Source organism: Oncorhynchus gorbuscha, unplaced genomic scaffold (genome assembly GCF_021184085.1).
Source record: "Oncorhynchus gorbuscha isolate QuinsamMale2020 ecotype Even-year unplaced genomic scaffold, OgorEven_v1.0 Un_scaffold_21:::fragment_2:::debris, whole genome shotgun sequence".
Classification (NCBI taxonomy): Eukaryota; Metazoa; Chordata; class Actinopteri; order Salmoniformes; family Salmonidae; genus Oncorhynchus; species Oncorhynchus gorbuscha.
This window is the reverse complement of record NW_025745053.1, coordinates 32,832-250,000: the sequence shown is the minus strand read 5'-3', so window position 1 is coordinate 250,000 and position 217,169 is coordinate 32,832. Positions and strand designations below refer to the sequence as shown.

The window sequence follows — 217,169 nt, the reverse complement described above, 5'->3', positions numbered from 1 at the left end:
GGAGAGAGCAGAGAGAGGGAGAGAGATGCAGAGAGAGGGAGAGAGATGCAGAGAGAGAGAGCACAGAGAGGGAGAGAGAGCAGAGAGAGGGAGAGAGATGCAGAGAGAGATAGAGAGAGCACAGAGAGGGAGAGAAATGCAGAGAGAGGGAGAGAGATGCAGAGAGAGAGATGCAGAGAGGGAGAGCGATGCGGTGAGAGGGAGAGAGATACAGTGAGAGAGCAGAGAGAGAGAGAGAGAGCAAAGAGAGGGAGAGAGCAGGGAGAGAGATGCGGAGAGGGAGAGTGATTCGGAAAGAGAGAGCAGAGAGAGGGAGAGAGATGCAGAGAGAGGGAGAGAGCAGAGAGAGGGAGAGCAGAGAGAGGGAGAGAGATGCAGAGAGAGAGAGAGCAGAGAGAGGGAGAGAGATGCAGAGAGAGAGAGAGCAGAGAGAGGGGGAGAGATACAGAGAGAGAGGAGAGAGGGAGAGAGATGCAGAGAGAGGGAGAGAGCAGAGAGAGGGAGAGAGATGCAGAGAGAGGGAGAGAGATGCAGAGAGAGAGAGCACAGAGAGGGAGAGAGAGCAGAGAGAGGGAGAGAGATGCAGAGAGAGACAGAGAGAGCACAGAGAGGGAGAGAAATGCAGAGAGAGGGAGAGAGATGCAGAGAGAGAGAGAGAGCACAGAGAGGGAGAGAGATGCAGGGAGAGAGATGCGGAGAGGGAGAGCGATGCGGTGAGAGGGAGAGAGATACAGTGAGAGAGCAGAGAGAGAGAGCAAAGAGAGGGAGAGAGCAGGGAGAGAGATGCGGAGAGGGAGAGCGATTCAGAAAGAGAGAGCAGAGAGAGGGAGAGAGATGCAGAGAGAGGGAGAGAGATGCAGAGAGAGGGAGAGAGCAGAGAGAGGGAGAGCAGAGAGAGGGAGAGAGATGCAGAGAGAGAGCAGAGAGAGCAGAGAGAGGGAGAGAGATGCAGAGAGAGCAGAGAGAGGGAGAGATGCAGAGAGAGAGCAGAGAGAGGGAGATGCAGAGAGAGGGATAGCAGAGAGAGGGAGAGAGATACAGAGAGAGGGAGAGAGATACAGAGAGAGAGAGCAGAGAGAGGGAGAGAGATGCAGAGAGAGGGAGAGAGCAGAGAGAGGGAGAGAGATGCAGAGAGAGGGAGAGAGATGCAGAGAGAGAGAGAGCACAGAGAGGGAGAGAGAGCAGAGAGAGGGAGAGAGATGCAGAGAGAGAGAGAGCACAGAGAGGGAGAGAGATGCAGAGAGAAAGCAGAGAGAGAGAGAGAGCAAAGAGAGGGAGAGAGCAGGGAGAGAGATGCGGAGAGGGAGAGTGATTCGGAAAGAGAGAGCAGAGAGGGGGAGAGAGATGCAGAGAGAGGGAGAGAGATGCAGAGAGAGGGAGAGAGCAGAGAGAGGGAGAGCAGAGAGAGGGAGAGAGATGCAGAGAGAGAGAGAGAGAGCAGAGAGAAAGAGCAGAGAGAGGGAGAGAGATGCAGAGAGAGAGAGCAGAGAGAGGGAGAGATGCAGAGAGAGAGAGCAGAGAGAGGGAGATGCAGAGAGAGGGATAGCAGAGAGAGGGAGAGAGATACAGAGAGAGAGAGCAGAGAGAGGGAGAGAGATGCAGAGAGAGGGAGAGAGCAGAGAGCAGAGAGAGGGAGAGAGATGCAGAGAGAGGGAGAGAGATGCAGAGAGAGAGAGAGCAAAGAGAGGGAGAGAGCAGGGAGAGAGATGCGGAGAGGGAGAGCGATTCGGAAAGAGAGAGCAGAGAGAGGGAGAGAGATGCAGAGAGAGGGAGAGAGATGCAGAGAGGGAGAGAGCAGAGAGAGGGAGAGCAGAGAGAGGGAGAGAGATGCAGAGAGAGAGCAGAGAGAGAGCAGAGAGAGGGAGAGAGATGCAGAGAGAGCAGAGAGAGGGAGAGATGCAGAGAGAGAGCAGAGAGAGGGAGATGCAGAGAGAGGGATAGCAGAGAGAGGGAGAGAGATACAGAGAGAGGGGGAGAGATACAGAGAGAGAGAGAGCAGAGAGAGGGAGAGAGATGCAGAGAGAGAGAGAGCACAGAGAGGGAGAGAGATGCAGAGAGAGGGAGAGAGATGCAGAGAGAGAGAGAGCACAGAGAGGGAGAGCGATGCGGTGAGAGGGAGAGAGATACAGTGAGAGATCAGAGAGAGGGAGAGAGATGCAGAGAGAGAGAGAGAGAGCAAAGAGAGGGAGAGAGATGCGGAGAGGGAGAGATGCAGAGAGAGGGAGAGATGCGGAGAGGGAGAGCGATGCGGAGAGAGAGAGCAGAGAGAGGGAGAGAGATGCAGAGAGAGAGACAAAGAGAGAGAGAGAGCAGGATAAGTTGACAGGGAGAAAGAGAACAAACAACAACACAAAGAGCTATCCATTCAAAACGGAGATGTAAGGATAAACCACATCTCCAATCTTTTTGGCCCTATAACAAAGAACAAACAGCAAAAACATGTACATGATCAAATACAAATCTTAGAATCAATTATTAAAGACTATCAAAACCCGGCTACCAGAATTTGGCTTGTCACCAAAAGCACTCACAAACTTCTACAGATGCACAATTGAGAGCATCCTGTTGGGCTGTATCACCGCCTGGTAAGGCAACTGCTCCGCCCACAACTGTAAGGCTCTCCAGAGGGTAGTGAGGTCTGCACAACGCATCACTGGGGGCAAACTACCTGCCCTCCAGGACACCTACACCACCTGATGTCACAGGAAGGCCATAAAGATCATCAAGGACAACAACCACCTGAGCCACCGCCTGTTCACCCCACTATCATCCAGAAGGCGAGGTCAGTACAGGTGCATCAAAGCTGGGACCGAGAGACTGAAAAACAGCTTCTACCTCAAGGTCATCAGACTGTTAAACAGCCACCACTAACATTGAGTGGCCGCTGCCAACATACTGACTCCAGCCAGTTTAATAATGGAAAAATTGATATAAAAAATGTATCACTAGCCACTTTAAACAATGCCACTTTTATATGTTTACATACCCTACTTTACTCATCTCATATGTATATACTGTACTCAATACCATCTACTGCATCTTGCCTATGCCGTTCTGTACCATCACACATTCATATATCTTTATGTACATATTCTTCATCCCTTTATACTTGTGTGTATAAGGTAGTTGTTGTGAAATTGTTAGGTTAGATTACTCGTTGATTGTTACTGCAGTGTCGGAACTAGAAGCACAAGCATTTTGCTACATTAACATCTGCTAACCATGTTTATGTCACAAATAAAATGTGATTTGATTTGAACCCACTGGATTCTCCAATCACATTGAACAAACTACAGGACAAAATACAAACCCTCCGACCCAAAAACGCCTGTGATGTTGATGGTATCCGAAATTAAATGATCAAATATACAGACCAAACATTCCAATTGGCTGTAGTTTTTAACATCATCCTTAGCTCTGGCATCTTCCCCAATATTTGGAACCAAGGCCGGATCACCCCAATCCACAAAAGTGGAGACAAATTTGCCCCCAATAACTACCTTGGGGAAATCCTCTGCAGTATCATTAACAGCTGTAAGCCCCACCCTCTTCAACATATATATTCAACATATATATCAATGAAATGGCGAGGGCACTAGAACAGTCTGCAGCACCCGGCCTCACCTAACTAGAATCTGAAGTCAAACGTCTACTGTTTGCTGATGATCTGGTGCTTCTGTCCCAAAACAAGGAGGGCCTACAGCAGCACCTAGATCTTATGCACAGATTATGTCAGACCTGGGCCCTGACAGTAAATCTCAGTAAGACAAAAATAATGGTGTTCCAAAAAAGGTCCAGTTGCCAGGACCACAAATACAAATTCCATCTAGACATCGTTGCCCTAGAGCACACAAAAAACTATACATACCTTGGCCTAAATATCAGTGCCACAGGTAACTTCCACAAAACTGTGAATGATCTGAGAGACAAGGAAAGAAGGGCCTTCTAAGCCATCAGAAGGAACATCAAATTCGACATACCAATTAGGATCTGGCTCAAAATAGTTGAATCAGTCATAGAACCCATTGCCCTCTATGGTTGTGAGGTCTGGGGTCCGTTATGGTTGTGAGGTCTGGGGTCCGTTATGGTTGTGAGGTCTGGGGTCCGTTATGGTTGTGAGGTCTGGGGTCCGTTATGGTTGTGAGGTCTGGGGTCCGTTATGGTTGTGAGGTCTGGGGTCCGTTATGGTTGTGAGGTCTGGGGTCCGTTATGGTTGTGAGGTCTGGGGTCCGTTATGGTTGTGAGGTCTGGGGTCCGTTATGGTTGTGAGGTCTGGGGTCCGTTATGGTTGTGAGGTCTGGGGTCCGTTATGGTTGTGAGGTCTGGGGTCTGTTATGGTTGTGAGGTCTGGGGTCCTTTTGGTTGTGAGGTCTGGGGTCCGTTATGGTTGTGAGGTCTGGGGTCCGTTATGGTTGTGAGGTCTGGGGTCCGTTATGGTTGTGAGGTCTGGGGTCCGTTATGGTTGTGAGGTCTGGGGTCCGTTATGGTTGTGAGGTCTGGGGTCCGTTATGGTTGTGAGGTCTGGGGTCAGTTATGGTTGTGAGGTCTGGGGTCCATTATGGTTGTGAGGTCTGGGGTCCGTTATGGTTGTGAGGTCTGGGGTCCGTTATGGTTGTGAGGTCTGGGGTCCGTTATGGTTGTGAGGTCTGGGGTCCGTTATGGTTGTGAGGTCTGGGGTCCGTTATGGTTGTGAGGTCTGGGGTCCGTTATGGTTGTGAGGTCTGGGGTCCGTTATGGTTGTGAGGTCTGGGGTCTGTTATGGTTGTGAGGTCTGGGGTCCGTTATGGTTGTGAGGTCTGGGGTCCGTTATGGTTGTGAGGTCTGGGGTCCGTTATGGTTGTGAGGTCTGGGGTCCGTTATGGTTGTGAGGTCTGGGGTCCGATATGGTTGTGAGGTCTGGGGTCCGTTATGGTTGTGAGGTCTGGGGTCCGCTCACCAACCAAGAATTCACTAAATGGGACAATCACCAAATTGAGACTCTGCATGCAGAATTCTGCAACTAAAAGTCCAGTGTACAACGTAAAATGACACACAATGCATGCAGAGCAGAATTAGGCCAACACCCTCTAATGATCTAAATCCAGCAAGAGACGTTAAATTCTACAACCAGCTAAAATGAAGTGATTCCCAAATGGAGAAGAGTCCACCAAGCAAGCTGGTCCTGGTCCTCTGTTCACAAACACCAACACAATTAGACCCAAACAAATCATGAGAAATTAAAAAGATAATTACTTGACACATTGGAAAGAATGAACAAAAAAACAGCAAATTAGAATGCTATTTGGCCCTAAACAGAGAGTACACGGTGGCAGAATACCTGACCACTGGGACTGACCCAAAATTAAGGAAAGCTTTGACTATGTACAGACTCAGAGAGCATAGCCTTGCTATTGAGAAAGGCCAACGTAGGGAGACCTGGCTCTCAAGAGATGACTGGCTATGTGTACACTGCCCACAAAATTAGGTAGAAACTGAGCTTCACTTCCTAACCTCATGCCAAATGTATGACCATATTAGAGACACATATTTCCTTCAGATTACACAGACCCACAAAGAGTTCGAAAACAAATCAAATTTTGATAAACTCCCATATCTATTGGGTAAAATACCACAATGTGCAATCACAACAGCAAGATTTGTGACCTGTTGCCACAAGAAAAGGGCAACCAGTGAAGAACAAATACCATTGTAAATACAACCCATATTTATGTTGATTTATTTTCCCTTTTGTACTTTAACTATTTGCACATCGTTACAACACTGTAGATGTACCTCGTATGACATTTAACATTTGTATTGTTTATTTCAGTTTCTTTGGCAATGTAAACATGTTTCCCATGCCAATAAAGCCCCTTAAATTGAAATTGAATTGAGAGAGAGGGAGAGACTGCAGATTCATGTAAAAGCCGTGCCACAGATGCAGCAGCACCTCCACCCTGCTAAGCAGAGGGCTGTCCTAAAACCCTGCACATAAACAATGCACTCACTCACACACACACACACACACACACACACACACACACACACACACACACACACACACACACACACACACACACACACACACACACACACACACACACACACACACACACACACACACACACACACACACACACACACACACACACACGCACACACGCACACACACACACACACACACACACTCACTCATGCACACACGCACACACACACGCACACACACACGCAAACACACACACACACACGTACACACGCACACACACACACACACACGCACACACACACAGCTCTCCTAGGCATCTAGGATGTACAGTATGCTGAGTGAGACAGGGAACAAGGAAGGCATGTGCACACAAGCCTCACATCTTCACATCTATATATAGACAAATCATTCCCCTGTAAAGTCCTCTGCAATTTCCCTCCCACATAAGTCTTGAGAGAGACATGGGGATCTGTCTGTATCAGTGCCATGATGGATGACTGTATCTTCGCTCTTGTTTCTCAACCAGAAGGGACCATGCACTAATTCTAGATCTGTAGAATGTTCATGTAAGTGTGTGAGTGAATTATGTGAGTGTGTGTGAGTGCATGTGTTATAATATGATCAATGTAGATCGCAATGTTAGGATTCTTCATCTGTACAGAAAGGGACCACTGCTTATATTGTTACCGAGATGTTTTCTATATATCCTTGTCCTAGAAATGGTAAATTCACCTTGGTTCATTAATTAGTGTCATGCAAATGTCATTGGGTAATCCTGAGTGAGTTTCCCAGATACAATCTACAGTGACCTTGATGTGTCATTGTCTCGGGTCACGTTGAGCTCCAGAGAGACAAACGTTTTGTCACTTTAATGTGAAGAGTCTTTTTCAAACCTACTATATACTGTATATCTGAGGTCTTTGTGTTCATTGAAGAGCATGAAAACAACTCACTTGAGTGTGACATGCTAAAAACATGTCTGTCTGTCTGTCTGTCTGTCTGTCTGTCTGTCTGTCTGTCTGTCTGTCTGTCTGTCTGTCTCTGTCTGTCTGTCTGTCTGTCTGTCTGTCTGTCTGTCCGTCCGTCCGTCCGTCCGTCCGTCCGTCCGTCCGTCCGTCCGTCCGTCCGTCCGTCCGTCCGTCCGTCCGTCCGTCCGTCCGTCCGTCCGTCCGTCCGTCCGTCCGTCCGTCCGTCCGTCCGTCCGTCCGTCCGTCCGTCCGTCTCTCTCTCTCTCTCTCTCTCTCTCTCTCTCTCTCTCTCTCTCTCTCTCTCTCTCTCTCTCTCTCTCTCTCTCTCTCTCTCTCTCTCTCTCTCAGTCTCTCTCTCTCTCAGTCTCTCTGTCTGTCTGTGTGTCTGTCTGAGAAATTCCCTGTTTGCCAATGGTTCAATCTCCCTCACATTTGAGACAGAGTGATTGGAGATCCCCAGTGGAGTGGATTATACAGTATGTCGGCTGCTGAGGTACAGTACTGAAACAGCCTCCTTTCCTAACACTAGGTTATATTAGTGGTAGGTCCTACCCTCCTCCTAGAGTTATTCATGCGTATGACAGGCTAAGCTTTGTGTGTGTGTGTATGTGTAGTAGTGTGTGTTTGTGTGTATGTGTACTAGTGTGTGTTTGTGTGTATGCGTACCAGTGTGTGTTTGTGTGTATACATACTAGTGTGTGTTTGTGTGTATGCGTACTAGTGTGTGTTTGTGTGTATACATACTAGTGTGTGTTTGTGTGTATGCGTACTAGTGTGTGTTTGTGTGTATACATACTAGTGTGTGTTTGTGTGTATGCGTACTAGTGTGTGTTTGTGTGTATACATACTAGTGTGTGTTTGTGTGTATGCGTACTAGTGTGTGTTTGTGTGTATACATACTAGTGTGTGTTTGTGTGTATGCGTACTAGTGTGTGTTTGTGTGTATACATACTAGTGTGTGTTTGTGTGTATGCGTGTGTGTTTGTGTGTATACTACTAGTGTGTTTGTGTGTATACATACTTGTGTGTGTTTTTGTGTGTATGCGTACCAGTGTGTGTTTGTGTGTATACGTACTAGTGTGTGTTTGTGTGTATGCGTACTAGTGTGTGTTTGTGTGTATACATACTAGTGTGTGTTTGTGTGTATGTGTGTGTTTGTGTGTATACGTACTAGTGTGTGTTTGTGTGTATGCGTACTAGTGTGTGTTTGTGTGTATACATACTAGTGTGTGTTTGTGTGTATGCGTACTAGTGTGTGTTTGTGTGTATGCGTACTAGTGTGTGTTTGTGTGTATGCGTACTACATAGTGTGTGTTTGTGTGTATACATACTAGTGTGTGTTTGTGTGTATGCGTACTATGCGTACTAGTGTGTGTTTGTGTGTATGCGTACTAGTGTGTGTTTGTGTGTATGCGTACTAGTGTGTGTTTGTGTGTATGCGTACTAGTGTGTGTTTGTGTGTATGCGTATGTGTGTTTGTGTGTATACATACTAGTGTGTGTTTGTGTGTATACATACTAGTGTGTGTTTGTGTGTATACATACTAGTGTGTGTTTGTGTGTATGCGTACTAGTGTGTGTTTGTGTGTATGCGTACTAGTGTGTGTTTGTGTGTATGCGTACCAGTGTGTGTTTGTGTGTATGCGTACCAGTGTGTGTTTGTGTGTATGCGTACCAGTGTGTGTTTGTGTGTATGCGTACCAGTGTGTGTTTGTGTGTATGCGTACCAGTGTGTGTTTGTGTGTATGCGTACCAGTGTGTGTTTGTGTGTATGTGTACCAGAGTGTGTTTGTGTGTATGCGTACCAGTGTGTGTTTGTGTGTATGCGTACCAGTGTGTGTTTGTGTGTATGCGTACCAGTGTGTGTTTGTGTGTATGCGTACCAGTGTGTGTTTTGTGTGTATGCGTACCAGTGTGTGTTTGTGTGTATGCGTACTAGTGTGTGTTTGTGTGTATGCGTACCAGTGTGTGTTTGTGTGTATGCGTATGTGTGTGTGTTTGTGTGTATGCGTACCAGTGTGTGTTTGTGTGTATGCGTACCAGTGTGTGTTTGTGTGTATGCGTACCAGTGTGTGTTTGTGTGTATGCGTACCAGTGTGTGTTTGTGTGTATGCGTACCAGTGTGTGTTTGTGTGTATGCGTACCAGTGTGTGTTTGTGTGTATGCGTACCAGTGTGTGTTTGTGTGTATGCGTACCAGTGTGTGTTTGTGTGTATGCGTACCAGTGTGTGTTTGTGTGTATGCGTACCAGTGTGTGTTTGTGTGTATGCGTACCAGTGTGTGTTTGTGTGTATGCGTACCAGTGTGTGTTTGTGTGTATGCGTACCAGTGTGTGTTTGTGTGTATGCGTACCAGTGTGTGTTTGTGTGTTTGTGTGTGTTTGTGTGTATGCGTACCAGTGTGTGTTTGTGTGTATGCGTACCAGTGTGTGTTTGTGTGTATGCGTACCAGTGTGTGTTTGTGTGTATGCGTACCAGTGTGTGTTTGTGTGTATGCGTACCAGTGTGTGTTTGTGTGTATGCGTACCAGTGTGTGTTTGTGTGTATGCGTACCAGTGTGTGTTTGTGTGTATGCGTACCAGTGTGTGTTTGTGTGTATGCGTACCAGTGTGTGTTTGTGTGTATGCGTACCAGTGTGTGTTTGTGTGTATGCGTACCAGTGTGTGTTTGTGTGTGCGTACCAGTGTGTGTGTATTGTGTGTTTGTGTGTATGCGTACCAGTGTGTGTTTGTGTGTATGCGTACCAGTGTGTGTTTGTGTGTATGCGTACCAGTGTGTGTTTGTGTGTATGCGTACCAGTGTGTGTTTGTGTGTATGCGTACCAGTGTGTGTTTGTGTGTATGCGTACCAGTGTGTGTTTGTGTGTATGCGTACCAGTGTGTGTTTGTGTGTATGCGTACCAGTGTGTGTTTGTGTGTATGCGTACCAGTGTGTGTTTGTGTGTTTGCGTACCAGTGTGTGTTTGTGTGTATGCGTACCAGTGTGTGTTTGTGTGTATGCGTACCAGTGTGTGTTTGTGTGTATGCGTACCAGTGTGTGTTTGTGTGTATGCGTACCAGTGTGTGTTTGTGTGTGTTGTGTGTTTGTGTGTATGCGTACCAGTGTGTGTTTGTGTGTATGCGTACCAGTGTGTGTGTGTGTGTGTGTATGCGTACCAGTGTGTGTTTGTGTGTATGCGTACCAGTGTGTGTTTGTGTGTATGCGTACCAGTGTGTGTTTGTGTGTATGCGTACCAGTGTGTGTTTGTGTGTATGCGTACCAGTGTGTGTTTGTGTGTATGCGTACCAGTGTGTGTTTGTGTGTATGCGTACCCGTGTGTGTTTGTGTGTATGCGTACCAGTGTGTGTTTGTGTGTATGCGTACCAGTGTGTGTTTGTGTGTATGCGTACCCGTGTGTGTTTGTGTGTATGCGTACCAGTGTGTGTTTGTGTGTATGCGTACCAGTGTGTGTTTGTGTGTATGCGTACCAGTGTGTGTTTGTGTCTATGCGTACCAGTGTGTGTTTGTGTGTATGCGTACCAGTGTGTGTGTGTGTGTATGCGTACCAGTGTGTGTTTGTGTGTATGCGTACCAGTGTGTGTTTGTGTGTATGCGTACCTGTGTGTGTGTGTGTGTATGCGTACCAGTGTGTGTTTGTGTGTATGCGTACCAGTGTGTGTTTGTGTGTATGCGTACCAGTGTGTGTTTGTGTGTATGCGTACCAGTGTGTGTGTGTGTGTGTATGCGTACCAGTGTGTGTGTGTGTATGCGTACCAGTGTGTGTGTGTGTGTATGCGTACCTGTGTGTGTTTGTGTGTATGCGTACCAGTGTGTGTTTGTGTGTATGCGTACCAGTGTGTGTTTGTGTGTATGCGTACCAGTGTGTGTTTGTGTGTATGCGTACCAGTGTGTGTGTGTGTGTATGCGTACCAGTGTGTGTGTGTGTGTATGCGTACCAGTGTGTGTTTGTGTGTATGCGTACCAGTGTGTGTGTGTGTGTATGCGTACCAGTGTGTGTGTGTGACACCAGGTGATATATGACCATTGGGGGCCAGGGATGTCCAAGCCCCAGGGGTAATGAGGGAGCTGGATGTGGGGTGGAGGGGATTTGGGGGTGTTAAGGTCACCCCTCATTGCCATGGCTAATGGAGCTTAACCTAGTGGGTCTAGTGGGAAGTTTCCTGGGCTCACAGCAGGAAAGGCCAGGGGGATTACCCGCACTGCACTGTGAGAAGGTACAGCATTCACCAGGCAGTGGTGCCGGTGACATGAGTGACCCTCGCTGCAGCAATTATGTAACATCTCTTTTGCATCTAAGGAATATGCTTAACTGAACGTGTTTGTTACGTACTCAGTGTAGTGAGCCAGCCATTATTAGAATATTACCGTCATTTATGTCCTTGACTCAAATGTGTTTGCCATTGAGGCATAAGGCCAGTAGAAAAGCCAAGCCTGTTGTTCTTCCCACAGAGCACCTGCTTTTTCACATGCCTTTTGATTCTAAGTCCCTGTGGTGGATCACAGAGGAGAGCAGGGTGGTGGATGTGTCCTTCTCTGTCCTCTCTCCCTCTACCTCTCCAGAGAGGAGAATCACTGTGTGAAGGAGAGGGGCTTATAACGGTGGTGCTGGAACAAAGCAGCTCACACACACACACACACACACACACACACACACACACACACACACACACACACACACACACACACACACACACACACACACACACACACACACACACACACACACACACACACACACACACACACACACACACACACACACACACACACACATTTACATTACATTTACATTTAAGTCATTTAGCAGACGCTCTTATCCAGAGCGACTTACAAATTGGTGCATTCACCTTATGACATCCAGTAGAACAGTCACTTTACAATAGTGCATCTAAATCTTAAAGGGGGGGAGGGTGAGAAGGATTACTTATCCTATCCTAGGTATTCCTTAAAGAGGTGGGGTTTCAGGTGTCTCCGGAAGGTGGTGATTGACTCCGCTGTCCTGGCGTCGTGAGGGAGTTTGTTCCACCATTGGGGGGCCAGAGCAGCGAACAGTTTAGACTGGGCTGAGCGGGAACTGTACTTCCTCAGTGGTAGGGAGGCGAGCAGGCCAGAGGTGGATGAACACAGTGCCCTTGTTTGGGTGTAGGGCCTGATCAGAGCCTGGAGGTACTGAGGTGCCGTTCCCCTCACAGCTCCGTAGGCAAGCACCATGGTCTTGTAGCGGATGCGAGCTTCAACTGGAAGCCAGTGGAGAGAGCGGAGGAGCGGGGTGACGTGAGAGAACTTGGGAAGGTTGAACACCAGACGGGCTGCGACGTTCTGGATGAGTTGTAGGGGTTTAATGGCACAGGCAGGGAGCCCAGCCAACAGCGAGTTGCAGTAATCCAGACGGGAGATGACAAGTGCCTGGATTAGGACCTGCGCCGCTTCCTGTGTGAGGCAGGGTCTGCATCTCTCTCCCTCTCTCTACTCTCTCTCACTTTGTCTCTCTCTCTGCTCTCTCTCTCTCTGCATCTCTATCCCTCTCTTGCACACACACACACACACACACACACATTGAATTGTTGTGTTTTTCTATCCTTGTGGTCACCAAACAATTGATTCCAATTCAAAACCTAAACCTAAACCTAACCGCTAAGGCTAAAATTGTATCCCCCCTCAACCCCACATCCTCAGCATGTCTCTGAACAATGGGTTTCCTGGGTTTGCCACTGACACCTGGGCCCTGCACACACACACACACACACACACACACACACACACACACACACACACACACACACACACACACACACACACACACACACACACACACACACACACACACACACACACACACACACACACACACACACACACACACACACACACACACACACACACACACACACACACACACACACACACACGCTGCTGATTATTACAGGTTTTTTATCGCTTTGGCGCTAATGTCACAAGTATGTGGTACATTTTCACAACTCTTGGTTGTGAGGGTAGTAATTTTAAGTTCCTCGGCGTACACATCACGGACAAACTGAATTGGTCCACCCACACCGACAGCGTTGTGAAGAAGGCGCAGCAGCGCCTCTTCAACCTCAGCGCCTCTTCAACTGTGATGCGGAGAGAGGGAGAAATACAGAGAGAGAACAGAGAGAGGGAGAGAGATGCAGAGAGAGAGAGCAAAGAGAGGGAGAGAGGTGCAGAGAGATGCAGAGGGAGAGAGAGAAAGAGAGCAAAGAGAGGGAGAGAGATGCAGAGAGAGAGAGAGAGCAGAGAGAGGGAGAGAGATGCAGAGAGAGAGAGAGAGCACAGAGAGGGAGAGATACAGAGAGAGAACAGAGAGAGTGAGAGAGATGCAGAGAGAGAGAGATCAAAGAGATGGAGAGATACAGAGAGAGAACAGAGAGAGATGCAGAGAGAGAGAGAGCAAAGAGAGGGAGAGATACAGAGAGAGAGCAGAGAGAGGGAGAGAGAGAGAGAGCAAAGAGGGGGAGAGAGATGCAGAGAGAGGGAGAAAGATGCAGAGAGAGAGACAAAGAGAGAGAGAGCAGGATAAGTTGACAGGGAGAGTGTACAAACAACAACACGAAGAGCTATCTATTCAAAACAGAGATGTATGAATAAACCACAGTGAGACACAGTGAGAAACAGCGAGACACAGTGAGATACAGTGAGACACAGTGAGAAACAGTAAAACAAAGTGAAACATAGTGAGAACAGTGAGTTACAGTGAGTTACAGTGTGACACAGTGAGACAGTGAAATACAGTGAGACACGGTGAGAGTGATATACAGTGAGAAACAGTAAAACAAAGTGAAACATAGTGAGATACAGTGAAATACAGTGAGACACGGTGAGACAGTGAAATACAGTGAGACACAGTGAGACAGTGAAATACAGTGAGACACGGTGAGACGGTGAAATACAGTGAGACATGGTGAGACACGGTGAGACAGTGAAATACAGTGAGACACGGTGAGACAGTGAAATACAGTGAGACACGGTGAGACACGGTGAGACAGTGAAATACAGTGAGACACGGTGAGACAGTGAAATACAGTGAGACACGGTGAGACAGTGAAATACAGTGAGACACGGTGAGACACGGTGAGACAGTGAAATACAGTGAGACACGGTGAGACAGTGAAATACAGTGAGACACGGTGAGACAGTGAAATACAGTGAGACACGGTGAGACACGGTGAGACAGTGAAATACAGTGAGACACGGTGAGACAGTGAAATACAGTGAGACAGACAGGTGAGACACGGTGAGACAGTGAACATACAGTGAGACACGGTGAGACAGTGAAATACAGTGAGACACGGTGAGACAGTGAAATACAGTGAGACACGGTGAGACACGGTGAGACAGTGAAATACAGTGAGACACGGTGAGACAGTGAAATACAGTGAGACACGGTGACAGTGAGCAGGTGAGACAAAGTGAAATGTTGAGACTTGTGCACGGTCTTGGGGAAAGGGGAGAGTAGCCTGTTACTTGTGCTTCTTGGGGAAAGGGGAGAGTAGCCTACCCACTACCCACTACCCACTACCCACTACCCACTACCCACTACCCACTTCCCAGAATAATAACATGACACATCAGATGACACAAAATGATATGAAGGATGGCTTTCAGTTCAGCATAGACAAGGAAGGGGTGTTTATCATACAGATATGTCTCCTCTCTATTTAGGAAAAGGCTGATGGAGTGATAGTACTGTGTCCCAAACGACACCCTATTCCCCTATATAGTGCACTACTTTTGACCAGGACCCTTAGGGACAGGGTGCCATTTGGGATGCACACATAGTTCTTTGTAAGGGTTTGGCGTGATAGTACAGTGGTACTGGTTAACCTCCAGCCAATGCGAGCTGGTCAAAAGCTCAGCAGGTTGCTGAAGAGCCAGGTCGATGAGGTGAGTGCCGTGCATAGCCCTGCCGTGTTCTGCCCCGTGGAGGAAGGTTGTTCCGGGTTTGGAGGTCAGAGGTCAGCCGATAGTGCTTTAGTACAGGGTTTTCCCGGCTAGAGTATGGGGAAGTACTTCTGTTACTAAATGTGTTAGTAGAATGAGGAATATCAGAGTGGAACTCTGGATACAATAGTAGTGCTATATGGAATAATTTAATAATGTGTAAGATGGCCTTGTATTATGTATGGTAAAGAGTGTCTGTGTGCATATCTGCATTGTGTCTGTGTGTTTGCCTGTGTGTGTGTCTGTGTCTGTGTGTGTGTCTACATGGTGGTGTTTATGTTCCTGGAGGCCCTCCTCCCGCCCCCCTCCCGGTCCCCACTGGCACCTCTCTCTCCTCGTCAGCCATGGCCTCTGTTTAGCTTTTCTCCTCCTGCTTTGTTTACTCTAAAGGGCCAACACTGATTTACATCCACTACTGTGCACAGAGCTGAGAACTCTACCACTCTACCATACCTTATATGAGAATGTGGACCTAGGCTGCATGGGGACATTGTCCATCCCAGAGTGTGTGAATATGTTCATAAAATCTTGATCATCCTCACCTTTGAAAATATTTGCTGTTTGACTCTAGATGTGTCTGGATCCAGCCTGACATGAATAAAGTACTGGGCCACCTGGCAGATCTTTTAGCATATCCTCACTCACTGACTCATTATTAGTACGTCTTTATATAAAGATGACTGGGATTCTACTTGGAGCTTTAACCTGTTGGCGATGTGAAACATTTAGCATGCAGAAAGGGGTCTCTGGTATATACTGTAGAGAGAGATGTGCTTGTGGGAATTGTTGGGCTTTTACATCAGTGGAGGCTCCTCAGAAGAGGAAGGGGAGGACCATCCTCAGTTAATTTCATAAAAATAAAAATTGTGGGCCTCTCGGGTGGCGCAGTGGTTAAGGACGCTGTACTGCAGCGTCAGCTGTGCCATCAGAGTCCCTGGTTTCACACCCAGGCTCTGTCGTAACCGGCCGCGACCGGGAGGTCCGTGGGGCGATGCACAATTGGCCTAGCGTCGTCCGGGTTAGGGAGGGCTTGGTTGGTAGGGATGTCCTTGTCTCATCGCGCACCAGCGACTCCTGTGGCGGGCCGGGCGCAGTGCATGCTAACCAAGGTTGCCAGGTGAACAGTGTTTCCTCCGACACATTGGTGCGGCTGGCTTCCGGGTTGGATGTGCGCTGTGTTAAGAAGCAGTACGGCTGGTTGGGTTGTGTATCGGAGGACGCATGACTTTCAACCTTCGTCTCTCCCGAGCCCGTACGGGAGTTGTAGCGATGAGACAAGATAGTAGCTACTACAACAATTGGATACCACGAAATTGGGGAGAAAAAAAAGGGGTAAAATAAAAAAAAAAAAAAGTTAAAACATTCAAAAAGTTATTCTTTTTAGATAAAACTAAATATAATCACATCACCAAATAACTGATTAAAACACTATTTTACAGTAGCCTCAGCAGCACTCTGTAGGGTAGCACCATGGTGTAGCAGGAGGACATCTAGCTTCCGTCCTCCTCTGGGTACATTGACTTCAATACAAAACCTAGGAGGCTCATGGTTCTCAACCCCTTCCATAGACTTACACAATAATTATTATGACAGCCTATCAGAGCTCCTGCAGCATGAACTGACATGTTGTCCAACCAATCAAAATATCAGATAATTAATGTAGTACTGAAAACATAAACTACATCTAGCTAGCACTGCAGTGTATAAAATGCAATGAGTTGTTGCCTCAAAGAGAGAGAAATACAATAGTTGAACAGTTTTGAACAAATTAATTTCTTCCAAAATGAAGGAGAAGCAAGGGAGAAATAGAGACAGATTTCTACATATTTTCTTTCACTTTTAATGTCACTTACTTAGCTAGAAAAAGCAGCAAGCTAATTTAGCCTACTAAAAAAACATGTTCAAACAGAGGGATGCTATGTTAGCTAGCTGGCTATGACTTTCTGTCACATCTGCTCCTGCAACGCCCTCTACTGCTCATCCTGTGTCTCCTTGATCTGCCGCCATTCCCCCAGTACCCTCTCCCTCTCCCTCTAACCTCTCCCTCTAACCTCTCCCTCTCCCTCTCCCTCTCCCTCTCCCTCTCCCTCTCCCTCTCCCTCTCCCTCTCCCTCTCCCTCTATCCTCTCCCTCTCCCTCTCCCTCTCCCTCTCCCTCTCCCTCTAACCTCTCCCTCTCCCTCTCCCTCTCCCTCTCCCTCTCCCTCTCCCTCTCCCTCTCCCTCTCCCTCTCTCTTTCTCTGTATAATTGTATGTGTGGAGACACGTGTGCTGGAGTCAGATCAGATCCCCACCAGCTGCAACCTGTTCCATAATCAAGACCTCAGCCCTGCCACTTCCACACTGCCAGATCGTAATCTCTGCTCATTCTGCCTGCTCTGACTCTGGTCCCTGTCTCCAGTCCCACATCTCGTCATCCTGCTACTCTGTCTTGCATTCCTCACTACTTACCCTGTCTCAACCCCTCTCGCTCCAGCCTCAGCCTCCGCACCTGGTTTCCAGCAACCCGCCCGAGCTTCCCCTGACCTGCACTACATCTCCCCGTGTTTCAATAAATACCCTGGTTACTTCATCCCAGTCTCCTTGTCTGAGTCTGCTCTTGGGTTCCCCTGTTCCACTCCGCGTAACACTTTCCAACACAACACTGGAACTCTTCCTAGTCAAGGTAAGCTTTTGGTATTAAACATTTATTGCCTCCTGGGGTCCGCCGGTGTAACTGCTTACTGAGTGTACACTAGCATTACTGCTTGATTGTAACGATTTTACTAACGCGTTAGTTCTATTAGCTATGCTGACTATGACACTACTTTAGCTAATATGGAGGCAACGATGTAGAGGTTTGGCTTGGAAAGTTTCTTTGCCTGGTGAAGTAAAGCTGATCTGTTGTGCATTGAAGTCCACAAGGGAAGGGAAGAGAAGGAATACAACTTGGCTGTTATGAGAGTGAACTCTGTTTACGCGTGATCAGGGGTGTATTCATTCCGCCGATTCTGTTGAAAAACGTTTCTTAGACGGAAGCAAACTGAACAAAATGTGGATAAACATAACTGAATTTGTCCAGTAGGAACGATCGTTTGCAACTGATGGACTAATGATTACACCCTATATCAGCTAGATGCAGGCAAGAGTGTGCAAGGCAGTATTGAATGTCACTGTTTGTCACCTCAGTTTTGTCTCTCGACCTGTGTGCACCTACGTTGTAATCTTTAATTCATAGGCTAGGTTGTAGCAACCTCATGATGGGTATAAGGAACATTTGAGTATCATGTAGTAGCCTAAATCTATCGCTGTTACATTGAGCTGGGTGAATGGAATATGAATGACAGTCATCCAATGTGCTGTAATAGAAATAAGGAATAGAAATAAGGCCATGCTCATTTAAAAAAAATGGTCCTCCATCATCTTAAACGGAACTGACCGCCACTGGTCTGCATGTGTCTGAGGGTGTGTGTGCTCTGTCAGTGTCAGCGTCTTTATAGTCAATGCTTTTACAAAATGTTAAGCTGTTTTCAAATGAAACCCTTACCTTGCTCTTGTTAGGGCTTTGAGAATGTTTATTTAAAATGTATGTATATATATATTTTGTTTTTTACATGGCCTGGCCAACCCAATGTAGTGGACTATGTGTGTTATGCAGGTGAATGAGGACCCAAAAGCGACTTAACGAAAACAGAGTCTTTATTCCAGTCTTAGACAAAAGTGATAATCCTGGATATTATCTAGGTGAAAGCAAACACAGGAAAACTGAAATCCACTCGTCAGTAGAGAGGAATGACTGGAGACGCGACCACAGACTGCAGGTCGCCTCGGGAAGGCATCGGCCGTAGCTGACAATGACACCTGCTCACACGCAGCATCTGAAGAAGGTAAAACACGACAGGGCGGAACAAGGACACAGAACAGCGAACATCATACAAGGATCCGACAAGGACAGAAGCGGAAAACAGAGGGAGAAATAGGGACTCTAATCAGAGGGCAAAATAGGGGACAGCTGTGAAAGAGTAAATGAGGTAGTTAGGAGAATGAGGAACAGCTGGGAGCAGGAACGGAACGATAGAGAGAGAGAGAGAGAGAGGGAGAGAGGGAGGGGGAGAGAGAGGGATAGAAAGAGGGAAAGAACCTAATAAGACCAGCAGGGGGAAACGAACAGAAGGGGAAGCACAAGGACAAGACATGACAATATATGACAAAACATGACAATGTGAGGGAGAGTGCCTGCCGGGGGGGGATTACCATCTATCAGGTGCTAAAACGTCTATGTGTCCATGAGGCAGGTGTACAACACATCATCACTATATAGCCATCCTCCAAGTGACCTCTCCAGCTATAGGGAGGAGATTCATCCACATTAGATGCAATCTGTGGTGTCAATAAAGATATTATGTAATCATACTAATAACATCCAAATAATCCACAAGTAGATTGTTGTATTATTTCGTCTCAATGGGAAAGAAATGTCAAGGTTATTGTTGTAGCTGTACATGTCTGCACATGTCTGTATATGTATGTGAGGATGTCCATAGTGCTGCTTGTGTAATGTTGCTCACTCAAGTGTTTTGTTATTTACTCTCCTCCTGCATACAGTGGGCTGGACAGAGAAATAGAGAGAGGGGGGTGGCTGTGCTTTGATGGCCATACTGTGGGTAGTCAGGCAGAGATGGAAAAGGGCAAGAAGAATGAACAGAGTATCAGTCCACACACATACCCCCTCCCCCTCTCTCGATACACCCTTTTCCTTTCCCTCTACATCTTACTCTCCCCCATCTCTCTCTATATCTCTCTCTCTCTCGCTCTCTCTCAAATATCCCAAAAAATCTCCTTCTTGCCAGGAGATTTAGGTCAGTGACAGTGGCACAGAGAAGGAGAATGAGGGATCATGCTCTAGGTGGTGCTTATAAAGCAGAAATGTAAATACAGAGGCCCTGGTCTGGTTAAAGCATCTCACTCATTTATCCTGACCTGCATCATCAGAACATCTGCTTTCCTTTAGAAATGCAGGCTTATCTTACCGTAGACCAAGCATCGTATGACTACATGACTATGCTCCTGTACTGAGGAATCCAAACAATACAGCACAGGTTTCATGTAAATGTTTATTCTCAGTGGCTCTGGTTTGTGGTTACTGTTGTCTTTCATTCTCGTACAACAGACTTCTATTGTGCCTAAATGCTAGACAGATTCCAGCTCTGTCTTGGAATTTCTTCATAAGTCTGCTCTCTTCCTAATGTGTTCTAATAGAACCTGGAGCCTCTCTCTACCAATTTCACTGTACAGTAAGTGCTCACTATTGGGGGAATTCCGACCCGATGTGTATTCTGATCTTAACTTAAGCCTGAGAATAGCATGCTATTCACCCGCTATTCGTTTGGGGTGGAGATCAAAGACACACATTCAACATATTCTGACCTTAACTTAATTCCCTCTAAATTCCACATCCTTTACAAGCGATGAAACAATGAATAAGGTAGAGAAACCTGTCGGTTCCAAGTGGAACAACATCTACTCCCCCCCCCCCCGATTAAAACAGCACCTTTTTCCATGCACTGTAATTTACAACTTGATAAGAGCTATTGATAAGAGCTATTGATAAGAGCTATTGATAAGAGCTATTGATAAGAGCTATTGATAAGAGCTAGGTAAATTAGTAATCCGTTTGGATAAGGGAATTGTAAATATAAATGACATATGGTTTTAGATATATAACTTATAATCGATGGAGACAAATGTGAAACCAGTCATATGGAAATGACAGTATAACATCTAACCTGCCGAGGTGATCTATCATTTCTAAAAAATGTGTTAAATATTAGCCACTCTCTGTCACTTTAGTGTTAGTTTCCTTTCATTTTGCTCTGTCATGTTTGTGTGGTTGTTCCTGAGGATCACTAGCAATAGTAGATCATATTAGGCTAACGTTTTACAAGTCGTGCAATAATGAATTTAAATCATTATGGAACGCAAACCATACAGTACATAGCAGGTTGAAGCTGGAACCTGGAGCACGGTCCTCGACAACTGTACCGTTGTCATCACAGTTCCATGATTAGTGAGGATTATTAGGGGAGATTTATAGGACTACTGTTATAGCCCTATTGTACACTTTCTTACCTTGCAATATTTCATGGATTAAACTATTAAATATGGCAACTTTCAGGATGAATCAAATCACTGTAGTTTTGGTTCACCAATATATGATGTGTGTAAAGGCTCTTCAAGACAGTTTTTAAAATTGTTATTCATAAATAATTATGCAAGATCAGAGTAATTTTAAATCTACCAATTAACACTGAAAAGGAGATGAATATGTATGTATTTACATGGCCTTTCTTTCATTGTTCCCTAATATTCTGAACCGTCCTCTCATATCTGTCAAGAAAATTCAAATGAAAGGTACACCAAATTTTAATGGATGACTTTAGATAAATGTACTGAAAAACCCACTGAGTGAAAACTCCACTAGAAAATCTGTTGGCCAGCAAATGGGAGGATTTTCAGCTGTTGAATTAAATTTATTCAATGCGTGCAAGGGAACCACATCTGCAAATCCTGTTACACTCTTTCATAAGAAGACGTGCGTCGGAAATGCGTACATTTCCTAAGTCTGAATCAGAGAGAACTAGGGCACTGATTATCTTTTGACCTCTCTGCTATCAGTAGGGGCTTTTAAACCCACGTCTGGATGGTTATCTGAATAGGCAGCTCCAGGCTACTGCAGACCAGTGAGTGCACAGCAGCCCTGTTCACTTTGACTCCCATTGGTCTCTTTATTAAATATTGCAGTTGTGATTTGGAGTCGCCATGGCTTCCTAAATGTGTTTTCATCTGCGTTATTGATGGAGCAAACACAAAGCCTTTCCTCAGTTTAGATGGCCACAGCATGTAACCACCCAACATACACCTGTTTTTCTGTCCATTCTTTCCTCTGTGTGTGAGGGCAAAGCCTGAGAGAAACGAGTTGGATTTCCCAGCATCGCTCTCAATTTAACCTTTAATTGAAGGAGACCCATTACATGCATCCTGTTTTTGTGTGGGATCCGGTCCAGGCCATTCTCATATCTGTCTATGATCCCTTTTTGGGACAGTCACAGTGGTCTGACTGACCCAGGGCTAGGCACCAACAGTAGGAGTGCTGATCTAGGATCAGTTTGACCTTTTAGGTTATAATGAATAAGATGACATGGGCGGGGGGGCTGATCCTAGATCAGCACTCCTACTCTGAGACTCTTTATGAATACAGGCCCTGAAGAAGGAGAGTGGTCAGACTGAACATAGAGCTCCACACTATATGAATGGGAGTTTACCCCAGACACCAATACACATTATAAGTAGAATATACAGTACAGTAGTTCACCATCGTATGACATTGAAGAATTCCATTAAAGAAGAATTGCTCAGATCAGCTGTTCTATTGGTTGCACATATTGATTGATATCTGATTGTTAAGTTCAGCAGGCGGGGTTTATTAATGCAATCTTGATGGAGCACATTCCCAGGGGAGGCACGTCGGAGAGTTGGGCCAGTAACCGAAAGGTTGCTCGATCGAATCACCGAGCTGACAACTTAAAAATCTGTAGTTCTGCCCCTGAGCAAGGCAGTTAACCCACTGTTCCCCGGAAGCCGATGACGTGGATATCGATTAAGGCAGCCCTCTGATTCAGAGGGGTTGGGTTAAATGTGGAAGACACATTTCAGTTGAATGAATTCAGTTGTACAATTGACTTGGTATCCCCCTTTCCCTTTCCTATTTGTCCATACCCTAATCACTGCACTGTTGCTTTATCACATCCAATCAGATCATTAGACTGTCCATGCATAGTATAGTGGGCCATATGCATGTGAAATAGAGAGGAGGGGTAGTTAAAAAGTTTACCCTGTCCAGTGGCCTCTCAACCCATTGATTGGTGTGAGGGAGATTTGGGCCTTGGACCCCAAGTTTATGGTGAGATTGCTTGGTGCTGTTGTAGTGTGTAGTGTGTAGTGTGTAGTGTACAGTGTGTAGTGTACAGTGTGTAGTGTGCAGTGTGCAGTGTACAGTGTGCAGTCCCCATCCAAGCTTTGCTTAGGCAGGCGTTTTCTCAGAGCAGGCCTTAAATAGAGGAGCGTTATGGGATTTGGGATCTGGAGACCTTGAATCTATGTTAATTAAAGAGAATCGATGATGACTGCCCCATCTCTCACGTTCTCCCCCTCTCTCTCACTCCTCCTAACAATCGTTCTTCCCTCACCATCCTTAGTTGTTGCATTAAAGAGCTCATTGTGACACAAATGCCGCCCTCTGATAGGGGCTTTTAAGACCACCCCTTCTGTAAGGTTGAGAAATCATTTATATTTTTCATATTTTCATACAGGAATTCCTCATTCCAGTTTTTCTCGTTTGCTTAAACACAAAAACTGGTTCCTGTACCACAAAAACCCATAACCTTATGTCATTCCCAAAAACACACACATTTCCCATAACCGTAAACACTATTCACCTGTTTTCACACCTTCCAATATTCAAAACTCTATCTGCAAAACCTTACACAAAAGTGGCCAAACAAATCATTAATTGCACTATATATTCATTCATAATAACTCAAATCATCACAACCTAAACTCAAAGAGCACACCTTACTCCAGGTGCAAACACTAAGCCTCAAAATTGTTAACACACCAATCAGAATTGCAGGATCAATAATTGGGCCGAGAGGCATGTCCATGTGCTTTGGAACAATGGATCCTAACAATATGCCCAAGTTGCAAGACAACAGAGCGGAATAGGACGAGGACGAGGACGACGAAGACAACAACAAAGACAAGTCATCTCAGATGAAATCCGTGCCACACTAGTTCATCATGTGTTCAAACATGGGAGGACTATGAGAGAAGCTGGACAGCTCGTGCAACCCAGCCTAAGCCGTTACACGGGTTCATCCATTGTCCGTACTTTCAGAAGGGAAAACAGGTCATTTGCCTTGTTACTATGATACATGTAATGTTGTAGTGCATATGGATTGAATCTCCACTTTGTCCTCAGTGTAGTTTTTACCACAGTAATGGACGACCATAGGCCAGTAATGGTCAAATTACATTTTTGCAGAACTGAGAGGCGGCCATCTATTGGAGGTAGGCGGAGACCTCTCACAGCTGAGCAAGAGACTGCCCGAGTGAATATGGTGATTGCCAATAATGCCATCCATTTGAGGGAAATTCAAACCCAAATAGTTGAAGACCAGGTTGTCTTCCAAGGAATTGACAGCACCAGCATTTACACCATTGACCAGATCGTTCAGAAGAACTATATAAGGACAAAACAGCTGTACCGTGTGCCTTTTAAAGGGAATTCAAACAGAGTTAAGGAGCAACGATTCCAATACAGCTGAAGGCGGAAGTTTACATACACCTTAGCCAAACTCAGTTTTCACAATTCCTGACAATTAATCCTCGTAAAAAATCCCTGTCTTAGGTCAGTTAGGATCACCACTTTATTTTAAGAATGTGAAATCTCAGAATAATAGTAGAGTGATTTCTTTCAGATTTTATTTCTTTCATCACATTCCCAGTGGGTCAGAAGTTTACATACACTCAATTAGTATTTGGTAGCATTGCCTTAAACCATTTAAACTTGGGTCAAACATTTTGGTTAGCATTCCACAGGGTTCCCACAATAAGTTGGGTGAATTTTGGCCCATTCCTCCTGACAGACCTGATGTAACTGAGTCAGGTTTGTAGGCCTCCTTGCTCGCACACGCTTTTTCAGATCTGCCAACACATTCTCTATAGGATTGAGGTCAGGGCTTTGTGATGGCCACTCCAATACCTTGACTTTGTTGTCCTTAAGCCATTTTCCCACAACTTTGGAAGTATGCCTGGGGTCATTGTCCATTTGGAAGACCCATTTGCGACCAAGCTTTAACTGATGTCTTGATGTTGCTTCAATATAACCACAATTTTCCTACTTCATGCTGCCATCTATTTTGTGAAGTGCACCAGTCCCTCCTGCAGAAAAGAACCCCCAAAACATAATTCTGCCACCCCTGTGCTTCACGGTTGGAATGGTGTTCTTCGGCTTGCAAGTGGATATAGATACTTTTGTACCGGTTTCCTCCAGCATCTTCTCAAGGTCCTTTGCTGTTCTGGGATTGATTTACATTTTTCGCACCAAAGTACGTTCATTTCTAGGAGACACGTCTCCTTTCTGAGTGGTATGACGGCTGTGTGGTAATTTCTTTTGATTTTCCCATGATGTCAAGCAAAGAGACACTGGGTTTGAAGGTAGGCCTTGAAATACATCCACAGGTACACCTCCAATTGACTCAAATGATGTCAATTAGCCAATCAGAATCTTCTGAAGCCATGAAATCATTTTCTGGAATTTTCCAAGCTGTTTAAAGACACAGTCAACTTAGTGTATGTAAACTTTGATCCACTGGAATTGTGATACAGTGAATTATAAGTGAAATAATCTGTCTGTAAACAAGTTTTGGAAGAATTACTTGTGTCATGCACAAAGTAGATGTCCTAACCGACTTACCAAAACTATAGTTTGTTAACAAGACATTTGTGGAGTGGTTGAAAAACGAGTTTTAATGACTTCAACTGTATGTGCAGGTAATTGCTATACTGTACAGAAATAAAACAGTATGTAGAGTATGGCCCATCTCTCCAGCATATCAATACAGTACTGAGTTACAGTAACTGAGTTACAGTAACTGCAGTACACAATATTTCATATCAGTACAGTAGTACACTACAGTACTGTGTTTGTACTACAGTAAAATGTGTGTTTTCGGACTTCTGTAGAGAATTTTTGAGCTGGATGCCATGGCTGACCCACAGGAGAACATCTTCTTTGACGAGGCAGGGTTCAACCTAACAAAAAGGCACAAAAGGGGGCGCACCATCATTGGCCACCGTGTCGTCATACAAGTTCCTGGCCAGAGGGGAGGCAACGTCACCCTTTGTGCAGCCATCAGCAATCGTGACGTCCTCCACCGCCATGTCAAAGTGGGTCCACGCAACACGGCACAACTCCTTCAATTTCTAGATCAGCTGCAGAATAACATTATTCAACAGGAAGGGGAGTCAGGGAAACCAGAGCAAGCCCAATATGTTGTAATTTGGGAGAACGTGAGTTTCCATCGAGCTGCTCTGGTTCGGGTTTCAATGACCTCCCCAGGATCACCGTTCTTTTTTTGCCAGCATATTCCCTTTTTTAAAATCATATTTTTTTCAGGATGGCGGTGGAGAGTGTATGACCGTAACCCCTACATACAGCAAACCCTCCTGGAGGCAATGGTGGACGCCTGTGGTGATGTGTCTGTGGAGTCTATCCAGGGTTTTCTAAGGCACACAAGGGCATTTTTCCCATGCTGTCTGGCAAGAGCAAACATAATGTGTAATGTTGATGAGATAGACCTGAGATGATGAGACATTATGGCCTGAGATGATGAGACATTATGGCCTGACCCAGACCTGAGATGATGAGAATGCTGATGCTGAGTAACCTGTACATTTGCTGCATTTGGAAATTAAGCTTTTTGAAATTGGGTATTTGTCTGTGCTTGGGCTCTTCCATACCTGTTTTGTCAGTATTTATTACAGTGCTGTCTTGAGGTTCTTGCCAGGGTATCCTGAAAGGGTTATCTGGATAGTCAGTGCTGGGATTTTACAAAGTTCCAAATTATTTATCTGAAAACCTATTCTAAACATTTTGGTAGCAGTGGTTTGAATGAATCTCTCCAGTGTGTAACAAACAGTCATGTAGTCTGTGTTTCTGACAGCTTGTGTGTGTTGTCTGAGGGCAAAGTTTGAATTGGGACCCAGAAGTTGGATGTTTGTACCATTGGGTGTGAGTTTTTAAAATTGTGTGTGAAGATTTGAGAAAATGGTGAGTTGTTTCAGGAATTGTGTCACGCCCTGTTTCACCTGTCTTGGTGATTGTCTCCACCCACCTCCAGGTGTCTCCTATTTTTACCCATTTGTCCCCATTGTATTTATCCCTGTGTTTCCTGGCTCTCTGTGCTAGTTTGTCTTGTTTTGCCAAGTCAACCAGCATTTCTCCTAGCTCCTATTTGTCCCAGTCTCTGTTTTTTCCTAGCCCTCCTGGTTTTGACCCTTGCCTGTCCTGACGCCGAATCTGCCTGCCTGACCACTCTGCCTGTCCTGACCTCGAGTCTGTCTATCCCCTGGTACTGTTTGGACTCGGACCTGTTCACTGAACCCCTGCCTGTCCTGACCTCGAGCCTGCCTATCCCCTGGTACTGTTTGGACTCGGACCTGTTCACTGAACCCCTGCCTGTCCTGACCTCGAGCCTGCCTATCCCCTGGTACTGTTTGGACTTTATGAACTCTCACATGTCCTTGTGCCCTCGCCGTGTGCCCTTATAGTCTAAGCAATTGAGAAACTGTAAATGGGTGGAATCTAACCTAAAGATGGGAAGATCTGTATTTCCTATGGAGAAGGAGGCGTAGCTAGATCAGGAGTCGATCCATCCTTCATTGTCTTCCCTTATCTTCCCTGATATGGGAGAGAATATCCATGGTACTTACAGCACGGAGAGCCAGGTTGAGATAAGCTCTTTCCCTCCCGTCCACTTTGACCGATTCTAACACATATCAAGGTTTTGAGCAGACACTCAGACATCAGATCTATATCTCAGCCCAGAGCGATTAGACATGCAGATCCCCTGACACAGCAGCAGCAGCAGGCATAACATAACATTGGGGCTTCCAGACATCGGTAAATCTATGTAAAGTCCATGGGCTAAATTGTCTGTTTAATTTAAGTCCATATTTTTTTGTTACCTGCGATAAACATCTATGATCTCCCTTGTCTCTCCACATCAAACCTTCTGACACAGCCACTTTATTTTGTTCTAGAAATGTTATCTACTGTATAAGTGCATCATAACAGACTTGCACAGCCCTGTAGTATGTGGTCTATGTGAAATGATCACATCAGGTTAATGTTTAAGTGGTGGGGTGGAGGCGTAGAAGACATGTAATCTGTAAATTGTAGAACAGGGGTGAGGAGGTATTAACTCCTCTAAAGTGATCATTAGCGATCCGTCCTTCAGGGCAGGTGGGGCAGAGCCACCTGTTTAGCTATTAAAAAAGTGTCACATATCAGTTTGCAAACAATGAAAACAAATAATAATTTAGTTAATAAAGCAGCTTACAAACATGGTCTCTTTTTTGCTTTCTTGTGTAAGGCAGCTCCAAAATGCAGGCGTTTCAGCCTAACTCAGTGCTTCCTGTAGTGGTGGGGCAGCCAGCGAAAAATACGGAGCGTAGGGGTTGGTATGTGGTCCAAGTCTGGGTTTAAGGGTATTTTCCAAGCTTAAAAGGATACACATTCAACATTGGCCATGCTGTCAATTCAGCATGACTTCTGCCACGTTCAAAAGAACTGGGACCTCGGAACTGGGAAATCTCAGACTTCAGTGAGTTCAAGACAACTGGGAACTCTGAAAAAAACCTAGCTCTGATTGGGAAAATACGCTTTGAATGGTCATCCAACTTGGGAACTCTGGCTTCTTTCTAGAACTCCGACCTGAAGATCACTCCCAGTTGTCATGAAAGCACCATAAATTCCTGTAGGTCGAAGGAATTTTCCGTAGACAGGATTGTGTCAAAGCACAGATCTGGGGAAGGGTACCAAAGAAATTCTGCAGCATTGACGATCCCCAAGAACACAGTGGGCTTCATCATTCTTAAATGGAAGAGGTTTGGAACCACCAAGAGTCTTCCCTAGAGCAGGCCGCCTGGCCAAACTGAGCAATCGGGGGAGAAGGGCCTTGGTCAGGGAGGTTACCAAGAACCGAATGTTCACTCTGACTGATCTCCAGAGTTCCTCTGTGGAGATGGGAGAACCTTCCAGAAGGACAACCAATCAGGCCTTTATGGTAGAGTGGCCAGAAGCCCACCTCGAGTTTGTCAAAAGGCACCTAAAGGACTCTCAGACCATGAGAAATAAGATTCTCTGGTCTGATGAAACCAAGATTGAACTCTTTGGCCTGAATGCCAAGCGTCACGTCTGTAGGAAACCTGGCACCATCCCTATGGTGAAGCATGGTGGTGGCTGCATCATGCTGTGTGGATGTTTTTCATCGGCAGGGACTGGGAGACTAGTCAGGATTAAGGGAAAGGTGAACGGAGCAAAGTACAGAGAGATCCTTGATGAAAACCTGCTCCAGAGGGTTCAGGGCCAAACACTGGGCGAAGGTTCACCTTCCACAAAGACAACGACCCTAAGCACACAGCCAAGACAACGTAGGAATGGCTTCAGGACAAGTCTCGGAATGTCCTTGTGTGGCCCAGCCAGAGCCCGAAATTGAACCCAATCGAACATCTTGGAGAGACCTGAAAATAGCTTTGCATCAACACTCCTCATCCAACCTGACAGAGGTTGAGAGGATCTGCAGAGAAGAATGGGAGAAACTCCCCAAATACAGGTGTGCCAAGCTGGTACCCAAGAAGACTCGAGGCTGTAATTGCTGCCAAAGGCGCATCAACAAAGTACTGAGTAAAGGGTCTGAATACTTACGTAAATGTGATATTTCATTTCCTTATTTTTTAAATATTTCTTTACAAAAGGCAAAACAACTGTTTTTGCTTTGTTATTATGGGTTATTGTGTGTAGATTGATGAGAACTATTTTTTCCTCCATTTTAGAATAAGGCTGTAATGTAACAAAATGTGGAGAAAGTCAAGGGGTCTGAATACATTCCGAATGCACTGTAATAACACTGTGATTTATTTAACCCTCTGATGATAAAGTGTCACCTCTACCCTAACAGGAAGTCTTTCATGCTGTGGTGAGGTAATTTCCTGTCGGTCCACCAGCCAGACAGCCAGCTGCCAGCACATTCAAGCCCATACTTGTTTGGTTTTAAAAGGAAAGAGAAATTTTTTATTTATTAAACTATACTCAAATCCCAGATGTTTTTAACGAGTTGAAGCCCACTGGATCATTTGCCATCCCTATAACCACTCCCCCTTCCCCCCCAAACCCCCTAACTTCAGTTCCCCTCCGATGACATCAGTCAAGTGTAACAGATTGGACAGAGAGCAGCCTGTGAGACAGACACATCAGTGGCCTCAAGCAGACCCTCACGCCTCTGTTAGAACGCTAGAGGATACAAACAACAAGATGGTATGTGACGGACAAACAGCTGAGAACTATGTTTCAGATTCACTGTGGAAAACCGCTCTCTTCCTCTTAGCCATTTCTTGCTCCTCTCTCACTCCTCACTCTCCACTGTATTCCTCTGTCTTCCATCTCTGGCCTCTCACCCTCCCCATTTTTCTCTCCCGCCTCTCTCTCTCCGCTTGTATGTATTGCTCAATGTTTCATCATCTCTCTATGCAGCTGCCTAGTCAGCCCATAGATAGTGTACAGGGACAGCTGGGCTGCATATAAAGACTGTGAGAGAAAGAGAAAGGGCACAGAAAGACACCGATTTCGGTCTCTCTCACGAATACCAAACCCACAACCATGTACAAATGTGTTAATTCAAGAATAATATAAAAACCCAATGATGAGAGAATAGATTCTTTATTTTCAACAAACATTTATTTGTGGTCTATATGACAAACAGAAGGAAATGAGATCTCAGCTGAACAGGGTAAATGGTTGGAAAAGAACAACCCCCAAACCCCCTAAAAATCTAAATCCTGTTCCATTTCTTATCTTTCTTTTACTTTCTTTTTTTAAATGAGTCTATGTACAAAGACAGTGTCTGTAGAAAGGGAGAGAGCTACATACTTCAACAGTCAGCTCATAGCTACAGTAGACATTCAGCTTTATTCTCTACGCAAGGATAGAAAGAGTACAAATAATGTTGATGTATCCTTTTCAAGTAACAATACAAGCAATGATTTTTTTGTTTCATTTTCAGTCATTGCATTCTCTTTTTGCCCAAGAGTCATCAGTGTATTAGAAAGAAAGGAAATATATAAAGTGAATATACAGACAATCTTTCAGTAATAATTTAGCTAATATTATTAACAGCGTAAGCTAAGAATTTGTGTACATATTGCTAGGCATTGTGGATGGGGAGGTGACAGCATGCAGTTTGCTTAAGGATAGATGAACAATGACATGGTACAGTGGCATTGCCCTCTCATGCCTAGCAGTATCTCTCTCTCTGATTGGACCGTTGCTTTAAACTGAACCAAGACTCTCCCCTGTCATTGGCTACCTGCTGTGGGACCAGCTACTGTTACCTGAGGGAGAGGGGCCTAACATATGTACTTGACAGACAGGTAGATAGGCTATATTAGACCAAAACTATTTTAAAAAACAATAGGAAAGACCTTTACTGTAAACATAAAACCCAAAGTGTATTAAGAAGAAGCATATCATCATATTTTCAGTTCCCTTTTAAAAAGTACATAATTATGACTTCACTTCCATTCATGTGCTCAGTTACTTGTTTTAGGAACGTAGAACAGCCAAGTGGTTTTGAATACTGTGTAACACTTTGTTTTGCTAACTGCTGCTGCTCACCAAGACATTTTTATTTTAGAAAGGCACTCTAGTGACCTTCTTACTGACAACACAACAAACATGGTGGGCCTCGGGCAGGTAGGTAGGTACAAGTGACAGCCTTGCATTTAGTTCTTCCAGGTCAAAGGGCAGAGGAGGCCAGGGAGGTAGCGGAACGGGTATGGCAGCAGCTTTTATCAAAGGCAGGAGGAACCAGACCAGTTAAGTCTGTCTGTGTGGACTGGAATCAAGCTCGTCAGTGGTTGGATGGCTGGGCCTGTGAGAAATTGTGGGTTTGAACCACAAGTACGTTTAAAGACTTTGAGAGATCTACTACTGTAATTTCCTATTTAAAGAGACGAGTCATAATTTCCTTCTTACAACAAGAAGAAACAGACAAAAGAGCCTGCTGACTGCCCATGCTAACTCAGATTCTAGGGAGGGAAAGAGAGAGAGTGAGAGAGACAGAGAGCGAGAGAGAGTGGTGTGTGTATGTGACTGTTACATGATCAGTGAGGCTCTCGGGTAGCGGCCAAATCCGTTTTTACGACAGTGACATGCTCATCATTAAGGCACCTGCCAGGGACTGACTCCTAACCAATAGCCATTTAAAAAGAATACTATGTGCCAATATTGCAAAGCTGAGTAATTTCTCTTACATAAAAGCATTGTAAAAAGCACTTTTTAAAATAACAGAATCTGCACTATTAGTCCAGCACCATTGCAGTCCGAGAGAAAAACAAGCATATATATATATATATATATATATATATATATATATATATATATATATATATATATATATATATATATATATAAACATTTATTAAAAAAAACAAATAAAAATAATTGACTTCTCTGAAAAAAGTTCCTTGGTATCAAAAGAAAGTAAACCATTCACTCTCTCTCTCTGCTTTTCAGAGTTGGTGATGGCGTGTTACTTCAGAATGATGTACTATAGAGTACAGGTTGTGTCTAAAATGATTACATGAACACTGGTGTCTGTTGAAAAGGTCTGGGGTTGTTGTTCTGAAGGGCGGTTTGGTGCACGCTGACCTCGTTTAACAGGCACTTCAAAGTCCACACCACAACAGTCCCCATATTAACAGACTGATTGACATCTATCAGACCTTGGAGACACTGAAATAGATGGAATACACCAAATCTAACTAGACAACTTCCCAGACTCTGACTTAATTTAAAGGTACAACAAACTCTCTTCACAACTGAGGCCTTTGTTCCCTCCATTGTCACAATGTTGTTTTTTCATAAGAAACATCACACATACAGTACCAGTCAAAGGTTTGGATACACCTACTCATTCAAGGGTTTTTCTTTATTTTTTACATTGAAGAATAACAGTGAAGACATCAAACTATGAAATAACACATATGGAATCATGTAATAACCACAAAAGTGTTAAACAAATCAAATTTTATTTTAAATTTAAGATAATTCAAAATAGCTACCATTTGCCTTGACAGCTTTGCTCACTTTTGTCATTCTCTCAACCAGCTTGATTGGGTAGTCACCTGGAATGCATTTCAATTAACAGGCGTGCCTTGCTAAAAGTTAATTTGTAGAATTTCTTTCCTTCTTAATGCGTTCGAGCCAATCAGTTGTGTTGTGACAAGGCATGGGTGGTATTCAGAAGATAGACCTATTTGGTAAAATACCAAGTCCATATTATGGCAAGAACAGCTCAAATAACCAAAAAGAAACAACAGTCCATCATTACTTTAAGACATGAAGGTCAGTCAATCTGGAAAATGTCAAGAACTTTGAACATTTCTTCAAGTGCAGTCGCAAAAACCATCAAGCGCTACGATGAACCTGGCTCTCATGAGGACCGCCACAGGAAAAGAAGACCCTGAGTTACCTCTGCTGCAGAGGATAAGTTCATTAGAGTTACCAGCCTCTGATTGCAGCCCAAATAAATGTTTCACAGAGTTCAAGTAACAGACACATCTCAACATCAACTGTTCAGAGGAGACTGCGTGAATCAGGCCTTCATGGTCGAATTTCTGCAAAGAAACCACTATTAAAGGACACCAATAAAAATAAGATATTTGCTTGGGCCAAGAAACACGAGCATTGGACATTAGACTGGTGGAAACTTGTACTTTGGTCTGATGAGTCAAACTTTGAGATTTTTGGTTCCAACCTCCTTGTCTTTGTGAGACGCAGAGTAGGTGAACATATGATCTCCACATGTGTGGTTCCCACCGTGAAGCATGGAGGAGGAGGTGTGATGGTGTGGGGGTGCTTTGCTGGTGACACTGTCTGTGATTTATTTAGAATTCAAGGCACACTTAACCAGCATGGCTACCACAGCATTCTGCAGCGATACGCCATCCCATCTGGTTTGCGCTTATTGGGACTATCATTTGTTTTTCAACAGGACAATGACCCAACACACCTCCAGGCTGTTTAAGGGCCAAGAAGGAGTGTGATGGAGTGCTGCATCAGATGACCTGGCCTCCACAATCACCCGACCTCAACTCAATTGAGATGGTTCTGGATGAGTTGGACTTCAGAATGAAGGAAAAGCAGCTAACAAGCACTCAGAATATGTAGGAACTCTTTCCAGACTGTTGGAAAAGCATTCCCCATTAAGCTGGTTGAGAGAATGAAAAGAGTATGCAAAGCTGTCAAGGCAAAGGGTGGCTACTTTGAAGAATCTAAAATATATTTTTGATTTGTATAACACTTTTTTGGTTACTACATGATTCCATTTGTATTATTGCATAATTTTGATGTCTTCACTATTACTCTACAATGTAGAAAATAGTAAAAATAAAGAAAAACCCTTGAAAGAGTAGCGTGTCCAAACCTTTGACTGGTACTGAACAATATCTCAAGACTTCAGTGGTGACACGAGAAAAGGAAGGAGCTGACCTTCTGTAGAGGACATTGTGTCCTGTTACATTTAAAGCAGGAGACAAGAGGTCAGGAACACAGACAGTCGATGGCTGAGGATAAAGCAGAAACACCGTGCAACAACAAGAGCCTTCATTATATGGGAATGCTGCAAAGGCATTCTAGAATGAGCATTCTGTCACTCACAAACACACCGTGCACGCACGCACGCACGCACACTCACACGTTAACAGATTAGCCAGAGTGTAATTGGAATTGTAACGTAACAAAGGAATGCATTGTCTCTCAAAATGGGACAAGTTTGTGTTTTTTCCTGGCAGGGAGTTATCTTTACAGCTGGGATCCTCTTATACATCTACATCCTACAGTATAGTACACACACGAGACAAAACTCATAGGGTCTCAGAGTCTTAACCACCATCCTTTCAATGTGTGCCAACAACAGGCAGATTACAAACATTCAAACAACCTTTAGAAAACATAGAATCATCATATCAATCGTAACATAAGGAAGTAAATGTCCTACCCCTTCATTGGATGGATGTCTTTCAGAAAAACAACAGGGAGGCAGTTGACATAAAAAATGAACATACGTTGATGAGATGTCTTTTTCATGGTTGTTGGTTGATAATGGCGAGAGGCGGTCCACACCAGTAGAATCCTCTGCTTGGTGTTAGGGAGGAGGCTTGGACAGAGCTCTCCAGATGCTGGATTGGGAAGGGACTGGTGCTGGCTCGGGAATTGGACTGGGAATAGGATTGGTATTTGGAATGGGAGCAGCTAACAAACCACCTCATATCCCTGTCGGTTGGGAAGATCCACATTGTAGAAATCTAGTAGCCCAGTGTGTTTTCCCTATGCAATTCCATAAATAGGTAAACGTATAGTGTTGTGGGTTCTGACACCATATAAGACTGTCTGAATTCCTAGGTGGTCATTTCCACAAACTGTTTGTGTGCAAAATAGCACCCTATTCCCTAAATACTGCAGTATATAGGAAGTAGTGTGTCATTACTGTTCCAGTATGTGTGTTGTGTGTGAGGTTGTTGTCCTGCTGGTAGTTGGTAGTGGTTCTGGTGCCCAAAGAGGAATCCTAGGAGATTCTGGTCTTCCTATATCCTTGGCATTAGAATGTGCTGCTTGGGTTGAGTTCCAATTCCAGAAGTGTGTGTGTGTGTGTGTGTGTGTGTGTGTGTGTGTGTGTGTGTGTGTGTGTGTGTGTGTGTGTGTGTGTGTGTGTGTGTGTGTGTGTGTGTGTGTGTGTGTGTGTGTGTGTGTGTGTGTGTGTGTGTGTGTGTGTGTGTGTGTGTGCGTGTGACAGTGGTTCTGTGTGGCAGTTTGTGAGTGATTGTGTGTATGTACAGTATGTATGTAGCAGTGTGTTGGTGTAGCCAAGATGTTTGTGTCTACGTTTTGTGACAGTACTGTAGCTTATGTGGCAGTGTGTTGGTGAGGCAGTATGTGTGTGTGTGTGTGTGTGTGTGTGTGTGTGTGTGTGTGTGTGTGTGTGTGTGTGTGTGTGTGTGTGTGTGTGTGTGTGTGTGTGTGTGTGTGTGTGTGTGTGTGTGTGTGTGTGTGTGTGTGTGTGTGTGTGTGTTCTCACTGATCCATCACTCATTGCCTGCATCCACTCTCTCCTCCGTGGCCGTGGGAGGCTCCTGAGAGCGGTGCATGCAGTAGCCCAGTGAATGGCGTGTGGCTGAGCGGGAGGGCCGGGCCAAGCAGGATGTAAGAGACTGGGAGTTGCAATCACACGCTGCATCCTGGGACAGGGAGGAGACATTAAATAGTTATGTTATAATGCAATCCACTGAAAGACAGAGCTGCTCAAATAATCTGCTTGGATATGATGTCCTGTATGTGTGTTTGTGCGTGCATGTGTGTACCCCTGTCTCTGTGTGAGTGTCTGTCCCTGTCTCTCTGTGTGTGAGTGAGTATGTGTGGGACCTACCTCCATGCTGGAGCTCAAGGTCAGGTCCCTGGCAGTGAGATCGTTAGCAGTGGCCCCCAACTCCTCCCTGGGCATCTGTCTCATGAACCTCTTGTTGACGATCTTGGTGACGCTGTCGTTCCCCACCAGCGAAACCCCGGAGAGGCACTCAGGCTTGGGCTCATCCATGGCCCCCACCTCCCTCTGCCCCCTCTCCCCTCCCCCGGGCATGGTCGTTCCGGTCCGGCCACACACGTTCCTGAAAAACTCCTGGAAAGGGCCATATTTCTGGGCTCCGGTGTCTGGTCCAGGGCCAGAGGGCTTCCCTGCTGCCTGGCGGGCTGGGCTGGCCCCTGGCTCACTCTTCCACAGGGACTCTACGCTGCCGGAGTGTTCCACCACGCTGAACAGGCTGGACAGGCCATCGTTGAGGCCGCTGAGCACGGGGCTGTCCCTGGTGGTGGTGGAACGGGCCCAGGCCGAGCCGCTGGAGGTCGAGGACCGCTGGTGGAGGTTCCACAGGCTGCGGTCTCTGGATGAAGCTGAGGACAATCCTCCTCCGTCCAGCTTGGAGGAGGAGGCAGAAATGCGTCGCTGTAGCTTGGGGGAGCCGAACTTGGGTGAGCAACAGGGCCTGTCGATGCGGCTGTGCACCTTATCCAGTGATGAGGAGATGTGGCGCGAGCGGGCCGAGGCCAGCGACGACGAGGGCCGGGGGGACCAGGAGGATTTGGTGTGGAAGCCCCCAACCCCCCGAGACCCGAGCCCGTCCGTCTGCAGCCCCACGCTCACAAACTGGACCGTCTGGGTGGAGCGACTAGACACCCCCACTGTCTGGCTGCTCGCATCCTTGCTGCAATTCCTCTCAAGAGAGCTGGAGCGGATAGCCTGGCGCACGCAGTTGGTCATCTCCTTCATGTCGTCTGAGAGGTTGGCAGAGATCTCCAGGCCGTGGAATGGCGCCACCCCCGCGCCACCGCTGCTGTTCTCCAGAAGGTCCCTGTGCTGTTTGGACAGAGAGCTCAACCACTGGTCATAGGACGAAGAGGAGGAGGCAGAGGAGGAGGGAGGTTGGCCCTCCGGGGCCACAGCATCTGATGGAGTTAAAGCCAGAGACAGGTGGCCTTGCTGGGCTTGAGGTTTGTCCTGCTTCTCCTTGGCCAGTCGGCTCTCCATACGGCGCATGGTAGGGGGGCTGTAGTAGATGCGGATGCCAGTCTTGTCGGGGGCCGTGTAGCTCCTCTGGATGCTCTCCAGGTCCAGGAAACTGCTTGGGGAGCTGGGACAGTCCCACGTCTTGAAGGGGGCATCACCCTGCTCCATCAGAGCCATCTCATTGGTCAGGTACTTCCAGTTCTTCCTGGTGAGGTCACCCGGGTCTGTGTGGGTTCGAAGGGGAGGGGCCTGGGTGCTGGGCCGGTCCTTCTCTCCCTCCTCATTGGCTGTACCATTGACCTCCTGACGGAAAGGACAGGCCTCCAGCAGACCCTCCAACATGGACTTGGTCCTGATAGAAGAAAAATGATATCACTAAACATGATCGTTTTATTATTCAGCTATGACTATACATTTTTCATGATCTTTGAAAAATAGCTTTTTATACATTAAATACATGTTACCTTGATAAATTGGTTCCATTTGTAACAACGTCCAGTGCAGTTTTTGTTTCAGGGGTGGTTTTGTAGTGCAGAGACTGAGGGAGAAAACAAGGGGACATTTTTTGTTTCCTGTCCAGCCAGTCCGGTAGTTTTATTGGCAATTTTTAATGGAGGGCATGAGGATGTGGCCATCATCTAGGAGTTACAGTATTTATCCCTGACAAAGGCCTTGCTGTCCCTGTAATGATGCTGACTCAGGAGCTTTCAGCTCACAGGGGGATGAGCTCACACACACACACAAATAAAAACACATATTTCCTCCCGGGGGGGGGGAGAAGAGGAAGGGTGGGTTGGTTCAAATGAATCCTACAGTACATGACTGCTGTATTTTGATGCACAATGCAAATGTGACTGACTGACAGAGAAGCAACAGTAGGGCTACGACAGATAGGAGAAAAGCGTAGCGAGAGAAAGAGGCGTCTGTCTGAAATAATGACGTCCTCTTGTGTGCTTGGCCTCAGTGCTATGTTCCTGTGCCGTTTTCTGACACAATAAGTACTGGAGTGCGAGAGACCTATTTTCCAAGACCAGCCAGTCAGTTTCGGGACAGACTGGCTGACAGCCAGACAGACACAGGTAATGAGGCTTTGCTGGTAGAAGAGCCAGTCACACACACACACACACACACACACACACACACACACACACACACACACACACACACACACACACACACACACACACACACACACACACACACACACACACACACACACACACCCTCCAGTGTGGTCTGGCCATGCAGCAGACACACTCATGTTCAGCAGCATGTTGTCTCTCCCTGCATTCCTCTATTGGCCAGTTATCCCTAACCCCTCTATGGAAAACACTAAACCACTAGTCACAGAGTACAGTAATGCATACACGCCAACAATGTCCTACCAGTGACATTAACCTTCCATTCCACCCTAACAAAAGACCACACAGAGATTTTCTTTTGCCAAAGATGATGAGGAGAAAGGAGGACAATTAGGATAGTCACTAGACGCTACAAGGGTAGTTAGTGTCACGCTCAGTACTCACTCCATGGCTAAGCTATAATACTAGACCATGCTAAAATAGAATAGAGTGTAGAGCAGAATATAAGCTTATCAGGACTGAGGTGCCAATAATCCAGTTACCATCTTGCACTGTAGCCTCTGCTCCCACTGGCCCCTCTCCTGACTGAAATGCTCTATGAGCTCCAGCTTCTCACGGTTCCAGTTCCTCTCGCCCATCTGCAGCTGCTTGGTCAGGTCCATGACGGCGGCATATGAGTCGGCCAGGAGGTGCTGGTGCTCCTCACGCTCCCTCTTCAGTGCCACCTTCAGGTCGGGCGGTCCTTGGAGGTCCTTCTCCCCCCCGGCCAGGGCAGCCAAGCCCGCCTTGCTCTCCAGCTGGGGGGAGGGTGACAGAGAGAGGGTTGGTGAGGATGGTGATTATGTGACACTATGGGGGATGTTGTGCTTGTTCCATACATGTTTGAGCAGCTAAATTACATTTATATGTGATGATGTAATACCAAAAGTAATGAATAACCAAATGCTCAACAAACACATCCTACACTCTCACTGATTAACACTCCATATGCATTTATTTAATTTTCCTTTCTTTTTGTCCATCTCTGAAAACACTAATATTTTTATCTGAAGATCTAAACAGACTATTAGCTTTTAATATTCCCCCCTGTATAAAACGAGACGTGGAGCGAGGCACTTAATGAGAAAGCCCTATAAATAAAGAAATAAAGAACAGCAGCAGACGCCTCTTGTGTGTGTGTTACGTTTAAGTCATCCTTCCCTTGTTTCTAAGATTGATGAGTTTACAGGTTCTCTTCCGTCACATTAAAAGACAACAGCTAAAGACGCCCACTACGCTCCCCTCCCCTCCCCTCCCCTCCTCTCCTCTCCTCTCCTCTCCTCTCCTCTCCTCTCCTCTCCTCTCCTCTCCTCTCCTCTCCTCTCCTCTCCTCTCCTCTCCTCTCCTCCTCTCCTCTCCTCCCCAATCCCCCCATTAGAATGAATCAAGCAGTGCTTCAAAGCTGAGGCGATTGCTCATTATTTATTTTACGAGTCGGTCTCGTTTTTATTCTCGTATTCGAAGTCACAGCTTTCGGGGGGGGGGGGGGCATCAATCTCCATGGTGTCTGAGGATGACTGCAGGTTTCTGCCTTATATGGTGCTAATGGAGGAGTCTGGGTGGCCTTTCGGACGACTATGCCAGTCATCTCCGACGGCGACGGAAGCGTTGATCTCGTCTGATGATGAATATCCATAATGAGTTTTATTGGTGAGGCGTTGCGGGGCTGTGACTAAATGGTTGTCTGCAGGTTTACAGCACAGAGAAAGACATTTGCTCTGAATGCTCCCAATTCACCCCAGATTCCCCCCAAAACCACTGAAGACAGACATGAGTCCCAAATGGCACTATGTTTTAGTGCACTACTTTTGATCAGGGCCCACATAGGCCTCTGCACTATACAGGGAATAGGGTGCCATTTGTGACACAGGCTTCCTTAGAAAACTGTCTGTTGGCATCTGTAGGCATTCGGCCATAAGCCTGGTTCCACAGTGCAACAGCTGCTGGTGCCATGCCACATTGCCAGGATGCTATCCTACTTCTGTGATTGGCTGAGCAGAGCAGGAAGAGATTGGACCCAGCTTTGCCATCCAGTTCTTTCCAGGGCACCAGCCCAGTGGGTTTACACGATACAAGGGCACAGTAACGGCATAGTTTATAGGGGTGAAGGGGTAAAGGGAGAATAGTAACAATTTGTGTGCGTGTGTGTGTGGTGTGTGGTGTGTGTGTGTGTGTGTGTGTGTGTGTGTGTGTGTGTGTGTGTGTGTGTGTGTGTGTGTGTGTGTGTGTGTGTGTGTGTGTGTGTGTGTGTGTGTGTGTGTGTGTGTGTGTGTGTGTGTGTGTGTGTGTGTGCACCCTCTCAGGATGGGGTGGTTCAAATGAATCCTACAGTATATGACTGCTGTATTTTCATGTACAATGCAAATGTGACTGACTGACAGAGAAGCAACAGTAGGGCTACGACAGATAGGAGAAAAGCGTTGCGAGAGAAAGAGGCGTCTGTCTGAAATAATGACGTCCTTTTGTGTGCTTGGCCTCAGTGCTATGTTCCTGTGCTGTTTTCTGACACAATAAGTACTGGAGTGCGAGAGGCAGCAGATGATGAGTTTCTTAAAAAATAAGAAAAGCTAAATGAATCAAGCTCTGATTATGCCATAAAGGTTAGTCAGTAAATCTGATCTAATTAAATAAATGCAATGCATTTGGGGAATGGGCAAGCTGTTATCTTTTTTGATGGAGGTGGCTGTTATGGTGACCATATTACTGCCACACCGGCGATCAAGAGTCATGACCACAGTCAAATTCCACATGACCATTTAGTCATGATAACTATGCTTCTCAAAGCTCATAGCCTACCAAACGTGCTAACTGCCTGGTACTCAGCACTCTATTGTCCCTCTAATCACTCTGACATCAATGCAAATATAATCGAATATCTAATCAAACACTTTATCAGAGCCCATGAGCTGTTGTGTGAGAAAACAGAGTGATGGCCTCTATTAAAAAGAGGAGGATTCCAAGAGCTTTCTATAGGCTAGGCCTACTATATTTATTTCTCAACTTTCCTAATTTCAAGCACATTGCTTCTCTTTACAACAGGAGTATAGCCTACCTGGCTGGCATGAAAATGAACCATGGGAAAAGCGTCCTCCATTTGCTATTTTAGCGCATAGATGATACATTTTTTCCCCCTACCCATGTTTCGAGACAGGTGCGTGACAATGGCCTATTCTAAATCCAAACAAATTTCACAGATGTTATTTAGTATATGTAAAGACAAGATTCAAACAAGAAAAACAATATTAGCCTGTGACTTGTGAATGATATATTATCACTTGTGAATGATGCCCAGCTTTTATGCTGTAAGGCAAGAAACAGCGCATGCCTTTTTTTGTCGCAAAGTAGCTTAGCCCATAGGCCTATATGTTTTGATAAGGTTTGTATCCCAGCTAACATGGCCAAATTACTTCCTAGAATTAAGCACATTAATCTGCTTTACAACCGGTGTAGAGCCTAACTAGCATACAGTGTATTCGGATAGCACTCAAACCCCTTGACTTTTTCCACATTTTGTTACATTACAAACTTATTCTAAAATTGATTAAATTGTTTTCCCCTCATCAATATACACACAATATATCATAATGACAAAGCAAAAACAGGTTTTTAGACATTTTGGCACATTTATTCATCAATGATCTCTCTGTACTTTGCTCCATTTATCTTTCCCTCGATCCTGACAAGTCTCCCAGTCCCTGCCACTGAAAAACATCCCCACAGCATGATGCTGCCACCACCATGCTTCAACGTAGGGATGGTGTCAGGTTTCCTCCAGACGAGATGCTTGGCATTCAGGCCCAAAGAGTTCAATCTTGGTTTCATCAGACCGGAGAATGCTGTTTCTCATGGTCAGAGAGTCCTTTAGGTGTATTTTGGCAAACTCCAAGCGGACTGTCATGTGCCTTTTACTGAGGAGTGGGTTTCGTCTGCCACTCTACCATAAAGGCCTGATTGGTGGAGTGCTGCAGAGATGGAAGAACCTTCCAGAAGGACAAACATCTCCACATAGGAACTCTGGAGCTCTGTCAGAGTGATCATCGAGTTCTTGGTCACCTCCAAGACCAAGGCCCTTTTCCCCCGATTTCTCAGCCAGAGTCTTGGTGGATCCAAACTTCTATAATTTAAGAATGATGGAAGTCACTGTGTTCTTGGGGACCTTCAATGCTGCAGACATGTTTTGTACCCTTCCCCAGATCTGTGCCTTGACACAATCCAGTCTCAGAGCTCTATGGACAATTCCATGGACCTCATTGCTTGGTTTTTGCTCTGACATGCACTGTCATCTGTGAGACCGTACAGAAAACATCTCAAGGATGATCAAAGGAAACAGCATGCACCGGAGCTCAATTTCGAGTCTCATAGCAAAGAATCTGAATACTTATGTAAATAAGGTATTTCTGTTTTACACTTTTTAATACATTTGCAAACATTTCTAATTACCTGTTTTCGCTTTGTTATTTTGGGGCATTGTGTGTAGATTGATAATAAAATAAAAAATAAAAATGTATTTTTGTTCCCCTTTTCTCCCCAATTTTGTGATATCCAATTGGTAGTTACAGTCTTGTCCCATCGCTGCCACTCCCGAACGGCCTTGGGAGAGGTCGAAGGTCGACAGCCGTACGTCCTCTGAAATACAACCCAGCCATGCCACACTGCTTCTTGACACAATCAGAAGCCCACCTTACCAATGTGTCATAGGAAACACCGTGCACCTGGCGACCGTGTCAGGGTGCATTGCACCTGGCCCGCCACAGGTGTCGCTAGTGCGCGATGGGACAAGAACATCCCTGCCGGCCAAACCCTCCTAAACCAAGACGATGCTGGGCCAATTGTGCGCCACTCCATGGGTCTCCCGGTTGCGACAGAGCCTGGACTCGAACCAGGATCTCTTGTTGAAACAATTAGCACTTAGACCACTGTGCCATTCGGGAGGCATTGATGAGGATTGTTATTTAATTATACATTTTTAGAATAAGGCTGTAACGTAACAAAATGTGGAAAAAGTTTAGGGGTCTGAATCCTTTCTGAATGCACTGTATATAGGCGGTGTGTGAGTTTCACATTTGGGAAAGATAGTTCTCCTCAGCAAAATGCAAGGATTACACGCATAACCGCATTTGTGGTCACTTTTGAGAACGGTGTTTTCCCGCTAATTGGTTGCATTTTGGAACATTCACGCCTTTAGACAGCCAATTGCTGTGTGCGCATTGCTGCGCTTATACTGAGAAAAATAGCCTAATAGTTTATCGACATTTTAAGCTAAATGTTCTGATCTGTTGCAATCAGCCTCATTTACTTTAAACGTTTTTTAATGCTAGTGGTTGTATTAATTTGGGATCGATTGCATCCCACAACAGTACCTGTCACGCCCAGATCTGTTTCACCTGTACTTGTGCTCGTCTCCACCCCCTCCAGGTTTTAGTTTAGTTTATTTTATTTTTACCAGGACAGTGCACATTAATCAACGTTTCAGTAAAAGTGCCGGTTTTAGCCAGCCGGCTAATTTTCAACCGCAGTCCCTGGGCAGGTTATTAAAAACAATTACAATATAGACAATAGCACCATAGACATAGCAACATAGGACAAGCAAGACATAGCATACAGACAGAGCAATATAGGACAAGCAAGACGTAGCATACAGACAGAGCAACATAGAACAAAAAGCAGCAAGACAAAATTCATAAAAGCAACAAAGTGTTTCCACACCTCACAAGCTACAGACAACAGACAACATGGAAAGCGGCAACACACAGCTAGGGACCATGTTCACAAATCTGATTGACCTTTAGCCATGTCTTCAAGCATTTTGTGAAAGTGTGATATGTGGTGCAGTTATGTGTGTCTGATGGCAGTGTATTCCAGACATGGAAAGCTCTCACAGAGAATGCAGATTTACTAAAGGTGCTTTTCCTTAGGGGAACTATACAGTCACCTCTCATGGCAGACCTTGTGGATCTGCTGCCATATGTCTGGGTTTTCTGTTTAACAAAAATATTGAGTGGAGGGGGAGCCAGGCCATTAAGGATCTTGAATACAAGACATGCGTCTGTGTATTGCACAAGATTTTCCCAACTCAAGAGCTCATGTTTTCTAAGGATGTGACAATGATGATGGCTGTTGCCAATCTTCCCTCCTATACAGTGGTTTCGAAAGTATTCACCCACTTGGCATTTTTCCTATTTTGTTGCCTTACAACCTGGAATTAAATGGATTTTTTTATTTTTTATATCATTTGATTTACACAACATACCTACCACTTTGAAGATCCATTTTTTTTATTATTGTGAAACAAACAAGAATTAAGAAAAACTGAAAACTTGAGCATGCATAGCTATTTACCCCCCAATGTCAATACTTTGTAGAGTCACCTTTTTGCAGCAAATACAGCTGCAAGTCTCTTGGGGTATAATAATAATATATATATGCCATTTAGCAGACGCTTTTATCCAAAGCGACTTACAGTCATGTGTGCATACATTCTACGTATGGGTATGTCTCTATAAGCTTGGCACAGCTAGCCACTGGGATTTTTGCCCATTCTTCAAGGCAAAACCGCTCCAGCTCCTTCAAGTTGGATGGGTTCCGCTGGTGTACAGCAATATTTAAGACATACCACAGATTCTCAACTGGATTGAGGTCTGGGCTTTGACTAGGCCATTCCAAGACATTTAAATATTTCCCCTTAAACCACTCGGGTGTTGCATTAACAGTATGCTTAGGGTCATTGTCATGCTGGAAGGTGAACCTCTGTCCCAGTCTCAAATCTCTAGAAGACTGAAACAGGTTTCCATCAAGAATTTCCCTGTATTTAGCGCCATCCATCATTCCTTCAATTCTGACCAGTTTCCCAGTCCCTGCCGATGAAAAACCTCCCCACAGCATGATGCTGCCACCACCATTCTTCACTGTGGGGATGGCATTCTCGGGGTGAGGAGAGGTGTTAGGTTTGTGCCAGACATAGCGTTTTCCTTGATGGCCAAAAAGCAACATTTTTGTCTCATCTAAGCAGAGTACCTTCTTCCATATGTTTGGGGAGTCTCCCACATGCCTTTTGGCGAACACCAAACATGATTGCTTATTTTTTTCTTTAAGCAATGGCTTTTTTTCTGGCCACTCTTCCGTCAAGCCCAGCTCTGTGGAGTGTACGGCTTAAAGTGGTCTTATGGACAGATACTCCAATCTCCGCCGTGGAGCTTTGCAGCTCCTTCAGTGTTATCTTTGGTCTCTTTGTTGCCTCTCTGATTAATGCCCTCCTTGTCTGGTCCGTGAGTTTTGGTGGGCGGCCCTCTCTTGGTAGGTTTATTGTAGTGCCATATTCTTTCCATTTTTTTAAATAATGGATTTAAAATGGTGCTTTTATAACCCAACCCTGATCTGTCCTTCTCCACAAGTTTGTCCCTGACCTGTTTGGAGAGCTCCTTGGACTTCATGGTGCCACTTGCTTGGTTGTGCCCCTTGCTTAGTGGTGTTGCAGACTCTGGGTGCCTTTCAGTACAGGTGTAAATATACTGAGATCATGTGACAGATCATGTGACACTTAAATAAAGTCCACCTGTGTGCAATCTAACTAATTATGTGACTTCTGAAGATAATTGGTTCCACCAGATCTTATTTAGGGGCTTCATAGCAAAGGGGGTGAATACACATGCACCCACCACTTTCTATTTTAATTTTTTTCCGATTTACCAATTTGGACTATTTTGTGAATGTCAATTACATGAAATCCAAATAAAATCCATTTAAATTACAGATTGTAATGCAACAAAATAGGAAAAACGTCAAGGGGGTGAATACCTTTTCAAGGCACTATATCCCCTGGGTATTTATACCTGTGTTTTCTGTCTGTCTGTGTCAGTTTGTCTTGTTTGTTCAAGCCTACCAGTGTTTTGTGTCTCAGCTCCTGCTTTTTCCAGTATATCTTTTCTTGTCCTCCTGGATTTGACCCCTGCCTGTCCTGACTCTGAGCCCGCCTGCCTGACCACTCTGGCTGCCCCAGAGCCTGGCTGCCTCCCCCTGCCCCTGAGCCTGGCTGTCTGCCCCTGAGCCTGGCTGCCTGCCCCTGAGCCTGGCTGCCTGTCCCAGAGCCTGGCTGCCTGCCCCAGAGCCTGGCTGCCTGCCCCAGAGCCTGGCTGCCTGCCCCAGAGCCTGGCTGCCTGCCCCAGAGCCTGGCTGCCACCCCTGCCCCTGAGCCTGGCTGCCTGCCCCTGAGCCTGGCTGCCTGCCCCTGAGCCTGGCTGCCTGCCCCTGAGCCTGGCTGCCTGCCCCTGAGCCTGGCTGCCTGCCCCTGAGCCTGGCTGCCTGCCCCTGAGCCTAGCTGCCATCCTGTACCTTTGCCTCTACTCAGAGCTTCGCCTCACCTGAACCTGGGCCTGCATCTTGACCCCACGACTCTGGATTATCGACCCTAACCTTTATTTAACTAGGCAAGTCAGTTAAGAACAAATTCTTATTTACAATGACAGCCTACCCGGCCAAGACCGCACAACGCTGGGCCAATTGTGCGCCGCCCCATGGGACTCCCAATCCCGACCGGTTGTGATACAGCCTAGAATCAAACCTGGGTCTGTAGTGACGCCTCTTGCACCGAGATGCAGTGCCTTAGACCACTGCGCCACTCAGAAAGAGAGTCAACGCTTTGATGATGGCCATGATTCACACAGGTGACACCTTTTTAAAGTGTTTCAACTGAATTACATTGTCATCTGGGTCTTCTGGTGATACACAAACAAAACACAAATCAGGATTCTAACACGGGGTCAAATCTAGACTTCACCCAAGGCTACAGACTGAGTCATGCTCCTACAGTCCATGTAGACCATTATTTCATCAGGAAATATCACTGAAAAAAACAAGATAGTTGTGTCCAGTTTAATAAAGGTGTAGAACCAATGCACAAGAAGCCCCTTTTCCTGTCTCCTCAGCCCTTCTTTTCCCTCTCTCCCTCCCACCCTGACACACAACACATTACTACTGCCAGGGAGGAGAGAGCCACTACGGTGGATACAGGAGGCGGAAGGAGGGGGGATGGATGAATGAAAAAGCCTGGCCCAGGTTGTAAATTGTGACCCAGTTATGGTGTTGAGTAGCTGTGTTGGCGCTGCCAGGAAAGGGATCCCCATGGCACAGTGCTGCTCTCAGGGCAGGCAACCATTTAGCTGTGCCCTTCCAGACCCATGGCACAGTGCTGCTCTCAGGGCAGGCAACCATTTAGCTGTGCCCTTCCAGACCCATGGCACAGTGCTGCTCTCAGGGCAGGCAACCATTTAGCTGTGCCCTTCCAGACCCATGGCACAGTGCTGCTCTCAGGGCAGGCAACCATTTAGCTGTGCCCTTCCAGACTCATGGCACAGTGCTGCTCTCAGGGCAGGCAACCATTTAGCTGTGCCCTTCCAGACTCATGGCACAGTGCTGCTCTCAGGGCAGGCAACCATTTAGCTGTGCCCTTCCAGACTCATGGCACAGTGCTGCTCTCAGGGCAGGCAACCATTTAGCTGTGCCCTTCCAGACTCATGGCACAGTGCTGCTCTCAGGGCAGGCAACCATTTAGCTGTGCCCTTCCAGACCCATGGCACAGTGCTGCTCTCAGGGCAGGCAACCATTTAGCTGTGCCCTTCCAGACTCATGGCACAGTGCTGCTCTCAGGGCAGGCAACCATTTAGCTGTGCCCTTCCAGACTCATGGCACAGTGCTACTCTCAGGGCAGGCAACCATTTAGCTGTGCCCTTCCAGACCCATGGCACAGTGCTGCTCTCAGGGCAGGCAACCATTTAGCTGTGCCCTTCCAGACTCATGGCACAGTGCTGCTCTCAGGGCAGGCAACCATTTAGCTGTGCCCTTCCAGACTCATGGCACAGTGCTGCTCTCAGGGCAGGCAACCATTTAGCTGTGCCCTTCCAGACTCATGGCAGAGTGCTGCTCTCAGGGCAGGCAACCATTTAGCTGTGCCCTTCCAGACTCATGGCACAGTGCTGCTCTCAGGGCAGGCAACCATTTAGCTGTGTCCTTACAGACCGATGGCACAGTGCTGCTCTCAGGGCAGGCAACCATTTAGCTGTGCCCTTACAGATCCATGGCACAATGCTGCTCTCAGGGCAGGCAACCATTTAGCTGTGCCCTTACAGACCCATGGCAGAGTGCTGCTCTCAGGGCAGGCAACCATTTAGCTGTGCCCTTACAGACCCATGGCACAGTACTGCTCTCAGGGCAGGCAACCATTTAGCTGTGCCCCTACAGACCCACGGAGGAGGGACTGCAGAGGGAGGGAACAGTCTGACAGGACCAAGGAAACATGCCTCAAACTCTCTCTGTGTCTAATGTACTGTACCTCTCTCTCTCTTAAAAATAAATAAAACATCCCTCTCTCTCTGTTTATTCCCTCTCTCCCCTCTATTTATTCTCTCTCTCTCTGTGTTTATTCCCCCCCTCTCTCTCTCCCTCTATTTATTCTCTCTCTCTCTGTTTATTCCCTCTCTCTCCCTCTATTTATTCTCTCTCTGTGTTTATTCCCCCCTCTCTCTCTCTGTTTATTCCCCCTCTCTCTCCCCCTATGTATTCTCTCTCTCTCTGTTTATTCCACCTCTCTCTCTCTCCCTCTATTTATTCTCTCTCTCTCCCTGTGTATTCTCCCCCTCTCTCTATTTATTCTCTCTCTCTCTCTCTGTTTATTCCCCCTCTCTCTCCCTCTCTCTCCCTCTATTTATTCTCTCTCTCTCTGTTTATCCCCCCTCTCTTGCTCTATTTATTCTCTCTCTCTCTGTTTATTCCCCCCTCTCTCCCTCTATTTATTCTCTCTATCTCTCTCTGTTTATTCCCCCTCTCTCTCTCTACTTATTCTCGCTCTCTCTGTTTATTCCCCCTCTCTCTCTATTTATTCTCTCTCTCTCTCTGTTTATTCCCCCCTCCCTCTCTCTATGTATTCTCTCTCTCTCTGTTTATTCCCCCTCTCTCTCCCTCTATTTATTCTCTCTCTCTCACTCTGTTTATTCCCGCCTCTCTCTCCCTCTATTTATTCTCTCTCTCTCTGTTTATTCCCCCTCTCTCTCTACCTCTATTTATTCTCTCTCTCTGTTTATTCCCCCTCTCTCTGTTTATTCCCCCTCTCTCCCCATCTATTTATTCTCTCTCTCTCTCTGTTTATTCCCCCTCTCTCCCTCTATTTATTATCTCTCTCTCTCTGTTTATTCCCCCTCTCTCTCCCTCTATTTATTCTCTCTCTCCCTCTATTTATTCCCCCTCTCCCCTCCCTCTATTTATTCTCTCTCTCTGTTTATTCCCCCTCTCTCTGTTTATTCCCCCTCTCTCTCCCTCTATTTATTCTCTCTCTCTCTCTCTCTCTGTTTATTCCCCCTCTCCCTCTATTTATTCTCTCTCTCTCCCCCCCTCTCTGTTTATTCCCCCTCTCTCTCCCTCTATTTATTCTCTCTCTCTCTCTGTTTATTCCCCCTCTTTCTCCCTCTATTTATTCTCTCGCTCTCTCTGTTTATTCCCCCTCTCTCTCCCTCTATTTATTCTCTCTCTCTCTCTCTCTGTTTATTCCCCCTCTCTCCCCTCTATTTATTCTCTCTCTCTCTGTTTATTCCCCTATTTATTATCTCTTTCTCCTCTCTATTTATTCTCTCTCTCTCTGTTTATTCTCTCTCCCCCCTCTCTCTACCCCCAATTTATTCTCTCTCTCTCTGTTTATTCCCCCTCTCTCTCCCTCTATTTATTCCCCCTCTCTGTTTATTCCCCCTCTCCCCCTCTATTTATTCTCTCTCTCTCTCTCTGTTTATTCCCCCTCTCTCCTCCTCTATTTATTATCTCTCTCTCTCTGTTTATTCCCCCTCTCTCTCCCTCTATTTATTCTCTCTCTCTCTTTTTATTCCCCCTCTTTCTCTCTCTATTTATTCTCTCTCTCTGTTTATTCCCCCTCTCTCCCTCTATTTATTCTCTCTCTCTCTGTTTATTCCCCCTCTCTCTCCCTCTATTTATTCTCTCTCTCTGTTTATTCCCCCTCTCTGTTTATTCCCCCTCTCTGTTTTATTCTCCCTCTCTCTCTCTCCCTCTATTTATTCTCTCTCTCTGTTTATTCCCCTCTCTCCCTCTGTTTATTCCCCCTCCCTCTCTCTCCCTCTATTTATTCTCTCTCTCTCTTATTCCCCCTCTCTCTGTTTATTCCCCCTCTCTCTCCCTCTATTTATTCTCTCTCTCTCTCCTCTCTGTTTATTCCCCCTCTCTCTCTCTATTTATTCTCTCTCTCTCCCTCTATTTATTCTCTCTCTCTCCCTCTCTGTTTATTCCCCCTCTCTCTCCCTCTATTTATTCTCTCTCTCTCTGTTTATTCCCCCCCTCTTTCTCCCTCTATTTATTCTCTCGCTCTCTCTGTTTATTCCCCCTCTCTCTCCCTCTATTTATTCTCTCTCTCTCTGTTTATTCTTCTCTTTATTACCATGGGAAACATATGTTAACATTGCCAAAGCAAGTGAAGTAGATAATAAACAAAAGTGAAATAAACAATACAACTGAACAGTAAACATTACACTCACAGAAGTTCCAAAAGAATAAAGACATTTCAAATGTCATATTATGTCTATATACAGTGTTGTAACAATGTGCAAATGGTACAAAAGGGAAAATAAATAAGCATAAATATGGGTTGTATTTACAATGGTGTTTGTTCTTCACTGGTTGCCCTTTTCTTGTGGCAACAGCTCACACATCTTGCTGCTGTGATGAAACACTGTGGGGTCTCTCTCTCTCTCTCTCTATCCCTCCTCTCATTATTCCTCTCCATCTCTTCCTCTCTTAATTCCTTTTCTCTTTTTTGCCTTCTATTTCCCCACCGGTTTGATAATATATACATTATCTCGGTGTAATGTGGTGACCTGTCTCAAACCCTGCTCATTTATGTCATTACGGAGGATGTTGTTATGAGAGTGTCTTAGGTTCCGAGGAGTCTGTATATTAACTTCATCTCTCACTGCCAGTTACCTCTGTCGCTCACTCGCTCGCCCGCATGCACACACACACAGAGACACACAGAGACACACACACAGACACACACAGAGACACACAGACACACACAGAGACACACAGAGACACACAGAGACACACACACACACACACACACACACACACACACACACACACACACACACACACACACACACACACACACACACACACACACACACACACACACACACACACACACACACACACACACACACACACACACACACACACACACACACACAAACTAGACGGCCAAACTAAACCCCAGACAGATAGATTGGCACAAATCCACCACCTCGGGATATCAGCAGTTTCAAGCCACTTGTCAACATGAGTATTGGTGATTAAATGAATACCCAGTGACTGATTCATACTTCTGATCATCTGTAACATAGCTCCCCACAGCTCGGCAGCTTCTCTCAGTAAAACTTTGAGAAATGACAGGTCATGTCATCCTTTATGAATGGGTAACTTGATCTTCGTACAGCTTCAGAGGGTGCTAGCCTGCATGCTGATTGAAGACATTTCTTATTAATAACTAGAAAAGCCCACTTAATGGTCAGACAATCAATGTCTTTCCCTCAGACATCCAGGCAGCCAACAGGAGAAACGATTGGAGCCCAGTCGGTATAGAGAAGGTCTGACTGATCAGGCAAGAGTCTACTCTAAAGTCTTTATTCAACCTCCAATTAGGGAACGATCCTAACCCTGGTGGCCAGAGTCCTATTATCAGCCCTCTCTATCCAGTAGTCTGGTGTAATGGCTGATGTATTACCCTCCCAGGGATGCCTTATTATGCTAAGCCTCTAACATAATGGCCAGGCAGGGACTGTGACAAATCTGAAATCCATTGGTCTGTAAGCTACATAGTAGACTGGCCTCTGAACTAGCCAAATTAGGTTTTTAGTTGGTTTTAGGTAAACTATGGGTTTGAAACTATAACTATACAACAGAGGGTTTTTCTATAGACTAGCTAGCACAATACCATGTCAGCCATATTGAGGGTACCCATGGCGGTGAAGTCAAGTTTCCATTCTAGTAATTATATTTCTATGCTAGTTGCGCCCTTCTATGTGGTGTGGTCTTACCTGGGTAATGAGGCTGTTGAGCTCTGTCCTCTCCACCTCCCAGGAGGCCTTAGCGCGGGCAAACTGCTGGGTCAGTTCCTGGGAGCCCTGGCGCTCCTCTCGCAGCTCTCCGCTCAGATCCTGGAGCGCTCCCTTCAGGTCCGCCAGAGTGCTGCTCACGCCGCTCGTCTAGGCCACGGACAGGATGGGGAATCAGTGAATGACCGCTCAACGTTATAGAGATGAACATGACATTTGAGAGGATCTCCATGTCATGCACTTGATCAATAACAGCTGTTTCCTGTGTGTTGTCAGGGTTGTCTTCAGTCGACACTAAACAGAAAGAATCGACTGAAACCGAGAGGAACAACCTGAACTTGTCCAATAACAAAGGCTTGTTTTTTGTTTTCTGTAGCAAAACATTTTTTTTTGCAACGGTGTGCACTAATTAATATGACCTAGGTGTGACCTGTTCCTGCACCTGTGTGTAGCTCTTCTCCAGCACACAGAGCTCCTTGGAGATGGTGGGGCAGAGGTCCTGCTCCTCTGCAGAGGTAATCTTGTTGTTTCCCTGTTCGGGGTGGGCGGCCAGACTCTCCTCCTCCAACAGCAGGTACAGGTCCTTCAGGCTGTTCACCTGTAGGGAAACACACAGCAAATTAGTAGTCAGCCAAGTTTCTTAAACAGCTCATTCATTTGATTTAACCCAGTAAAATAATAATAATAATAATAATATGCCATTTAGCAGACGCTTTTATCCAAAGCGACTTACAGTCATGTGTGCATACATTCTACGTATGGGTGGTCCCGGGAATCGAACCTACTACCCTGGCGTTACAAGCGCCATGCTCTACCAACTGAGCTACAGAAGGACCACAGTAAGTTGATTGAACAGATTCTCATTTACAGCAACAACCTGGGGAATAGTTACAGGATGAACGAGCCAATTGTAAGCTGGGGATGATTAGGTGACCATGACAGTGGACACCAGGGTTAACAGCCCTACTCTTACAATAAATGCAATGGGATCTTTAGTGACCACAGAGAGTCAGGACACCTGTTTAACATCCCATCCGAATGACGGCACCCTACACAGGGCAACGTCCCCAATCTCTGCCCTGGGGCATTGGAATATTTACATTGTTTTAGACCAGAGGAAAGAGTGCCTCCTACTGACCCTCCAACACTACTTCCAGCAGCATCTGGTCTCCCATCCAGGGACCAACCAGGACAAGCCAACGCTTAATTTCAGAAGCAAGCCAGAAGTGGGATGCAGGGTGGAATGCTGCTGGCTAACGAGGATAAAATAATATCAACCAACCAAACTACTATGCCACAGCTAAGTGGCTGATTCAAAGGGAGAGGGTGGCTAGTCAGTCCCGTACCTCCAGGACATCCTTGGCCTCCGTGTCCAGCTTGCGTCCCAGCCGCCACTGTTTGAGGAAGCAACGCAGCTTGAGGCTGAGCAGCAGCAGGGTCTGCTTGAGCTGCTGGGACTCCTGCAACATCAGGTTCCTCTCTTGGCTCCAGAACTTCTGCTGCAGCCGCGTCTGCAGACTCAGACTCTGCAGCTGGAAGTCCCTTCTCGTCAGGGCCTTCTGGTGCTCCTCCTGCAGCTGGAGACAGAGGGAGAGACAAACACACGCAGGCAGGCAGGCAGGCAGGCAGGCAGGCAGGCAGGCAGGCAGGCAGGCAGGCAGGCAGGCAGGCAGGCAGGCGTACGCACATACACAGAGAGAGAGAGGAGACAGGCCAGTCAGTGGGCTACAGGGGCTCACAGTGCCAGTGTTGTTATGATAAGGGATTACGTGCAGCACCGTTTATGGAGTTTGCTTTAGCTGTTTGCTAAGTGGGTGAATGCATGTATATAATAAATTGTTGTTGTTGTACATATCATAGTAGTGATACCATACTGTTCTCAGGTGTGGTGCATACTCTATTAGCATTGACAAGCCGTTACAGTAACAATGCTCTGTGTGGTTTAGAAGGGTTTGACTGTAGTCAGTGTTGTGTACATAGATATAGAACAGTTTGATGATTGTGCACCTGTGTGAATGTCTGTGAGCTGCTGTGGGTGGGGCCTCTGTGATCCTGTCTCTCCACAGTCAGTTCCTCCTGCCACTCCACAGTCAGTTCCTCCTGCCACTCCACAGTCCGTTCCTCCTGCCTCTCGACAGTAAGTTCCTCCTGCGTCCTGCAAGCATTGTCCCTCGCCTCCAACAGAAGGGCCTGCAGCTCACTGATCTGCTGAGGGAGGGATACACCATTATAGCTAGATTACCATACACTCTGCAATGCTAGAACACCCTGGAAAGTGTAAAGCATAGCACACCACTTCCCACAACTGAAAAATATCCTCCATTCATAAATCAGTTACTGGAGTTACTGTTCTCCGTAGTAGTGTTCTTCTTCACTTCTCGCTAACCCGTGGTGGGGGCCACACCAGCCTAACCCGTGGTGGGGGCCACACCAGCCTAACCCGTGGTGGGGGCCACCACAGCCTAACCCGTGGTGGGGGCCACCCCAGCCTAACCCGTGGTGGGGGCCATCCCAGCCTAAACCGTGGTGGGGGCCACCCCAGCCTAACCCGTGGTGGGGGCCACCCCAGCCTAAACTGTGGTGGGGGCCATCCCAGCCTAACCCGTGGTGGGGGCCACCCCAGCCTACCATTAGCGCTAACCTACGAAATGCTCCTCAAATGGCCTCCGTTCTAATGACAGGCACAAGACCAGCCACTCAAGCTTTTCATTATCACTCAACGCCCAACATTTTTTCTCTTCACCAATTAGTGTGTAGAATTTGATAAGGTGGGTCAATGGGGGTGTTCTGTGGAAGACTGAAATACCCCGAGGGGCATTAATAGACTCTGAAGGTTTTAAATATTATTCCAATATCCACTGTGTCATAATGTTCCATGGATATCTGTGTTTAAATGGCACTTTAAGACTACTGCTGTTGTTTTGAGGTACAATAACAACCTTTATGTTTTGTCCCAAGATTCTCTGAGGGCTTTGACAGATAAGTGAAAATACAATATTATTTTAATGTTAGTTTATTTAGATGTTGCATTGCTGGAATCATTGTTTTTTTTCCCCATTTCAAAGAAATTCTTTGCACACTCAATATCTACTCATAATCTACTTGGTTATTTACTAGGGATAACCAACATCTTGGCAGTCCCAACAACTCTACCCTCCCTGTGTATTCTGAGAGAGTCCCTGCCAGTGCAAGTTCCAATTGCACTATGACACTGTAGCTCACTATTACTCAGCCAGTCACAAATGGATTTGCAGCCAATTTTTGTATATAATTTACACCGTAGCCCACTTCTGCATTTCTCCCCCTTTCTCCTTCTCCTCAGCAGCCTCTGTAAGTGACTTCGGACACCCTCTTTCTCTCACCAAAGGGATCCAAGGAGTAAGAGTGAAGGGAGCTCAATTTCAGCTGCTAAACCTTTCAATTTCCTCACATTCCAAAGCATATTTGCCTCATAGACCATAACAGTTGTATAAAAGGCTTACACTCCCCAGCCAAGCCTTAGACACAGACTCAATGCATATCAATGGATAACCTGCTGTCAGTTTCCAATGCCTTTCACAGCATTATGTCAGTCGTACTGTCCCGCAGAAGAATCTTCTACTTAAGTTCCTTTCTGAGCAGGATATAGTACCCTATTTTTAACATTACACAGTTACTCTGAAAGGGTTGTTTGGTGGTAATGGACACAAGAGGCACCACTCAGTGGGGAGAGACCAGGGCCGTATTCATTAGGCACTAAACAGGGGAAAACTGACTAAAACGGGGAGGGACGACCTGCACAACGTTTTGAAACTATGTTCCCTAATGAAGAGGACCCAGAACACAGTCAGCCTGATGGACCCCAGGTTCCCACCAACATCCATGTCCATACATCAGCCCTGTCACGCTTCTATCGACCGACCCTGTCTCTACAGACACACAGAGCACTCAGGCAGTCTGCGTGTGATAACGTCGCCCGGCGTAGGGCCAAGGTGTTACTGCCTGCCTGTCCTATCCCCTGTCCTTTCCTCCTTCCCTCACCGGAGCTGGTCCTGATCTCCCCGGACCTGGCAGCCTCATCATTGATCACTGAGAGGGGAGAAGAGCAGGGAGGATGATAATGTGTAGAAGCCAACAGCAGTTTGTGATGCAGAGGTTACTGAGAGAGACACAGGGTGAATTATTAGACCTACTTATTTCAAACAGGTGGCCCGTGGGCCAAAAGTCACCCACAAGCTGATTTAATGTGGCCTGCTGAATGTTGTCATAGTTAACCGTCTACTATCATTATATAATTCTATATTTGGAGAATGTGTTTACTCTGGAGAACCTTTAATAACCAGCCTACTGACAGCAACAATGAGTTTCTCTAGTTCTCACAGTTAGGGAGTGTGTGTTCAGATGACTAACTGATTATGTGCTACAGTACAGCCCAGAGAGAAACCTTCCCTTTCATGACATATTATAAAAGTAACATTGTATATCCTGTAACAGGAGAGCGATTGTGGCGATTGTGTTGCTCTCTGCTCTATTCATTGCTTCTGCAGTTGCCCCTCCCTCACAGCCCAGGTTTCCAAGGAGACCTGCTAGGAAAGGTCAAACGAACACTGAGCAGCAGACACTTCCTCTGCTCACTTCAAGAGCTGATGTCATTGTGTTTACTGCAGTGTGATTCCAACCTGATTCCCCCACTATCTATCACATGAAAGAACGAGGGAAGCGAGCCTAAAGACAGCCTAAACCCGCATGTTTGGGCCATCAAGGTGTGTGTGTGTGTGTGTGTGTGTGTGTGTGTGTGTGTGTGTGTGTGTGTGTGTGTGTGTGTGTGTGTGTGTGTGTGTGTGTGTGTGTGTGTGTGTGTGTGTGTGTGTGTGTGTGTGTGTGTGTGTGTGTATGCGTATGCATGTGTGTATTTTGACTGTTCTATAGCAGTGACCTACCAGGGCTGTGTCCGTCTCCTGTTTAACCTGGTTCTTGTTGTTGTCAATGTGGCTGTCACCCTCCTCCTCCTCCTGACCTTTCACTTCACGCTCTGATTGGTCCCTAAAGTCGGGCTGCTGCATGCATGGGCAAGTTAATGAATAAAAATGAAACAAAATAATAAAAAGAGGGAAAGAGGAAGAGAGGAAAGGGAAGGAAGAAGATGAGGGGAGACATATGGTAGGGAGAGAGGGAATCGAAAACAAAACAATACAACCAAAATGGAAGATCCGGAAGACACATTGAAAATAAAGAATGAACCTCACAGGACAAATAAAAGTATGTAAAGGAAAAACAGCTTTGTCAGAGTGGCGTAGGACAGAGTGGAGAACAGAACCAAAACAATGATGAGAAGTACGAGCGACGGCTGGAGGGTTGGGGGATGAGGGTGGGAGTGAAGGACCGTAAGAGGAGAGTGTAGGAGAGGGGATTAACATAATCAAAGGAGTGAAAGAAGAGAGAGGAAGAAAGGGAAAGGGAAACAAGTGAAGAAAGCAGCGGTCATGGTGCCCATGCAGTGAGAGGGGGGAGAGAGGGAGGGACGGGGTGAGAGAGGGAGGGACGGGGTGAGAGAGGGAGGGACGGGGTGAGAGAAGGAGGTTACGGGTTGAGAGAGGGAGAGACGGGGTGAGAGAGGGAGGGACGGGGTGAGAGAGAGGGGACGGGGTGAGAGGAGGGAAGGAGAGACGGGGGACGGGGTGAGAGAAGGAGAGGGAGGGACGGGGTGAGAGAAGGAGGGACGGGGTTGAGAGGGAGGGAGGGGTGAGAGAGAGGGAGGAGTGAGAGAGAGGGGACGGGGTGAAGAAGGGAGAGACGGGGTTGAGAGAGGGAGAGACAGGGTGAGAGAAGGAGAGACGGGGTTGAGAGAGGGAGAGACGGGGTGAGAGATGGAGAGACGGGGTGAGAGATGGAGAGATGGGGTGAGAGAGAGAGGGACGGGTTGAGAGAAGGAGGGACGGGTTGAGAGAAGGAGGGACGGGTTGAGAGAGGGAGAAACGGGTTGAGAGAGGGAGAGACGGGGTGAGAGAGAGAGGGACGGGTTGAGAGAAGGAGGGACGGGTTGAGAGAGGGAGAAACGGGTTGAGAGAGGGAGAGACGGGGTGAGAGAGGGAGAGACGCGGTGAGAGAAGGGTTGAGAGAGGGAGAAACGGGTTGAGAGAGGGAGAGACGGGGTGAGAGAGGGAGAGACGGGGTGAGAGAAGGAGACGGGGTGAGAGAAGGAGAGACGGGGGTGAGAGAGGGAGAGATGGGGTGAGAGAGGGAGAGACGGGGTGAGAGAAGGAGGGACGGGGTGAGAAAAGGAGGGACGGGGTGAGAAAAGGAGGGACGGGGTGAGAGGAGGGACGGGGTGAGAGAAGGAGGGACAGGGTGAGAGAAGGAGGGACGGGGTCGGAGAAGGAGGGACGGGGTGAGAGAAGGAGGGACGGGGTGAGAGAAGGAGGGACGGGGTGAGAGAAGGAGGGACGGGGTGAGAGAAGGAGGGACGGGGTGAGAGAAGGAGGGACGGGGTGAGAGAAGGAGGGACGGGGTGAGAGAAGGAGAGACCGGTTGAGAGAAGGAGAGACGGGTTGAGAGAGGGAGGGACGGGGTGAGAGAAGGAGGGACGGGGTGAGAGAAGGAGGGACGTTTTGAGAGAGGGAGAGACGGGTTGAGAGAAGGAGAGACGGGGTGAGAGAGGGAGGGATGAGATGGGAAGGGAGAGACGGGGATGTGGTGAGAGAGGGGAGGGACGGGGGATGTGGTGAGAGAGGGAGGGACGGGGGGATGTGGTGAGAGAGGGAGGGACGGGGGATGTGGTGAGAGAGGGAGGGACGGGGGATGTGGTGAGAGAGGGAGGGACGGGGGAGAGAAGGAGAGAAGGGGTGAGAGAGGGAGGGATGAGATGGGGAGGGAGGGAGAGAGGGAGGGACGGGGGGAGAGAAGGAGAGACGGGGTGAGAGAGGGAGGGATGAGATGGGGAGGGAGAGACGGGGGATGGGGTGAGAGAGGGAGGGACGGGGGAGAGAAGGAGAGACGGGGATGGGGAGAGGAGGGATGAGATGGGGAGGGAGAGAAGGGGATGGGGTGAGAGAGGGAGGGAGGGGGAGAGAAGGAGAGACGGGGTGAGAGAGGGAGGGAGAGACGGGGGGATGGGGTGAGAGAGCGGATGGGGTTGGGACTCAGTTGGCCTCTAATGGAGCTTAACTCTAAGCATAGAACCAACTTTACTAGAGTGCATTTACTTGGATATGCAAATTGTATTTTGATGTGTGTAAATAGATGGTGGCTTACGGCTTCTATGATTTCTTTATCATTCTAGTTGTCATGCAGCACAGTGGTGGCTCCATTTGAGCCCTGAGCTCTATGTAGCATCTATAACAGGTTATAAGGCATCAAAGCAGCATGCGTGTCATGTGTGCCGGCAGGGAGAAACCATAGTGTGAGCTGGGAAGGGGTGGGAGCAAACGGAACAGAAATAATAGCCTTGCTACAAAAAAGGAGCATATGAAAGAAAAGGAAAGAAACAAATTCAATAATAAATGAGTGGTGGGAAGAGGAGGGTGTTCATTCTTACCTTCTGCCCTGCAGTGATCTCACCCGCCTGGTCGTCTGGAGGGCAGGGGTGTGAGGCAGAGGGCGTATCCACCACGGAGTCTCCAGCTTCGGACAGTAGAGGCAGGGGGGATGCCACCTCCACCTGCTCCCTCCCAGGAGGGGCGCTGCCAAGGCTCTCCACTCGCTTCACGAAGGCCTGGAGCTGGGTGTGCAGTGCTCGCAGCCTGCCCGTCAGAGCCTCCACCAGGGGCAGGTCCTGGAGCTCCGAGGGTTGGGACTGCTGGCTCTTCTCTGGGACACAGGGCTCTGCAGTCTCCCCGGAGGAGTTGGAGGAGATCTTACGGTAGAGGGAGAGGGAGGGGCAGTTGGAATCAGAAGCGGTCAGCAGCTGTATGGCTGTAGAGATGAGGCGGGCCTGGTCCCTCATGGCCAGCAGGGCCTCATGGTCATTCAGCCCCAGGGGGACGTTACCGTGCAGGTGAATGGGAACCCCCGTGGACGTCTTCTTCTCCTTCTCCTCCAGGGGCTTGTTCTCCCCTCCGATGGGGCCTTCCCGGCACGCTTGGCTGGGGAGGCACTCGGCCGAGTCCCCTGCCTCAGCGTCGGTCTCCAGGGCGGGCCTAGAAGAGCTGTGGTAGGAGGCCAGGTCGCAGCGTTGCAGGTTGGACAGCAACACACGGTTCTCGTACTGGAGCTTCTTCACTTTGCCGCTCAGCTCCCCGATCTGGAGCCTGGCGGACTGCAGCAGCTCCTCATGGGGGGCCTCGGTGCTGATGAGAGCTCCCCCACCATGACCATCCTCCAGGAGAGAGATGGACGAGCATTCATCCTGGTTTGGGTCCAACGTCAGCGGCAGCTCCGACTTGTAGCGGTTGATCTCATTCATCAGCAGCTTGTTCTGCTCCTCCATCTCCAGCAGCGAGCGCCGTAGCAGCTCCGCTTCCTCCTCCACAAACTGCAGGTGCCTCTGGAGCTCCATCACGTTATCCAGACCTCCTCCTCCAGGGCCTCCCATGCCTCCCAGCCCTGGAGGCAGCTCCTGGCCCTTCATGTCGTCCATCTCGGCCCGTAGGCCACGGTTCTCCACCTCTAGTTCCACGATGCGCCGGCTCAGCAGGTTGGCTTCCTCCTCCACCAGCTTCAGGTGAACTCTAACCTCGGCCTCGCGGGTGTGGGGTGAGTCGTTGACCTCCTCCACGGTGAGTGAGGCGTCCACATCGCCGTAGACCGAGCGGTACTTGGCCAGCTCCTCCCGCATGGCCTCGCTGTCCTTGGCCATCTTGGTCAGCTTCTTGCACATGAGAACGGACTCCTCCTTGGCAAAATGGAGCTGGCACTTGAGGTCAGAGTTGTCCTCCTGCTGGCCCCAGAGAGGCATAGAGACCAGCTGTTAGGAACACTGACAACACACTGGCTCACTCACACACACAATGACAATATATCCTTTCACATACCACAGAGAGAGAGAGACCGAGAGAGAAAGATTGCGAGGCCAAAATAAAATAAAAAAATTAATTGTGTGGGAGTTTCTTTCTGGCTTAAACTCATTTGACATCCTCATATTAACCCCTTCAAATATTTAGACCAATGCTATGGATTTTTGGGGGCAAAGTGGGATAGGTTGATGCAACACTGGGGAGTCATGCATACTATATTACAGTGTAATGTGTGCTAGCTGGGGGCATTGAGGTACATTGGTGTATTTATAAAAGACATAAGCTATTTTGAATATTAAACACCCGCTATTATTTAACCAACTGACTCAAAATGGTGAAGACCCATTAAATAATGTGTTGTGTACTTTATTGGTGATGGGGCTATTTCCCAGAACATCAAACACAGTCTGGAGAAGGTTTACACCAATTACAGTATGTCACAGTGGCACTCCACTGCATTAACCTCATCCCCACAGAAATGGAGGAAGAGAGAGCGAGAGCGAACACTATGGAACACACATTCTTTACTATCTTATCCTGGAATATAGGTCTGCCTTTGGATTAAAGAGCAGGAACCCAGACTTCATCAAATAAATGAGCATCCTACAAGAAATGTGGTATAGAGGAGATGGACCCGCTGGTTGCCCTCTAAGTTACAGTGTGCTGTTAGTCCCATCCACCAAACTACCAGGTGTGAAACAAGAAAAAAGACTCAGGGTGTCAACTAATTTGGTATAGAGAACACCTAACCCACTCTATCAAATTAATCAGGAACATTTTACATTTGGTCAGAAATAAATAAGGAAATAATCTCAATAGAGAAAATATCCTCCTGTATTCTACCTAAGGTGCCTTCGGAAAGTATTCAGACCCCTTGACTTTATCCACATTTTGGTTAGGTTACAGCCTTATTCTAAAATTTATTCAATTGTTTCTGTTCCGGGCCTCCCGGGTGGCACAGTGGTCCTCCAACACATTGGTGCGGCTGGCTTCCGGGTTGGATGCGCGCTGTGTTACGGTTAGGCTGCCAGCTCTAAGAGTCTTGGTGGTTCCAAATGTCTTTAATTTAAGAATGATGGCGGGCACTTTGTCCTTGGCGACCTTCAATGCTGCATACATTTTTTTGGTACCCTTCCCCAGATCTGTGCCTCAGCACAATCCTGTCTCAGGTCGCCTTGGACAATTCCGTCGACCTCATGACTTGGTTTTTGCTCTGAGATGCACTGTCAACTGTGGGACCTTATATAGACAGGTGTGTGCCTTTCTAAATAATGCCCAAGCAATTGAATTTACCACAGGTGGACTCCAATCAAGTCGTAGAAACATCTCAAGGATGATCAATGAAAACAGGATGCACCGGAGATCAATATCGAGCCTCATGGCAAAGGGTCTGAATACTTATGTATTATTTACAAAAAATGTGCTTTGTCATTATGTGGTATTGTGTGTAGATTGATGATTAATTATTTATTTTATTACAATAAGGCTGTAACGTAAAAACATTTGTATAAAGGGGTCTGAATACATTCCGAATCCACTGTATTTTCCCTTTCATACTTCTATTAAAACTTTTGTGTGTAATGTTTCATGTTCCTTTTTGATTGTTTATTTCCCTTGTTTATGGTCTATTTCACTTGCTTTGGCAATGTAAACATGTTTCCCTTTGAATTGAGAGAGAGAGAGAGAGAGAGAGAGAGAGAGAGAGAGAGAGAGAGAGAGAGAGAAGTGTGCACAGTCTGAGCTGCTCATGTCAAACTAGTAATACTGTATGAAGTGCTATCTGTGAATCATCTCTCCCATCAACTACCTCCCCAACTCCCACTATGGACTAAATTGTGAAAGCGAGAACAATCAGTGTAACTGTAATACTTTAGTACTGACTTTGGGTTCAATAGCTGAGGTAAGAATCAGAGGTGAGTGTCTGGAGACAAACTGCTGCAGCTGCAGTCTCTTTCTTTGGTTGAGTCGTTTGCAAATCTATATGAGATTTTCCTTTTGGCTGTTCAATGTAGAAAAAACATAGAAGGTCTCTGTTGGTCTAAGTTACCTGGACAGATGGCTTCTTCTCTGGCTTGTTGTTTGGCCGACCGCACCTCTTCTTCAGAGAGTTCTGGAAATAGAGAGAAACACATACAATTCACAATAATTAGTATCAATCAATCAATGAAATTATATTTCCCTTTCAATAACAACTTTTGTCACAAAGTGCTTTTACAGTAACCCGACCTAATGTTAGGCCCTAGACCCCCAAAGAGCTAGCACCAGCACATTGGCTAAGGTGTTATACAACATAATAATACCACCTTGAGTCTATAGACTTCTCCCCTGCCCCCCACCCCCTCGGGCCTGCCCTTTCACCCAGTTTATCATCACCATGGAGACGTTTATCCCCACAGTGACACCAATAGGGGTGTGGAGCTACAGTGGACTGCATTTCTACTATGTAAACAGAGAGTATAAGATAAAGAGGGGGAGATGAGGGAGAGGGTGGGAGGATAGGTAGAGAAAGGGGAAGGAGAGAGAGAGGAGTGTGAGAGAAAAGGGAAAGGATAGAGAGAGAACAAGAGAGAGGAGAGAGAAAGATGAAAGAGTTGAAGAGAAAGAGAGGGAGAGAGGGAGGGATAGAGGAGAGAGAGAACGGAAGAGAAGGAAGGATAGAGAGAAAGAAATGTGTAAACTGAGATGAGACAATAAAGAGAACATGAGCACCGTTGCTAATGACAGCCAGCTCCTCCCCTGGTCACCTGGGCCCCAGTACACTGAGTTAGATCCTAATAGATCCTCATTCCTACCAGATTCCTGAGAGATCACACACACACGCACAACACGCACTCTCGCTAAGGCGTTTCCATGGAAACTGGCTACTTTCTCCGCACTGAGCTGACTGGTGGAAAAAGCAGGGATTTCCAGTCCACTCTGCTGTGTCTTATTCAATCAAGCTGAAAACAAACAAGACCCTGCTACCACAGGACATTATATAGCCTTTAATATAGCACCCCCCCCCCCCCCCACCACACACACACACACACACACACACACACACACACACACACACACACACACACACACACACACACACACACACACACACACACACACACACACACACACACACACACACACACACACACACACACACACACACTAGAACCAATTCCCCTAGTGGAAAAAGCCAGCTGGAGAGAAAGCAGGGTAACTAGACTGGCTTTAAAGTGGTGCTGGTACAGCATAAAGCATAGCATCCAATCCAATCTCAGACCCCATTTTGTGTTTGCTGACAATGTCACACAGTTTAGCTGAGAACCTTTTAATGGTGATAAACTTCACTGTGGAATCAATGGTGCGGAGAGATAATGGAACTATTGATCTGGACACATATCGACCAACTTTGGGACACTTTTCCGTTTTGTTTCGACCATTGGTTTGGTCAGGCCAGCTGCAACAGTCTCGCTATGACAAGTGACGGGGATGTAGAGGTGTCACTGTGACAGGCAAGTCAACACTATTCTAACACAGAGCTAAACCACAATACCTATTCATCATCTATAAATCCCATTTATGATACATCTCATAGATTTTTTTTCTGTCCCCTAAACCTATTTTGTTATCTGTATCAAATATCAATAACTTTAACACTTCCCCCTCGTCCTTCCCTCCTCCCCTCCCACACTAAAGCTCTCCCGGTGCATCCCAAATGGCACCCAATTCCCCATGTTGTGCCCTATGGGCCCTGGTCAAAAGTAGTGCAATTTATAGGGGACATGGTGGCATTTGGGCCACTGCCCTGCTCTGCGATCTCACGTCCCGAAAAGAACCAGACAAAATTCCACCCACTCTGCCAAGTTGATGTAATCGGCCGGCTCTCTCTGCACAACAGCTACGTGTCGTCCAGAACACAAGGTCACTCACACAAACAATGCAGCAAAACACAGAGAATATTGGGACAACGTTATGGAGATGAGCTTTCAAATGAGGTTTCTGTATGTAAAATGGTGCCACTCCAGGCCTGCCTGTCTCATGCCTTTACACACACATACACAGTGTACAGTTAAAGACACACACACACGCACAGAGATATATGCACGCACACACACGATGTATGCATGCACACACACCCTACCGTTAGCAAAAGAAGTATTGAAAAGCATGTGCCTGTGCTATCTGATGCCATGGTCCTGTGGGTGTATGTCAACAGGTTGTAACTCTCGATGTGTGGGCTGGGTAACCTGAGGCCTGGAGGGGGTAGGTAGGTCAAATAATCCCTGGCTGGATGTCTCTCTCCTGGGAGAGGGAGGTAGAGATGTGTGGACCTGGCCATCATGCCTGACACACTTATGCCTACTACAGCTCTGCTAGGTTTGGCTTGGCTTGGCCCTATAGTGTAATTCAGCCATAAGTCATCTTGCCTCGACCTGACTGGACTTAGGAAATAATGCCTGGAGTACAGGAAATAACTGAGACGTTGTCATGCCTTTGTCATGGATGAGGAACCATGCCGGCATCCTTTCTTACACAACCTCACAGTCCACGGGTTATGGGTTATGGATCTGTGTGTGGGGAGCGGTTAACCTTTTACTGCACTGGGCTAAATCAGGGTCACACAGAGTGTTTGTTGGTAGTCTTAAACAAATCTACTTTGAAACAAAAGTATACACCTCACACACATATTATGGGCTTAAAATTATTATTTTTTCTTCACATTTTAGTCATTTAGCAGGCGCTCTTATCTAGAGCGACTTACAGGAGCAATTAGGGTTAAGTGCCTTGCTCAAAGGCACATCGACTGATTTTTCACCTAGTTGGCTCAGGGATTGGAACCAGCTACCTTCACCGTCAACTCAACTAAGTGACAAGACACAGCAGCACAGTATTCCAATTTCTCCTTCCTTTGTTTCTGTGTCTGCCGTATCTAAACCGTTACAAGGTGTGAGACAAGGGAGTAAGAAAGGATGAAGAAAAACCTAGGGAGAGAGGGGAGTGGGGAATTGGGAGGGAGGTAAGGAGGAGTGGGAGAGAGTGAGAGAGAGTGGGGGATAGCGTTATGCTGACTAGTTTAGAAAGGAGGGAGAAAAACCTAGGGAGAGAGGGGAGTGGGGAATTGGGAGGGAGGTAAGGAGGAGTGGGAGAGAGTGAGAGAGAGTGGGGGATAGCGTTATGCTGACTAGTTTAGAAAGGAGGGAGAAAAACCTAGGGAGAGAGGGGAGTGGGGAATTGGGAGGGAGGTAAGGAGGAGTGGGAGAGAGAGAGAGAGAGTGGGGGATAGCGTTATGCTGACTAGTTTAGAAAGGAGGGAGAAAAACCTAGGGAGAGAGGGGAGTGGGGAATTGGGAGGGAGGTAAGGAGGAGTGGGAGAGAGTGAGAGAGAGAGTGGGGGATAGCGTTATGCTGACTAGTTTAGAAAGGAGGGAGAAAAACCTAGGGAGAGAGGGGAGTGGGGAATTGGGAGGGAGGTAAGGAGGAGTGGGAGAGAGTGAGAGAGAGAGTGGGGGATAGCGTTATGCTGACTAGTTTAGAAAGGAGAGTAATAGTTTACCGGAGACCACGGCATGCCTAGATAGATGAGGGGTCATGACGCTGACGTGATCAGAGGAAAAATAGTCCCACGCGCCCACTGATGAATCCGTCAGGCACTAAAACAATGGATCACTCCGCCAGCCTGAAGCACAATCACACAGGGGAACTACAACCAACGCAGCCATCACAAAATATGGCTTTATCATATCATATTATGAAATTAGAAATATGAATATCCAATCAGTAGGGTTATTAAAAACCAGTCGATGACATTCTTGTTGTAAAAATGGTGCTATTGCAGTAGCAGATGAGGCAAGTTCTAAATTCAATCTGCATTCTAAATTCAATCTGCATTCTATCTGCATTGCAGAAGGAGAAGTGAGTAGAATAGTCTATTTGCATGACACTCCCTGGACTGCTGTATGCAGAGCTGCAGGTGTGATATGATGTGAGTAGAGTTGACAACAGCAGACAATACACTCCCCCACTCTGTTTGCTTTTGCTCTTATCCACAGAACAATCAATAGTGCTCGGTTCAACCCAAGTTTGAGATCCAGGGGGTGAGATATTTGTCTCCTTGTTACCAAACTCACTGCTCCATCGTGTGAAGACTGTCAGAAAGAAGGCTGTTGATTGGTCTGACCCTGTGTGTCCACTGGTCTAACTATGTTTCATCAATTTCAAGCAGAGCAGACAGAGTAATGTTTGAAATGTGTGTGTGTGTGTGTTTCTGTCTGTTGGTGTGTCAGTCTGTGTGTGGTGAGTGAAGGGCAACAATGAGTTGAGGAGGGGGGGGGGCTCTAGACGTCCTCTAAAGCACAGCACAATCCAGGGGAACAGACATCATGAACACTAGCCACCAGTCCCCTATCTGTCTCAGTCCCTCCTCTCCTCTCCTCTCTTCAGGCTCCTATTGTCCCTGTACTGCACTCACAATGGTCCCAATCCCCAACCCTGTATTCACCCAGTCCCAGGGATGAAATGTAAACCCTGACTCTAAGCAAGGAGCTCTGCAGGAGTAGAGAGAGAAATTGAGAGAGAGAAAGAGAGAGTGGGGGAGATTAAGCCAATCTGCATAGGAATGGAGAGTAAGAGTGAGAGATGGAAGGGGGAGGGAGACATAAGGATACATATTTAATTTCCTAAACTACAGTGAGCCTTCGTTACAGAGATTGGGGGGATGGATGTATCATCCATTATCCCACTGCCACAGACCACCATAAGTTCCCATGACAAATGCTTGTGTACTCCCTCGTTGAGTTTCTGACAGTGGTGGCCAACGAAACAAATTGGTGAAAGGGGGGGTGGGGTGGAAAGGAGGTAGCATCGCAAAGGATGTGAATCAGCCTGGTATTTACAAGAGGAAAGGAAAGGGTTGAAAAAACATGGGAGGACAGGAAATGAAGACCCTTGAAATCCATCTCGACACGAGACAGCTTCGCTCTTCAAAAACCAATGGAAATAACGACAAACGGCCCTCTCTTTCAGTTCCTGACGAGTCTATACATTCAATTGGAAATGTGATGATTTGCATAGGGATTACTCAGAGATGTTAACATGAACACATGTTGTTGCACATACTATTTATTTTCCAATGTTGTATTAACCAAAACATACAGAACAGGAACACACACAGGCCTGAGAGATACACTATATACTATTACACAGATTGAGAAAAATCTGTTCTGAATATCCAGAATAGCCAAAGGATTTGAAGCAGTTTTTCACCTGCCCTTCACTTCATCCCCCCCAACACCCGTGCCTCAATCCTTCATCCGTAAAGCTCCCCGTGCCTCAACCCTCCATCCCCAAGCTCCCCGTGCTTCAACCTTTCATCCCCCAAGCTCCCCGTGCCTCAACCTTTCATCCCCCAAGCTCCCCGTGCCTCAACCTTTCATCCCCCAAGCTCCCCGTGCCTCAACCTTTCATCCCCCAAGATCCCCGTGCCTCAACCTTTCATCCCCCAAGCTCCCCGTGCCTCAACCTTTCATCCTCCAAGCTCCCCGTGCTTCAACCTTTCATCCCAAGCTCCCCGTGCCTCAACCTTTCATCCCCCAAGCTCCCCGTGCCTCAACCCTCCATCCACAAGCTCCCCGTGCTTCAACCTTTCATCCCCCTAGCTCCCCGTGCCTCAACCCTTCATCCCCCTGCTTACCTGTGCTTCAACACTTCATCCCGCCAGCTCCCCATGCTTCAGCACTTCATCCCCCAGCTCCCCCAGCTCCCCGTGCTTCAACCCTTCAGCTCCCCAGCTCCCTGTGCTTCAACCCTTCATCCCCCAGCTCCCCGTGCTTCAACACTTCATCCCCCAGCTCCCCGTGCTTCAACCCTTCAGCACCCCAGCTCCCCGTGCTTCAACCCTTCATCCCCCAGCTCCCCGTTCTTCAACCCTTCATCTCCCAAGACCCCGTGCTTCTACCCTTCAACTCCCCAGCTCCCCGTGCCTCAACCCTTCACCCCCCAGCTCCCTATGCCTCAACTTTCATCCGCCCAGCTCCCAATGCCTCAATCCTTCATTCCCCCAGCTTCCCATACTTCAACCTTTCATCCCCCAAGCTCCCCGTGCCTCAACCTTTCATCCCCCAAGCTCCCCGTGCCTCATCCTTTCATCCCCCAAGCTCCCCGTGCCTCAACCCTTCATCCCCAGCTCCCTATGCCTCAACCTTTCATCCGCCCAGCTCCCAATGCCTCAAGCCTTCATTCCCCCCAGCTTCCCATCCCCCTTTCATCCCCCAGCTCCCTGTGCCTCACCCCTTCATCCCCCCGGTCCTCAAATCTTCATCCCCCAGCACCCCATGCCTCAACCCTTCATCCCACCCAGCTCCCCATGCCTCAACCCTTCATCCACCCAGCTCCCATGCCTCAACCCTTCATCCCCCAGCACCCCATCCCAGCACCCCATGCCTCATCCCATCCCCCAGCTCCCTATGCCTCAACTTTCATCCGCCCAGCTCCCAATGCCTCAATCCTTCATTCCCCCAGCTTCCCATACTTCAACCTTTCATCCCCCAGCTCCCTGTGCCTCACCCCTTCATCCCCCGGTCCTCAAATCTTCATCCCCCAGCACCCCATGCCTCAACCCTTCATCCCACCCAGCCCCTCATGCCTCAACCCTTCATCCCCCAGCACCCCATGCCTCAACCCTTCATCCCACCCAGCTCCCCATGCCTCAAACCTTCATCCACCCAGCTCCCCATGCCTCAACCCTTCATTCCCCAGCTCCGCATACCTCAAGCATCCATCCCACAGTTCCCCCTTGCCTCAACCCCTCAACCCTTCATCGGGGCGGCAGAGTAGCCTAGTGGTTAGTGTTGGACTAGTAACCGGAGGGTTGCAAGTTCAAATCCCCGAGCTGACAAGCTACAAATCTGTCGTTCTGCCCCTGAACAGGCAGTTAACCCACTAGGCCATCATTGTAAATAAGAATTTGTTCTTAACTGATTTGCCTGGTTAAATAAAGGTAAAAAAAATATATATATATTTTTTAATAAAATAAAAAATCCACCCAGCTCCCCATGCCTCAACCCTTCATCCACCCAGCTTCCCATACTTCAACCTTTCATCCCCCAGCACCCCATGCCTCAACCCTTCATCCCACCCAGCTCCCCATGCCTCAACCCTTCATCCCCCAGCACCCCATGCCTCAACCCTTCATCCCACCCAGCTCCCCATGCCTCAACCCTTCATCCACCCAGCTCCCCATGCCTCAACTTTCATCCGCCCAGCTCCCAATGCCTCAATCCTTCATTCCCCCCAGCTTCCCATACTTCAACCTTTCATCCCCCAGCACCCCATGCCTCAACCCTTCATCCCACCCAGCTCCCCATGCCTCAACCCTTCATCCCCCAGCACCCCATGCCTCAACCCTTCATCCCACCCAGCTCCCCATGCCTCAACCCTTCATCCACCCAGCTCCCCATGCCTCAACCCTTCATCCACCCAGCTCCCCATGCCTCAACCCTTCATCCACCCAGCTCCCCATGCCTCAACCCTTCATCCACCCAGCTCCCCATGCCTCAACCCTTCATCCACCCAGCTCCCCATGCCTCAACCATTCATCCCCCAGCTCCCCATGCCTCAACCATTCATCCACCCAGCTCCCCATGCCTCAACCATTCATCCACCCAGCTCCCCATGCCTCAACCCTTCATTCACCCAGCTCCCCATGACTCAACCCATCATCCACCCAGCTCCCCATGCCTCATCCCTTCATTCCCCCAGCTCCGCATGCCTCAACCCTTCATCCCCCAGCACCCCATGCCTCAACCCTTCATCCACCCAGCTCCCCATGCCTCAACCCCATCATCCCCCAGCTCCCCATGCCTCAACCCTCCATCCCCCAGCCCTCAACCCTTCATCCCCCAGCACCCCATGCCTCAACCCTTCATCCACCCAGCTCCCCATGCCTCAACCCTTCACCCCCCAGCTCCCCGTGCCTCAACCCTTCACCCCCAGCTCCCCATGCCTCAACCCTTCACCCCCAGCTCCCCATGCCTCAACCCTTCATCCCCCAGCTCCCCATGCCTCTACCCTTCATCCACCCAGCACCCCATGCCTCAACCCTTCATCCCCCAGCACCCCATGCCTCAACCCTTCATCCACCCAGCTCCCCATGCCTCAACCCTTCATCCACCCAATCCCCCTCCAGCTCCCCATGCCTCAACCCTCCATGCCTCAACCCTTCATCCACCCAGCTCCCCATGCCTCAACCCTTCATCCCCCAGCTCCCCATGCCTCAACCCTTCATCCACCCAGCTCCCCATGCCTCAACCCTTCATCCCCAGCTCCCCATGCCTCAAACCTCCATCCCCCAGCCCCTCAACCCTTCATCCCCCAGCACCCCATGCTTCAACCCTTCATCCCCCAGCTCCCCATGCTTCTACCCTTCATCCACCCAGAACCCCATGCCTCAACCCTTCATCCCCTCCCCAGCACCCCATCCCCCAGCCCCCAACCCTTCATCCACCCAGCTCCCCATGCCTCAACCCTTAATCCCCCAGCTCCCCATGCCTCAACCCTTCATCCACCCAGCTCCCTATGCCTCAACCCTTCATCCCCCAGCTCCCCATGCCTCAACCCTTCATCCACCCAGCTCCCCATGCCTCAACCCTTCATCCCCCAGCTCCCCATGCCTCAAACCTCCACCCCCCAGCCCTCAACCCTTCATCCCCTAGCACCCCATGCCTCAACCCTTCATCCACCCAGCTCCCCGTGCCTCAACCCTTCATCCCCCAGCTCCCCATGCCTCAAACCTCCACCCCCAGCCCTCAACCCTTCATCCCCCAGCACCCCGTGCTTCAACCCTTCATCCACCCAGCTCCCCATGCTTCTACCCTTCATCCACCCAGAACCCCATGCCTCAACCCTTCATCCCCCAGCACCCCATGCCTCAACTCTTCATCCCCCAGCTCCCTATTCCTCAACCCTTCATCCACCCAGCTCCCCATGCTTCTACCCTTCATCCCCCAGCACCCCATGCCTCAACCCTTCATCCACCCAGCTCCCCATGCCTCAACCCTTCATCCACCCAGCACCCCATGCTTCTACCCTTCATCCCCCAGCACCCCATGCCTCAACCCTTCATCCACCCAGCTCCCCATGCCTCAACCCTCCATCCCCCAGCCCTCAACCCTTCACCCCCCAGCACCCCATGCCTCAACCCTTCATCCACCCAGCTCCCCATGCCTCAACCCTTCATCCACCCAGCTCCCCATGCTTCTACCCTTCATCCCCCAGCACCCCATGCCTCAACCCTTCATCCACCCAGCTCCCCATGCCTCAACCATTCATCCACCCAGCTCCCCATGCCTCAACCCTTCATTCACCCAGCTCCCCATGACTCAACCCATCATCCACCCAGCTCCCCATGCCTCATCCCTTCATTCCCCCAGCTCCGCATGCCTCAACCCTTCATCCCCCAGCACCCCATGCCTCAACCCTTCATCCACCCAGCTCCCCATGCCTCAACCCTTCATCCCCCAGCTCCCCATGCCTCAACCCTCCATCCCCCAGCCCTCAACCCTTCATCCCCCAGCACCCCATGCCTCAACCCTTCATCCACCCAGCTCCCCATGCCTCAACCCTTCACCCCCAGCTCCCCGTGCCTCAACCCTTCACCCCCCAGCTCCCCGTGCCTCAACCCTTCACCCCCAGCTCCCCATGCCTCAACCCTTCATCCCCCAGCTCCCCATGCTTCTACCCTTCATCCACCCAGCACCCCATGCCTCAACCCTTCATCCCCCAGCACCCCATGCCTCAACCCTTCATCCACCCAGCTCCCCATGCCTCAACCCTTAATCCCCCAGCTCCCCATGCCTCAACCCTTCATCCACCCAGCTCCCTATGCCTCAACCCTTCATCCCCCAGCTCCCCATGCCTCAACCCTTCATCCACCCAGCTCCCCGTGCCTCAACCCTTCATCCCCCAGCTCCCCATGCCTCAAACCTCCACCCCCCAGCCCTCAACCCTTCATCCCCCAGCACCCCGTGCTTCAACCCTTCATCCACCCAGCTCCCCATGCTTCTACCCCTTCATCCACCCAGAACCCCATGCCTCAACCCTTCATCCCCCAGCACCCCATGCCTTCCTGTTTGTCCCTGTCCCTTCCATCCCCTGACCCCTCCTGTCTCAGCCTCCATTTTATGCTCAGTAGTTTATGTGTCCTAGGGTCATCCCCCAGCTCCCTGTGTAAATCTAAGTGCCTCAACCTCTTCACCCTTTCTCTCTCTCGGAGGACCTGAGCCCAGTGCCCCAGGACTCCTGAACCCCTTGCTGTCCCCAGCTCCCCTGGCCTCAACCCCAGTTTCACCCCCCTAGGACCATGTCCCAGGACTACCTGACATGACCCTTCTGTCCCCAGTCCACCTGGCCATGCTCCCTCAGTTTCAACTGTTCTGCTTACATCAACCATGCTGGTCATTTATGCATTTGAACCCCATGCTTCTGTTATAATCTCCATCCACCCAGCACCCCATGCCTCAACCCTTCATCCCCTCGGAGCACCCCCTATGCCCCAGGACTACCTGACATGATGGCCCTTCATCCACCATCTGAGCTCCCCAACTGTTCTGCCTTAAACCATGCTGGTCATTTATCCATCTTGGTCAGCTCCCTACCCGGCACAGCCAGAAGAGGACTGGCAACCCTTCATCCACCCAGCTTTTGGCCTATGCCTCAACCCTTCATCCCCATTGTTTGCTGTTTGGGGTTTTAGCTCCCCATGCCTCAACCCTTCATCCACCCAGCTCCCCCTCATGCCTCAACCCTTCATCCCCCAGCTCCCCATGCCTCAACCCTTCATCCCCAGCTTTCAAACCTTCATCCACCCCCAGCCCTCAACCCTTCATCCCCCTCAACCCTTCACCCCAGCTCCCCATGCCTCAACCCTTCATCCCCCAGCTCCCCATGCCTCAACCCTTCATCCCCCCAGCTCCCCATGCCTCAAACCTCCACCCCCAGCTCCCTCAACCCTTCATCCCCCAGCACCCCATGCTTCAACCCTTCATCCACCCAGCTCCCCATGCCTCAAACCTTCATCCACCCAGAACCCCATGCCTCAACCCTTCATCCCCCAGCTCCCCATGCCTCAACCCTTCATCCCCCAGCTCCCTATTCCTCAACCCTTCATCCACCCAGCTCCCCTTCATCCCTTCACCCCGTACAACCCTTCATCCCCCAGCACCCCATGCCTCAACCCTTCATCCCTCAACCCTTCATCCCAGCTCCCCATGCCTCAACCCTTCATCCACCCAGCACCCCATGCTTCTACCCTTCATCCCCCAGCACCCCATGCCTCAACCCTTCATCCACCCAGCTCCCCATGCCTCAACCCTCCATCCCCCAGCCCTCAACCCTTCACCCCCAGCACCCCATGCCTCAACCCTTCATCCACCCAGCTCCCCATGCCTCAACCCTTCATCCACCCAGCTCCCCATGCTTCTACCCTTCATCCCCCAGCACCCCATGCCTCAACCCTTCATCCACCCAGATCCCCATGCCTCAACCCTTCATCCCCCAGCTCCCCGTGCCTCAACCCTTCATCCCCCAGCTCCCCATGCCTCAACCCTTCATCCACCCAGCTCCCAGTGCCTCAACCCTTCATCCCCCAGCTCCCCATGCCTCAACCCTTCATCCACCCAGCTCCCCATGCCTCAACCCTTCATCCACCCAGCACCCCATGCTTCTACCCTTCATCCCCCAGCACCCCATGCCTCAACCCTTCATCCACCCAGCTCCCCATGCCTCAACCCTCCATCCCCCAGCCCTCAACCCTTCACCCCCCAGCACCCCATGCCTCAACCCTTCATCCACCCAGCTCCCCATGCCTCAACCCTTCATCCACCCAGCTCCCCATGCTTCTACCCTTCATCCCCCAGCACCCCATGCCTCAACCCTTCATCCACCCAGATCCCCATGCCTCAACCCTTCATCCCCCAGCTCCCCGTGCCTCAACCCTTCATCCCCCAGCTCCCCATGCCTCAACCCTTCATCCACCCAGCTCCCCGTGCCTCAACCCTTCATCCCCCAGCTCCCCATGCCTCAACCCTTCATCCACCCAGCTCCCCATGCCTCAACCCTTCATCCCCCAGCTCCCCAGCCCTCAGCCCTCAACCTTCATCCATCCAGCTCCCTGTGCCTCAACCCTTCATCCACCAGCTCCCCATGCCTCAACCCTTCCTCCACCCAGCTCCCCATGCCTCAATCCTTCACCCCCAGCTCCCCATGCCTCAACCCTTCATCCACCCAGCTCCCCATGCCTCAATCCTTCATCCCCCAGCTCCCCATGCCTCAACTCTTCATCCCCCAGCTCCCCATGCCTCAACCCTCCATCCCCCATGCCTCAACCCTTCATCCACCAGCTCCCCATGCCTCAACCCTTCATCCACCAGCTCCCCATGCCTCAAACCTTCATCTATTCAACACCTCTTACACCTCTTACATTTCCATTGTCTGAGTAATACAACGCTGATTGGCCAAAACGTGAAAGCCTGGCCATCCCTGCTGCAGGCAGCTCTCCCACCCCCTCCTTCTCTTCCCTGTCCTCTCTCTCCCTTCTCCCTCACTTGAGGACACCTGAGCTGATAGCAACTGTTACCATGGCATCACAGAGAGAGCCCATATGTTAATGAGAAAACACACACACACATACACACAATCCCCAGCATTGAGACAACCCTATAGCTCTTCCCCAACCATCTGTCCAAGGGTATGTAACAGAGGGTGTCCCAAACACACACAGACCCTGTTACAACCCTAAAAATAGTCCCCATCTTTGACAACAGAGCCCCATCGCCCCTCCGTATCCCTCCCCCACAGCACCCACGTAGAGTATCAGTGACACCTCCCAGAATATGCCTTTGTGATTGTGGTGACCGGGGTGACGGAGGGAGAGGAGCAGTGACTGGACTTATTTGTAATTAGCGCTGTGAAACAGTGTTATAATTGTGCCCTGAATGGGGGAGCTTGAGGGAACACAACATATTGACTGGCCCTATCCATTTAGATTACGAGTCGACCCCAGAGTTGACTTCGAAGAGTGGAGAGGACAGCAATAGAGGTCATTTCCAGGTCGTGATAGAATGATGTTGGACAGTGGAGGTGATGTATTTGTTCTCTTGTCTTGACCCAGTCAAAGTAACAATTACGCTATGAAAAATAGCCCATTATAATCCATGCACATGGAATGAAGTTTGAATAAAAGTAAGGGATGAAATTAAGATGTTATCCCTCCATCCAACCACCCTTTAGATGAGTGTCATTGTTTAAACAGCCACACAAATACTAGGAAAAAAACTGCTGAACACCTGACGTTCACCCTTTCATCTCTCCCTTGAATGTGCTGAAACCAGCATCACTTCTAGGTTAAGTCCCAAATGGCACCCTATTCCCCATGGGCCCTGACCAAAAGAAGTGCACTATATAGGGAATATGGTGCCATTTGGGACAAACCCCTAGAATGAACTTGTCCTGCCTAGACTGCTCTCACTGCCATTTAACTACCAGCACTGGCCCAAATGTCAGGGATTTGATTGTTTGTCTACTGAAATTAAACATCACACAAATCTCTCCGAAATCTATTTTCATCAAACACCTTTCTGGAGACATGGCTTGTGTAAGTAACCCAGGCGATCTCCCCTTTCTGACAGGACATCAATGTGGGAATGTACGTACATACCCCAACCAGAAGCCATGGATTACAGGCAACATCCGCAATGAGCTAAAGGCTAGACCTGCCGCATTCAAGGAGCGGGACTCTAACCCGGAAGCTTATAAGAAGGGCTTGCAAACCATTAGACTACAAAGGGAAGCACAGCCGAGAGCTGCCCAGTGACACGAGCCTACCACACAAGCTACTTCTATGCGTGCTCATTCCCCTCCTCTACTCCCTGTTCACTTACGACTGTACGGCCAGGCACGACTCCAACACCATCATTAAGTTTGCCGATGACACAACAGTGGTAGGCCTGATCACCGACAATGACGAGACAGCCTATAGGGAGTATGGTGTGGTGCCAGGACAACAACCTCTCCCTCAACGTGATCAAGACAAAGGAGATGATTGTGAACTACAGGAAAAAGAGGACCGAGCAAGCCCCCCATTCTCAGTGACAGGGCTGCAGTGGAGCAAGTTGAGAGGTTCAGGTTCCTTGGTGTCCACGAACAAACTAGCATGGTCTAAGCACACCAGGACAGTCGTGTAGAGGGCACGACAAAACCTATTCCCCAGGAGACTGAAACGATTTGGCATGGGTCCTCAGATCCTCAAAAGGTTCTACAGCTGCACCATCGAGAGTATCCTGACAGGTTACAAGCCTGGTATGGCAACTGCTCTGCCTCCACCCGCAAGGCACAACAGAGGGAAGTGCGAATGGCCCAGTACATCACTGGGGCCAAGCTTCCTGCCATCCAGGACCTCTATAAGAGGCGGTATCAGAGGAAGGCCCTAAAAATTGTCAAAGACTCCAACCACCCTGGACTGTTCTCTCTTCTACCGCACGGCAAGCGGTACTGGAGCGCCAAGTCCAGGTCCAAGAGGCTTCTAAATAGCTTCTACCCCCAAGCCATAAGACTCATGACCATGTAATCAAGTGGCTACCCAGACTACTTGCATTGCCCACCGCTCCCCCTCTTTTACACCGCTCCTACTCTCTGTTGTTATCATCTATGCAGTCACTTTAATAACTCTAACTACATATACATATTACCACTACTAACCGGTGCCACCACACATTGACTCTGTACCAGTACCCCCCCTGGATATAGTCTCGATATTGTTATTTTACTGCTGCTCTTTAATTACTTGTTACTTTTATTTCTTATTCTTATCCATATTTTTTTAAAGCGACATTGTTGGTTATTAACTTGTAAGTAAGCATTTCACTGTAAGGTAACCTGTTGTGTTCGGCGCATGTGACTAATAAATGATTAGATTTAGATTTGAATAGGAAATTGATTAAACATAATTAACGCAATCATGTCCCTCAGGGCACAATTCTGGCAGAAGAGCGAGAGACATTGACAGAGACACAGATATACACAGTAACAAATTAAAATAAAACAAAGCCATCTGCATGTGCTCCTACAAAGACACAACAGGCCCAGCTGCAGTAAACACATGGTTAATTACACATAGGTGTGGGCCAGTCATACTTAACCACCACAACATTATTATGTTAACCAAAATGGCCGCCACTGAGACAATACAGACTCTGTCCTGCTGATGGAACTACGGGGAAACAGAAATCTGATACCCTTGTGAATATGCATGGGGAGCAAGAAAACAAGAAATATGTTTGTGAGGCCTGACATTACACAGTTATGACACATAATTCTGGCAGCAGAGAAGTCAAAAAGGAAAATGTCATCCATTCCTAGGCCACTCAGCTCAGAGAAGATTAGACATTTTATTCAGAGAGACGGATACTGGGAGGTGTGGAGTCTCCCTCTCTCTCACTCTCTGAGAGATAATAAATAAGGCCTAAGAGTCAAATGAGAACTGGGAGATCAGTTTGACCCAGTTAACAGCAGCATCTCCCTCCCTCTCTCGCTCTCCCTTCTTTCCTCTCCACCTAGCACATCACCTGCTTTGTGATGTGTGTTTAACAGGGCTCTGCATTTACTTTCTATGAAGACTGACTGAGGACTAGAGGCAGGAGGAGACAAGAAAGTATATATCCCAACTGTCACATAACAAATACCGTCTCCTTCTCTTCTCTTCCCCTTTTCTCTCCTCTCTTCCTCTTTCATTTCTTCTCCTCTTCTCCATTCTCTTCAATGGAATTCAATCAAGGCGAACACCTTCACCTCTTTCTCCCCCTCTCGTTAGGAGAATCTGGAGCACCTGACGCTCATTAAGCCGAAAGTCAGCTGGTCGCTAACGGAGACAGCGCGACGGTCCCCTGCATTCCTCCGATAGCTCACCTCATATCTTTATTAAGGCCGGCACAACAACAACAGTGGCGACAGGGCCTTTTCCCATTTCTATCCAGACTGAAGATGCAAATAGCAAATTAAATGGATTTAGTTTCAAACTGTAAGAGATATGTGATTGTATCTTGGGGCTTTTTGTGTTGAGTGGGCAGGTGCACACTTCACAAATAAAGACACCCATGCAGCACTCAACATCACACACACACAGATCCGCACCCCTCCTTCCCTCACACGCACACACACACACACACACACACACACACACACACACACACACACACACACACACACACACACACACACACACACACACACACACACACACACACACACACACACACACACACACACACACACACACACACACACACACACACACACACACACACACACACACACCAATCATCAATCCTCTTTTGACTAAACCTCTCACACCCTCAGCACAGAGGGGCTGCCAGCCAATTTATTTTCCTTTCTGCCACAAAATGAGTTTGGAGAGCTCTCCATGCCCCGGAGCTCAACTAACAAGCTCCCCGTAAGTCCCGAGAGAGACAAGCACTGAACGCTACGCTGCTCTTATCAAATCACAGATAGGAGTATATACACGTTTATATACGTTTATATACACCATGTCCTGTGTGACAGCTAGTCAGCCTTCTATGTGCTCTCATAACCAAGCAGGACCAAGTGGGAGCACTGAGGCTGAAACCTCACAGTCCATCAGCCCATCCAGAGCTGTGATGGTGGTAGTGGAGGGGATTTGTGCTGCTCAATGGAGAGATAAAGAGAGGGATGAGATGAATATCCAGCTGGTATCGCAGACAGGGTACTACAGCCACACTACAGAAGACAGATCCAGGAGAAGAGGGGATGTCCAATAAAAACACATTTTGACCAATGGGTCAAATAATATGTTCAAGGAAAACTTCACAGGTCACGCTGGAATAAATGGTTGGGGAACAGGCGCAGGAATGAGTAATAGGGGTTTTTATTTCCCAAATTACAGTGTGCCATGTAAAGGCATGGGGACAAAGACCAAACAAACACATATACAAAACACAGGGTAGAAACCCAAACAAAAGAGTGAGGAGTGCCTTGAATAAATACACAACCGCACAATGATTATCACACGGGACGAGACCGGTAATCATCTGCACATTAGACGTGGCACGAAAGCCAAAACACAGCACAGGTCCTCACACGACCAACGGACATTGGAACAATAATCGACAGGACAATGGTGAACAAAGGGCACACTTATACAATTACTAATCAACGGGAATAGGGACCAGGTGTGCGTGAGGACAGTTCCGGAGGGATCTGTGACATCACCATTTTCAACTTCATATTCATCTCCAGCACCACCTCAACATGTGAAATGGTACGTTTCTACACCACCGTTAAAACGTATAATAATAAATAACATCAAATTAATCAGAAATACAGTGTAGATGTTAATGTTGTAAATAACTATTGTAGCTGGAAACGGCTGATTCTTTTATGGAATATCGGTGTACAGAGGCCCATTGTCAGCAACCATCACTTCTGTTGTTCAAATACAAATTAAATCAAATGTATTGGTCACATACACATGGTTAGGAAATGTCAATGTGAGTGTAGCAACATGCTTGTGCTTCTAGTTCCGACTATGCAGTAATGAAAATGGCACGTTCCAAGTTTATAATTTGAAAAGGCTAATTCGTTTTTTTCTTTGGAAGTCTGCCTATAAGGCCAACATCCCGGAGTCGCCTCTTCACTGTTGATGTTGAGACTGGTGTTTTGCGGGTATTGTTAAATGAAGCTGCCAGTTGACGACTTGTGAGGCGTCTGTTTCTCAAACTAGACACTAATGTACTCGTCTTCTTTCTCAGTTGTGCACCGGGGCCTCCCACTCCTCTTCCTATTCTGGTAAGAGCCAGTTTGCACTGTCAATTGAAATACATTCATTATGCCTTAATTTATGGATTTCACGTGACTGGGTAGTTGTGCAGCCATGGGTAGGCCTAGGAGGGCATAGGTCCATCTACTTGGGAGCCAGGCCCACCCACTGGGGAGCCAGGCCCAGCCAATCAGAATGAGTTTTTCCCCACAAAAGGGCTTTATTACAGAAAAATACTTTTCAGTCTCATGAGCTGTCCGGGTGGCTGGTCTCAGATGATTCCGCAGGTGAAGAAGCAGGATGTGGAGGTCCTGGGTTGGTGTGGTTACACGTTGTTGTAAGGCCGGTTGGAGGCAGCTTATGGTAGAGAAATAAACATTGACAACTTGGAAGACGACCACCCTTACATATAAAATCCTCAAAGGTTCCTGTGAGAAAGCGGCACCGCTCTGTCAAAAGAGCTCAGAGATTAAAATCGGATTTAGAAGTTTACAAAATCAGACTTTCTTGATATAATATTAATGATAAGTTACAGAAAGACCCCACTGAACAATTCAGAACACGAATAATCATATTTGTCTTGGTAAAATGTATTTTACAACATAAAGAAGTGAAATTTCCTCACCAAACATATGTAGTGATGCTTTGTCCAGTCCTATATAGCATTACTGACCATCTCACAAGTCATGTATATTTTTTATTTAGTTTTTATGAAGTTTATTGGGACAGGGACAATGTACAACAAAAACATACATCTCAGAAGTGAGAACTGATGCGTTTGCACCAGATTTGAGCTTACAGCTAATTTACATCTACGGTCCCAGAATGAACATCAAGAGGCGTGTAATGAATGTCATGAGAGACTACATTACTACAATGTGTACTGTGCTTAATACGGATGAGTCCCCCTCTCAACATAGCAGACACAGAATGTTATGGTGTTTTAATTGCAGTCTTACGATGCTGCTGTTAGCAGTGCCAGGCATAGTAATCGATATGTAGGTGATAATTGATGAGTGCTTCATTTTACTGTGCTCATCCAGGCTCTTCTCTCTGATACTACTGTCTGCAGCTCCCTGGAAGTTAACTGATAATTGAAGAAGAGAAAGATGAGAGAAAAGTGTGTCACAGCACTGAGCTCTAGGAGAGACGATAAGGGGGTGGGTGTGTACAGCATATCACCCCATTGCAGCATGCTACTGCCTGCCTGCGAGCACACACACACATACACTCATGCACACACACACACACACACACACACACACACACACACACACACACACACACACACACACACACACACACACACACACACACACACACACACACACACACACACACACACACACACACGTGCATGGACACACATCAAACAAGTACTGTATGTGCACGCACGCACAGTGAGAGAAGCCAGCCCTGTTAAGCTGCTGCATATCCTAAACAGAGAGAATATGATCCCTCTCTCTCTCTCTCCCAGGTCAGTGTACAGACCACTAGTAATGGTACCTCCCCAAAGTGGGACCAATGAAGATGCAATTTTCCCTTTCCAATTGAGCAATCAATCTCACTTCTCATTCGCTCCACTCAGCCTCATTACTAGGGCTGGGAATTGCCAGGGAACTCACGATACGATATTATCATGGTGAAATCCCTGAGAGGTTTCCTGAGTTATGAAGGATGCCTGTATCTTTGTCATTTCTGGGTGTATTGATACACCATCCAAAGTGTAATTATTAACTTCTACATGCTCAAAGGGATATGAAATGGCAGCTTTTTCCTACCAAAAGGTGCCCTTCTTTGCGAGGCATTGGAAAACTTCCCTGGTCTTTGTGGTTTATTCTGTGTTTGAAATTCACTGCTCAACTGAGGGACCTTACAGTTAATTGTATGTGTGGGGTACAGAGATGGGTTAGTCATTCAAAAATCACCTTGACTAGGAAGAATTCTCAGCAGAAAAACCCTGGAGAATAGCTGTGGTTCAGACAAACAGCATCTCTGTGTATCTACAGTTGAAGTCATACGTTTACATACAACTTAGCCAAATACATTTAAACTCAGTTTTTCACAATTCCTGACATTTAATCATCGTAAAAAATTCCTGTCTTAGGTCAGTTAGGATCACCACTTTATTTTAATGTGAAATGTCAGAATAATAGTAGAGAGAATGATTTATTTTGGGCTTTATTTCTTTCATCACATTCCCAGTGGGTCAGAAGTTTACATATACTCAATTAGTATTTGGTAGCATTTCCTTTAAATTGTTTAACTTGGGTCAAATGTTTCGGGTAGACTTCCACAAGCTTCCCACAATAAGTTGGGTGAATTTTGGCCCATTCCTCCTGACAGAGCTTGTGTAACTGAGTCAGGTTTGTAGGCCTCCTTGCTCACACACGCTTTTCAGTTCTGCCCACAAATGTTCTATAGGATTGAGGTCAGGGCTTTGTGATGGCCACTCCAATACCTTGACTTTCTTGTCCTTAAGCCATTTTGCCACAACTGGAAGTATGCTTGGGGTCATTGTCCATTTGAAAGACTCATTTGCGACCAAGCTTTAACTTTCTGACTGATGTCTTGAGATGTTCCTTCAATATATCCAAATTATTTTTCTCATGATGCCATCTATTTTGTGAAGTGCACCAGTCCCTCCTGCAGCAAAGCACCCCCACATCATGATGCCTCCACCCCCGTGCTTCACGGTTGGGATGGTGTTCTTCGGCTTGCAAGCTCCCCCTTTTCCTCCAAACATTACGATGGTCATTATGGCCAAACAGTTCTATTTTTGTTTCATCAGACCAGAGGACATTTCTCCAAAAAGTACAATCTTTGTCCCCATGTGCAGTTGCAAACCGTAGTCTGGCTTTATTATGACAGTTTTGGAGCAGTGGCTTCTTCCTTGCTGAGCGGCCTTTCTGGTTATGTCGATATAGGACTCGTTTTACCCGGGGTATAGATACTTTGGTACCTGTTTCCTTCAGCATCTTCCTTTGCTGTTGTTCTGAGATTGTTTTGCACTTTTTGCACCAAAGTACGTTCATCTCTACGAGATAGAATGCGTCTCCTTCCTGAGCGGTATGATGTGGTCCCATGGTGTTTATACTTGCGTACTATTTTGTACAGATGAACGTGGTACCTTCAGGCGTTTGGAAATTGCTCCCAAGGATGAACCAGACTTCTAGAATTATATATTTTTTCTACAATCTTGTCTGATTTCTTTTGATTTTCCCATGATGTCAAGCAAAGAGGCACTGGTTTTGAAGGTAGGCCTTGAAATCCATGTCAATTAGCCTATCATAAGCTTCTAAAGCCATTACATAATTTTCTGGAATTTTCCAAGCTGTTTAAAGGCACAGTCAATTTAGTCTATGTAAACTTCTGACCCACTGGAATTGTGATACAGCGAATGATAAGTGAAATAATCTGTCTGTAAACAATTGTTGGAAAAATTACTTGTGTCATGCACAAAGTAGATGTCCTAACTGACTTGCCAAAACTATAGTTTGTTAACAAGAAATGTGTGGAGTGGTTGAAAAACAAGTTTTAATGACTCCAACCTAAGTGAATGTAAACTTCGGACTTCAACTGTACATGCCGTGATGGAAACAATTGGTGGTGACATTCTTTAGTCACAAAACTACTGACATTGAGCCACTACTAAGAGGCACTCTTTCCTCTTGTCAAACAATTCTAATAATGCCCCAGGGCAGTGATTGGGGACATTGCCCTGTGTAGGGTGCTGTCTTTCGAATGGGACGTTAAACAGGTGTACCTTCCCTCTGTTCTATTCTACCAACTTGCTAAAATGGCTGTGTTGTTTTCCTGTCTTAGGGATCTGTAATAGGCCTATTATAGGCTTTATACAGTAAGCCTCTTTGTAAAGCTTTTTACAATTTGAAGTGACTTTGAGGCTAATATACCTAGCCAGGCAGGTGTATGACTTTGGGTAACCATGGCCCAGAGCAACAGCATAGCCAATATCGTGTCAACAGCCAATTCACATTAACTTGTTGCATATCACAGTAAACACAGGAGCCACTGGCAGCATGTTGATGATGTCATGGCCTCTGTCTGGTAGGAAGACAGGGATCTTATTTTAACCACATCTCCCAATAGGCTTCTGGTAAAAATATGAATAGTTAGGACAATGCAGTCAGGTCAAATAAAATAAAAGGTTATTTGTCACATGCTTGGTAAACAACAGGTGTAGACTAACAGTGAAATGCTTACTTATGGGCCTTTCCCAAAAATAGAAAAATAATAATGCAAGCAATAAATAGACGGGGTGTGGCGGCGGACTTTACAAATGACCTGCCAGGACATGAGGCCTATTACCCATTCCAACATAATCACAGCTCGGTCTGATGGGCCCTGCTCCCCGTAGAGAATAGAAATGTGCCAAACATCATAAATGACACATCCCTGGGTTTGGGTTTCTTCCCCTATGAAAATGTCCGACAGGGTCACTTTGTGTCCTCCGATAAGGAAATATGAAAAGGAGCTGCATGCGAGATCTCTCAATGACTCCCTTCGGTCGTATGCTTAGCTGGAAGCAGTTTGTTAATTGAAGCGGAATCTTGCAGCTTTATGAAACACGGTCTAGTGAGCAGATTACTCTGACATAAGTATATATAATTCATGTATAATTCTCCAATCAGGAGCTGTTTAGATTCACACACACACTAAAGCACACACACAAACACACACATATGTACACCCACACACTGGTACAGAACAGATGCACTCTGGAGAGCAATCCATTTTCACCACTAAGCCTTAGTGAGGAAGGGTAAGGCTATCGATAAAACCGTCTATCCCCCAGATCCCCCTTCACCTGCCCGTCGAACATCTCATTCCAAAATCACAAGCATTAATATATGGTGTTGGTCCCCCTTTTTTTTGCTATTCATCCAGAATGTCATTGTGTGCTATAGCGTTAAGATTTCCCTTCAATGGAACTAAGGGGCCCAGTCCGAACCATGAAAACCCCTCCAGACCATTATTCCTCATCCACCAGACTTTACAGTTGGCACTATGCATTCAGGCAGGTAGTGTTCTCCTGGCATTCGCCAAACCCAGATTTGTCCATCCAACTGCCAGATGGTGAAGCGTGATTCATCACTCCAGAGAACGCGTTTTCAATGCTCCAGAATCCAATGGCAGTGAGCTTTATACCACTCCAGCCGACGCTTGGCATTGCGCATGGCGATCTTATGCTTGTGTGCGGCTGCTCAGCCATGGAAACCCATTTCATGAAGCTCCCAACAAACAGTTATTGTGCAATTTTCAGCACTCAGTGGTCCCGTTCTGTGAGCTTGTGTGGCCTAACACCTCGCGGCTGAGTTGTTGTTGCTCCTAGATGTTTCCACTTAAAAATAACAGCACTTACAGTTGACCGGGGCAGCTCTAGCAGGGCAGAAATTTGATGAACTGACTTGTTGGAAAGGTGGCATTCTATGATGGTGCCATGTTGAAAGTCACTAAACTCTCCAGTACAGGCCATTCTACTGTCAATGTTTGTCTATGGAAATTGCATGGCTGAGTGCTCAATTTTATACACCTGTCCGCAACGGATGTGGCTGAAATAACTGAATCCACATACTTTTAGCTATGTAGTGTATAACCTCAACCTTTTAACATTAAAAACATTTGAATGTCTATAAAACAGGATGAAAGAGAGAGGGGGTAGAAGCTAGAAGACCTATGGACCAGGGTGGTGATAAACAGAGCAATGGTTTTTGAGTCTGTGATACTCTCTCTCTCCCTCTCTCCCTCTCTCCGGGTACAGGTGTGGATAGGCTGGCTGGGGATGGAGAGACAAGCAGGAGATGGATAATGGAAATAAAATTACTTCCATCTAACCTGTCAGGTGTCCAGCGGTCTGCATTCTTTCTGTCTGCTGGTTGTGTTTCTACGTCCACAGTGTTTTCACTCTGTAATGAGGAGTAGGAGCCTAGAGCCTCAGGTCGCTGTGTAAGGATCCATTCCATACTTGACATGACTTCTCAATTTTCATGTGTATTTTTATTGGAGCATGAAATTACCTTGCGATCCCTTAGGGGGGAAATGTACGTGTGTTTGAAAAATTCAACACAGAGTTTGGTTGGCTGTGCCTTACTCATACATGAGGAAATGGCCCGTGCAGCTCCAAGATGTGTGACATGGATACATGTGTATATGTGTTTTGTGACACAGTCTGTTCTGTATGTGTTTATTTTGTAGTGAGATGTGTGTGTGTGTGTGTCCACCTGGGTGCATGAGCATGCACGTGTCTGATGGTCTGATGTGACATCATTGGTCTTCACCCTTGCTTGATGAACCAATAGACAAAAGAAGAAAGGCCTACTGTAAACTGGTGAAGGATGACTTTACAGAGGCTTTGTTAGAGGGCCTGTAGGAGGCACTCTTTCCTCTTGTCAAAAAATATAATGATGCCCCAGGGCAGTGATTGGGGACATTGCCCTGTGTAGGGTGCAGTCTTTCGAATGGGACGTTAAACAGGTGTCCTGACTCTCTGTCGTCACTAAGCATCCCATTGTACTTGTAAGATTAGGGGTGTTAACCCCTCTGTCCTGGCTAAATTCCCAATCTGGCCCTCATACCCTCATGGTCACCTAATCATCCCCAAGCTTCCAATTGGCTCATTCATCCCCCTCCTCTTCCCTGTAACTATTCCCCAGGTTGTTGCTGTAAATGAGAATGTGTTCTCAGTCAACTTACCTGGTCAAATAAAAGATTGTGCCTGAAATTGTGTAACTATTGGGCCAGTAAAGATATTTTATGTCTCTCTCCTTCAGGCATTAGACTAAGAAAAGGTCTCTATATTTACATCCTATTTAGTACTGCAAGTCCTAAGACAGTGATGTCCTGATCAATCACAATGACCCAGAAAAACAACCATCCATCCAGTGCCTCCATAACACATCTACTTTGATTCCATGATGGTCCATAACAGGTTTGTTTGTATTTGGCAGAATCCTTGAACACACCCAGCGCAGGGCGCTCCTCATCAAATACAGCTGGCCAGCTACATCATTATTAGGCTAGGAGAGGTTTAGACCAGGGGTAAGCAGCTCTGATTTTATGAGCCAGACAGTCATTATCGGGGAAGGCTCTGTTACGACCTGGAGATCTGCAGGTCCAGCAGTCTACAGGTCTGTCGGTGTGCAGGTCTAGCAGTCTACAGGTCTGTCGGTCTGCAGGTCAAGCAGTCTACAGGTCTGTCGGTCTGCAGGTCTAGCAGTCTACAGGTCTGTCGGTCTGCAGGTCTAGCAGTTTACAGTTCTGGAGGTCTGCAGCACGGTGGGATCCAGTTCAGCCCAATCCACTTTGGCCACTAGCAGGCAGGGGAGGAGTTCTAATCAGAGCACACAGCACGCACTCAGACAGAGACAGACAAACACAGTGACAGGGACAGTGATTGCCCACAGCGACCTGATTGGTTGGCAGGAGCTGAGTGCAGAATCCCAGATTAAACCTCTCAACTTGACCCACGGAGGAGAAGCACTCAGAACCCACCTAATGCAGCGGAACAGGGTGTGTACTACTGTATGTGTGCCTGTGGTGTCATTTCTGACCCATTTCACTGTAACCTAACTGAATATAACCACCACTGTGTGGGAACCAAAGTGGGCCACACTGCCACACAGAAGATGAAATATTGTCCAATGTACCAAAGAAAACACACTGTTGTTCACTGTCCTAGTCCTAACTGTCCACTACTCATCACATGAAAACACCCTCAGCAGCTCATCTGCATGTTGTGAAATACTGAATAATCAATGGCTCAAGCCCAGAACAAAACCATTCATTCATTGGGAGAAACAACCATGTGACTAATAAGGACGTAGCTCACAATCACATGTCCTTTAGCTCCACATACCTTCTCTTTGCCTCTCTTAGGCTCCTCCCCTTCTCTAGCTCAAGGACATGCTTCCCCAGCCCCTACAAACAAAGGACAACAGCCCTTCCTGAAATTCACATATACAATGGGGGCAGGATCGGTGTTGTGTTTCCTAGAAAAGTAGTGGCAAAATGAGTGGTGGTTGCAAAACAAAGGGAGTGCATTAGGCCCTGTTGGGATCGACTGCTAAAGAAGTCTGTGTCCCTAAGCAGCTCACCCCTTGTTCCCACAATATCACATTGTTCTGGGGTGATGAGAGCCCACGAATAAACACTGTTCTGGGGTAATGAGAGCCCACGAATAAACACTGTTCTGGGGTAATGAGAGACCACGAATAAACACTGTTCTGGGGTGATGAGAGCCCACGAATAAACACTGTTCTGGGGTAATGAGAGTCCACAAATAAACACTGTTCTGGGGTAATGAGAGCCCACAAATAAACACTGTTCTGGGGTAATGAGAGTCCACAAATAAACACTGTTCTGGGGTAATGAGAGTCCACAAATAAACACTGTTCTGGGGTAATGAGAGTCCACAAATAAACACTGTTCTGGGGTAATGAGAGTCCACAAATAAACGCTGTTCTGGGGTAATGAGAGCCCACAAATAAACACTGTTCTGGGGTGATGAGAGCCCACAAATAAACACTGTTCTGGGGTAATGAGAGCCCACAAATAAACACTGTTTATGCGAGTAAAACCAAATGCATGCTTTTCAACCGATCGCTGCCTGCACCCGCATGCCCGACTAGCATCACCACCCTGGATGGTTCCGACCTTGAATATGTGGACATCTATAAGTACCTAGGTGTCTGGCTAGACTGCAAACTCTCCTTCCAGACCCACATCAAACATCTCCAATCAAAAATCAAATCAAGAGTCGGCTTTCTATTCCGCAACAAAGCCTCCTTCACTCACGCTGCCAAGCTTACCCTAGTTAAACTGACTATCCTACCGATCCTCGACTTCGGCGATGTCATCTACAAAATGGCTTCCAACACTCTACTCAGCAAACTGGATGCAGTCTATCACAGTGCCATCCGTTTTGTCACTAAAGCACCTTATACCACCCACCACTGCGACTTGTATGCTCTAGTCGGCTGGCCCTCACTACATATTCGTCGCCAGACCCACTGGCTCCAGGTCATCTACAAGTCCATGCTAGGTAAAGCTCCGCCTTATCTCAGTTCACTGGTCACGATGGCAACACCCATCCGTAGCACGCGCTCCAGCAGGTGTATCTCACTGATCATCCCTAAAGCCAACACATCATTTGGCCGCCTTTCGTTCCAGTACTCTGCTGCCTGTGACTGGAACGAATTGCAAAAATCGCTGAAGTTGGAGACTTTTATCTCCCTCACCAACTTCAAACATCAGCTATCCGAGCAGCTAACCGATCGCTGCAGCTGTACATAGTCTATAGGAAAATAGCCCACCCATTTTCACCTACCTCATTCCCATACTGTTTTTTATACTGTTTTTATTTATTTATTTTTCTGCTCTTTTGCACACCAATATCTCTACCTGTACATGACCTGATCATTTATCACTCCAGTGTTAATCTGCAAAACTGTATTATTCGCCTACCTCCTCATGCCTTTTGCACACATTGTATATAGACTGCCCATTTTTTTCTACTGTGTTATTGACTTGTTAATTGTTTATTCCATGTGTAACTCTGTGTTGTCTGTTCACACTGCTATGCTTTTATCTTGGCCAGGTCGCAGTTGCAAATGAGAACTTGTTCTCAACTAGCCTACCTGGTTAAATAAAGGTGAAATAAAAAAATAAAAAAAATAAAATAAACTGTTCTGGGGTGATGAGAGCCCACAAATAAACACTGTTCTGGGGTAATGAGAGCCCACAAATAAACACTGTTCTGGGGTAATGAGAGTCCACAAATAAACACTGTTCTGGGGTAATGAGAGTCCACAAATAAACACTGTTCTGGGGTAATGAGAGTCCACAAATAAACACTGTTCTGGGGTAATGAGAGCCCACAAATAAACACTGTTCTGGGGTAATGAGGGCCCACAAATAAACACTGTTCTGGGGTAATGAGAGTCCACAAATAAACACACCAGTAAACAGAAAACACTGGCCAGTCTACCCACAACCTCCAAGAAAGAGAGAGAGTGGTGGAGAACAAGAGAGAGAGACTGGGAGTGAAAGTGAGAGAGAGGTAGTGAGAATGAGAAAAAGAAACAGAGGGAAACCAAGTTAAAGAGAGAGAAAGAAAGGAGGGAAATATGCCCTGTGGAATTTTTCTTCGCCCTCTCACCATTCAGGTTTCCAATTAAGGGCAGTATCTTCCCTGATTTCCTTCCCCCTGCAAGGACCCCATACATTTAGACCCACCTCTGTCTCCATTCATCTCAGTTGGAGCTGCTGCAGGACCCAACCCCACAACCCCTCCCCTCCCTACCACAGACCCCCCCCTCCATCAAATCCAGCTTCATCACCTTCAGAGGGTCAAAAAAGCTGGAATGGGAATCAATGCTCTTGGAATGAGAGGGGGAATGAGCAGGGATAGGAGATAATAACTTCATCAGCAGTGTTCTGTGTCTCTTTTGGAAAGGGAAGGGGTTGCAATCATTCCACTTTCCTTTGTCCATTTTTGTGCAATCTCTGCTTATCAAACATGTCTCTGATCATAGTAGTGCAGTAGAACCAGGCAGCCAAAACCACTCAAATGTATCTAATTATCATCATCGAGAGAGAGCTGTCCTAACTTAGCCTCAGCGGTTCCCCGACTCCCCTACTCTTGACCCATAACTATTTCAATTGGTTTAGAAGTGTGGATGGTTGATGCATTATAGTCCATTTATATGATGAAAGACTGATGGTTTTTAAACACATTGTCTAATATCACAGGAGGCATACCAACTAGCAGCAGAACCCAATGGGTCACAGCAGCAGAACCCAATGGGCTAGCCAGGCAAAGCAGCTTGTCTAATATCACAGGAGACAGACCAACTAGCAGCAGAACCCAATGGGTCACAGCAACAGAACCCAATGGGCTAGCCAGGCAAAGCAGCTTGTCTAATATCACAGGAGACAGACCAACTAGCAGCAGAACCCAATGGGCTAGCCAGGCAAAGCAGCTTGTCTAATATCACAGGAGACAGACCAACTAGCAGCAGAACCCAATGGGCTAGCCAGGCAAAGCAGCTTGTCTAATATCACAGGAGACAGACCACCTAGCAGCAGAACCCAATGGGCTAGCCAGGCAAAGCAGCTTGTCTAATATCACAGGAGACAGACCAACTAGCAGCAGAACCCAATGGGCTAGCCAGGCAAAGCAGCTTGTCTAATATCACAGGAGACAGACCACCTAGCAGCAGAACCCAATGGGCTAGCCAGGCAAAGCAGCTTGTCTAATATCACAGGAGACAGACCAACTAGCAGCAGAACCCAATGGGCTAGCCAGGCAAAGCAGCTGGTCGAGCTCAATACTACAGCAGCATTACTTACACACCCAGACAGGAGCCACAGAATACCAATCAATTATTTACAAACCTCCTTTTATTACCTTCATACACACGTCTCTCTGACTGACTGACTGAGAACAGAGACAGAGTGGGTAGTGAAGCCAGGGATAGACAGGCACACATAACAGTCCTGGATCAGAAGTATCAGCTATGCAAAGAATTCTCTTTTCCATGGGGCAAGCACAATACAGCAGCGGTACCCTGTTTAGCATAGCCAACCAACCACACAGCTAGCCAGCCAACCACACAGCTAGCCAGCCAACCACACAGCTAGCCTGCCAACCACACAGCTAGCCAGCCAACCACACAGCTAGCCAGCCAACCACACAGCTAGCCAACCAACCACACAGCTAGCCAGCCAACCACACAGCTAGCCAGCCAACCACACAGCTAGCCTGCCAACGACACAGCTAGCCAGCCAACCACACAGCTAGCCTGCCAACCACACAGCTAGCCAGCCAACCACACAGCTAGCCTGCCAACCACACAGCTAGCCAGCCAACCACACAGCTAGCCTGCCAACCACACAGCTAGCCAGCCAACCACACAGCTAGCCAGCCAACCACACAGCTAGCCTGCCAACCACACAGCTAGCCAGCCAACCACACAGCTCGCCTGCCAACCACACAGCTAGCCAGCCAACCACACAGCTAGCCAACCAACCACACAGCTAGCCAGCCAACCACACAGCTAGCCAGCCAACCACACAGCCAGCCAAACAGCCAGTCATTCAGTCATCCAGTGAGAGTGAGTTTGTTTTGCAGTCAGCAAGACAGCCAGCTACCCACCCAGCCAGCCAGCCAGCCAGCCAGCCAGCCAGCCAGCCAGCCAGCCAGCCCCGGTTCTGAGAGCTTGGCCAAGGCTACGGTCAGTTATCAGCCCCCCTCCCTGCTCTCCTCTCATCCATAAAGGGACGGCAGGAGAGAGGGGCCTCCTTTTGTCCACTCCAGATTAGTTAACACAGAGGGAGGGCAGAGATTGAGAGAAGAGGACATTTGATTTCTCCTGAGAGTATTAACTGAGCATAACGCAATATCTGTAGAGTAAAGAGTGTTTTTAACGGAAGCTTTTATGAGGATAGAAAGACTTTCCTGTAGCTGAGGATAGAAAGACTTGCACAAATGACTGTAAGCTTCCTCCATATATTATATTAGACTTGCACAAAGCAGCTTCCTCCCACGGTTTTCTATTCAACTCTGTCCAGTAAACATACCGCCAAATGGTTAGCAGTCCAAACAAAAACACAACTCTCTATCAAAAAAAATCTAATCGCCCACTTCTTCATTCTACACAATATACTGGACAACATATCATTGTGGTTCAGTCTGACCATGTATGAGGTCCCAAACTTCAATGTTTTTATTCCAAGCCCGGTGAATTTATATGGACCATTGAAGAAAGCCTACTTAACCTAGCCATCTCAACACAGCGTAACCTTTAGCCAAACCCAGCTAAACCCAATCCAGCTAGACAAAGCCGTGGTCAACCCAACTGAGCCCAGCCAAACCAAACACGGACCGACCATAGTAAACCCAGCTCAGCCCAATCCCACCCCTCCCAGCCTGGCAGTCCACCATGTCTTACCTCTCAACACGGCCCGACCATAGTAAACCCAGCTCAGCTCAATCCCACCCCTCCCAGCCTGGCAGTCCACCATGTCTTACCTCTCGTTGCTTCTCCATCTCAGCCTGCAGGACCTGCTTGGCCACCTCTAGGTCCTGGAGCCTGACCCTCAGCTCCTCGTTCTCCTGCTCCAGACGACCCCTCTTCTTCTCCACAGAGTCCAACTCGTTGTGCAGCCGGATGGACACGTCTTTAGCCACCTGACGTCCAAAGGAGGAGAGAAGAGAGAGAAGACATGAGGGAGGGTGGACAGCATCAGTATGATCCACATGCCATGATCCAGAATCACACTAAAGGACTAAATGAGTCATACTAGAAATGCCCTATAAAGCCTTCACACTGTAAAAAGTCATTTATTTAAAGTATGGCCACATATATATGCCTAAGAAATGTATGGCTCTCTACTAATGATGTCTTCACAGCACAGTAATAAATCACACCATACTGTAGCTTATCACGAATGTGTTACAGCAGTAAGTAACACATTATTTGGATAGTATGACCCAGCATTATCACTAATATGTGTAGGAGTGGAGCAGAGAGCAGCTCTGAGATGATCATGTGTTGACATGTCGCTACAGAACAAGACTGTTATAACCGGCTGATCTTCTTAAAAGGCCCAATGCAGCCGTTTCAAACTCATTATCAAATAATTTCTGGGTGACAATTAAGTACCTCACTGGGATTGTTTTCAATGAAAAGGGTCCAAATGAAACAAAAAATGCTTCTTAGCAAAGGGAATTTCTCAAGCAACAACTATGCTAAGACTGGTAGTGGTCTGAGTGGGGAGGGACAATCTGAAAACTAGCTGTTATTGGAACTCTCTTTCTTATTGGTCTGTTAACTAATTTACCGCCTGGCGATGTCACCAGGCAGGCCAAAACTCAAACAGCTCTTACACTGAAAGGGCATTATCATAATTTTCACAATTTCATATTATTACTCCAACTTCATAGAGTGGAAATATATATAAAACGGAGATAAATCACGTTTCTGACTGGACTGGCCCTTTAAAGTTGTGTTCCTCTGAGTTGGGGATAAACACAGACCCTCCAGATGAGTGTATGATGTTCTGTTGGGCCAACAACAACATAAGGTGCAGATTTGATCATAACAAAGAACCGTGTGTGTGTGTGTGTGTGTGTGTGTGTGTGTGTGTGTGTGTGTGTGTGTGTGTGTGTGTGTGTGTGTGTGTGTGTGTGTGTGTGTGTGTGTGTGTGTGTGTGTGTGTGTGTGTCTGTATATCACAAGGCACTATAACAGGTTGTTCAATCCAAAAGCAAATCCAACTGCCTGGTTCTAATTGTTTATATGGAAAGGAGGTGACATGTCAAGGGTAGATATTCATACGATAGATGGGAAACATATCCATAACATTTGAGTGGATTGTCATCTTTATGTCAAATGTTCTGGAAACACTTTATATTGAAAATGTAAACAGAATGATACAAGGCACATTATTATTATTTCATTTTCACCCGTACTCTATGTGTCTCCCTCTTTACATCATCATAGCATGAGATGGGAGTCTATTGGTATAGGATGGTACAGTGCTGATCTCATTGAATGAGGAAGAGGGTGACAGGAAACAGGGCCTGTGTGTGTGTGTGTGTGTGTGTGTGTGTGTGTGTGTGTGTGTGTGTGTGTGTGTGTGTGTGTGTGTGTGTGTGTGTGTGTGTGTGTGTGTGTGTGTGTGTGTGTGTGTGTGTGTGTGTGTGTGTGTGTGTGTGTGTGTGTGTGTGTGTGTGTGTGTGTGTGTGTGTGTGTGTGTGCATTGGGGTATTCTCTCTGCCCCTGAATCAGAGCCAATGTGCAGCTGGGAACCACAATGCCCCTCTGTGCTGCCCACTCTGAGCTGGACCAACTGCCCAGTTCACCACCACGCTCTAATTAATTTCTCTCACTCTCTCCTACGTATATCCCTTTGTGTGTTGCTTGGCCGTTTTTAATGCTCCTTCACTTTTAAGGAAGGAAAACAACAGAGACAGAGACAATATATTATTTACAAACCACATTTTTATTCACCTTTATACACACACAAATCTGTGATTATCTTTCTCTCTTTCCTTATACTTCTTTGCCCCTCCCTCTCTGCCCTCTCCTCTCCGTACTGTAGAAGGGAGAAGGGAGACAGGCGGGGAGACGGACTGCATGGTCAAATCAATGCCTCTTTCATTAGCGTTCTGGGAGGTTTCCAGGCTCTGTTTTTAGACTTTGATGCTTTATGGTGATTGGGCCCCATTGGCAGTAAACAACAGCCTTTATTAATGGCCTGTTAACTTAACACACATTCAATGAGAGGACTCTCCCTCTCGCAGTTAAGCTCCTTTCCAAACACTGCTTTGTCTGCCCTCACCTCCCAATAAATATAATGCTTTGATATGTAAGGAGAAAAAACACAGAGTCCCCCCTAGGTACAGATCTAGGATCAGCTTGCTCTCTCCCAATCTTAACCTTAACCAATAGTAGGAAGAAATCACCGTCTAGGGTCACCCAACGAGCGGTTTTAGCATTGGTGAGAGAGGCCCCAGCTGGCACTAGAAGATGTGACAGGCATACAGTCAGTGTGTATGTAGGGGGGAGTGACTGCTACATTATGGTCAAGTCCCAGCCTTCAAACATCTATCAGCCAGCCCTCCTACCTATACACTTGAGATGCCCTCTATTCTCTGTGGTCCACTGGACAGAGTCAGACAAAATCAAAAGGAGACATTTAACCATCAAAAGGGCGTCTTTCATGTATTTGTGTGTATGTGTATGTGTGTGTCTACATGCGCGTATGTGTATTTGCATGCATGCGTGCATTGGAATGTGTGTGTGTGCTTGCTGAAGCAGATCCCTGTTCGCTCTCTGATCCTGCCTGTCAGCATTGTCACAGCTAGAACTGTTCCTCACACTGCCGTTTTCCAAAGACTTCCCTGTACATTTTATCATCAGGGTTTTGCATGTTGGCAGTAAGCGCAGGATGGGGTAGTGTGTAAAGCATTGGCCATGGCTACGTCACAAATGGCAGCCTATTCCGTATGTAGTGAACTACTTTTGAACAGGGCTCATAGGGTTCTGCTCAAAAGTAGAGCACTATTTAGGGAATAGGCTGCCATTTGCAATGTTGCCAACTTGATTAGCCGATGTCATACTGACTTTACTGTCTTAAAGAGATGTTGTATTTTCTACTTTAATGAGCTAAGAAAGTACTTACAAAGGAGAGCATACTCTATGAAAGCATTGAGTATATACTATATAGAGTATATACTATGAATCTTAGCTATTTAAATGATGATGGGATCCAGTATTGCAGTATCAGCGAACAGGCTCACTGGTGCACTTTTATGTACCTATCATCTAGTTGTTATCCTTCCTGTTGCAGCCTCCAGAAACAGAGAATAGTACATCTTCTTCCATTCTGTGTATGCCTGCCTGGCTGACACATGGAGACGGTTTCTATGTGTATGGTATCTCCAGGATGCTGCTCTTACTGCTGCCCAGCTGTTGTCTGCAGTCCTTTGTAGCTCAGTTGGTAGAGCATGGCGCTTGTAACATCAGGGTAGTATGTTTGATTCCCGGGACCACCCATATGTAAAATCCATGTACGCACGACTCTAAGTTGCTTTGGATAAAAGTGTCTGCTAAATGGCATATATGATTTATTTGTCTGCTGCTGAGAGAGGGATGGAGAGAGGGAAAGTGGAGAGAGAGAGAGGGAATCCACCCTCATCTCCCTCTCACACTAACCTCTCCTTTCCCTCCCTATATGCTAAGCAATATTGTGCTGCTATTTGTATTGATTTGGCCAAAGCTTTTGATACGGTAGACCATTCCATTCTTGTGGACCGGGTAAGGAGTATTGGTGTCTCTGAGGGGTCTTTGGGCTGATTTGCTAACTACCTCTCTCAAAGAGTGCAGTACATAAAGTCAGAAAATCTGCTCTCAGCCACATCCTGTCACCAAGGGAGTACAGCAAGGCTCGATCCTAGGCCCCACGCTCTTCTCAATTTACATCAACAGCATAGCTCAGGTAGTAGGAAGCTCTCTCACCCATTTATATGCAGATGATACAGTCTTATACTCAGCTGGCCCCTCCCCGGATTTTGTGTTAAACGCTCTAAAACAAAGCTTTCTTAGTGTGCAACAAGCTTTCTCTACCCGTAACCTTGTTCTGAACACCTCCAAAACAAAGGTCATGTGGTTTGGTAAGAACAATGCCCCTCCCCTCACCAGTGTTATTCCTACCTCTGAGGGTTTAGAGCTTGAGGTAGTCACCTCATACAAGTACTTGGGAGTATGGCTAGACGGTGCAATGTCCTTCTCTCAGCACATATAAAAGCTGCAGGCTAAAGTTAAATCTAGACTTGGTTTCCTCTATCATAATCACTCCTCTTTCACCCCAGCTGCCAAACTAACCCTGATTCAGATGACCATCCTACCCATGCTAGATTACGGAGACATAATTTATAGATCGGCAGGTAAGGGTGCTCTCGAGCGGCTAGATGTTCTTTACTATTCTTTACTATTTACTATTATTATATATATTATTATATATATTTACTATTATATATAATCCAAGATGGCGTAGCAGTAAGTCGTCCTGTCGTATCGTCCTGTCGTATCGTGTCCCCTGTATCTATCGTTTCTTTTTCGTTTGACTTATTTTTCTCCGCATATCTTTAAAAACATTTTGCTAAACCTAAGCTTCCAAATACTCTCCTGCAACCCGCCTCACCCAATGTAGCTACTTTTTCCTAAAGTATTTATATTTACTTCGGAACCGGAACCCCTCAACTGAAGCTAGCCAGCTAACCACCAGCTATGCTAGCGGTCTTCAGCTAACCGGTCATCAGCTAACCTTTTGCTCGGAAAGCTCTCGCCAGTTCGAACAACGCAACGCTAACCAGAGCATAACGGACCCATTTATTTTTTATCCCCGGATTCCCACCGCAAACGGAACATTTTTCAGCTGGATCTTCACAACTAGCTATCGAGCTAAACCGCAACCCCGGATGATTACTCCTGGCTAGCGTTTCCACCCACTTAGCTTGAAGCCAGCCCGGCCAGAGCACCTGTGCTTACCACCGTAGCATACTCCTGGGCTACAATATCCGGGCCCACGAGCGGTCTATCGATGTCACCGCATGAAGAGGAATAAACAGACTCACCCCATCGCGATGTTCCCCAAAGGCTAACTCTCTAGCCCTTGCTATCTCCTTCCTTGCTAATTCGGCCTGCTAACTGCTAGCTTGTTTAGCCCAGGTCCGCTAACTGCTACCTTGTTTACCCCGGCCTGCTAACTGTTAGCTTGTTAGCACAGGCCTGCTAACCGTCTGCATCGCCGCGTCCCAAACACTTATTGGACCCATATCTCTATATCCAAGATGGCGTAGCAGTAACTCGTCCTGTCGTATCGTCTCTCTGTAAATATAGTTTCTTTTTCGTTTTAGATATTTTTTTCTTCGCATATCTTTAAAAACATTTTGCTAAACCTAAGCTTCCAAATACTCTTCTGCAACCCGCCAATGTAGCTACTTTTCCTAAAGTAGTTATATTTACTTCAAAACCGAAACCGGAACCCTTCAACTGAAGCTAGCCAGCTCTCGCCAGTTCGAACAACGCGACGCTAACCAGAGCATAACGGACCTATTTATTTTTTTTACCCCCGGATTCCCACCACAAACGGAATATTCTTCAGCTGGATCTTCACAACTAGCTATCGAGCTAAACAGCAACCCTGGTTGATTACTCCTGGCTAGCGTTTCCACCCACGTAGCTTGAAGCCAGCCCGGCCAGAGCTCCTAGCATACTCCTGGGCTTCTATACCCGGATCCACGACCGGTCTATCGATGTCACCGCATGAAGAGGAATAAACAGACTCACCCCATCGCAACGTCCTCCAAAGGCTAACTCTCTAGCCCTCGCTATCTCCCTGCTTGCTAATTCGGCCTGCTAACGGCTAGCTTGTCTAGCCTGGGCCTACGAACTGTTAGCTTGATAGCACAGGCCTTCTAACGGTCTGAATCGCTGCGTCCCAAACACTCTCTGAACCCATTTACTTTCTATCTCTTTTTAATTTTTATTTTGTTTATACCTTCCGGAAACCTGCCTCACCCACTGTGATACGGAATCGCTATTACTTTTAATTTTAATTTTATTTTTATGACTCACTCAAGAACCTCCAGACGCTAACCAGCTAACTAGCTACAAGCTACTTAGTCATTGTTAGTTTTCTTAACCTGGGTAACACTCGCCAGCCCAGCCCCCCTGCCCATCCACCGCTTCCCCCTGGACACTGATCTCTTGGCTACATAGCTGACGCACACTGGACTGTCCATTAATCACGGTACTCCATTCTGCTTGTTTGTTTTATCTGTCGGCCCAGTTGCCTAGTCAACGCCATTTTACCTGCTGTTTGTTGTGCTAGCTGATTAGCCTCACTGTTTTTAGCTAGCTTTCCCAATTCAACACCTGTGATTACTGTGATTACTGTATGCCTCGCTGTGTCTCTCTCAAATGTCAATATGCCTTGTATACTGTTGTTCAGGTTAGTTATCATTGTTTTAGATAACTATGGAGCCCCTAGATCCACTCTGCATACCCCTGTTACCTCCTTTGTCCCACCTCCCACACATGCGGTGACCTCACCCATTACAACCAGCATGTCCAGAGATAAAACCTCTCTCATCATCACCCAGTGCCTGGGCTTACCTCCGCCATACCCGCACCCCACCATACCCCTGTCTGCGCATTATGCCCTGAATATAGTCTACCATGCCCAGAAACCTGCTCCTCTAATTCTCTGTCCACAACGCTCTAGGCGACCAGTTTTGATAGCCCTTAGCCGCACCCTCATGCTACTCCTTCTCTGTTCCGCGGGTGATGTGGAGGTAAACCCAGGCCCTGCATGTCCCCAGGCACCCTCATTTGTTGACTTCTGTGATCGAAAAAGCCTTGGTTTCATGCATGTCAACATCAGAAGCCTCCTCCCTAAGTTTGTTTTACTCACTGCTTTAGCACACTCTACTAACCCTGATGTCCTTGCCGTGTCTGAATCCTGGCTCAGGAAGGCCACCAAAAATTCAGAGATCTCCATACCCAACTACAACATCTTCCGTCAAGATAGAACTGCTAAAGGGGGAGGAGTTGCAGTCTACTGCAGAGATAGCATGCAAAGTAATGTCATACTTTCCAGGTCCATACCCAAACAGTTCGAACTACTAATTCTGAAAATTACTCTCTCCAGAAATAAGTCTCTCACTGTTGCCGCCTGCTACCGACCCCCCTCAGCTCCCAGTTGTGCTCTGGACACCATTTGTGAATTGATTAACCCCCCATCTAGCTTCAGAGTTTGTTCTGCTAGGTGACCTAAACTGGGATATGCTTAACACCCCGGCAGTCCTACAATCTAAGCTAGATGCTCTCAATCTCACACAAATCATCAAAGAACCCACCAGGTACAACCCTAACTCTGTAAGCAAGGGCACCCTCATAGACGTCATCCTGACCAACTGGCCCTCCAAAAACACCTCCGCTGTCTTCAACCAGGATCTCAGCGACCACTGCCTCATTGCCTGTATCCGCTACGGTGCCACAGTCAAACGACCACCCCTCATCACTGTCAAACGCTCCCGTGAGCAGGCCTTTCTAATCGACCTGGCCCGGGTATCCTGGAAGGAAATTGACCTCATCCCGTCAGTTGAGGATGCCTGGTCATTCTTTAAGAGTAACTTCCTCACCATTTTAGATAAGCATGCTCCGTTCAAAAAATGCAGAACTAAGAACAGATACAGCCCTTGGTTCACTCCAGACCTGACTGCCCTCGACCAGCACAAAAACATCCTGTGGCGGACTGCAATAGCATCGAACAGTCCCCGCGATATGCAACTGTTCAGGGAAGTCAGGAACCAATACACGCAGTCAGTCAGGAAAGCTAAGGCCAGCTTCTTCAGGCAGAAGTTTGCATCCTGTAGCTCCAACTCCAAAACGTTCTTTGACACTGTGAAGTCCATGGAGAACAAGAGCACCTCCTCCCAGCTGCCCACTGCACTGAGGCTAGGGAACACGGTCACCACCGACAAATCCATGATTATCGAAAACTTCAACAAGCATTTCTCAACGGCTGGCCATGCCTTCCGCCTGGCTACTCCAACCTCGGCCAACAGCTCCGCCCCCCCGGCAGCTCCTCGCCCAAGCCTCTCCAGGTTCTCCTTTACCCAAATCCAGATAGCAGATGTTCTGAAAGAGCTGCAAAACCTGGACCCGTATAAATCAGCTGGGCTTGACAATCTGGACCCTCTATTTCTGAAACTATCCGCCGCCATTGTCGCAACCCCTATTACCAGCCTGTTCAACCTCTCTTTCATATCGTCTGAGATCCCCAAGGACTGGAAAGCTGCCGCAGTCATCCCCCTCTTCAAAGGGGGTGACACCCTGGACCCAAACTGTTACAGACCTATATCCATCCTGCCCTGCCTATCTAAGGTCTTCGAAAGCCAAGTCAACAAACAGGTCACTGACCATCTCGAATCCCACCGTACCTTCTCCGCTATGCAATCTGGTTTCCGAGCCGGTCACGGGTGCACCTCAGCCACACTCAAGGTACTAAATGACATCATAACCGCCATCGATAAAAGACAGTACTGTGCAGCCGTCTTCATCGACCTTGCCAAGGCTTTCGACTCTGTCAAGCACCATATTCTTATCGGCAGACTCAGTAGCCTCGGTTTTTCGGATGACTGCCTTGCCTGGTTCACCAATTACTTTGCAGACAGAGTTCAGTGTGTCAAATCGGAGGGCATGCTGTCCGGTCCTCTGGCAGTCTCTATGGGGGTGCCACAGGGTTCAATTCTCGGGCCGACTCTTTTCTCGGTATATATCAATGATGTTGCTCTTGCTGCGGGCGATTCCCTGATCCACCTCTACGCAGACGACACCATTGTATACACTTTCAGCCCGTCATTGGACACTGTGCTATCTAACCTCCAATCGAGCTTCAATGCCATACAGCACTCCTTCCGTGGCCTCCAACTGCTCTTAAACGCTAGTAAAACCAAATGCATGCTTTTCAACCGATCGCTGCCTGCACCCGCATGCCCGACTAGCATCACCACACTGGATGGTTCCGACCTTGAATATGTGGACACCTATAAGTACCTAGGTGTCTGGCTAGACTGCAAACTCTCCTTCCAGACCCATATCAAACATCTCCAATCGAAAATCAAATCAAGAACCGGCTTTCTATTCCGCAACAAAGCCTCCTTCACTCATGTTGCCAATCTTACCCTAGTAAAACTGACTATCCTACCGATCCTCGACTTCGGCGACGTCATCTACAAAATTGCTTCCAACACTCTACTCAGCAAACTAGATGCAGTCTATCACAGTGCCATCCGTTTTGTCACTAAAGCACCTTATAATACCCACCACTGCGACTTGTATGCTCTAGTCGGCTGGCCCTAGCTACATATTCGTCACCAGACCCACTGGCTTCAGGTCATCTACAAGGCCATGCTAGGCAAAGCTCCGCCTTATCTCAGCTCACTGGTCACGATGGCTACACCCATCCGTAGCACGCGCTCCAGCAGGTGTATCTCATTGATCATCCCTAAAGCCAACACCTCATTCGGCCGCCTTTCGTTCCAGTACTCTGCTGCCTGTGACTGGAACGAATTGCAAAAATCGCTGAAGTTGGAGACTTTTATCTCCCTCACCAACTTCAAACATCAGCTAGGTGAGCAGCTAACCGATCGCTGCAGCTGTACATAATCTATTGGTAAATAGCACACCCATTTTCACCTACCTCATCCCCACAGTTTTTATTTATTTACTTTTCTGCTCTTTTGCACACCAATATCTCTACCTGTACATGATCATCTGATCATTTATCACTCCAGTGTAAATCTGCAATATTGTAATTATTCGCCTACCTCCTCATGCCTTTTGCACACATTGTATATAGACCCCCCTTTTTTTCTCTGTGTTATTGACTTGTTAATAGTTTACTCCATGTGTAACTCTGTGTTGTCTGTTCACACTGCTATGCTTTATCTTGGCCAGGTCGCAGTTGCAAATGAGAACCTGTTCTCAACTAGCCTACCTGGTTAAATAAAGGTGAAATAAATAAATAAAAAAATAAATATGTACTCTCTATCTCTATCCAATTTTTTTATTTGTTTATACCTTCCGGAAACCTGCCTCACCCAATGGGATACGGAATCGCTATTATTATTTTTAAAACACACTCAAGAACCTCCAGAAGCTAACCAGCTAACTAGCTACAAGCTATTTAGTCATTGTTAGTTTTTTAACCTGGATAACACTCGCCAGTCCAGCTTCCCTGCCCCATCCACCGCTGCCCCCTGGACACTGATCACTTGGCTACATAGCTGATGCACGCTGGACTGTCCATTAATCACGGTACTCCATTCTGCTTGTTAGTTTTATCTGTCGGCCCCGTTGCCTCGTCAACGCCATTTTACCTGCTGTTGTTGTGCTAGCTGATCAGCTGCTGTCTCACCTACTGTTTTAGCTAGCTTTCCCAATTCAACACCTGTGATTACTGTATGCCTCGCTGTATGTCTCTCTCAAATGTCAATATGCCTTGTATACTGTTGCTCAGGTTAGTTATCATTGTCTTAGTTCACAATGGAGCCCTTAGTTCCACTCCTCATACCCCTGATACCTCCTTTGTCCCACCTCCCACACATGCGGTGACCTCACCCATTACAACCAGCATATCCAGAGATACAACCTCTCATCATCACCCAGTGCCTGGGCTTACCTCCGCTGTACCCGCACCCCACCATACCCCTGTCTGCACATTATGCCCTGAATATATTCTACCATGCCCAGAAACCTGCTCCTCTTATTCTCTGTCCCCAACACTCTAGGCGACCAGTTTTGATAGCCTTTAGCCGCACCCTCATACTACTCCTTCTCTGTTCCGCGGGTGATGTGGAGGTAAACCCAGGCCCTGCATGTCCCCAGGCACCCTCATTTGTTGACTTCTGTGATCGAAAAAGCCTTGGTTTCATGCATGTCAACATCAGAAGCCTCCTTCCTAAGTTTGTTTTGCTCACTGCTTTAGCACACTCTGCTAACCCTGATGTCCTTGCCGTGTCTGAATCCTGGCTCAGGAAGGCCACCAAAAATTCAGAGATTTCCATACCCAACTATAACATCTTCCGTCAAGATAGAACTGCCAAAGGGGGAGGAGTTGCAGTCTACTGCAGAGATAGCATGCAAAGTAATGTCATACTTTCCAGGTCCATACCCAAACAGTTCGAACTACTAATTTTGAAAATTACTCTCTCCAGAAATAAGTCTCTCACTGTTGCCGCCTGCTACCGACCCCCCTCAGCTCCCAGCTGTGCCCTGGACACCATTTGTGAATTCATTGCCCCCCATTTAGCTTCAGAGTTTGTTCTGTTAGGTGACCTAAACTGGGATATGCTTAACACCCCGGCAGTCCGACAATCTAAGCTAGATGCCCTCAATCTCACACAAATCATCAAGGAACCCACCAGGTACAACCCTAACTCTGTAAGCAAGGGCACCCTCATAGACGTCATCCTGACCAACTGGCCCTCCAAATACACCTCCGCTGTCTTCAACCAGGATCTCAGCGATCACTGCCTCATTGCCTGTATCCGCTACGGAGCCGCAGTCAAACGACCACCCCTCATCACTGTCAAACGCTCCCTAAAACACTTCTGTGAGCAGGCCTTTCTAATCGACCTGGCCCGGGTATCCTGGAAGGACATTGACCTCATCCCGTCAGTTGAGGATGCCTGGTCCTTCTTTAAAAGTAACTTCCTCACCATTTTAGATAAGCATGCTCCGTTCAGAAAATGCAGAACTAATAACAGATACAGCCCTTGGTTCACTCCAGACCTGACTGCCCTCGACCAGCACAAAAACATCCTGTGGCGGACTGCAATAGCATCGAATAGTCCCCGCGATATGCAACTGTTCAGGGAAGTCAGGAACCAATACACGCAGTCAGTCAGGAAAGCTAAGGCCAGCTTCTTCAGGCAGAAGTTTGCATCCTGTAGCTCCAACTCCAAAACGTTCTTTGACACTGTGAAGTCCATGGAGAACAAGAGCACCTCCTCCCAGCTGCCCACTGCACTGAGGCTAGGGAACACGGTCACCACCGACAAATCCATGATTATCGAAAACTTCAACAAGCATTTCTCAACGGCTGGCCATGCCTTCCGCCTGGCTACTCCAACCTCGGCCAACAGCTCCGCCCCCCCGGCAGCTCCTCGCCCAAGCCTCTCCAGGTTCTCCTTTACCCAAATCCAGATAGCAGATGTTCTGAAAGAGCTGCAAAACCTGGACCCGTATAAATCAGCTGGGCTTGACAATCTGGATCCTCTATTTCTGAAACTATCCGCCGCCATTGTCGCAACCCCTATTACCAGCCTGTTCAACCTCTCTTTCATATCGTCTGAGATCCCCAAGGATTGGAGAGCTGCCACAGTCATTCCCCTCTTCAAAGGGGGAGACAACCTGGACCCAAACTGTTACAGACCTATATCCATCCTGCCCTGCCTATCTAAGGTCTTCGAAAGCCAAGTCAACAAACAGGTCACTGACCATCTCGAATCTCACCGTACCTTCTCCTCTGTGCAATCTGGTTTCCGAGTCGGTCACGGGTGCACCTCAGCCACACTCAAGGTACTAAATGATATCATAACCGCCATCGATAAAAGACAGTACTGTGCAGCCGTCTTCATCGACCTTGCCAAGGCTTTCGACTCTGTCAATCACCATATTCTTATCGGCAGACTCAGTAGCCTCGGTTTTTCGGATGACTGCCTTGCCTGGTTCACCAATTACTTTGCAGACAGAGTTCAGTGTGTCAAATCGGAGGGCATGCTGTCCGGTCCTCTGGCAGTCTCTATGGGGGTGCCACAGGGTTCAATTCTCGGGCCGACTCTTTTCTCTGTATATATCAATGATGTTGCTCTTGCTGCGGGCGATTCCCTGATCCATCTCTACGCAGACGACACCATTCTATATACTTTCGGCCCGTCATTGGACACTGTGCTATCTAACCTCCAAACGAGCTTCAATGCCATACAACACTCCTTCCGTGGCCTCCAACTGCTCTTAAACGCTAGTAAAAGCAAATGCATGCTTTTCAACCGTTCGCTGCCTGCACCCGCATGCCCGACTAGCATCACCACCCTGGATGGTTCTGACCTTGAATATGTGGACATCTATAAGTACCTAGATGTCTGGCTAGACTGCAAACTCTCCTTCCAGACTCATATCAAACATCTCCAATCGAAAATCAAATCAAGTGTCGGCTTTCTATTCCGCAACAAAGCCTCCTTCACTCACGCCGCCAAGCTTACCCTAGTAAAACTGACTATCCTACCGATCCTCGACTTCGGCGATATCATCTACAAAATTGCTTCCAACACTCTACTCAGCAAACTGGATGCAGTTTATCACAGTGCCATCCATTTTGTCACTAAAGCACCTTATACCACCCACCACTGCGACTTGTATGCTCTAGTCGGCTGGCCCTCGCTACATATTCATCGCCAGACCCACTGGTCATCTACAAGTCCATGCTAGGTAAATCTCCGCCTTATCTCAGTTCACTGGTCACGATGGCAACACCCATCCATAGCACGCGCTCCAGCAGGTGTATCTCACTGATCATCCCTAAAGCCAACACCTCATTCGGCCGCCTTTCGTTCCAGTACTCTGCTGCCTGTGACTGGAACGAATTGCAAAAATCGCTGAAGTTGGAGACTTATCTCCCTCACCAACTTCAAACATCAGCTATCTGAGCAGCTAACCGATCGCTGCAGCTGTACATAGTCTATTGGTAATTGGCCCACCCATTTTCACCTACCTCATCCCCACACTGTTTTTATTCATTTACTTTTCTGCTCTTTTGCACACCAATATATCTACCTGTACATGACCATCTGATCATTTATCACTCCAGTGTTAATCTGCAAAATTGTAATTATTCGCCTACCTCCTCATGCCTTTTGCACACATTGTATATAGACTCCCCTTTTTTCTACTGTGTTATTGACTTGTTAATTGTTTACTCCATGTGTAACTCTGTGTTGTCTGTTCACACTGCTATGCTTTATCTTGGCCAGGTCGCAGTTGCAAATGAGAACTTGTTCTCAACTAGCCTACCTGGTTAAATAAAGGTGAAATAAATCCATACAAAATTTGGCCATCAGATTTGCCACCAATGCTCCTTATAGGTCACATCACTGCACTCTGTACTCCTCTGTAATCTGGTCATCTCTGTATAGATGTCGCAAGACACACTGGTTGATGCTTATTTATAAAACCCTCCTAAGCCTCACTCCCCCCTATCTGAGGTATCTACTGCAGCCCTCATCCCCCACATACTGTACAACACCCATTCTGCCAGTCACATTCTGTTAAAGGTCCTCAAAACACACACATCCCTGGGTCGCTCCTCTCCTCTAGCGACTGGTACGAGCTGCAACAAACACTCAAACTGGACAGTTTTATCTCAAACTCTTCATTCAAAGACTCAATCATGGACACTCTTACTGACAGTTGTGGCTGCTTTGTGTGATGTATTGTTGTCTCTACCTTCCTGACCTTTGTGCTGTTGTCTGTGCCCAATAATGTTTGTACCATGTTTTCTGCTGCTACCATGTTGTGTTGCTCCTATACCATGTTGTTGTTATGTTGTGTTGCTACAATGCTATGTTGTTGTCGTAGGTCTCTCTTTATGTAGTGCTATGTTGTCTCTCTTGTTGTGATGTGTGTTTTATCCTATTTTTATATTGTATTTAAAAAAAAGAAGTTTTTATCCCAGCCCCCATCCCCGCAGGAGGCATTTTGCCTTTTGGTAGGCCGTCATTGTAATTAAGAATTTGTTCTTAACTGACTTGCCTAGTTAAATAAAGGTTCAATAAAAAATGGAATTAAAATAAAATATGCAACTCGTCTATTGCTATGAGTACATGGAATCTCAGCCCACACATCCTGTATATGTGAAGCTCAGAAGGGAAGGATATGGTATCTTTCACACCTGAGCCAAGTAAACAGTGAAGCTAGCTAGCTGCCTTGACGAAAAACCACTGACCCAGACAGTGTAATGCAAGACTAATTCCATATCCTACTGGACATTCTTGGAGCAAATACTGTATTTCCCTTAGTGTATATCCCATTGACATTGTGGTAGACCTCACTGTTTTCTATTTACTGTATCAGACCCAGATGTTTCATAGCTCTGGAATTAGGACAGAGGCCAGAAAATGACCAGGGGTATCCCATGACCATCTCCAGATATCACACACATGTGAAAACTGTATGCATGAAAGGGTACACACCCCTCCCCACAGCCTTATCAACATACAGTATGTTATTTTATGTGATGTTGGTTGAGTACTATGTGACTAATAAAGACTGAGTACTTTTTTGGTCTAAAGAACCTTCCCCAATGTGTTGAAACAACTTGTATCCACTGAATGTAACATAGCGTGCTAGTGTTCAAGTTAAAGAGGGTTTACAGTGGCTGGTACAGGACAGGTCTCAAATATCACTAGGAATACATATAGACTAAATCCTCGAAAACATGTGACACACATTTCCTTCCCCAGTGCTTGGTTTGATGCTTGATTAACCCCTACTGTCAGAGAACAAAGCCAGCCTCACTGTTCTGATGAATTCAGTTTGGAGTGAGTCGGGAGGGCATGGGAGTGTTTAAACCCAATTTGAGGGAACAAGGGAACATTTGACCTGGTGTAGTTGGTAGCTAGAGGAAACAATCAGGTATGTGTTGAGAGACTGGGCTGTTTAGGAATACGGAGAGAGAGATGGCGGAGAGCAGAGACTGCCGGGGTCACATCCCTGTGGTTTGTTTTTGGTTTCCTGTGTTAACAGCCTTTTTTGACTGGCTTCCCCCGGCCTGGAGAGCCTTGCGCCCTCCCGCTGCGCCCCGATTGGCTGCTGAGGACCTAACTCGGGAGCCAGACCAATTCCTTATCCCCCAGAGTGAGCACAGAAACACCGCTCAGAGGCATAATATTTTGATTGCCAGAAAGAAGGGGTGCTTTTCTTCCCGTTTCTTTCGGTCTCTATTTTTAAAGATATACAACTGGACCGTCTTTAATGAGGGACAGCGGCCGGCCTTCGGGGATGACATCATCACCCTCCACTCTCCTCTCCCCCTCTCTGCCCTCCTTCCCCGATTTCTGAGAAAGACCTCATTGTGCTACTGTCACATGGAAATGGTTCACAAACAGCTGTGAATTTGGGATGTGTAACCATAGCCTCAGGTCAGTAGGAAGACCCACAACCAGAAATGTCTCTCCTAACAAGAAATCCCATCAATGGTTTGTGAATGGATGCATTTAAAGCCAAATGTAACTTTTGTCCTATGATCTGTTATCCCCCTATCTTTGAAGTTTCCAGAAGTCTGTGAACACCTAAATGCTAGCAATTTATCCAATGATCAGTATCTCTTCAAGTTTCTGTTTGTGTTGCTAACATATGAATTATGCATTGGCCTGTACACACGCATACACACACATTCCCACACACACCACCGTAGCTGTCCATCGAAGTCGATGATGACAGACACACCCCACCCTTACAAAGACAGTTCCATCCAGATTTTCTCCCTCTCCCCTCACCTTGACGTCCTGCTCCAGGGTCCGGATGAGCTCCCCGTCTACCTGTCCCGTCTGGGCCACGCGGAGGCTGCGTCTCTCGGCCTTGCGGAGGCGGTACTGCAGGAGGCGGCAGGTCTTGTTGGCCTGCTCAAACTGTTGCCTCAGCTCCTGCAGCTGGTACACATCCTCCTCCATGTACATATCCCTCATCTCCAACATCTCAGAGCGCAGCTCCTCCATCTCATCCTGGGGAAAGAGGATGGGGGAAGGATGGAGGAGAGAGGATGGGGAAAGGATGGAGTAGAGAGGATGGGGGAAGGATGGAGTAGAGAGGATGGGGGAAGGATGGAGTAGAGAGGATGGGGGAAGGATGGAGTAGAGAGGATGGGGGAAGGATGGAGTAGAGAGGATGGGGGAAGGATGGAGTAGAGAGGATGGGGGAAGGATGGAGTAGAGAGGATGGGGGAAGGATAGAGTAGAGAGGATGGGGGAAGGATGGAGTAGAGAGGGTGGGGGAAGGATGGAGTAGAGAGGATGGGGGAAGGATGGAGGAGAGAGGATGGGGGAAGGATGGAGGAGAGAGGATGGGGGAAGGATGGAGGAGAGAGGATGGGGGAAGGATGGAGGAGAGAGGATGGGGGAAGGATGGAGGAGAGAAGATGGGGGAACGATGGAGTAGAGTGGTAGAGAGGATGGGGGAAGGATGGAGGAGAGAGGATGCGGAAGGATGGAAGAGAGAGGATGGGGGAAGGATGGAGGAGAGAGGATGGGGAAGGATGGAGGAGAGAGGATAGGGGAAGGATGGAGGAGAGAGGATGGGGAAGGATGATGGAGAGAGGATGGGGAGGATAGAGGAGAGAGGAAGGATGGAGGAGAGTGGTGGGGGGAAGGATGGAGGAGAGAGGATGGGGAAGGATGGAGGAGAGAGGATGGGGGAAGGATGGAGGAGAGAGGATGGGGGAACGATGGAGTAGAGTGGTAGAGAGGATGGGGGAAGGATGGAGGAGAGAGGATGCGGAAGGATGGAAGAGAGAGGATGGGGGAAGGATGGAGGAGAGAGGATGGGGAAGGATGGAGGAGAGAGGATGGGGGAAGGATGGAGGAGAGAGGATGGGGAAGGATGATGGAGAGAGGATGGGGAGGATAGAGGAGAGAGGAAGGATGGAGGAGAGTGGTGGGGGGAAGGATGGAGGAGAGAGGATGGGGAAGGATGGAGGAGAGAGGATGGGGGAAGGATGGAGGAGAGAGGATGGGGAAGGATGATGGAGAGAGGATGGGGAGGATAGAGGAGAGAGGAAGGATGGAGGAGAGTGGTGGGGGGAAGGATGGAGGAGAGAGGATCGGGGAAGGATGGAGGAGAGAGGATGGGGGGTGGAGGAGAGAGGAGGGGGGAAGGATGGAGGAGAGAGGAAGGATGGAGGAGAGAGGAGGGGTGAGGATAGTTGGAAATGCTTACCTACCATATACAGGGTCTTGATGAGCCAATCATTATACTCATTCTAATCATTAATGTACAGTATATGTCAGCATCTGATCAGTCATCAACACCATCATTGTCACTGTCTCCTTGGCAGGATGTGTATCTTCCTCTCAGAATTATTAACAATGTATATAACAACCCCATCATAACTGGTAGTCTACATAACCAGTCCAGGGGTAAACCCCTACAGAACACTGAGATTAATACAGAACTGAACTTTTCCTGGCTGACAAATACCTGAATAATAACAATGTTATGATTTAAATGATTTATGATTTATTTCAAACACAAAAAGCCTTAGGGGCTTAACCTGGCATTACCTACTACTACTTACATAACAACACAGTGTGCAGTTTGAGAGGCATTAGCCCAAATCCTTCAACCCCCCTGACAACGGGATAGTGATAAGGCAGATCAAATATTTATAAGGGTGGTGGTGGACGAAATGTGTAGTAGTAGTAGTAGTAGTAAATAGAAGCATTTTATGGCATGGCTAATGTGTGGAGGGCTGCCGTGCAGCGCACGCTGATAGAAGACAGGGGAATGTGGGTCAACCACTGCAGAGCTCGTCACTAGTGCAGCCCGGTACAAACAATGATGTGTGGAATGAGGACGGCAGGCACACTGGACTGCAGCATCTGAACAAGGCAGGCTACCTCCAGAAAACAGCCGCAATAGTCTGACAGGTGTGTAGAGGACCTGAGAACAGAAGCAGGGGATGAATGAATGCAGTGGTGGAGGTCTGGTACTATGGCTGCACGCATGACCTGATTTTTACGACCAATTAGACTGACTAATATAAAAGGATGTGGCTCCCCATGGCTGTCTGTGGTAATCGGCAGGTAGCCTAGTGGTTAGAGCGTTGGACTAGTAACCGAAAGGTTAGAAGATCGAATCCCCAGACAGACAAGGTAAAAAATCTGCCGTTCTGCCCCTGGACAAGGCAGTTAACTCACTGTTCCATCAGGGATGTCATTGAAAATAAGAACTTGTTCTTAACTGACTTGCCTAGTAAGATAAATATCAATCACAGGGATGTCATTGAAAATAAGAACTTGTTCTTAACTGACTTGCCTAGTAAGATAAATATCAATCACAGGGATGTCATTGAAAATAAGATCAGTCAGCTGGATTTGATGATTATGGTCAGCAATCAATCAAAAAAATCTAGCATGATTGTGGAAGTGTGCATGACTGTCCTGGGGGACTTTTGATCTCAGATGGCCACCACAGAGTAGCCTAGGGAGGCCTATGTATACCATAATAATCATCATTCTAATTCCAAAGAAAGAAAATGTGCTTAAGGTAACCTAGAAGTTGATTGGATATCCCGTTGTCATGGCGCGCCTCTGCACACAGGCCTGTAGGATAATTCAATGAATTATTAAACTCCCCCACTGAGGCAGTCTCCGTGACGTGTGGCAATGATATTGGATGATAAAATACAATTAGTCAAGCTGTCTTAACCATGTCACTGTAATCATCCCGTGTGTAACGGATGAGCCCCTGAAACCACCTCTGATGTGTTGGGAATTCACTAACCACCTGACCATCATCAGCTGAGGAAACATTTGGGTTTCTATTCTGAGATAACACTGACCACCCTGGTATTTTGTTGTTGTTTTTGGACAAGAGTGAGGATGAGTTAACAATCTTGCACTTAAGAAGTTGTTGGCTATGTGGCCAATTTGGGTTCGCACTGATATTTTAAACTTGAAGTTCAAAACAGTAATTATGCGTGAATATTTTATGCAAATGAATCTAGGTTTTTTTGGTGATCCAATGAAAACAGTAGTTCGGCTCCATCTCTTAAAGCTGCATTCAGCAGTTGGAACAACAACAAAGTGGACTCCCCGCCCCGTTTCAGTACAAATTGTAGGCTGGGGCTGAACAAATGTAACCACTTTCAAATTCACAGACAAAGATATGGTTGCATGTACTGACCATCCAAAAGTATAGTTTTCACCATGCATAGTCCATGTTTTAAACATATAGTGGTGGTTTACAAACACTGGAGTAAAACAAGCTTATATTTTGGGTTGTCTGTGTGGCTATGACAGTTGAACTAAGCTCATGGGGCATTTCTAAGTTATTTTCTTCAAGAATCAATGAGTACAATATCATTCATTTATACGTAGACAATGGAGGTATCAACTACAGATTGCCCCTTGAACAGAACAGTTCTTGGAGAGTAGGGGTTTTGTTGTTGTTTTCTTTCACAAATGAGAGCAATCTGAGGGAGGCATTTCTGTAGTTGAAGAACATCTGGAAAAGATATGCTTACTTTTAGGTAATCGTTCTCTGATCTCAGTTCCTCGATTTCTCTGACAAATTCTTCATGCATGCCATCCATGAACTCTTCCGTCAGGTCGGAGAAAGCTAGGGATGTGCTGGCAGGCACCCGGCTGTCGAACGAGGTGAGAGACCGTTCATCCCCGGGAGATATGCTCCCCCCTGCGGTCTCCACTCCCAGGGAGATTCGGTTCTTATCCACTGGGGTCTTGGCGTGACGGTCACCACGACTACCCTTATCCGGTGGCCCATGTCCGCAGTCACTGCTTGGTTTATCGGCATCAAGACCCCCGCCTCGGCTGTTGGATTCGGTGTCACTACTCAGAGCGTCCGTGAATAGTTTATTCTCCTCCGAGGCACAATCCGAGAGCTCGGAACTGCTATCCGTTGACGAACGTTTGCCCGCAGCGCAACCGGAGTCTTTGCTCTGGTCGTCGGAGGCGTTGCTCGCATCGGACACCTTCCTCCGAGCACCTTTCGTCGATTTACTGCTGCTCTTCTGGGCACTGGCTACCGATACCGTGGATTTTCCCGTCAGTTTTCCTTTCTCAGATTTCGTCTCTTTCCCGCTAACCGGACTACGCCTGGACACCCGGCTGCCTAAATGTATGGATCCTGGTTTAACGCTCAGTGTTGGTGTACCGATTCCTCCACGGATCTTGGTGAGGGACCATCCAGGCACATCCTTGGGTCTGGCGGGTGATGGAGCCCGATTATTTTTTTTCTTTGCGTTGACTTGAATGGGCTGCACTACGGGCTGTTGCTCGAACTGGTGCTGTTGTTGAGGCTTCGCCTGCCCGCTGTCGGCGCTCTCCGTCCCGCTTTCCATTTTGTGCCTGTGTCTCCTTTCCTTCGGCGAGACAAAGTGAGTTGGCGAATTAACATCCGCCTTTGTCTTTGTCATTCATTCCGCTTTGACAACTACAGAAAAACAGAAATGAAACCCCTATCAAAAAAGGCAGAAGAAGTCGAGCTTTTATCTCACAACTGCAAACAAATAAACTGCAGCAATCCCTATTAAACCGGATTTAACAGCGCATAGAGATGGAAACGGAAAATGAGTCTACAATAACATAACACGCTGTAGGCCTAATGATGTTTTATGGTTAATTCCGTTTAGGTTTTGGAACATCTTCTACTCATATTTCACTAACATATGCAACTCTATCTCGCCGGAGTGGTTCGAAGTGGTAGAAACAGAGTGGAAGTGTGCTCGCGAGTTTTTTTCTCCGCCCAGCTTAAGCGATTCTGTCTGTGGCGAATCGCTGTCTGGAAATTCAGCATCACTTAGAGCTCTCTGCTGCCTCCCAGACTTGTAGATCGTTTCAAGAAGCACAGGTTTAAAAAACAAAAACATAAATCGGTAGAGGATGCACAGGCCTACTACAAACATAGGCTATATGCTATTAAATTCAGACTTAAACAATATTTGGACAGTATAGGCCGGCTGGTGTAAAGCTTTGCAGGAAATGGATGACACAAATATAATTAATTCAGCCCAAATTTACTGGTAAACAATTAGGCAATGTTTCAAATGAAACCCCTGCCTTTCTTAGCTGGCCAAATCCATCAAATAACACATACAGTTCTGCTTATAGAACATGTTTACCAGGGGGGTTTCTAGGATTTCAGGACATTGGCCCAAAGCCAGAGGTGGAATTTCAACAGATAAATGCATCAGTCTGGTGCACTGTGTGATGAACATAGAGATATTAGATCTACTAAGAATATTTTTAAACATGAATTCATGTCAGTGAACTATCCCTTTAAAATAGGGCTTGAAGAAAGTATTGCGTGAGGTATGTTCCCCAAGTGCAGGGGGTTTGAAAATGTTCCTGCTATAACAATTCATTTCTCCAAGTTGCCCCACCTTCACAACAAATCTAAAGGTGGTTGGGGCTGATTAGTTGCAGATACTTATCATCTTACAATACATAGGCAAGATATTTTGCATTTATGAGCTATTGAGAGACCCCTTACCATCTCTGCCTAGCAGCTTTCACACAACTAAAATGACTAAATAATTGAGGATAACAGTCATTTCAATACAGCATATTCTCGTTTTCATGACTTACAATCAATGACATAGCCTACCTACATGAGGGCCAACAAAGATGCATAGCCTCTTGTCATATATTTTCAAACACCCAAGTAAGCATATTCGATTTCAATAAGTAGTTACATCATCAAAATTGGGAAGAAGTGGAATAATAAAATACTAAAAGGAATAACAGTACTGTTCTTACTGACAAGCACACTAATTATCCTCTAATATGGTAGCCCATCATAAGGAATAGGACTTGTTCCACTGACAAACATCAGATAATGTGAAAGAAAGAAATTAAACAGAACATCTCAAGAAGACAACATGCCATAGCCTAAATCTACCCAGGACTACACCCTAATCAAACTATGTCTTTTTTCCCCCCACTCTCTCCACTAGGATAAAATGGATACTTTGGGGATTTAAGGTAGCATGACTGAACAAGCTTGTTATTGAACAAATAAGCTAATTAGCAGTCCGTGAGTAGACTAGTTTCAAAATGGGCCGGGACGTGGTTTATTTATCAACTGCTTCCCTCAAATTCATAATAGAAAAGAAAACCATACACTACCGTTCAAAAGTTTGGGGTCACTTAGAAATGTCATTGTTTTTAGAAAGAAAAGCATATTTTTTGTCTATTAAAATAACATCAAATTGATCAGACATGCAGTGTAGACATTGTTAATGTTGTAAATGACTATTGTATCTGGAAACAGCAGATTTGTTATGGAATATCTACATAGGCGTAGAGAGGCTCATTATCAGCAACCATCACTCCTGTGTTCCAATGGCATGTTGTGTTAGCCAATCCAAGTGTATCATTTTAAAAGGATAATTGATCATTAGAAAACCCGTTTGCAATTATGTTAGCACAGTTGAAAACTGTTGTCAGATTAAATAAGCAATACAACTGGCTTTCTTTTGACTAGTTGAGTATCTGGAGCATCAGCATTTGTGGGTTCGATTACAGGCTCAAAATGGCCAGAAATAAAGAACTTTCTTCTGAAACTCATCAGTCTATTCTTATTCTGAGAAATTAAGGCTATTCCATACGAGAAATCGACAAGAAACTGAAGATCTCGTACAATGCTGTGAACTACTCCCTTCACAGAACAGCGCAAACTGGCTCTAACCATAACAGAAAGAGGAGTGGGAGGCCCCGGTGCACACCTGAGCAAGAGGACAAGTACATTAGTGTCTAGTTTGAGAAACAGACGCCTCACAAGTCTTCAACTGGCAGCTTCATTAAATAGTACCCGCAAAACACTAGTCTCAACGTCAACAGTGAAGAGGTGACTCTGGGATTCTGGCCTTCTAGGCAGAGTTCCTCTGTCCAGTATCTGTGTTCTTTTTCCCATCTTAATCTTTTCTTTTTATTGGCCAGTCTGAGTTATGGCTTTTTCTTTGCAACTCTGCCTAGAAGGCCAGCATCCTGGAGTCGCCTCTTCAATGTTGACGTTGAGACTGGTGTTTTACGAGTACTTGTGAGGCGTCTCCTTCTCAAACTAGACACTCTAATGTACTTGTCTTCTTGCTCAGTTGTACACACACACACACACACACACACACACACACACACACACACACACACACACACACACACACACACACACACACACACACACACACACACACACACACACACACACACACACACACAAAGATCCTGGTTAACCCCTTATAGGGTTATTACCAGCCTCTCCAGGGTCTAATGCAGGCTGATAGGGACCCCAGCTCCTAAAAAGCACATTAATAATAGATTAACACGCTGCAATGGCAATCTTCAAAGACCAATAATGGAATAATATCATAAAGTAAGTCATGAGTAGCTGTGAGCTTCCGCCAGGGATCATGTAACCATGTTACATAAAACCTATCAAAGCGGATTTGCACAGAGATAGTACATGAAAGGCTGTCAGCCTTGCAAAACATCTTACTGGAAGAGCGTCTATCTATCTATCTATCTATCTATCTATCTATCTATCTATCTATCTATCTATCTATCTATCTATCTATCTATCTATCTATCTATCCTGGTCTGGTCTGGTCTGGTCTGGTCTGTCTGTCTGTCTGTCTGTCTGTCTGTCTGTCTGTCTGTCTGTCTGTCTGTCTGTCTGTCTGTCTGTCTGTCTGTCTGTCTGTCTGTCTGTCTGTCTGTCTGTCTGTCTGTCTGTCTGTCTGTCTGTCTGTCTGTCTGTCTGTCTGTCTGTCTGTCTGTCTGTCTGTCTGTCTGTCTGTCTGTCTGTCGATGGGCATTTCTGCAAGATATGCCATCTGCTAGGTTGGGCATAGTGCAATCAAGGCACTTTGTGGTGCCAGGGCTACCATGGCTGCATCCTTGGCAGAGCCAGGATATGGCATGGAATCACAGACGGCACCGGGGCCCAGCGTTTTATTGTTCACAGAGCTGGAACAGGGAGGGAGAGAACCAACACTCACTAAACATGGAGATTGTGCTTAATGATCTTACACCTTTTTCTTTCCCTTCCAGTTTAGATATTTGAAGTCCATCCTCTCTGGATGTACAGGAGACTATTACCCATATAGAAAAACTGCTGTCCAAGCATGTCTTTACCATAAAATAATCCAGTCATCCTCAACATAAGTTTTGAGAACTTGTAATGGCTATTATCTATTAGCAAGTGCTATTACATAAGTATGCCAGCATTCTCAGAGACAGATTTAAACCATCATTTAACTGCTGGTGGAATATAAAGTAACATAATTTTTTTAATAGTATGAATAACAAGCATTTCCTCTGCTTTCATCCCAGAATAACTGTAATAATGATATCAATAGTAGGACCCCCTACTGCTCTGTTGTCCCTCCAGAGGCCTAGATGAACACTGTTTCTGGGGCCCTCTGGCGGTGCACTGCCACCAAGTCTCCATAGTGATGGTTGGGATGCCAACAATGATAATATAATAATAATAATATATATGCCATTTAGCAGACGCTTTTATCCAAAGCGACTTACAGTCATGTGTGCATACATGATAACTGTATGCTCATCTTTCATCTGGCCTTGTTAATTTTTTTCCTCTGCTTGTTGTGTGTTGACCTGGTGAGTGACACAAAGGAATATAAATAGTAAAATGATGTGACACAAATCACAGCAAATTATATTTACATTAATACAGTATGTGACCTTCGTATGCACAGGAAATCATACATTCGATTTGAGCTGTCTTTTGGTCAAATGGGCAAATAATAATGTTCTCACAACATCTGGATTGCCTGCAATTAACTCTCAAAATAGTTACAGATTTCACTCATTAACAATTTTAATCTAGGCAGACAGCAAATCATGAAAACGGAATAGATTTCTGACCAACTGATTGTGGAAGATCAAGAAAATGTATCACAGTTCTCTACCTCCATCTAGTGGGGATATGAGGAACAGCTAATAAGGACATTGCAGGGCAAAATCAGGGCGTCAGCAAGGAGCAATACGTATGACTACCCCCTGAAACAATGAACATGACTACTCCTTGAAGTAAACAACATATCCTCACTGAAAAATAAGTCTGTGATAAGTAATTTGTGAGAAGCCTATTTGATTACAAAATATTTGACACATCAATTTCAATGTTTCCTACGCTCAAAGCCTTCTTGGTCAATCTAAATTCCAAAATAATAAAATAGTTTAGGACCCATAGTTGTGATATGCCAAGAGATAAAAAATATAAAAAATATTCTCTGAAGCACTTGAACTAAACTAGTCTGTGGCATTCTCCAGCCCTGGTTATCTGTGTAATTACCGTTCATAATGCTGAATGAATAACTCTTTCTCTGAAGCTGGCTCAACAACTTCTCTTGGGTTGCCGTGAACCATCAGAGCGATGCCGCTTCAACAATGGGCATAATTATCCACTCTCTCTGTACATTCTCCCTGTTTTCAGGGGGGTGTGAGTAGACAAACAGGTCTGTGTTTTATTGAAGAGCCCAGAACTGGGCAGTGCTTGAATGGCGAAAACAACTCCCTCACTCATCAAATCATCAGACTTATGCAACACAAGTTGGCCAAGATCCTGTCTGATCCACCCAACATCTCATCTGCTCTCAGCGAATGATCGAAGTTGATTGTTATGCTCTCTCTCCCTCCTCCTCTCGTGTCTCTCTCTTATCTGACACACACACACACACACACACACACACACACACACACACACACACACACACACACACACACACACACACACACACACACACACACACACACACACACACACACACAGTGAATGCATATTTGTGACAGGGTCACTGCAGGTCATGGCAGCAGCCAGTAGTCATTGCTTTATGATGATCTAAGCAGGTGGGTGTATCAGTCACTGCTGCCCCCCTTATTGATGCGCAGAATAATACATGGCAACCAAACTTATCCCTCATTAATAATGCACTGCCTCCTGATTACTGCTATAGATCCACTCCCATCCCTCCCAGCTTTATCTTTGGTGCAAGACATGCTGGAAGTAGGTAGACTGGGATTGAAAAATACTCTCCCTGTCAGTTGCTGTATTTGATTGCCTAATGTGTCTACAATTGTCTGTACATGTGATATCATTCACTTTAGAACACAGTTTGACATATTTGTATAGGAGGTGTCTCTACTACAGTCCCATGGTTTTCTCTCATCATCACCAGCATTATCAGTAAAGCATTATCAACTTCAATACAACCAACAATTACCATTCACTGAGCCTGCATGCAGACATGCTTGTGCACCTGGCTTTGGCAGTGTCCATGAGAGCAGACAGAATGTGTTGGCTGTTGATGTTGTGTAGTAATGCCATGGGATTAGAAGATTTCAGATATAAATGATCAAAATGAAAAACAACAAGGTGGTGTGGTAAGAAAATCGACCAAGTATTTTCCATAATCATTAATGATTTCCTCTGTCGTCTGGAAATGGATTGTTGGGTCACATATCACTTTGATAGTAATTCGATATTTTGCCATACACCTTATCCCTAATGTGGATAAAACACGTTTTTGTATCCGAATACTGAGTACAGTGTGTAATGTTATTTACAGTAGTAGTACACGCTGTTCTTCTTCCTGCCTGTCAGCATGTGTTTGTGTGGATCAGGCGGTCCGTTCACGGATGCCCGATTGGCTTGTCATGAGACCGCCCCTGTGGTCAAGCATTTCCGCTTCTGTGTCAATTCACACAGAGCGTTTGGTCACCCTGTCAAATTAAGTCAAGCGTCACCAGGTGTCCCAAATCTTCAGGTACAGTAATTATTTAACACTATATGTGACAGTTCTCTGAGTTTTGTGCATGGAATGAAATGTGAAGAAGCGCAAATTTGTGCTTAATCTTTGTTTTGATGCTAGCTAACAAGCTTTTCTCGACGAGCTCTCGGGACCAGCTAGCTAACAAGCTTTTCTCGACGAGCTCTCGGGACCAGCTAGCTAACAAGCTTTTCTCGACGAGCTCTCGGGACCAGCTAGCTAACTTTCTAGCTGAAGCAAGACATCACTTCCAATTAAATTCAGTGTTATAAAGGTTGGTGTCGCGTTGATGTAATGTTAGCTCCCTAGCCAGCCAATAGATTTGATAACGTTAACACTTACTAGCTAGTTACTGTAACATAGCTAACTTAGCCAATGTCTCCCTCCTTTTCATTTCCTACTATATCTAGTCCCATGCCTAGTTAGCAAGCCAATCTAGCTTTGAACTATAACATGCATTTACTTTCACTGCCATCCCTGGCTACTACCGACATCAGAAACTTGTTCAGTGAATGCAATACATGGGCATAATTTAACAGACACTATTATCCAGAGCGACTTACATTACAGGAGAAATTAGGGCCTTGATCAAGATTACATAGACAAAACCGTAGATTCGAAACAGCAACGTTTTTGTTACTGGCCGAACGTTCTTAACCGCTAGGCTACCTGTCGCACTAAAGGTGGGGATCAAATTTGATTTGTCACATGCACCGAATACAACAGGTGTAGGACCTTACCGTGAAATACTTACAAGCACTTAACCAACAATGCAGGTCAAGAAAAAGTTAATACAATATTTACCAAATAAACTGAAGTAAAAAAAATAAAAACACAAAATAACGAGCCAATATACAGGGGGTATCGAGATAAATTGTATGTCTGTCTGTGTCAAGGCTGTATCTTTCAAGATGCGGAGAGCTTTCTGCTCCATCAGCTAATGTTAGAAGATGTTCTGGCCGCTGTTAACCTCTGTCTGTCCTGGAAATGGGCCACTGTGACACTAGGCAGCTTCATGTTATTTGAAGTACCAGCATCTTGACAGAAATCAAGAAATGGTGAATCGTACAGATGAAGTGTGAATACCATTTACATGATGCACAATTAGAGTAAAGATTCAACTTTGTTGACAGATAACCCCATGGGAATAGCCTGTGTATGGTAACTTTCTGTAATTGCCCAATCAATTAGCAGCATCCATTTCAACCCACGCATCTCTCATACTTACACAATCCTCAGAGGCCTTAGCTGTGTCAGCACTCAACATGACAAATTAGGTTTATGCCTGGAGGTTAGTCATTACCATTGAGGAGTATGGAAAAGTCTCTGACATGGTTGGTGCTTCAGGTATACAGTTTAAAGCACATCGCTCCTCTTGATGAGGACAATACAGTGCCACTGACACGGCCTGCAACGGAAACATGCAGTCTCTCCTTCACTGCAGCCGAGGTGAGTAAGACATTTAAACGTGTTAACCCTCGCAAGGCTGCAGGCCCAGACGGCATCCCCAGCCGCGCCCTCAGAGCATGCGCAGACCAGCTGGCCGGTGTGTTTACGGACATATTCAATCAATCCCTATACCAGTCTGCTGTTCCCACATGCTTCAAGAGGGCCACCATTGTTCCTGTTCCCAAGAAAGCTAAGGTAACTGAGCTAAACGACTACCGCCCCGTAGCACTCACTTCCGTCATCATGAAGTGCTTTGAGAGACTAGTCAAGGACCATATCACCTCCACCCTACCTGACACCCTAGACCCACTCCAATTTGCTTACCGCCCAAATAGGTTCACAGACAATGCAATCTCAACCACACTGCACACTGCCCTAACCCACCTGGACAAGAGGAATACCTATGTGAGAATGCTGTTCATCGACTACAGCTCGGCATTCAACACCATAGTACCCTCCAAGCTCGTCATCAAGCTCGAGACCCTGGGTCTCGACCCCGCCCTGTGCAACTGGGTACTGGACTTCCTGACGGGCCGCCCCCAGGTGGTGAGGGTAGGCAACAACATCTCCTCCCCGCTGATCCTCAACACGGGGGCCCCACAAGGGTGCGTTCTGAGTCCTCTCCTGTACTCCCTGTTCACCCACGACTGCGTGGCCACGCACGCCTCCAACTCAATCATCAAGTTTGCGTACGACACAACAGTGGTAGGCTTGATTACCAACAACGACGAGACGGCCTACAGGGAGGAGGTGAGGGACCTCGGAGTGTGGTGTCAGGAAAATAACCTCACACTCAACGTCAACAAAACTAAGGAGATGATTGTGGACTTCAGGAAACAGCAGAGGGAACACCCCCCTATCCACATCGATGGAACAGTAGTGGAGAGGGTAGCTAGTTTTAAGTTCCTCGGCATACACATCACAGACAAACTGAATTGGTCCACTCACACTGACAGCGTCGTGAAGAAGGCGCAGCAGCGCCTATTCAACCTCAGGAGGCTGAAGAAATTCGGCTTGTCACCAAAAGCACTCACAAACTTCTACAGATGCACAATCGAGAGCATCCTGGCGGGCTGTATCACCGCCTGGTACGGCAACTGCTCCGCCCTCAACCGTAAGGCTCTCCAGAGGGTAGTGAGGACTGCACAACGCATCACCGGGGGCAAACTACCTGCCCTCCAGGACACCTACACCACCCGTTGTTACAGGAAGGCCATAAAGATCATCAAGGACATCAACCACCCGAACCACTGCCTGTTCACCCCGCTATCATCCAGAAGGCGAGGTCAGTACAGGTGCATCAAAGCTGGGACCGAGAGACTGAAAAACAGCTTCTATCTCAAGGCCATCAGACTGCTAAACAGCCACCACTAACATTGAGTGGCTGCTGCCAACACACTGTCATTGACACTGACCCAACTCCAGCCATTTTAATAATGGGAATTGATGGGAAATGATGTAAATATATAACTAGCCACTTTAAACAATGCTACCTTATATAATGTTACTTACCCTACATTATACATCTCATATGCATATGTATATACTGTACTCTACATCATCGACTGCATCCTTATGTAACACATGTATCACTAGCCACTTTAACTATGCCACTTTGTTTACTTTGTCTACACACTCATCTCATATGTATATACTGTACTCGATACCATCTACTGTATGCTGCTCTGTACCATCACTCATTCATATATCCTTATGTACATGTTCCTTATCCCCTTACACTGTGTATAAGACAGTAGTTTTGGAATTGTTAGTTAGATTACTTGTTGGTTATCACTGCATTGTCGGAACTAGAAGCACAAGCATTTCGCTACACTCGCATTAACATCTACTAACCATGTGTATGTGACAAATAAAATTTGATTTGATTTGATGTTTTTGAGTTCCAGGGAGGATGCAGGAGAAGTTTTGGGGGCAGGATCCTCCTAGGTAGTAGTGTGTGTGACTGTTCTCCCAGGTTTCAGGCGACGCTGCATTGTGCTGACTCACTCTCTAGCTCGTGCTAAGTGGGTGTGTATCTGCAGACACCTGCAGCAGTGTCTTTCCCTGCCATTGGTTGCCTCATTATCAGTGTCTAAAGGTTTTAAGGTTACATTCCTCAAGGCTTCCCTGAGGGACACCAGGCCGAAACGTAGCAACTTCCTCAATGTTTGTCTTTTCTACATTGTCAATGTTGTCACAGGCGTGACGTGTGTTGGTGGTTTTCTTTTGGCAGTTACAGTTCGATTCACAGAGTAGCAGATAAAGCCCCACATTTCCTAGAATGTCGTACACCCGGAGCAATGTAAACCCATGGCCCTGTACCCGACTATTAGCACCTACCTTTAATCAAATACATTTTTATTGGTCACATACACATGTTTATCAGATGTTATTGTGGGTGTAGTGAAATGCTTGTGTTTCTAGCTCCAACAGTGCAGTAATATCTAACAAGTAAGAGTACAACAATGGAAATAAGTACCAGACTTTATCGTGTGTAATCCTCAATGATTTTATTAATGTGCATGTATGACTTACGTTGTATGTGTGCTTGTTTTTAAAAATGGTCGAATTAATAAACTAAACTAAAAGTAATATCAATTTCACAGCAATACACACAAATTGAAAGTAAAGGAAGGGAATTAAGAATATATAAATATTTGGACGAGCAATGTCGGAGCGGCGTAGACTAAAATACAGTAGAATGGAATACAGTAAATACATATGAGATGAGTAGTGCAAAATATGTAAACATTATTGAGGTGATTCGTGCGCCAATTATTAGTGGCCAGTGATTACAAGTCTATGTATATAGATTAGCAGCCTCTAAGGGGCTAGTGATGGCTGTTTAACAGTCTGATAGCCTTGTGATCGAAGCTGTTTTTCAGTTTCTCAGTCCCAGCTTTGATACACCTGTACTGACCTCGTCGTCTGGATGATAGCGGGGTGAACAGGCAGTGGCTCGGGTGGTTGTTGTCCTTGATGATCTTCATGGCCTTCCTGTGACATCGGGTGCTGCAGTTGTCCTGGAGGGCAGGTAGTTTGCCCCCGGTGATGCGTTGGACAGACCGCACCACCCTCTGAAGAGCCCTGTGGTTCGGGGGGTGCAGTTGCTGTACCAGGCGGTGATACGGCCCGACAGAATGCCCTCAATTTTGCATCTGTAAAAGTCTGAGGATTTTAGGTTCCAAGCCAACTTTCTTCTGCCTCCTGAGGTTGAAGAGGCACTGTTGCGCCTTCTTCACCACACTGTCTGTGTGGGTGTACCACTTCAGTTTGTCAGTGATGTGTACGCCGAGGAACTTGAAGCTCTTCACCTTCTCCACTGTGGCCCCGTTTGTGGATAGGTGGGTGTTCCCTATGCTGTTTCCTGAAGTCCACGATCAGCTTTATTAACTGTTTTTTCTATCCTGTCTCAATATGATTTACTTTTCTACCAGTTGTCCTTTTCCAAGTTTGACTCATAGCTTACACTATAAGTCACTCCCATTCTCAATCATCACCATGTAGATTCATTTTTGTAGACATTCACACTAACCTTTCCACCACTACAGCTGTCAATGGCATTTATTCAGAGATTTGCGACGAAGGCCTGGCTTTCAAACCTTTCTCTTGATTTCAGTCATTATGCCTAGTCTAGCCTATTGATAGACTGCTTTCTTATTTTTGTTTTTTTACCAGGGGCCTTGTGATGGCTGTTTCAATTCCAATTTGAGGCTGTGATAGTACAAGTCAACCATCATTCTAAAGAGAGTAGACCACTTTCTGCGTTTTGAGTATATGTTTCAAAGGCATTGTTACTAACATGTTGGACAGGTTTAGGGTATGTAATGGGCGATTCATGCCAGCTGGTGCGGAAAGTATTTTTTTGTATCTGATTCTTCTGGCAAATCTCACATAGAAACTTCATTGGGAGGAAGGATGTTTGACATGCTTTTTACAAAATGTTTTTAGAAAATAATGAAAGTGGCCATTTTAGGCCCTTTTTAGCCCTAGACCTTATGATCCGTGAACCATACATGATACATACATCTTTGTCATTAAACTCCAAAATATGGAGTATGTCTATATGCTGAAATACACATTTTGACAAATGTATTCAAAATAGGAATATCTCAACTACTCTTTTAGATTTAGTACATTTTAAGACATTGTTTGGAACTAAATACTCTATAAGTGCATACAATTTCCAGAGTGGGCTCTGCTAATTTTGATGTTCTGATAAACGTTATGACACCACCAACACAGTGTAATGGTAAATGGATTCCAAGGCAGCTCCCTCTGCTGGTGATTTCCTGAATGTGCAATCCTAAAGGAGGGCTTTGATTGGTCATTGAGCTACAACTTATCATTATAGGTACCAGAGTTCAATGTCTTAAAATAAGCTGAATTAAAAATGATCGTTTTGAGTTATTGATATTAAAGGCCCACCTCAGAGGAAGTTGCCGCACCGATTTCGAGTAATTCCTGTCGTAGACCAGCAATTTAGATTCTACCTCGAAAACTGACACAGGCTGCTAATACATACACATTCAGGGTGGAAACATTGTGGTGATTTCCAAGTGTAGCAGAGAAATAACAACAAATAGTGCATTGACTGACAGATGCCCATGTAACTAGCTAGGATGCTAACCAAAGCCAGCTAATGAAAGTTATGTGAGCAACATTTCAGTTAAGACAGCCATACTGTACTAGCCTACCTGTTGAGATGAATGTCAGCTTAACCATGCCTATATGAGCTGTTGAGGGTCGATAATTCCAGTGAAACCGTGTCGGATTTCAGAAGTCAATTAATATTTGGATATGCATACTAGAGGTCGACCGATTAATCGGAATGGCCGATTAATTGGGGCCGATTTCAAGTTTTCATTACAATCGGAAATCGGTATTTTTGGGTGCCGATTAAAAAAGAAATATATATATTTTTTTATATATTTTTTTTTTACACCTTTTATTTAATCTTCATCGAACTAGGCACGTCAGTTAAGAACACATTCTTATTTTCAATGACGGCCTAGGAACGGTGGGTTAACTGCCTCGTTCAGGGGCAGAAAGACTTATTTTCACCTTGTCAGCTCGGGGGATCCAATCTTGCAACCTTACAGTTAACTAGTCCAGCGCAATAACGACCTGCCTCTCTCTCGTTGCACTCCACAAGAAGACTGCCTGTTACGCAAATGCAGTAAGCCAAGGTAAGTTGCTAGCTAGCATTAAACTTATCTTATGAAAACAATCAATCATAATCACTAGTTAACTACACATGGTTGATGATATTACTAGCTATTATCTAGCGTGTCCTGTGTTGCATATAATCTGACTGAGCATACAAGTATCGAAGTATCTGACTGAGCGGTGGTAGGCAGAAGCAGGCGTGTAAACATTCATTCAAACAGCCCTTTCGTGCGTGTTGCCAGCAGCTCTTCGTTGTGCGTCAAGCGTTGCGCTGTTTATGACTTCAAACCTATCAACACCCGGGATGAGGCTCGTGTGACCGACGTGAAATGGCTGGCTAGTTAGCGCGCGCTAATAGCGTTTCAAACTTCACTCGCTCTGAGCCTTGGAGTGGTTGTTCCCCTTGCTCTGCATGGGTAATGCTGCTTCGATGTGGTGACTGTTGTCAGGAGAGGGACGTGCCTATAAGAACATCCAATAGTCAAAGGTTAATGAAATACAAATGGTATAGAGGGAAATAGTCCTATAATAACTACAACCTAAAACTTCTTACCTGGGAATATTGAAGACTCATGTTAAAAGGAACCACCAGCTTTCATATGTTTTCATGTTCTGAGCAAGGAACTGAAACGTTAGCTTTCTTACATAGCACATATTGCACTTTTACGTTCTTCTCCAACACTTTGTTTTTGCATTATTTAAACCAAATTGAACATGTTTCATTATCTACTTGAGGCTAAATTGATTTTATTGATGTATTATATTAAGTTAAAATAAGTGTTAATTCAGTATTGTTGTAATTTTTAAAATTTGTATCGGCTTTTTTGGTCCTCCAATAATCTGTATCGGCATTGAAAAATCGTAATCGGTCGACCTCTAATGCATACAGACATGATCAAATACCTATATTCATAGTTCTCTCTGTTATTTCAAATCAAAGTTTATTTGTCACGTGCGCCCAATACAAGTAGACCTTACAGTGAAATGCTTACTTACAGGCTGTAACCAATTGTGCGGAGAAAAAAAAGTGTGTGTGGGTAAGTAAAGAAATAAAACAACAGTAAAAAGACATTTGAAAATAAGAGTAGCAAGGCTATATACAGACACCGGTTAGTCAGGCTTATTGAGGTAGTATGTACATGTAGGTATGGTTAAAGTGACTTTGCATATATGATGAACAGAGAGTAGCAGTAGCGTAAAAAGAGGGGCTGGCAGATGGTGGGACACAATGCAGATGGTTGGGCCAATTGAGGTAGTATGTACATGAATGTATAGTTAAAGTGACTGTATTTAAGATAAATGGAGAGAAGCAGCAGCGTAAAAGAGGGGTTGGGGTGTGGCACACAATGCAAATAGTGCTGGTAACCATTCGCTTACCTGTTCAGGAGTCTTATGGCTCGGGGGTAAAAACTGTTGAGAAGCCTTTTTGTCCTAGACTTGGCACTCCGGTCCCGCTTGCCATGCGGTAGTAGAGAGAACCGTTTGTGGCTGGGGTTTTTGACCATTTTTAGGGCCTTCCTCTGACAACGCCTGGTGTAGAGGTCCTGGATGGCAGGCAGCTTTGCCCCAGTGATGTACTGGGCCGTACGCACTACCCTCTGAAGTGCCTTGCGGTCGGAGGCAGAGTAATTGCCGTACCAGGCAGTGATGCAACTGGTCATGCTCTTGATGTTGCAGCTGTAGAACCTTTTGAGGATCTCAGGACCCATGCCAAATCTTTTTAGTTTCCTGAGGGGGAATAGGCTTTGTCGTGCCCTCTTCACGACTGTTTTGGTGTGTTTGGACCATTCTAATTTGAAGCTCTCAACCTGCTCCACTACAGCCCCGTCGATGAGAATGGGGACGTGCTCGGTGCTCTTTTTCCTGTAGTCCACAATCATCTCCTTGGTCTTGGTTACGTTGAGGGATAGGTTGTTATTCTGGCACCACCCGGCCAGGACTCTGACCTCCCTATAGGCTGTCTCGTCATTGTCGGTTGTGTCGTCAGCAAACTTAATGATGGTGTTGGAGTCGTGCCTGGCCATGCAGTTGTGGGTGAACAGGGAGTACAGGAGGGGACTGAGCACGCACCCCTGGGGTGCTCCAGTGTTGAGGATCAGCGTGGCAGATGTGTTGCTACCTACCCTCACCACCTGGGGGCGGCTTGTCAGGAAGTCCAGGATCCAGTTGCAGACGGAGGCGTTTAGTCCCAGGTTCCTTCGCTTTGTGATGAGTTTTGAGGGTACTATGGTGTTGAACGCTGAGCTGTAGTCAATGAACAGGATTCTCACATACGTGTTCCTTTTGTCCAGGTGGGAAAGGGCAGTGTGGAGTGCAATAGAGAGTACATCATCTGTGGATCTGTTTGGGCGGTATGCAAATTGGAGTGGGTCTAGGGTTCCTGGGATAATGGTGTTGATGTGAGCCATTACCAGCCTTTCAAAGCACTTCATGGCTACAGACGAGAGTGCCACGGGTCTGTAGTCATTTAGGCAGGTTGCCTTTGTGTTCTTGGGCACAGGGACTATGGTGGTCTGCTTGAGGCATGTTGGTATTACAGACTCAATCAGGGGAATGTCGAAAATGTCGGTGAAGACACCTGCCAGTTGGTCAGCACATGCCCGGAGCACACGTCCTGGTAATCCATCTGGCCCCACAGCCTTGTGAATGTTGACCGGTTTAAAGGTCTTACTCACGTCGGCTATGGAGAGCGTGATCACACAGTCATCTGGAACAGCTGATACTCTCCTGCATGCCTCAGTGTTGCTTGCCTCGAAGCGAGCATAGAAGTGATTTAGCTTGTCTGGTAGGCTCGTGTCACTGGGCAGCTCGCGGCTGTGCTTCCCTTTGTAGTCTGTAATAGCTTGCAAACCCTGCCACATCCGACGAGCGTCGGAACCGGTGTAGTATGATTCAATCTTAGCCCTGTATTGACACTTTGCCTGTTTGATGGTTCGTCGCAGGGCATAGCGGGATTTCTTGTAAGCTTCCGGGTTAGTCCCGCACCTTGAAAGTGGCAGCTCTACCCCTTTAGCTCAGTGCGAATGTTGCCTGTAATCCATGGCTACTGGTTGGGGTATGTAAACACAGTCACTGTGGGTACGACGTCCTCAATGCACTTATTGATAAAGCCAGTGACTGATGTGGTGTATTCCTCAATGTCATCGGAAGAATCCCGGAACACGTTCCAGTCTGTGATAGCTAACCAGTCCTGTAGTTTAGCATCTGCTTCATCTGACCATTTTTTAAATAAACCGAGTCACTGGTGCTTCCTTGCTTGTAAGCAGGAATCAGGAGGATAGAGTTGTGGTCAAATTTACCAAATGGAGGGCGAGGGAGAGCTCTGTACCCATCTCTGTGTGTGGAGTACAGGTGATCTAGAATTGTTTTTCTCCCTCTGGTTGCACATTTGACATCTTGATAGAGATTTAGTCAAACTGATTTAAGTTTCCCTGCATTAAAGTCTCCGGCCACTAGGAGCACCGCCTCTGGGTGAGTGGTTTCCTGTTTGCTTATTTCCTTATACAGCTGGCTGAGTGAGGTCTTAGTGCCGGCATCTGTCTGTGATGGTAAATAAACAGCCACGAAAAGTATAGCTGACAACTCTCTAGGCAAGTAGTGTGGCCTGCAATTTATCATAATATACTCTACTTCAGGCGAGCAAAATCTAGAGACTTCCTTAGATTTCGTGCACCAGCTGTTGTTTACAAATATGCACAGACCCCTCCCCCCTCCTACCAGAGTGTTCTGTGCTATCCTGCCGGTGCAGCGTGTATCCCTCTAGCTGATTATCCATGTCTTCATTCAGCCATGTTTCTGTGAAACATAGAATATTACAGTTTTTGATGTCCCGTTGGTAGGATATTCATGATCATACCTCGTCTAGTTTATTGTCCAATGACTGCACGTTGGCGAGTAATATTGACGGTAACGGCAGCTTTCCTAGTTGCCTTCTGCGGGTCCGGACGAGGTATCCGGCTCTTCTTCCTCTGCGTTGCTTCCTTTTGCAAATAATTGGGATGTCTTTCCTGTGGGGTGTTTGGAGAATATCATGTGAGTCCTGCTTGCTGTTGTTGAAAAAATCTTTGTCTAATCCGAGGTGAGTGATCGCTGTCCTGATATCTAGAAGCAGTTTGTCTAATCCGAGGTGAGTGATCGCTGTCCTGATATCTAGAAGCTGTTTGTCTAATCCGAGGTGAGTGATCGCTGTCCTGGTATCTAGAAGCTCTTTGTCTAATCCGAGGTGAGTGATCGCTGTCCTGATATCTAGAAGCTCTTTGTCTAATCCGAGGTGAGTGATCGCTGTCCTGATATCTAGAAGCTCTTTGTCTAATCTGAGGTGAGTGATCGCTGTCCTGATATCTAGAAGCTGTTTTCTGCTGTAAGATACAGTTGCAGAAACATTATGTATAAAATAATTTACAAATATTGCTGGGAAAAAACACAATAGCACAATTGGTTAGGAGACCGTAAAACGGAGGCCATCTCCTCCGGCGCCATTATGTCCATGGTAGCTTCATGTTGCTAATGTTTAGTATACTCAGTGCATTATCTAAATTGCAGCCAAGAATCCGCCATAGAAATAGGTAGAATATAAGCTCCGGTAATATGGCCTAACTATTGAACGGTTTGGAGTGTGTTGAAGTAATGGAAGGGTTCCATACTGCTACCATGCACAAATGCCCCCGTGCACAAAGCGAGGTCCAAACAGAAATGTTTTGAGAATGGTGTGGAAGAACTTGACTGGCCTGCAAAGAGCCCTGACTTCAACTCCATCGAACACCTTTTGGATGAATTGGAATGATTCTGTGAGCCAGGCCTAATCGCCCAACATCAGTGCCCAACCTTTGACTATTGGATGTTCTTATAGGCACTTTAGTATTGCCAGTGTAACAGTATAGCTTCCATCCCCCTCCTCGCTCCTACCTGGGCTTGAACCAGGAACATATTGACAACAGCCAACCTCGAAGCAGCGTTACCCATGCAGAGCAAGGGGAACAAACCCTCCAAGTCTCAGAGCGAGTGACGTTTGAAACGCTATTAGCGCGCACGCCGCTAACTAGCTAGCTATTTCACACCTAATCTCGGGAGTTGATAGGCTTGAAGTCATAAACAGCTGCTGGCAAACGCATGAAAGTGTTTTTTTGAATGAATGCTTACAAGCCTGCTGGTGCCTACCACCGCTCAGTCAGACTGCTCTGTCAAATCATAGACTTAGTTATAACATGATAACACACAGAAATACGAGCCTTAGTTCATTAATATGGCCGAACCCGGAAACTATCATCTCAAAAACAAGACGTTTATTCTTTCAGTGAAATACGGAACCTTTCTGTATTTAATCTAATGGGTGGCATCCATAAGTCTAAATATTCCTGTTACATTGCATAACCTTCAATGTTATGTCATAATTACGTAAAACTCTGGCAAATTAGGCGGCCCAAACTGTTGCATATACACTGACTCTGCGTGCAATGAACGCAAGAGAAGTGACACAATTTCACCTGGTTAGTATCGCATGCTTACCTAGATTTCTTTTAACTAAATATGCAGGTTTAAAAATATATACTTCTGTGTCTTGATTTTAAGAAAGGCATTGATGTTATGGTTAGTTACACATTGGAGCAACGATACGCACCGCATCGATTATATGCAATGCAGGACACGCTAGATAAACTAGTAATATCATCAACCATGTGTAGTTAACTAATGATTATGATTGATTGTTTTTTATAAGATAACTTTAATGCTAACTAGCAATTTACCTTTGTTACTGCATTCACGTAACAGGCAGTCTCCTCGTGGAGTGCAATGTAATCAGGTGGTTAGAGCGCTGGACTAGTTAACTGTAAGGTTGCAAGATTGAATCCCCCGAGCTGACAAGACAAGGTAAAAATCTGTCGTTCTACCCCTGAACGAGGCAATTAACCCACCGTTCCTAGGCCGTCATTGAAATTAAGAATGTGTCAACTGACTTGCCTAGTTAAATAAAGATTAAATAAAGGTGTACATTTTTTTTTTTTTAAATGGGCCAAATCTCGGTGTCCAAAAATACCGATTTCCGATTGTTATAACTTGAAATCGGCCCTAATTAATCGGCCAGTCCGATTAATTGGTCGACCTCTAATCCAGAGCATCCCAAACATGTTCAATGGGTGACATGTCTGGTGAGTATGCAGGCCATGGAAGAAGTGGGATATTTTCGTCTTCCTGGAATTGTGTACAGATCCTTTGCTTCCATGGGGCCGTGCATCATCATGCTGAAACATGAGGTGATGGCAGCGGATGCATGGCAATGGGCGTTAAGATCTCGTCATGGTATCTCTGTGCATTCAAATTGCCATCAATAAAATGCAATTGTGTTCATTGTCCGTAGCTTATGCCTGCTAATACAATAACTCACTGCCAAAAATGGAGCACTCTGTTCACAACATTTACATCAGCAAACCGCTCGCCCACACGACGCTATACACTCTGTCTGCCATCTGCCTGGTACAGTTAAACCGGGATTAATCCGTAAAGAGCACACTTCTCCACTGCATTTGCCCACTCAAGTCGGTTGCGACCCCGAACTCTAGTCAGGTCAAGACCCCGGTGAGGACGACGAACACGCAGATGAGCCTCCCTGAGACGGTTTCTGACAGTTTGTGCAGAAATTTGCGCATGGTTATTACATGGTCTGCATTTGTGAGGCTTGGTTGGAAGTAATGCCAAATTCTCTAAAATTACGTTGGAAGCGGCTTATGCTAGAGAAATTATGATTGAATTCGCTGCAACAACTCTGGTCGGCATTCCGGCAGTCAGCATGCCAATTGTTTAGTCCCTCAACTTGAGATATCTGTGGCATTCTGTTGTGACACTGCATATTTTTGAGTGGCCTTTTATTGTCCCCAGCACAAGGTGCACCTGTGTAATGATCATGCTGTTTAATCAGCTTCTTGATATGCACTCCTGTCAGTTGGATGGATTATCAATGGAGAAATGTTCACTAACAGGGATATAAACTCATATTGTGCACAACATTTTAGAGAAATAAGCTTTTTGTGGGTATGGAACATTTCTGCAATCTTTTTATTTCAGCTCATGAAACATGGGACCAACACTTTACATGTTACGTTGTATATTTTGATTCCAACGGTTTCCCCAATTTAACAAGGCCAAGATGTTTTTTCCCGTATCATGCAGCCCTGCGTGGCACTGTGTGTAAATGATGAGAAAAGTGCAGGAAATGCAGAAATTAATTAAAATGCTGAAAATCATTATTGTTTGCAGTTGGATTGAACAATAAAAAACATCAGAATAGAGAGAGCCCCATTTTTAAATCACTTGTATGTGTTGTCACCCTAGGGTCATAAAGTATCATAAAAAATATTTCAAACTTATATTATTCAAAGACAAATACTGTCATACCGCCCAACAATGTCACGTGGGGATATGATATTTTGGCCATATCACCCAGCCCTACTGCCGCTGGTGATCTTGGTCAGTCATATGACTGGATATATCAAATTAGTGATGGCTTGGGGTTCTTAAGTCCTTGTACTGATCTGGCCATAGATTGTTTTAGGTATGCTGGTTGGGCTACATCAATAGATCTGTGAATGGGTCTGTTCTTTGTCATTACCTGGATCCCTAATCCCATTTTATGATTAACCATTGCATAAAATAGAAACATTTAAACGGTTGTATAACATACATTATGCATAATATTATTGTTTTCATTAGTTTTGGAACTGTTAAAATGTTAAATGTTGGACTGGAACGTTGCCACCATGTGCTTAATAACAATAGTGTTTCCGTGCACTTTTTCCCCTTTTTTGTTTTTTTACGCTCACGCTAGCTTTACACGCACACATGCACGCGCACACACACTCTCCAGGCTTTGTGTTCTCTCTTAATGGGGCTCCTGGGTGTGTTGGTCCCATGTGTTATTTTGCTCTCAGCTAACCCCTAAGAAGCCACTCTGCTTGCCAAACGGGAGTCTATTCAATTTTCTCAGGTCGTTGCTGTAGCTACCATTCCTCAAAGTCCATTTCCTCACAGGCACACAGAGGTATGTGTGTTTGTGTGTGTCAAATTTCACTGTGTGTTTGTGTGTGTCTGTGCCTCTCGCATGGTGACCGCTCTCCATGGCTGAGGCTCTCTTCCCTTTCTCTCTCTCTCTCTCTCTCTCTCTCTCTCTCTCTCGTCTCTGACTTCCGCTGGTTTTGGATGTTGTTTACCAACCACACAGGACCGTACTAGGAGCAGCATAGAGAATTTGAATGGCATAATGGGTTGGCAACGGCTCTGTCCCCATTATTACTGTCTGTCTGAGGCTACAGCTGTAATCTGTCTGATGGGTTGCTACTCATTAGTCTGTCAAGTGTTCTTCCCACGTCCTTTAAGGAGTCAGTTATCTGAATCTGTCAGTTAGGTTGTGTTGCTCTTGTTGGTTTAAGTGACAATTTTGCTCATGGCAGTCAAGGCTTCGGATGTGTGTATTGTAGTTGCACCTGTCGCGTCCGAAGGAAAGCGATCGGTTGGACCTTAGACTGTGTTGATCATATGACAGTTTGAACCTTATATTTGTGTCCCATTTAGGTAAATGATGGTTAGGCCTATTTGTTCTCCTGACTGTTTGTTACGGAGCAACACCCTGTCAGTTGTTTGCTCTAGAGCTCAATCGCTCTGTAAATGCCATGTCTGTAGATCTGTCTGTTTCTCTCTCTTTGTGTATTAACCTCTCTTTTTTTGAGCACCTCCATAGCACTTTGTCATCACCTGTGAGTATTGTTTTGGTTATGGTGTTTGTTTGCTGGTGGGAAAAGGGGGAACCAAGACAAGTCGCCCATGGGCATACACTACCCGTAGGTAAACTTTGTTAAATACCCTACAGGACCACCCACTGTATTTTTGGTTAGTTAGTTAGCTGTTGTTGAAATAGGGTAGTCTAGCTTAGGGGTGTTTTTGAATACTTATTATTTATTTCCTTGGGTCCAGCTCAGCCCCTTTCCTGCTCCCCCCCATTACCATGTGTTTTCCAATAAACCCTGAGTTTGATGGTAGATTTCAGTTGTAGTGGTTATTTCGTTCACACTTTTACTTTGTCACTATTAGAATTTGTATGAGTTATGTTACGGGTCTCATTACCATACCCCCTAGACTGTCGGGCCAAAAGGGATTCGTAACACTGTTAATAAGAGATTTGGGCTGCCAACTGTATGAAATGTTCAATCAGTAAGATGGCCAAACGAATGTAGAGTAACAACAGTTGAGTTGTGTGTAAGTTACCATAAGAAACCCCTACCTTAAGAATACTCCTCCCCTGTTCACCCAGTCTCTAGCTACCAGACTGACTGTAGCGTTATCCTCTGGGTCATACTGTGCTCTTCTTCATCGCACTAAATAGACTTGATGATTGAGCGAGTAGTTAGTGTGTGATAACATATTGTTTACCTATGATGCATATGGCATGATATGGTGCCATGTCTCTAACACTTATGTAATCCTTAATGAGAGGTCGATGGAGTGAGTGTGACGTGACCTGAGAGATGGTAACGGCCAACCAGATGGCTCACTAGGGGAACGGGGGGAGAGCAAGGTCTCATGGTCAGATATGAGTAGGTCTCTACTGTTGTCTGTTCCTGATGCCTCTGTCTGCTGATGGACTTACGCCAACAGCCTAGGGAACTTTCCAAGGCCAAGGATGGGGTCAGCAGTGGGAGGTCATAGTTGCTCCTCAAGCATTTTATCTCATTATTGGTCAATGTCTGCTATCTTAAGCTTTAGGCCTACTTCAACTCTCCTCACCCCTTAGTTCCTGCATAGATAGGCAAAACCATAATCATCGATTCATTTGACACATGATGAATGCATTAAAGTGTCATAAGTTGCCTAAACACTTTCTTGTGTGAGGTGACTAGTTTTGAAGAAACATCTACTTTTTCGATCCTAGAATATGAAAAACTGTTTGGTACTATAATTAAAATAAAAAAACTTTTGGTACTTCTGTCAATTGTCTGGCGTCTACTGATTGAGCGTACCGTTCCTACTCGCCTTAGTCATTGCCAGCTCTAGCCTGTCCTGAGGAACCACTGCACTCACTGGGAGTATGGGCTGTATGCTACACAGAAGTTAACACACTTAAATAATGCACGTACAATTTCTTATAACTGTCCATTACAGGCTACAAGTCTTCACATTGCAAGAATATACCAATAGCTTCCAGCTTTGTGGGCTAACTTTCCGTGCTAGCTTACAACTGAAGCTAACATCAATTCACTACCCGAGTACCGTGTTTGTCATAATATGCAAACCATAATGCAAAATATTGCTAATTTCAAATCTGATTGTCCCAAAAAACATTAGTCATTAACTTTGTCTCCCCCGCCTCACATCTCTCCCAGTCAAGATCATCTTTGCTCAAGCCTTGAATGGTCTCTGTGTGTGAATGACATATTGGGTCTTAAAGAGACAGCGCACACTTTTATAAAATAAGAGATTGCTTCATCTATGCAAATGTTGTGGATCAGTGGTGACTCGGCTAATTAATGCTCCAGATAATTTACTGATTAATTACTGGAATAATTCATTGATCTGATTTTGTTTGATTCATTTGGTTATCCTATCCAAATCTGAGGCACCATTTTTAAGGTTCAATATAGAGAAACCCTTGACTGAACTCTATCACTAGTTCTCATTAACTGTTATAATGTTAGTAACATCAACAATATACAGGGCATTCAGAAAGTATTAAGACCCCTTGACTTGTTCCACATTGTTACCTTACAGCCTTATTTTAAAATGTTTTCCTTATCAATCTACACACAATATCCCATAATGACAAAGCAAAAGCAGCTTTTTAGACATTTTTGCAAATGTCTAAAAAAAAAATAAACATACCTTATTTACATAAGTATTCAGACCCTTTGCTATGGGACTTGAAATTGAGCTCAGGTGCATCCTGTTTCCATTGGTCATCCATGAGATGTTTCTACAACTTGATTGGAGTCCACATGTGATAAATTCAATTGATTGGACATGATTTGGAAAGGCACACTCCTGTCTATATAAGGTCCCACAGTTGACAGTGCATGTCAGAGCAGAAACCAAGCCTTGAGGTTGAAATAATTTTCCATGGAGCTCCAAGACAGGATTGTGACGAGGCACAGATCTGAGGAAGGGTACCAATACATTTCCGCAGCATTGAAGGTCCCCAAGAACACAGTGGCCTCCATTCTTAAATGGAAGACGTTTGGAACCACCAATGCTCTTGCTAGAGCTGGCCTCCCGGCCAAACTGAGCAATCAGGGGAGAAGGGCCTTGGTCAGGAACCATACCTACTGTGAAGCATGGTGGGGGCAGCATCATGTTGTGGGGCTGTTTTTCAACGGCATGCACTGGGAGACTAGTCAGGATTGAGGGAAAGATGAACAGAGCAAAGTACAGAGAGATCCTTGATGAAAACCTGCCCCAGACTAACTTTTCTCTTTTTGTCCTTAGTCTTTACTTACCCAGTACCAGTAACGCCTGAAACACATTCACTGGTGAACTTTGGACTGTACCACGATCGCTAAGCGAGGAGGAGACCTGTTGGTGAGTAAGCCCTATGTATTCAGTTCCACACAGAGGATTGGTCACATCTAAAAATGGCTTTATTATGGAGTATTGTGAGTAGATAAGAGGGGGAAAAAAACAATTGAATCAATTTTAGAATAAGGCTGTAACCTAACAATGTGGAAAAAGTCAAGGGATCTGAATACTTTCCAAGGTAGCCTATACTGGTAGGAATCCACAAACCGGTAGGGATTTTATAATACCGTCTGTGTCGCTACGATGCTAAATAAAGGAAGTTCTACAAATTGTACTACTTCACTATCAGTTTTGTCCTAGTTTGTTTATGTATAAAACAAATCAGAATGGAAAAAGCCCATTTAAAGCCACTTAGAATGTATGTGTTACCATCCTAGGGTCATGCACTACTCATGTTAAATAATTTAGAACTTATTATTTCAAAAACATAAAAAGTATTATTTCAAAAACATAAAATACTGTCATACCACTATACAGTCAACAGTGAAAAACATTGATATATTTGGGCTATAGCGCCCAGTCCTGAGAGGGGGTGTGTGGGTGTGTGTATTTTATTAACTTTTAATATGGAGCTTAGATGTGACCAATCCTCTGCAGAACTGAATACATAGGGCTTATGCACCAACCGGTCTCCTTGCTTATCGATTGTGGTACAGTCCAAAGTTCACCAGTCAGTTTGTTTGAGGCGTTCCTGGTACTGGGTATGTAAAGACTAAGGACACAAATAGAGAAGTCAGTCACCCTCCCTAGTCGTCCTACACCCAGAAAAACCTCCTAGACCACAGGCTAGGTCTGAATAGGGAGACTAACAGACAGCAGAACAGCAGGTAAGGCTAACGCACACAGAAAGTTCAGGATAAGATTAACACCAGACCGACCGACCGACAGACTGACACAGCAAATGGCAGCCATTTTGCTCCTGTGTTTAGTTATGTAATTTGAGCACTGTTTGTTTGGGCTCAGTGGACCATACAGGCCACCACTCACTGGGTCCACTCCAAACCAGAAACCACAGCTACTAGACTAGAGGGACAGCAAGGAGAAGAGTTCATATAGTCTACTGGTAGATGAGTGAATGAGTGTGTTGTAAATGAATAGTTTCATGGACAGATTGCCTAGTTGTATTGTTTCTGTTGATGTGTGATCGTTAATGGGGGTCTGTCTGGGTCATATTCATTCGACACAAAATGGAAGAAAACGGACTGAAACAGGGAGGGACTACCTGGACTTGTCTAATAAGAACTGCTAGTTTTTGTTTTCCGTTGCAAAACATTACGCTACAGTGTGCATTAATGAATACAACCCTGACCTGATTGTCTTTGTCCAGCAGGTTTGCTGTGTGAGCTGCTGCCTGTCCTGACGTGGAGGAGGAGGTATTTGAAGTGCCAGTTACCAGTGAGGCTCACTAGAGGGACCATGCTTTAGAGACTCACTTCTCTCTCCGCTAGCACCTGGTCTGACTTTGACCCTGTACAATGAACAACGATGACGAGTTCTACGATGCAGTCACAGGTGAGTGTCCCTGTCCGAACGGGGGGCGGGCCTAGATAATATAATTACTTACAAGAACTTCAAATGTTACCACATAGTTGTAGGAGAATAGAAGACACACACAGAGACAGAGCATTGAGTGACTTAACAGTTATTTATCATCACTCTTGTCATGGTCACGTTCAGCAGGTTCAAAATGGGAGTTTTTAAAACAGGAAGGGCTACCAGGAAATGTTCATTTTTCTTTTTTGCTAAATTCTCAACTACATTGTCTCCTGTTTATACCTCCTGAACATGACCTTGTTGTGGTCTTGACATTTAATGGCTCTTGACATTTTGGACTGTTGCGCTTGACACACTGTTATGGGCAGGACTCAGGAGTTAGAGATGTGTCTTTTGTACTTTAGCTCACACAGTGGCCCAGTGCCACACAGTATACTGTAATCTTAGCAGTCGAACTGATAGCTTCAATAATGCAGCGACGCACCGCCGCAACGCATGATATTTTACAGCCAAGGCTCCAGCAGACACAAACTCCTTTGTCGGCTACTTTTGTCCGTGCACGTGTGCGATTGGCTGGGGAACAACGCGTGTGCGATTGGCTGGGAAACAACGTGTATGTGCTGGTGGCTCCTTGGCTCTGTGGAGAAACAAACTTGCGGAGGTGTGTGTGCGAGGGGATGTAAGGATGGACAAAGCCTGCTGAACGTGGGGTGAACTGCAGATCACAGTGTCATCAAGTTATTGTTTATGTCTATCAGATATTCTTATGAATCCCAGATCAGATTTCTTTGTGTGTTCCGGGTTGATCTAGCTAATTATTTATTAGTTCATTATTTATAGCAAATAAATGCTTAGCTCAGTCGGTGTATGTTGTGTCAATTTGCATCACGTCATAGTGCATTAGTTCTGTGGCTCCCTCCCATGTAGTCATTTCTTTCACCTGTAGCCTAATTGTAAGACTGTCAAATGTCAGACTGTTTACTTACTTGTTATTATACAGCGCATTCGAAAAGTATTCAGACCCTTCACTTTTCCCACATTTGATTACGTTCCAGCCTTATTCTAAAATGGATTAAATACATTTTTTTCCTCAAATCTACACAATAACACAAATCTACAATAACCCATAATGAAAAATGTATAAAAAAACAAAACATATACCTTAATTACATAAGTATTCAGACCCTTTGACATGAGACTTGAAATTGAGCTAGGGACATCCTGTTTCCATTGATAATCCTTGATGTTTCTACAACTTGATTGGAGTTCACCTGTGGTAAATTCAATTGATTGGACATGATATGGAAACGCACACACCTGTCTATATAAGGTCCCACAGTTGACAGTGTGTCAGAGCAAAAACCAAGCCTTGAGGTTGAAAGAATTGTCCGTGGAGCTCTGAAACAGGATTGAGTCGAGGCACAGATCTGGGGAAGGGTACCGAAACATGTCTGCAGCATTGAAGGTCCCTAAGAACACAGTGGCCTCTTAGAGCTGGCCGCCCGGGTCAAACCGAGCCATTGGGGGAGAATGGCCTTGGCCAGGGAGGTGTGACCAAGAACCCGACTCTTCCACGGGGATGAGACAGCCATCTCTGCAGCACTCCACCAATCAGGCCTCTATGGTAGCGTGGCCAGACAGAAGCCACTCCTCAGCAAAAGGCACATGACAGCACACTTGGAGTTTGCCAAAAGGCACCTAAAGGACTCTCAGACCATGAGAAACAGGATTCTCTGGTCTGATGAAACCAAGATTGAACTCGTTGGCCTGAATGCCAAGCGTCACGTCTGGAGGAAACCTGGCACCATCTCTACGGTGAAGCATGGTGGCAGCATCATGTTGTGTGGATGTTTTTCAGCGGCAGGGACTGGGAGACTAGTCCGGATCGAAGGAAAGCTGAACGGAGAAAAGTACAGAGATCATTAATCAAACCTGCTCAGGACCTCAGACTGGGGCGAAGGTTCACTTTCCAACGGGACATCAATCCTAAGCATACAGCCAAGACAACGCATATAAATGAATGGAACAAGGACGTAAAAAGAACTGTTGGCTCAAGATGGAGGGAAAGTTGGAGCATAACTAATGAAATTACAGTTAACGAAAATGTACGCTTAATACAGTAACTAATGTATAATAAATTCTATACCACTGTCAAAATTCACATTCTACAACACAATGGCAGTCTTGTGTTAAGTGTAAAACTAACAATGATTCAATAATCCATGCTTTCTGGGAATGCTGTATAGTGATGACTGCTTTTCACACTCTTGGCATTCTCTCAACCAGCTTCATGAGGTAGTCACCTGGAATGCATGTCAATTAACAGGTGTGCCTTGTTAAAAGTTAATTTGTGGAATTTCTTTCTTTAATGCGTTTGAGCCAATCAGTTGTGTTGTGACAAGGTAGGGTTGGTATACAGAAGATCTATTTGGTAATAGACAGTCCATATTATGGCAAGAACAACTCAAATAAGCAAAGAGAAACGACAGTCCGTCATTACTTTAAGGCATGAAGGTCAGTCATTCTGGAACATTTTCAAGAACTTTGAAAGTTTCTTCAAGCGCAGTCGCAAAAACCATCAAGCGCTATTATGAAACTGGCTCTCATGAGGACCGCTATGGGAAAGGAAGACCCAGAGTTGCCTCTGCTGCAGAGGATAAGGTCATTAGAGTTACCAGTCTCAGAAATTGTAGCCCATTAATCGTTAATACAATGGAAAAATCAAATGATGACTATTTTTAATAGCATGGTGACCGATAATTAAAAAAATTGGTACAACATAAGGCCATGTGGCAAACAATAATGCAGGAACTAGGGTTGGAGGTGTGAGCCATGCGTGTCTGGGCAGAGGAGATGTAGTTGGGGTTTGTGTGCGTCTGTAGTTGTTGTTGTGTGTGTATTTTGGTGTGACGAAAATAATAAAATATAATTTAAAAAAAAGGTTGATTATATGATTCTATATGAGGTAACCTTGTCAGGCTAGGTGAGTTATTTAATGTAAAGACTCATTTCCCTAAAACTGTTAATTGTTTGACCAAATACAATACTATTTCTCTGTAAAAGAAAAATTGAACAAGACTTTCAGCATGCTTATAGAGAGGCACTCAACATGTACTGCACTGAAACTAATGATTGGTTGAAAGAAATTGATATGAAGATTGTGGGAGCTCGACTGATAGATTTCAGTGCAGCTTTTGATATTATTGACCGTAACCTGTTGAAAAAAACGTATGTTATGGCTTTGCAACCGCCAACATATCGTGAATTCGGAGCTATTGTATTTATCCAATAGAACACCAGAGGGGTTTCTTTTATATCATCTATTCGAATGTTTAACATGTAAAGTGTGGCGTACCGCAGAGCAGCTCTGCCGTACACTGTTTACCAATAACCTGCCAGTGGCATTAAACAAAGACTGTGTGTCCATGTATGCTCATTATTCAACCCTATGTGTCAGCAACCACAGCTAGTGAAATCACTGCAACCCTAAACAAAGAGTTGCAGTCCGTTTTAGAATGGGTGGCCAGTAATTGACCGGTCCTGAACATCTCTAAAACTAAGAGCATTCTAGACCTGAGCGTAATATGGTAATGAATGGTGTGGCTGTTAAGCAAGTTGAGGAAACTGAGTAATTTAGTTTACCATTCTAAGGCAACACCATCATGGTCAAAACATGTTGATTCAATGGTTGTAAAGATGGGTAGAGGTCTGTCCGGTGAGAAAGAGATGCTCTTCTTTTTTGACACCACACTCCATAAAGCAAGTCCTGCAGGCTCTAGTTGTATCTTGGTTATTGTCCAGTCATATGGGAAACTGTTGCCACGAAGGATCTAGTTAAGCTGCACCGGCCCCAGAACAGAGCGGAATATTGTGATATCAAGACTAGTCTTTCTTGGCTAAGCATTGATGAAAGACTGAATGCATCACTTCTTGTTTTTATAAGAAACATTGTTTAAAAAAAATCCTAATTGTTTGCAGAGTCAACTTACACACAGCACTGACACACACTTACCCCACCAGACATGCCACCAGGGGTCTTTTCACAGTCACCAGGTCCAGAACAAATGTAAGGAAACATACAGTATTATCCTTCCATCTTATATTGAGCAAGTGAACAGAGAACCTGGTTTCAATAAACAAATAAAACAACACTTATGTGCTCGAGCATCGCAAAATAAATGTACACACGTTATTCAATAATTTAAACCAAACTGCTTGCACGTCTCAACAAGCTTCTGTGTAGCCAGGCGCTAAAATAGAACTTGGTTCTATTTTTGATGCTTGAAGCACTGCAAGTCCCGCCTCTCCCAATCCTTATTGGTTTTGAGGAGCATATACCCATGTGGGTGAGAAAGACGAACTGGGGTCCACAGTCCAGTCCAGTTGGTGGTGGTAATGCACCTTAATAAAGTTGGTTGCCAACTGCCATATAAAGTCAGAAGAAGAAATGACTAGAAACTGACAAGGTTTCCCCTTTATCTGTGGAATAATTGTCGTAGTAGAGAACATACGATTTTGTGTAACTCAAAATGGGTCCAAATTCTACAAAGATCCAGAAAAAAAGGAGATTGTGCATTTCAGGTAAAATAACAACCCAATATTTAGCTAGCAATTAGCTGGGCATGAATGTTTTTCGACCTGTCCCTAAATGAATCTAGTTGGTTCAGTTTGTTTTGATATTTCAACCTATGTGTCCTGATCGCGTCTGGTGTGGATGTACAAAACCAACATGCGCGCTCGTGCCCAGGCTAGTCAACATATCACTATAAAGTGGTTTTTATGAGCTCTCCTATCCTTGCCATTGAGGAACTGAAGCAAACACACTCATCGTTTTTTGTTTTGGAACACAGCCCTCCGTCCCCACCGTCATACAATTACTGTTCCAAAAACGTTTATAAATGTATAAATCGCAATCTGGGTCAGGTGGGTGTAATTTGAAAGCTTATTCTGTTGCCAACATAGCTAGCTATGTTATAAAATATGATCTTAGTGTTCTGCTTTCAAACTGCACTTCAGACAAATTGTAATTCATGTGCGCATAGAATGGAGTCGTGTTCCATGGCATATTTTTGTCACAATACTACAAACATCTTATTCTATTAAGGACTACCCAGGTTAGGCATGCCATCCTTGAAACTGGATAAAACATAGCGATCATAAATGTTGATACTGTAAATGACATGAGTCTTCAAATCTAGAAATGTGAAGTGCACATTTGGGACTAATGAGTGATTTGATTGTGTAACATCGAAGCTGTATCTTTCAGAATGCATAGTCTCATTTCAATTTACAGCATTTCCCTCCGTTAACAAATTTACAAAAGTTGCCCAATTAGCGGGAGGGATGCGGTCATCTCGTGTGCTCAAGTTTAGAATGGCTGTCAGTCAAAACCCATACAGCGCTGTGAAGTGGATAACCTGAGCTCTGACATGTATAGCATGTTAATGTATATCCACTGCGTTCAAATTTAGGCATTTATCAATGACAATCTGCCATTTTCAACCTGTATACGGGATGACGTGAGTGGAGAGGCTACCAAACATGTAATCAGATGGTTTTTCGTCTACAACATCACTATGTCATCAGAGGGTGATTACCTAAGGGCTAGTAAGGCAAGGTCAAAGATCACAAATAGAGCTAGATAAAGCTACAAGAATAATATACTTGTTGGACGTAGCCATCAGTCTTGCGTGTTTTCACAGTAATCAATCACTGTTAAGTTTGTCAATGTTCCAACATCCATGTTAGCTATCCTGCTACAGATGCACGTGCATCACTCAACATGACTGATGGTAAACAGAAAATGGCTCTAAAGCCTTTCCCTAATTTGTGTGTGTTTGTCTCTTTTAGGCCTGGACTCTGAGTCGGATGAAGGCACGTCGGAGGCCAGTTTTAAAGATGCCGTGGTGTATGATGGCACACAGAGGAACAATGGTTCCTTGCCACAGGAGAACGGAATCAGGAAACACCGGTACGCTAAGATTCCTGTTGTGTCCTCCTCTCCAGGTCTTCTTTCTCTCCAGCTCTTTCTTTTCGATCTCCTCTCGCATTCTTTCTCACACTATCGTAATCTGTCTCTTTCTGACTGTGTTGCTCTCCCTCTACTGCCCCCCTCCCTCCCTCTCTTTCTCTCACATTCTTAATAGCTTTAACCCTGCTAGAAGACTGGCCAGTCCACATGCTCCATTTATCTCTAACCCAGTCAGCCAGCCAGTCAGTATATAATAACATCCAACAGGTCAGCCTACAATCACATACTTTAGTAGTGATAGTCATCATGGTGATACTCACCTTCTCTGATTCTCTACAAGACACTAATATGTTGTCTTTGTGTGTTTTGTCTGTCTTATCCTTAAATCTTTCAGGACAACACTACCCGCCCCAATGTTTTCCAGAAACAACTTCAGTGTGTGGGGCATTCTAAAGAAATGCATTGGACTGGTAAGGGCTACAGACCATATCTAAAGAATCACATCTATTTATAGACAATGACATTCTCTAGGTTTCTACGCTAAAGAGTTTGAATTCATCCCACTTCTGTGAACGTATTTGACATTCTAATCTTGCTTATTTTCTCTGTGCGTGCGCGTGTGTAGGAGCTGTCCAAGATCACCATGCCCATTGTGTTCAACGAGCCCCTGAGCTTCCTCCAGCGGATCACTGAGTACATGGAGCACACATACCTCATCAACAAAGCCTGCTCGCTGTCTGACTCCATAGAGCGCATGCAGGTGAGAGCATACACACACCGTAACAACAAAGCCTGCTCGCTGTCTCACTCCATAGAGCGCATGCAGGTGAGAGCATACACACACCGTAACAACAAAGCCTGCTCGCTGTCTCACTCCATAGAGCGCATGCAGGTGAGAGCATACACACACCGTAACAACAAAGCCTGCTCGCTGTCTCACTCCATAGAGCGCATGCAGGTGAGAGCATACACACACCGTAACAACAAAGCCTGCTCGCTGTCTCACTCCATAGAGCGCATGCAGGTGAGAGCATACACACACCGTAACAACAAAGCCTGCTCGCTGTCTGACTCCATAGAGCGCATGCAGGTGAGAGCATACACACACCGTAACAACAAAGCCTGCTCGCTGTCTCACTCCATAGAGCGCATGCAGGTGAGAGCATACACACACCGTAACAACAAAGCCTGCTCGCTGTCTGACTCCATGGAGCGCATGCAGGTGAGAGCATACACACACCGTAACAACAAAGCCTGCTCGCTGTCTCACTCCATAGAGCGCATGCAGGTGAGAGCATACACACACCGTAACAACAAAGCCTGCTCGCTGTCTGACTCCATAGAGCGCATGCAGGTGAGAGCATACACACACCGTAACAACAAAGCCTGCTCGCTGTCTCACTCCATAGAGCGCATGCAGGTGAGAGCATACACACACCGTAACAACAAAGCCTGCTCGCTGTCTGACTCCATAGAGCGCATGCAGGTGAGAGCATACACACACCGTAACAACAAAGCCTGCTATAGCTGTCTGACTCCATAGAGCGCATGCAGGTGAGAGCATACACACACCGTAACAACAAAGGAAGCTTCAGATAACCCAGTTGGATGACTAAACAGTAAGACAGTGAATATTCCCCTCGTGTCTTCCCAGGCGGTAGCTGCTTTTGCCGTGTCGGCCGTAGCGTCACAGTGGGACAGAACTGGAAAGCCCTTCAACCCTCTGCTAGGAGAGACCTACGAGCTGACACGGTGAGGGGACAGGACTGCAACACTTCTATACCTAGTTGCATAGAGAGGTGTTGTAAAAAGCTGTGGAGCTCTGGACTGTTCCTCCCCGTCTCTGACTAGACTGCACACTGTATTGGTCTTCAAGCCTTTAATAGGACATCTTTACCTGCTTTCACCCATGAATTTAACAATAATACTACCATTCAGAAGTTTGCAGTCACTTAGAAATATAGAAAGAAAAGCACTTTTTTTGTGTCGTCCGTTTAAAATAACACCAAATTGATCCGAAATACAGTGTAGACATTGTTAATGTTGTAAATAACTATTGTAGCTGGAAAATGCAGCTTTTTAATGGAATATCTACATTTATCACCAACCATCACTCCTGTTTTCCAATGTCATGTTGTGTTAGCTAATCCAAGTTACTCAACTAGTCTAAAGAAGGCCAGTTTTATTGCTTCTTTAATCAACAGTTTTCAGCTGTGCTGACATAATTGCAGAAGGGTTTTCTAATGATCAATTAGCCTTTTGAAATGATAAACTTGGATTAGCTAACACAACATGCCATTGGAACACAGGAGTGATGGTTGCTGATAATGGGCCTCTGTATGGCTATATAGGTATTCCATTAAAAATCAGCCGTTTCCAGCTACAATCGTCACTAACAACATTAACAATGTCTACACTGTATTTCTGATCAATTTGATGTTTTTAATGGACTTTTTTGTTGTTGCTTTTCATTCAAAAACAAGGACATTTCTAAGTATATGTTCCTCTGTTGACCTTATTTTCAATGTGCTATGATAAGTCTATTTTTTCTTCTTGTCCTGCCTATATTTTTCTTCCCCTCTTTCTCATCCTCCCTTTCTCTTTTCTCTCTCCTCTGTCTCGCTCTCTCTCTCTCTCCCCTAGAGAGGACCATGGCTACAGGCTAATCTCGGAGCAGGTCAGCCACCACCCCCCCATCAGTGCCTTCCATGCTGAAAGCCTAGTCGGGGACTTCGTCTTCCACGGCTCCATCTACCCCAAACTAAAGTTTTGGGGCAAGAGTGTGGAGGCCGAGCCAAAGGGAACCATCACACTAGAACTCCTCAAGTGAGTCAAATCAATCCAATCAAATGTTATTTATCACTTGTGCCGAATACAACAGGTGTAGACTTTACCGTGAAATGCTTACTTAACCTCTCTGGTACAAGTGGGACGCTAGCGTCCCACCTCGACAACAGCCAGTGAAATTGCAGGGCGCCAAATTCAAAACAACAGAAATCCCATAATTAAAATTCCTCAAACATACATGTATTATCCACCATTTTAAAGAAAAACTTATTGTAAATCCAACCAGAGTGTCCGATTTCAAAAAGGCTTTACTGCGAAAGCACACCATGCGATTATGTTAGGTCAGCACCTAGTCACAGAAAACCATACAGCCATTTTCCAGCCAAGGAGAAGGTGAGGGTTCACAAGTCAGAAATAGTGATTAAATTAATCACTAACCTTTGATCTTAATCAGATAACACTCATAGGAATTCATGTTACACAATACATGTATGTTTTGTTTGATAAAGTTCATATTTATATCCAAAAATCTCAGTTTACATTGGCGCGTTCAGAAATGCATTGTCTCAAACATCCGGTGAATCAAATTACAGAAATACTCATCATTAACATTGATAAAATATACAAATGTTAAACATACGAATAAAGATAAACTTCTCCTTAAGGCAACCGCTGTGTCACATTTCAAAAAGGCTTTACGGACAAAGCACACTTTGCGATTATGTTAGGTCAGCACCTAGCCACAGAAACCCATACAGCCATTTTCCAGCCAAGGAGAGTGTCACAAAAGTCAGAAATAGCATTAAAATTAATCACTTACCTTTGAGGGTCTTCATCTGGTGGCACTCCCAGGTCTCCATGTTAGACAAATGTTTGTTTTGTTCGTTAATGTCCCTCCTTTTTGTTTGAGCATTTTGTCCAGTAATCCAAATGCTTAAGGCGCGTGCACTAAGTCCAGACGAAAAGTTTTTAAAAAGTACAATAAAAGTTAGTAGAAACATGCCAAACGATGTTTAAAATCAGTCCTCTGATTGTTTTTGTCATAAATAATCAATAATATTTCAACCGGACAAAAGCTTTGTCGATAGGAAAGTAGAAACAAGAAAGGCGCTTCCTGATCAGACGCATGGCTGGTGAATGGAAATTTCCACTGGCCACTGATTTGAAAGTGCTGTCTCCCTCATTTTTCAGAGTAAAAGCCTGAAACAATGCCTAAAGACTGGCCACATGTAGAAGAAGCCACAGAGCTCGTGAACTGGGTCCTAAGTCTTTGTATGGTGGATAGGCTTTCAATGGAAAAACAGCCTTTCAAAATAATAGTACTTGGATTTTCCTCTGGTTTTAGCCTGCCATGTCAGATCTGTTATACTCACAGACATTATTTTAACAGGTTTGGAAACTTTAGTGTTTTCTATCCAATTCTACTAATTATATGCATATCCTATCTTCTCGGCCTGTAGCAAGCAGTTTAATTTGGTCATGCTTTTCATCCAAAATTGCTGCCCCCTACCCTAGTGAAGTTAAGTGCCCTTTTCCAACAATGCAGAGTTAAAAAGAACAACATTTTTTCCTTATTAAAAATAAGAAAAAAATGTATTTAAAAAAAATAAGGCTATATACAAGGACTACCAGTACCGAGTGAATGTGCAGGGGTATGAGGTAGAGGTAATATGTACCTGTAAGTATGGTTAAAAGTGACTAGGCATTCAGGATAGATGATAAACATGAGTGTGTGTGTAGCGTCTATGCATGTGCGTGTGAGCGTATGTAGTGTTTGTGTGAGTGTATGTAGTGAGTGTAGGTAGGTAGAGTCCAGTGAGTGTGCACAGCCAATGCAAATAGTCCGGATAGCCATTTGATTAACTGTTCAGCAAACGTGTGTGTGAGAATCCATTGTACTAAAGCTTTGTTTTGCTCCCCTTCTCCCCAGGCATGGTGAGGTCTATACATGGACCAACCCTTTCTGCTGTGTACACAATGTCATCCTGGGTAAACTGTGGATCGAGCAGTATGGCACTGTGGAGATCCTCAACCACAGGTGAATATAGGAATGGCTTTTGTTTACCTTAGTTTACCTTCAATTCTTGGTTTGGAAGCATATAAATGTGTTACTATCCACTACTTTCAGTAGAACAGACATAGGGGCAAATCCTAACTTCCACTTCAATACAATGTTCACTTAACCTATTGACATTAATGCATGATTAAGTCTGGTTCACACTGGCAGTTTGAAGTGACTCAGATCCTTTTTTTTTGCGTTTCCTTTTCGAATCTGATCTTTTTCCTGCAGACTGAACAACCAATAAACACACGGAATCAGATATTCTCAAGTCAAATTCAAACCACATTCATTAGGTGATGTAAATCTGATTTATTGACCCTTAAGTGTTTTAGACTTATTTGGCATATCTTGTTACTTGCTAACTACTCTGTTGACAGTTTGATAAAAACATGTGGTAGCTAACTAGCTTATTAATTGTTTACAAACAAATGAGTGAATATGCTAGCAAGCTGAACAGCTAGCTAGCCAGTTGACTCTTTGTGGTTAGAAAAAAATGACACATTTTGAAGTTGAAAGTTGGATCTTCTTATCATTTTGAGGCTTAGTTGTTCATACACTGATTTTGAACAGTCAAAGCAACTGGGAAAATTTTATGGGAGGCGTTGTTGTCACCTTTGCTTGCAACACAAGAACTGCTGAGCAATAGGAAACCCGAGAACCACCACCAGTCAAGTCAGCCTTCACCACTGTACACACACCCCCGTCATTACCATGACAACTAGCGTAACCATGTCAGCAAATGACTACAGTCTGAGCATACTGAAATCCCCTTTGGTCACTTGTAACTTGCTGTTTGGACAGTCAGTATCCCAAAACGGATTTGAAAAACAAAACTGATTTGAGCGTTAAGGTAATAATAATAATAATATATGCTATTTAGCAGACTCTTTTATCCAAAGCGACTTACAGTCATGTGTGCATACATTCTACGTATGGGTGATCCCGGGAATCGAACCCACTACCCTGGCGTTACAAGCGCCATGCTCTACCAACTGAGCTACAAGGTCTTCGTTGTGAACAAAGCTTAAGTGAAAATGTGACTTTAGTGGTAGTTAAGATTTGCCCTGAAGACAGTACTTGAGCCATAATGGTCTGGAAATGAATGATTGTTTCTTTTCTCCTCATTCTTCTGGTCTCTGTCTGTCCTGAGCAGTACTGGTGATAAGTGTGTGCTGAACTTCAAGCCATGTGGCATGTTTGGGAAGGAGCTACACAGAGTAGAGGGCTACATTCAGGATAAGAGGTACAGAATGTGGAAGTATTGGCACTCTGATACACCACCTATGGCTAACTTCTTTGGTCCTGAATTCACTGGTCCAGTTGAAGTGTTTTTGTGACACACTGCAACAAAAATATTTACAACGGAAAACATAATCTGTGTTCTTATTGGGCAGAGTTGATCAGGGTCACACAGTTTTTCTGGGTAGTCTTAAACAAACCTACTTTGAAACAAAAGTATACAACTTACACATGGTTATGGGCTTACAAAAAAGAAGACACCTGTACTGTCATATATACAGTGGTTCTTCCTTTAAAAGTTTTGAGCTTATGCGTGACCGTTTGTGATAGATGGTGGCAGATAAATTGTGATAAATTGCATCATTCTGGCATCATTCTGGCAACAATGGCTGACACTTAAATAACGTGCCATAGAATTCTGCGGCACCCCCAAGCTGTGCTGCAGTACGCCACAACTTTTAAAGGAAGAACTACTGTAGAGCTGAAATGTATAACATTTTGAGTTTGAGTCACAATATTAATCTTTATATACATCACAAAAGACTGAAATATAACATAACTGTTTATTAAAATCAAATGTGCCGAATACAACAGGACCTTACCGTGAAATGCTTACTTTACAAGCCCTTAACCAACAATGCAGTTCAAGAAATAGAGTTAACCTCTTCAGTCTACCCTCTACTTTTTCGAACATTCTGTTAAAAATCGCGCAACATTTCAGCGCCCTGCTACTCATGCCAGGAATATAGTATATGCATATGATTAGTATGTGTGGATAGAAAACACTCAGACGTTTATAAAACTGGTTAAATCACGGCTGTGACTTTAACAGAACTTGCGTTTCATTGGAAAGTGCAGGAAAATCTGATCACTGAAAGTGGAAAAATATATCCATCCGCCGCTTCAACCCATTGTTATGGGCGAAAGACATTAAATATGACTGAGGTTGCAGTACCTACAGCTTCCACACGATGTCAACAGTCTTGTCATTTGCCTAGGATTTGTTTCTTGGTCAAACGAACAAGAGACAGCCCATTTCTTCCGGTCTCCGACCGGATATTTTGGTTGAGAAATACACAGACAGTATTTCAAGACGGACCCTTCGCTTATTAACGTTTACTAATACCTAAAGTTGCATTACAAAAGTATTTCGAAGTGTTTTTGAAAGTTTATCGTCGACTTTTTGAATTTTAAAAAATGACGTTACGTTATGAAACGCTATTTTTTCCGTTTATCACACAGTCTTCATAGATCGATATCTAGGCTATATATGGACCGATTTAATCGGGAAAAAATACCCAATAGTGATTATGGGACATCTAGGAGTGCCAACAAAGAAGATGGTCAAAGGTAATGAATGTTTTATATTTTATTTGTGCGGTTTGTTTAGCGCCGACTATGCTAATTATTTTGTTTACGTCCCCTGCGGGTCTTTTGGGGTGTTACATGCTATCAGATAATAGCTTCTCATGCTTTCGCCGAAAAGCATTTAAAAAATCTGACTTGTTGCCTGGATTTACAACGAGTGTAGCTTTAATTCAATACCCTGCATGTGTATTTTAATGAACGTTTTGAGTTTTAACTAATACTATTAGCATTTAGCATAGTGCATTTGCATTTCCAGAGCTCTAGATGGGACGCCTGTGTGCCAGGTAGGAGCAAGTTAGAGAAGATTGACTAAATTATTTTTATTTTATTTTTTATTTAACCAGGTAGGCTAGTTGAGAACAAGTTCTCATTTGCAACTGCGACCTGGCCAAGATAAAGCGTAGCAATTCGACACATACAACAACACAGAGTTACACATGGAATAAACAAAAAAATACAGTAGAACAAAAGAAAAACAAAAAGTCTATATACAGAGAGTGCAAATGAGGTAAGTTAAGGAAATAAATAGGCCATGGTGGCGAAGTAATTACAATATAGCAAAATAAACACTGGAATGGCAGAAGATGAATGTGCAAGTAGAGATACTGGGGTTCAAAGGAGCAAGATAAATAAATAAATAAATAGTATGGGGATGAGGTAGGTAGATAGATGGGCTCTTTACAGATGGGCTATGTACTGGTGCAGTGATCTGTGAGCTGCTCTGACAGCTGGTGCTTAAAGCTAGTGAGGGAGATGTGAGTCTCCAGCTTCAGAGATTTTTGCAGTTCATTCCCGTCATGGGCAGCAGAGAACTGGAAGGAAAGATGACCAAAGGAGGAATTAGATTTGGGGTGTCCAGTGAGAAATACCTGCTGGAGCACCTGCTACGAGTGGGTGCTGCTATGGTGACCAGTGAGCTGAGATAAGGCGGGGCGTTACCTAGCAGAGACTTGTACATAACCTGTAGCCAGTGGGTTTGGCGACGAGTATGAAGCGAGGGCCAACCAACGAGAGCGTACAGGTCGCAATGGTGGGTAGTGTATGGGGCGTTGGTGACAAAACGGATGGCACTGTGATAGACTGCATCCAGTTTGTAGAGTGTTGGAGGCTATTTCATAGATGACATCACTGAAGTCGAGGATCTGTAAGATGGTCAGTTTTACGAGGGTATGTTTGGCAAATGAGTGAAAGATGCTTTGTTGCGATATAGGAAGCCGATTCTAGATTTAATTTTTGATTGGAGATGCTTAATGTGAGTCTGGAAGGAGAGTTTACAGTCTAACCAGACACCCAGGTATTTGTAGGTGTCCACGTATTCTAAGTCAGAGCCGTCCAGAGTAGTGATGCTGGACGGGCGAGCAGGTGCAGGCAGTGATCGATTGAATAGCATGCATTTAGTTTTACTTGCGTTTAAGAGCAGTTGGAGGCCACGGAAGGAGAGTTGTATAGCATTGAAGCTTGTCTGGAGATTAGTTAACACAGTGTCCAAAGAGTGGCCAGAAGTATACAGAATGGTGTCGTCTGCGTAGAGGTGGATCAGAGAATCACCAGCAGCAAGAGCAACATCAGTGATGTATACAGAAAAGAAAGTCGGCCCGAGAATTGAACCCTGTGGCACACCCAAAGATACTGTCAGAGGTTCGGACAACATGCCTTCCGATTTGACCACCGAACTCTATCAGAGAAGTAGTTGGTAAACCAGGCGAGGCAATCATTTGAGAAACCAAGGCTGTCGAGCCTGCAAATAAGAATGTTGTGATTGACAGAGTCGAAAGCCTTGGCCCGGTCGATGAATATGCCTTCACAGTAATGTCTCTTATTGATCGCGGTTATGATGTCGTTTAGGACCTTGAGCGTGGCTGAGGTGTACCCATGACCAGCTCTGAAACCAGATTGAATAGCGGAGAAGGTACGGTGGGATTCGAAATGGTCGGTAATCTGTTTGTTAACTTGGCTTTCGAAGACCTTAGAAAGACCGGGTAGGATAGATATAGATCTGTAGCAGTTTGTGTCTAGAGTGACCAAATTATGTTAATAAAAAGTAACAGAATAACGAGGCTATATATAGCGGTACTGGTACCAAGTCAATAAGCAGTGGTATAGTTTAGTTGAGGTAATTTGTACATGTAGGTAGGAGGAAAGTGACTATGCATAGATAATATACAGAGGGTATCAGCAGTGTAAAAACAAAGGGGGAAGGGGGTGTCAATGTAAATAGTCTGGGTTGCCATTTCATTAATTGTTCAACAGTCTTATGGCTTGGGGGTAGAAGCTGTTAAGGAGCCTTTTGGGAGCCAAATTGGGAGAGCTTGGTATGTGTCTCCGTGTGTGGAGTGAAGGTGGTCTAGAGTTGATTTTTTTCTGGTTGCATGTGACATGCTAGTAGAAATGAGGTAAAACGGATTTAAGTTTGCCTGCAAGTCCCCAGCCGCTAGGAGTGGATGAGCATTTTCTTGTTTTCTTTTGGCCTTATACAGCTCAGCTCGTTAAGTGCGAACTTAGTGCCAGCATCGGTCTGTGGTGGTCAATAGATGTCTATGATTAATAAAGATGAAAACTCTCTGGATAGAGGTCTACAGCTTATCCTGAGGTACTCTTACTCGAGAAATACCTCGACTTTAATATTAGACATTGCACCCAGCTGTTACTGACAAATAAACCAGACATAGCTGCTCTGTCCTGCCAATGCACAGAAAACCCAGCCATCGCTATATCATCTGCCACGACTCGGTGAAACATAAGATATTCGTTTTTAACGTCCCGTTGGTAGGATAATCTCGATCGTATAGCATCCAGTTTATTTTCCAGCTATTGCACATTGACCAATAGAACGTATGGTAAAGGCGGTTTACCCAGTCACCGACGACGGCCCACTGAATTTCCGTCATTTCTTCACGCTAATAGCTAAATTAGGGACAAAATAACTTAAACAACGCTTACATTTTTGTTAGTTTGATTTATTTAACCTTTATTTAACCAGGAAGGGCTCATTGAGATTTAAAATCTCTTTTCGAGAGCGTCCTGGCCATGATAGGCAGCACCAAGTCATTACAAAAATTACAGACAAAGAACATGAAAAACTACAAGTAATCTAGTAAAAACCATAGAATTCACAAGAGTTTAACAAAATCAAAAACGGCAAATTAAAAACATTGAAAGGTCAGGGAATCAGTCTCAAGATCATTCATCAGTGATTTAAAAATACCAATCGGGACAAGTTCTTCCAGTTTAAAAGTATTTTGTAAGGCGTTCCAAGACGATGGCGCAGAGTACATAAAAGCCCTTTTACTAAATTCAGTTGGGACATTTGGAACAGTTAGCAGGATAAAGTCCAGCAAACGAAGAGAGTACCCACCACATTTCTGAACAATAAAAAATAGCACAGTTGGTTAGGAGCCCGTAAAACGGCAGCCTCCCCTTTGGCACCATTATCATCAAAATAGAAACACCGTGTTTGAACAACATTCCACCCATGCGTCAACTAGGTAATTTGACTGCAGTAAAGAGTAGTACCTTCCCGTGTCAAATGGTTTCGAAGCGTTTCTCCCTACTGAACTCGCCCCTGGTGGGTGACACACAATGATAACATGGCGTCATTCTCTGTCAGTGCTGCAGTATTTGGCTGCTGATGTCTCCTCCCCTCTCTGTCCCTGGCAGTAAAAAGAAGCATTGTGTGATCTATGGGAAGTGGACTGAGTGCATGTGGAGCGTGGACCCCCAGACATACGAGGCCAACAAGAAGGCTGAGAAGAAAGACTCCAAGAAACCGAAGAGTCAGGTGAGTCAGTGTCTCACAATATGGTGTCCTTTTCTAGAGTAAAGATATTTTCAAAGCAGATTGGGCCTTGTAGTGGACATATTGTGTGTGTGTTTAATGTTTGTTGACTCATTGTAATACAACATTGACTTGTCTTGATAACTGTCCTCTGATTTTGATTTCCTGATTCTGTCAGAATGCCATGACGTAATGTCAAGGTAAAAATGAGACCAGGTGTGTGTGTGTGTGTGTGTGTGTGTGTGTGTGTGTGTGTGTGTGTGTGTGTGTGTGTGTGTGTGTGTGTGTGTGTGTGTGTGTGTGTGTGTGTGTGTGTGTGTGTGTGTGTGTGTGTGTGTGTGTGTGTGTGTGTGTGTGTAAAACCAGTGAGAATAGTGTAGTTCATTTCACAGTGGATATGGTATATTCATGGTACATGAAGTAGACATACAGGGCATTGAGAAAGTATTCAGACCCCTTGACTTTTTCCACATTTTGTTACGTTACAGCCTTATTCTAAAATTGATTCAATTGTTTTTCCCCTCAATCTACACACATTAATCCATTATAACTATGCATAAAAGCGTGTTAAGAAATGTTTGTAAATGTATTATAAATAAACTGATATCACATTTACATAATTATTCAGACCCTTTATTCAGTACTTTGAAGCACCTTTGGCTGCAATTACAGCCTTGAGTCTTCTTGGGTATGATGCCGTAAGCTTGGCACACCTGTATTTAGGGAGTTTCCCCCATTATTCTCTGCAGATCCTCTCAAGCTCTGTCAGGTTAAATGGAGAGCATCACTGCACAGCTATTTTCAGGTCTCTCCAGAGATGTTTGATCGGGTTCAAGTCCGGGCTCTGACAGTGCCACTCAAGGACATTCAGAGACGTGTCCCGAAGCCACTCCTGCGTTGGCTTGGCTGTGTGCTTGGGGTCGTTGTCCTTTTGAAGGTGAATCTTCTCCCCAGTCTGAGGCTCTGGAGCAGGTTTTCATCAAGGATCTCTCTTTATTCCGTTCATCTTTCCCTCAACCCTTACTGGTCTCCCAGTCCCTGCCTCTGAAAAACATCCCCACTGCATGATGCTGCCACCACCACCATGCTTCACCGTAGGGATGGTGCTAGGTTTCCTCCAGACGTGACGCTTGGCACTGAGGCCAAATAGTTCAATTTTGGTTTCATCAGACCAGAGAATCCTGTTTCTCATGGTCCGAGAGTCCTTTAGGTGCCATAAAGGCCTGATTGGTGGAGTTCTGCAGACATGGTTGTCCTTCTGGAAGGTTCTCCCAACTCCAGTGGAACTCTGGGGCTATGTCAGTGACTATCGGGTTCTTGGTCACCTCCCTGACCAAGGCCCTTCTCCCCCGATTGCTCAGTTTAGCTGGACGGCTCTAGGAAGAGTCTTTGTTCCAAACTTTGCCACTGTGTTCTTGGGGACCTTCGATGTTTTCTGGTACCCTTCCCCAGATCTGTGCCTCGACATAATCCTGTCTCGGACCTCAAGGCTTGGTTTTTGCTTTGACATGCACTGTCAACTATGGGACCTTGTATAGACAGGTGTTGTCTTTCCAAATCATATCCAATCAATTAAATTTACCGCAGGTGGACTCCAATCACGTTGTAGAAACATCTGAGGGATGATCAATGGAAGTCTCATAGCAATACTTACCTAATTAAGGTATTTCTGTTTTTTTAATTTGTAAAACATTTTCAGAAATATCTAAACCTGTTGTTGCTTTGTCATTATGGTGTATTGTGTATAGAGTGATGAGGGGGGAAATGATTTAATCCATTTAAATAAATAAAAAAGGCTGAAATGTAACAAAATGTGGGAAAGGTCAAGGGGTCTGAATACTTTCATAATGCCCTAATGTCCCTTGCTGAAGTCATTTCTGATTTTATTGCTTTATTCAGAAGGAAAATAATACACTTATCATTAGATTTTTGTAGGCATTGCTAGTTTTATATAGACTTGCATACGTGTGTGTGTGTGTGTGCGTGTGTGTGTGTGTGCAGGAGGAGCCTGAGGGGGCAGACAACGATGATGCAGATGACATGCCTGAGGTCCAGGAGACCGTAGCTATGATCCCTGGCAGCACCCTGCTCTGGAGGATATCATCACGACCCCAACACTCTGCTAAGGTAACGCACACACAGCTTAGCCTATAACCCAACAGCTTACACACACACATATACATTTTGGTATTAATTATGTATAATGTTATTTTTCCAGATGTATAACTTCACTAACTTTGCCATGTCGCTGAATGAGCTGGAGCCTGGCATGCAGGACCGCCTGGCCCCCACAGACTGCCGCCTGCGGCCCGACATCAGAGCCATGGAGAACGGAGACATGGGTATAGAAGTTCTTCTATTACATCCTCACACCCTACATGATGCTGCCCTCTACCGTTCATCTGGGGTGGTACATTCACATGTCTTTTTTGTGTTCAGATTCCATTGTTGTTTTTTGAGAGGTGTTAAGTATGTCAGTGCCACATATCCACAAAGCCAAAGTATTAGAAACTAGTGTTAAGGTTGTGTATCTAAATAGGTCATTTAAGATCCACTGTTCTTGTATGTGCAGATGAAGCCAGTCGAGAGAAGGCGAGGCTGGAGGAGAAACAGAGATCGGCTCGGAAAGACCGTTCCAAGGATGAAGAGGAATGGTCCACTAGGTGACAACTGAGTGTCCTCACATTTCAAGATTTGTATTTATTCATATGACATACTTGTAGAACATAATGGTCAATGGTATTATATCATTTAAAGTAAACCATAATAACCATTATCTTGTCTTCCAGATGGTTCCAGTCAGGCACAAACCCCTACACGTCATCCCAGGACTGGCTCTACACGGGGGGCTACTTCGATAGACATTACTCTGAGCTCCCTGTTATCTACTGATCCAGGTGGTCTCCGTGGGAACACCCACCAACATCCCCTTAGCCTCCCTATCACTCCTGCCAGTCCCCTGACACTCTCCTGTTCTAAGCACCACAGTCTCCCATTGGAACTCTGAACTGGCGATAGACAAGTGTTATACAAGGAGAGGCTATGTGTTGTTAACACAACCCTCCCCCGTCTTCTAATAGTTATGGAACAAACAGTCAACGGTGAAATCAGGAATGTGAATGTGCCTTTGATCATTGGAGGCATCAAAGGTGAAAGGTGAAAGCAGAAAGGAACTGAGACTGTGATTTGTTCCTGAACAGGAGTGCTTTGTGGGTACCCCTCCCCTTCCTCCCTATCTGACCTGGGTCGAATACCTATTTAAAATATTGGAAATGTTTTAGTTTGATTTAACTTGCTTTGCATGGCGAGTTTGCACATTTGGGACTATTCCTTTGGTCCCATTGCGCCTGACAAAATAAACCAAGCACACCTGGACTATTCCAACCAGGTTTGCCTCTCCTTATACAGTGTTGGAAAAAGTACCCAATTGTCATACTTGAGTAAAAGTTAGGATACCTTAATGGAAAAGGACTCAAGTTGAAGTGAAAGTCACCCAGTAAAATACTACTTGAGTAAAAGTCAAAGTAATTGTTTTAAATATACGCAACTATCAAAGGTAATTGTAATTGCTAAAATATACTTAAGTATCAACAGTTAAGGTATTTGAAATGATTTATACTTTATGTTAAGCAAATCAGATGGCACCATATTATTTTTTTAATATGGGTAGCCAGGGGCACACTCCAACACTCACACATCATTTACAAACACTGTGTTTGTGTTTAGTGAGTCCTCCAGATCAGAGGCAGTAGGGATGACCAGGGATGTTCTCTTGATAAATGTGTGAATTGGACCATTTTCCTGTCATTCACAATGTAGTACTTTCAGGTGTCAGGGAAAATGTATGGAGTAAAAAGTACATTATTTTCTTTAGGAATGTAGTGAAGTAGAAGTTGTAAAAAATATAAATAGTAAAGTACAGATACCCCAAAAAATGACTTAAGGGGTACTTTAAAGTATTTTTACTTAAGTACTTTATACCACTGCCCCTATATACGTCCAGAGGTTGAGCTTCTCATCACTACCTGTCACGTAATGTAAGTTATATGTATAGATAAGAGTAATGACCATTTGCTGTATAAGCCTATCACACGCTTATCTCTCCACATTGGCCAGTGCTCACTCTGTGAATACAGAGCGTCAGTTACATTCCCCCAGCACAAAATATTCCTCTCTTACGCTTCTGCATGGCTATTGTCTCGCTAGCTAACAGCGTTAGTGACCCCTAGCTTTCTGGCAGTAGCCTACAGTACATTCAGCTCCCACTGTTTACCTAGTTAAGTCAACTTAGTGTTAAAGTAATCATTAGTCATGAAAATAATTGCGGTTAGTAAGATTATGCGAAGAGTAATTTGTCTGTTTTCCAGTATGTATACATTTCTAGTGGCTTGTACAGAATCTGAAGCCATATGGTTCCTTTTAACTACAGGTATGACTGGCGTGGGGTGGTTTGCTCTTCAGTCATTGGCTATGATTAAGTGAATTGACTATTGTAACATGATAAAGCATGTACAATATACATGTATGTAAATACCTACTTTATCAAATATAGCTAGCTAATCACCATAACTGTCCTACCAGCTCAAAGTGAATCTGGAATTGATGGGATTATAACTGATATACGGGAGAAGTCATTGTATAATATTATCAGCTTCCCTTGCCTTCCTTGTGTTAGGAACTCTGTAGCTTTCTAACCACCCTCCTACATCACCAATCTCTTTTATAATGGTCAGCCATTATGTGTAGGTTCTTATTTATAAAAGACTGGCATCAAATCATTTTTTAACAAATCTAATATATTTTGGGGGATTAATGTGCAGTTAATTGTACTGTGGTAAACATTACATTGAAGCCTTGTAGATTTAGCCTAGATGCATGAATCAAAGTGTAAACCAATGTGCTTCTGCTCTGGAGGTCTTTTAAAAGCAGCAAACCACTTTAGTGTCTGTTTAGTAAAACATGCCATGTTGACCATTGGGAATGCTGTTCACTCTTCATGGGAATCCAAACGGAATCTCTTGAAGTGAAACTATGGGGATTCAGTTTGGTTTCCCAGGATCCACTTCATTCCCTGCACTACAACCTGGCCTACTCTCCTGAACCACGCTGCATTTGAAATGACCGCCAAAATCTATGCATCCAACCAATAGCTCTGAGTTTCTCGGCGTACATTTACATGGTATAGTAATACACATACTTTAGTTTTGTCACCGGCAGCCAAACCCACATATAGATGACAGTGCTGTCAGCTTGTTTGACTGTAGATGAACCAAAAGTGATTGTGTGAATTTGGTCTGTGGATCACCATGGTAGTCTGTGAGAAAGTATTATAAAAAGGAATCCCCAGCTTAGATCAATTTGATCTTGACTGAATATTGCTTTCACGAATGTCTTAGTTTTTGTGGTATTGCTGGTGGTTGGAGAAATGGGCAACACAATGTGGCAAAAAGAAATGACAAACCAAGAAGCCTTTGATCATGTCTTATCTTGATTGATAGTTTTTTCCCCAATGGTTATACTTAGTGCCTGAATTTTTAAGGCCTAGATTCAGTCAGACCAAGCGTTAACTGGCGATGGCCGACACCCATATAGCTGATGTTTTGGTGGTGTCTGAGGTGTAACTGCGTTGGCGCTGTCAAATCGTTCAGCAGCTGCTCTTGTGATCATTGTCACGAAGCCACACCCTTCCCCCTCATGTTAGAAATTCAGAATGAGAACGTGTAGGCGATATAGAAATAATGACACTCAAATTGAAATTTATTTGACAAAAAGTACAATTTTGATTTATACAACATGTGACTCCATGCAGCCAATGGCAATGTCTGCTTTAGGTATAAAGCCAGGAGCCGCAGTGAATGTAAATGTAAATGTGGGATTTGACAGTTCTCACGCAGTTCCACCTCCAACACCGCCAAAACAACCGCGATACAGATGTTGGGTAAAGCGGATCTAATTGAATATAGAGCCCTAAGTAAACAGATTTTCCTGTATTTCATTTAATATTTAAGATGTTGATGTTTAGTTTTATCAGTCATGTTTTTAACATATGCTTTTCAAACCCATCTCTGTGCTTTATTGTCAGTAACACTTTGAAATGTTTAGGTCTCAGCAGATGTGTATGTACAGGAAATGTATGTAAAACAAATCACACTGCTTCTGGTTGTATCTACACACTTCCCTGTTTCATCAAATGCTAATTTAACTAGCATCTGAAGATTAATGTACCAACATTAAACAAGTAGATTTTTATCTTGCTTTGTGTGTGTTTTCATAATAGCTTATATAAGTTGCGTTTTTAACATTTTGAAAATCCTCTTGACTGTGTGGTTGTCAATGTAAATATGTTCTTCTGCCCTGTGTCTCAGATGTTTAGTACAGTAGAATCACAAGCCAATAGCATATTATTTTGTGCAATTGATTTATTAGTATTTAAACAAACTTATGGGGATAACATTATTGCAGCTGTTTTATTTTGAGGTGGAAGTTTTAGTGGGTAATTTCTTGCAAGCTGTAATTTAGGCAGCTTGCAAGTTTATGGGAAAAATCTAATGAAATCATATAGTTTAACTACAGTACAAGCTTTTTTTCTTAAAGAAAATATTGTTGAACATAGAAACCACAAATTGGAAGTTCACTTAGGGCTGGATTCAATCTGTGTTGCGGAAGAAACCCGCGTTCTAGCTTGATTTTAAATTTAAAGGCAATGTTCGCGGATACTGCATTCAGGGTTAACGCTGTATGTCGGCTCAATCGGAAATTACCTTTACATTCTTCCGCGGATCTTCCGCGATACGGTTTGAATCCAGACCTTTTATTCTTTTTTTCTCCATTTCATAATGAAAAATGATGATCATGGTGGAAAGGAAAGCTTTTCTCAAAAGAATGACCGGTATGATTTTTATGACAAGCTCACTCCATACACCACAATATACTGTACACCACCAGCTCAGTCTGACAGCGTGTGCGTTTGCATGATACGCGTTCTCTCATAAGCCCTGTTTATACCTGCCGCTAACATGCATCCTTTGTCCTGATCCCGTCCACATTTACAGAAATATGTCTATACATTGTATTAAAATGTGCCTCTGTCTGCATTGTGACCAGATCTCCTGGCCCCTCCCTGTATGCAAATTACTTTAATTTTCTAGCCCCCCCCCCAAAAAAAATTATGACACATTAATGCCATGTCATTGGTGCCACCTGTCAATGATTTTAGAAGGTGGAATAATTATGATTTAAATGTTTTTTTCTGTCCAGATCCGTCTAGGCTGTGTTTACGCAGGCAGCCCAATTCTGATATTTCCACTAATTGGTCTTTCGGCCAATCACATATCTTTTCACATCAGATCTTAGTGAAAAAAATATCAGAATTTGGCTTCCTGCGTAAACGTAGCCCATTGTGCCGATTACCTCTGGAGGTGGCGAGGAAGATCTGATCACAATGCAGCTTTTAATCATCTACACCGTCTGAAAATATGGGCACAATCAGGACAAAGGACGCAAGTTAAGAGGCAGGCATAAACAGGGCTATAGAATGCTCACTATAATGATCTGACTGTATTGCTTGTAATTCTAGAAAGATTACTACAGACAACAGTATTTTTTTGTATTTCTCTTTTATTCTTTTCCTGATTGAAATGTATTGTAAGGTCATTATTTCATTCATCACATTACATGACATGATGCACCAAGTCTACTACAACTGTTTACAGGAATACACTGAAACATACACAAGGTTTTCAAATGGATACATGAAGTATAGCTCATTGCACTTACAACAGTGAATGTAACATCTTATTCATTTAGGGTCTCTGTCTTTATTTTCTGTTGCTTTTTTCAATTACATTTTCTTTTTTACAAACCTCCATCCAGTTAATGGAAGCCAGGATATCCCTTTTGAGGAAGGTGTTTTTTCTTCTCGTTTTACAAACACAACATGTATAGAAACTCTACACAGACCAATATGTTTCCGAATACAACTTTTTGTTTTTAATTAAACAGTCTGCACAAGCCAGCCACATACACAATGCTTTTTTTGTCATTTTTATTCACAAAAGCACAAGTTTGGCAAGGTCAGCCTGCGTGGCTTTCCATGCCTGTGATAGTGTTTAGTATGACATTTACATGTTGTACAGAGCAGTCTATGACCCTGACTGGTATTTACAGTGAATATGTCTGCCTGCCTGTCAGATGTAAGGAGAGGCTTTATGCTGCATTAGCTCATGCACTTGTTACTTTTCACTCAGGTGAAAGATGACTGCTCCCTGATGGTTGAGAAAGATTTTTTGTCGCTTTTTTTCCGGCGTTCCCTTGTCTGTCACCCTATTATGTTCATCCATAGTAATGTCCTGTTGTTGTTCGCTGTGCGTAGCCATCCACAAGGACCCACAGCAAGGGCAGATAGTCGCAGTTGCTATGCTACTTTAATAGCACAATTTTTGGTTGACGTAAAAAAAAGACATGGGGGTTTTATTTGTCCCTGGCAAAATGCTGTGGTCCAAAGCCCATCCAGAGTAGATGTAGGACTGGATGGGACAGTAATAAGATGGCTTTCTTGATTGACCAGTATTGTAATAATAAGCCCTTACTACTATGCATATTAATGTCCCATTTCATTTCACCACGGTGCATTTTGTGTGTGCTTTCCTGAGGCAAAGTGATTGAACACAGTTACAAACTATTTCGAACATAAACAAGTCATAATTGGATCTTGATCAGTATTGATTCTCTTCTTTTTTTACAACTTCATTATTATCTCGATCTCATTTACATATCTGATCATCCAGTCACTGACAGTGACTTTATCTGTCGCTAGTTTGTTCTAACGGCCTGTGAGGTGCTTTCCATGCCAGTCGTACCTACTGTAAGGAGGCCTTTGTGACAGCAGGACAATATTGTTCTGATCATCATTCTATTCCATTAACCTCATAGGGATTTTGCCAGTGTACCAATGTATCTGTATGATACAATAATATTTGTGTATAGATATTCCATTAAAGTATGCTATAAAAATAACTCCACTTTTTTACATTGAAATAATCGCCCATACTTGAAACAGCAGTTACTGTACTGAGTGAGTTGTGGGTTAAGGGATTTTCACACTAAAGCCTTTCAAGCCAGATGAATGGTGAGTGGGTATAGCCTACAATGGTTTTCGGTGGGCTCACTGGAAGGAAACAAGCAGCCTCCCATCAACGTTCAAACTTCTTGAATATCATAGTATGTTAGTAGGTAGTGGCAGTGTACACACACCAGGTCATTCCCTTCGACCATGAGAAGGGCCTGTCATTTTTCGAATATGTCTTATATATATTTATCATATAGTATTTGTTTTACATATTTATATAAATTATATATTTCATCTCTTCATATAATTTGCTTCATTCTATTCTATGGAATAACAAGTGCACAAACTAGCAGCCAAGTATTGGAATCCATGGCCGTCCAACAAAAATGGGGTCTTCAGCACTGTACGTACAAGACCATTCGCTGTGCCCAGCAACCCATGCTTGAAGCAATAAGATGGCAGACTTTATTGACACTATTCTGCATCGAAAAATGGCACCTTATTCCCTATAGCCAGCCTATAGTACACTAATTGGAATAGTGTGCCATTTTAGGGTGCCTATGTAGATAACCAGTTGGCAACCGGTTCCAATTTTCAGTGAAGGGACTGAAACATGCCACTAAAAATCATTTAAAGAAACATTGAATCAAATTCCTGACGTACACATATTGTAGCTATTTACAAACAAGTCAATCTATTTCTGTAGCAGGAATGCTAAAAGGAAGCAGTATTTGTCTCAGCCATGACAATGATAGTGGTATTCAGTTTCTTCCTCTTTTACTTCACCCAAATATGATTCATTGCATAGAACGTTTGAAATGTAAAAGTTGCCGTCGACCACACACTTGTTTTATTTGCCAGATAATGGTTTGTTTTTTAGTAGGATGGTGAGAAACACACGCATACAGTACTCACAAACATACAAACATCAGGAACGTAACGATACAGAAGTGACTGTTACTGAGGTTTTGCCAGAGCATGCTTGATTCCAGCAACCACAGAAAGAGAAAGAGAGAATATACATCAAGTTTGGGCTCCCATCAGTAGGCTTCTAGCGTCTGAGCGTATCACCAGTAACACTACTCCACACGCTGCACTGCAAAGAACAGCAGGAAGAACACTGACCTGAGAGGTTTCCGTGACATTAGTCAACATTTTGGGGTTTGCAGTTTGGTCGCAAATACAAAGACAAAAAAACAACCGAAGGTGCTGTATCTTTGACACTTCAGTGTCTAATCCACCAAACACCTTTTTCTATCTCGCACATAACTCATACATCACTGTTGCCCGCAGCCATATGTGAGTGTGTGCAGAGTAGGTGTCTCTCCAACCTAACATCCTCAGTCTGTTTGAAACACATAACCAATATGTACTCCATGTCTGTAAGGGGTCTCTCTTTCCCTGTGATGGTGTTTTGGATGTTAAAAGTCTGTAGTAAGCCAGAAAACATGAAAACCCAATGATTATGACAGTCAACAAAAGAATGCTAAACTACTTCAAGTCAGATACAATGGTGATTTTACTGGTTTGTATGCATTGCCTCTCTGCTGTCTTGCAGTGCTCATGTATTATAATGGGCAGATGTGAAATGCCTTGACTGGGCAGTACCACACTATCAGACTGGATTTACAAGGTTGTATTTATTAGAGCACTCCGTAGAAATACGTTTTGCAACGGAAAACAAAAACAAGCTTTTCTTATTGGACAATGTCAGGTAGTCCCTCCCTGTTTGTCAGTTTTTTAAATTTTGTTTGGTGCCTAATGAATACAACCCAGGTGTGGCCCTGTTAAGATGTGATAGCAGAATATCGCACAGAGGCAACACATTCCTGACTAACGATTTGTAAAATGACACGAGATTGTGCTCTTTACTGACTTTCTTCCACATACTATTGCTTTTTCATTATTAATCATCATAAATAAATCACGTAATCAATGATTATGGACACCATAAACACACAAATGTATGAGAAAATACACAATATAAAGGATTACACATTTAAAAGTGAAACAAAATCCCAAATATAAATTAATCTCGCAGCCAGTGTTCCAGCAGACATCATTATTACATAAAAAAGTCTGCAATTAAAATAAGCTTTATGGACAGAACATGGAGTAAAAAAATAAGATGTAACTTTACTCTAAATAAAAAAGAATGGAATGATTAAGGCGAATCCACTGTCCTGTAACAGAAAATCAGGCAAATACAGAACGAGAACAAAAAACTGAGTTGTAAAAAAAAAAACACCAGAGACCCAAACGTTGTGGGAATGTTCAGAAACACCAGGAACCCAAACATTGTGGGAAGGTTCAGAAACACCAGGAACCCAAACATTGTGGGAAGGTTCAGAAACACCAGGAACCCAAACGTTGTGGGAATGTTCAGAAACACCAGGAACCCAAACATTGTGGGAAGGTTCAGAAACACCAGGAACCCAAACATTGTGGGAAGGTTCAGAAACACCAGGAACCCAAACATTGTGGGAAGGTTCAGAAACACCAGGAACCCAAACGTTCTGGGGATGTTTTTTCTTATTAATGGCTTTGCAATGGCTAAAAAACAAACCTGGCCACATTCGGCTCTCATGGTGCAATCGAAACCTCCCGAATGATGATTCTCCCATCCTGTGGCCAGATTCAGTGTTGTGTCCCCCTCGTCTTCTTTTGGATACATTTTTACTCAAATTTTTTATCATTATTATTATTAACCAATGTCTTATGGCCTCTGTGACTGAAATGGTGAACAGTGTAAGGTCTTGGATATAAAGGTCCATGCATTTCCGAATCCTAAATCCACAATACACTTCTTAGACACATCGCAAGAGGGGAAAAAATGGAACGAACGAGTCAGCATTAAAAAAAACGGGGCCTTTTTCCATTCTGGAATGTAGAGAAAAAAACTGAGCAAACTGTGGAGACTTCCTCCTAGCTTCTGTCAACCTAGTCATCCTTATTGTCTTTTCTTCTTCTTTCCTAAGTTATCAGCATCCAAATTAAACAGGAGATCTTTAGTACCAGAAAAACCTGTTCTTCTCTTTTCTTGTTCAGAGAGGAGAGGAGAGGAGAGTGTGTCTGTGTGTTTTTAATCTGAGCACAGGTTTATGGAATCAAGGATCCTACCATGCCACCACGGCCATGTCTGTTACGAACCCCAGCAGGCAGCAGCACAACAGCCCACAGATGAGAGGATAGCATTAGCGTGTTGCGGGGTCACAGTACTGTGGTCCCTTCCCATTCTCATACAGAGCAGCTGGGTGGAGTATTCCTTAGTATAGAGCCCATTCCCCAAAGGAAGGCTGTTTGGGAGGTGATGGTCCTGGAGGAGTGACATCCCGGTGATGAAGACCCATATAGTGGCAGGGATCAGGCTCTCTATCCAGCTAGCCTCTCTTTGGAGGGATCCTCAGGGCTTGTAATCCAATGGCTTAGGTGTTCAGGGGGGCTCAGGTGTCAGTGTCCTTGTTCTTTGGCTGGGGGCATTGCAGTCTGGGGGCCTCAAACCGTTCTGGAGAAGAAAAACAAAGTCATGTGACTAGTTTCCTATGCGTAGCTCACTACAGGCTAAATGACAGTAAATAAATAAATTGGACCCCAATGAATAACAGAGGAACAAATCATTCTGTGGCGATGAGATTTCTAAATCAACCCTTCCATTACAATGTGCACGTGAACACAAGATTAGAACAGAGTGGAATTCTATGATTCAACAATAGATGGCAGAAGAGCAGAGGAAAAGCAGGACTGAACTGTACACTGTACTGAGGTCAGTGCAGGTTGTGTAATTATACTGCATCTCCATGACATTACACTCAATTTATCCTCAGTGAAACGTATTTAACAAAATAGTAACAGTAATAATCAGTTAATATTGTGATTATAAGCGCATGGAAGCCTGTTGCCTCTCACTGAATCTGGCATAAATACTGCAGAACACTCCATTTCACAGATATACAGTAGCTTGATGCAAGATGGTCTATGGTACATGAGAGTCCATTCATTCAGTTAGCAGCACCAATGTCTGTATGTGAGAATGCTATGCTGGGAGAGACAGACAGACTGGGGCTGTGGTCACATGAGGCGGTTATTCATCATGATATGGCCGGCTGCACCACCATGCACTACAGACACAGCATGGGTCTCTGTCTCAGGCAGCATACTGCCATTGCTGACAACTCAACCTGATGGATGTACAGTATGTTATCGATGTATAACGGCTCAGTTACACACTAATTTCAAATGAATCATCTCTAGGAGAAAATCAACCACGCTTACATGTATTAGTAGGGAGACATGATGTTAGCTTCAGGAACATCTTTACTAAGATAACAAGATGATTCCTGCTGTACATCATTCTCTCTCTCTCTCTCTCTCTCTCTCTCTCTCTCTCTCTCTCTCTCTCTCTCTCTCTCTCTCTCTCTCTCTCTCTCTCTCCTTAACAACAGAGACGGAGACATTATGTTAGCTTCAGGAACATCTTTACTAAGATAACAACATTATACCTGCTGTACATCATTCTCTCTCTCTCTCTCTCTCTCTCTCTCTCTCTCTCTCTCTCTCTCTCTCTCTCTCTCTCTCTCTCTCTCTCTCTCTCTCTCTCTCTCTCTCTCTCTCTCTCTCTCTCTCTCTCTCTCTCTCTCTCTCTCTCTCTCTCTCTCTCTCTCTCTCTCCTTAACAACAGAGACGGAGACATTATGTTAGCTTCAGGAACATCTTCACTAAGATAACAACATTATACCTGCTGTACATCTCTCTCTCTCTCTCTCTCTCTCTCTCTCTCTCTCTCTCTCTCTCTCTCTCTCTCTCTCTCTCTCTCTCTCTCTCTCTCTCTCTCTCTCTCTCTCTCTCTGTCTCTCTCTCTCTCTCTCTCTCTCTCTCTCTCTCTCTCTCTCTCTCTCTCTCTCTCTCTCTCTCTCTCTCTCTCTCTCTCTCTCTCTCTCTCTCTCTCTCTCTCTCTCTCTCTCTCTCTCTCTCTCTCTCTCCCTCCTTAACAACAGAGACGGAGACATTATGTTAGCTTCAGGAACATCTTTACTAAGATAACAACATTATACCTGCTGTACATCTCTCTCTCTCTCTCTCTCTCTCTCTCTCTCTCTCTCTCTCTCTCTCTCTCTCTCTCTCTCTCTTAACAACAGAGACGGATACATTATGTTAGCTCCAGGAACATCTTTACTAAGATAACAACATTATACCTGCTGTACATCTCTCTCTCTGTCGCTCTCTCTGTCTCTCTGTCTCTCTCTCTCTCTCTCTCTCTCTCTCTCTCTCTCTCTCTCTCTCTCTCTCTCTCTCTTGCTGTCCCACTGCGGTAGAAGGAAGCCTCTGTGAGCATAGTGGTCAATTCATAAATGTTTGTGTGTGTGTGTGTGTTCCTGTAGGTACCAATGTGTGTGTTCCTGTATGTACCAGTATGTGTGTTTCTGTACACGTGTGTGTGTGTGTGTGTGTGTGTGTGTGTGTGTGTGTGTGTGTGTGTGTGTGTGTGTGTGTGTGTGTGTGTGTGTGTGTGTGTGTGTGTGTGTGTGTGTGTGTGTGTGTGTGTGTGTGTGTGTGTGTGTGTGTGTGTGTGAGAGAGAGAGAGAGATACTGTATGTAGGACATCCCTGCATTCCTGTGAGTCTTAGTAGATGTTAGGTGATCCACACAGTCCAAAACAGCCATGCTATCTTCAGTAATGCTATCTTCAATATCTTAAGCACTAGGGGTCTGTTCAGGTGTCACCTTACAGTTCCGATAACAGACAGAAACATGTTGTTTGGAACAGACATCATTAACTGACAGGGAGAACAGGGAATGCGTTAGCTGTATTCATTACATTTCTACCTCAGTGAAAACAGTCCAGGTCCCCCTGTGACCCCGTGACCTCACTAGGCATGGGAGAGCAGGGCTCAGATGTCACCAAGGTACAAGTGCTGCTCTGCTCTGCCTAATCTGATCTATAGTCCACTTGTGATAGTCTAACCAGAAGAGCTGATCATGTAAACTTTTCAAAATGAACAACTTCACAGCACAATGAAAACCAATCAGGAACGCTCTCTCTAACCAATCAGAAACGCTCTCTCTAACCAATCAGGAACGCTCTCTCTAAACAACCATAAAGTCTCTTTGATCACTGTCACAAAGATAAACAAATGCTGCTGTTGCACTGTTTTCTCCTCCATTATGTCACTGTATGTTTTGGATTCAGCATTCTAGCCTTGAGCCTAGTCAATTACTCTGGCATTTTCAATGTAGGAAAGCAGTCATGCATTACTACTGCATGATGTGAAGTATATTAGGCACCATAGGAGGGGAGGATGTGAAGGTAGAGAGAAAGGAGGTAGAGAGAAGAGGAGGAAGAGTTAGACAGAAGAGAAGGAGGAGGAGGTGGTAGAGAGAAGAAGAGGAAGTGGTAGAGTGATGGAGTAGGAGGTAGAGAGAGGAGAAGGAAGAGAAAAGAAGAGGAGATAGAGAGAGAAGGAAAAGAAAAGAGGAGGAGGTCGAGAGAGAAGGAAAAGAATAGAGGAGGAGATAGAGAGAGAAGGAAAAGAAAAGAGGAGGAGATAGAGAGAGAAGGAAAAGAAAAGAGGAGGAGATAGAGAGAGAAGGAAAAGAAAAGAGGAGGAGATAGAGAGAGAAGGAAAAGAAAAGAGGAGGAGATAGAGAGAGAAGGAAAAGAAAAGAGGAGGAGATAGAGAGAGAAGGAAAAGAAAAGAGGAGGAGGTCGAGAGAGAAGGAAAAGAAAAGAGGAGGAGATAGAGAGAGAAGGAAAAGAAAAGAGGAGGAGATAGAGAGAGAAGGAAAAGAAAAGAGGAGGAGATAGAGAGAAGGAAAAGAGGAGGAGGTCGAGAGAGGAGGAGGAGGTAGAGAGAAGAAGAGGGGGAAGAGAGAGGAGAAGGTAGAGAGAAGAGGAGGAGGTAGAGAGAGGAGAAGGTAGAGAGAAGAGGAGGTAGAGAGAGGAGAAGGAAGAGAAAAGAGGATGAGGTAGAGAGAGAAGAAGAGGAGGTAGAGAAAAGAGGAGGAGGTAGAGAGAAGAAGAGGAGGTAGAGAAAAGAGGATGAGGTAGAGAGAAGAGGAGGAGGTAGAGAGAAGAAGAGGAGGTAGAGAAAAGAGGAGGAGGTAGAGAGAAGAAGAGGAGGTAGAGAAAAGAGGAGGAGGTAGAGAGAAGAGGAGGAGGTAGAGAGAAGAAGAGGAGGTAGAGAGAAGAAGAGGAGGTAGAGAGAGGAGAAGGTAGAGAAAAGAGGAGGAGGTAGAGAGAGGAGAAGGTAGAGAGAAGAAGAGGAGGTAGAGAGAGGAGGAGGTAGAGAGAAGAGGAGGAGGTAGAGAGAAGAAGAGGAGGTAGAGAGAAGAAGAGGAGGTAGAGAAAAGAGGATGAGGTAGAGAGAAGAGGAGGAGGTAGAGAGAAGAAGAGGAGGTAGAGAAAAGAGGATGAGGTAGAGAGAAGAGGAGGAGGTAGAGAGAAGAAGAGGTAGAGAAAAGAGGATGAGATAGAGAGAAGAAGAGGAGGTAGAGAAAATAGGAGGAGGTAGAGAGAAGAAGAGGAGGTAGAGAGAGGAGAAGGTAGAGAAAAGAGGAGGTAGAGAGAGGAGAAGGTAGAGAGAAGAGCAGGTAGAGAGAGGAGAAGGAGGTAGAGAGAGGAGAAGGTAGAGAAAAGAGGAGGAGATAGAGAGAGGAGAAGGTAGAGAGAAGAGGAGGTAGAGAGAGGAGAAGGAGGTAGAGAGAAGAGGAGGAGGTAGAGAGAAGAAGAGGAGGTAGAGAGAGGAGAAGGTAGAGAGAAGAGGAGGAGGTAGAGAGAAGAAGGAAGAGAAAAGAGGATGAGGTGGAGGTAGAGAGAAGAGGAGGAGGTAGAGAGAGGAGAAGGTAGAGAGAAGAGGAGGAGGTAGAGAGAGAAGGAAGAGAAAAGAGGATGAGGTAGAGAGAAGAGGAGGAGGTAGAGAGAAGAAGAGGAGGTAGAGAGAGGAGAAGGTAGAGAGAAGAGGAGGAGGTAGAGAGAGGAGAAGGTAGAGAGAAGAGGAGGAGGTAGAGAGAAGAAGGAAGAGAAAAGAGGATGAGGTGGAGGTAGAGAGAAGAGGAGGAGGTAGAGAGAGGAGAAGGTAGAGAGAAGAGGAGGAGGTAGAGAGAGAAGGAAGAGAAAAGAGGATGAGGTAGAGAGAAGAGGAGGAGGTAGAGAGAAGAAGAGGAGGTAGAGAGAGGAGAAGGTAGAGAGAAGAGGAGGAGGTAGAGAGAGGAGAAGGTAGAGAGAAGAGGAGGAGGTAGAGAGAAGAAAGGAGGTAGAGAGAAGAAGAGGAGGTAGAGAAAAGAGGAGGAGGTAGAGAGAGAATGAAGAGAAAAGAGGATGAGGTAGAGAGAAGAAGAGGAGGTAGAGAGAGGAGAAGGTAGAGAAAAGAGGAGGAGGTAGAGAGAGGAGAAGGAGGTAGAGAGAAGAGGAGGAGGTAGAGAGAAGAAGAGGAGGTAGAGAGAAGAAGAGGAGGTAGAGAAAAGAGGATGAGGTAGAGAGAAGAGGAGGAGGTAGAGAGAAGAAGAGGTAGAGAAAAGAGGATGAGGTAGAGAGAAGAAGAGGAGGTAGAGAAAATAGGAGGAGGTAGAGAGAAGAAGAGGAGGTAGAGAGAGGAGAAGGTAGAGAAAAGAGGAGGAGGTAGAGAGAGGAGAAGGTAGAGAGAAGAGGAGGTAGAGAGAGGAGAAGGAGGTAGAGAGAGGAGAAGGTAGAGAAAAGAGGAGGAGGTAGAGAGAGGAGAAGGTAGAGAGAAGAGTAGGTAGAGAGAGGAGAAGGAGGTAGAGAGAAGAGGAGGAGGTACAGAGAAGAAGATGAGGTAGAGAGAGGAGAAGGTAGAGAGAAGAAGAGGAGGTAGAGAGAAGAAGGAAGAGAAAACAGGTGGAGGTAGAGAGAAGAGGAGGAGGTAGAGAGAGGAGAAGGTAGAGAGAAGAGGAGGAGGTAGAGAGAGGAGAAGGTAGAGAGAAGAGGAGGTAGAGAGAGAAGGAAGAGAAAAGAGGATGAGGTAGAGAGAAGAGGAGGAGGTAGAGAGAGGAGAAGGAAGAGAGAAGAGGAGGAGATAGAGAGAGAAGGAAGAGAAAAGAGGATGAGGTAGAGAGAAGAGGAGGTAGTGAGAAGAAGAGGAGGTAGAGAGAGGAGAAGGTAGAGAGAAGAGGAGGAGGTAGAGAGAGGAGAAGGTAGAGAGAAGAGGAGGTAGAGAGAGAAGAAGGAAGAGAAAAGAGGATGAGGTAGAGAGAGGAGAAGGAGGTAGAGAGAAGAGGAGGAGGTAGAGAGAAGAAGAGGAGGTAGAGAGAGAAGGAAGAGAAAGAGGATGAGGTAGAGAGAGAAGGAAGAGAAAGAGGATGAGGTAGAGAGAAGAGGAGGAGGTAGAGAGAAGAAGAGGAGGTAGAGAGAGGAGAAGGTAGAGAGAAGAGGAGGAGGTAGAGAGAGGAGAAGGTAGAGAGAAGAGGAGGAGGTAGAGAGAGGAGAAGGTAGAGAGAAGAGGAGGAGGTAGAGAGAGGAGAAGGTAGAGAGAAGAGGAGGAGGTAGAGAGAGGAGAAGGTAGAGAGAGAAGAGGAGGTAGAGAGAGGAGAAGGAGGTAGAGAGAAGAGGAGGAGGTAGAGAGAGGAGAAGGTAGAGAGAAGAAGAGGGGGTAGAGAGAGGAGAAGGTAGAGAGAAGAGGAGGTAGAGAGAGGAGAAGGAAGAGAAAAGAGGATGAGGTAGAGAGAGGAGAAGGTAGAGAGAAGAGAAGGAAGAGAAAAGAGGATGAGGTAGAGAGAGGAGAAGGTTGAGAGAAGAGGAGGAGGTAGAGAGAGGATAAGGTAGAGAGAAGAGGAGGAGGTAGAGAGAGGAGAAGGTAGAGAGAAGAGGAGGTAGAGAGAGGAGAAGGAGGTAGAGACAATAGGAGGAGGTAGAGAGAGGAGAAGGTAGAGAGAAGAAGAGGGGGTAGAGAGAGGAGAAGGTAGAGAGAAGAGGAGGTAGAGAGAGGAGAAGGAAGAGAAAAGAGGATGAGGTAGAGAGAGGAGAAGGTAGAGAGAAGAGAAGGAAGAGAAAAGAGGATGAGGTAGAGAGAGGAGAAGGTAGAGAGAAGAGGAGGTAGAGAGAGGAGAAGGAGGTAGAGAGAAGAGGAGGAGGTAGAGAGAGGAGAAGGTAGAGAGAAGAGGATGAGGTGGAGGTAGAGAGAAGAGGAGGAGGTAGAGAGAGGAGAATGTAGAGAGAAGAAGAGGAGGTAGAGAGAAGAAGAGGAGGTAGAGAAAAGAGGATGAGGTAGAGAGAAGAGGAGGAGGTAGAGAGAAGAAGAGGAGGTAGAGAAAAGAGGAGGAGGTAGAGAGAGAAGGAAGAGAAAAGAGGATGAGGTAGAGAGAGGAGAAGGAGGTAGAGAGAAGAGGAGGAGGTAGAGAGAGGAGAAGGTAGAGAGAAGAAGAGGAGGTAGAGAGAGGAGAAGGTAGAGAGAAGAGGAGGTAGAGAGAGGAGAAGGAAGAGAAAAGAGGATGAGGTAGAGAGGAGAAGGAGGTAGAGAGAAGAGGAGGAGGTAGAGAGAAAAGGTAGAGAGAAGAGGAGGAGGTAGAGAGAAGAGGAGGAGGTAGAGGGAGGAGAAGGTAGAGAGAGGAGGAGGAGGTAAAGAGAGGAGGAGGAGGTAGAGAGAGGAGGAGGAGGTAGAGAGTGAAGGTGTTAGACAGAGGAGAAGGAGGTAGAGAGAGGAGAAGGTAGAGAAAAGAGGAGGCGGGGGTAGAAAGAGGAGAAGGTAGTATATTATGTGGTGGAGCATAGTCCCTGGTTGAACTCCCGTTAAAACTGCTGCTAGGCCTAGTGGTGTATTTGACATGGTTACATGGTTACAGCAAACTGCACATTTAGTGGAGGAACAGTGAGGAGTTGAGAGGTCTATAGTCTATACTGTATGTTGGCTGGGGAGGGGGGAAGAAGCAGGAGGTTGATGGATACATAATCTTATAGCAAACATTACCCTGTCACTGAACCTCATATCCATCCACGGATACTGTTACTGGCCAAAGAGCCTATCTATAATCAGAGAGCGTGAATATGATCAGTCCAGTTCATACCAGATAACTGGTTGCATTATTAAGAACAGGGGCCTAGCCAGAAGTTAAGAATACCCTAACTATACATGTTTGAGGGTGGAGCATGTTGTGTCTTCTAATGCTTTGTGATATAAAAGGACTGCAGTTGAGCCACAAGAGAAGTCTGCTCTTCAGTTACAAACAGACACCAGCGCAAACAGATACCAGCACCAAATCGGTTGTTTTCTTCAATCTCTATAAACTGGTAAAAGAGGTACAAGATAACAAATGGTGCTAACTGCCAAAAACAATGATACAATGCCATAGACACGTGTAGATAGAATTTGCCCTAGATTACATGCTATCTCTAATAAAAATTCATATAGTAATGTGCCTTATATTAACCCTCTGAGGTAAGATCAACACTCTTCATGAGGGTTGTATTACATACATTGGACATTGAGCCCTTCTCACTCTTCTCTAGCCCTGGTTTCCCATTGAAACATGACCTGGAGCTGGCAGTTCCACTGCCTGTATTGCTGTCACAGAAGTATGGCTGTTACTCATGGAGAGGCTGACAGAGGTCAAAGGTCAGTGTTCATGGCAGGGTTAGCACAAGGTGCAGTATTATTTTGCTGTGAACAGGATTGGCCTACTATATGCAAACAATAGCAGGAGGGACTTAACTGCAACATATTATGGAGATTGACCTAATATCTACCTTTGCTGTGACCTTTACCATATCATCACTTCATAATTGACCTTAATGGTAAATAACGATCCTTGTGTTGTTATGATTATTGTGTCATTAGTGTATTACTAAGGTATACACTGTCCTTCCTTATCTAATCTAAGTTGTGTTCCATGTGTCTGTGTGCATTACTTACTGTCTGGCCGGCCAGAGAAATCAGCATGGTTTCTCTCCCATTGTGTGCGTAGACCTGGGACATGCAGCATCCATTGATTCCTGTCCTCATTGGCTGAATGGAAAAACCAAGATCAATGAATCTTGAGCTGGTCGTTCATGTCAGGTTTTCTCATCTTTTCCAGTTGTATTTTAAAATGCTGCAACTTGAAATATACACTGTATGTGTTTACAAGTTCAGAATAATTGAGGTTTTTAAGAGTTACACTAAAATGAAGCCACTTTACGAAGTAGTTTTCTATGTAGTTTTCTGAAAATGAGGGAGCTTTCAGCTGAAAATAGAGATTTTGGACTCACCAGTGCGCTCAGATATCTTCTCTTGGTCGCTGTATTTCTCCCTCCCTCCCCCTCTCTCTCTCACAGTAAAACAAAGCGGGGGTCTTCCTAGGTTTTTCTGGTACGAAGCCTCACGTCATCCTCCATAACATTTACAGATACCTGGAATCCAACGATGGTGAGTCACCTACTTGTTACTTACTGAGGTGAGCTGTCATGCTGTTATAAAATCCTAGTTCAGGACTCAGGAGAAACACTCAAACCTGCACAAAGTGCACTTAAGACCTCCAAAAATGGCACAAAGTGGTTTGGGGAAAGAACCGAACCATCCACACACAGTGGGGAAAGGAATATCATGAGGTTCTGTCTATAGCCGAGCACACTGTCATCTCCCAGGCTGTGTTAAGGCTTTCTACTCGGTAGTGCCAGGTGAACACTTACCCTCATCTCAACACCTCACCACAACGAGGTGAACTTCTTGCCGAAACCGGAGATAGCTGATGGAGGAGGATAGATAGACAAATGGATAAACAGAGAGAGAGAGACACACAGGTGTGATTAAGCACATTGTAACAATTAGAATGCATTAGAGTCTGAGTAAAAACATGGAGTCTGAACTCCAGCAGGGCACCTTCTCCTAGTTTTCCTGCTGCCTCCGCAGGGTTTCCTGGTAGGACCTTGGAGAGGAGACTCTCCCCCTCCATCCCAGGTTGACCCGCTGTCGCGCTCCCAATGCCACCGGGTCTAGGGGCGGCCTTGGAGCCTACAGGATGGAGGGAGAGGGGAGGAAGAGGAAGAGGGATGATGATTAGAAAGACATTCTTTATAATCCAGTTGATGCCATACTCTGTTTTCGTGCACACTATCACAACAGTCTGAAGCCAGCGTATTTATCAGGAGATGAATGCATCAGATTTACACCTCAATCTGATATCCCGTGGTGCTTAAAAGGCCACACAGGTTTACACACTGACTCTGACCCTGGTGTCTATTTCCACAACACAACTGTCTATGCAGCTGTCAGTGAGGTGAAGGTGATGGGACTGTATAGACTACTAGAGCATGTGAACACAGACCCAGACATGACATGGAAATGAACCTTCCCTCTCTGTTTCCTGAGGTAAGATGATCCATCAGCTTCCCAGGGTCAGGATGCATCGCTGGGCTTGAACAGGACACCCGTGATACCTGATTATGTACTCTGATCGTCTGTCTGTCTGTCTGTCTGTCTGTCTGTCTGTCTGTCTGTCTGTCTGTCTGTCTGTCTGTCTGTCTGTCTGTCTGTCTGTCTGTCTGTCTGTCTGTCTGTCTGTCTGTCTGTCTGTCTGTCTGTCTGTCTGTCTGTCTGTCTGTCTGTCTGTCTGTCTGTCTGTCTGTCTGACTGTCTGTCTGTCTGTCTGTCTGTCTGTCTGTCTGTCTGTCTGTCTGTCTGTCTGTCTGTCTGTCTGTCTGTCTGTCTGTCTGTCTGTCTGTCTGTCTGTCTGTCTGTCTGTCTAATGCAAGGCTGTCAAACTCATCCCAAGCAGGGCCCGAGTATCTGCAGGTTTTGTTTTTTCCTTTCAATTAAGACCTAGACAACCAGGTGAGGCGAGTTCCTTACTAATTAGTGACCTTAATTAATCAATCAAGTGCAAGGGAGGAACTGAAACCTGCACACACTCGGCCCTCCTTGGATTGAGTTTGACACGTGTTCTAAGGCCTAGGAGAGTACAAGTGTTCTAATCCCTCCCAGGGAAATGATCAGTGGGTGGAGCAGCAGCAGTGTGGACGCAGACAGGGATACTTACCTATTCCTGTGAGTGGGGGTTGAGGTGTTTTTGCAGGCTGGGCCGCCCCTCCTATGACAGCTTTGGCCCCTATGGCAGTCACAGGGGGTGTGTTTGCGACAGGTGCCTGTTGGAAAAGAGAGACAGAGAGATGAGGAACACGGATGGTTAAACTGACTGTATACCATTTATTCTGTTCTGATGCACTCAAAGATTAGCCTTATATCATGGCGACCCCTGCTGTAGTATCCCATGCCAAAACGTCATTTGACAGACATATTGAGAATGATGAGTATTAGCTATTAGCCAGAGATCGTTTCCTCCCTGCCAACCAACCAGCTGTGCATCTAAACGTGCATCGTGATTTACAAACTGGGAATATGATCTCTGTAACCCGTTATTGGAGAAAATATAACGTATCTAATTAGCTTAGCATTGTGGACACTTGACAAATAATCACACATGACCTGTTTTGCATTCATTCTACCCTGTGAATGGATGCAATGCTCCACAATTTAGCATTTTTAATCAGTGATTTTTAATCACTCAATGGGCCATTCAGAGAGAATAGGCATCGTTGACAGTTCAAATCAATGTGGGACAGGATGAATGTGATTGAATGCATATGATTTCCTGACAACTGCATTTCCATTTCACATGACAACAATCATACAAACTCTGTGTCCAATTCTCCCACTGTTTTTCCCAGCTGCCTGTATGGCCTACAGTGCAGCATTATATGTAAAACACAACACATAGCCGAAAGACGTTGCACATTCTGTAGTGTTGTATATCATAAAAAAGGTGCTGTATTCAGAGGCACAACAAAACAAACAGGGAATGGAAGGATTGAGAATGATTTGCAGCGGAAGACATTTTGGAGGATGAATCTCTCTCCTCCATTTGAGTGGAATAGACAGAGGCTGTTACACTGCCACTATCTACAGCCACAGTGCTAATCACAACACCAGATAAGGTCTTCCAACAGGGTTTCACACACTGAAATAAAGCCTCCTCTCAGAGTGATGTGCTAGGCCTTATCAGAGAGACAGAGGGAGAGAGGGGTTGGCGAGGGAGACGGAGAGAGCAAGATAGAAATGGGGGGAGGTAGAAGAGGAGAGGGAGATGGGGGGAGGTAGAAGAGGAGAGGGAGAGAGCAAGATAGAAATGGGGGAGGTAGAAGAGAGAGGAAGAGGAGAGGGAGAGAGCAAGATAGAAATGGGGGGGTAGAAGAGAGAGGAAGAGGAGAGGGAGAGAGCAAGATAGAAATGGGGGAGGTAGAAGAGAGAGGAAGAGGAGAGGGAGAGAGCAAGATAGAAATGGGGGAGGTAGAAGAGAGAGGAAGAGGAGAGGGAGAGAGCAAGATAGAAATGGGGGGAGGTAGAAGAGAGAGGAAGAGGAGAGGGAGAGAGCAAGATAGAAATGGGGGAGGTAGAAGAGAGAGGAAGAGGAGAGGGAGAGAGCAAGATAGAAATGGGGGAGGTAGAAGAGAGAGGAAGAGGAGAGGGAGAGAGCAAGATAGAAATGGGGGAGGTAGAAGAGAGAGGAAGAGGAGAGGGAGAGAGCAAGATAGAAATGGGGGGAGGTAGAAGAGAGAGGAAGAGGAGAGGGAGAGAGCAAGATAGAAATGGGGGGAGGTAGAAGAGAGAGGAAGAGGAGAGGGAGAGAGCAAGATAGAAATGGGGGGAGGTAGAAGAGAGAGGAAGAGGAGAGGGAGAGAGCAAGATAGAAATGGGGGGAGGTAGAAGAGAGAGGAAGAGGAGAGGGAGAGAGGCCACCAAACACCTCTAATGATGTCAATGCGTTAAATAATCATCTACATCCATTTACAGTGATTCTCATTATAATTCATATACATTTCCAATCTAATGTCACTGACTGTAACCTCACTTGTACTGTACTAAGTCATAATCCTGTACTCACCACAGTTGGTGGCAGTTGCCCCAGTGTGCCTCCTGCCTGTGGCTGGCGACTGGCCTGACCAGGACCAAGCTGACCAGGCTTCGCCTGTAGACCCTGCTGGGCTTGGCCCGGGCCCAGAGGCTGCTGGCCCCCAGGAGTGGTGCCTGCAGGGATGGTGCCTGTCTGCCGTGCCGCCGAGGTCTGGGGCTGCTGCTGCAGCTGGGTGCGTTGACCTGGCTGCAGCCCGTCCTGCTGGGAGGTAGGACCCTGTCCCCTGGAGCCTGGAGGCCCACTGTTGGAGCCCTGCCCACGTCCAGAGCTGCCCTGGCCCCTGGAGGTAGAAGAAGGGTGGCCCTGGAGGTCCTGCTGCTTCCTGGAGGAAGTCCGCCCATCGTGAGAGGACGAGGACTTGGAGGAGCGGCCCTGGCTGTGGTGGTGGCCCGACGGGTCCCTGGAGTAGTCTGACGAGTGATACCCCCCCTGGGAGCGGGAGTCGCCCCTCTTTCCCGACGAGGACAACTGGCGGGAGTCGTGACGCATGGACGGGTCTTTGGGATGGCCCTTGGAGGAGCGAGAGGAGCGAGGCTCGTCCGAGTGGCGGGACGTAGAGGAGTGTCTCCCGGAGCTGCTGCTGCCATGAGGGCGGTGGTCCCGCGAGGAGGAGGAGTGACGGGCTTGGCCATACTCGTCCTGGGGCCACAGGTCCTCCTCTGGGGGCTCGTCGTAGTCATGGTAGGTGTGCTTGACGTGGCGGCTGCGGCCGGACGAGGAGTGGCCTCCACTGCTGTAGTGACGGGAGACGGAGCGCGGGTCCCTGGGCTTCTCAAACCAGTCTGTCTCCTCTTGGCCAAGATTGTAGGCTTTGGAAACCAAGAGCAGATCACAGTCAATCTCCAAGTCCGACGGCGACAGAGGCATGCAGACTGAGGCCATGCAAAAGAAGAACGGGAAGGAGAGAAACAAAAAAAGAAGAGAAGTCGATATTTACACCCATGCATTTTATGAAAACACGGCACACATATAAAAAGACAACAAATGTAAAACACTGATAAGTTAATCACAACAAGTAAACAAAACCTAACTTTTACAAGACAACAACAACATTGTGTAAAAGAAAATGATGCACCTCAGAAGAACATGCGAGAGAAAGTGACGAACAAAGTGAAGAAACTGGACACGCGGATCATGCAGATTTGGCACAGGGGGACAGCACAGACAGCAGTCAGTCGGGACGAGAACTGCCAGTATAGCCCTCAAGACGCAACACCAGGAAATCATGCAACGACTCTCTGTCTTTCTCTCATCTAGCCTTATCTGTGGGTGGGGGACGTTTATACGTGGGCAGAGACTGGCATTCAGCACCCATTTACCTTCGCTGTCCGAAACAGCGCAATGCATATCTTCTATAATGTATGAATCGTCTGGTTTGTAGACGTGAGTCCGGGGCAAGTCTCTCATGTGGTCCTGCACATCAGGCAGGGAGTGGCTGGAGCCGTACTGGCCATAATACTGATTACTACGGCTGTCGTACAGCTCTGGGCCCAGGGAGGAGGCCCGCACATGAACACCCATGGAGCTCAGCAGGCTCTCCTCCTCCGAATACTGGGAGCGCATGGTGGGTCTGCCCCGGCTGTATCCCGCCCTGTACGAAGAGCGATCCCTGTCCCCATCTCTCTCATAGGAGCGGCTGCGGTAGCCGGCGTAGTCCCGGGACGAGATCTTGTCCATGCCATAGCCTGTGGAGCGTGAACGGCCCGAGGTGTAGTACATGCGCTCGTCCTCCTCGGGATAGGAGTATCTCTTCTGCTCATAGGCACTCTTCCTCAGGCTGTAGGCCATGTCGTCCTGCAGCTTCCTGGCCCGGGACACTACAGTGCAGCTGCCACCGCCAGACGTGCTCATGGTGTAGGAGGCCAGGTCAGCCTCCACGTCACGTGCCTCCTCGATGGGGGAGAACTTGGAGATCTTCTGCTCCATGCCTTGCTTGCGGTGCTTGCTGCGCTTGGAGGACATGACGGCCGGAGCCAGGATCTTGGAGGCGTGCTTCTGGACCCCGGTGCGCTGTGCGCCGTGTTTGGTGTAGTCATCATAGTAATAGGATGATCCCCCACCCATGCTAGTGCTGCTGCTGCCCACTACTCGGCCATATGTATCTGACCCTCGTGGGTGGTAGCTGCTCTTACCCCTGCCATGGTGGTCGTATGGGTCTTCCTCCCTGCTCAGCTCGTCCTCCGGCCTGCCGTAGGAACTCCCTCCTCTCGCTGGGCCGCTCTCCCCCATGTAGCGTCCACCATGACCGTCGCTTCGATGCATGTCTGCCGCCATGCCGCCCAGGCCGTCCTTTGTCAGCTCACTGATGTCGTCGCACATGACGTAGTTCCTTGGGATGTTCTGCTCCAGGCTGGCTGGGCCGTAGAGACCGTCCTGTGCATAGGTGGATGGGCTGTCAACCGAGTGCAGACGGTCAGATGGAGTGCCGTGGCCGTAGCTGTTGGCCACTGTGGTGGTGTACTGGCCGTAGGAGCTGGCTGTAGTGTTGGTGTAGCCGTAGGTGTTAGCTGTGGTAGTGGTATACTGGCCGTACGTACTGGCCAGGGTGGAAGTGTACTGCTGCCCGTATGTGTTGGCAACTGTTGTGGTGTACTGGCCATAGGTACTAGAGACTGTAGAAGAGTATGGCCCATAAGTGTTGGTCATAGGGGTACCAGTATACTGTCCGTATGGGGGCGCCCCACTGGAGGAGGAGTAGATGGCATCTTGGGCTGTGGTGGTCACCACTACAGTGGGGTTGCTTATGACCTCATAGTTAGTGGGCATCTTGTGCTCCAGGTCAGCCAGAGAGGTCTGTCTGGGTCTCTGATGAACAGTGAGGATGTCTGCCTGGGGCTGGTAGGGAGTGGTCTGGCTAGGGCCAGCTGGGTAGGACAGCTGGCTGGGGTATGGAGAGGTGTGGGTGGGGTAGGGAGGTTGGCCAGGCTGGGCAGGCTGGAACCCCTGGTGGCTTGGCTGTTGCTGTTGCTGGAGCAGTGGCTGCACCCCCTGCTCTGTCGGGTAGGGGGGCTGGCTCTGGGGGTATGTGTGGGAGGGGAAGGACCCCTGGGTCTGGTAGGATGGGGGAAGATGTTGGGTCTGCAGGGGGATGGGCTGGGGAAGAGCTGCTGCCTGGGACACTGAAGGGTAGGGGGGCTGGTTGAAGGCTGCGGTCTGGTAAGGGGTGCCAGGTTGGGGTGCTGGAGCTGGCTGGCTCTGGGGATGGTATGACTGGAAGGAGACGAAGGAGGAGATGGGAGGGAACTGGGCGGCTGTGTTGAGGTCACTGGTGTACTGGCTCAGTGGTGCTGTGCTGGGTCTGGTCAGCACCCCGTTGCTCTCGTAGGACGCTACCGCCGCCGCCAGCCGCAGGTTATTCAGCTCGCTGTCTGACATGTAGTCTCGCGGGTCGCCCATGCAGCGCAGGTAGGCCATATCCCTCCTCTCCCTCTCCTTCACCAGGGTTTCCTTGCGCTGATGAATGCCCAGCTCCAGGTAGCGCAGCTTGGCATCAATCTCCTTCTCCTCCTCCTCCAGCTCCTGCTGCTGCTTGCGGAGCTTGGTGGACTCCTGCTCCACTGCCTTCAGTTCGTGGGTGAGGTCCTTCAGCAGGCTGGCTTTGGCTGCCAGACCTGGCCTGGACCCGGCCCTCAGGGAGGGCACAGCGGGCAGGGCCGGGGTGATGGTGGGGAGGTGGCTCTCATCTGGAGGGGGGCTGGGCAGGGTCCTCTTCACCTTCCTCAGAGCGCTCTGCTGCAGGGCAGCAAGCTGCAGTGAGATGGGACAGGGCCGTGAGAGCAGGGGGTTAGGGTTAGCTAGCACAACAAAGCACTGCACATGTGACATAGATATGTATTGATTCTCAAGGACGATACTAAAAACAACGTATATTCTTATGGTGTGATTGTACATGTCTTAAGGTGCCTGTGCAAAAGAGAAGAACAATAAACAAATAGCTGTAAACTGAAGCTCGGTAAATATCAATATGTTTGCTAGCTTAAATGGTATTGCTTCAGTTACTTTGCAGTGCAAAGTAATACAAATGTCTATAATCTAACATGTCCACTAACATTTCTCTATTATGTTACAACCTCAGCCATGGCACAGCTGTGTAGGCAACACAATGTGAGTGTGTAATAGTTAATTACTTCATAATTGTTTAATTGTGGTAATTAAACTTGGATTTCCATTGGGGGTTAAATGAATCACAGCCACAGTCTCCAGAAAGGTTGGGGAAGATAGCCCCTGTATCTGTCAGCAACATTACTGTTTAACTATGACAAACTCATGAAGATGCTCCCACAGCAGTTCTACATAATCTCAGTAAATGTTTTACAACCATACATCTCTCTTCAGAAATTCTAGTAGGGTATCAAATAAGCCCAATTAATACCCAATAAGATTGGAGGTCTTATAGAGACAAACTATATTCAGTCGAGCCAGTTCTGACAGTCGTGCCAGTTCTGACAGTCGTGCCAGTTCTGACAGTTGTGCCAGTTCTGATAGTCGTGCCAGTTCTGCCAGTTGTGCCAGTTCTGACAGTCGTGCCAGTTCTGACAGTTGTGCCAGTTCTGACAGTTGTGCCAGTTCTGATAGTCGTGCCAGTTCTGACAGTCGTGCCAGTTCTGACAGTCGTGCCAGTTCTGACAGTCGTGCCATTTCTGACAGTTGTGCCAGTTCTGACAGTTGTGCCAGTTCTGCCAGTCGTGCCAGTTCCGCCAGTCGTGCCAGTTCTGCCAGTCGTGCCAGTTCTGCCAGTCGTGCCAGTTCTGCCAGTCGTGCCAGTTCTGCCAGTCGTGCCAGTTCTGACAGTCGTGCCAGTTCTGACAGTCGTGCCAGTTCTGACAGTTGTGCCAGTTCTGACAGTTGTGCCAGTTCTGACAGTCGTGCCAGTTCTGATAGTCGTGCCAGTTCTGACAGTTGTGCCAGTTCTGACAGTCGTGCCAGTTCTGACAGTTGTGCCAGTTCTGACTCCACGTATTCATCCCCTTCAAATCCTCAATATTTATGAAATCAAACAATTTCAAGTCTGTTTGTTTGTCTTCAATTCCAAATGAATCTACTCCCTGTTTCTTTTCAAATGCTATTCAAATGTAATACTCAGGTTCATCAGTACTCTACAAGAACTGCCACTGAATTCCACACAACTTTTTTTCCGTACAAGATTAGGTCAGTTCACCATCACCCACATTACAGAGGTCAATCATTTTCTGTTAAGTCTCCCTGACCCCCTCAAACACTGCAACAGCTCCTTCAACAACTCCTTCAAATTCAAAATGAAAAATATCTACTGGACATTCCACTCAATGACTCATCCCAATAGTTTCCTGCCTATCTGTCACTGCCCATCTGTCATTTTAATAATGCATCATCCACCCCAAATTATAATTTTTTCATTTTTCTTTGTGTAAATCTCAAATGATTTATTAATTGGTCTTAAAAATCTGGATACTTGTTTTCTATGGTTTAACACATATTTGAAAGAGGGAGGTCGGAACTAGAAGCACAAGCATTTCGCTGTGACAAATACAAAAATTGAATTGATTTGATTTGAGGTGCCTTACAAGCCTCTCAGTTTTTTTTAACCTGTCCTGCACATGCTTCCGTTTGCCTTTTAAATTCTCATAATACTGTTTTGTATGTTATTGTGTGCAAATAAATAAATAAATAATAATAAAAATCACAAAAGAAAGCATTATTCACAAATACGGCGGACGGTTCACTTAAATTTCAGAATTCGTTCGGCATTTTCTTCCTTTCATAGTAATCTGTATATAGGGGGGACAAACGTCAATTTGCCATTTAAGCAAGAGTAACAAACAGTTGGAGTTAGTATTGGATGAATGGAGGTATCATTGTCCGGTTTTGCCTGTATTGATTTTAACGATTTCTTGACAAAAATATCAACTTTAATGGAGAGATACTTTGATAGTTCACATAGGAAGTTGTGCATATTAGTAAGATGGAGGACATGCCTCAACTGTGTTTTTTAAACTAGAGATCTGCCAGTGATAAATGTGTGTAATTGTCTTGTGTGTTTTATGTATAGTATATAGCATTGTAGGTGAATGCACTGTATGTTTATGGGGCCACATTTTAATATCAGTCTGTCAATTCGATACATACTGTACTACAGTAGGCTTCATACTCATTAAACATTAAAAAGACAACTGTCTATGTGATACTACGATTGAAATAAGACTCTTTTCTCTCTTTCAGTCTCTGCATGTGTACAGAAATAGCTGTTGAGGATCAAAGGATTGACCTTGTGACCTACCTGGCTCTGAAGAGCTTGCTGCTGGTACAGGTTTAGCCTGGCCTTAGTGTGCTCGTCAGTGGTGAGGCTCAGCAACTTGGGGTCAGACATGGACCTCTGTGTGTTCTTAATAGGGCGGGGCATGCTGGGGAGGCGCTGGGGTGACTCGGCTGTGTAGGCCTTCTGCTGGGGAGTGACATGGGCCTTGTTCAGCCCGCCGCTGGAGAGGGAGGTCTCCAGCAGGCGGTGGGGGGAGATGGGGGACACAGGGGAGTAGAGCACCTGGGGGGACTTGGGGGGCTGACAGATCAGGCTGGAGAGGGACTCGTTGTGGAGGTGGTTCATCGGCTGGGTCTGGGTCTGGTAGCTGATCTCCATGGGGTCAGACCTCCTCCTGTTCTGCTGCTGCCGCGGGTCGGCGGAGGCAACCAGCTGGATACCTGTGGAGTAAGGGTTGATAGTGGTGGGCACGCTGAGCTGTGGCACCACCACGCCCTGAGACTGGGCCTCCACATCTGTTTGGCAGGCTAGGCTTTGGCCTTTCTGTGTCCTTTCAGGGCCTGAGATGTAGTGGACGATCTCCACTTTGTTCGGGTCTGGCAAAGTGACGTGGATGGCCGGGGACACCTTCCCCAGCTGTTCTGTTTCGGTCTGGCAGGAGCAGTCTCGAATGGTCTGAATGGCGATGCTGGATGAGGTGGCCGTCTTGGAGGCTGCATCCGTCTTGTGGTCGGCCCCGGGATCCGAGTGCCTGGAGAAGCGTGAGCGTCTGCGTCTCACAGGTTGCTCCCACTCCACTTTCTCCTCGTCGTCGTCGGTTTGGACGCTACGGTCCACGCTGCGCCTGTTGCGTCTGCGCCTAGACATGATGTACCTCTCCTCACCGTCCTCTTCGTCTGTCTGAACACAACTGTCCACGATCCTCCGGGCTCCGTAGAACTCAACGCTCTCACCCTCCATTCCATCCCTCAGTCGGGGCATGGAGGTGGAGTTCTGCTTTCTCATGTTGGTCCTGGTCTCCATCTGCTCCTCATTGTTCCTTAGACACATGTCTGAGGAGGAGTTGGGCAGGGACCTGAAACCCATTTGGTTTCCGTAGGGCTTCAGCATCTGGCCGCTCTGGTCCAACTGAGCGGCTGCGGTGGCTGCAGCAGCAGCTGCAGCAGTCTTTTGCCGCTTCTGCTCCTCGAGCTGCTGCTGGAGCTGCTGCTGCAGCGACTGGATCTGGTCAAGCTGGGCTTTCTGCTGGGCCAACTGCTCCTTCTGCATCACCAGCTGGTTCTCCCTCTCAGCCTGCTGCTGCTGCAGGACCTGCTCCTTGATGGTCTGCAGCTCCTGGATCTCCCTGTGCACCAGCATCTGCTCTTTCTCACGATGCCGCTGCAGCTCCATGCGCTCTCTCTCCAGCTCCTCCTGCAGACGCAGCTGACGCAGCTTCTCCAACTCCACGCGTTCCCGCTCCATTTGCAGAAGCTGCTCCTGCTGGCGGTGCATCCTCTCCTCCTCAGTCTCAGTCTCCGGGTTGACAGGGCCGCTGGAGGGTGGGGTTGGGTGATGGGGCAGGGTGCTGCTCTGGGGCCCAGTGTAGCTTTGTGTTGGGGGGTAAGCATGGGCCGGAGGTGGCTGGCTCTGGGGTGGATGCTGGCCCTGTGGGTGGAATTGAGTTTGCATGTGCTGTGGCTGAGCTGGGGGTTGGTTCTGAGGCTGGACCTGGGGCTGCCCTGGGGCCTGAGTGTGGAGGTGAGCCTGGGTCAGGTTTATGGGCTGCTGCTCGGACTCCTTAGGCAAGCTCACTGAGGCTGATGTATGGGCAACAGGAGATTGATACGGGGGATCAGATCCACTTGATGTCACAGAGGGCTTCCCTAGGAAGATTGGGGCATCCTGAGTGGTGTTGATGGCGGCAGGCATGCTCACAGGGGTCGACGTCGTAGATGGGAAGACGTTGGGAGCCGGATAATGGTATGGGGCCTGGCCAGACATAGGCATCCGTGGGTTCACAGGCATCCTAGTGAGACTGGCCAGAGGCACAGGTGTCATATTGGCTGTGGGTAATGGCCTGTACACTCCACTTAATAGTGGGCGCAGCACTGAGGCAGGCTGGGTAGTGATTGGCAAGGTGGAGGCGATGGGTGTGTTGATGGTAGAATAGGTCATTCCATCAGCAGACCTCATGGCAGACGGGTACATGGCTCGGAGGCTGGCTTGCCTGGCATTGATCATGTTGGTGAGCGCTTGGGTGTGAGATATTGGCTTCCCGTCAGGTCCATAGAGCATATTTTGTCTCATAGAGTTAAGCCTGCCACCTGGACCTGTTCCTCTGCCTACACCGTATTGCATAAGCTCTGGGTTGCTCCCATAGCGGTCCATTGAGTTGAGGGCAGCGCACATTCGACTGATCTCTCTGGCAGTGGTGGCACTGTACTGGGCCAGGTTGGACTCCTGGAAGTTAGCGAGGTCTCGGGGGGAGTAGCCGTAGTCAGAGCTGATGTTTGACAGGGAGTTGAATCTGCGTATGGGCAGGGCAGTTGCAGTGATATCACCTCCATGGCGTAGGTCAGTGTAGGAGCCATACTGCATGCCCAGTCCGAGGAATCCACCCTCATAGGTGTGTTTCATGGTGCTGAGGTCCACAGCCAGCTCTCCAGAGGTCTGGAAGTGTGGGTCCATCTTGGAGTGGTAGGACTGGAGTCCGGCCTCTGCTAGGTTGGTGTCAGACATCGAGGGCTGTAGCCGGCCAGGGAACGGTAATGTATAGGCTTTATGCCCGTCCATAGAAAACTCCTGATACTGGCCCTCCTGGTCCGACTCATAAGAGAGTGGTGGCACAGAGTGTGGTCTTGGCTCTTGAGTGGCCACATTCTCATCAACATTTGGCTTTTGGGAAAATGGTCCGCCAACGCAACTGCCTCCAAATGGGAGGCGGTACACGACATCACAGCAAGCTGGTTGGTTCTCAGCTTTGATCTGCCCCCCTGTGAGGTCCACGGCATCCTGGCCCTCCTCTGTCTTCACCAGCTGGGTCACTGGTCCTCCCTGTGGGGCCCCATCCATTTGGACCATCATGCCATGAGGCCCACCCCCAGCCAGGTGCATCAAACCTGCCGGGGTTGGTTTGCTCTTCAGCTCCAGGGGATCTCCAGTGCCATAGATATCAGGGGCAACGGCAGGAGATATAGTACTGACCACGGCTGGGGTATTGCTGGTTTGGCTGACCAGAAGGTCTTTCTTGAGCAGCGTCATCTGGCCTGGTAGGTTGAACCGAGCTACGGAGGACTGCTGCTGCATCTGGTGGTGTTGCTGGAGCTGATGTTCCAAGAGCTGCTGTTGCTGTTGGAGCTTTTGCTGCTGCTGGAGAAGCTGCTGCTGCTGGATGCTCAGGTCCTCCAGCTTGGCATCGATCTTGGGGATAGATGGGTCAGTGGGAGGTTGTTTGTTCTGTGACAGGCACATGGCTGAGCCCATGCCCTGACCGAGGTCAACTCTGTTTTGTAGAGGGTCCCCATAGACCATGGGCTGTTGGGTCTGCGATATGAACATGGAGGCGGCCACCGTGGTTGCAGTGGATACCATTACGTGGGGCTGCTGCTGGGTGTTCAGGTTCATGATGAGGGGCTGGATGATAGTGGAGGGGTGGCTCCCCTCAATCCCGCTGGCGTATTTGCGTGTTTCTGTGGCCAGGGAGGTAAGATCCATGCCATGGGCAGTCATTAAAATGGGAGCTGCGTTAGTGGTTGTTCTCAGATCTACTGTTCTCAGATCCACCACACTCCCACCATGGATCATCTGGCTCGGTTCGACACTCGAGGTCCCCAGGATGCTGGAGAACCTGCAGAGAGAGATGTTGTCCATAGACATGGAACCACGGCTGTAGGTGCTAGCTGTGGTGACCATGCTGGTTCCAACACTGACCTTCTCCACCTTCTGCATCCTATAGAAGCTGTGCTGAGGAGACTGGTGGTATGGAGGGGTGTCTGGTGGACTGGCCTGTGGAGAGTAGCTGTCAAATGTCGACTGTCGGGTGAATCTGGTGGGTGAGGATAAAGGTGACGTGGCTGTGTTGACTGTCATTGGTTTGGCAGAGCTTATGGGCTCCAAGCTTGCGACCATGTAGGGGGCATGCTGGGAGGATTGCTGTCTCAAGAGACGTGGGGATATGGCCCTTTGAGATGTCTGTGTCCCCTGGGCCATCACTGGGGAGGTGGGCCCCGAGCCAGCTGACAGAGCCCCTATGCCTGGGCCGAATGTCTGAGTGGATATCTCGGCCCTCCTGGAGGGTGAGCGACTTGGGCTCTCGGTGGGCGAGGCAGAGGGAGACAGAGGGGGGCTGGAGCTCTTGTAGTACGAGTACATCTTTGTCGAGTGGGGCACTATGACATGCTCTGAAGATGTCGCACTCTCTCTAGCTTGGACCCCTCGGCTCTCGCCCACCCTCCTCGCAACTACCTCTCTCTGGCTGTAAGCCTGTGTTATCTCCGCTATCTTGCTGCACACATTTGAGATGGTTGTGGTTGAAGTGGCAGGTCCTCCAGTTTGTCGACCATACATGATGGATTGGGTGGTCGTCATCGTTTGACTAGCGCTTGTGTGAGGGATGGTCACTGCATCCCGGGAATAAACCCCGTAGGCTGCAATTGTGGTGGCGGCCGCCACTGGAGTAATGCCATTTTTACAAGTCTGGCTCTTCATCCCGGCTTTATGGACATCTTTGGAGTAGTGTTGTGTCACCCGTACATCAGGGATCCTTCCTCCAGCCTCAGAGAAAGTCACAGGTGCAGAGAGCTGAGTGGGGCTGTTGCCAGGAGTCAACAGGTCATTGGTCTGCTCAAGCAGCTTAGCGAAGGCCGACCCTGTATCTAAAAGCTGCTTATCTGGATAGGTACTGTCGTCTATTTCCACCTGCTCGTCTGCCTGCTGCTGTAACTCCAGGGCTGAGGATTGATGCATCTTAGTGATGTTTTGGGAGGTCTGGCGGATCTCTTCGTAGATGCCTCCTGTCTCTGCCGCCTCGTTTTCATAACTAGTCTCAGCCTGCTCGTACTCATACTCATCTTTATACTGTTGGCCATTCGTGTCATCCTCATATGCACTGTTGTGTCTCCCTTGTTGCTGCTGCTGTTGCTGTTTCTGTTGTTTCTGCAGCAACTCTGCTTTCCTCATCATTTCCTCATACACCTCCTCAGCACTCTTCAGGGGCTTGCTGCTGGAAGGCGTGGTGGTGGTTGAAGTTGTCGACGACTTCTCAGTAGGAGAGTACAGAGACATGAACGTGGGCAAGTTATACTCGCTGCCAGACTTGTAGAGTTTAGACTCGTATCCCTCAGCCTCTGAGTCAAGGCTCTGGGGGGAGTATTCTGAGGCAGAGGATCGATGGAGCTCCTCCATCTCCGCAGCTTGTCGCAGCTCCTCAGTAGGGGAGGCATCCTCGATGGGGGAGAGGTTGCTGGGGGGCGTCTTGGATCTCTCCCTGCGTCTCTGGGCCCTCAGCTCCTCCTTATCTCTTTTGGTCTTCCTGGCCGTGCTGCGGATCCTCTGTTGCTCCAGGTCCCTCATCTTCTCCTGCTCCCGCAGCAGCTCCTCCTCCTCTCTCAGCTCGTCCTCCTCTGAGGAGTCCTCAATGGTGGGCAACAGGGGGCCGTGGGAGCGGTGGCGGGCCTTCCTCTGCTGCTTGGCGTCCTCCAGTCTCTGCCTGCGACTGGGACTGCTGTCACTGTCTTCCTCCATGGAGGAGATGGAGGTGGGGGAGGTGCCAGAGTTGTAGCTGGAGGTGGTGGGTGGCAGGGTGGAGGAGTAGTCACCCATGGAGCGCTCCTCGGGAGACCCCGTTAGGCTCTCCATCTCCAACTCGGGCTCTCGGTCCAGGCTGAGGTCGTTCTCGTTGTTGAGCTCCATGTCGCGGCTGTAGCTGTTGGTGTTGTTGAGCTCGATTGTCTTGAAGCGGCGCAGGCCCCCCAGACCCCCCTCCTCTCCTTCCTCCGCAGAACATTTGTAGATGTCGCTGGAGCTTTTGGTGTCCTCCTCAAAGCTGCTGGACTGGTGAGAGAGGCGGCGCTTCTCTTTCGTCAACTCTGAGATGTGCTTGTGTGTTTTTATAGGTTTTTGGTAGCCGTAGCCTTCGTCCTCCTCGTCCTCCTCCTCCATGTCCTCCTCCTCTTCCTCGATGTCCTCGTCAGCGCTCATCTCCATGATCTGCCTCCTCATGAACTCCTCATCTGTCATCGGCTCCGGCTCGGCCACTTTCTTCTCCTCTTTGGGAGCGGCACTGTTCTTGTGCTCCTGTTTGGACTCCCAGTCTCCTCCGTCCTCCTCCTCCTCTTCCACAATGTCCTCCAGCTCCTCATCAGAGTCATAGGCCTCCGGGGTGATGGACAGCGACCGGGGTCTCTGCTCTCGGTGGTGCCGGCCTCGGCCCCTTTCGCGCACACTCTCCTCAACTGGCACGGTCTTGCACTCCAGCAGGGGCCTCATGGAGCTCTCCAGCTTGGTGATCTCGGAGGGGCTGGGGGGGCTGCCACGCTCGCTGATGCCCCTCTCGCTCAGCTTCATCTCCTCCTCCTGGATGAGGCCGATAATTTCGCTGTGGGAGCTGGAGATGCCATCGGAGGAGTAGCCCGTGTCGCTCAGGCTCTGGGGGCTCCGCGACAGGTCCTGAGTGCTGTTCTTGGTCTCCTAAGGGGATAGACAGAGAGAGACAAAATAACTCATAAGAAAGACATAAGAAATCAGCCAAAAACAATACATCAGACCAGGAAAAATACCTGAAAAAGACCTGAAAACCGCCAAAATGATCTTATGCAATGACTATTTTAACCATAGTATTCGTAATGTTCTTCTCCTCATAGAATTCCACCCATACTCACAGTGAACATTAGAGAGCAGTGGGGATTAGAGTGGAGCACTTTGGTATTCACATCAGCACTAATTCAGAACCACTAACTAAGGCCTTGATGGTTTTGCTCATTCATGGTTGTACCAATCTTAATGCTTCATATTTCAAGAGGAGCGATGGCTACAATGAAAAACAACATTTTTCTCTGTGTGTTGTAAATTCGTCAGTACTCTGGCTGGCGCCTGCTTCATCAGCATTATTTTCTAGATGTCAACAACAAGCTGCAGAGGAAGAGGGAAGGCACGGAAAAGATTGGATCCCATTTTCTAATCAATTGCTATACTGTGGCTATAAACTAGCAATACATTATCCCATTTCAAATCCACTGAATGTCCTACATCCAACATCTTGCTTTAATATATAACAACACAGCCTTATCAAAATGAATTTATGGGACACCTAAAAGGTGACTTACATCATATCTTGACTTCTTTATCTCTTTTATTGGTGTGATTGGCTCTTCCTTCTTCTGAGTCGGTTTTGTGTCTATGGCGGGTTCCACCAACTTCTCTGGTTTTGGCGTAGTCTCTTCCGTGGCCTTTGGTTGTTTCAGGGGCTCGATTGCAGGTGTAGGTGTGGCCTGGACAGGTGCCTTTGTGTCTCCAGGTTGCTTCGCTGCAGTTGGTTCAAAAGGTCCGCTCCCCAGGGCTGTCTGGGGCTTCTGCTGCTGCGGCTGCATCTGTCTCGGCCCTTCCTGCTGCTGATTGGTGAATTTTTGGAAAGGTGGCTGCTGAACAGGCTGCTGACTGGCCAGTGCCTGGTGGCGTGGAGAACCCATTGGTTGGTGCTTTGGAGACGGATGAGATACAGGAGAGGGATCCCGGAGACCTCCAGACATCAGTCGCTGGGTCTGGCAGTTCAGACAGAGCCATTCTTTCTTCTGCAAAACAAATCAGAAAAACAAGAGAGAGAAAGTGAAGGGGCTACAGAGAGTAGGAACTGAAGAATGTGACAAGAGTAGAACATTACTCCCACACTTCATGTTCATCTCCACTGTGATTCTGTGGATAAGGACAAGAGTGACAACATAACTTCACTGTGATTAAGTCTGTGGGTCTCAGAGGAGAAAGTAGTACTGTCTATCGGCAGACTGCTACCAGATCAAGAGATATCACGCTTCTTTCTACAACACATCTGGGGAGCCGGCACACATAGCAATGATGTTCCCATAACAATGGGACTGAGTGGCAGCCCAGGACCACTACTACAGTATACTTCGAGAAGTAAGCCTCTTAAAACTATGAAGCATAAAAGCCTCCCTGCAAGAGCTGCCAAGCTGTTAAATAGTTTATTTCAAGTAGTAGTGTTCAGTTTTTCTTTCTCTTAAGTGTGATTAGCAAAGCCACAAATTATATCCCTATTTCTCATTTGCTGGTGGACTCATAACAGCGATTGCTCTTAAGACAGAGAGCAATACTGTGGTCCACTCCTCTATATTGATCTGACCACAGTGCATGTTTTTTTGCCCACACTGAAGACGTCTATACCAGGCCGCTAATACAGGCCCAGTGCACTTCTTTGGTGATAAAAAACTATGTATTTGAGTGTTTACCAGCATTTGTAACTTGAGTATGATAATTATCTGCACAAAACACTTAATCTGATAATACTTGTGCAAAATAAAATACTTTTATGATATATGTTCACGTTTCTTGAAATGGGGCCTCTCGAGTGGTGCAGTGATCTAAGGCACTGCATCACAGTGCTCGCTGTGCCACTAGAGATTCTGGGTTCGATTCCAGGCTCTGTCGCAGCCGGCCGTGACCCAGAGACCCATTGGGTAGCGCACAATTGGCCAAGTGTCGTCCGGGTAAGGGGAGGGTTTGGCCGGCAGGCCGGGCGTGTCCTTGTCCCATGGCGCGCTAGCGACTTCTGTGGCAGGCCGGGCGTGTCTTTGTCCCATAGCGCGCCAGCGACTTATGTGGCAGGCCGGGAGTGTCCTTGTCCCATGGTGCGCTAGTGAATTCTGTGGCAGGCCGGGCGTGTCCTTGTCCCATGGCGCGCCAGCGACTTCTGTGGCAGGCCGGGCGTGTCCTTGTCCCATGGCGCGCTAGCGACTTCTGTGGCAGGCCGGGCGTGTCTTTGTCCCATAGCGCGCTAGTGACTTCTGTGGCAGGCCGGGCATGTCCTTGTCCCATGGCGCGCTAGCGACTTCTGTGGCAGGCTAGGCGTGTCCTTGTCCCATGGCGCGCCAGCGACTTCTGTGGCAGGCCGGGCGTGTCTTTGTCCCATAGCGCGCCAGCGACTTCTGTGGCAGGCCGGGCGTGTCCTTGTCCCATGGCGCGCCAGCGACTTCTGTGGCAGGCCGGGTGCAGTGCAAACTAACACGGTCACCAGGTGTACGGTGTTTCCTCCGACACCTTGGTGTGGCTGGTTTCCAAGTGGGCATTGTGTCAAGAAGCAGTGTGTTGTGTTTCGGAGGAGGCACGCCTCTCCCAAGTCTGTACGTGAGTTGCAGCAATGAGACAAGACTGTAACTACCAATTTGGTAGAAAATAAATGTATATATATTTATTTGTTTTGTTTATTGAAGTACTTTGCAAATACAACTTATTTCTAACATAAAAACTGAAAAGGTCTATTCATTATTTCTCATTAGACAGTGTTTCTGGAGTAACTGGAGTGCATACATTTTCATACAGGTCCCCTGTGGGAATTGAACCCACAACCCTAGCATAGGAAGCACCATGCTCTACCAACTGATCCACATCACATCAAATCACAAGCCACTTGATGTTTCAATGTACTCAATTACTGTATTGTGCATAGTTTTTCTTCATGGTGACGGAAAGTCTACAGGTACAAACCTAACTGACCAGCATTTAGGCTACAATGCAGTAATGTACACTTACATTAAGTGGTTTGTAAGGATGGTAAATGAATACTGCACAAAAAGTGATTGTTTTCCATGTGATTTGATCAAGAAAAATATGTAATTTGATGTTGATGTTTTGTGTCTTTGTCCATAACTTTGCCCCTTTTAATGTAAATGTTTGAGGACAGTGTTTTGTCCTTTCTGGATTCCATTATAATGACAAACACAGAGAATTGGACAGGGCAACAAATCTTACAATTCCAACTATTGAATCCTGCAAGATACTGTTCTAAATTATTTTTTTTTTTTTTTGCCGAAGCTGATATTTGTCTATTAATATGTTGTTTTTAAAAAAACACTGTTTATCATGTTTTACACACACACACAGACAGACAACACAAAGCAATATAAATAATATACTCAACTAGAAAATAGAAATAATACATAAAAAATAGCTTTAAAGATACCATACTTTAGACAAGTTAAACACACCAGGCAGAAGGCTACAAAGGTTAAAGGGCAATCTATAGTACAGGGACAGAGCAAACACATCACCATTGTTGCTGTAAACAGTCAAGGGATAGGGGTGGAGAAATGCAACCACTCACAGACAGTCACGGCCACAGACCGACCAGTCACTGGACCAAAAATAAAAAGTTTACAATGCCTTAAAATAAAAAAATGAATAATAATCATTTTATGTAGGCGTGAACAAAATGTAAAAATAAAAATAACTGGGAAAAACAAGCTCACACTTCAGTCTCTGACCAGGCAAGATGAACAAGGCATCCGCGGGTCACAATCAATAAACACATCAACCTTAATGCCCCCCCAGACAAAACACAAAGAAAAGCTCATTCAACCCTTAAGTCATAGGGGGGTCAAATACAGACTTATTTTGGTTTTAATAGGAATGCCATCAGAGAATGGACTGTTTAAAGTAAGACCAGAATGGAGCCCAAGCCTCATTAAACAGTTTGGGTTTCCCACGTGAATTGAATTGACTTTTTTCTAGTTTCAGAGAGCACAACACATCCCTCACCCAATATTTATAAGATGGGGGAGCTGCCATCGTCCAGTTCTGTAGTATTAGCCTTCTATCTAAAAGAGTTGTATAAAAGCAACAGTGTCCAACTGGATTCTTGATAGGGGGGTACCTATGGGCAGTACTCCAAAAAGGGCTGTAAGGGGAGACGGATCTATAACAGTGTCATATATATCAGAGAAACATTTCAATATTAATTCCCAGAAACCTGACAGTTTATGACAGCCCCAAAACATATGCAACAGTGTGGCTGGTTCCACTTTACATCTGACACAGGTAGGATCAAAATCAGAGAATATTCTTCCAAGTTGGGCCCCCGACCAGTGGATACGGTGAACCACCTTGAATTGTCTAGTGCTAAAAGAGGACGAGTGCACCCTGTGCAGCACAGATTCCCAGGCGTCTTCCCCAAGTTCCTCCCCCAAATCCTTTTCCCATCAAGTCTTTAAAGGCACCAAAGAAGGGTTCTGTAAGTCATGAATGATTGCATATACATCTGATATTGCACCCCTAGGAAGCTTGTTCAGCTACAAGATGCTCTCTTAGATGTATTCGCAGGCCTATGGGGAAATTCAGGTGTGTTAGCTCTGACAAAGTTCCTAGTCTGGAGATAGCGGAAAAAGTGGGATTGGGGAGGTTGAACTTCTTCTGCAGCTGATCAAAAGAAGCAAATGTATCATCAAAGAATAATTGGACTAGTGAGGAGAGGCCTAGTGAGTGCCAGTTGCCAAAAGCCCCATCATTCATAGATGGAGGAAATAAAATGTTCTGATTGATTGGGCCTGATAGAGAAAAGCCTCAGAGGCTAAAGGCTAAACGGAACTGATTCCAAATTTTAAGAGACTGCTTTACAATTGGGTTGACACACCTTTTGCCTAGGGACACTGGGAGAGACGAGCACAACTCAGAGGAAAGTGCTGCAGGTTTACACGATTCAGACTCCATCTGGACCCAGAGTGGTCTAGGGCCAGTAGGATCAGTCTGCAGCCAGTACAGAAGGGCTCTGAAATTTGCAGCCCAATAGTATGTCTGAAAATTTGGTAGAGCTAAACCCCCCAATAATTTAGGCTTCTGTAAATGTTTTTATTAATATATGTTTTTAATTCAGATGTTTCAAACCCCCTACTTCGCCCCCCATCCCCTCTTGTATGTAGTGCATTATACATCTGCATATACTGTAGACTACTCAATCCCCCTCTCTTTGTAATGTATGTAGCGCAGCAAGTAGCCCCCCCCCCCGCCCCTCTCAAGTTGGAAGAGAGCTATTTTTACCCAGGGTTCCATTGTTCTGCTCTAGCGCACACTTTCATCCCCTCCCCAGTTCTACTGCCACTACTGCTGCTTCTCCAGACCAGGCAGCACTACACTGCCCTTCACTACACTACACTACACTACTCTACCTTACACTACACTACACCACACTACACTACTCCACCCTACACTACCCAGCACTGCCCTACCCTACACTACACTAGGCCTACACTATACTACACTACACTACTCTACACTACCCTACACTACTCTACCCTACACCACACTACACTACCCTACACTACTCTACTCTACCCTACACCACACTACCCTAATCTACACTACACCACACTACCCTACCCTACCATACCCTACCCTACACTAGGCCTAGACTATACTATACTACACTGCACTACACTACCCTACACTACACTATAGCACACTCTCTGTCACTACAAAATACTACACAACAGTACAGCAAACTATATTACACTACAGCACACTACACTACACTAGGCCTACACTACACTATAATACTCCACCCTACCCTACACTCCACTACAGCACAATACACTACACTATAGCACAATACACTGCAGTATCTTACACTCCACTACAGCACACTACACCACACTAGGCCTACACTACACTATAATACTCTACACTACCCTACACTTCACTACAGCACAATACACTACACTACAGTACACTACACCACAAGACACTGCACTACAGCACACTACACTAAAGCACACTACACTACAATCCACCACAGTACATTACATCACACCACACTACACTACACTGCAGCACACTACACTAAAGAACACTACATGACAGCACATTACACTACACTAAAGCACACTACACTGCAATCCACTACACTATACTACACTACAGCAGACTACATTGCAATCCACTACACTACACTACACTACAGCACATTACACTACACTACAGCTCACTACACTATAGCACACTAAGACACTATACTACACTAAAATCCACTACACTAAACTACAGCACAACACACTACACTACAGCACAATACACTACACTACACTACCCTACACTCCACTACAGCACAATACACTCCACTACACTTCCCTAAAGCACACTACACTACATTACAGTACAATACACTACACAACAGCAAAACACACTACACTACAGTACAATACACTACACAACAGCAAAACACACTACACTACAGCACAATACACTACACTACCCTACAAACTACTACACTCCACTACAGCACAATACACTACACTACACTGCACTCCACTACAGCACACTACACTACACTACAGTACAATACACTACACAACAGCAAAACACACTACACTACAGTACAATACACTACACAACAGCACAACACAAATCAAATCAAATCACACTACACTACACTACAGCACAATACAGTACAACACACTACAGTACAACACACTGCATTCCACTACAGCAAAATACACTATACTACACTATACTACAGTACCCTACACTCCACGACAGCACAATGCACTATACTACACTACACTACAGTACAACACACTACACTACAGCACAATACACTACACTACAGTACCCTACACTACACTACAAGACACTATACTACACTATACTACAGTACCCTACACTCCACTACAGCACAATACACTATACTACACTACACTACAGTACCCTACACTCCACTGCAGCACAATAAACTACACTATACTACACTACACCACCGTGCCCTACACTCCACCACAGCACAATACACTACACTACAGTACCCTACACTCCACTACAGCACAATACACTACACTACAGTACCCTACACTCCACTACAGCACAATACACTACACTACAGTACCCTACACTCCACTACAGCACAATACACTACACTACAGTACCCTACACTCCACTACAGCACAATACACTACACTACAGTACCCTACACTCCACTACAGCACAATACACTACACTACAGTACCCTACACTCCACCACAGCACAATACACTCCACTAAAGTACCCTACACTCCACTACAGCACAATACACTATACTACAATACAGTACAACACACTACACTACAGCACAATACACTACACTACAGTACCCTACACTACACTACAGCACAGTGCACTATACCACACTATACTACAGTACCCTACACTCCACTACAGCACAATACACTACACTACAGTACCCTACACTCCACTACAGCACAATACACTCCACTACAGTACCCTACACTCCACTACAGCACAATACACTATACTACACTCCAGCACACTACACTACAACACACTACACTACAGCACAATACACTATACTACACTATACTACAGTACCCTACACTCCACTGCAGCACAATAAACTACACTAACCCACACTCCACTACAGCACAATACACTATACTACACTACACCACCGTGCCCTACACTCCACCACAGCACAATACACTACACTACAGTACCCTACACTCCACTACAGCACAATACACTATACTACACTCCAGCACACTACACTACAACACACTACACTACAGCACAATACACTATACTACAGTACCCTACTACACTATAAACTACAGTACCCTACACTCCACTACAGCACAATACACTACACTACTACACTACTACCACCAGTGCCCTACACTCCACCACAGCACAATACACTACACTACAGTACCCTACACTCCACTACAGCACAATACACTATACACTACACTCCAGCACACTACACTACCCACACTACACTCCACAATACAGCACAATACACTACACTACAGTACCCTACACTCCACTACAGCACAATACACTACACTACCCTACACTCCACTACAGCACAATACACTACACTACAGTACCCTACACTCCACTACAGCACAATACACTACACTACAGTACCTACACACACTACAGCACAATACACTACACTACAGCACAGTACCCTACACTCACAAGCACAATACACTACACTACAGTACACAACACTCCACTACACTACACTACACTACCCCACACTCCACCACAGCACAATACACTACACTACAGTACCCTACACTCCACTACAGCACAATACACTACACTACAGTACCCTACAGTACAATACACTACACTACAGTACCCTACACTCCACTACAGCACAATACACTACACTACAGTACCCTACACTCCACTACAGCACAATACACTACAGTACCCTACACTCCACTACAGCACAATACACTACACTACAGCACAATACACTACACTACAGCACAGCACAACTACACACTACACTACAGCACAGCACACTACACTACAGCACAATATACTATATTACACTACCCTACACTCCACCACAGCACAATACACTACACTACCCTACACTCCACTACAGCACAATACACTACACTACAGTACCCTACACTCCACTACAGCACAATACACTCCACTACAGTACCCTACACTCCACTACAGCACAATACACTACAGTACCCTACGTTCCACTACAGCACAATATCACTCCACTACAGCACAACACACTACACAACACACTACACTACAGCACACTACAGCACAATATACTATACTACACTACCCTACACTCCACCACAGCACAATACACTACCCTACACTCCACTACAAGACACTCCACTACACTACAGCACACTACACTACCCTACATTCCACTGCAGCACAATACACTACACTACAGCACACTACATACTGCACTACAATCAACTACAGTACACTACAATCCACTGCATCACACTACACTACAGTACACTACACTACACTGCAATCCACTACACTACACTGCAGCATACTACACTAGAGCTCACTACACTACAGCACACTACAGATCACTACACTACAGCACACTACACGACACTAAAATCCACTCCACTACACTACACTACAGCACACTACACAACAGCACACTACACGACAATCCACTACACTACAGCACAACGCCACAAAATGGAGGAACAGTCAGCACAAGGCCGACCAGAGGAAGAAGAAGAGAACCGGAGAGGCCCATTGGGCAAAGACGAAGAGAAGGAAGAGAAGGAATGACAGAAACGATGGGAGAGAAGTGGTGGAGGGTGATGAGAAAGGATAAAATAGAGCAAGAGTGATGAGAAGAATAAAGGAAGATGGATAGACAAAGAAGAAGGAAGAAATTAGGGAGATGGGCCCTAGTCAAAAGTAGTGCACTATTGGGAATATGGTGCCATTTGGGACACAGCCTAGAAAGTAAATCAGAGTCTTATAACAGAGGAAGTCAAATCCCAGTGGGATTGCTTCCTTCTACCCAGCCAAGCTCTTGATGAACCTCTTGATGAGCCTCTCAGAGCCAGAGTGAGTTATTGACTTCCATCCACACTGCCTCTCCACTCCGTGGTAGGTAACCACGGCCCAGTTCCCCATAGCTACTGTACCACCATCCGTCAAACCTCATCTGCTGGAGCACTGAAGCACGTCCTCCATCCCATTGACACGACTACTCATTATCAATCCCCCTGTCGAGCACAATTGTAAAGTGGACCAAAGCAGAGTGTAGAGTCTCATGCGGTGTTACAGTGATGCAGAACCCATCTCTTCATGTGTCCCCCTCCTCTGCGCCCCTCTCTCTGTCCTATATCCCTGTAAATGCTCACCTGGGATATAGTTACATGGCTATCTGGGCTAGTTATCAGCTAGCGTTGCCTGCTACTAGAGGCAGCTTCAGTGGACCAGCTCCAGAGGACCGGTCCCTGAGTGGCCTGCTGGTCTCTGGGAGGGAGGAAGGCAGGGAGGAATTAAATTAAGGAAGGAAGGAAGGAACGAGGGAGAGAGGGAGATCCATAGAGAGGAACGGTGGAACAGCCCTATGCATATTAGAGCTGGAAAGCCATTTCGCAGATCACTGCTCCTCCCTCTCCTGCTCTCTCTCTCCTGCCATTCTAGGGTTTAAGGCTACCTCCTTCGACATCTCTCTCTAGCTCTCCTTCTCTCTCTCTTCTCCTCTATCCTTTTCCCTAAAAGCCCCATTCCCTTTTGGCTCATTTTCTATTCCTGCCTTTCCCCCGGATTTGTTCAACCTCTCTCCTATGTTTATTATCCTCTACTTCCCAATTTCACTTCTATTGTTCATTTTTCTTCTTCAGATGTTTCTCTTTCCTTCCTTTCCTCTCTAATGCTCTCTTCACCTATATTCACTTGGCCATCCATGGTGCAATATCCTCGACACAACTACCGTTGAAATGCATCACTTGAACTCCTACCAAATCATGATCTTATAAAGACTGTTCTCAGAGAAAGGAGGTGAAAGAGACTGTCTTTGTAATCACTGGTGGTGGTAACCCAAGGTGAGGGCAGTGTTTCTGATCCTCTAGAAAGGAGGACTTGTGTCTGTTCACACAGCTGGGAGAGAGAAACGGTAGAACTCCACAAGGCCCTATAAACGTAATGCCGTACGAAAGGAACGCACCCACCCACACGCACACACACACATCTCTCCTTTACCCTCAATCTTTATTTTTTGCTCTAACTCTCTCAATCTTGTTTGCTCTTTTTCTCACACACTCACTCTCTCTTCTGCTAAGGGTTAAAGTGTCACTAATGCAGTTACCCACAAAGAGCTTGTCTTCCCACTACAGTGGTTGACTGAGATTTCAGAACTGGCTGCCTGTGACCCGCTTCATTGAGTAGTGGGTGTCTATGGTCCTGAGAGAGGAACAAGAATATACACTTCTGATCTGGCACCATTACTCTACTGTGTTCTCTATAGTTAAGACACAGAGTTGGACTATGAATGTGTTTCCATGCCAAGCAGAGAATAAATCATTTTCTCTCATATCGGTGGCCTATGCTCTGTCTCTCAGTCCTCTTGAGTATGTAATACCATAGTGAGAGTTAAGTCAGTGTGTAAGTTAGGTTAGAAAAGGGATCAAACTATCTTATTTGCCTAGTACATACACCTCAAATAAAAGAAGACCCACCATTTCTATAGTGGTGTAAAGTTCTATAATGTGGATAAGGAGCAATGACAGGTCTCTTTGAAGTGAGAGAGAGGAGAGGGAGAGAGTTGAGTGGGAGAGGGGGAGAGAGAGAGAGAGAGAGAGAGAGAGAGAGAGAGAGGGGAGAGAGTTGAGTGGGAGAGGGGGAGAGAGAGAGAGAGAGAGAGAGAGAGAGAGAGAGAGAGAGAGAGAGAGAGAGAGAGAGAGAGAGAGACAGTTGAGTGGGAGAGGGGGAGAGAGAGAGAGAGAGAGAGAGAGAGAGAGAGAGAGAGAGAGAGAGAGAGAGAGAGTTGAGTGGGAGAGGGGGAGGGGGAGAGAGAGAGAGAGAGAGAGAGAGAGAGAGAGAGAGAGAGAGAGAGGGAGAGAGTTGAGAGAGAGAGGGAGAGAGTTGAGGGGGAGAGAGAGAGAGTTGAGGGGAGAGGGGAGAGGGGGAGAGAGAGAGAGAGGGAGAGAGAGAGAGAGAGAGCGAGAGAGATTGTACATTGTATATATATATATAATATGACATTTGTAATGTCTTTACTGTTTTTAAACTTCTGTATGTGTAATGTTTACTGTTAATTTGAGTTGTTTTTCACTTTATATATTCACTTTGTATGTTGTCTACCTCACTTGCTTTGGCAATGTTAACACATGTTTCCCATGCCAATAAAGCCCTTGAATTGAATTGAATTCAGAGAGAGAGAGAGGGGGAGAGAGAGAGAGAGTTAAGTGGGAGAGGGGGAGAGAGAGAGAGAGAGAGAGAGAGAGAGAGAGAGAGAGAGAGAGAGAGAGAGAGAGAGAGAGAGAGAGAGAGAGAGAGAGAGAGAGAGAGAGAGAGAGAGAGAGAGAGAGAGAGAGAGAGAGAGAGAGAGAGAGAGAGAGAGAGGATTAAGTTTCTCCCATGTCGTTGCTGGCAACTCTCCTCTATCAGAAGGCCTACAAGACGTGTTGTACACTTTATATTGTGACCAGTCAAAGGATGAAGACAGAGCAGACAGAGCAAGGACCCAAGGGAGTGTGTGTGGGTACTGCGAGGGAGTGTGTGTGAGTACTGCGAGGGAGTGTGTGTGGGTACTTCAAGGGAGTGTGTGTGGGTACTGCAAGGGAGTGTGTGTGGGTACTGCAAGGGAGTGTGTGTGAGTACTGCGAGGGAGTGTGTGTGAGTACTGCGAGGGAGTGTGTGTGAGTACTGCGAGGGTGTGTGTGTGGGTACTGCAAGGGAGTGTGTGTGAGTACTGCGAGGGAGTGTGTGTGGGTACTGCAAGGGAGTGTGTGTGGGTACTGCGAGGGAGTGTGTGCGGGTACTGCAAGGGAGTGTGTGTGGGTACTGCAAGGGAGTGTGTGTGGGTACGAGGGAGTGTGTGTGAGTACTGCAAGGGAGTGTGTGTGAGTACTGCGAGGGAGTGTGTGTGGGTACTGCGAGGGAGCGTGTGTGGGTACTGCGAGGGAGTGTGTGTGGGTACTGCAAGGGAGTGTGTGTGGGTACTGCAAGGGAGTGTGTGTGAGTACTGCGAGGGAGTGTGTGTGAGTACTGCGAGGGAGTGTGTGTGAGTACTGCGAGGGAGTGTGTGTGGGTACTGCAAGGGAGTGTGTGTGAGTACTGCGAGGGAGTGTGTGTGGGTACTGCAAGGGAGTGTGTGTGGGTACTGCAAGGGAGTGTGTGTGAGTACTGCGAGGGAGTGTGTGTGAGTACTGCGAGGGAGTGTGTGTGGGTACTTCAAGGGAGTGTGTGTGGGTACTTCAAGGGAGTGTGTGTGGGTACTGCAAGGGAGTGTGTGTGGGTACTGCGAGGGAGTGTGTGTGAGTACTGCGAGGGAGTGTGTGTGGGTACTGCGAGGGAGCGTGTGTGGGTACTGCGAGGGAGTGTGTGGGTACTGCTGTACACTACATGGTCATGTGAGGGTCATTCAACTTTTATGAAGCCGTGCTGAGCAACACAAAACATGACACCCACTGGTAATATCTACACGGCAGAGTTATGTGACATCATATTCTCCTGGTGACCCTGATAACCGTGTTGGGTAAACACTTACTCTACCTCCAGCACTACGTAGGTCACAACTTCACATTCACAGTATATTCACAGTACATTCACAGGACTCAGATTTTCCTTCACTTTTTGCTTATCTTAACCAAATGTAATATATCTCTTCTCCTCGTCTACTCTGAGTGTATTTACATATAACGGAACAAATAACAAACCAATGACAAAATACCTTAATGTCGCTGTCTGTGTTTGTGCCAGCAGCCAGGTTGTCATTTTGTACCTCCTCTCTTTCCTAGTCGAAATGCCTGATAATGATGACAAGACAGTTTAAGAGTGACTAGGGGTTATCTTTGGGTTCTTTGGGAAACTATTGAACAAATATACATGTATTTGTGGTCTGTCATTACCCTTGAACCAGTTAACAATACACTTTATTTGTATATCATAATTCATACAGAGACAATAGCTGAAGGTCAAGTACTCTACATTTCCCATGCAGTTTGTTTCTCTCATGTATTTCCTCATAATTCCTTACTATTCATCTCTCTCTCTCTCTCTCTCTCTCTCTCTCTCTCTCTCTCTCTCTCTCTCTCTCTCTCTCTCTCTCTCTCTCTCTCAACTCTCTCCCTCCCCTCTCCTCTCTCTCTCCCCCTCAACTCTCTCCCTCTCCTCTCTCTCTCTCTCTCTCTCTTCCCCTCAACTATCTTCCTCTCTCTCTCTCTCTCTCTCTGTCATGTTTTGTCATAGATTGTCATGTCTTGTCCCTGTGCTTCCTCTTCTATTCGTTTCCCCCTGCTGGTCTTATTAGGTTCTTTCCCTCTTTCTATCCCTCTCTCTCCCCCTCCCTCTCTCTCTCTCTCTCTCTATCGTTCCGTTCCTGCTCCCAGCTGTTCCTCATTCTCCTAACTACCTCATTTACTCTTTCACACCTGTTCCCTATTTTGCCCTCTGATTAAGTCCCTATTTCTCTCTCTGTTTTCGCTTCTGTCCTTGTCGGATCCTTGTTTGCTGTACTGTGTTCTTGTTCCGTCCTGTCGTGTCTTTTGCCTTCATCAGATGCTGCGTGTGAGCAGGTGTCTCTGTCAGCTACGGCCTGCGCCTACCCGAAGCGACCTGCAGTCTGTGGTCGCTTCTCCTGTCCTTCCCCTCTACAGACGAGAGGATTACTGTTATGGATTCGGGATTTGTCGTTTTCTGTTGTGGACTTGAATAAACACTGTTTCTGTTAAGTCGCTTTTGGGTCCTCACTTCACCTGCATAACAGAAGGATCCGACCAAGAATGGACCCAGCGACTACGGATCCTCGCAACTCAGCCGTCGAGATCCAGGGAGCGATGCTCGGCAGACACGAGCAGGAATTGTCTGCTGCTCATCATGCCGTTGAGACCCTGGCCGCTCAGGTCTCCGATCTCTCAAGACAGTTTCACAATCTCCGTCTCGAGCCACCAGCTACTTCCTGGTCTTCTGAGTCTCCGGAACCAAGGATTAATAACCCACCGTGTTACTCTGGGCAGCCCACTGAATGCCGCTCCTTTCTCACCCAGTGTGATATTGTGTTCTCTCTCCAGCCCAACACATACTCTAGGGATAGAGCTCGTATCGCCTACGTCATATCTCTCCTTACTGGACGGGCTCGTGAGTGGGGCACGGTTATCTGGGAGGCAAGGGCTGAGTGTACTAACGAGTATCAGAACTTTAAAGAGGAGATGATACGGGTTTTTGATCATTCAGTTTTTGGGAAGGAGGCTTCCAGGGCCCTGGCTTCCCTATGTCAGGGTGATCGATCCATAACGGATTACTCTATAGAGTTTCGCACTCTTGCTGCCTCCAGTGACTGGAATGAGCCGGCGTTGCTCGCTCGTTTTCTGGAGGGACTCCACGCGGAGGTTAAGGATGAGATTCTCTCCCGGGAGGTTCCTTCCAGCGTGGATTCTTTGATTGAACTCGCCATCCGCATAGAACGACGGGTAGATCTTCGTCACCGAGCTCGTGGAAGAGAGCTCGCGTTAACGGTGTTTCCCCTCTCCGCATCACAACCATCTCTTCCCACTGGCTCAGGTGTTGAGCCCATGCAGCTGGGAGGTGTTCGCATCTCGACTAAGGAGAGGGAACGGAGAATCACCAACCGCCTCTGTCTCTATTGCGGTTCTGCTGGACATTTTGTCTTTTCATGTCCAGTAAAAGGCCAGAGCTCATCAGTAAGCGGAGGGCTACTGGTGAGCGCTACTACTCAGGTCTCTCCATCAAGATACTGTACTACCTTGGCGGTCCATCTACGCTGGACCAGTTCGGCAGCTTCCTGCAGTGCCTTGATAGACTCTGGGGCTGAGGGCTGTTTTATGGACGAAGCATGGGCTCGGAAACATGACATTCCTCTCAGACAGTTAGGGGAGCCCACGCCCATGTTCGCCTTGGATGGTAGTCCCCTCCCCAGTATAATATGTGAAACACTACCTTTAACCCTCACAGTATCTGGTAACCACAGTGAGACCATTTCTTTTTTGATTTTTCGTTCACCTTTTACACCTGTTGTTTTGGGTCATCCCTGGCTAGTGTGTCATAATCCTTCTATTAATTGGTCTAGTAATTCTATCCTATCCTGGAACGTTTCTTGTCATGTGAAATGTTTAATGTCTACTATTCCTCCTGTTTCTTCTGTCCCCTCTTCACAGGAGGAACCTGGTGATTTGACAGGGGTGCCGGAGGAATATCATGATCTGCGCACGGTCTTCAGTCGGTCCAGAGCCACCTCCCTTCCTCCTCACCGGTCGTATGATTGTAGTATTGATCTCCTTCCGGGGACCACTCCCCCCCGGGGTAGACTATACTCTCTGTCGGCTCCCGAACGTAAGGCTCTCGAAGATTATCTGTCTGTTTCTCTCGACGCCGGTACCGTTGTGCCTTCTTCCTCTCCCGCCGGAGCGGGGTTTTTTTTTGTTAAGAAGAAGGACGGTACTCTGCGCCCCTGCGTGGATTATAGAGGGCTGAACGACATAACGGTTAAGAATCGTTATCCGCTTCCCCTTATGTCGTCAGCCTTCGAGATTCTGCAGGGAGCCAGGTTCTTTACTAAGTTGGACCTTCGTAACGCTTACCATCTCGTGCGCATCAGGGAGGGGGACGAGTGGAAAACGGCGTTTAACACTCCGTTAGGGCATTTTGAATACCGGGTTCTGCCGTTCGGTCTCGCTAATGCTCCAGCTATCTTTCAGGCATTAGTGAATGACGTACGGAGAGACATGCTGAACATCTTTGTTTTCGTTTACCTTGACGATATCCTGATTTTTTCACCGTCACTCCAGATTCATGTTCAGCACGTTCGACGTGTCCTCCAGCGTCTTTTAGAGAATTGTCTCTATGTGAAGGCTGAGAAGTGCACCTTTCATGTCTCCTCCGTCACATTTCTCGGTTCTGTTATTTCCGCTGAAGGCATTCAGATGGATCCCGCTAAGGTCCATGCTGTCAGCGATTGGCCCGTCCCTAAGTCACGTGTCGAGTTGCAGCGCTTTCTCGGTTTCGCAAATTTCTATCGGCGTTTCATTCGTAATTTCGGTCAAGTGGCAGCCCCTCTCACAGCCCTTACTTCTGTCAAGACGTGCTTTAAGTGGTCCGGTTCCGCCCAGGGAGCTTTTGATCTCCTCAAGAAGCGTTTTACATCCGCTCCTATCCTTGTTACTCCTGACGTCACTAAACAATTCATTGTCGAGGTTGACGCTTCAGAGGTGGGCGTGGGAGTCATTCTGTCCCAGCGCTCCCATTCTGACGATAAGGTCCATCCTTGCGCGTATTTTTCTCATCGCCTGTCGCCGTCGGAACGCAACTATGATGTGGGTAACCGCGAACTGCTCGCCATCCGCTTAGCCCTAGGCGAATGGCGACAGTGGTTGGAGGGGGCGACCGTTCCTTTTGTCGTTTGGACTGACCATAAGAACCTCGAGTACATCCGTTCTGCCAAACGACTCAATGCGCGTCAAGCTCGTTGGGCGTTGTTTTTCGCTCGTTTCGAGTTCGTGATTTCTTATCGCCCGGGTACTAAGAACACCAAGCCTGATGCCTTATCCCGTCTCTTCAGTTCTTCTGTAGCTTCTACCGACCCCGAGGAGATTCTCCCTGAAGGGCGTGTTGTCGGGTTGACTGTCTGGGGAATTGAGAGACAGGTAAAGCAAGCACTCACTCACACTGCGTCGCCGCGCGCTTGTCCTAGTAACCTTCTTTTCGTTCCTGTCTCTACTCGTCTGGCTGTTCTTCAGTGGGCTCACTCTGCCAAGTTAGCTGGCCACCCCGGCGTTCGGGGTACGCTTGCTTCTATTCGCCAGCGGTTTTGGTGGCCTACTCAGGAGCGTGACACGCGCCGTTTCGTGGCTGCTTGTTCGGACTGCGCGCAGACTAAGTCAGGTAACTCTCCTCCTGCCGGTCGTCTCAGACCGCTTCCCATTCCTTCTCGACCATGGTCTCACATCGCCTTAGACTTTATTACCGGTCTGCCTTCGACAGCGGGGAAGACTGTGATTCTAACGGTTGTCGATAGGTTCTCTAAGGCGGCTCATTTCATTCCCCTCGCTAAGCTTCCTTCCGCTAAAGGAGACGGCACAAATCATCATTGAGAATGTGTTCAGAATTCATGGCCTCCCGTTAGACGCCGTTTCGGACAGAGGTCCGCAATTCACGTCATAGTTTTGGAGGGAGTTCTGTCGTTTGATTGGTGCTTCCGTCAGTCTCTCTTCCGGTTTTCATCCCCAGTCTAACGGTCAAGCAGAACGGGCCAATCAGACGATTGGTCGCATATTACGCAGTCTTTCTTTTCGAAACCCTGCGTCTTGGGCAGAACAGCTCCCCTGGGCAGAATACGCTCACAACTCGCTTCCTTCGTCTGCTACCGGGCTATCTCCTTTTCAGAGTAGTCTTGGGTACCAGCCTCCTCTGTTCTCGTCCCAGCTCGCCGAGTCCAGCGTTCCCTCCGCTCAGGCTTTTGTCCAACGTTGTGAGCGCACCTGGAGGAGGGTCAGGTCTGCACTTTGCTGTTATAGGGCGCAGACTGTGAGAGCCGCCAATAAACGTAGGATTAAGAGTCCTAGGTATTGTCGCGGTCAGAGAGTGTGGCTTTCCACTCGTAACCTTCCCCTTACGACAGCTTCTCGCAAGTTGACTCCGCGGTTCATTGGTCCGTTCCGTATTTCTCAGGTCGTTAATCCTGTCGCAGTGCGACTTCTTCTTCCGCGACATCTTCGTCGCGTCCACCCAGTCTTCCATGTCTCCTGTGTCAAGCCTTTTCTTCGCGCCCCGTTCGTCTTCCCTCCCCCGTCCTTGTCGAGGGCGCACCTATTTACAGGGTACGGAAGATCATGGACATGCGTTCGGGGACATGGTCACCAGTACTTAGTGGATTGGGAGGGTTACGGTCCTGAGGAGAGGAGTTGGGTTCCATCTCGGGACGTGCTGGACCGTTCGTTGATTGATGATTTCCTCCGTTGCCGCCAGGGTTCCTCTCGAGTGCGCCAGGAGGCGCTCGGTGAGTGGGGGGTACTGTCATGTTTTGTCATAGATTGTCATGTCTTGTCCCTGTGCTTCCTCTTCTATTCGTTTCCCCCTGCTGGTCTTATTAGGTTCTTTCCCTCTTTCTATCCCTCTCTCTCCCCTCCCTCTCTCTCTCTCTCTCTCTCTCGTTCCGTTCCTGCTCCCAGCTGTTCCTCATTCTCCTAACTACCTCATTACTCTTTCACACCTGTTCCCTATTTTGCCCTCTGATTAAGTCCCTATTTCTCTCTCTGTTTTCGCTTCTGTCCTTGTCGGATCCTTGTTTGCTGTACTGTGTTCTTGTTCCGTCCTGTCGTGTTTTTGCCTTCATCAGATGCTGCGTGTGAGCAGGTGTCTCTGTCAGCTACGGCCTGCCTACCCGAAGCGACCTGCAGTCTGTGGTCGCTTCTCCTGTCCTTCCCCTCTACAGACGAGAGGATTACTGTTATGGATTCGGGATTTGTCGTTTTCTGTTGTGGACTTGAATAAACACTGTTTCTGTTAAGTCGCTTTTGGGTCCTCACTTCACCTGCATAACTCTCTCTCTCTCTCTCTCTCTCTCTCTCTCACTCTCTCTCTCTCCTCTCTCTCTCTCTCTGGTCTCTCTCTCTCTCTCTCTCTCTCTCTCTCTCTCTCTCTCTCTCTCTCCTGCGCCCCTGCGTGATTATAGAGGTCAGCTGAACGACATCCCGGTTAAGAATCGTTATCCGCTTCCCCTTATGTCGTCAGCCTTCGAGATTCTGCAGGGAGCCAGGTTCTTTACTAAGTTGGACCTTCGTAACGCTTACCATCTCGTGCGCATCAGGGAGGGGACAGTGGAAAACGGCGTTTAACACTCCGTTAGGGCATTTTGAATACCGGGTTCTGCCGTTCGGTCTCGCTAATGCTCCAGCTATCTTTCAGGCATTAGTGAATGACGTACGGAGAGACATGCTGAACATCTTTGTTTTCGTTTACCTTGACGATATCCTGATTTTTTCACCGTCACTCCAGATTCATGTTCAGCACGTTCGACGTGTCCTCCAGCGTCTTTTAGAGAATTGTCTCTATGTGAAGGCTGAGAAGTGCGCCTTTCATGTCTCCTCCGTCACATTTCTCGGTTCTGTTATTTCCGCTGAAGGCATTCAGATGGATCCCGCTAAGGTCCATGCTGTCAGCGATTGGCCCGTCCCTAAGTCACGTGTCGAGTTGCAGCGCTTTCTCGGTTTCGCAAATTTCTATCGGCGTTTCATTCGTAATTTCGGTCAAGTGGCAGCCCCTCTCACAGCCCTTACTTCTGTCAAGACGTGCTTTAAGTGGTCCGGTTCCGCCCAGGGAGCTTTTGATCTCCTCAAGAAGCGTTTTACATCCGCTCCTATCCTTGTTACTCCTGACGTCACTAAACAATTCATTGTCGAGGTTGACGCTTCAGAGGTGGGCGTGGGAGTCATTCTGTCCCAGCGCTCCCATTCTGACGATAAGGTCCATCCTTGCGCGTATTTTTCTCATCGCCTGTCGCCGTCGGAACGCAACTATGATGTGGGTAACCGCTGAACTGCTCGCCATCCGCTTAGCCCTAGGCGAATGGCGACAGTGGTTGAGGGGGCGACCGTTCTTTGTCGTTTGGACTGACCATAAGAACCTCGAGTACATCCGTTCTGCCAAACGACTCA

The 217,169-nt window shown here is 46.3% G+C and overlaps 3 protein-coding genes across 15 annotated transcripts; 1 reads left to right on the top strand and 2 right to left on the bottom strand.

Moving 5' to 3' along the window:
* Positions 1-35,535: 35,535 nt before the first annotated feature.
* LOC124017457 (protein SOGA1-like) lies at positions 35,536-116,002 on the bottom strand. Of its 5 annotated transcripts, none has more exons than XM_046332647.1 (14): positions 114,712-116,002; positions 110,969-111,193; positions 94,367-94,525; positions 63,541-63,603; positions 60,077-61,417; positions 57,483-57,599; positions 54,571-54,771; positions 53,910-54,140; positions 53,006-53,161; positions 52,546-52,713; positions 38,968-39,222; positions 37,808-37,881; positions 36,210-37,695; positions 35,536-36,021 (listed from the first exon to the last, which is right to left on the bottom strand). In XM_046332647.1, exons 1-14 carry the CDS (start codon positions 115,621-115,623, stop codon positions 35,869-35,871), a joined length of 5,541 nt encoding a protein of 1,846 aa, XP_046188603.1. In that variant the 5' UTR covers positions 115,624-116,002; the 3' UTR covers positions 35,536-35,868. The 5 variants fall into 5 exon arrangements, with proteins under 5 accessions (XP_046188603.1, XP_046188606.1, XP_046188605.1 ...); XM_046332650.1 differs by having other exon boundaries at positions 54,571-54,768; XM_046332649.1 differs by having other exon boundaries at positions 57,483-57,596.
* A 5,872-nt stretch (positions 116,003-121,874) lies between these two features.
* LOC124017458 (oxysterol-binding protein-related protein 2-like) lies at positions 121,875-162,639 on the top strand. 8 transcript variants are annotated; one of them, XM_046332657.1, is made up of 15 exons: positions 121,953-121,995; positions 140,080-140,172; positions 141,500-141,681; positions 147,514-147,634; positions 148,029-148,104; positions 148,260-148,394; positions 149,289-149,386; positions 150,278-150,460; positions 152,352-152,459; positions 153,637-153,726; positions 158,748-158,868; positions 160,867-160,992; positions 161,084-161,207; positions 161,438-161,528; positions 161,655-162,639. In XM_046332657.1, exons 3-15 carry the CDS (start codon positions 141,645-141,647, stop codon positions 161,755-161,757), a joined length of 1,413 nt encoding a protein of 470 aa, XP_046188613.1. In that variant the 5' UTR covers positions 121,953-121,995; positions 140,080-140,172; positions 141,500-141,644; the 3' UTR covers positions 161,758-162,639. The 8 variants fall into 8 exon arrangements, with proteins under 8 accessions (XP_046188610.1, XP_046188613.1, XP_046188615.1 ...); XM_046332659.1 differs by having other exon boundaries at positions 121,977-121,995; positions 141,497-141,681; XM_046332654.1 differs by lacking the exon at positions 140,080-140,172 and having other exon boundaries at positions 121,875-121,995.
* A 3,657-nt stretch (positions 162,640-166,296) lies between these two features.
* Positions 166,297-197,815, bottom strand: LOC124017456 (protein bassoon-like). 2 transcript variants are annotated; one of them, XM_046332645.1, is made up of 10 exons: positions 197,363-197,815; positions 190,080-196,727; positions 185,143-187,570; positions 183,794-184,632; positions 181,892-181,997; positions 180,736-180,867; positions 180,546-180,601; positions 180,126-180,266; positions 179,791-179,883; positions 166,297-171,437 (listed from the first exon to the last, which is right to left on the bottom strand). In XM_046332645.1, the coding sequence occupies exons 1-7, from the start codon at positions 197,783-197,785 to the stop codon at positions 180,561-180,563; spliced, it is 10,617 nt and encodes a 3,538-aa protein (XP_046188601.1). In that variant the 5' UTR covers positions 197,786-197,815; the 3' UTR covers positions 166,297-171,437; positions 179,791-179,883; positions 180,126-180,266; positions 180,546-180,560. The 2 variants fall into 2 exon arrangements, with proteins under 2 accessions (XP_046188601.1, XP_046188602.1); XM_046332646.1 differs by having other exon boundaries at positions 166,298-171,437; positions 183,794-184,695; positions 185,956-187,570.
* Positions 197,816-217,169: the final 19,354 nt, after the last annotated feature.

What these genes read in the sequence shown, in the direction of transcription:
- LOC124017457 (XM_046332647.1), bottom strand. Translation starts at nt 115,623, where the DNA reads ATGACAAAGACAAAGGCGGATGTTAATTCGCCAACTCACTTTGTCTCG. An exon ending in CCCTGGAGCAGGACGTCAAG is followed by an intron (nt 94,526 to 110,968) that starts GTGAGGGGAGAG and finishes TTTGGACGTCAG; the next exon opens with GTGGCTAAAGACGTGTCCAT. An exon ending in AGATCACTGCAGGGCAGAAG is followed by an intron (nt 57,600 to 60,076) that starts GTAAGAATGAAC and finishes CCATGCATGCAG; the next exon opens with CAGCCCGACTTTAGGGACCA.
- LOC124017456 (XM_046332645.1), bottom strand. Translation starts at nt 197,785, where the DNA reads ATGTCTGGAGGTCTCCGGGATCCCTCTCCTGTATCTCATCCGTCTCCA. An exon ending in CGCTGTTTCGGACAGCGAAG is followed by an intron (nt 184,633 to 185,142) that starts GTAAATGGGTGC and finishes TGGTTTCCAAAG; the next exon opens with CCTACAATCTTGGCCAAGAG. An exon ending in AGCAGGAAAACTAGGAGAAG is followed by an intron (nt 180,602 to 180,735) that starts GTGCCCTGCTGG and finishes CTCCTCCATCAG; the next exon opens with CTATCTCCGGTTTCGGCAAG.
- LOC124017458 (XM_046332652.1), top strand. Translation starts at nt 148,455, where the DNA reads ATGCAGGTGAGAGCATACACACACCGTAACAACAAAGCCTGCTCGCTG. An exon ending in ACTCCATAGAGCGCATGCAG is followed by an intron (nt 149,121 to 149,288) that starts GTGAGAGCATAC and finishes GTGTCTTCCCAG; the next exon opens with GCGGTAGCTGCTTTTGCCGT. An exon ending in GAGACCTACGAGCTGACACG is followed by an intron (nt 149,387 to 150,277) that starts GTGAGGGGACAG and finishes TCTCTCCCCTAG; the next exon opens with AGAGGACCATGGCTACAGGC.